Raw genomic sequence first — 288,358 nt, 5'->3', positions numbered from 1 at the left:
AACATGTAAATACAAACAATATAAAACAAAAACAAATCATTGATCTCTAGCAATGAAATAGAAAATAATTAATCAAATAAAAAACAAAAACAAAACAAAAAAAGAGAACAATTTACATGTTAGAAATTCTACCTCTTTTCCACTACTCAAAATGAATGTACTAATTTAAAACCTTACAAAACAAAACAAATGTAGTTGACTAAGAACACTTAATTAACCAGGCTAGTTGACTAAGAACAATTGGACTTCATGTACCAACATTCTCGTAAGTTTCCTCGTAAATATCCTTGTAGGAAGTTTGTAACAGAAGATCTATGATAGTTCTCCCTGGAGTCATCAACACATGGAGAGGTGCTCTTAAGTTGCCAAAATGATCGCGCTCTGAACTCCTTGAATGAAGTTCGTCACTCATTGATAACTGGAAGTGCGTTCTCGTACACCTGTATTTGCATACAGACACGCCCCGCCAGGTTCTTATAAGGCGAAGGACCGTGTGCAAAACGGAAGCGAGAGGCTCAACATTGCATCTATGCTGTGCTGACCCCCGTATTCAACAGGTAGCGTGGAAACAATCTAAATGAGATTAGATTCAAATGTATTGTCATCATACAGCACAAGTACAATACAACGAAAATAAGTTTGGCATCTAACCAGAGTACAAATGTAACAGTAAAGTGCAATAGTAACATACAATGCACAGGTGATTAAACTGGGTATAAAATATATAAATACTACTGAGTAATTACCGTAGATTAGATTCTTTAATGACCACCCAGCCAGGCTGGTGGAATTTGTTTTCAGTGCATTACAGCATAATAGTGCTCATCAGATGCATGTACAGAATTTTAGTATTAATATGTACAGTGATACAGGTATTAGGGATGGGTACCGAATCAGGTACTTTTAAAGGTACCTACCGAATCACGTTGGTACTACTGAGTACCGGTTCACGTGAAATCCGTCTGTGCCAGATTTCGTTACTGTAAAAAAAAAATTTTTTTTACGTCAACATTCACACGCACAATATACGCTTACCTAGGATTTTACTTGATTCAACAACAAAGCAGTCGGGGCAATGGCAAGCCGAAAACAGTCGAAAGTGTGGTTATTTGAAGTTTGGATTATTTTTTTTACAACTGAGGTAGGTAGATTACATTTTTAGAGACTAAAGTACAGAAAAAAGGTACCGTTGGGTACCGGTATCGATTAACAGGTACCGGTACCGGTACCGTATCGGTTCAAATGTGAACGGTACCCATCCCTAACAGGTATAAAGACCCTATTAGTAGTAAGGCATACTGTAGAACACGGCATCTCAGCCCGACCGTCCACCAGCGGTGCCCCCTCAGCCCGACCGTCCACCAGCGTGGCAACATGGTCCAGGCGATGCTGGACAGCCAGGAGAGGGTCGCCAACAGCCTGGAGAGGTTCGCTAACAGCCAGAGGACCGCGGTGGTGATGGAAGCGCTTGCGGCTACCCTGGCCCGAATAAAACGCACAATTCCCTGACACCCTTGTTTGAGTATTACTGAAGTGATGTCTTTAGTAAAACAGCAGTGAACAATAGTTAATAACTCTTGAAAAAAATAAATAAATAAAATCTAAGTAGCCTATGGGGAACAGTAGGCTAAGCAAATGGCTGTAACACATAAATTGTAGGCCAATATAAATTGCACCTTCATTACTGCTCCCAAACTTACTAAACAAATGTTTCAGCACCATGGAGAGCACCATAGTGCACATACCTATAGGCCTTTAATGCTTGAGGAATTTATATTTATTACTGAATCGTGCAGCTTCAAGTAGAGCCTTCTGACCAAGAGCATATTTATAAAAATCTTGACATGTCAGAGAGAAATTCACTTTGACTTGAATTTCACTGTTCATGAGCTCCATGCTGCATTTATTTCTCTGGTCCGTCCACTCACCGGTCATGAGGGAGAACAGCCTCTCCACGAATGCATTAGTGACAGGGATGCTCAGGAAGAATGAAGCCAGCTGGGTCAGGTTGGGGGTCTGGACGTCTTTCAGCAGCAGCCCCCACTGCACTGCACATTAAAGGTTGCCGAGGTGTTCAAAGTGGCGCCGACAAACAGCTTGCGCGACAACACAAACAGCTTGCGCCAGGTGCAATGTATGCGCTCGCACTGGTTAGACTAGGCTATGTAATGTACAGTACTTGCGGTGCATTGGGGCATGGTTGGGGATTAATGAGAGGACAAAAACAATAATGATTCATATATTTTAAATTGTTTATTGAAATGCAGGACACTTATTGAAATGCGGGACATTTTTCTTCTGTTGCGGCATGCGGGACAGAGGGCTGAAATGCGGGACTGTCCTGCACAAATCGGGATGTTTGGTCACCCAACTGTATCTAATAATAGTGACAAAATCAAGTAAGTCAAATTCATGTTTAAAGGCTTTATTCATCCTACATCCGTGCAATTAATCTTGGCTAGCTCGGCTAGCTTGGTAGCTAGGTTCTGCTTGATGTGTTGTAATATCTGTGAGATAATCTCTTTGGTATTGTCTATGGCAGTGGTTCTCAAACTATGGGTCGCAACCCAAAGTGGGGTCACGGGTAGGTGACAGCGCATTGGTAAAAATATATATATATATGTATATACATTATTTATTTATTTATTTTGGCTAAATATGCCTCGTTTTATAAATGTGTATTGATAACATAGTGCTGTAATTAAATGTTCTAATAAATATGCATGATCAAGTTCAACAACGGGTGCTTTTATTTTGATATTCCTTAATTACACGTTGAAATTACGCAATACATTAACCTCTTCCACCCGGAGCCTATTTTCTGAAAATCTGCCTAAAATACATACCTAAGTAAATGGAATATTGCTCCGCTTCTACAAGTCCCATTTGCATATTCTTGGTATCTAGGGACATCTATGGACCTCAGTGAATGTATTCCCAGTGTCAGAAATATTGTGTCTATTACTAGGCTTGCTTAAATTGTGATGAAACAAAGAAGAATTAATTATGATTTTTCTTTGCATCTTTGACAGTGAATAACACCATGCTAATACATTTACATTTACATTTACATTTAGTCATTTAGCTGACGCTTTAATCCAAAGCGACTTACAAGTTCTGTACGACAAGACAGCAAGAAGGGTACAACTCTATCAGCTGAGTAACAATGTTTATCAAAGTGTTGCGTGTTACAGTGTAGGTTAGTTTATTAGGACAAGTGCATGACAGTAAGGTTAGTCAGGGTTAGATTTTTTGTGTGTGTGTGTGTTAATGTCCAAACATTCAAAACGGCCACTGATCTCGTTCAGTACCTTCTTGAGATCATGTGTACAAAAGATCTAAGGAAATGAATAAAGGGAAGATGATTAAACAGAAGGTTCTGTAGATACAGTACTGAATTCTCCCATCCGGACCAATGCAATTTGAAATATTATTATAGAATATAGAATAGCAGGCTTATAAATTACCTTATTATAGCCAATTCGCATATTTATATATATATATAAAAAAAATGTATCTACTATTTCTCCTCCTTTTTCTGTGATTTTTTTTTCTCCCCATCCCAATTTACCTCTTGTGCCAATTCTCCCTCCCCTGTCCTGATCGTTGGTCGCATATGCCCCCCACTGGCCGGTTGTAGGGAGGATAGAAGCCTTGCATCACATGTCCCCTCCGATACATGTGAGGCAGCCTGTCACATCTTTTCACCTGCCAGCGCGGACTCTCATTTGGCGAGGAGTAACGTGTAGGAGGCTCACACTGCCCCCGCCATTTTCCTGACTTTGCTGTGCAGGCGCCCCAACCGACCTGTAGGAGTCGCTGTTCACAACAACCAGACTACCACCCTTCGACTTCCCACCCGCTAACTCTGCCAATTAAGTTAGTATGACGGCCGGCCCAAGCCGGAGGCAACGCCGACAGCCGGATTCAAACCCGGTGTCTCTTGCGTTGGTGACGAGCGCAATGTCCGCTGCGCCACCCAGCCGCCATTATATATATATACATATATTATCTTTCAAATGCCCAAGTTCAATTTGGATTTAGTATCACCAGGCGTGCATAAGAACAGATTTTTTTTTTTTTTCACCACAGTGCTGTGAGGTTTGGTCCGCTCCCCGCCACACGCTCCGTTCCTTTAAGGTACTATGTCGATTAATGCATTCCCCGCCACGCGCTCCGTTCCTTTAAGGTGCCGTGTTGATTGGTGCTTTCCCCGCCACACGCTTTTGGAGCAAGTATCAATCTCATCCCGCAGCTGTCACAGCTTGTAATTAGCGCCCCTGAAGGCTTTATATACACAGACCTCCTTACTATCGATGTTGGGTCGTTCTGAAATACTCCTGCATATACCTGCCTTCCCCGTCGCTGTTCCTATCTTTTTGCTCTCCAGGACCTTTTGTGGAGAACCGCTGTGGAGAACCTGGTTTCCTGTTCGGAGCTGCGCCTCGTTATCTGCCCGCTTTTCGCGTTGCGCTCTGGTGAGTTTTTGGATACAGTCTTTTTGGATTATCAGTTTTTTGTGTGTTTGGTGAACACCGAAGAAATCCCGTTTTTGTTTGTACTGGACTCACCTATTTTTGTGTTAGATTAACACTGAGGATTACCGTATTGTTTTTCTCTGGACTCAGCTAACTTGTGTGTGGTACACCGAAGATCAAGTCACTTGGATTAATACTGGACCAGTCACCTCTCTGCCTCTGTGTGTTCGTTGGGCTAACTCTGATTTCTCTCTCTCTCCGTTTCCACCGGGAGTGAAAGCTGGGAGTATCTGCAGAGCCGTTTCAACATCACTTGCCAATTCCTCACCATTACCTACTGGGAGTATCTGCAGAGCCGCTACATCGTCACATGCCAGATCCCCGTTTGTTCGATTGCTGTACTTCATCCATCTTGTGACTCTGTAAATAAATACGCCCTAGCTTTGGCTAACTCTGAACTTCCTCTCTGTGCCGTTGCGTTTGAGGTCGGTTACAAACCATAACAAGTGCAACCGTTTTGAAACTAATTTCAGATCTAATTGTTGCTGCATGCTAACAATAGGCAAGAGAAACTAACTGCGTTTCAATATTTGTCAAAAACATTACCTTTTGTGGTATAATTATCTCGAATAATAAGAGTTATTGAAATAATTCATACAGAACTATGAACCTTGAACCCCATAGAACCTTACAGGAAGTGTAGTTTTGAAAAATTCCAACGCAGATCCAGAGCTCTGGATGTTCGCTACAAAATGGCCGCAAAAACAACAATTCCCATGATTCAAGGTTTTACAAAATGGTCGCCTCTCGCGGAATATACAGACATTTCGAAGAGGAAAATCTATCTAATAACACTTTAACCTATTCCTAAACTAACGTATTGATGATAATATACATTATAAATGCTGTTGTGACATGGTTATGATGTTTATACTTGAATACGTTTGAAATAAAAATCGCTACTTTTATAGAACAGTCTGAAAATATTGATTTATGACCAGATGTCAAAAATCAATCCTAAATTAAATGGGTTGAGAACCCCTGGCTGTGAGATCCGACTTGTTTTTCATATGTGTATATAATGTAAATATCTGTAGATGATAGCAGACATCTACTCTCACACTCAGGTTTTATGATTAACACAGAGACAGCTTCCATGTAGTGTGGGTTAGACTCTCAAGAGGAGACAGCCAGTGTGTGTCTTCACTCAGGCCCTGCGAGGGAGCCAAGGTCATCGGCTGAGGTGTTAATATCAACAGAGATAGCAGGCCGCTGGTAGGGGAAGATTTGGGTCAGAGGTGTCAACACCGTTGCTATTAGGGGTGGGGGAAAAAATCGATACGTAGTAGTATTGCGATACTTTGCGTGGCGATACTGTATCGATACAGGGACGCCAAGTATCGATATTTAATTATTCATAAAAAATTAAAATTAATATTTTTTTGTTTTTGTATAAGGAAGTTGCATTGTTAATTTCAATACCTGTAATAGTACACACACACACACACACACACACACACGTGCATTCAGTTAAGTTGGAATATGACTGTAATAGGGCGGCTAAGTGGCGCAGTGGGCAAGGCGCTTGCCACTAACGCAGGAGATGCTGGGTTCGAGCCCAGCTCTCGGCGTTGCTACCAGCTCGGCTGGTCGTTCATACTAACACAATTGGCAGTGTTAGGGGTGGGAAAGCTGGTGGGTGGGGATTGGACGTTGTGGACAGCGACTCCTACAGGTCGGTTGGTGCGCCTGTACAGCAGAATCAGGAAGTATCGGGGGCAGCGTGAGCCTCCCACGTGCTACTCCTCGCCACTGAGAGATCGCGCTGTACAGGTGAAAAGATGCGACAGCTGCCTCCTTGTGTACCGGAGGGGACACGTGATGCAAGGCTTGGTCCTCACTGCAGCCGACCAGTGGGAGGCATAGTCTAGCAACGTTCGAGACAGGGGAGGGGAGAATTGAAGGGAGAATTGGCGAGAAATTGGGATGGGAGAAAAATAGAAAATAAGGAGAAAAAGTGGATAAAAAATTATAATGTGACTGTAATACAAACAGTTCAGTTTGTCAGGTACATGCAACACAGATTACAGTGTTTACATCTGTCTGCTTGAGAAAATACCATGTTCTGCAATAAAAATTATTGAAGTGAGATGAACAGACCGAACTTTATTTTATTAGATAAAACATGTTGACAAAATTAACTTTTTTTAAAAAATTCGCAATACTCAGCGTATCGCGATATATTTAGTATCGCGATACTATCGTATCGTGACGCAAGTATCGCGATAGTATCGTATCGTGAGGTCTCTGGCAATTCCCACCCCTAGTTGCTATGGTAACAGTTAAGAGAGAGAGAGGGAGAGAGAGAGAGAGAGAGAGAGAGAGAGAGAGAGAGAGAGAGAGAGAGAGAGAGAGAGAGAGAGAGCTATTGCTAGGGCTAACAGCCGCTGCTAGGGAAATACACTTTTATAGCTGGGGGTGTCTTCCGGATTGAGTCAGACTAGGAAACGAAGCTGACGCATAAACACGTTGACAGAGAGACAGAGCAATAGCTGGAGGGTGGTGGAGGGGCCTCCCCTCTCCCCCCCTTAGCCTCGAGGTAGCGAGCTTCGGCTAACAGGGAAGGCTTTTGGCTAACCACTAGGCCTCAACCATCTTCAAACTGATAGCAGGAGAGACCGGTAGAATTAAGGAATGCAATAGACCTTCAAAGACCTTTCAGAACTGTTTTCCATCTGGTACAGAGGCTATGTTTATGGAATAAACATCAACATCAAGGAAAAGGTATCACGTTTCCAGTGTGTCGTTTTCTTCTGAGTCGGATGCATTACCGGGGAGATAGAGTAAGCCAGCCAGTACCAGGAGTAAGGTATAAACAACACAACGCAGACATCACAGGAAACAGAGAGATTACTGGCTGAGAACCCGATTATCCAACACTGGTCTATGGTTTTCGTGTGGAGCATTTCCACTTTCCCATCCAAGGGTTGAATGGCCACTTTTATCTCAGCTGTTACTGCTAGGCGGTAAGTCTCAAAGTGCTTCTCGAAGAGCTCCGTGAGGAATAACTTGACAGCAGCTAGGCTAGGACCACTCAGCATGGTTTCCGGCGTGCTTGGCGTCGAAGGTTGTACCTTAAACGCAGCACCACGCCTATTTGTCTGTTTGCTTGCCATGACCTCTAGTTACCTGATACACAATTACGGTGTTACTCCTTGTGTGCTCAGTACTCATATTTACTAGGGATGTCCGATATTATCGGCCTACCGATATTGGCATTAAAATGTGATATCGGAAAATATCGGTATCGGTTTTCAAAAAAATAATAAAAAAAAATTACATTTCCATTTACCTTTATTTACCCAGGCAAGCAAGTAAGAACAAATTCTGATTTTATTTATTGTCAAAAGTATGCATAATGTTGTGTTAATTCCACAACAAGAGATATGTAATATTAATTACCTGAAATTATTCCATTTTGGGGGGGGGGGGGGGGACCCTGCATATATCGGTATCGGTTGATATCGGTATCGGAAATTAAGAGTTGGACAATATCGGTATAGGTAAAAAAGCCAATATCGAGCATCCCTAATATTTACCCTTGTTCTCCTGTGTGTAGGATCTCACACCTCCGGCCTACATCCCCACCTATGGACCTCACCAGCCTGCACTAACCTGGGACCGCATGGACACACGTCACCCGCCTGTCTTCTCTCACTCGAGCAATTCACTACCTGCCTTCCTTGTCATTCTTTGGGTTTTCACTAGGGATGCTCGATATTAGCTTTTTTACCGATACCGATATTGTCCAACTCTTAATTTCCGATACCGATATATGCAGGGTATATATATTCAAAAAACTGAATAATTTCAGGTAATTAACATTACATATCTCTTGTCGTGTAATTAACACAACATTATGCATACTTTGACAATAAATAAAATAATAATTTGTTCTTACTTGCTTGCCTGGGTAAGTTAAATAAATGTAAAAAAAAGAAAAAAATTACCGATACCGATATTTTCCGATATCACATTTTTATGCCAATATCGGCCGATAATATCGGTAGGCCGATAATATCGGACATCCCTAGTTTTCACATTAAATACCCTAAACCGCCTCATTCTCTTGTGCCTTGTGTTCTGCTCTTGGGTTCTCCCGACACCCCCCCATAACATTCTACAGACATCCTCGGATTTAAATAATCATAATAATAATACGAGAATATTCGTATCATTAACCATTACGCTTTACATTTACATGTGACTTTGAGCTCTGAGCCTTGACTTTTAGCCTTCATCTTATTTTCATACCAGCACTCGTATTCCTATGCTTTTTCGATCCTAGCTCTATTTTATTTTTGTTTTAAAATTGTTACGGATAGTGTTGTCGAGGACCCAATTGCTGAACAGGACGCGTGAATATTAAAGGCAACCAACTTGTGTTCAGCTTTTCGTTCAGCGTTTCTCTGATTGGCCACACGGCCACGTGACCGCCCTAGCACACGCCCTTATCCGCGCTGTGGGCAGAGAGAGACGCGGCAGAGAGTGACCGCGGCCGCGCATGCGCATGAGGCTCCACCAGGTGCTCTGAGAGGCGCTCGAGAGGTGCTCGTTGGTTAATGCCTCGTTGTGTTTGCGTTGTTGGTTAATGCCCGTTGTTGTTGGTTAATGCCATATCGCTATCGCCGCATCACTTAACGCCATAACTAACTGCCTAACTAATATGTATAGAAACAAATCATGCTTTTCTGCTGCCAGTAAGAAGACCATTGTACAATAATCCACAATTATGTCTGTATTTGATTATGGTGAAATTATGTACATGCATGCCTCTCCCTCTGAAAGCCCATCCACGCTGTGTATCATAGAGCACTGGGTTTTATCACTGGAGATACATTTCTCACTCACCATTGTATTTTATATGAAAATAATTGTAAGTAGGTGAATTCTACACATCTGACAACGCCATCTAACAATATCATAATGATGTGTTTTCTATATTATATCCACAATCATTCATCTAAAAAAATTTATGGGTGTAAATACATGTTAAGATATTCAAAATCGTCACAGCAGTATAGTTTGTTTATACTTCAGAAGTGATGTACAGTGACGAGTGAATCTGGTAGTTGGTTGTTAAAAATGCGAAATAACATAATAACGTTACAGCGTACAGTTTCTAGTTCAGTCAGCAGCCTCCACTGATGTTATGACGTTACAAAATAACATTATACATTATGCTCCGCGCTTCAATTATACATTACGCTCCGCGCTTCATTAATTCATTTCATAATCAGTCAGCAGCCTGCGTCCTCCACTGATGTTATGACGTTACAAACGCCGCGAAATAACATTATACATTATGCTCCGTGCTTCATTCATTCATTTCATAATCAGTCAGCAGCCTGCGTCCTCCACTGATGCAGCCTCCACTGATGGATTTCATTTGGGACCGCTGCCGCTTCCTCCACTGATGGATTTCATTTGGGACCGCTGCCGCTTCCTCCACTGATGGATTTCATTTGGGACCGCTGCCGCTTGCCTTCCGCGTTCGCGGCAAAAGGGGGCGGGGGGTCGTGGCCAATCAGAGAAAAGCTGAACACAAGTTGGTTGCCTTTAATATTCACGCGAACAGGACGAGGAGAGAATAGGCAGACGAGACGTGGAGCCAGGGGTGAATAGTATCAAAAATGTCTTTACTTCGAAGGCAGCAGCAAACAAAACAAGGAATAGCTCAGCAAAGGCTGGCAGAGGGCAAAATACAAAACAAAGAATAATCTCATAAACGAGAGCAAGTCCAAAGGCACAACACAAAATCACTGCAAGGCAGGCAAAGAAAAATAGAACAACTGACTACAAATAAAACCCTAACAAACGAGACGAACTTTACACGAAAACAAAGAATGGTGGAACAAACAAATTAACACTAGGGAACTTACTAGGAGCACAGGAGAACAGCACATGAACAAGGACGTGGACATCAAACATGGAACCGAAACACCAAACAGGGACCGAAACAATGAACCCACAAAGAGAGACTGGCAAACGAGGCAGATATACACACACTGATTAACACAAGAGGGTAATTGGTAACAAGACACACCTGGGAGCAACACAGAACTAACACAAGGCCAAAACACACTGGGGAATAAACTAGACTAGAACACAACAAGAATATCAATACACAAACTAGGAACACAGGGCTAGACTAGAACATATGAATATACTGGGGAGCACACAGGACCGGTAGCAGATACATAGGGAGTACATTAGCAAGGACAGAAAGCAGATTCATAGTTGCAGAAAAACAAAGACCCATGCAGAGGGTAGTGGTCTGTAGTACCGCCGACAGGCCACCGGGTGGCAGTAGAGCAAAGTCTATGAACCTGGCATGACTGTTCAAAAAGTTCAAGTGTGGAGGAACTCCAAGGAGAGGTGGGGAGGAGGGAGTAGCAGGCGAAGCCTGGCCAGAAAGAGATGAACCCTTACAAAAATGTTTTTATGTACTTTAGATACTATTGCTACCATGTATGTATGTGTTTCATTACATGTATATATACATACATACTAGGGCTGTCACGATTCGTCGCCCTAGTTGACGTTGTTGACGATGAAATTTCATCGATTTGCATATTCATGATCGACACATCGTATTGTAATTGTATGTGCCTTTTGCGGTGGAAATGGCAGACGTTCAAAGTCATAACATGCGTAACATGTAATCTAACCAATGCGCAGTGAATCGCATTCAAAATATAAATAATTTCTCTTAAACCACTATTCGTGATTCTGCCTAGAGCCAGGACTCGACAGTCACAGTGCGCATTTCACTCGCATTTGATAACTTCCGTGTTTAACTCCAGCTGGAAGGGAGGGGCTGAGCCTGATACCACCTTACATTTTAGAAGCTATGGCAGCTCTTCAGCCTGTGATAACTCCTCTTGTGAGTCGCGCTGTTTCTATGTAAACTCTGCAAGCAACGGGTCCAAAAAATTCGTCTAACATGCTTTATATCCTCGCCATTCCTGTATGCCCATCGCGCTTAAAAACCGTAACTAATGTAACGTAACTAACTAACTTTTCGAACAGATCGAAAAGTACCTTGCGGAAAAAAATCGAATCTACGAATTCCAATCTGGCTTCAGAACATCCCACTCCACTGACACATGCCTTCTCTACTTGAACGACCACATCAAACAAGAGGTGGACGCGGGCAAATACTGCGGCATGGTCATGCTGGACCTACAAAAGGCCTTCGACACTGTCAATCACACCATTCTGATTGACAAGCTAAAAGCAATTGGTTTTGATAGTTTATCAGTGAGCTGGATACAATCCTACCTGGAGGGGAGGGAACAGATGGTGGAAGTAAACGGTACCCTATCCCCCCCCCTCACAGTGAGCTGTGGTGTTCCACAAGGAAGCATACTAGGACCGCTACTATTCCTAATTTATGCAAATGACATGTCGTCAGCTTGTGACTGCAACTTGTTCCTGTTTGCGGACGACTCAGCCCTGCTGGTCTCTGACAAGAACAAGTTACAGGTTGAAAAAGCCCTCAGCTCGGAACTGGGCAAAATCTGCATATGGCTCGCCGACAACAAACTATCATTACACATGGGCAAAACAGTCCATTCTCTTCGGTTCAAATAACAAACTCAGCAAGACCGACGGCTTCTCGGTTACAGTGGGTGACAATATTATTATTATAGGAAAGATGAAATTACCTACCTGGGTTCCATCCTAGAGGCTAATCTTTCCTGTGACAAAATGGCATCCAATGTAATAAAAAAAGTCAACCAACGAACGCGATTCTTGTACCGGATCTCCTCTCTGGTAAACAAGAATACCCTGAAGACTCTAGCAGGAGCACTCATTCAAGGGTACTACGACTATGCTTGCACCTCATGGTACCAAAGCACCTCAAAGGCACTAAAAAACAAATTACAAACATCTCAAAACAAGCTAGTCAGACTACTACTTGACCTGACTCCTAGAACCCACCTCACCCCTGCCCACTTTGACAACCTAGGATGGCTTAGAGTAGACGACAGAGTACAGCAACTTGCAATGGGCCTGGTCTACAAGATACACTACGCGACCAAGGTACCCATGTATGTGTCAAAATACTTCCCAAAGGTCAGTGAATACCACGATCACAACACCAGAGGGAGCTCCACAAATCATGTAAAACCCAGATTCGGCTCAAACAAGGGACTAAACACGTTTCGCAATTATGCCACATCAATGTGGAACGCCCTGCCTAAAGCTGTAAAGGAATGTGAATCACTACCCACTTTCAAAAACACTCTCAAAAAACACCTACGTGAGACTGCAATTCGAAACTGGCACCTACAAATGTCCTAACCTAGTTGTACAGTAAATGACCAAGTAAGGCTTTGTCAATATTCCAATGTACAGTGTAAAATGTGTGTGTGTCCCCTACCCAACCCCCCCCCCCCCCCCCCCACCTCCAATGTACAGCCCTCACCCAACCCACCCAACCCCACCCCACCCAACCAACCTCCTCCAATGTACAGTTTCTACGCCAAATGTATATACACTCCTTTTCTGGACACTTTTGTATCACAAACAGTACTGTATTTGCAAATCTGATATGTCATAAATGTATAGATGTAGCAGTACTGTCTATCTGTATGTCATGTATGTCATATATGTTATGATGAATTGAAAATGGGGGACCCTGATGTAAACAAGACGAAAGTCTTTCTCTGGTCTGCATCCCCTTAACAATTGTATGTATTGAGCTGTACTGTACTGTACCCATTCTGCAATCTGTTAATAAACTTTTCAATCAATCAATCAAAAAGCTGTTAAGCTAAGCTAGCTCACAGGCACAGGAGAAATCAGTTTCATGGAGTTCTAATAGTGAGGAAAGGGGGGGGGGGGGCTCTCTCTGTACGTTCAACGTATCATTACACCTGGGTAAAACAGAGTCCATTCCAAAGTCCTAACATTTATAAAAGCACAACACAAACATTGCATTGCAAATTGAACATCAATCATGTAAATTGAACCATGCCAATTGCCAATTGCAAAGAGTGGTCAATTGCGCTATTTAAATGGGCCAAATCTGCACCAGGTACTGTCCACCTTGGGCTTTTTAGCCTCTGGGACATTCCAGAGAGAGATAGGAGACAGGGTGGGCATATGATATCCATCAGCCGCGACCTCCAGCAAGTCGTCGATGGAATCATACAACTGGCCACGCAATACATACAATTCCCATATACTGAACAACAACCGATCCCAGTCAAGAGAAGATTCCATGTCATTACTGGTCTGCCCAATACCATCGGCACAATTGACTGCACGCACATGTGCATTAAAGGCACCCTCCCCAGCGTTTCCATTATCTCAACAGAAACATGTGTTTGGACGCAGCGCTGGCAAACCAGCGACTGACAACCCTGAGCCTGCTGTTCCTCCTCCAGTGGCTAGCATTTCTCTCCTGTGCTTTGCAATTCTTTTTTTGTCCTCTGATTTCACATCAGCTCATTTATTTTGCACTCAACCGCTGTGCGCTCCTCCCCTGACACTAAGTTAGGCTAAGGTTAAACGACACGAAAACACAACATTGCATTTTCACTTGTGAAATACACAGTCAGGTTAGACGACGCGTTGTCTCCTGAGCTCTCCTCGTTGCCAGAAGCCTAGGCAGGGTCAGGCACTGAATTCAACACTGAGCATGCGCGGGCAGGTACTCGTCGCGAGCACAGAGCTATAAACACAGAGCGCGCGTGTGTGCATGTGTGAGGGACTCGAGTCGCGAGTGTGTGTAAAAGCACAGCCCGCTCCTCGTGCAGACAGAGAGAGAGACGAGAGAGGAGAGATAGAGAAAACGGCAAACAAGATTAGTTTGCAATGTTTAAATTCCTGGGGAAAAAACTCTATACTACGGCAACGACTCGCGCAGGGTTAGATGGCACCGTTCCAAGGGACTTTTGACAACGAAAACAAATTTTTTGCGTTGCCGCTGGGTCAGCTGTTGCCATTCGACTTGGACGTGCAAATGAAATCATTCGAAAATGCAACATTGTTGTTTTCCTGTCGTGTAACCCTGGCATTAACCTCACCTGTTATCTCGTCCGATGGCACTTTTTTGGGGTGGCCTTGTACCCCATATTGACACCACTAAATAAGATGTCACCCTTATGTTATACACCTTAGCTTACTCTATATCCACATCTGTCTGTGCATATCTGCATATAAACCTTTTTACATATCTGTAGATACTATATCTATATCTGTACATATCCCTTAGCTACTCTTACTAGTTACACTGCTGGCCAGTATGACTACTACCATAGGGTCTACACCTGTATCACTGTACATATTAATACTACAACTCTGTACATGCATCTGATTAGCACTATTACTCAGTAGAACTCATTTATATATTTTATACCCAGTTTAATCACCTGGGCCCAGGAGTTAAACACTTTTAATCCCTATCTGATTGGATCAGTTTTGGATTTTGGGTAGTCGAAAACCGAAAAACAGGATTAGGATAACTTTGATATCCGATCAGATCAGGAAATAAAATCCAAGCTTTAATCTGGATCAAATCTTCAAAACGGGTAGTCCAAACGGACAACACAGGATTGGGATCAGTTTGATCCCAAAAAACTGGATTATCTTGATCCCACCAGAGGGGTGGATTTCCAGTGGATTACCAGAGCAAAATGTACTATACAATTTATAAAAAAAATATGTTTCAATATAAATAAGATGGCAAAGTGAAACCTCACTTAGAATGCAGCTCCTCAAAGCATGCCTGGATGATCAGCTGCCTTTGAATGAATGTGTTTTTGTTGTTACGCTAGTGCAGGGGTCGGCAACCTGCGGCTCCGGAGCCGCATGCGGCTCTTTAGCCAATCAGCTGCGGCTCCCTGCCCCAAAAAAAATAAAAAAAAATAATTTACTTTATTTTTTTATTTTTTTGTTCTCTTATTTTGGAGATCGATGTCATACTGTGACACTGAAATGAAAAAATATTTCATCAACTAAAATATTTCATCAACTAAAATATACAGTACGTCACACCCCGCGCCTCTCCCTGCCGTCTGCAAGTGGCTAATCTTGAGTTTCCGACCCCCCAGTAAACTAACCATGGATAAATCCAAAAAAAGGAAAGTCTGAGGAAAATAGAGGGTTTAATTCAGCGTGGACAGATTAATTTGCTTTCACGACTAACGATGCAGGCTTACCTGTATGCCTGATATGTGGTGCGAAATTTGCAAACAACGAAAAATTTACTTTTTATTTTATAGATTTTCCACAAATAAGGGAAGGACTCAAATAGAGCTGCATAGTTCAGGGTTTTATTTCAAAGTAGGTCTACAGATGCCAGTGTTTTTTCTCCTTTTCTGTGTTTTATTTCAAAGTAGGTCTACACATAGTAGTCTTTTTTCAAAGTGGACTACTTTTTATTTTATAAATGTTCCACAAATAAGGGAAGGACTCAAATTTACCTGAATAGTTCAGGGTTTTATTTCAAAGTCGGTCTATAGACACCAGTGTTTTGTCTCCTCTTCTGTGTTTTATTTTAAAATAGGCCTACACAGCCAGTATTTTTTCTCCTCTTCATAAGAGTTTCAGGTTTTCCTTTGTTATAACAGGTAAAAACAGCAATAAAAAGTCACATTTTTTCTTTTTGTTGCTTTATAATCCCATTAATGCAACAAACTGTGTCCTATAAGTATAAAGTATAATAAATCGCAAATTACTTTGCGTATGCAATTGTCAGGCGTTTTATGCTAAATGTGGGGTATGCTTGGGGATATATAAAACGTTATACATTGTGTTATCTTCATTTTAAGGGTAAATAGGTTGTGCGGCTCCCTGAGCATTTTATTTTGTGGGACGGGGGAAAAGTGGCTCTTTTGATAGTAAAGGTTGCTGACCCCTGCCCTAGTGGGAGTCTTTTTTTATTACAATTCCATTATGATTTTATGTCCTTTATGTATTACTATTTAACAATATAATTAGACATTATAGATGTCTCTGCAATGTGGTCTCTTGTCTTCCTTGTATTCTTTTTCATATCCACTATTGGTAGGATTAAAGCACTGATATTCAGGATCTAGTCATCTTGAAAAATCTGAATCTGGATCAGGGTGATCCTATCCTGGATTGCTTTGAAATACCGGGACAAAATCTGTCCGAGTTGTCTGATCCTGGATCACAAAAAAATGGGATTTAAAAATCTGATCGGATCAGATAGGGATTAAAAGTTTGGAACTCCTGGGCCCAGTACATTGTATATTACTATTGCACTTTACTGTTACATTTGCACTCTGGTTGGATGCCAAACTTATTTTCATTGTACTGTACTTGTGCTGTATAATGACAATACATTTTAATCAAATCTAATTTTGATGAGTCGTAAATTGCATTCGCATTGCCTGCTCTGTGTTGCATGCTCTTATAAGGAGCAGGCAGGGCGTTTATGTATGCAAATTCAGGTGTACAAGAATATACATTAATTTTAAGAATCAGTGGCATTCCGCATTCGGGGGAGCACAGCTGAGAACACTCTGGCTGTTTAAGAACACATTTTCACGTGTCCATGAATCTGGCGAGGAGCTTTCTTAGCTTTGGTCTTATAAAGTTTGTAAGAAGTTATTTAAGAAGACACTGAAAATGTTTGAGAATGAGGTCCATTCTTATTTAACCATGATAGACAGAGAGAGACAGACAGAGAAAGAGAGAGAAATACACAGAGAAATACAGAGAGACAAACAATGTTTGTTTAGTTACTAAATGTTAGTTGAAATGTTGTGTTTTTGTATTTCTTCCTCCCATTATATTCTATCGATTCATTAATTTTATTTTATTCTAACTTTGATTGTTAATATTCCCAGATTATTATTTATCATTTACTGATAATTATTTGTCAACTCTCCTCTCCCCTTCCTCTCCTGTTTATTGTATGTGTATTAATGTGTACCTCAGGTCCTCCAGAAGGTCTGTCTCAGTCTGGTGTTTGAGGTGGAGTCTGGTCATCTGGTCTGAATGGATGTTCTTCATCTCCTGTGTCACCTTCACCTAACACACACAGAGAGAGAGAGAGAGAGAGAGAGAGAGAGAGAGAGAGAGAGAGAGAGAGAGAGAGAGAGAGAGAGAGAGAGAGAGAGAGAGAGAGAGAGAGAGAGAGAGAGAGAGAGAGAGAGAGAGAGAGAGAGAGAGAGAGAGAGAGAGAGAGAGAGAGAGAGAGAGAGAGAGAGAGAGAGAGAGAGAGAGAGATTGTTGTTGGAAATATAAATTGTTAGTATCTGTTAGCAATGCTATTGGAAGTCAATGGGTCGAGAAAAGGACATCCAGACCCACAACCTCCAGACCTACGACCTCCAGACCCACGACCTCCGGACCTATAACCTCCAGACTGATGTTCTCCAGACCCACGACCTCCAGACCTATGACCTCCAGACCTACTACTACTATTTTGAAAAGCGAGCTTTTGCTTCTGCTCCATGGGAGGTTTCTGTCCGCACTGAGCTCGCTTAGGACACTGCATTACTGTTTGACTGGTGTACCTCCCCAGCTTAGGACACTGCATTACTGTTTGACTGGTGTACCACCCCAGCCTAGGACACTGCATTACTGTTTGACTGGTGTACCACCCCAGCCTAGGACACTGCATTACTGTTTGACTGGTGTACCTCCCCAGCCTAGGACACTGCATTACTGTTTGACTGGTGTACCACCCCAGCCTAGGACACTGCATTACTGTTTGACTGGTGTACCACCCCATCTTAGGACACTGCATTACTGTTTGACTGGTGTACCTCCCCAGCCTAGGACACTGCATTACTGTTTGACTGGTGTACCTCCCCAGCCTAGGACACTGCAGTACTGTTTGACTGGTGTACCTCCCCAGCCTAGGACACTGCATTACTGTTTGACTGGTGTACCACCCCAGCTTAGGACACTGCATTACTGTTTGACTGGTGTACCTCCCCAGCCTAGGACACTGCATTACTGTTTGACTGGTGTACCTCCCCAGCCTAGGACACTGCATTACTGTTTGACTGGTGTACCTCCCCAGCCTAGGACACTGCATTACTGTTTGACTGGTGTACCTCCCCAGCCTAGGACACTGCATTACTGTTTGACTGGTGTACCACCCCAGCCTAGGACACTGCATTACTGTTTGACTGGTGTACCTCCCCAGCCTAGGACACTGCATTACTGTTTGACTGGTGTACCTCCCCAGCCTAGGACACTGCATTACTGTTTGACTGGTGTACCTCCCCAGCCTAGGACACTGCATTACTGTTTGACTGGTGTACCTCCCCAGCCTAGGACACTGCATTACTGTTTGACTGGTGTACCACCACAGTCAAACTCCCCACCCTGGAGCAGGTTGCTTCTGGCAGAGTGTTTCACTCCAGAAGTGTGGGCCTGCTCGGGGCTCACCTCCCCGCCTCACAGAGTAAGTGAGGAAACAATATAAATATAAATAACGGCCACCATGGCAGGTAAAAAAAAATATATACAGTATATTACATTGACTGTGGCGAGTGAATGTATGTTACTGCCCTGCGACGAGGACGAGTGCATGTTCGGGCGACACACACAATAACAAAGCCCTGTTGCGGTCCAGTTTTATATAGTCTATGGATGAGGTTTAGTTTAGTTTATTAGGATCCACAATTAGCTACAGCATTGCAGGAGCTATTCTTCCTGGGGTCCACAAAAAACTTATATTGTGACCATGCAACATAATACTTACATCATAACATGCCATTACATTACAAGTAAACAGGACAAAGGACTAGTATACACACACACACACACACACACACACACACACACACACACACACACACACACACACACACACACACACACACACACACACACACACACACACACACACACACACACACATAATGACATAATACTTACATCATAATATATAGGCCTAACATTACAAGTAATAAGGACAAAGGACTAGAGACTTGGACTAGTACACGCACACACACACACACACACACACACACACACACACACACACACACGACAAGCTCCAACAATAATCCAATATACAATAATCAACTAGGCATGTGAAATAGCTAAGAATCCTTAACTGTACACAATTATATGCAAGCACATTCGGGTGCATCAAATTGCAATACAAAAATGTAATCTCAACATATCAATCTGTGTGGGGTTGCATTCTGTTCGGACAAACATAAAAATGATTTGTGCAAAGTTTGGGAAAGATTCGTTGAGATTTAGAGGTAGCACACAGCATGTGAAATATATGAAAATTGGCCTTTTTGGGCGTTTTACTAGATAACATGACAAGGCAATTTCAAAAATTGTAGAAATAGTTTTTGAGAACAACATTTATTAACCCTAACATTTAAGAACAAAATGTTTGATAACAACATTGAAATAGTCTTTCAAACATGTCTCAAGCATCCTAGAGTCCTAGACCTGGTCCAGCTTGCGCTTGCAGCAGCGAAGATTTGGCTGTGTTGAGCGGTCATGCTCAACTGCCTGTAGCACATTCTGCAGGTGCTCCTGGCTGCTGCCACAAAGTCTGACGTCAGTTTGACGCCACGCTCGGCACAGTCATTCACAACATTGATGGCACGTACATTCACTGCACCCATCTGAAATGCTGTACTGGTAACCCAATCCTCTACATCCAGTGAAAGAAACGCGGGATCGATGTGCAGCAGGTGCATGCCGAACCAGCAGTCTCGGTTGGCAAGGTCAGCCAAGCTGGTGGTCGGCGAGAGGGTTGGAAACTTTGGCTTGCCGAAGCCAGTGCCAAAGCGGAGCTGTGGGGCTTGCATGGATATATCAGCCGGCTTGTGCTCCAATATAGCATCTGCAAGTGCGCGCCGCTCGCCAACTGGCACCTTGGTGCTGAAGAGTGCCAGGGGCAGCATCTCGCCTGACAGGTACCATAGGTGCCGCTTCAGCACCTTAATCGCTGATGCTGCGATGCCCTCGTCAACAGACTTGTATGCGTACAGGTTGTGGTAGAGTGTAAGGTCATTCCATGCCGCATCTACGGCCGTGTCGCAGGTCAACCACCACGTTGCGTAGATGTGTGTGATGAATTTGGCAAACGCCCGAATCTTCAGCACCTGCTGCTGCGTAGTGATGGTCCCCTGAGGAAGCAACGCAATGTGCTGCTCCATCAAGGCCAGCTTGTGCAGTGCTCCCGGTCGTTGGAAGTTAACTGGCGTGTGCTCTGCACTGTCTGCACTCAGATACACAAGACATAGTCGCCTCGCTTGTAGTCGAGCACTCCTGCAGCGCACACAATTAGTTCAGCACGCAACTTGCCCAGGAACGGTGTTTCGGCATCGCCAGGAATGTAGCGGGCCAATGGGCCGCTGTCCTTGTGTGGCAACAGGTTCCAGTTGTCACGCAGACGTGTAAACAATGTAACCTCTGGCGAGCGTGACGTCTCCACCTTGAGGTCAGTGAAGATGTGGCTGAGGAGCACCTCGCCGATGTGGTGCCGGCACCCGGACCAGAGCAGTGGTCAACCCAGTGAGAGCTGGATGGCAATGCAGGCTGCCGTGAGATGGCCAGTGTTTGACGCGGTGGTGTCAAATGCCATGTTGACAACCTGATCGGTGCAGCACCAGTCCTGCAGCAGCTTGCACGTCTCCGATCACCACTGTCACACCGGTTCCTGACAGGGAGCGAGCGAGCGAACTAGAGACGAAATTGCGCGCGACACTGTCCTGATATGAGGCGGCGAGTGTCCGAGTGTGTCTGTGTGTGTGTGTGTTACCTGGAAGCACACGTGGGGGGGGGGGGCCTGCGATTCTTGACCAATAAAAAGTGTTTAGGGGCGGGACTCGGCCGCGTAATCGCTCAACTAGAGACACAGCGAGCGAATATCTGAGGGGTGGACGACATCGCTGCTCAGTTCGCTGTCGCTCGCGGCAGGTCAGGATAGTCTGATTGAAACTAATACATTTTAATCATTTTCGCAATCACGCTCGCTCGCGTCGCTCCCTGTCAGGAAGGGGTGTCAGACGCTCCTCCAACTGGCACACATTGTTGAGCATTGGCGTCAACTTGCTGTCCCAGTGCAAGGTGCACATGGGAGGTGGTGTCCACTGTTCTTGCTGGTCCTCACTGATGGCCTGCAACACGTGGCGGCGCGCTCGGTCTGCTGTTGCGTAGGATGTGGAGACCTTTGCCGAATTGCCACCGGATTCCTCTATCAGACCGCGCATGAAGGCAGCCTGCTGCAGTGGTGTGATCTTCAACCGTGTAGCCAGTGACACAAGACTCGGCCGGCTGAGAATGTCTGATGGAATGAAGGCTGTGGTGCCAGTCTTCTTACGCTCACGGGTGGGTGTGTTCTCAGCCGGTGGAGCAGTTGTTTCATCTGCATTGCTGTCTTCATCACTTTCGCTTTCCAACACCACCGCCATGCTGGACCTCGCAGTCATCTCCTGCTGCTCCTTGGTAAAGCATGCCTGCTGCGCTGCTTCACGCTCCTGTCGCCGCTTCAACTTGGATTGCAGATTGGCATCCAATGCTCCAAATGTGGCCACTCTGTCGCCCTTCATGCTGGCCAGGAAAGCAATGTCCTCTGGATCACAGATCAGCTCCTCTGCATTTGGAGACCACAGCGGGAATGTGGCATCCAGCTTGTGCTCCATTGCGTCCACCAGTCGAGCTGTAGCCTCACTGGAGCGCCTGGCCTTTGGAATGTGCCGCAGCTTGTTGCTAGCATCGACAAGCGCTACCATCTTGACGCATGCTCGATGATCACTCACCATTGGAATATTGGCCTTTCCATACCTGCTCCAAAACGTCCTTAGCCGCATGGAACAAGGCTCCGGTCAAACCTGGCCGCTTGGCATGCAGTTGCGTGTCGCAGTTGTACAGCATGCACCGCAAGATCTGGTGACCACTTGGCAGTTTGGCACCAGTGATGATGGCATCTGCATTGGTTATGCTGGGGCCCAGACCAAAGACCAGGCTGCGGCTGCTCTGGCGGGAGCCTAAGGGCGGCGACGCCATCTTGTGAGAACTGGATAGCTGGAGATATAGTTGGAGAGCTGGATCCTGTGGTGGGTGATGGTGGAGTTGGGGGAATTGAGTAAACTGTGATGCAGAGCCACACAGGTAAAGCTATTTATAGGCCCATCCTGCCCATCCCCCCAAAAATTGCAGGACCAGGTGCGAGATGTAACAATGTTGCAACTCACACACACACACACACACACACAAAGTATTCTGTACTTCTGTATGACAACTATTAAAGAAACTTGAAACACAGACACTAACAGCAGGCCATGTTGGGGGAGGACAGCATGTACTGATGTACCGTTCCACATCTAAATCACCTCGTATTGCAAAAATATTTTGCATGTATTGTTTTTACATGGATAGTAACACTTTTAGCACCCATACAAATCAATACGCTGGAAATGTGTATTTTGATGCACCCGTCATTCATACACGCCCAATTTAGCATCTAACTAAATTGATGTTGATACATAATGATGTTGCAATGCATGGTCCCAACACAGAGTATATTTGACCTCATAATTGTAACTCACTTTTACAATCACATTTGAAAAGTATAAAAACAACTTTCATACATTTCAATAGTTTCTACATCTGTTCAAATATCCCCTGTCAAAAGATGCTGTTTTAATACAATTTAAAATCGTATTTGACTGTTTTCTTGTGTGATGTGTCTGTGAATTCCATTCATGCATAGCTTCGTACATAACTAGTTTGATTGAGTTTGTTCTTGCTTTTGGTAATCTACAGTTTCCTCCTATAGCATGTCTGGTTGAGTATTCATGGCTATCTAAAGTTTCTAAACTGAAAGAAAGTGAGATTGTCCAAAGGAGTCCGTCTGCCAACAAAGATATTGTTACATCAGAGAACAAATGTATTCACAAAATGGATCACCATTCAACATTATTATAATTTTAAATAAGAAGTATCCATTTGTTGAACATGGTTGACGCTGTGTCCATCTCTGCCAGATGGGTGTCTGTTTTGACAAACAGAACATTTTGGAGAGGGTGCAATTTTGGAAGTGACAGATACGTTACCATCTGCAGAGCTGTTGTTTCTGCAAAGGCATGATTACATTAGGTTTTAATTTTAAAATAAACAAACAGACAGTAATACCTTCCATCAAATTTAAATACGTTCAGTGACAGATACATTTACAGCCACAGCCTACCCACATGTTCATGAAAGTGGCGAGCATCCACAGCTGCTTCTCCCAACCCCGCCCATTCCAAATGCTGAATCGAGAACCTCATCCTTCACTCATCTTTCTCTCCCATTACAGACGCCGAGGCCTTGACACTGGTAACGTCGAACCGTCCCACTACATGCCAGCTGGACCCGATACTATACCCTAGGCCTGCCGCGATAAGCAATAAATCGATTAATTGCTGCGATAATTAAAATGAATGCAATGATTTTGACGGGCGCGATTAATTGCTATTTGCGCGTTTGTTTTAATGAGGCGGAACCAGTGCCCCTTGTCAGTCACTGTCCGTGTTGGGAGGCGGGCCGCTGACGTTACTAGAGTACAGCACGGGAGCTCCGTGGGGCAGTAGCAATGCCACATAGCTTAACTACATTTCTCAATAGTGTTGCTCCTTTTAACCAAGTAGCATTATTTGTAGTGTAACGTTAGCTATTTTTAGACCCAAGTAGTTACTCGCTACTGCCCGGAGAAACTGGACTGCTAAATAAAGATGAAAGATAGAGCTTTGATTCTCATTCCATGCTAACAACATTAGCTAAATAGCTAACAAACGAAATACAACGTATAGCATAGCTACAAGTACAACACAGAATAACGTTAATACAATTACATGCATCATTGTTTACAATGAACGGGTGGGGCTAGTCAAAGGACTGGACACGGGGACAAGTTAAACATGAATTAATTTATTATAACACTCCGGTAGTTTCGAGTCGTGCTGCAGTGCTTACGCACCACAGCTATTCTATTATATACTGCTTTGACGCTTCCTCCTCATCGTTGATTGCCTGTAGTAGCTGCATCTAACGTTAGTAGCTAACGTTAAAACTAACCTAAAGTTAGTTGTTCACCAACAATTTGTTTTATCATTAGCTCAAAAACAGAACCGGACGAGACAGCTTGTCGGCTCATAGGTTCTGCTTAGGATAATCACAACAATACTTCCGGTCCGGTCGGTGGGCTTCAAAATAAAAGTCTAAAACACCGGAAAAGACGGAGCGGTGGGCTTCAAAATAAATGTTTTGGGAAATAAATTTCTCAAAAGAAATTCTCTAACCGGTCGCAATAATATCGCTTATCGCGATATTTTCTGGGGCAATTAATCGCCCAGCAAAATGTGTTATCGTGGCAGGCCTAGTATACCCACTCCTCCAGACCATGAATGAATGAAGTTTATTTTTCGGTCTTGTTTACAGATAAATCAAAAACACTTTTGTGTAAGTGTGGACTTACAAAAAGAAAAAGAGAAAAATCACAAATGTACATATTCAAGGTAAGCTCACACACAAACTCCAAAATCAATGACAGAAAAAAAGGATGAGGCTGAAGCACTAAATAAATTTTAATATAAAAGATTTTTTTAATATGCTGCAAGATATAATTTTTTGAAAAAAAACAAATGTTTGATGTTTTACTAAAAACTGTACTCCTGAATAATTGTATCTTTTAAGGCTTTTTTAAATCTCCCCTGAGAAGTACACAACTTCAACCCATCACTAAGGCTATTCCATAATTGAACTCCCAAAATGTAAACACATCTAGCTTTTACATTAGTTCTTACTTTTTTACATGTTTTAAGAATACATAACCCTCTTAAATTATACTTTCCTTCTCTTGGTTTAAAGACATTGAATACAAAATGGTAGGCTTTTACTCTTAGCACGAAAAAAAAATTCCAAGGTTTTTATGTACACCATATCTACAGATTTTAATGTGCAGGACTTTATGAATAATGGATTTGTCGATTCAAGGTAACTAGCTTTGTTTATTATTCTAATAGCTCTTTTCTGTAGTTTAATAATAGGATCTATATTTGTTTTATAAACATTCCCCCAGACCTCAACACAATATGACATGTATGGCACAACAAGTGAAAAATACAATATATGCAAACATTTGGGGGCGGCTGGGTGGCGCAGCGGACTAAGCACTCGTCACCAACGCAAGAGACACTGGTATCGAATCCGGCTGTCAGCGTTGCCTCCAGCTTGGCCAGCCGTCATACTGGCTCAATTGGCAGAGTCAGCGGGAGGGAAGCCGGTGGGTGGTAATCTGGTCATTGTAAACAGCGACTCCTACAGGTCGGTCAGGGCGCCTGCACAGCAAGGAAGGGAGATGGTGAGGGTAGTGTGAGCCTCTCACACGTTACACCTCACCAATGAGAGTCCGCGCTGACAGGTGAAAAGAAGTGGCTGGCTGACTCTGCATGTATCGGAGGGGACATGTGATAGTATCTATCAACCCTCCCTATACCGACCAGTGGGGGGCACATGTGAGCAACGACCAGGAAGGGGAGGGGGGAATTGGCATGACTAAATTGGGATGGGAGAAAAACACAGAAAAACAGGAGGAGAAAAAGTGGATAAAAAAAATATATGCAAACATTTCTGATTTAACAGCTCCCTTGTTTTGTACAGAATGCCAACAGATTTGGCTAATTTACCTTTGATATATTGTATGGCTTCCAACAGACACCTAAGAATTTTGTTTCATATACTCTTTCAATTTCAGTTCCATAGCACCACCAGACATCCTCCCATTCCTAACGGCAAACATCAATGCCTCCCTCACCTCGGGGGTGGTTCCCACCTCCCTAAAACAAGCCAGAGTCACACCCCTTATAAAAAAAACAATCATGAACCCCACCGTCATAGACAACTATTGTCTCTTGTCTCTTCTCTCCTTCCTTTCTAAATCACTTGAATGTGCTGTATCCAACCAACTTACTGATTATCTATTACAAAATAACCTCCTAGACCTAGACCCTAATCAGTCAGGTTTCAGGACTGGTCACTCCACAGAGACGGCCCTCATAGCGCTCACAGAGGCCCTTCATTTGGCAAAAGCAAAGGGCCTCTCCTCTGTCCTGATTCTCCTGGAGTAGGGCTGAGCCCAAACGTTCAAACGTTCGGACCTTCGTTCGTTATGTTGGCATTAAAATCTTAATGAATGGGTTCGAACCTCTGCTTTTTCATTTGTTTTCATAAAAAAAAAAATTTAACATTTTTCGTTTTTCTTTTTATTTATTTAGTTTACACGAAATATATATATATCAGAATGTGATATATATCAGAATATCACAGTACTATGTTGTGTTTACAATAGTCAGGCACGAACACAGACACAAAACACAGGAGGGGTCACCGTCATACATTATCAGGAAATGAATCAATCATGCAAAAAAGAGAGAGTTGAGTGACTCACACTCACCCGTCTTATTTCATAATACAACGTTTCCGAATGGACGTTTGGATTAAACCAAGTGTATGCAGTGATGCTGAACTTTCAGAAAAAATAAATAACGCACATCCTCCGTTTGTTGGTGCTGAGCCAAACTGTAAAAACAGTAATACATAAGAACAAAGCGGGGCTCGCAACTCACTTGTAGTTCCAAGGTGATTTAATAGACAAAAAAAGGCAGTAGATGCGACGTTTCGACCTTACCGGTCATGCTTGAGGAAGACCGGTAAGGTCGAAACGTCGCATCTACTGCCTTTTTTTGTCTATTAAATCACCTTGGAACTACAAGTGAGTTGCGAGCCCCGCTTTGTTGTGATGCTGAACTTTCCCAGCGGAACACAAGTTACTTAACGTTACACACAGGTAGGTTATGCACGTTAATTAGGCTATGCGCGTTTAGCTTGCTAACGTTAAGATAACAGGAGCCGGATATCTACTGCGCGGATTTTAGGTGTTAATGAAGACAGCATCGCAGTCTGGGTAGCAGTGGTGGATAAGATAAAGGAACGCATATAAATTTGGAGTTTTCTGGTGTTGAATGAAGTAGTGGATGTATAGCCCACGTTGGGGTCCTAAGGGGGGGGGGGGGGGGGGGAGTGAGCGAGTGTCCATGGTATTGTATTTATTATTTTTATGTCTTTTAGTCTATTTTCATTCTGATTTAATTACCGGACTGTCATTATTGTTATTATTATTTCTGTTATTGTCCTGTGAGTTATTGTTGATTATTACTGTTACTGTATTGTTTGTCTTGTTTCATGTAAAAAAAGAGAAAATAAAAAACATTTGTTAAAAAAAAAAAAAGGATAACAGGAGCCGTCGGCCAACAAAGATGTTGTTTCAACAAATGTATTCACAAAATGGATTACCATCCAAATGTTATTGAAGCCTCCCGTGACCAGTAAGTAGGTACTGCTACTCTTAATAACCGCAGCAATATGCGCATATACGCTACGTTATATGCGTAAATGTGCGCTATGTGCCTAAAGTCAAGACTCAACAGTACTGAACCAGACAAATTATTTAGGAGCACATTTTTTTGCATGATTAAAAACTATGGTTCGAGTGTCCGTTCAAAAAACCCTGACGAAGTTCGAATCCCAAAAACAGGCTTCGGGGACAGCTCTATCCTGGACCTGTCGGCAGCCTTCGACACAGTCAACCATCAGATCCTCCTTGCATCACTCGCAGGAATGGCAGTGACTGGCTCTGCACTGGCATGGCTGACATCCTACCTTGACGACCGCTTCTACTGAGTATCATGGAGAGGGTCCCTGTCAGCCCCCCGACCCCTTCGCACTGTGTCCCCCAGGGCTCGGTCCTTGGACCCCTCTTCTCCCTCTACACCAAATCTCTGGGTAACATTATCACGTCTCATGCCTTTTCGTATCATTGTTATGCCAATGATACTCAACTCTTCCTCTCCTTTCCTCCCTCAGATATCCATGTCTCTGAGCGGATCTCGGCCTGAATGAATGAATGAATGAATGAATGAATGAATGAATGAATGAATGAATGAATGAATGAATGAATGAATGAATGAATGAATGAATGAAAACTTTATTTAACAGATTGCAGAATGGGTACAATACAGTACGGCTCAATACACACAATTGTTAAGGGGATGCAGACCAGAGAAAGACGTTTGTCTTGTTTACATCAGGGTCCCCCATTTTCAATTCATAGTGGCCTGGATGACAAACAACTACCTCAAACTGAACCTAAGCAAAACAGAACTGCTTCACCTGACCAAAGTCAGCCGATGTTACCCCACTTTTTAGGGACCTGCACTGACTCCCCATCGCTGCACGAATTTACTTTAAGTTCATCGACCTGGCATATCGCGCAGGCGCAGCGAAGGGAGCGGCTCCCATCTACCTCTAGTCAATTACACACCCTAAAGATCCCTCCGCTCTACATCTTCTGGCCGCCTCAGACCCACTCCTATCCGAGCTCCGGAAGGGTCATCAAAGAGAAGCCGCCTATTCTCTGTCCTCGCTACAATTACGAACTTCCCACCACAGTTAGGACAGCCGAAACTTGATCAATCTTTCGCCGTCGACTAAAAACACACTTCTTCAATCAATATCTGAAATAATAAAAAATATATAATTAAAAAATAACCTTCTTACTGTCTTATACAGTCATGCACTCTACCTAATAGGGATGGGCGTGAGTAGCTATGAGAAAAATCGGGGGGGGGGAATCGAAATTATAAATGTTTATGAAAAACAATTTTTTTTCTTTTTTACATATCTTTTCATAATGTATGTGTAACATTATAACTGTTTGTTGGTTTCCTTAAACATATATATGTGAATGAACAAAAATAAGTAAAAAAATATATATATATAAATATTTTTTATTTTCTTTTTTTTTAAGTTTATTTTCAGTAATACACGATCAATCGAGTATAGCATGCGATCAATCGATCTGGATTTTTCTTTAAAATGCCCATCCCTAATACTAATATATATCTTTACTACTATGCACTCAACACTGCAGCACCCAAGTTTCAGCACTGTTTACACCCAATGTCTCAGTTGTAAGAGTTGTACCCTTCCTGCTGACTTGTCGTACAGAACTTGTAAGTCGCTTTGGATAAAAGCTCAGCTAACGTTAAATGACTAAATGTAAATGTAAATGTTAACAGGTGATAGGAGGAGACATCTAACGTCATGTCGTCACCTGTCCTCTGTCCTTCAGTCCAACATCACGTGTAATTGTCAGAGGACGTGATCGTTAACCGTGTTGTTGACAAACAGAGCAGTGATCACATCGCTCGTTACGTTACCGTTGGATATCGTAAATCACTAATAACAGTACGGCTAATGATACCTGTTACCTGGAGCTAACAACAAAACAAGCTAGCAGAGGTCCCCCGATCAGCTGTGTATGCGTGCGTGTGTGTGCGTGCGTGTGTGTGCGTGCGTGTAAGTGTGTGTAAGTGTGTGCGCGTGCGTTCGTGCGTGTAGGTGTGTGCGTGTGTAGGTGTGTGTGTCGCTCACCTTCCTTGGCGGCGGCTGCATGCTGTTATTATTGCTGTTATTGACATGAATGTTATTGTTTCCAGGATTGAATCATCCACCCAGACCAGCCGTGAGGGAGGGGAACACAGTTTACATCTGGACCCCGGCCGCCATGACGACGACGACGACGATGATGATGATGATGATGATGATAAACATGCTGCGCGACTAGCTCCTCTTCCTCTCCCTTCTCCTCCTCCGGTCTGCTCCTCCTCTCCAGACTCCTTCTAGACTCCCTCTAGATGTGTTGTGAACTACCGGAGGAGACAAGGAGAGGAGGAGAATGAACCTTTTGGTTTCAACTGAAGCTCGACAGCGCCACGACGCGGTGATGGAAGGTACGAGCGGCTCGTTCTGACGGGAGACATTAAAGATGAGGTGCTTTTTGTCTCTGTTTCCTCGGCTGCCTTTACTGTCTCCTCCTCGCTTTCAGTCATAAACACCTCGTCATGGAGGAGGAGGAGGAGGAGGAGAGGAGAGAGAGGATAAAGATGTGATGAAGAGCAGGTTCAGGTTGACAGGCAGACAGACAGGAAGCAGCGTCCAGACCTGCATAGCAACAAGAAACCGCAGTCGATCCAGGAAACATCGCTCGTGGAGTAGAGAAAAAAAAGAACCCAGAGACATGGATGTTGTCATGCTGCAGACTGACCTGACTGTAGCCTAGTCATTCTGCCTACAATGAGGGATCATTAACAACCAATTCACTGACATTCAGAAGCTGATTTGTTTTGGGTTTAGATTAGATTAAAATCTATTGTCATTATATACAGCATAAGTACAGTACAGCGAAAATAAGTTTGGCATCCGATCCAACCAGATTGCAAATGTAACGACTCAGTGCATGTGTGTGTGTGTGTGTGTGTGTGTTCCTGTGGGTCGCCCATCTCGCGTGTGTGTGTGTGTTAAAACTGCATGACAAATAAAGACTTCTAGTCTAGTCTAACAATTAACAGTAAACTGAGTAAAGTGCAATAGTAATATACAAGTACAGGTGATTAAACTGGATATATATAAACTGGATAACTGTTTTTTCCAATGGTAGTAATTCAGTGGTAAACTACTTTAGTTTTTTTTACAGTAACTTTAAAAGTATAAATTAAATGGTAAGCCTACTTAGTTTTTTTTTACAGCTGGATGTATTATGGAATTATTCTTTTTTTGTCTTGGTTCTTCTAGACTTGGTTTAGTATAGTTTAACAGTCTGAAATGTTATTTAGGCACTGAGGGAATGTACTCCTTGCCGTTTGTTCAGAGTTTGAAGTCTTCATATTAACCAGCCGAAACAAGCTGTTCAGAATTACTTCACTATGAATTGAAAATGGGGGACCCTGATGTAAACAAGACAAACGTCTTTCTCTGGTCTGCATCCCCTTAACAATTGTGTGTATTGAGCCGTACTGTATTGTACCCATTCTGCAATCTGTTAAATAAAGTTTTCATTCATTCATTCATTCATTCACTTCCCCTCGATGATGTCAAAATGGGATGAATTAACTTTGATTAATCAATTATCTGTAGTTTTTGGAGCCAGGAACGCTGCCTACCTAATGTAGTACTGCCCAAAAGTGTTTTACTGAAGGGAAGGAAATAATGAATTTAAATGTATTTTTTGTTGTTACACCAAACCAAAACTGTGATTAAAGAGGTGCTGAAAATTAGATTTAGACCAGTTTCTTTGCAAAAAACAACAACTTAGAAAATATGTTCCACATGATTCAAGAAAGTCATATGAAATAGTTGAAATGATACATAATATAATTATTATAAATTATTATTATTATGGGTAGCGCAGCGGACATTGCGCTCGTCACCAACACCAATACTTTCCCTAAGGGGTTTGTACTCATAGATATATATGTTTGTACTTCCGCGTTCGCGTTCTGCGATCTGATTGGCCACTGACGTACGCTAGTTTTGCCCCGGGTAAGTTATCTACGCCAGTTACGCCCAGCTCGCGCCTGCATTATCCAATTCATCTTTGAAATGAATCATTCCAGCAAAGTAGGCTTCTATTATTCGAATGACTGTTTTAATGGGTATCACAGTAGTAAGTCCTACTGTAGAACATGACATATTAGCATGACATCTGATTTATTAATGCCAATACTAAAGATTAGGGACAAACGCAATTGGCACAAGTATAAATTATGGATTAGTCACTCTGTTTAAAAAACTGATTTAGCTCACCTCATTAGTCTGCTGACTGTGGATCAAAAGGTCACAAGTTCAAATCACTCTTGGCTCAAATTTTTTTTTCTTTTTTTTTTTACGTTTAATTAATTTATCCACTCTGGTTGGATGGTGTGTATGTATATGTAGGCTTCTGGGTTTTTACTGAAACTACGCCACTGTACTCCGAGTGTGCCGGGTACATTCATGCACAAGTTGTGGGATTGTCCAGAATAGGAGAATTTTGGGGGAGGGTGGCTTTGACTCTATCTAGTCTCACTGGCAAGATGATCCCTGAGGAACTGATTGTTCTATTGCTAAATGATGACTCTAACATGGAGCTGACAAGTAATGAGCGGAAATTATGGTTGGCTGGATTGACAGCAGCAAAGAAATTAATAGTACAACGTTGGGTCCCGCCCCATACACTGTGCACAAAAAGATTTCTGGAATATTTCCTGGAGGTCATAATGTTGGAGCTTTCTACAGCGAGACTGAATAGAGCCAAGGCGAGGACGATTGAGATGTGGAAGGGGGCTGCAAACATGGGAAACCTACTAGGTAGATAGAAAGTGGAAATGATGGAAGATACTTGCATCCCGAGACTGGGGAGGGAGGGAGGGGGGGGGGGATGAGCTGCTGAGGGGAGGGAGGGAGGGGAGGGGAGGGGGGGGTTGGTGTACAAGGTGAAAGGGGTAATATGATTGTATTAGATGTATATGTTTATGTGGAGAAGGAGAAAGGAGAGAGAGAACTGATTGGTGTACAAGGTGAAAGGGGTAATATGATTGTATTAGATGTATATGTTTATGTGGAGAAGGAGAAAGGAGAGAGAGAACTGATTGTTTGTATACCAACTTGTAAATAAAAAATTGATGACAAAAAAAATAAAGAAAGACAAATATTTTATTAAAAAAAAGTATCTTTTAATAACTGTTTTATATACTAGTTGTGCTGAAGGGTCTGCAATTAGGTAAAATTAGACCTAAGATTATCCCCCTTTAAGTTCACCAACCTGTTTAATATGTGGGAGTTAAGTTATTTATTTACCACATAATGTTTACTGTCTGCCTACTGCTGGCATCTCAGGTTATATGACGGTGCTGCCATCTAGTGGGCCAGAGGTGGTAGTGTTCCCGCGTAAGTGCGTCACTTCCTCTAGGAGACGTTGTATTGACGTGGTACTTGCCCCGACTTGTTAGAGAACAGACGTGCATCCAGCGTTGGTCTCGTAACGTTATAGTTTGACGGTGACCAAGGATGTAAAGTTGCTTACCAAGCGGACATTATTCCAACAAGAGAGAGTGAGTTTTTAGTAACCAACTAATTCGATGTTTAGTAAACGTCTGGGATTAGCACATTACAGCGGACTATAGTATTCCCCATTTATCGTTAGCAGTTAGCCGAAGCTAGCTAGCTCGGAGCTAATACCGAACGTAGCTCCAGCTCATGCGTTGATAGCTGCTCTATACTGGACATATCAGTCGATATATAGCACAGACCAGAGGACATTTAAATAGGGTCTGTGCCGAAGGGACTCTGAAAAGGGACACAACCAGTCCTAAGTAGTAGCCACTAGCAGTAGCCTGTTGTACAGAGGGGACCAGCGTGTCTTCAGCAGCTGTCGGCGTGTGCCGTGCAGCACCACGGAGCGGAGCAAGACACTCGGATCCACCACAGCGGAGCATCTGGTCTGCAGGAGCAGACTGGTGGCGCCAATCGGACCGGGCAGCGTCTTCCCGCCCTCATCACCACGCAGCGGTCTACTACTCCTCGTTACAGAACCCATCCGGGTTCTTTCTCACCACCAGGATTACTAACTCTCTCCACCTCTCTCGTACTGCAGAGGGAATTGTTTCTCTGCTACAGTGGTAACCGCGGCAACGTTTGGCCAGAACACTTTAATAGAACCAATTGGGCGCCCATCTAAATTTAGTTATAGTATTTAATTAGGCATTGTGTAAAGTGATAATAATATTTTATGTATGTTTTTTCCCCCTTTTGCTTATATAAAAATGGCATTATGATTCAAACAGTTTCCTCGCTCTTTCTAGTTTAGGTGACTCCATTTTAAGTTATTCACTCAGTTGTGTATTTGGTACAATTAGTTTAAGAGTTAAGGCATCCTACCACACCCCCCTAAGGTGACAATTATATACAGTCCTCTAAGCTCCCGCACAATTTGGTCCTTCGAGCCGGAGTTAAACCAGATAGGATGTCACGAAAGAGCGAGGCAGGTTCAAAGGGTTTCCCCCCCCCCCCCCCCCTTCCCTGAAGGGAGGACTCGTGCTCCTAGAGAGCGTAGATTACCCTCCCGACTAGATGACTGTGTCCTGGGTACACCCAGTAGCCCTAGTTCGGAGAGCAATCAGCATGTGCTAAACACATCAGCTGACCGGACAGTAGGGGACTTTACAACCCAGACGGCAGGCACACCCCAGCTAGTAGAGGGTGCTGCTGCCACACCGCAGTTAGATCAGACGGCAGGCACACCCCAGCTAGTAGAGGGTGCTGCTGCCACACCGCAGTTAGATCAGACTCTGAGAACAGAGTCAGACCCGACTGACACCCCCCAGCGGCCTGAAGAGAAGAAGAGACACCAGGTGGCAGTCCCGTGTAGTAAAGACATAACTACCTTCTCGCCACTGAATACCGCCAACCAAGATGAGTATGATCAAGATGAGCCTGATGAAGAAGAGGAGTGTGACTCCGCTGAAAACGACTCGCAACCTGGAGAGGATATCAATCCCCCAGACAGAGTGGAGCCACGCGGCAGGCAGGACTTCAATCACTTCCAACGGGAGAGTTCTTCCTAGACACTCGCAGAACTGGTAGGCCCCCCAGCCGATCACAGAGCAGAGGGAGCGTTACAAGCCAAACAGAACTCATGTTCCAATGCATGCAACAACAACGCAAAGATGCGCTCGCAAGAGAGGCTCAACGACGCCAAGATGCACTCGCAAGAGAGGAGTGGCTCCAACGAGATGCGCTCGACAGAGAGAGAAGAGCCGTGGAAGCACTGGAGCGGGAGCGCGATAGAGCGGCAGCCCAGGCCTTGGAGTACACCCGGCTCGCTACCGCCCAACTGCAATCGGCCTCTGCCTCCAGGCAATGATCAAGAGCATCCATTAGGAATAACTCACCCCAGCGCCGCCAGCCTGAAAGGGAGGAGCACCCGGCTACGTATCCCCGACCCCGAAGAGGGGACAAGGCCGACTCCGAAGACCTGGAAAGGCGACTGGCTCATCTGCAGGAGGAATATATGGCACCAGGAGAGGTGCCACCCCCCTCTCAATGTGAGCGGCTACCCGCCACACACAGAGCAACCTCCAGATCCCATCAACATTGGCCCGCAACTACACCGGCCCCTAGGTACCACCAGGGAGCACCATTCCATTCTTCAAAGACAATTCTAGAAGCCAGTACCATGACATGAGGATGTGTCTGGAGTTCCTCCTGGGCGCCGCCAACCACAGCGAGCAACAGAAGTTCATCGAGCTGTCTATGCACTGTAGGCTGCCTGCGGCCAAGCTCATATGCACTGCCAACGCATACTCCCCCACCCCCTATACTTCGTCTATCCAGGCCCTGGACGAGCGCTGGGGACGCCCGTGGGACCACATATTGGATGAGATCCACGAGCTGGGAGAAATGGCAGACATAAAGGACGACCACGCCCTCGACGCATACTCCTTGAAGGTACAGGCTCTGGTGAGCCTCCTGACGTTTCAAGGAGCCGCCGGCCGCACTGAGCTCTATGCAGGCTCCAACGTAGAACGCTTCGTCAGGAAGCTTCCAAAGGAAAGGGAAGAGAGGTTCCGACGGGAACACGAGCGTCTCCAACCCCAACAGCCACTGTCTACCCTGATGGAGCTCTCAGAGTTCCTGAAGTCGGAGATGAGGCACATCCGCCTCCCCAAGCGGGAAGAGCCGAGAGGCAATGGACGCAGTGGACGAGACAAGTCCGACCGAACGGGGCGGCCCGTTAGGGTGCTGACCACCGTACATGAAACCACATCAAAGGAGCACCAAGGGCCCCCGAAAGGCCAATGAGGCTTCTCCTCCCAGAAGAAAGGAGAGAAGAAGACTCCGCCGCCATGCCAGTGCTGCACAGAGGTCCACTGGCTAGACAACTGTCCTGTGTTCAAAGAGAAGACTACAGAAGAAAAGAAACAGTGGATAATAGAGAATAAGCGGTGCTGGAAGTGCGCCCGTGAGCACAGAGCAAAGGACTGCACCCTCAAGGGACCCTGCAGACAGAGCGGGTGCGGGAAGATCCACCTCACGGCCCTCCACGACCTCAACAATAGAGACGACAAGGCTAAGCCTTACGTGGCGGAAGTCCGTGATGAGCCCTCTAGAGAGCTACGCAACTACTACGTGGGCCCCGTGAGGGGCAGCACTCCCCGCGTGCTGTTGAAGATTGTGCCGGTGGTCCTGCGGAACCGCAACAAGACTCTGGAGACCTACGCGGTTATTGATGATGGCTCGGAGCGCACGCTGCTGATGCGTGAGGCTGCCATTGCCCTTGGACTCGTGGGCGACGCAGAGGAGCTGGATCTCCTCACCATCCAACCAGGGCGCACCACTATTCAAGGAGAAAGTGTGGCCCTCACCCTCACACCGGCCGGACGGCCGAAGGAAGTCTTCAAGGTGAGCCGCGTATTCACAGCTGCCGGGTTGTGCCTCTCCAGTTACGGCTACCCGATGGAGTCCCTCATGAAGAGGTACCCACATCTCTGTAATCTGGGGATCAACGCTGCAATGGAGGTGAAGCCCACCCTCCTGCTCGGCTCCGATAATGTGAACCTCACTTTACCCAAGCACATCATCCAGGGTCCACCCGGATGTCCCGTCGCCCTGGAGACTCCGCTGGGCTGGACCCTGCAGGGCCCCATCAGTCTAAGAAATCTGAACGCCCGTCAGACCCACTGCCTCTTCATTGGAGCGGGGCACGAAGACGAGGCACTGCTGGAGAATGTTCAGAGGTTATGGCAGCTGGACATTGCTCCATACAAAACCGAGAAGATACACACTCGCTCCAAAGAAGATAAGGCGGCGATGGATCTTCTCCAAGACAAGACCAAGCGTGTCTGCATGTGCGGTGTCCTCAGGCCAGAACTGTATGGGACCCCCTATGCAAACCAAAGGGTTTCTTTTGTGGTCACCTCAACATTCGTAGTGTTGGTAATAAACGCGAACAGCTAGAGCACCTCCTACTTGATTCTAACTTACATTGCTTAGGTCTGAGTGAGACATGGCTAAAGAAGTCATCCCCTGAAGCCCTAGTATCCATGCCAGGCTACAATGTATTTAGGAATGACAGGAAGACTGGGAAAGGAGGTGGGGGAGTCCTACTGTACATCAGAGACACAATTGCCTGTAAAAAACTGGAATGGTCCACTGACTTTGAATGTGTTGGTGTAGAATCTGTTGGTGTGGAAATCACTCTCGCTGAACAAATGTAATTTACCCTGATATGTCTCTACAGAAAACCAGATGCAAAAGTTGAGTTTTACGACCAGTTAAAACATGTCCTAAAATCCTGCAACAAGGAAACAATAATCATAGGTGACTTCAATGTCAACTGGGACAGTAAACAGGCTAGAAAGAACTTAAAACAATCCATGGATGCCCACAGCTTTGAACAAATAATCAAACGGCCAACTAGAATTACCAAAACCTCCCAGACCAAAATAGATCTAGTTTTCACCAACCAACCGGATAGAATCACTAAGACCAACAACATGTTGACCGGTATATCTGACCACAATTTCATCTGTTTCACCAGGAAACTCAATAAAACTCGCTTTCTAAAAACATCCAAAAAATCTGCCACCTCATCAAACTACATCCCAAAAAACCTGCAACAGAGCTTTGAGGATGCAGTGAAAAAGCTTGACTGGCAGGAGATACTATCCTCCAATACCACAGAGAAAAACTGCACCCTCTTCACAACAAAAATCAAGGAGACGATGGCCTCCTTCTCTAGGAAGGGGAGCCAAAAAGTCAAAAAACAAACCCACCTCCCATGGCTAGATCACAGCTGCAGACAGCAATTGAAAGACAGGGACTCACTCCTCAAACAGAGCTTAAAGTCTGGACTGTCTATCGACAGACAGAGATTCACGCATGCTAGGAACAAGGTCACACAGACCCTCAGAAAGGCCAGAGCAAACTTCTTTATTAGTATAATTGAAGCAGGAAAAGGGAACGGCAAAAAAATCTGGCAAACCTTGAATAAACTCCTAGGCAAACACCAGAATCGGGAAAAAGACCCCCTAGAACTGAATGTGAATGACATACTAGTTAAAGACCCCACAGTACTGGCCTGCACCCTCAACGAACACTTCTTAAATAGTGTTCTAGACAGCACCAAACACTTTGCCCCCTCCAGTATCCTACCAAACCCAGTAACCAACACCCAGCCCCTCTTTGAACTGGAGGAGATAACAGAGCCTGAAGTGAAAAAGATCATTCTGGCTCTGAAAGGCTCCAAAGCCAAGGACGCCTACGGGCTCGACACTGATTTCCTCAAAACATACTCTGATGCACTCATTAAACCCATCACTCTACTAGTGAATCAATCAATCACCTCCAGGGAAGTTCCATCATCCTGGAAGATGGCCATGGTGACCCCTATCTTTAAATCTGGCAACAAGGCACTGGTGACCAATTATAGGCCCATCAGTATACTTCCTGTCATATCCAAAGTTGCAGAGAAGTGGGTGTCGAATCTCATGACTAAACATCTCGACTTGGGCCCCACCCCACTTAACCCAATGCAGTTTGGATTCCGTGCCCTTCACTCAACAGAGTCAGCCAACTGTCTGTTTGTTGAAAAGGTCAAGAGTGCACTAGATAGCAACAAGTATGTTGGTGCTGTCTTCTTAGACCTTAGCAAGGCTTTCGACTGTGTCAACCATAATATCCTCCTAACCAAACTAACTCACTTCAATTTCTCAGCTGCTACAATAGAATGGTTTAGATCCTACTTATCAAACCGAAAACAATGTGTCACGGTCAATGGCGCCAAGTCCCCATATCTAGACAACCCTGTAGGTGTCCCTCAGGGATCAATCCTTGGGCCCCTGCTATTCTCCCTGTATATCAATGACCTGCCAAATGTGTGTCCCGAACTCAATGTACAGATGTATGCCGATGACGCAGTCATCTACACACAGGGCAAGGACATAGAGTTGATTACATCTAGGCTCACATGCGCACTAGACAAGGTACAATGCTGGCTAAACAGCACCTGTCTCCTACTTAATGCGAAAAAGACTGTGTGCATGTTCTTTAGCAAGCGTCCAGAAACCATCAAGCGGTCCAATGTGTTCCTGAGGAAGGAGGGAAGGAAGGAAGAACTAGAACTTGTTTCCCACTTCAAATTCCTTGGGGTCATCTTGGACTCAAACCTGACCTTTAAGAAACACATAAAGAAAGTGAGGAACACCATCAACTTCAACATTTCCAACTTCAAACAAATACGGCCCTCCCTAACACTTGAAGCCGCAAAGACATACCTACACTGTATGGTCTTCTCTCACATTGAATATTGCCTTCTAAACTGGTCATTTACTGGGGCCACAGCCATGAAACCCATAGAACAACTCTACAACAGAGCATTGAAGGTATATGACAGGAAACAGTACTCATACCACCACTGTAAAATCCTGGATAAGCATCAAATTTTTAATTTTGAAAACCTCAGACGTTATAAAAGTTCCTGCTTTGTATATAAATGCCTGCACAGATTAGCCCCTCCCCCTCTCAAGGAGTTTATCCACGAGAAAAGGAACACTGGATTAGCCACTAGATCAAACACCAGAGGGGATTGTGAGGTCCATTTTAGAAAGACCGCCTTCAGCAAAAATTGTCTATCGATAAAGGGAAGTGGAACATGGAACAGCCTTCCGGTCCCCTTAAGGGAATGTCCCACCCTGTCCACCTTTAAGGGCCAACTCAGGAAATGGCTGTTAGACAGCCAAATATGCACTCATTAGGGATGTTACTGATGTTGTACTGACTGAATGTCATGTTAGTGTGGTCATGTCAGTGATGTCAGTTTTTATAAATGAACGTTGTATGGTCCGTTTTGTGTTTGTTTTATTTTATGTTAGGACTACAGGTGGAAATTAGCCCTGTGCTATTCCCGGCATATTTACGTCCTTATCATGCTGTGATGTTATGCATACACATGTAAATGATGTTCATTAATTTGCATTGTCCTTAATAAACAAATCTTAAATCTTAGATACGCCACACCGCTCTTGAGAAGAGAGCCCATGCCGACCTTCAAGGTTCCCCCAGGAGTAGCGAAGCCGTGTCTGCTTAGCACTGAAAGAAGACTCAGCAGAGACCCCGAGACGGCTGCCGCCTACGCCACAAAAATGAGCAAGCTCATAGAGTCTGGACTCGTCAGGAGGCTGAAGCCTGAGGAGGCGGAAAGGAGTACCGAGTCATGGTACCTTCCACACCATAACGTTAAGCACAACGGAAAGAACAGAGTGGTATTTAATTGCAGCTTTCAAGTGCGCCAGCAGAACCTCAACCGCTATCTCCTGCCCGGTCCGACTCTGACCCCTCCTCTCCTCGGAGTCATGGTGCGCTTCCGACGACAGAAGACCGCCATCAGTGGCGACATCAAATGCATGTTCCATCAGGTGTGTTTGCTCGACGAAGAGGTTCATTGACTAGTTTTCATTGATTATTCTATGTATTTATTATTTTTTACTTTATTTTGTGTCTTTTAATATTGAGATCATTGTAAATGACAGCATGCCCTCAATGATTTGAGTCAAAATAAAGACATTATTATTATTGTCTTTATTTTGACTCAAATAAAGTCAAAATAAAAAAATATATATTATTGTCTTTATTTTTACTCAAATCATTGAGGGCAGGCTGTCATTTATAATGATCCCAATATTAAAAGACACTAAATAAAGTAAAAAATAATAAATACATAGAATAATCAATTAAAACAAGTATATAAAACAGTTATTAAAAGATTTTTTTTAATCAAAATCCTATTTTTTTCTATACATAAAACAAGACGAACACAATACAGCAACAATAACAAGACCTCACAATACCACAATAATAATAACAACAATGACATTAGCAATAACACAAATAATAAACACAGAACAAAACATAACAAATCAACTTATACTGTTACAAACACCACAAAAGTCAATTCATTTTCATTTAGCAAGTTCTGCACTCAGCACCCACCAGGCGCCCCTGACAGGGCAGCAAAAAACGTGAATGAAATCTACTGTAAGTACAGTTACTTTTTTGCGTGCATGCATGCGTGCGTGTGTGTGTGTCTATACCACTACACTCGCTATCTTTGGAGACATAATGGCATGATCCTAGTCTGTCCTCGCATGTGATTGGCCGCATGGTGTCAAAATAAAGTCCTGCCCCTACCTGCATTGGATTCTCATGGCCAGCTGCTGCAGCAGAACTAAGTTTAGTATTCGCCATTAGGTCGCAGGAGCGGCTGAAGATTCGGTTCTCTCCGACGGGAGTCGGCTCTTCTCGTTTGCAACAAAGAATCGGCTCTTAGAGCCGGCTCGTTCGCGAACGGCACATCACTAAAATGAGCCAGGACAGCCCATGCAGAAGTCTAAGAGCAGATATACCGGCACATACACTGCTGAGTCCCCAACCCTCCATACCTGAAGGAGACAACTAGCCTCCTGGTGCTGGAACAGCCCCTCTGTCTGACTGTCTTCACAGGAGACAACTAGCTCCTCCTCCTGGTGCTGGAACAGCCCCTCTGCCTGACTGTCTTCACAGGAGACAACTAGCTCCTCCTTCTGGTGCTGGAACAGCCCCCCTGTCTGACTGTATTCACAGGAGACAACTAGATCCTCCTCCTGGTGCTGGAACAGCTCCCCTGTCTGACTGTCTTCACAGGAGACAACTAGCTCCTCCTCCTGGGGCTGGAACAGCCCCTCTGTCTGACTGTCTTCACAGGAGACAACTAGCTCCTCCTCCTGGTGCTGGAACAGCCCCTCTGTCTGACTGTCTTCACAGGAGACAACTAGCTCCTCCTCCTGGTGCTGGAACAGCCCCCCTGTCTGACTGTCTTCACAGGAGACAACTAGCTCCTCCTCCTGGGGCTGGAACAGCTCCCCTGTCTGACTGTCTTCACAGGAGACAACTAGCTCCTCCTCCTGGGGCTGGAACAGCCCCCCTGTCTGACTGTCTTCACAGGAGACAACTAGCTCCTCCCCCTGGGGCTGGAACAGCTCCCCTGTCTGACTGTCTTCACAGGAGACAACTAGCTCCTCCTCCTGGTGCTGGAACAGCCCCTCTGTCTGACTGTCTTCACAGGAGACAACTAGCTCCTCCCCCTGGGGCTGGAACAGCTCCCCTGTCTGACTGTCTTCACAGGAGACAACTAGCTCCTCCTCCTGGGGCTGGAACAGCCCCTCTGCCTGACTGTCTTCACAGGAGACAACTAGCTCCTCCTCCTGGGGCTGGAACAGCTCCCCTGTCTGACTGTCTTCACAGGAGACAACTAGCTCCTCCTCCTGGGGCTGGAACAGCTCCCCTGTCTGACTGTCTTCACAGGAGACAACTAGCTCCTCCTCCTGGTGCTGGAACAGCTCCCCTGTCTGACTGTCTTCACAGGAGACAACTAGCTCCTCCTCCTGGGGCTGGAACAGCCCCCCTGTCTGACTGTCTTCACAGGAGACAACTAGCTCCTCCTCCTGGTGCTGGAACAGCCCCCCTGTCTGACTGTCTTCACAGGAGACAACTAGCTCCTCCTCCTGGGGCTGGAACAGCTCCCCTGTCTGCCACATTACAAGCTGCGAACCGCACCCTCCCCCCAAAGGAGTGCATGAACCCACAGAATGAAACAAAGCTCCCCAGCAATCCTGGACCGAGTCTCATGCAGAAATCCACAGCCGCCACAACAGCTGTAGACAATCAGTTCTCAGTTGCAACCCCACACTGGCTCTCCCATTTCCGCCTCTCATAGGTATGGCCACTTACTTGTCCATTCACATTCACACTAATCTATTTACAGCTGACCTGTCCATTCTGTATTCACGTCTGATCTCTGAGTCGCTTGTTGTGTGCCAAGGTTATGGGCCATGTAATCATTAATACACAGAGTTTCTAGGGCCAGTAACACATTAAGGATTCTGTCTCACCTCTCCTCTCACCATTCACACATACACAGTGAAACAAACACACACACAAACAGACGCAAACCTCTTGACACCAACACAAAGTCACTCACTGGCGGAGAGAGATAAATGGAATGCATGATTTTGGGATTATTTCTTTTGGATTATGAATCCTCCACAATGATCTAGGTTTATAATTGACCGGCTTCAATAAGGTAAGAACTGATCTCATATCAGCAGCACTGAGACTGAACACTCACTCATATCAGCAGCTACACTGAGACTGAACACACACTCGTACAGGTGTAGAAGCAGCTCTGTGTACAGTAGGAGCGTGTTTCAGGCTGTGTGACGTAGAGGCAGTCTAAGAGTGTGTTTCAGGCTGTCTGACGTACAGGCGTTGATGCAGCTCTGTGTAGGAGTGCGTTTCAGGCTGTGTGACATACAGGCAGCTCTGTGTAGGAGTGCGTTTCAGGCTGTGTGACATACAGGCAGCTCTGTGTAGGAGCGTGTTTCAGGCTGTGTGACGTACAGGCAGCTCTGTGTAGGAGCGTGTTTCAGGCTGTGTGACGTACAGGCAGCTCTGTGTAGGAGTGCGTTTCAGGCTGTGTGACATACAGGCAGCTCTGTGTAGGAGTGCGTTTCAGGCTGTGTGACATACAGGCAGCTCTGTGTAGGAGTGCGTTTCAGGCTGTGTGACATACAGGCAGCTCTGTGTAGGAGTGCGTTTCAGGCTGTGTGACATACAGGCAGCTCTGTGTAGGAGCGTGTTTCAGGCTGTGTGACGTACAGGCAGCTCTGTGTAGGAGCGTGTTTCAGGCTGTGTGACGTAGAGGCAGCTCTGTGTAGGAGTGTGTTTCAGGCTGTGTGACGTACAGGCATAGAGGCAGCTCTGTGTAGGAGAATGTTTCAGGCTGTGTGATGTACAGGCGTAGAAGCAGCTCTGTCTAGGAGTGTGTTTCAGGCTGTGACATACAGGCGTAGAGGCAGCTCTGTATAGGAGCGTGTTTCAGGCTGTGTGACATACAGGCGTAGAGGCAGCTCTGTGTAGAAGCGTGTTTCAGGCTGTGTGACGTACAGGCGTAGAGGCAGCTCTGTGTAGGAGCGTGTTTCAGGCTGTGTGACGTACAGGCATAGAGGCAGCTCTGTGTAGGAGAATGTTTCAGGCTGTGAAAACTGATCACGAAATGATGTAGATGAAGAGATAGCAATGTCTTATGGACTGCTACCTTATCATTTCATAGATTCAATGATGACATCACTGGTGGCCATATTTAAACAAATTTACTCTCAATAACTGTCAAACTAAACGAATCTGTGCAAAACAGTTTAGAGCCTTGGGATATATGTGAGATTATGTGCAAAATAAATCAAGTGAAGTGCCCCTTTAACCCTGTTGTGATGTAAGAGGGAAGTCTTCCAATAAGGGCTTTAAAAATAAACAAATACCAATGATAGTTACGTCTTTCAACCAGAGAAGGCCGTCCAACCTTTTCATAAAGGCCACAGTAGTGAGTATCATGTGTCACCAGTAATAAATCTGAGGGCAGAAATATAGACAGAGTCCAGCGGTTTAAGAGCTGAAGCCGCAGCATACCTATCACCATTATCACCATCATCCAAAATTGAAAAAAAACTGCTCTTTCTACTAATAATTTGTATAAATGACCAAATGTGCCACTTATTTGTGATCAGTTCCTATTGTACTCTCTGTACAGGGTTGATGAGGGTAGCAAGGAGGGGAGGCTGATGACAGGAGTCCTTGGTTTGGTCTGTCTCTCAGGGGACCGGGATGGTCCAGTCCGTCTAGAAAGAGTTCAAACAGTTCAGTGTCTTTGAAACAAGTGTTTGCGTTTCAACCAGGTACTGTATGGAGTGGAGGTTAGAAAAGTTAATGATAACTTGAAAGGTTAACGATGACTTGAAAGGTTAATGATGACTTGAAAGGATAATGATGACTTGAAATGTTAATGATGACTTGAAAGGTTAATGATGACTTGAAAAGTTAATGATGACTTGAAAGGATAATGATGACTTGAAAGGATAATGATGACTTTTTTTTTGTATCTACTTTTTCTCCCATTTTCTATTTTTCTCCCATCCCAATTTCGTATCGTCCAATTCTACCCTCCCCTGTCTCGAACACTGTTAGGCCATGCCTCCCACAAGCCGGCTGCAATGTGGACGAAGCCTTGCATCACGTCTCCCCTCCGGTACTCGAGGAAGCAGCCGTCGCATCTTTTCACCTGCACAGCGCAATCTCTCAGCGTCGGGAGTCTGCGTGGGAGGGCACGCCGCCCCCGTCGCTTCCTGATTCTGCTGCGCAGGCGCACCAACCGACCTGTAGGAGTCGCTGTCCACAACGTCCGATCCCCACCCATCAGCTTTCCACCCCCTAATACTGCCAATTGTATTAGTATGAACGACCAGCCAAGCTGATAGCAATGCGGAGAGCTGGTCTCGAACCCAGCGTCTCCCGCATTGGTGGTGAGCGCCTTGCCCACTGCACCACCTAGCCGCCGGATAATGATGACTTGAAAGGATAATGATGACTTGAAAGGATAATGATGACTTGAAAGGATAATGATGACTTGAAAGGTTAGTGATGACTTGAAAGGTTAATGATGACTTAAGCAGGTTCAGGCTAGTTGTTTAGTCAGTCTTGTGCAGTTGGAAGCCTGACAAGATGGATTCTCGTTCGATCTTGTGATCTTGTGATCTTGTGATCTTGTGATCTTGTGATCGTGTGATCGTGTGATCATGTGATCTTGTGATCTTGTGATCTTGTGAAGCCAGTGCAAGGTTACAGGAATGTAATCTCAAATGAAACCCGTAGATTTCTCAGTTCCAGTAGTACCAGTGCTTGAAGTGGGCCGGTACTCACTAGTACACAGTACCATCATTTTACTTTTTCTTGCATTTCTCACAAGCTGCCGGTACTCTTGAGCAATGTGGTTTATGCCCTAAATAAACTGCATTACCCAGGTACTGTGTGATGTCTAGCCTGCCGCAAAACAAAGGAAGAAGAAGATGCTCCCTAACACCATGACACTCACCTGTTCTTGTTCTCACACTTCGCTCTGTCGGTGACTAGTCTCTAGTAATGTTAACCTATACTGTAGTGGCTAAACTGACCTGAGCCATCAAGTTTCATGTTGCGTTTGTCTCAGAGTATGAAGAGAGAAAAATGTTGGTTATTTTTGTGTAAGCTGCTTTCTGTTGCTGTGTGTGTGTGTGTGTGTGTGTGTGTGTGTGTGTGTGTGTGTGTGTGTGTGTGTGTGTGTGTGTGTGTGTGTGTGTGTGTGTGTGTGTGTGTGTGTGTGTGTGTGTGTGTGTGTGTGTGTGTGTGTGTGTGTGTGTGTGTGTGTGTGTGTGTGTGTGTGTGTGTGTGTGTGTGTGTGTGTGTGTGTGTGTGTGTGTGTGTGTGTGTGTGTGTGTGTGGGTGTGTGGGTGTGTGTGGGTGTGTTTTTGTCTCCACTCTCCAGCTGTAAACAATGAAGGCATCTTGTCTCATGCTTTGGACCATAATTTAGACATTGAGGACTCAACACGGTAAGACAAGTTGCAAAGGAGAGTAAGGGAGAGATAAAGGCTAATTAAGAGGTAAAGGGACAGACAGCAGGGTGTATATAGCCCATGTTAACAGATGGTAGGGTGTATATAGCTGATGTTAACAGATGGTAGGGTGTATATAGCTGATGTTAACAGATGGTAGGGTGTACATAGCTGATGTTAACAGATGGTGTATATAGCTGATGTTAACAGATGGTAGTGTATATAGCTGATGTTTACAGATGGTAGGGTGTACATAGCTGATGTTAACAGATGGTAGGGTGTATATAGCTGATGTTTACAGATGGTAGGGTGTACATAGCTGATGTTAACAGATGGTGTATATAGCCGATGTTAACAGATGGTAGGGTGTATATAGCTGATGTTAACAGATGGTAGGGTGTATATAGCCGATGTTAACAGATGGTAGGGTGTATATAGCTGATGTTAACAGATGGTAGGGTGTATATAGCCGATGTTAACAGATGGTAAGGTGTATATAGCTGATGTTAACAGATGGTAGGGTGTATATAGCTGATGTTAACAGATGGTAGTGTATATAGCTGATGTTTACAGATGGTAGGGTGTACATAGCTGATGTTAACAGATGGTGTATATAGCCGATGTTAACAGATGGTAGGGTGTATATAGCTGATGTTAACAGATGGTAGGGTGTATATAGCCGATGTTAACAGATGGTAGGGTGTATATAGCTGATGTTAACAGATGGTAGTGTATATAGCTGATGTTAACAGATGGTAGTGTATATAGCTGATGTTTACAGATGGTAGGGTGTGCATAGCTGATGTTAACAGATGGTGTATATAGCCGATGTTAACAGATGGTAGTGTATATAGCTGATGTTTACAGATGGTAGGGTGTACATAGCTGATGTTAACAGATGGTGTATATAGCCGATGTTAACAGATGGTAGGGTGTATATAGCTGATGTTAACAGATGGTAGGGTGTATATAGCCGATGTTAACAGATGGTAGGGTGTATATAGCTGATGTTAACAGATGGTAGGGTGTATATAGCCGATGTTAACAGATGGTAAGGTGTATATAGCTGATGTTAACAGATGGTAGGGTGTATATAGCTGATGTTAACAGATGGTAGTGTATATAGCTGATGTTTACAGATGGTAGGGTGTACATAGCTGATGTTAACAGATGGTGTATATAGCCGATGTTAACAGATGGTAGGGTGTATATAGCTGATGTTAACAGATGGTAGGGTGTATATAGCCGATGTTAACAGATGGTAGGGTGTATATAGCTGATGTTAACAGATGGTAGTGTATATAGCTGATGTTAACAGATGGTAGTGTATATAGCTGATGTTTACAGATGGTAGGGTGTACATAGCTGATGTTAACAGATGGTGTATATAGCCGATGTTAACAGATGGTAGTGTATATAGCTGATGTTAACAGATGGTAGGGTGTATATAGCTGATGTTAACAGATGGTAGTGTATATAGCTGATGTTAACAGATGGTAGGGTGTATATAGCTGATGTTAACAGATGGTAGTGTACATAGCTGATGTTAACAGATGGTAGTGTATATAGCTGATGTTTACAGATGGTAGGGTGTATATAGCCGATGTTAACAGATGGTAGGGTGTATATAGCCGATGTTAACAGATGGTAGGGTGTATATAGCCGATGTTAACAGATGGTAAGGTGTATATAGCTGATGTTAACAGATGGTAGGGTGTATATAGCTGATGTTAACAGATGGTAGTGTATATAGCTGATGTTTACAGATGGTAGGGTGTACATAGCTGATGTTAACAGATGGTGTATATAGCCGATGTTAACAGATGGTAGTGTATATAGCTGATGTTAACAGATGGTAGGGTGTATATAGCTGATGTTAACAGATGGTAGGGTGTATATAGCTGATGTTAACAGATGGTAGGGTGTATATAGCTGATGTTAACAGATGGTAGGGTGTATATAGCTGATGTTAACAGATGGTAGGGTGTATATAGCTGATGTTAACAGATGGTAGTGTATATAGCTGATGTTAACAGATGGTAGTGTATATAGCTGATGTTTACAGATGGTAGGGTGTATATAGCTGATGTTAACAGATGGTAGTGTATATAGCTGATGTTTACAGATGGTAGGGTGTACATAGCTGATGTTAACAGATGGTGTATATAGCCGATGTTAACATATCCTTATTTATTCTCGAAAAGACAATTGAGGTCACCCTCATTTTCAATGTCATCAAGACTCTTCAGACATTTCATCATTCATATGTAGGTACCGTATATATAGCTGATGTTAACAGATGGTCTCCTTTTAGTTGATCTTGTTTTGTTTTAGTTTCAGTTTGTATTTTGTACTAAACTATCAGCTAAGCCCATAGTCTCAGGACTAACTGTGTGTAGGCAATATGCAGGTTGCAGCTTGCCAGATGCAGGTCTACAGTATCAGAATACACACCAGAATAAACACCAAATAACTCCAGCTGCTCAGCTAACACACACACACACACACACACACACACACACACACACACACACACACACACACACACACACACACACACACACACACACACACACACACACACACACACACACACACACACACACACACACACACACACACACACACACACACACACACACACACACACACACACACACACACACACACACACACACACACACACACACACACACACACACACCTATAGGTTATAGTGGTTATTAGGCTGATAGGTGGCTATACTATAACCCCTATAGATTATAATGGTTATTAGGCTGATAGGTGGCTATACTATAACCCTACCAACCTATAAATTGTAATGGTTATTAGGCTGATAGGTGGCTATACTATAACCCTACCAACCTATGGATTATAATGGTTATTAGGCTGATAGATGGCTATACTATAACCCTACCAACATATAGATTGTAATGGTTATTAGGCTGATAGGTGGCTATACTGTGACCCTACCCTCCTATAGATTGTAATGGTTATTAGGCTGAGTTATTATCATCCAGTGTTTCAGGTGGTAATATATTCCAACATCTTCTCATCTTTCCTTCAGGTGTGCTGCCTACCAAGATGGCCGCCTATGACAGCAACATCTCCACCACCACAGTGAACCTCAGCAGCCTGTATTACTGTTACTTTGAGGAGGAGTTTAAGTTCATCCTTCTTCCTGTCACTTATGCGTTGGTCTTCGTGGTTGGTCTGGCGTTGAATGCCACAGCGCTGTACGTGATCGTGTTCCGGACCAAACGTTGGAATCCTTCTACCATCTACATGTTTAATTTGACTGTGTGTGACACCCTCTACATCCTGACGCTGCCATTCCTCATATACTACTACGCAGATGAGAATGACTGGCCCTTCAGCGAGCCACTATGCAAACTCATACGCTTCCTCTTCTATGCCAATCTGTATGGTACGTTATGGTGTAGTATTATCTATATATACCAGTCTGTATGGTACATTATGGCGTAGTATTAGTTATATAAATATACCAGTCTGTATGGTACGTTATGGTGTAGTATTATTTATATATACCAGTCTGTATGGTACAGTACGTTATGGTGTAGTATTATCTATATATACCAGTCTGTATGGTACATTATGGCGTAGTATTAGTTATATAAATATACCAGTCTGTATGGTACGTTATGGTGTAGTATTATTTATATATACCAGTCTGTATGGTACGTTATGGTGTAGTATTATTTATATATACCAGTCTGTATGGTACGTTATGGCGTAGTATTAGTTATATATACATGTACCAGTCTGTATGGTACGTTATGGTGTAGTATTATTTATATATACCAGTCTGTATGCTACGTTATGGTGTAGTATTATTTATATATACCAGTCTGTATGGTACGTTATGGTGTAGTATTATTTATATATACCAGTCTGTATGGTACGTTATGGTGTAGTATTATTTAGCCTGTATGATGTGATATGTGATCAAATACAATCCATGGAGATGAGAACACATTATAGAACTCGATATGATACATGGAGATGAGAGTACATTATATAACATTATATGATACATGAAGATGATACATGAAGATGAGAACACATTATAGAACATGATATGATACCGTATGATACTGACTGTGATGTTCCTGCAGGTTCCATTCTTTTCCTCAGTTGTATCAGCCTGCATCGGTTCCTTGGTGTCTGTTACCCGGTGCGCTCATTAAGCTGGGTCAGTGCCCGGCGCGCGCGCCTGGTGTCTGTGGCTGTGTGGGCCTGCGTCCTGCTCTGCCAGGCTCCCGTCCTCTACTTCTCTCGCACCAGGTCAGCTGACCCGAGTCAAACATTAGTATATTTTTCCATACTGAAAGTATATTTTTAGTAAATGAAAGGTGCTATAGATAACAGCCACTAGATGTCACATTAGAGCACCAGCATGTCATTTATCCAATCAGGTGCATTCCACATGGAGAAATGGAAAGTAGGGAGGGGATGCGTCTATTCGAATACCAACCGGTTCATGCTTCCGCGTTCGCGTTTTGCGAATCTGATTGGCCACTGCAGTTTCTGGTGCGATCTGATTGGCCACTGACGTTTCTGGTCATGTGACATGTGTGCCCAATCGCGTGACGTGCCCATTTCCGCCTCGACCAGCAGCAAACTACCTAACGCCTAGTTTATCACTGGTTAAAGGGGAACTATTTTACTATTTCTTTCACTATTTGGGCACTTTTACACAATTCCTGTGAGTCTATGGAACACCTCTGTAATATATATATATTTTTTATTCATTGTTTTGTATTTCTAATCAAGTCCTCAAAAACAGCATTTTTCTACCTCAAGATTTCGAGCTGTTTTGAGCCTGGGCTGCAGGTGCCACCTAAACCACTGCGGAGCGTCGTCGTCTATCTCAACATTAACATGCAGCAGTGACTATATGACATCACATATAGGCACATTTTCAAACGACTCAGTTCAGTGAGGGTGAATATTGTGAGAGGAGAATTGGAAGAATGCGCCAATATGAGAATTTTGAGACATAGATCATATTAATATAAGTTCACATAGCTAGGAAACAATGCTAAACACTCAAAAAGGCCATTTATAAGATAGTTCCCCTTTAAGCTTAGGCGACTCTTTCGAAGTTGGTTTAAGGTTAGAGTTTGGAATCAGGGCTGGCGTTCTATCGCCTTGCTCTAAGACAAACTCTAACCTTAACCAACTTTGAAAGAGTGCCTAAGCTTAACTGGCGAAAGAACTTGCCGTCACACGATTGGTGCGACCAGAAACACCAGTGCCTTCAACAACATTCATTTTGGAGCTGCCAACATTGATAACGATAAATTCATTAATCAATCATTTTCAAAATGTTTTATTTTGTTTCCCCTTTCCCCCCCCCTTCCAGTTATTACTGAGAGGTTTTGTTTTTGTTGTAGTTTTTTCTGTACCCTCCTTGTTTTGTATCTTGTGTTTATTAAACATCCTTGGACTCGCTGCCCGCCTCGTCTTGTCTGCTCTTGAGTCCTGTTGCGCAGCCACACTTGTGTGACACTAGTCTAATCTCATCGCATCTTGTCATCTTGTCTCACCTAGCCTTGATCATCATTCCATTTCTAAATTGTGAGGATTTGAACAGGGTTGGTTTGATGTTTTCTTCTGTCCTGTGCTGCTCCAGGGACGAGGGTCAGGAGAGGGTGTGTTACGACACCACCAGCCCAGAGTTGTTTGATGACTTCCTGGTCTACAGCTCAGCCGTGTCGGTGCTGATGTTTGCATTCCCCTTCATGGTGGTGATGGTGTGCTACGGACTGATGGTGAGGAAGCTCCTGGAGCCCGGTTGGTCGGTCGGGGCGCCCAGGGGCGGGGCTGAAGGGGAGAGGGGAGGACTGGCGGCCATGCGCTCCAAGCAGAAGTCGGTGAAGATGATCATCATCGTGCTGGCGGCCTTCATGCTCTGTTTCCTTCCCTTCCATCTCACCAGGAGCCTTTACTACTCCTTCAGATACCTGAGACAGATCAACCCAGCACAGGTCCGTCTTAGTAGAACATCTACTCCTTCAGATACCTGAGACAGATCAACCCAGCACAGGTCCGTCTTAGTAGAACATCTACTCCTTCAGATACCTGAGACAGGTCAACCCAGCACAGGTCCGTCTTAGTAGAACATCTACTCCTTCAGATACCTGAGACAGATCAACCCAGCACAGGTCCGTCTTAGTAGAACATCTACTCCTTCAGATACCTGAGACAGGTCAACCCAGCACAGGTCTATCTTAGTAGAACATCTACTCCTTCAGATACCTGAGACAGGTCAACCCAGCACAGGTCCGTCTTAGTAGAACATCTACTCCTTCAGATACCTGAGACAGGTCAACCCAGCACAGGTCCGTCTTAGTAGAACACCTACTCCTACATGCTGACCTGAGACATGTTGACTAAAGACATGTTGACCAGAGACATGTTGACTATAGACATGTTGATTAGGTATATTTCTTAAAAGATACCTTCCGTTATCTAAAAGAACCTTTGTAGAAAGCTAAAAAGATTTCAAACTCACCTCTAACTTCTGTGTGGTGTAGCTGGAAGAATGCTCAAACCAAAAACTTTGATAAATGTGTCACCAAACACTTTTATTTTCCTTTTTCAAAGTCAAATATCGAAGTATGAATTAGAAAATGTGAATGGTTTCAAATATGAAAAGAAGATAAATGTTGTCAACACAGCCCTTTTAACTCTTTGGGCACCACCCACTTTCCCCATCTGTACCGCCTGGCACCAGCGTTATTGACCATTTTAGCAATGTTTGCAGACCCATCGTGTGTTCTGTATTATAGCTATGGAGAGAACAGTATGGCTCATTTGACAGGCATTGTTTATAGTCCATTACTGACTAATAAGTTCATTTCTACACACAGTAGTTTGTGCGCCATTACACGGTAAACATCGCCCCTTTCCAAAATAATCCAGTATTTTTTCAGAGATTGCGAGATATGACGCGTGATGCAATAAGCCCAAATCGTTCTGGTTGATCACCTGAAACCCCAAATACTCCCAAATCAAAGGTATATACCATGTACATATGTGTCTTCACAAAATCATCAAGGGGGGGGGGGGGGGGGGGTCGTTCTAACTAGAAACTGCGATCGTGTTTGTCTAGCATGTTTTACGTCCGGTAAAACACGACACTGTGATCGTTACAAAAACATGTTTCAGGTTCGGTAAAATAGACATCGAATTTACCTTACCTTAGCCAGAAGGTATTCCAAAAAGAATAATTCCCAGTGATCGCATCGCCACCGCGATTACCCATGTATATGTCTATATAGTATACTCGTGTTTTGGCGCTCAACGGTTGGCGAGATAACCCGACTATACTCGGGTATGGCGCCCAAGGAGGTACAGTATATGGAGACACTGCACAATCAGTTGCTTTGACAGTCAATGCGTCCCGAGTGACAGGAAATGTCACCTCAGTTCAGCATATCAGACAGTCTGCCCCTGTTGAGTCTGTCTTACGACAGGGCTTATATTTGCTTGTACATAATGACAGCATCACAGGACATATTCAAATATGGTCCTTCCAGATTAAAGAGTGATTGCAAAGAACTCTGGTTATATTAGAGTAGAGCATTGTGGGTATATATGTTGACTAGACAAGTTGACTAGACATGTTGACCAGAAACACGTTGACATGTTGACCAGAGCCATGTTGATATGTTGATCAGAGACATGTAGAACAGAGACATGTTGACCAGAGACATGTTTACCAGAGACATGTTGACAAAGTCATGTTTACATGTTGACTAGACATGTTTACCAGAGACCTGTTGACTAGAGACCTGTTGACTACAGACATGTTGACTAGAGACATGTTGACTAGACAGGTTGACTAAAGACATGTTGACATGATATGAATGTTTATTTTGTGGATATTCTTTCTTGATACACACATTTACATACAGTATGCATGTTTTGTCTATGAATGCTTAATATTTCAAATAAATGTAGAAGGGTGGATTATCCCTACTTAGTGAGGGTGAGATTCTACTGGCACCGGATAGTAGGAACCCGGCAGAGCTAAGTCCAGCTGGGCCCCCGACTGCAGTGTTGGGGTACTAGGCTTAAGGTTAACAAAGGTGGCATAGGGCCTTAGGATTTACCAACCTAGGACTTGTGTACTGGTCCTTCTCGCCTCTTAAAGGGGAACTCCAACATTTTGGGAAATTAGCTTATTTAACATCTTCCCTGGAGTTAGACAAGAAGATACATACCTTTTTTGTCTCTGTGCGTGCATTTAGCTTTGGGAATAGACGCTCCGTTAGCATAGCTTAGCTTCATCACTGGAAGTGAGGCAGATCCGTAGCCTTACAGTGCCTTACAGTGTATTGTAAGGTCTGACATTGACCAAATTTGATATGCATGACCTTGGTGGGCTCTAGGTCAACTCCTGAAAAGGGGGTCAATGTCAGACCTTGCAATCAAAAGTTAGGGGGCGCACTGAAATTATGGCAAGGGTTATTAGCCCCCTAACTTTTGATTGCAAAGTCTGACATTGACTCCCTTTTCAGGAGTTGACCTAGAGCCCACCAAGGTCATGCATATCAAGTTTGGTCAATGTCAGACCTTGCAATACACTGTAAGGCACTGTAAGGCTACGGATCTGCCTCACTTCCAGTGATGAAGCTAAGCTATGCTAACGGAGCGTCTATTCCCAAAGCTAAATGCACGCACAGAGACAAAAAAGGTATGTATCTTCTTGTCTAACTCCAGGGAAGATGTTAAATAAGCTAATTTCCCAAAATGTTGGAGTTCCCCTTTAAGGGCAATACTCAGTAATCCCTAATCACCCACGCTCCCCCTAGTACGCCCCACACCCCCTCACACGTCACACCCGGTGGAAGTAGTGGTTGATATAATTTTCCCCAAAGCAGTACCATACCTTTTCTCTGTAGGAGACCTGAAATTAGTACCTACCCCGCTTAGTGAAATACAGGGTTATCAAAGAGGTTAGACAGTAATGCACTATTAAACCACATGCACACAGTGAATCCAATTATCAGCTCTCCTTTTACTGTAGATGTCACATTACAATAGGGGACATTAAGATACCCTTTCCTCTACTGGTAACCTTCGCTCTAAGGCGGCAATACAGTAGCAATACAATAATACCCTTCGCTCTAAAGCGGCAATACAGTAGCACTAGCAATACAATAATACCATTCGCTCTAAAGCGGCAATACAGTAGCACCAAAATAGTACCCTTCGCTCTTAAGCGGCAATACTATGGCAATGAAATGGTAAACACCATTGGGATATGCTACACAGTTCAACCCCGCGAGTAACTTGGAGCATATATCTAAAACCTGCATGGGCCCACACATTTGGAATTAACTTTGCTTATGCTAAGCCGGCACCTTAAAATAACCACAAAAATAATTGGTAAACCAAAAAAAACCCTGTTGCAGCACTGAGTCGTAGCTTGGGGATGTAGTGGCCGCAAACACAATGGCCATTTCACTCCCTTGAGAGCCTGAACAAAAAAAAAGGCGGTACTCCAGAGGGAAGGAAAAGCATGGAGTGTACCTTTAACGAGCACGCGCGCATATCAAAGTTCGCTGCCACGGCGCCTACAACAATGTCAAGTTCACGTTAAACAGTCTAGCCGTGGCTGGCTTGGAATCATCCCTATGTTCCCCGGGTCCTACAGTATGTTCCCCGATTGATTAATTAATTGATTGAACATTTTATAAATTTTTATTATTTTATTAATTATTAATGTCCGCCTTGTTTCGAACTGGTTAAGCTTAGGCCCTCTTTCGAAGTTGGTTAAGGTTAGAGTTTGGAATCAGGGCTGGTGGTCTAAAATTTTCAATCAATCAATCAATCAATCAATCAATCGGGGAACATAGGACCCGGGGAACATAGACATGCTCCCGCTGGCTTTAGCACGCATGTTCCATAAAGTCTGTGCTTCTCCGGCGATAAAGTGGTCTCTATAGACGTCACCTGATCCACCCCGGCCGGGATAGTGCGGGTAGTCAGTTGGTGGTCTGGCTGGTGCCCGAGATGTCCAGTATAAGCCTTGGTTGAAACGTCCTTCTTCCTCTGATAGCTTGGTGGGCACGACGAGCTAAGCTACTTGGCTAACTCACAATGATAGAATTACCTAGTAGCCAGTGTGGCTAACTTAGCTCTCGACCTAGACTGCACACACGCAAAGTCTCCGTCATCTTCTCACGTTGGTCGGTTGACCGTCCTTCTTCGGCAACACGACGTCTCGATACTATACTTGTTCTAACACGTTAACACTCTGCGTTATACTTAATCACTAGGCCATGTTATTAGCCATTAGCTCGATGCTCGGGAGAGCTCTCTCCCACACGTCTGCTCTCGTCGGCGGTCTGCGCAGGATAGGGGCGTGTTCCTTGCTTCTTCGTGTCTTCCGCAGTACACCGGACGCCGTTCTTCTGACCACCAGTCTGACTGTCCCGCAGCACCCCCTAGTGTTCGTCCTCCCAAGGGAACATATCTGAAAGTCCTATGGAACGTATTCCAATGTCTATATTGAATACCGAAGTCTTTTAACAGACACATTCATGTGTCTACACTCTACATAAACATTGATTAAATATTTGTTTGTGATATACTAGTTAAGTTTTGATACTTTCTGTCTGTTTACCAGGTGAGCTGTGATTTGGTGGAGGCTTCCAGCTTGGCTTATAAAGTGACTCGACCGCTGGCTAGTGCCAACAGCTGCGTGGACCCGATCCTCTACTTCCTGGCTGGACAGGACGTCCGTAGCAACCTCACCAGGAAGAGCAGGGCGTCTCCACAGAAACCAGCCAGTGTCACCGCCTACCTGTCAACGCAACTCTGATACAAAACAGACTATTCCACAGCAGCTGTGTTGACCAGGGTCTAGGGACTCCTCCCTCTCTCTCTGGTCATGTTATTTTATTTAAATCCTTGCATTTTGTCCACTTCATATATTGTGTTGTTTTGCTGTTTCTTTGCATTGGATTGTTGTAAGTGTTTTTTCTTAACTTTTTTCTTTATTTGTTTTATTATTATATATTTATATATTATTATATAATTAATGTGAGAGACATACAAGTGTACAGAAATACTGTATGTAGAGTATATAGAAAAAATACATGCTATGATTAAAAAACGAATGTAAAATATATGTCACTAGTCTAGGCATGGGCCGGTTACTGGTTTTACGGGTTACCGTGGTTTGAAAACGTTGCGGTGTCAAAACCACAAAAATTACTTTCAGATGGTAGGCGCCGATGGTATACGTTTCGAATCATGAACTTCGGAAAATGCCTGTCACAAATTAATTAAATGTAATTTAAGTTACCTGTATATAACAGCTAAAAAAAATTCGCCAAGTCGCTTTGTCTTAAAATCAACTTTAGTAATAGCTGGGAGTTACCATGGCTAGCTAGTTAGCTGTAAGGGATAATACATGACGTGGTGTGCTGTTAGTTATCTGAAAATAATGCTCAATTATTTAATGATGCCTTCATTATTTTATTTAATAATGCTCACACTTTAGGAAGCATATCTTGTCCAACCTAATTAAACATCAACTCAACGTCAACACTCTGTTTAACGTTACTTGCTAGCTAACAGGAACTCGTTTGCAGACAGGAAAGTAACAAACAATATGGTCCATGCGGAACCCTTATTGTTAGGAATGGGGGTGGTGAGGGAAGGAGAGGAGAACCCAGTTTGCGGACAGGAATGGAAGGAGGCAGAGACGGCAGGATAACGTGTAGATAAGGACTTTACTAGTACAACTACACGATACAAAAAGAACATAAACGGTGCAGCCGAGCTGGCACTAATAACAGCGAACTGAGAACAAACATAAACGGTGCAGCCGAGCTGGCGCTAATAACAGCAAACTGAGAACACGGAAAATAAAAGTCAACAAAACGAAACACTAACAACACTTACTTAGAACGAATAACAACAGTGCAAGGATGACGAGGACAGGAACAAGGGGAAACCAGAGGCATGACGCCACAACGAAGTGAGGACAAACCCACATTTAAATACCAGACTAATTTCTTATTGACAACAGCTGGCAAGCCAGTCCAAAACAGAGAAACAACCAACTAGACACAAAAGCATTATAACAATAAGACAACCAGACAGGAGGACAATATCACACAAGGGAAGGGAAAGTCAACAACAACACACACAATGAAACCATATCAATCATATTAATCATATTAGTCAACATAGGTATAATGATAGCCTGCACCATCTGAACCATCTGATGGTGCCCACTAGAGGGCGACATGAGATTGTTGGAGGGAGGTAGGAGGCGTGAATATTAAAGGCAACCAACTTGTGTTCGGCTTTTCTCTGATTGGCCGCGACCCCCCGCCCCCACGCGCAAGCAAGCGGCAGCCCCTCCCACGTCCCAAATGAAACCCAAGGAGCTAGCGGCAGCGCGTACCACTACCAACCAACTTAAGCTGCTGTACCAACCAACTTGTGTTCAGCTGCGGTAGCAGTGGAGCACTGCTGACTGATTATTATGTTTCGCATTTTTAACAACCAACTACCAGATTCACTCGTCACTGTACATCACCTCTGAGCTCTGAAGTATAAACAAAGCCCATACAGTTATGAAATGCGCTGAACTAGAAAGCGTAACGTTATTATGTTTCGCGTTTTTAACAACCAACTACCAGATTCACTCGTCACTGTACATCACTTCAGCTTCAGCAGCAGCGGCGGTGCTCCGTTGAAGCCGTTCAATGACAGCTGCTCTCATATTTTGCGAATGCATAAACTATATCTTAAATTATGGCTATGTGTCTAATATGGCTGTCGCTTATCAATGACTTCGCGACAGCCATATTAGACACATCGCCATAATTTAAGATATAGTTTATGCATTCGCAAATATGAGAGCTCTGTCATTGAAGTGGGTGGTGGCAGCATTACTAACAGTAGCGATTTTTATTGTTTTGTCATGACCAAACATAATCCCAACATAGATAGGAGGTGTACTGTATGTCAAATGTCGGTCATGTGGTGGAAGAGTTTAGTACAGTCACACTGAACTGGTTCAAGCAGCGCGTTGGTTCGACCAGCGCTAATGCCGCGTCTCTCAGCGGAAAAGGGCGTGTGCTAGGGCGGTCACGTGGCCGTGTGGCCAATCAGAGAAACGCTGAACGAAAAGCTGAACACAAGTTGGTTGTGTTCACATTGTGACCACTGTTCACATTGTCCTGTCTGGGACCGTTACACATTATCCCCAACACATAGTTCCGTGGGTAAATTAGGTTGATCGACCACAAAAGATGAATTGTTTAAATGTATGTTTAATCCAGTAAGAATAGTACTAGGCTATATAACATATATCTGTGCAAGTAGATTACATTAACAAAACGTATTGCCATTTTGACATGTAGCCTACATATTCATAATCATGAAAGTTTATATGGAAGTATTTTTTATTCTGTACTTAGTTTGAAAGTGGTCAGACAGTTCCCTCTGTGTGTAATACAGACAGTTTTCACACATTCATAAATAACACTTACAGAAAAGCTGATTGTGCGTGTTTGTGCACTGTAATAAAAGACGTTTTGCCCAAGGTTATCATACCATCAAAATGACATACCTGCACATGCCTACACTAGTCCCAGCAGATTCGCATCCTATCTGACTAAAATAAGGTCCAGACTATCTGACTATAGGACCCCAGGAGGCGTGAATATTAAAGGCAACCAACTTGTGTTCAGCTTTTCGTTCAGCGTTTCTCTGATTGGCCACACGGCCAATCAATCAATCCACTAGCACGCGGCCTTGCGGCAAGAGAGACAAGAGAGACAAGAGAGTCGCGGCAGAGAGCCGCGCATGCGCATGAGGCTCCCCCAGGTCCTTGTGTTTGAGACAGCCATATTAGACACATAGCCATAATTTAAGATAATAGTTTCCACAGCTCCAGTTAACCTAATTTATACCGTAATGAATCATTAAAAAATATTCCGTTAACTGGAATATGTTGTTTCTTTACACATATGTTGGATTATGTAATTGGGTTGTCATGACAAAACAATAAAAATCGCTACTTTACATCAGGGTGAACGCTGAACCGAGTCAAGCCGCGGGCGGCGCACTGAAGCCGGTGAATGAACAACCGCATTGCCCCGCTGGCTCTAGTTAACCTAATTTATACCGTAATGAATCATTAAAAAATATTCCGTTAACTGGAATATGTTGTTTCTTTACACATATGTTGGATTATGTAATTGGGTTGTCATGACAAAACAATAAAAATCGCTACTTTACATCAGGGTGAACGCTGAACCGAGTCAAGCCGCGGGCGGCGCACTGAAGCCGGTGAATGAACAACCGCATTGCCCCGCTGGCTCTAGTTAACCTAATTTATACCGTAATGAATCATTAAAAAATATTCCGTTAACTGGAATATGTTGTTTCTTTACACATATGTTGGATTATGTAATTGGGTTGTCATGACAAAACAATAAAAATCGCTACTTTACATCAGGGTGAACGCTGAACCGAGTCAAGCCGCGGGCGGCGCACTGAAGCCGGTGAATGAACAACCGCATTGCCCCGCTGGCTCTAGTTAACCTAATTTATACCGTAATGAATCATTAAAAAATATTCCGTTAACTGGAATATGTTGTTTCTTTACACATATGTTGGATTATGTAATTGGGTTGTCATGACAAAACAATAAAAATCGCTACTTTACATCAGGGTGAACGTTGTTACACTGCCACCACCCACTTCAATGACAGAGCTCTCATATTTGCGAATACATAAACTATATCTTAAATTATGGCTATGTGTCTAGTCTAGTCTAGTATATATATAGTCGTAACAGTGTTTATTATTGCGAGTCCTAACAGTGTTTATTATTTCATAACTGTATGGGCTTTGTTTATACATGTACAGTGACGAGTGAATCTACCGTTGGTTGTTAAAAACGCGAAACATAATAATCAGTCAGCAGCGCTCCACGCTCCACTGCTACCACAGCCCAACACAAGTGCGTTGGAACAGCAGCCCAACACTACAGAAGTTGGTTGCCCGCGCTGCCGCGCTGCCGCGCTTGCTCTTTGGATTTCATTTGGGACGTGGGACGGCTGCGCTTGCCTGCGCGTGGGGGCGGGGGGGCGCGGCCAATCAGAGAAAAGCCGAACACAAGTTGGTTGCCTTTAATATTCACGCCCCCAGGAGTGTTACCGTCAAGCTCCTCCTACTCAGCCCGCTCAGACTTGGCCACCGGAAACAGCCCATGGGGAAACGGTGGCATTATTGGAGTAGTTCAGTTGTAATCTCACTACGTCATGCTCCGAGGTGAACACGGATGTTAAGCGAGAGTGTACAAGATTTGTATGACCCTGACCGGTGCACGGGATCAGTCTGTTGAGACTCCTAGTTGCACTTGAGAGCGGAGAGAAGTTTTGACAGACGATTGTTGTTGTTCAGGAAATATTCCGTATAGTATACTTAGCAAGTTTGTATGCACATGTAGACTATCTGGATTGTTTTTTGGAGCACGCTCATGGCGTAGCCGTAGACAATGGATTCTGAACGAATTAGAGCCTTGGCGTTTTATGATCGGGGAAGCATGCGTAGGAGAGAAGGACGCCAGTCACCGTATCTGTGCCCTGTTTCCCCTCAGGGTTCGACATCGGGAGCCAGGGCAGTCAGTCACCAAGCTTTGAGCGAGAGCGACACCGACAGGGATGGGAACGGCCATGCCAAAAGAAAGGAGACGGATAGTGACAGTATGGAGTGTAGTGAGGGAGAGGAGAGCGGGGGTGAAGGGTGGAAAAAGGTGGAGAAGAAGAAAGAGAGGGGAGGTAGCTCAAGTGGGTCAGAGGATGAGGGTAGAGGAAAGGATTTGACAGAAGTGTTAAATATAGTGGTGAGATTTGAGGGAGATATATAGAGCCGTTAAAGTTAACAAAATTCAGAGCACAGTTAGGAGAGGTAAAATACGCAAAAGTATTGGGAGATGGAAACTTGATTGTAGGTTGTGTAAGTTTAGAGCAGGTGGAGAAGGCAAGGAAAATGAGTAGCATTGGTAAAGTTAATATCTCTAAAGTAGTAAAGTAGAGTTGGGGAGAAGAGGGTTGGTGGGTGCAAAGGGGTAATAGCTGGAATACCAATCGAGGTTAGTATGGAGCAGTTGGTGGGAAATTTAAAGAGAGAGAAACGCAATGGGAATGTTAAAAATGCTGAAAGGATGAAAAGAGGAGCAGAGAAGAAAGAGACGGAGACTATTGTGATTCAATTTGAAGATGAGGATGTTCCAAAGGAGATGTTTTTAGGATATATGGTGTATAGGGTTAGGGAGTCCGTACCGAAACCACTGAGGTGCTATAACTGCCAAGAGTTTGGGCATATAGCCAAGTCATGTAGAAAGAGGAAGAGATGTGCTAGGTGTAGCGGGGAGCATGATTATGGGAAATGTGGAGAGGGTGTGGAGCCAAAGTGCTGTAATTGTGGTAAGGAGCATAATGTTGCGTATTGGGGCTGTGAGGTGATGAAATGAGAGGTGGTGGTTCAACAGGTGAGAATGAAAGGCAAAATTTCATATGCAGAGGCAGCTAGGATGGCAGGACAGGAAAAGCAAGATAAGGAACAGGGGTTTAAAAAATGGGAATTGTCAGTAAATGTAGTACAGGAGGATAAAGAGAGGGTGTGGGAGGAGAAGATGAATGTGGTGGCCTTTGTGGCAGGAGTGATTAATGCAACAGCTATGGTTAAGCTTAAGAGTAAACGGAAAGGATCAAGTTAATTGTTAAAGTGGCAGTACAGCACATGGGTATGAAGGGTCTGACATGGGAGGAAGTAGTAAGCGAGTTGAATAAGGGGATTGTGAGTAATCAAGAAGTCCAGAGTCAGGCCACAGGAGGCGAAGCATGTCTCACAGAGTCAGGAGGAAGCAGCATTAGCTGCACTCCATGATGGTGAATGCTGAATGGACATTGTAGGAGGTAAAGGGTACCAGAAGATGGCGGTAATGCAACGTTAAGACCACATCAAGATAGAGAAGGTGGCGGTAATGCACTAAGAAGGTTGTGCCAACCGCCAATAAAAATCAAAAGAAGAAGAAGAAGAAGAAGAAGAAGAAGAAGAAGAAGAAGAAGAAGAAGAAGAAGAAGAAGAAGAAGAAGAAGAAGAAGAAGAAGAAGAAGAAGAAGAAGAAGAAGAAGAAGAAGAAGAAGAAGAAGAAGAAGAAGAAGAATTTGTATGACCCTAGACACCAGGGGCGACCCACCAAGCAGATGGGTCAAAGCCAAGATTCATTAACCTTTGCAATAGAAGAGAGTGATCAACTGTGTCAAATGCTTTCAACAGATCTATAAAACGGGCAGTACAGTGTTTTCAGTTCAGATACAATATAATTTAGTGCTATATCTTGCTCTAAGCTTGATTGATATGGGCTTAATACAGAGTGATCTGAAAGAAAGGTTTTGAGTTGATAATTTACCAGTCATGCCAGGATCTTTGCTAGACAGGATAGCTTGGATATTGGTTGATAGATATTTAGATTACTTCTATCTCCACTTTTATGCAATGGAAGAACATGAACTATTTTCCAGACACTAGGAGTAGGAACTATACATGATGACAATGAAAGATTAAAGATATGTGTGGAGCTAACCTGAGAAAAAAGGGATCCAGTTTATACTCTCTACCGTTGAGTTCCTGCTATCAATGGTATGTAGTGCTTCAAAAACAACATTAGGGGAGAAAAGCTGTTTCTTCTTTCTTTCTCTAAATAATCTCTAAATTAATCTATCTTTTAACCTAAATGTCTTGAAAGGAGCATGTTTATTGATAAAAACCCAGAGCTAATTCAACATCAGGGATGTCGGAAGTGTAGAATATGTCACTGTGAAACAGATCCATTAAAAAAGCTTGATCATTAAAATTCCTGATATTTTTTTTGTAAATAGTGTGAGGTTTTGTTTTCTGTAGCTGGGAGTTTCTGATACATGATGTGAGGCAGTGATCACTGATTCCCAAATCAAATACTCTGCAAGCAGAAATCTTTATCACGTCTATTTGAGAAAATGGAATCAATTAAGGTTGATTTAGCCTAGTTTTTCAAGTTTGGCCAGGTGGGTTCAGTAACACAAATGTAAATTACCACTAACCTCCTTAAAGTATTTGGAGGCATTACTTTATTTGACCAATTAACATTAAAATCACCTGGGGGCATGGCTGAGCGTTCAATGGAGAAGGTTGCATAGCTTGGTAGTTCCCACTGTTTCACCCATGTTATTGCTTTTTATGACCTGCATCTCCATTTTTATATTGAACTGTTGAAGATAAGTTTGGAGTGAATTTTCAAACGAAAGATGACCATGAGACACCACAAGAATCGAATGGTAGTTTGTCTCGTCTGACACGTGGTGTGAAGACGGCGTAGGCTGGTTTAGCTACGGCAGAGAAGATGGTGTTGGTTTCGAATGAACCTCTGTGGGTTACAAGTGTAGAAGGGTGGATTATCCCTGCTTGTGGGAGTAGTAGTACACAGACACTGGGTAGTAGGATACTATAGTATTGGACCTATATGTACCCCCTTGTTTGGGGTACCCCTTAGACATTGGTTGTTAGCGTTCACTTCAATGGACGTTGCTGTTGATACACGTGGTACTATTAGTACTTAGCCAAGATGGCGGACCCACTCTTGTCACCGCTAGTCCGGATGACAAGATGGCGTCGGCGATCCGCGAGCACAGCCAGCAGGCTGGGCGAACAGCAGGCAGTGGTTAGCTGGCAGAGCTTGCTGTATGGCGTCCTCTGCTGGTGGGAAGAGGCGTCCTCTGTACCGCCTGGGAAACGTCCACCGCTGCTGTTGCTGGCTTGCTTCTGTCGCGCGAGCTAATACTTTGGCTACCTTAAACACAGCTAAGCTTTGGGTCTCGATGCACCCTCCTGCTATTCGGTTACACTGCTAACGCAACGTGGCTGGCTATACCACCGGTCTCTTCAGCGCCTCGCGCCCGGTAGTCTACTCAAGTCAGACGGAGCCGTTAGCAGCATACTACTATACCGCACACAGTAACTACTATAACCCGATAACGTTAAACGTTAGTCTCGTTAGCTCTAGACGTTAGTCCTTGGGTTCGGTTTCTCTTACTCACACACTATCGCTGATACTTCTAGGATAACCCGTCACTAGCAAGTATGGCTCCGACGGGGCTCTCCTTCACTGACTTCTTCAACGGGGCTATTCCAAAGCACACGCCCGTTGTGGCTGCGACCGTTCACGGCCAAGTCCAATGCCGAAGAGAGCTTCCTGTTCCCCTCGCCTCCAGGTAATTCCCTCTTCCTCGTTGCTTGCTTCTCTCCACTGCTCCACCTGCCACCACTGCCACTCCGCCCCCTGCTGGCAACCTCCACTGGTCCCACGCAAGGACCGCTCCAGAAAGGGAAAAAAAGGCTCAATGTTATTGCTAGTAATCCATACTGCATCTGGAGAAGAGTAGCACCTCACCTCGTCGTTAGACTGGGCGAGCTAACCAAAGGAACACTGTTAGGCTATCCAAAGGAACACTGTAAATCACACGTTATACACACACAGGGAAAGTAACAGTTAGTTAGCACTACTGAATACTTTGTAGAATATTCAGGCTGCTACACAAGGATGGTAGAAAGACAGGAAAATATGTTTGAATTGGCCAGTGAACAGAAAAGGATGGCAGAGGAACAAACAAGGACATTTGAGAGGATGGCTGAAGAGCAAACAAGATTCATAGAGAATCAATGAAAAGATGGCCATTGTGAAGGAGCGACTCGACAGTTTAGAATTCAGAGTTTCAGAGTTGGAAACTGGAAGGAAGGCAGAACCGCTGGCTAAAGTAACAGAAATTGAGAAATGTACTGAAAAGTTGGCCGAGCATGGGACAGAGACAGATGTGTCAATTTGTGCATACAGTATATGGTTTCCCAGAGTGAGCAGAAGGAAAAGATCAGGATCTTGAAGAAGACGGTTCCTGAGGTTCTTGGCAAGGAATTCACAGGGGAGCTGCTGCTGGAAAAGGCTCACATAACATCGGCACCGTGCAAAACAGTTGGACCTCCAAGTCTTTTGTTGTCAGATTCTCAGGATATTAACAGAAAGATCTGGCATGTAGCATGGCACCACGGACGGCTGCTGTGTTGTGCACTCCTCATAGACCTAGCAACTTTTTAGTTATTATGTTGTTTTTACACGTAAAGTGACCAGCATTTATAGATATGACAGAGAAGCACTACTGAACATACAAGATTTGACGATCACCCCAAAACGTGAGCTTTTACATGAAGATCCTTTGTTCATACGAACTGCAGAAGACGTTCAACGCGGTGCTGCTGGGGACAAAGATACACAGACGCCGAAAACAGGGATGCAGACCCGGGCTTCTGGTGAGACTGAGAAAGCGAGCCAATCACCCCCCGCTCCCCAGCATTCTGCTTGCCAATGTACAATCTCTGGATAATAAACTGTGCGAGCTGAGAGCAAGGATATCATTCCAACAAGAAACGAGGGACTGCAACATATGTCTGAGAACCATACCATCTAGGACCCTTAAAGAACTCCATATGACCCCTACCACCCTTAAATAACTCATTATGAACCCTACCCTTTAGCACTTAAATAACTCCATATGAACCCTACCACCCTTAAATAACTCATTATGAACCCTACCCTTTAGCACTTAAATAACTCCATATGAACCCTACATTCCAGCAATCTTAAAAAACTCCATACGAAGTCTTAAAGAACTCCATAAGAACCCTACCCCCTGACACCCTTAAAGAACTCCATATGGACCCTACCCCTCAGCACCCTTAAATAACTGCACTTGAACCCTACCCCCTAGCACCATTAAAGAACTCTGTATGAACCCTACCTTGCCCTTTGAGTGACCTCTATTGCATTTAGTTAAAATAAATATTCAAGTAACTTGTTGGGCTTTACAGGTGAGAATGTGGCTCCAGTGACCTTAATGAATCAAACAGCCACATGACCGCCCTGTTTCTATTCTTACCTCCATCTCGAAAGTCATGGAAAAAATTGTCTACGAACAGGTCGAAAAGTACCTAGCGGAAAAAATTCTAATCTACGAATTCCAATCTGGCTTCAGAACATCCCACTCCACTGACACATGCCTTCTCTATTTGAACGACCACATCAAACAAGAGGTGGACGCAGGCAAATACTGCGGCATGGTCATGCTGGACTTACAAAAAGCCTTCGACACTGTCAATCACTCCATTCTGATTGACAAGCTAAAAGCAATTGGTTTTGATAGTTTATCAGTGAGTTGGATGCAATCCTACCTTGAGGGGAGAGAACAGATGGTGGAGGTAAACGGTACTCTACCCCCCCCCCCCCCTCACAGTGAGCTGTGGTGTTCCACAAGGAAGCATACTAGGACCGCTACTGTTCCTAATTTATGCAAATGACATGTCGTCAGCTTGTGACTGCAACTTGTTCTTGTTCGCGGACGACTCAGCCCTGCTGGTCTCTGACAAGAACAAGTTACAGGTTGAAAAAACCCTCAGCTCAGAACTCGGCAGAATCTGCACCTGGCTCACTGATAACAAACTATCATTACACCTGGGTAAAACAGAGTCCATTCTCTTCGGATCAAATAACAAACTCAGCAAGACCGACGGCTTCTCAGTTACAGTGGGTGACAATATTGTCACAAGGAAAGATTACATACCTAGGTTCCATCCTAGAGGAAAATCTTTCCTGTGACAAAATGGCATCCATTGTAATAAAAAAAGTCAACCAACAAACTAGATTCTTGTACCGGATCTCCTCTCTGGTAAACAAGAATACCCTGATGACTCTGGCAGGAGCACTCATTCAAGGGTACTACGACTATGCTTGCACCTCATGGTACCAAAGCACCTCAAAGGCACTAAAAACAAAATTACAAACATCTCAAAACAAACTGGTCAGACTACTGCTTGACCTGACTCCTAGAACCCACCTCACCCCTGCCCACTTTGACAACCTAGGATGGCTTAGAGTAGAAGACAGAGTACAGCAACTTGCAATGGGCCTGGTCTACAAGATACACTACACGACCAAGGTACCCATGTACATGTCAAAATACTTCCCAAAGGTCAGTGAATACCACGATCACAACACCAGAGGGAGCTCCACAAATCATGTTAAACCCAGATTCGGCTCAAACAAGGGACTAAACACGTTTCATAATTATGCCACATCAATGTGGAACGCCCTACCCAAAGCTGTAAAGGAATGTGAATCACTACCCACTTTCAAAACCACTCTCAAAGAACACCTACGGGAGACTGCAATTCGAAACTGGCCCCTGCAAATGTCCTAACCCAACCCCCTCCAATGTACAGTAAATGACCAAGTATGGCTTTGTCAATATTCCAATGTACAGTGTCCCCCACCCACCCCCTACCCAACACCCCCCACCCACCCAACCACCTCCAATGTACAGTCCCCCCCCCCCCCACCCACCCAACCCCACCCCACCTACCCAACCTCCTCCAATGTACAGTTTCTACGTCAAATGTATATAATATACTCTCTTTTCTGGACTCTTTTTGTATCACAAACAGTACTGTATTTGCAAATCTGGTATGTCATAAATGTATAGATGTAGAAGTACTGTCTATCTGTATGTCGTGTGTGTCATATATGTTATGATGAATTGAAAATGGGGGACCCTGTAAACTAGACGATGATAGTAATGATAGTTTGTTATCAGCGAGCCATATGCAGATTTTGCCTAGTTCCGAGCTGAGGGTTTTTTCAACCTGTAACTTGTTCTTGTCAGAGACCAGCAGGGCTGAGTCGTCCGCAAACAGGAACAAGTTGCAGTCACAAGCTGACGACATGTCATTTGCATAAATTAGGAACAGTAGCGGTCCTAGTATGCTTCCTTGTGGAACACCATAGCTCACTGTATGGGGGGGATAGGGTACCGTTTACCTCCACCATCTGTTCCCTCCCCTCAAGGTAGGATTGCATCCAGCTCACTGATAGTCCCTACCCACATTCAAAACCGCTACAAAAGAGTACGGTAGGCTGCAATTCAAAACTGGCTACCGTAAATGTCCAAACCCCCCACCCCCACCTAATAAACAGTCTCCTCCCCACCGTATGTATATATTCTCTCCCCACCGTATGTATATTTCTCTCCCACCCACCCACCCCCTCCTAATGTACAGTCTCCTCCCCATCATATGTATATACTCTCTGTCAGGATCTATGGGTAACAGTACTGTATATTTGCATATCATATATGTCACAAATGTAACAGTACTATATACCTGTATGTCATGTATGTCCCTATGCCATAAATGTCATGATGTCATGTATGTTGTGTATGTCATAAATGTCACTATCAACCTCCATGACAATATAGGAACTGGACACTAGAGGGCGGTAGTCACCCATCAGTGCATCCACAGCAACGCCCCCTCCTATCTAAAAGAGCTCATCGCTCCCCCGACCTCCTCCGCTCTGGACACTCAACTCAAACACACTCCAAACCATACACAGGACACACCTTTGCACCATGGGTGACCGGGGCGCCTATATTCTTAACCCAAACGGTGCATGCTTCCGTGTTCCCGTTTTGCGCTCTGATTGGCCACTGATGTTTCTGGTCGCACCAATCGTGTGACGGCAAGTTCTTTCCCCGGTTAAGCTTAGGCACTCTTTCGAAGTTGGTTAAGGTTAGAGTTTGTCTTAGAGCATGGCGATAGAACGGTTAGGGTTAGGGTTAGGGTTAGGGTTTGCTGCTGGTCGAGGCGGAAATGGGCGTGTCACGCGATTGGGCGCACATGTCACATGACCAGAAACGTCAGTGGCCAATCAGATTCGCAAAACGCATGAACCGTTTGGGTTAAGAATAGACACGACCGGGCAGCGTCTATTCGTTTCAACGCATTTATGCTTCCGCGTTCGCGTTTTGCGCTCTGATTGGCCACTGATGTTTCTGGTCGCACCAATCGTGTTACGGCAAGTTCTTTCGCCGGTTAAGCTTAGGCACTCTTTCGAAGTTGGTTAAGGTTAGAGTTTGTCTTAGAGCAGGGCGATAGAACGCCAGCCCTGATTCCAAACTCTAACCTTAACCAACTTTGAAAGAGTCGCCTAAGCTTAACCAGTGATAAACTAGGCGTTAGGTAGTTTGCTGCTGGTCGAGGCGGAAATGGGCACATCACGCGATTGGGCACACATGTCACATGACCAGAAACGTCAGTGGCCAATCAGATCGCACCAGAAACGGCAGTAGCCAATCAGATTCGCAAAACGTGAACGTGGAAGCATAAATGCGTTAGGAAACGAATAGACGCGACCGGGCCTTCTGCTCAGCTGCTCCTCGGCTGTGGAATGCCCTCCCTGACCATCTGAGAGCACCACAGTCCGTTGCGGTTTTTAAAAGGGGCCTAAAAACATTTCTTTTTAACAAGGCATTTGCCTGAATTATTCTTTTACTTTTAATTTGACTTCTATTCATTTTTATTATTATTTTTATTAAATTTTTATGTTCTTCCATTTCATTGGTTGTTTTATTCATTTTAATTGTTTTTATTCATTTAACTTTTTATCTTTATCTCCTGTAGCACTTTGAGATTTTCACAAATATAAAGTGCGGTACAAATTGAATTTATTATTATTATTATTAGTGCTTTACTCACATAGACCACCGCAATACTTCCGGTATTCTGAAATCATGGGAGAGAGAGCGGGAGAAAATGAATGAATGTGGATGAGAACCTTGACATTAAGTGGTTGTAGCTACGGCTGTGGGGGTGCTGGAGACATGATCCAATATACTTTTATACGCCTGAGTCTCCTGAACACGGACCGACCAATCCCATGTCGATCGGCATTTTCTCGGCCGAGCTATAGTCACTTTAACCGCACCTACTCCCGAACTCTAGCAGGGTTTCCCATTAATTACCTAGACTGTGGCGGCCCGCCAGTCTAATTAGTCCCTCCCGTTTTTTCCTATATATTTTTTTTTAAATATAAAGTTTGCCAATAGGGAGGTATCAGTAGTATTGGCAGTGGTAGTAGTCGTAATAGTAATCCACTATATTTTTTTATTTTCTAAAAAATAAACCAGTTCAACACAGGTAACCACTTTTGCTTCATTTCTTTGATGGCTCAAATGTATGCTCTAGTGACACCACTAGTGACACCCCCCCTTAGAGGGTCGGAGGTTCACCCCCCATAGTCTCTGAAAATCCTGTGGGAAACACTGGTCTAGGTTAATCAATCTGCGCATGCGTATCTCGGGAGTAGGTGCGAAAAAATTACTATAGCTTGGCCGAGAAAGTGCCGATCGACTTGGGGCTCTCATCCACATTCATTCATTTTCTCCCCCCGCTCTCTCTCCTCCATGAGCTCAATGTAATGCGGAAGTGCAGTGGTCCATACTGATCATATTTGCCAGTCTGTTGTAACACTGAAGAGAATGGAAGAACTAGGTTTTAGAACCGTTGTTAAAAATCATCCCTGGTTTCCTCTTATCCATCAAATACAATCATCCCTGGTCTCCCCTCATCCAGATGATACTCATCCCTGGTCTCCTCTCATCCATAAAATACAATCATCCCTGGTCTCCCCTCATCCATATGATACAATCATCCCTGGTCTCCCCTCATCCAGATGATACTCATCCCTGGTCTCCTCTCATCCATAAAATACAATCATCCCTGGTCTCCCCTCATCCATATGATACAATCATCCCTGGTCTCCCCTCATCCATATGATACACTCATCCCTGGTCTCCTCTCATCCATATGATACAATCATCCCTGGTCTCCTCTCATCCACATGATACAATCATCCCTGGTCTTCCCTCATCCATAGGATACAATCATCCCTAATCTCCTCATCTATTGGATACATTCATCCGTGGTCTCCTCACATCGACACATTACAAGCATCATCCCTGGTTTCTCATCATGCACAGGATAAACACACAAGAAAATTGTCAAAATACAACTTGTCTTTATTTCAAAGGTAAAAATATCATAAAGAAAAAATGGAATATCATAATAAATACTGATGAGATGAGATGTTTTGTACCTTTCTTTCCAGCAACATGTCAGTTTCTAACATTTAATTGTAGTAGTAATAATAATAATAAACACAGGTAAAATAAAAAAACATGGAAATGTTCTCAACCAATAAATATGTTTCTGTCTTCCAGACAGCAATGTTCACTTCTCAGAACCGCAAATAAACAGCAATATTTTACAAAATACAAAAATGAATTTCTAAAACTCCATGATAGGCTAATAATCCACCCTGTAAAACTATGTTGGTGTAAATAAAGGCTGAGCAGGATTCATGTCTCACTTTCACAGAAGTCATGAACAGACTATAAACGGGACAGGATTATTTTAGTGACATCTTTACCATCTCTCCAAGTTCATAGTATATTGTATATAGAGCAGCTTCAGCCTTTATACCTGATGATTATGTTTTAGCACCCATTTTTCTTTATTAACACAATTTCTTTATTGAGAGTAGATGTCAGTTTTCAAATGGTGGAATAAAGACTTTCAAATAAAACTCAAGAAACTAAAAGATTTGAAGTTTAGTTTTAAGGGAATGAAACAATGTATATAAACAAAATGTGTTAGTGATGTTCTGATACCAACTGTGTGGCTTCAGAAACACCTAACTTGTTTCTATGTGTCAAACATGTAAAAAGTCTACTTTCTGTTCTTAGATTTCTGATTGTTCCACATGGCTCCTGGTATCAGATTCTAGTTAGGATACTGATGCCCTGTTTTACCCTGGAATCAGTCTGATATCTCCTACCAGTAGCAGTCTGATATATCCTACCAGTACCAGTCTAATATCTCATACCAGTATCAGTCTAATATCTCCTACCAGTACCAGTCTAATATCTCATACCAGTATCAGTCTGATATCTCCTACCAGTACCAGTCTAATATCTCATACCAGTACCAGTCTAATATCTCATACCAGTACCAGTCTGATATCTCATACCAGTATCAGTCTGATATCTCATACCACTATCAGTCCTATATATCATACCAGTATCAGTCTGATATCTCATACCACTATCAGTCCTATATATCATACCAGTATCAGTTTGATATCTCATACCAGTATCAGTCTAAAATCTCACACCAGTATCAGTTTGATATCTCATACCAGTATCAGTCCAATATTTCATACCAGTATCATTATCAGTGTGATATCAAGCTGGTATCAGTGCCCCTCACCTCCACTACTTCAACTGTTTAAACCCACCCTGTTCAGTTTCTGTATTTACATATGTACAGAGATTTACATGTCTGTTGACCATCAATGAGATGAATCAAGGCTCTGTTTGGAGAGCTCCTGATAGCCAGCAGTAGAAGAAGAGTTAGAAATTAGATAACTCAAGGCTCTTCTGGGAAAGCTGCTGATAGCCAGCAGTAGAGGAAGAGTTAGACATGTCTACAGTACTGGGTTAGTGAACTAAAGTTGGTCTTAATTTCATGTCATAGTTTTAACATGCTTTAACAAGAAGGCCAAGAGACCAGGATTAAAAACCTGATATCTGTTCTAGTGGTTTACATGTATAATTTTCTGTGTTCTAGAGGTTCATATGGATCATTTTGGTTCCTATGAATCTTTCTGTATTCTAGTGGTTCATATGTATATTTTTCTGTGTTCTAGTGGTTCGTATAAATCGTTTCCTGTGTTCTAGTGGTTCATATGAATCATTGTGGTTCATAATGATCGTTTTCTGTTATAGTGCTTCATATGGACCATTGTGGTTCATTTAAATATTTGGTCGTTCCTATTAATCTTTTAATGTGTTGTAGTGGTTCATATGAATCATTGTGCTTCATGTGGATCTTTTTCTGTGTTCTAGTGGTTCATATAAATACTTGTCTGTGTTCTAGTGGTTCATATGAATCATTGTGCTTCATATGGATAATTTTCTGTGTTTTAGTGCCTCATATTAATCTTTTTCTGTGTTCTAGTCTGTATGAATGTTCATACTGTATGAATACTTTTCGGGAAGTCTGTGCTGCATGGTGGTCAACAGCAAAAAGACCAATCTTAGCTCAGTGTTGATAATATTGAGTCCTTTGACTGAATATGACTGTTGATGTTGGTGTCTGTTTAGACCACATGCAACCGCTTTAACAAGGCCAAACAGTCGATCTGCAAATGGAAAGAGAGCTAGAAACTGTAATAAAATGACTAAAATGTCAAGATTTAAGATCTTTATGAATAGACTTTTCATAATACTTGAAATGTTTTTTCCCCTTGTTTGTGTGAACGTGATTGTGAATAAGTTTGTATCAAAACCTGGTCTCAACGCTGCTTCAGTTGTCATTATGTCCTATGACCGAGCATTGCACAGCGTCAAGGTGTGTGGGACGCCACACCACTGTGTGTGTGTGTGTGTGTGTGTGTGTGTGTGTGTGTGTGTGTGTGTGTGTGTGTGTGTGTGTGTGTGTGTTTTGCCTCTGTCTTCAAGTTCATGGAAGCACAATATCAGGGACTGTTTTCTCTGTCTCTTTTTGTGGGTTGACCCCAGGATGACTGGGTCGTTTGCCATGGTTTCTTGATGTCGGACATCTTGGACTCCTCCCTCCATGCTAGTTGTCAACCGATGATGTCATCATCTACGGGGTAACATTATTCACCCAGAATCCCTCTGTGTTCATCTGAAGGAGAGGGGGGGAGAGAGAGAGACAGAGAGAGAGAGAGAGAGAGAGAGAGAGAGAGAGAGAGAGAGAGAGAGAGAGAGAGAGAGAGAGAGAGAGAGAGAGAGAGAGAGAGAGAGAGAGAGAGAGAGAGAGAGACAGATAGATAGAGAAAAAGAGAAAAAGAGAGATAGAGAGCAAGAGAGCAAGAGATAGAGAGAGTCAGATCGGAGTTCATTCAGTGTGAGGCCCAGGTACATAAAAACACACAGAGCTGTCTGTACTGACAGCAGAGGGAAGCTACACTAAGCTGATTAACAGTGAGAGGAAAGTAAGTGAACCTTGATTATCTATTTTGTTATCCTAAATCTAACTGTTCTAACATTCAGTTTAGTTTCACCCTACTGGAGTTCACCAAGGAGGGAACAGACCCACCCATCAGAGTGCTAAGTAGACCATTATTATCCTATCTATTACTCTACTCTGAAATGTTTTCCTTTCCCTCCCTCTCTGTAATTTTTCTGCCTTTCTTCCCTCCAAACTTCACCTTTCCTCCTGCTTCTCTGATACCACAATGTGCCACGTACCTATCCCAATACTCTCCACCAGACCAGATTCAAGCCATCCACGACAGTTTGGTAGCAATCCTGCTAATCTCTCCTACCCCCCCCCCCCCCCCCCCCACCGCCACAAATATACCTGTCACTGTACATGAAGGCTTATGGAATTGTCAATCAGCCGTCAGGAAAGCTGACTTCATTACTGCCATAGTCAAAACATCCAGCTTCTGTCTCTCACTGAGACCTGGATAACACCAGATAACTCAACACCTGCAGCCTCTACAAGCTATAACTTCACTCACACACCACAACCTTCCAGACGTGGGGGAGGCACTGGTCTCTTGACCTCTCCCTCATGGTCTACACATGTATTATCACTCCCAGTGCTGTCACTCTCCTCTCTTGAATACCATGCAGTATCTGTCTCTAATCCATTCACCATTGTTACTCTCTATCGTCCTCCAGGTCCCCTCGAAAACTTCCCAAACGAACTGGACATGCTTCTAAGCTCTTTGCCAGAAGATGGTACCCCCTTCCTCCTAATGGGCGATTTCAATCTGCCTGACTTGTCTCAGTCAGACACAGTGGTCTCTCTCCTACAATCCTTCGACCTGACTCCCACTGTAATGCCTCCCACTCACAAAGCAGGTAGCTCCTTGGATATCATATTATACCGTAACTCCAACATCATTAACACCACGGTAACTCCCCTTCATGTATCTGACATTTTCTTCATATCCTTTTCACTAACTCTCATGCTTAACCCCAAATCATCCACTCCAACCCAAACTGTCTCAGTCAGACGCAACCTGCGCTCCCTATCCCCCTCCACCCTCTCCTCCGGCGTCCTGTCCGCTCTACCTTTGAGTGACACCTTCTCTGCTCTCCCCCCAGATACGGCAACCTCCACCCTCCTCTCAGCCCTCTCAACCTCCTTCGACAAGCTCTGTCCCCTCACTGAGAAGCCTGCCCGCCGTTCCCCACCCAGTCCATGGCTGAAGGATGCAGTGAGGGAAGAAAGACAGGTCCTGAGAGCGGCCGAGAGGAAGTATAGAAAGATTCGCCTCACTGGTGACATGACCACATATCACAACCTCTTATTAGCTTTCTCCAAAACCATTACTACTGTCAAAGCCTCTTTCTTTCACCATAGGATCGAGGCCTGCCAAGAACCTTTGCAAACTGCACGCTACCATGTCCTCCCTCCTCACTCCCCCCTCATCTCTCTCTGCCGAAGACTGCGATTTTCATCCGCAGCTCCTTCTCCCAACCATTCCAAATTCTGAATCAAGAACCTCGTCCTTCACTCTGTCATATTTCTCTTCCATTACAGACGCAGAGGCCTTCACACTGGTAACGTCGAACCGTCCCACTACATGCCAGCTGGACCCGCTGCCCTCTCCACTCCTCCAGACCATAGCACCAGATATCCTCTCATTCCTAACGGCAACCATCAACTCCTCCCTCAACTCGGGGGTGGTCCCCGCCTCCCTAAAACAAGCCAGAGTCACACCGCTCATTCAGTCAAACCAACCATGAACCCCACCATCATAGACAACTATCGTCCTGTCTCTCTTCTCGCCTTCCTCTCTAAATCTCTTGAACGTGCTGTATCCAACCAACTTACTGATTATCTCTTACAAAATGACCTCCTAGACCCTAATCAGTCAGGCGTCAGGACTGGCCACTCCACAGAAACGGCCCTCATTGCGGTCACAGAGGCTCTTCACTTAGCAAAAGCAAAGGGCCTCTCCTCTGTCCTGATTCTCCTGGACCTGTCTGCAGCCTTCAACACAGTCAACCACCAGATCCTCCTTGCATCCCTTGCAGGAATGTGAGTGGCTGGCTCTGCACTGGCATGGCTGACATCCTACCTCGACGACTGCTCCTACCAAGTATCATGGAGAGGGACCCTGTCGCCCCCCCACCCCATTCAGACGGGTGTCCCCCAGAGCTTGATCCTTGGACCCCTCCTCTTCTCCCTCTATACCAAATCTTGGGGTAATATTATCACGTCTCATGACTTCTCGTATCATTGCTGATGATACTCAACTCTTCCTCTCCTTTCCTCCCTCAGATATCCATGTCTCTGAGCGGATCTCGGCCTGTCTGTCTGACATCTCCACCTGGATGACGACCAACCACCTCAAACCGAACCTAAGCAAAACAGAATTGCTTCACCTGCTGGCCAAATCCTGCCCCCTGACCAACCTTTACATCACAGTGGAGAATGTAGCTGTGGCTGCGTCCCCGACCGCCAAGAAACTTGGCGTTGTCCTCAACGATCGGCTGAACTTCTCCGCTCACATCGCTGCAACAACCAGAACCTGCAGATTCCTCCTGAGCAATGTCAGAAGGATCCGCCCCTTCCTGACAGAAGAAGCCACCCAACTCCTCATCCAATCAACAGTCATCTCTCGCCTCGACTACTGCAATACACTGCTTGCTGGTCTACCGACCACCGCCATCAAGCCTCTTCAACTCATTCAGAACGCAGCCGCCCACCTGATTTCCAACCTACCAAAGTCAGCCCATGTTACCCCACTTCTTTAGGGACTTGCATTGGCTCCCCATCGCCACACGGATCCGCTTCAAGGCCCTCGACCCGGCATATCGTGCGGCAAAGGGAACGGCTCCCGTCTACCTCCGGTCAATGATCTCTAACTACACACCCTCAAGACCCCTCCGCTCTATGTCTTCTGGCCGCCTCAGACCCACTCCTGTCCGAGCTCCAGGAGGGTCATCAAAGAGAAGCCGCCTATTCTCGGTCCATGCTCCACAATGGTGGAACGAACTTCCCACCACAGTTAGGACAGCTGAAACCCGACCAATCTTTCAAGAAGACACACTTCTTGAATAAATAAATAAAATAAGAAATACTAACCTTCTTACTGCCCTCTACTGTCATGCACTCTTCCTAATATACTGGTACTAACATACACTCGACACTGTAGCACTCAAGTTTGACCACTTTGATGAACATTGTTACTCAGCTGATAGAGTTGTGCCATTCCTGCTGACTTGTCGTACAAAACATGGAAGTCGCTTTGGATAAAAGCGTCAGCTAAATGACTACATGTAAATGTAGACAGACAGGCAGGTTGAATACGGAGAAGAGCTGTACCTCCTGGAGGAGGAGGAGGAGAATAAACTTCCTCCAAAAAGAGAGCTCCGTTGAGGCTCCCGGGATGCAGGTTTGGTTTCCATGGTAACTGGTTTCTGCTCAAGGATCTGGGCCACCTGGAATCTATCAAACAGGAAAATTATACGCATGTTAATAAACTTTAATGACAATGAGAGATGATATAGTACAATCTGACAACACTATCCTAACACCTACAACTAGACCCTCTTGTAGTTTAAACTAGACTGTCTTGTAGCATGTAGTTTAAACTAGACTCTCTTGTAGCATGTAGTTTAAACTAGACTCTCTTGTAGCATGTAGTTTAAACTCTCTTGTAGCACTGTAGACTGTAAGTTGGTGTGCCTTGAGATTCTGATTTAGATATCAATATTATATTATATCTTAGATAACACAAGGCCTATCTTATATAATATATTATATCTTATACTGTATAACTGTATAACACAAGGCCTATCTTATATATCTATATTATATATATCTTATACTGTATAACACAAGGCCTATCTTTGATATCTATATTATAGTATAACTTAGATAACAAGGCCTATATTGGATATCTATATTATATTATATCTTAGATAACAAAAGGCCTATCTTAGATATCTATATTATAATATATTTTAGATAACACAAGGCCTATCTTAGATTATCTATATTATATTTAAACAATAGCGACAGGCCATGGTATATGGTTATTATATCACAGCTAAGGGGCGTAGTTATAAAACAGTTACAAAGTAGGTTATGGCAATATGAAAGTAAGACACACTTAGATTTAAATGTTTATGTTATTAGTAGTACATTATTATTAGTAAATAATAATGTTCAAAATAAAATAGACCATCCTGGCTGTCTGCACTGCAAGGTGGTTGCTATGCAACATACACACTAACAACTAGCTGGCATTTCTTTTTTTCATAGTCAGCTCGGCAGGTATGCAGACTATTTACCAAGGGGGAAGGCTGTTTTAACGTACGACCTAGGACCATAATTATACAGTTTTTATATTTTTTCAGGCGAGAATGTATCCATTTAAATTCCAAATATGTAGTCAGTTCGTCTGTTTGGAAATTTGCTCCAATGCTTTCGGAGATTGAGCGGCTGTGACAGGACTGGGGTTGACGCATGCCCAGTTTAACTGGGAATCCCCGTTCAACGTGAGGTTAACTATCGTAACCGATCGTCCTGCTATATTCCTTTATCTGTAATGCATCAGTATCCCCAGTTCGTAGCTAGATTAATAGATTTAGTGGACGTGTAAATAATCAAATAATCTGGATAAAAATAAAACCAGACTAACGTTACTTATAGGTTAAAGTTTTTTTCCTCACACGGAGTGATACTGATTTGTGAAAAGGAATTAGAATCATAGCTGTGGATATATGCTCATTATACCCTGGCTATGAAACAATTATATTGCTTGATTTGAGCTACCCGGGCTACCCGTTTTATTATTATTATTATTTTATTAGCTTATGGACCTCTCACGAGGGCGGAGCTGAGCGATCATGGAGTAGACGTGTTTCACATGAGCTCCCTTCTACCGTGCTGAATATACGTTTCTCCCCATTAGTCTTTATTTTATTTTTATTTGTTTTGTATCTGTTTGCTAGGTCGTCGTGTTTAGTATACTGTCGTCGACTTTTTTTCGACTTTCTGCGATGACGGGGGTGGAAACCAGAGCCATGAGCGCCCCAACCAGCAAACCACCACCACCGGGCCTGGCCGCATCGTCGCCCGGTGTCGGGGAGATAAGCGAAGCTGTGCTCTTGGTCATGACCAAGCTACACGCAGACTCTGAGACACGCTTCGCTGAAGCACAGAAGAAAGTGTTGGCGGATTTTTGTGTCAACCTCCATCGTGAGATATCAGAAGAAATACGGCTGGCGGTAGTCCCGCTGATAGACAAGATGGAGTCGATGCACGCTGTCTCCTCGGCTAATGCTAACGAACTAGCCATGCTAACGACAGAGGTATCATTACAGGGCGAGAAGATGGTGGGTCTCGAGTCCGCCCTGCTGGCTAGGCAGGCTGAAGTCAACAAACTACAGTCGGCAATGGAGGAGATGCAGTCCCGGGATAGACGCCACAACGTCAGGATTGTTGGAGTACCGGAGGCCAGCGGTGAAGGCCGTCTCTCTGAGACCATGCCCGAACTGCTGCAGAAAATACTAGGAACTGACGTCCTCCCTTCGCCTCCTGTCTGTGAGTCGGCCTACAGGGCGGGCAGGTTTTCTCCCGGCGTGAACAAAGAGCCGAGGCCCATCATAGTCAAGCTGAACAGGCTTCAGCAGAGAGAACTCATCATGCGGTCGGCTCGTACCAGAAGGGGTAATCTGAGGCTTGGCGATCACAAAGTGGCCATTTTCGAAGACTTTACGCCGGAGGTTCAAGCACAGAGAGGCGAATACAAGGTGGTCCTGTCTAGGCTATGGAAACTAGGCCTGAGGCCCACGCTATTCGCTCCCGCGAAATTATCTGTGTTGGAGAAGGTCGATGGTCTGCGTTCATTTTGGTCGTTGGCTAAAGCGAAGGAATATCTCGCGGGGATACCCGAGACTGTTGCTTGATATCTATGTCGGGTGAGTGACTTGGCGGTGTGGGCCTATATACATTGATTAGGCCGACTATTCACAAATACTTGCTGTCATGCCCAGACACTCTAACTGTCCACTGCCCATCCAACTAGCGGGACTTCCCAATGACTTCTGTTACTTGCTAATGCTGACCTCATGATCGTACTTGTGTATCGCCTCTTTGGAAGCTAGCGAGCTAGCTGAACAATGTACATAACAAACTCTAACGTGCTATCCGGATTCATCACTAGCTCACGCGCTAGCCTCGGGCTAGCTAGCGGGCTGCGTCTATCGCCTGCGTGAAGTCGTTCGAGACCCGTTAATAGTGACGCACTTTGGTTGTTGTTGCTGTATAAGTGTGATCGGCTCGCACAATCCAACGGTGGTCGGGTCCTTAACTAAATTCTTGTATGCTGTTATTTTTATATCCATGCTGTTTTGAGCTTTGGGCTCCGGTAGGAGAGGATCGGTTGAATATGTATATTAACAAGATATGATAACAGGTTTTGTCAGATATTGCCTATTATCATCCCCTGGTTAATGAATGTGTTTGATTGTGCCTGATCAGAGGGACTGTTACAGATGTGCACTTTGACCATAACCCCTTTTTCCCCTTCTTATTATTGTCGTTGTTAAATGGCATTTGTTTGCACAATTTACCTGGAACCCGATCCTACCTTAGACTACCCGCTGGTATACTCTAATTTAATTTTGTTTTGGATTTTTCCTTTGTCCATTGGTGCTATAACATTGCGTCGTTGATGCGCAGACTCCGAAATAGATGGTTGCAGGGTTGATGTTGAGTTGTTATATAATAATGACTATATTTAAATTTATTTTTTAATTTCTTTTTTCCATTATAAGTTATCTCATGTTAAGTCCTAGGCTCACGGTGGTTTTCAACCGATATCTTTATTGAAACAATAGATGTTAACGGGTTGTGTCAGATATTGCCTATTACCATCCCCGGATTAATTAATGTGTTTAATGCTTTTCTTACATAGGTTATGTCATTTCAGCCGTTGTGCCTGATCAGAGGGACTGCTACAGGGGTGCACTTTGACCATAACCCCTTTTTTTCCCTTTCTTATTATTGTCATTGTTTAATTGACATTGTTCACACAATTTTGCACAATTAACCTGTGACCCGATCCTGCCTTAGACTATCGGCTGGGATGCTTTAATTTAATTTTGTTTTGAATTTTCCTGTACCCATTTGGGCTATAACATAGATGGTTGCAGGTTGATGTGGAGTTATTATTTAATAATGGCTATTTTTACCATTATGGTTGTCTCATGTTGGGGCCAAGGCTCAGGTGGTTTTCGACCGATATCTTTAATGAATTTTATTTTTATTATTATTTGTGTTTATTGGACTAGTGGGGGTTTACTCAGGGGTTTATCTAGAGGGGGGTTGGAGTGGGGAGCGTCTTATTGGATCCATGTCTCTAGTGGGAAGTGATAGGAAGATGACCATCCTCAGTGGATGGGGCATAGGGTGGGGACTGGAGAGTGGGTATAGGAGGGCTTATAATAGGACGGGTGGGTTAGGGTTTAGAGTAGAAGGAGGGGGGGTTGTAGCTGGGGTGGTATTTTTATGTGTTTTATGTACTGTTGTCTTATATGTGTGTAATTGTTCCTCCTCTGAACTCCTGGGATTGACCGTCTGGGCCCGCCTGGATCAGCGCCTCTGTACTCAGCCTGGCTGCACTGGTATGTTCTCTACGCATTTAGACAAGCTCGACCATGGCTAAATTGAATATTTTAATTTGGAACGCAGGAGGGCTTAACGCCCCACACAAGCGTGCCAGTGTCCTTTGGCTATTGAAGAGGAGAAATATTGACCTTGCTCTCCTTAGTGAGACGCATTTATTGGTAGGTGACGTGTCAAGACTGGCAAATCGGCAATATCACGTTATCTCCTCATCCTCAGCCGATGATAAGACGAAAGGAGTCGTCATAGTTACAAGACGTAACCTTGATATCAAAGTCCTGGATGTATGGTCGGACACGGAGGGAAGGATTACTATAGCAAAAGTTGAATTCTCGCATAGGAAGATGGCTATAATAGCATTGTATGCTCCTAACACATTTGATTCAGCGTTCTATAATACAATCACGAAGAATATGTTGGAACTTAATGGATACGCTCTCATTGTGGGTGGCGATTTTAATGCGTGCTGGGATGCGGAGATGGATTGGTCCGGGCCCTCTGAAACGAGCGACCAAAAACGGGCCTCTAAGGCCCTCAGGATGTGGGCCCAGGACACGGGGCTCACAGACCTTTGGCGCTTATCCAACCCCACCCTCAAAGATTACTCTCACCTGTCAGCCAGACACAAAAGCTTCTCTCGAATTGACTATGCATTCGCGTCCCCTAATATGTTTGATAGTTTCGATGTCTCATTGGTTCCCTTGGCTCTCTCAGACCACAAGGGGATTTTCCTTACGGCAACCTTTGGCAGGCTCTCCGCAAGAGCTCCCAGATGGCGTTTTAATTCGACCTTGCTAAAGAACGATGACTTCTGTTCTGAGTTCAGGAGTAAACTAGCTGAATTTTTGCAGATCAACGTTGGCACAGTAGAGGACCCTAGGGTCCTGTGGAACGCATTGAAAGGATTTATCAGGGGTCATGTCACACTATTTGCCTCCAATTTGCGAAAATCCCGGTCAAAAAAGCTAGAAGGATTGGAAACATTATATGCGGACCTATACGCATCCTTGCAAACTAACTATAGTGAACGACTAAACACACAACGTAAGATAATCAAAAAAGAAATAAACTCCATACTTAAACAACAGTCTGAGTTCTTGATACATAGGACAAGACAAAATTACTACTTTCACGGCTCCAGACCTAGCCATCTATTGGCAATGAAAATACGCTCAAATGATCATTTCTCGGATATCCCCTCGATCAGGACGAGCCAGGGTGCAGTCACTACTGATTCGAAAAAGATCAATGACACTTTTAAAGAGTTTTACTCACAGTTATATAGCTCAGAGGGTAATCTTGATGACTCTAAATTTGAATCGTTCATTGGCGGGCTTGAGATACCCCACATTTCTGAGGAAGAGGCCAAGGAACTGGGGAGACCGATTACTCTCGTGGAATTGAGGGAGACGATTGTTGAAATGCAGAGGGGTAAGGCACCAGGCTGGGATGGTATTCCACCCGAAGTGTATTTAGCTTTCTGGGACCAACTGGGTCCATTGATGCTCGATATGATCAATTACGCTATCGAACAAGGGGAGTTCTCAAGAGATGTCAATATGGCGTTGATTTCTTTACTTCTCAAGAAGGACAAAGATCCCAATGATTGTGGTAGCTATAGACCCTTGAGTCTTCTCGGGGCCGATTTAAAAGTGTTTGCCAAGGTGCTGGCCCGTCGCCTGCAGAGATTTATGTCTGTATTGGTACACTGCGATCAAACTGGTTTTATCCCGGGGCGTCTGGCTGCAGATAATCTTAGGAGGCTGTTGCATGTAATCGATAACAGTAAAGACAATACAACTCCATCCACAGTTCTGTCTTTGGATGCCATGAAGGCGTTTGACAGACTTGAGTGGTCATACCTGTGGAAGGTACTTGAGGTCATGGGTCTTGGGAAGAGTTTTATTCATATGATTAAAGTCCTGTATGCCTCGCCGTCTGCGATGATACTGACAGGCAAAAACTGTTCCACACTCTTTCCAGTCTCCAGATCTTCTAGACAGGGTTGTCCTCTGAGCCCAGGACTGTTCGCGCTTTCCCTCGAACCTTTGGCCCAATTTATTAGGCAATCGGAGGACATCGTCCCCATAATGGTCAATAATACTCCACACAAAATTGCTCTCTATGCGGATGACCTGCTGATTTTCATGGACGACCCCTCCCGGTCGGCCACAAAATTATTGAGGATAATCGACGACTTTGGTAAATTGTCAGGCTTTAAGATTAACTGGAACAAATCAGCCTGCCTACCTCTTAATGAGCTGGCCAAGGCGGTACGACTACCAGCTGATATCCCCATAGTAGAACATTTTAAATACTTGGGCATAGAGATATTCCCCACGCTGAACCAAACTACTAAGTACAACTTCACGGGTACTTATGATAAAATACGCCAGGATCTAGACAGGTGGTCGTCCCTTCCTAACTCCTTACAAGCCCGGGCTTCCATAATCAAAATGAACATCCTGCCTAGGATAAATTTTATTAGCTCAATGCTCCCCCTGCCCCCTCCAATAGACCACTGGCGCAAGGTACAATCGATGGTATCTAAGTTTATCTGGAATAACAAACGCCCGAGAATCAAAAGGGCTACTACTCAACGTAGAAAACAAGATGGGGGCCTCGCAATCCCTGATTTTAAACTTTATTTCTGGTCCTTTTCACTGAGACCTCTGATGTGCTGGCTAGACCCTGTAGAGGCTGTATCGTGGCGCTCCTTAGAAGCGGCGGCGGTATCTCCGCTAAGATTGCAGGATGTAGTGTACTCCACTGTCTCTATTTCGAAATGCCGGCTGAGGTATGGACCGATCATAACTCACGTGATCCAAACGTGGCGTAATGTACAGAGGTCATGTGGGGTTAAATGCCCATGGCACCTGGACTCTCCAATTTTTAATAACCAGCAATTACTTGTTGGGCACAAGCCGGTTAATATTCCTCAATGGCAAAGGAGGGGAGTGCATACTCTGGAGGATATTTATGATAAGAACGGCCTCCGTGCGTTTCAGGACTTAAGAGAATTTTATGATCTTCCCGGCGAGTCCTTCTTTCTTTACCTTCAACTAAGGTCAGCACTGAGGGCGCATGGCGTACCGTGGGCTCAAGCTTTGCACCCACACCCCTTCCTCAGGCTCATAGTGGACAGGACGACATCCAGAGGGTTTGTCTCAGACTTTTATACGCTCTTAATTCAATCCACGTATAAAAATTTATCATTGGATACAATCTGGCGTGTGGATATCCCGGAGTTGGACCCCGAGTTTGACTGGGATGATGTTTGGGCAAATGTGGCATTATCTTCCCGCAACCCCAATCACCAGCAAATTAATTTGAATTATATTCATAGGACCTATCTTACACCTAGGAAGCTATTTGCTATGGGACTGATAACCGACTCTCGGTGCACTTTGTGCTCTCAAAAGGCCACTGGCACTTATATGCATATGTATTGGGATTGCCCACCAGTGGCCCGTTTCTGGAGGTCAATAACGGACAAACTTTCAGATCTGTGTGGCTTAACTATCCCATTCACAGCTGTTACGCTACTCCTGAACGATATAACGACACTACCCGCGTCCGTACAACTGAAAAGGGTTGTCCTAGCGGGCGTCACAGCAGCGAAGAAGCTTATAGCAATGAGATGGAAGGAGCCTGAGAAGCTTACAATGATTAACTGGTCCCTAACTCTATTGGATGTGATTTATCTTGAGATATCCACGGCTCGGGTGATTGGGGTAGGGCAGGCTGGCATCGACCTGTGGTTCGCAGCAGCTGAGAAGGTAAAGACCGCCGTGTGCGGCTGAGCGGGGTTGGGGCGCTTGATCGGGGGGGTCCGGCGGTCTCTGGGGAGGGGGAGGAGGAACTTGTCTGTCTTGGTTTTTGTCTTGTCCTTCTTAACTTTGACTGGGGGGATTTTAGGGGGGGTTGATATTTAGCTATTCTGCGCTATATGTCCATTCACATGCCATCTCCCCAAGGGACTAATATTGGCAGACTGATTGACCTGTCAACCAACTTGGAGGAAGATTTTCTTTCTTCTTACACTTTACCTTCTGCGAGTTTGGCAGTCTTGAACATGTGTAAGGGACCTAGGCTATCTACAGTAAATCTGCGGCAACACTCTCGTAAACAATCTTTTAAGTCACTCCACTTTGTAAAGGTGGGGAAAGGTTGGCATGTTTGAAGACCTTTTGTTATTGAAGTAGCCATCTATATTTGATAGGTTGGACGCTGTTTCTTTTTCTTTTTGTCTTTATAATTTATTATTCTGTATTATTCTGTATTATTATTGGTTGTTATTCTCCTGTGAAGTTATGTTTTTTGTTACTGTGGTTATTGTGTTGTCTTGTTTCATGTAATTAATAATAAAAAATTTGATCAAAAAAAAAAGCTTATGGACCTCTCACCTCCCTACTGACAGCACCGTCATCCCTACAGGCTCCTTGTCTTTCATCTCCTTCTCTCCTTCTCCTCCTCTCCCCTGTGGTGTAGTGTATACTGGTGGGTGGGACACGGTGTCCACACAGACTCCACCCAGCAGGGGGCCCTTCTTCTCCTGGCCAGGAGGGTCCAGTGAGGGCAGGATGAGGGTCTGGGTCTTCACCTTCAGCACGTCCAAAGGGGGGATGAGGATCGGAGGCCATTTTCGCTGCGCGCAGCGGGAACAACAGTAGCCATGTTTAGAGGACAGACCGGACAGACCGGAGATGGTGTGGAGATGAGACTGATGAGGACACAGTCTGGGAAGAGACCCCAGCTGAGACAGAGGAGACAAGACTGGAAACCTAGGGGAGACACCGGGGAGGGGACGAGAAAGCAGAGAGAAAGGAGAGGAGAGAGAGAGGCAGAGGGGAGAGAGGAGAGGAGAGAGACAGAGATGAGGAGAGAGGGGGAGAGACAGAGATGAGGAGAGAGAGGGGGAGAGACAGAGGAGAGAAAGAGGAGAGGAGAGAGACAGAGGACATGATAGGAGAGAGAGGGGGAGAGACAGGGGAGAGGAGAGGAAAGGGAGACAGAGGAGAAGAGAGAAAGAGACAGATGAGAGGAGAGGAGAGGGGGAGAGAGAGAGAGGGGGGGAGAGACAGAGGGAGAGACAGATGAGGGGAGAGAGACAGAGAGGAGAGGAGAAAGAGAGAGATCAGATGTTACTACTGACCGACTGGTTGTGTAGCTTTCTATTGTTCTATTGTGTAGGTTAGAAAAACTCAATGCAACGACGGCCCCAGAGCTTAGAATGACCTGTAATAACCTCCCCCCACACACACACACACACACACTACATAGGCACACAAGCTTTGAGCTTTTGAGAATGTGTGTGTGTGTGTGTGTGTGTGTGTGTGTGTGTGTGTGTGTGTGTGTGTGTGTGTGTGTGTGTGTGTGTGTGTGTGTGTGTGTGTGTGTGTGCGTGCGTGTTCCGAATGTGCTAGAAGCTAAGGCCTGTAGCTAGAGCTAATTGAGTTTACCGGGATTGTTTCATATAGCAGCCTGTAGCTAGAGCTAATTGAGCTACAGTATTTGGGGTTGTTTCATATTGCATATTGATATAATTCATATTGTTACATAGTGCATGTGTTAGGCTGTTACACAGTGCATGTGTTAGGCTGTTACTTTAACATTCACCACTATTATATAATTATAACATCAATAGATACACTGTATACCGTATAATACATGTGGTAAATATGATAAAAACAGATTTGACTTAAAATGTACATTCCTTGTCAAGTCAGTAAATGTGAGATTTTTTAGGCCAATAATAAGGCTCTAATACAGTGCACAATACATTATATTCTAACTAGGGCTGTCAAAGTTAATGCTTTAATTGTGGAGATTAATTTAAATTATTTAAAGCATTAAAATAAATTAATCTAGATTAATCTATGGAGTGAAAAATCTTCAACGTTCTGAACTTTCAGCAGTATATTTGCTTGTTCTTTTTTTGCATTGACTCATGCACCTTTTTGAAAATCATCTGACACGAAGATGGAACACATTTTTGTTGTTAATATGATTTATATTACTGGTAGTTCATACAAGACATTATCGTCCTCTAAGCCAATCTGCACTTTAACATAGGCCTGGGTTGTTTTTATTTCTGTTAGCGCCGCGGATATAAGAAAGCGGTCTAGCTGAGTCAATGTTGATGGTTTTGTTGAACATTTGTATTTCACAGGAGAAACTCTATTCAAAGAAAGCTATTAAAATAGTCTTTGAATCTAAATATACTTTCTTTGAGTTGATTTTACATTAATTCCATGATTTTACTCAAGTAAATATCTGTTACAAGCTTCGGTCTTAAGTAGAAAAATGCTATTTTGTATCTAGATTAATTACAGAAAATTGTGAGATTAATTAGTTAATTATTGTTAATCTATTGACAGCACAAATTCTAACATATATGTATGAACCCTAACATACATATGTATATGTGTATGAAGTGAACCCTAACATATATGTATGAACCCTAACACATATATATATATGAACCCTAACATACATATATTTATATGTGTATGAACCCTAACATATATGTATGAACCCTAACATATGTGTGTTAAATATATATATGATCCCTTGCACTAAAGTACCATATAAACAGCCCATGTAAATAATATTATCAGTAGTAAGTCAATCCAAATGCGTGTGTCCGTGTGTGTGTGTGTGTGTGTGTGTGTGCTCTTACTTGATTGAGGAGGCTTTACAGATGGCCATTTGTTTACTCTCATACTCTAAGAGCAACTCCTCCAGTGCGGCTGCATTCTCTGTAACACACAAACACACACACACACACACACACAGATTAAGCATAGGCAATATTATGATAGGCTCAGAAATCAATGTAATAGCTCCAGTCAGCTCTTCTAAACCATATTAACTCTTTCTGCGCCAAAAACGACTATACTCGTGTTTCGTCGCCAGCGCTTGAGAGATCATTTGATCTTTTTCCTTTCTCATTCGGAGCTCCCTGGGTCTCCCTTGCACCGCTGCCTAGGGATGCACCGATCCGATATTGGTATCGGTATCGACCGGTATCGACCGCCGATATCAGTAAAATAGCTGGATCGGGTATCGGTAAAAAATTAAGATAATATCGGATATATATATATTTTTTTTTTATAAATACGAAATAAAATAAGAAATAACCATTCAGTACATTTATATCTATGTGTTGCCTTGTGTACATTTAGTTTCACTAAGTTAGGAAAGTAATGTTTTAAGTCAAGCCTGATGTTGCCTTGCACAAAAGAATGATCCCAGTCTCTTCCACACAGTGACAGTGAGGCATACAGTTTATTAATTGAATGAAGTTTATTTTCTGTCTTTGTTTACAACAAATCAAAAACACACTTGTGATCCTTTACAATTCTTAAAACCAAAATATATTTTAATATAAAAAAAGAACGTGGATTACATTTTTTATTTTATTTTTTAAACTTTTTTGGAAAACAAATTTCGACAATGGGTATCGGATCGGTATCGGTATTGACCGATACCCAAACCCAGGTATCGGTATCGGGACTGAAAAAGTCGGATCGGTGCATCCCTACCGCTGCCTACGTTAAAATTGCAATGACGATCGAATCCTGCCAGGTGGCAGTAGTGTGGGGCCACTTTAGTGTGGGGAGTGTCTGCAAGAACTCCTCCCCCTCAGAGGGAATCAGGACAGATCGATCGCTCTGAGATTTTATCGCCTCAAACCTATTGTTTCCCGTATACACGCATATACACATATACACGAGTAATCGCGATTGCGATGAGATCACTGGGAGTACCTTCTGACTAAGGTAAGGTCTATTCTATGTCTATTTTACCAAACCTAAAACATGTTTTTGTACCGATCACAGTGTCGTATTTTACCGGACCTAAAACATGCTTTTGGTAATGATCGCAGTTTCGGGGTAAGACGACCCCCCCCCCCCATTGATGATTTTGTGAAGACACATGTATATGGTATATATACCTTTGATTTTGAAGTATTTGGGGTTTCAGGCGAGCAACCCGAAAATAATGCCATAATGCCATAATGCATATAACGCGTCATATCTCGCGATCTATGAAAAAATACTGGATTATTTTGGAAAGGGGCGATGTTTAGCATGTAATAGGGCACAAACTACAGTATGTAGAAATTAACTGGTTAGTCAGTGATGGACTATGAACAAGGCCTGAGCCATACTATTGTCTCCATAGCTATAATACAGAACACATGATGGCTAAAATGGTCAATAATGCTGGCGCCATTGAGTAGAGATGGGAAAACAGCTGGGCGGTCAATGAGTTAAGCACTACAGTCTGATTTATGATAGGGCTAGGTTAGGATTACATTGTACATATGTATATACTGAACACTGTGTCTACGTACGTGACTTCTATTTTTACTTCTATTTTTACATGCTATACTATTTTATTTTATTTCATACTTATCTTTTGTCTAGCACAGTCTCTGGAGCGTAACAGAAAGAAGCATTTTGTATAAAAGTATTCTGTACTTCTGTATGACAACTATTAAAGAAACTTGAACTTGAAACTTGAAACTTGATTAAAGGTTAATGTGTGCTAGGGTTAAATGTTAGGGTTAAAGGTTGATGGCGTCCCGTGATGAAGACCGGGAGGATGCGACCCTATTTGCGCCGCCCCTGTGCCTCAAATAGATCCGCTATCAGCTCTATCTTTAATCTTTCAAAATGTTCAGTTGCTATCACTATCAGCTCTATCTTTAATCTTTCAAAATGTTCAGTTGCTGTCGCATGCACTTATCTGTGTTTTATTGCAACACTACTATCACCGACATCCGAGCTGTGGAGTCGAAGGCCCTCTGGGAGATAAGAGTGGCGAGCGGCTTCCCCCACCCCCAATCCCTACCTCCCCCACCCAGGACTTGGCTTGTGCACTCCCCCCCACCTCCCCCCCCCCTTCCTCTGCATTGGCGCTGCACTGTCGGCTGCCTCGTGTGAGGGATCACTCCCCCCCACCCCTTACAGCCCTGTAACAACCCCAACCCACTCCCCCCTCCTTCCATACATGGCGCTGCCTATGACGGCTGCCAGTCTGTTTGCGGTGGTGAATATGCATATGTTTATCTCAAGGCTCTGTACCATTATTACTATCTAAAATGTAATAATTGTGGAATCTTACTGTAATGAGCTGTATGTGTATGATCCAAGCGTCCTATGATCCTCATAGGAGCATAACAGAAAAAAGCATTCCATGTGAAGGTATTCTGTATCTTTGCATGTCAACTACCGGTAATAAAGAAACTTGAACTTGAAACTTGACATCTAAGAAGGGAGATCTCCTTCTAAGGTTTCTCTCCTCCACATTGCCTGTGGTGCATTTTTTTTGTCTGGGAGTGTTGCATTTATTTATTTTGCATTTATTTTAAATTTTTTTGACTTTATGGTGTTCTTGTTTTGTTCTTGACTTATTGTGATGTTGCTTCTTGACTTGTTTAAAGAAGACGTGTCCGGCCCATGGGGACATTAACGTGTGTTGCCGGGCCTTACAAATAAATGTTATTTGATTTGATGTATGCTAGGTTAAATGCTAGGGTTACTAGGGTTAAAGGTTGATATATGCTAGGTTAGGGTTAAAGGTTGATGTATGCTAGGGCTAGGGTTAAAGATTGATGTATGATAGGGCGGCGATTGACAGTAATGAGAAATTTTTGATAAAAAAAAGAATGTGTGTCTCTTATTACTCGTTACCATATACTGAGATCAGATCCTCTGAGAAGGACCTATAACCCTGATGTCTGAAGTCTGAAGTCTGAAGTCTGAAGCCTTTCATCCACACAGATGATGGCAATGTGCTGATTAAAGGGGAATGCCACCCATTTTAAGAATTCACCTACTGGATTGCACGGTGCTAATTGCACCCTTACTTACAATTCATTATGAATTGAAAATGGGGGACCGTGATGTAAACAAGACGAACGTCTTTCTCTGGTCTGCATCCCCTTAACAATTGTGTGTATTGAGCCGTACTGTATTGTACCCATTCTGCAATCTGTTAATACAATTTTCATTCAATCAATCACTCACGAATTGTAAGTAAGGGTGCAATTAGCACCGTGCAATCCATTCTTTGTGGATCTAGCCCTGTATGTTTTTCCTGTGCCCCAGGACAGTTCAGGCAATATTTGAGCACAAACCACTCTCTCCTAAAGCTAGAACCCTCCAATTTCTTGGAATTTAAGAGGCCAGAAAATGTTTGTGTAGCTCTTACACCCAACTTTTATGTTCTTGTGAAGTCAGATAGACCCATTCATCGTCTATGGAGCAGCACATTCCAGTGACATTACAGAATAGAGGGTTATCTCTCAGATATTTAGCTTCAGGAGAGAGTGGTGCATGTTCACAAATAGTGACTTGAACTGTCCTGGGACACAGGAAGAACATACTGATTGAACTGTCCTGAGACACAGGAAGAACATACTAACATGAAGCAGCTAGGAAACAGCTGGACCACTTTGACCGGCGTTGAACTGATTTTCTCCATGTAACAAGGGTGTCTGTCTGGTTGTGGACAACACCTCTTAAGTTACATGCGTTGCTATGGCGACTTAGCACCCGATTCAATGACATCATCATTAGTAGACAGTAGGGCTGTCCCCGACTAAGGATTTGGATAGTCGACTTTGATTGGCCAAAATTAGCCGATAGTCGACTATTAGTCGACTATGAACATTTAGTTTTTTTGAAAAGTATAATTTATTTTATTTTATTAAAAAAAATTATCATTCCATTTGGGCTGTGGGGGTGCTTAATGTTTGAAGGAGTCGACGGAAGGCTTCTTGTCCTCTGCAATTGGTCCACTGATGGATACATCTTGATATTTGTCTACTCTAGTGTGTTCATTAGATGGGTGAAATCCTCTTTCAGTGCCTCTGTGCCTGTTTTCTTAGGCAGTTAGCCTCTGCTATGCGTGCCATTAGCGTTAGCCACGCTTCTAGGCCTCTTTTCTTTTGGAAAGAATGATAAAAAAGAAAATTATAATATATATATATTTTTTTTGCATTCGACTAAGAGGTTGGCAGTCGACTACGGCTCCTTTCGATCGATTAGTAGACTATTCCCAAAGCAAAGGACCCCCACTATTATAGGAGGTACAAATATTTGAATTTCTTTTTAATAACAATTATACTTTTTCTTTTTTATTTATTTATTTATAAATGGAAATGTATGGTTGAAACATGCAAACGTTCAAACGCACACACACTAATAAGCATTGGAGGCTTTTAACCAGGGCCGGACTGGGGAAATCATTCAGGCCAGGAAATATAATGCGAAATATAGCCTCAGTCAGGCCACTTTTTAAAGTGGGGGGTCTTTGTTACAAAGACTTCATTTCCTGCATTCTGGTGCAGGATTTCTTTTATTTGTACCCTTTAAATGCCAGTGTTTGTGATGGCATCACAAATTATTGTTAAAAAACAGGCTAGCATAATGTATGATTAGCAACAACACTGCTTTTGATGGATTTTCTGTTTTTTGTAATGTCAGATTGAAAATAATACAATGTTTTATTCAACTTCAGCCCTGATCATAACACCACATATTCATTTGATAATTCTAACCCTTTAAATGCCAGTGTGTGTGATGGCATATATTTGCAATATATCAAATGCAAAGTAGATTTTTCTGGGGGGGATTATTACAGGCTAGCATGTGTCAATGATTAGCAACAACACTGATTTTGAGTTTTTTGGTAAGGGTCCCGCCTCCACCAATCACATGCGGCTCCCTTTGTGTGTGTGTGTGTGAGCAAGAGAGAGAGAGAGATAGTTCTCCAACTTGTGTGAGTTGCAGTGATCTCCTGGTTGTTCCCCACCTAGGTTATCTAACTATTGCGCCGCTGCAACTAGAAACAATGGCCTGGCCTGCTTCTAAGTTCAGTGGCCTGACTGCATAAAAAAAATTAAATAAAAAACTTTTTTTTGGAATTCATTTTTTATTTTATTTTTGGAAATCATCTGGCGACCCCCCTGGGGGTCGCGACCCCCACTTTGGGAACCACTGGACTATTCGACTAATAGGGGTCAGCCTAGGGCTGGGCGATATGGCCTCTAAATGATATCGCGATATTTTTTGGCCATATCACGGTACACGATATATATCGCGATATTTTGACATTTGCTCTAAAGCACTTACAAATTCTTGATTTAACCCTTTGATGCATACAGTCACGCCAATATGATGATTATAATAAGTCCCTGCAACATATGTTTGCATTATTAAACCATGTAGATGCTTTAAAAAATTATTAAATGAAAATGTACTAAGAGTAGTGAAGGAAATCGAGGTTTTTCAATGTATGTAATGTATATATTGGGGGAGATGACAGCATCTAAAGGGGCCAGGTCAGAGAGGTAGATGTGCATGGTTGTGGTGGTGGAGGCGGTCAGAGAGAGCGAGAGGCAATGTATTCAGCAGCAGACTAAGAGAGCCCAGGGCTTCAAGGTCACTTAGCTTGTTAAACATACACACTGATAGGGACGGAGAACAGTGCAGGAATGGTCAGAGAGAGAGAGTTTGACATTATTAGAAACGGCAGTTTAATGTGTGTTAAAGGTTAAAAGCAGTTGCCATGGCAGCGTCACATAGTAACGAGGAAAGGGGGGCAGGGCCCCCGTTGCTAGGGCGAAGACGTTATGATGTGAGTGTCTTCCGCGTATGAGTTAGATCTAGACACGAAGCTGACGCGAGCGGACGTTGATCAGAGACTTCTAAACGGCTCCCTCCTCCCCTCGCAAGGGGGGGGGGGGGGGGGGGAGGACTGACGTGGCACGACAACCATGAAGGCTTTTGGATAACAGCTAGGCCGCGACGACCACCGAGCAGGGTGAAAGGAGAGATCATTAGAAAAATGTATTTAGTTTTCTTCCAAATACTTTTCAAGGACAATACAGAATTGGTTTCCATCTGATTACGAAGCTTTGTTTATGGAATAAACAACGTTTTCCAAGAAAGGTATTACGCTGTCAAGTGTCGAATTCTTACGAAGGTGGTGAATTATTATGATTACGGATTGCATTAAAGGGGAATGACAAAGATTCTACAGCCAGTATGAGAAGACGTCGGAGAGATAAAACACAACGCAGAGTCAACGGATAAAGAGGTGATAACTACACAAGCCAACAGATGAAGAGGTGATACTGGCTGATTGATTGAAACAGTTGGTGCCTTACGCCGGATTTTGATTAAAGATAACAACGGAAAAATACTTTTCAATGGGGCGACAGTGAACAACAGCCAGCGTGTGGGAGAATCATGAACTCGAGCCAAGCCAGCAAGCAAGGCCAGCCAGCCCTGGGAGAGAGTCGAGTCGAGCGGTCATGAGGCGCGAGCAACCAGCGCTGTAGGAGAAAGAATGTGAGTTCACTTGCACCCACGGTTGTTGATCTTTAAGCCAAATAAAGAACAAATATGTACATCCGTAAACATAATTAGCGACAGAGAAGCCAGCTGTAATAATTAGTGCTGTCAGGTGATTAAAAAAAGTTATCTAATTAATTACAGGATTTGTAATTAATTAATCGAATTAATCGCATTTTAATCGCATAACCATTTTATGCCTGATATTCTATATTCTATAATCATATTTCAAATTGCATGTGTCCGGATGGCATAATTCAGTACTGTATCTACAAAACCTTTTGTTTAATCATCTTCCATCTATTAATTTGCTTAGATTTTTCAGGTCTGGTCAATTTGAGCATGGTGTTATTCACAGTCAAAGATAAAAAAAAGTATTGATATTCTCATTTGGTTCATTACAATTTACTCAAAATAAAAATGTCATTCAATCAATCACCGCGCAGATTGATTGATTGAATGAAAATGTTATTAACAGATTGCAGAATGGGTACAATACAGTACGGCTTTTTCAATTCATAATGAATTGTAAGTAAGGGTGCAACTTGCACCGTGCAATCCATTCTTTGTGGATCTAGCCCACAGTATTTCTGACAATGGGAATACATTCCCTGAGATTCATAGATGTCCCTAGAATCAGACAAGAACATGAAATTGGACCATATTAAAAAAAAAAAATCTGTAAATGTGTATTCTACATTCTTATGGAATGAATGATACAAAAGAAATTATAAAAAAAAAAAAAAATTGTAATACAGTTTGAGTTAATTTCCATAACGCGATAATTTGCTGTGTAATTAATTAATCTAATTAACGCGATAAACTGACAGCCCTAGTAATAATATGAGAAAGACAAACAGAGATAATGAGTACTGTGGCGGGAGAGAGGCAGAGATGCAGAGTGTTGTTTTGAAAACCGAGAGATCTTATCTACAGACAAACAAAATAGTGGAGTACATAAGCCACTGTGTAGCTGTGATTTTCGGGGCTTTGAAGAGTTTCCAGCAGGGCATGCAGTGTTTCATCTACAGAGAATGAAAACAAAACCGCCACAGACGGCACCAAAGTGAAATTATTGCAGAATGAGTGTAAAGGGAGGTGGAAGAGAGAGAAGGGACGGCTAAAACCAGACGAAAAAATTGTTATGGCGGGACTGTTATGACAAGACCGTCGCCTGAGACGGCTCACCTTAGACTGGTGCGGTGGTCTCAAGACGGCCGGAATTTGTTATAACAGGAGGAGAGCTGAATGATGGGGTCTGCCTTAAAATGTGCAGTATGTCATCAATCGAGCAGGAGTGGTTATAAATGAATTTTGTCTGAGATAGTGTCCTTTTTAGGTAGATAGACAACAGAGTGGAGCTGTAGTGGTCTTATCTATAAGGTGGAATGTCAACAAGAGCCACATACAGATCCGTGGCTGCGACTGAGTAGTATGAGGAGACTGCAGAATCGTATGAGCGAGATAAGATGAGAAAAAGCAGTTTCGGGCCTACGGAGGAGGAAGGGATAACGAGGCACAGAGACAAGATGGCCGCAAGGCTCCACGAGGAGGCTAACAGGAACTAGAGACCAAGGAGAGACACGTCAGCTAAAGTACTCTAGACTGAGTTGGCCGCCATCTAGGGGTGGGAGTGGGGTAATGCAGGCAAATATTTGAAGATGGATATCTGCTACCATCTAGTGGCAGAGAGTGGTCTCTGCTACCCTTTTAGTGAATCGGCTGCCATCTAGGGGTGGGAGTGCGGGGAGTGATTCCAGATTACTGAACCAAGTAAAAAATGGGTAGATTATTAGTATTATAATAATAATAATAATAATAATAATAATAATAATAATAGTGATTCCAGTCAGATATTGGAACATGAAGAGTGAATATTATGTGTGTATACAGGGGGCAGGGAACCGAGAAACTGCTTATGTGTGTATACGGTGTTTAGGGGCAGGGAACCGAGAAACTGCTTATGTGTGTATACAGGGTTAGAGGCAGGGAACCGAGAAACTGCTTGTGTGTATACACGGTGTTATGATGGAGCGACGGACTGCTCCGGAGCGACGGACTGCTCTGTGTTGTTGTTTAGAGCGATGGACTGCTCCGGAGCGACGGACTGCTCTGTGTTGTTGTTTAGAGCGACGGACTGCTCCGGAGCGATGGACTGCTCTGTGTTGTTGTTTAGAGCGACGGACTGCTCCGGAGCGACGGACTGCTCTGTGTTGTTGTTTAGAGCGACGGACTGCTCCGGAGCGATGGACTGCTCTGTGTTGTTGTTTAGAGCGACGGACTGCTCCGGAGCGATGGACTGCTCTGTTGTACAGTATGTTAGAGCGACGAACTGCTCTGTTGTATGTTAGAGCGACGAACTGCTCTGTTGTATGTTAGAGCGACGAACTGCTCTGTTGTATGTTAGAGCGACGAACTGCTCTGTTGTATGTTAGAGCGACAAACTGCTCTGTTGTATGTTAGAGCGATGCTCTGTTGTATGTTATTAATATTATATTATTGATGGACACGTTAATTAAATAGAGTTTAATCATACAATGGATTAAATAAGAACTTCACAGAGAGATGAGGTGCAGTTAATTAACGAGGTTAAGGTGGAAAATAACGAGGGAGTTTGATTTCCAGTTGCGCCTTCTCACACCTGATAAATAGGCAGGAGTTTTCAGAGGACACGGTCACCAGAAAGAACTGGCGTGCGCGATCGCGCTGGGGGCCAACCATGGGACGAAGATAGGGCGCGGAAGTGGGTATCGGTAAGCTGCTGGTGTCGCGACGGAAGACGACAACAGGGAACCGCCCTGTAGGACAGATCTGGGTGTTGAGAAGGTGGTAGACTAGTAGATAACGAGCGCCATTGGCTGTATGACACTCACAATGTCAACACAGTCTGAAAGGGCGTGGCCATGGCAGGGGCTTGCAGAGAAAATATATATAGAGAACTGGAGAGGACAATATGGAATGAGCTGCAAGTCCAAAGCCATGATATAATGGAAAACACAAAGGAAGATTGTGTACAGAAGACTGCTGGTGTTGTTTTTTTGCTTTCAGAGTCCGGAGACGACCGATAGCGAAAGGGAGGACCATCGACAGCAGTGGAGACGGCCAACGGGGCGGAGTCCAGCGGTCGCAGGCGGTGTTGCCCAGGGGAGGACGAGGCAGACATCTGGGGGGCTTTCCTGCGGAGACGCTGTTTTCGAGGCATTTTGAAACAGATATCATGGTTTTTTTTTATTGTTGAATCATGAACAAAACAGGGACTTCCTTCCAGAGTTCATCAAGAGAGAGACAAGACGACAATGTGAAGTCCTGTGTATTCATTGAGAAACCAAGTAGTTTGTTGATTCTGACAGTTGTTTGAAGAATCAAAGGGGGGAGTGAAGGAAATCGAGGTTTTTCAATGTATGTAATGTATATATTGGGGGAGATGACAGCATCTAAAGGGGCCAGGTCAGAGAGGTAGATGTGCATGGTGGTGGTGGAGGCGGTCAGAGAGAGAGAGGCAATGTATTCAGCAGCAGACTAAGAGAGCCCAGGGCTTCAAGGTCACTTAGCTTGTTAAACATAAACACTGATAGGGACAGAGAACAGTGCAGGAATGGTCAGAGAGAGAGTTTAACGGCAATTTAATGTGTGTTAAAGGTTAAAAGCAGTTGCCATGGCAGCGTCACATAGTAACGAGGAAAGGGGGACAGGGCCCCGTTGCTAGGGCGAAGACGTTATGATGTGAGTGTCTTCCGCGTATGAGTTAGATCCAGACACGAAGCTGACGTGAGCGGACGTTGATCAGAGACTTCGAAATGGCTCCCTCCTCCCCTCGCAAGGGGGGGGGGAGGACTGACGTGGCACGACAACCATGAAGGCTTTTGGATAACAGCTAGGCCGCAACGACCACCGAGCGAGGTGAAAGGAGAGATCATTAGAATAATGAATTTAGTTTTCTTCCAAAGACTTTTCAAGGACAATACAGAATTGGTTTCCATCCGATTACGAGGCTTTGTTTATGGAATAAACAACGTTTTCCAAAAAAGGTATTACGCTGTCAAGTGTCGAATTCTTACGAAGGTGGTGAATTATTATGATTACGGATTGCATTAAAGGGGAATGACAAAGATTATACAGCCAGTATGAGAAGACGTCGGACAGATAAAACACAACGCAGAGTCAACGGATAAAGAGGTGATAACTACACAAGCCAACAGATGAAGAGGTGATACTGGCTGATTGATCGAAATCTAACAGTAGTCTTAGTAGTACTGACACACTAATAAAAAATGTATTTACATCTAAGACAATTTATATAAAAACTCTTGGGTGCCTAAGACTTTTGCACAGTACTGTTTTCTATCCACTTTAGCCAAACACACACACACAGATATATATATATATATATATGTATATATATACACTACTGTGAGATAATTATAATCACACACAAAGGGATAATGGCTTATAGCTGACTTAATGATTTTAGAATATTTCAGATAATTAAATGTTTATATCATCACCTATCCAGTTAGTATTTATACTGTAACGTTTGGCTACTTTAAATCATTGAATGTAGAGAGAGAGCGAGAGAGGGTGAGAACGCGTCAGAAGAGAGCCAGCCCCCCCCCCCCCCCCCCCCCGGATTTTGTTTTAGGTTCGCGTTTTGAGCGTATAAGCTGCCGTAGGCGATGATGTCACACTCGAACGTCAACAGGAAGAGTTTAACACACGGAGATTGAAACTGGATGCCCAATATAAAGAAACGAATAACCAATAAATATGAAGTTATCTTTAAACCTCTGTCAAGGGTCGTCAATATAACCCACCCCCTTTCCTCACGAATGGAACTAGTGTCGTGGAGTCGCTTTGATCGCTTTCAGGGTTAGCAGCTAACGCTAGTTAGCTTAGCCTATTTATGGTATAACTTAGCAGCTAACGTTAGCCCATTGCTTGCGTCAATTATATTGCATGTCACTGGTCTATAGAAATAAATGCATTCGAACAAGAAACCAATGTATAGACATAGCAATGTCAAAAAAAAATGCCAGGCCTAATGCGAGCCAGGGAAGTCTTGGGCTTGTAACGTGGCTCCATCTCAAAGTTTTAGGGTTAGCAGCTAACGCTAGTTAGCCTAGTCATAGGATGAGTTATCAGCTAACGTTAGCCCATTGCTCGCGTCAATTAAATTGCATGTCATTAAAGGTCTGCGCTAGTCTGGCTAATGAAATTACAATTGCATGTCATTGAAGGTCCGCGCTGGTCTGTCTATAATGAAATGAGAGGAAAGCTCTGCGCTAAAGCAAGTCTCATCTCAGCCGCGACGTGACACAACATATACTCGATGTTCACGATATAGTAATTTACTACATCGCATGTAGAACAAGCCGCGATACATGGAGTATACTCGATATATCGCCCAGCCCTAGGTCAGCCCTAGTGGACAGTAGCCTACCTTTCTTCTCTGTGATCAGTCGTACCAGGACACTGATGGTGTCTTCGTTAGCATCATCTGGGATGTAAGGACATCCGTTACCTGGGAGACAGAGGGACAGAGAGAGACAGAGAGAGAGGGAGAGGGAGGAAGAGAGAGAAAGAAAGGGAGGGGGGAGGGGGAGAGGAAGAGAGGGAGAGGAAGAGAGAGAGGCAGAGAGATAGGAAAGGCAGAACATTTATAATTAATATAATGTGACACAACTGTATCTACAGTTATCTCTGTTCATCATTCTACTGCGGCGCGGTTGATTGCTGTTCTGTTATATACCACCAGGAGGCGCAAAACCTAACAGAATGCTGTGATGTCTGATCCCGATTTGCAGCATTGATAGGATAACAACAGCGCTTCAGAAATAGGTCTCGAAAGCCATAGCACACAATGAAAAATATTTATATCAATTTGACATTCATAATTGATGATGATGAAGTTAAGACAACCTTTCTCTAGGCTTTTGAAAATGTAGGGGAGCAGCCGAGATAAATCGCTGATCGAAGCACAACTTTCCAAAAGATTATTACTAATATTTCCCAAATTAAGATACAAGATCATCATGAAATATTATTTCACAAACCCTAATTTAAATATATGAATTGAAAATGGAGGAGGGGAGAAACTGTCCATGTTGCGCCGTTCCACTTGTCATCATCTATACACGTTTTATTTATCATTTGAATTTGATGATAAAATCTAAATATTCTGAAAGCCCATTTTGTTTGCAACTAGCGAAGCATAAATAAATGGATAGATTATAAATAGAGCAGTGGAATATACTGGCATCATCCTGTTGTTTGCGGAGATAACCATTTATATCCCTAAAATTGGATACTTGTCATGTCTCTCAGAGCTCCACCATAAAAATCCTTGGAGTAATTTTTTATTCCTCCCTTTCATGTAATACACATATTAAAAAGGTCACCAAAATTGCCTTCTTCCATCTCCGTAATATTGCAAAAATTTGCCCTATTTTAACTCTGGCCGACACTGAAACCCTAATTCATGCATTTGTCTCATCACGTCTAGATTACTGTAATGAGCTTTTTTCAGGCCTACCTAATTCTTTTTTTCCCCTGCACCATTTCAGGAAAACAGTAAAAAACATTGACCATGACAGAAAGTGTATAAAGGTGCTGAGTAGAGGCAAGAGACCCAGATGGGCCTATACGGGGCCTCAACTCATTAAATCATTGGATTAACTGTTTCAGCGCCAACCACGAAAAAAGTCGGGTTAACTCGCCATCGCTTGAGCGCCAATCACGAGAAAAGTCGGGTTTTAATCGTTATTTCTTTTATTCGCTATATCCATTCATTTTTCATCCATCCAGCCTGATGTTATCATTGGGAATGGGTCTGAACTCGCAAAAGGCCAATACCGCCGCCTAACGCCTTGCGGCCGGTATTGCACATCATTGGAATCCCTCTGGCTTGGGCTGTACACTGATCTAAGAAGTCCGGTCCAGGTTTTCCTTCTCGGGCAAGAGTAACATTTATAACACATGGACTGGGGGACACTGGAGCAGCGTGGATTTGTGTGTTTTGGTTGAGAAACATTGGAGCAATAAACGCAATCAATATTTGGAATGGCGATCAGGAATTGGATTAATCTTTTTGCAGTACATCAGATGTGAGGTAAGGACTCTATGTTACCAATCTCGGGTTAATCCGATGTTTCTTTCGTAACGATCACAAGTGTCTGTGTGTGTGTGTGTGCGTGCTGTTGGCGCCGACCAAAGCACGGAGGGGCGACTTTTCAGCCCCCGCTTCCGTGCGCGCATGATGAAACATATAATACCGATAACCTAGCGTTTATTTCAGAACGATTCATAAATCAAGCGACAAATGGCACGATTTCTAAGAAAATACATTGAAGCGCCGTTTGCTGGGGTTATTGGGATTCGACAGGATCACTCTAAAATTATACTCATATTCACCACGGTATAAAACGGACAATCGACGTGTTTATTAGATCCATAGCTATAATATTTAATATAGTTTTAGCACTCGCAAACACCGCCATTATCCCATTGAAAAGAGCGCTGGCATTCTTACCACAAGGTAAACAGCGACCTCTAGGTGCGGAATGAGTTAAAAAAAAAAAAAAAAAAAAAAAGTAAAGTGAAATAAGTTCATAAAACAATTTTCATAATATTAAGATAATAATAAGATAATAATAATAACAATAATAATAATAATAATAATTCATTTATTTTGTATAGCGCTTTTCTAAGACCCAAAGTCGCTGACAATAGGCAAAAAAGAAACGAAAACAAAGAAACAGAACCATAGGGAAACGGAGGACAATAAGAATACACAGGAAACATAAAACCACGAGTAACGGATAACAAATACGGGAGTGAGTAGGGGAGACAGTCGGGAGGAGAGTAAGGGAAAACCAAGGGGGTTGGGGGGGGCAGGAGAGGAGAGAACGTGGGGCAGGGGGAAATGGTGGCGAGTTGGAGGAGGGTGGTTATGGGTAAGGAATAATCAAAGTAATAATAATAATAATAACAAAAACAACAACATTAATAATTAGTCTAAACAAATGAACATGAAACTGTAAAACAAAGTGACATTAATGGTTTTATGAGATTGAAGCTATTCATTTAACAATGGATATTTAAGCTTGGATTTGAATGATGAAATAGATGAGCAAATTTTTATTATGGAGGGTTTTGAATTCCAAATAGTAGGACCTCTAAATCTTATACTGAACTGACCTAATGTTGTGCGGAAGAAATTACGATGAATATTGTTTGATTACCTTGTTGGATATGAATGAATACTGGAGTTTGATATGAAAAAATTATGGAAAACAATAGGAAATAAATCTAAATTAAAAGTGCAGTTAAACATAAAAATACATATCTGGTATACATTAATATCAAAGATTGATAGTATTTTAAGTTGCTTAAAAAGAGGCGCAGATGGTTCAAGGTGATTAGAAGTAGTGGCAAGCCTTATGAATTTCTTTTGCAATATCAAACGTTTATGAAGAGAAGTAGGAAAAGTACTGGCCCAAATAATATTAGAATACGATAAATATGGGTATATCAAACTATAATAAAGTGTCGAAAGACAGGAGCGATTCACAAGAGAAGAAATCCTTCTAATAATGCCATATGTGACCCAGTCTGGTGATGATGCCTACAAGTCGCCAGGGTGAAATGACAGATAGACACAATAAAAAAAGTTTTATTTTTTTTGTGTGTTTTATTTATTTTTTATATATAACTACAGTTCGAGAGTTGAAGAACATATTTAGTACAACAGCGAACAGATATAATAACTCTAATTGTAAGAATTCTGTGTTTAAAAAAGGCTGTTTTGAAACACAGTTTGTGCTCTCCACAGAGGAGAGGTGGGGGCTGGGTTTATCTTTGCATCTGAATAGAGCTGCGCGTTGGGATTCAGATTCACTGAGCCAGGTAAAGGCATTCACACAGAGAGAGTCATTAACGTTAACGATGGACGCATTCAGGTGAGGGTAGTTGTCCACGCCCCCCCCCCCCAAACTAGCTGAAGTGTGAACATCTTTGAGAGGCATTTTCTCCCCTTGAGTATTCTAGACAACAGACTGTTTTACAAGATTTAAATGAATATATGATATTCAAAACATTCTCAGATTTCAAAGTATGACACATCATTTGAAAGCTTACATTCTGTACTTTCACAATCTGGAAAAATCTGGAAAATGGAGACATGTCGGCACAAACCCTGGACTCTGTCACATATGATTTCATAACTTTTTAGCAAACTAGCTCAATATTATTTTTCCATATAAGGCCTTCATCAACAATGAATTTAGCATGTGACACCTGTTTAATTTCAATATCAAGTGTCAAAAATCTTCAACTTGTGCAAAATGCGGCTGCACGGATACTAACTTAAACTAGAAAATTCTATCATATCAAAAAAGTGTTACTCCTCACTTACAAAATGTTTAATGGGCTCGCACCGCTGTATCTATCCGATCTCATTTCACGATACTCGCCCGCTCTACCTCGGCCTGTTCTGGGTGGTTCTCCTGCCCCCCCGGGGAAAATGGCCTTGAGCCATCGTCTTGTATCTCATCCTGTATACTAGCGTTTGTAGTCCTCTGCCTCTTTGTTCTTGGGTCATAATTTGCTTGTGTACTTTGATTCTATTGCTACTATGTATGCATATTTATATTCTTATTACATGTATCTATTGCTCCCATGTCTGCCCACTGCAAACATGGGAACTCTCTAACCACTGTCACTGTCTCACTGTCTCTCTGAGTCATTGACTCAAGTGTTAGAATGTCATTATACAGAGTGCGTCTCGTGGTGATGGCCAAGGTTGCAGTGTTCTACCCCATAATTGGTTATGAGCACCATTGAGATCATGGATCAGCTATTCAGCTTCATACCGTCTTCTGTCCGACCTACAACGTCTAAACCAGTGTTTCTCAACTGGTGGGTCGCGACCGAAAAGTGGGCCGCGGGGCCATTTTGAGTGATGTGTGTGTAAAAAAAAAAAAAAAACTGGGAGATTTAAATATCAACTGGTATGCAAATCAATGCCCAATGAAAAATAAATGGTTTCATTAATCCATGCTTGTAATTTGTCACAGATGATTTCTCAGCCAACCAGAGTCTTTACTAACAGGGCTGGCCATACAACTGCCACGTGCATTGACCATATTTACACAAACGCTCCTGAGCACTAAACCAATTGTTCTACCTGTGGGGTTTAGTGACCACAACATAATTGCAATTACCAGGAAAACCAAAATCCCTAAATGTGGTGTCAAAATCACATACAAAACAATGTATAAGAAATTCACTTCAGAATGCTTTTTGCATGATGTCAGAAATATAGACTGGACAGAGGTGTATACAGCTCAGGAGCCAGAGGCTGATTTACATATTTTTATGAACAAATTTAGGAGTATTGTTGACAAAAGGGCACTGCCAGATCCAGACCGGCTCCGTGGCTGAATGAGTTCTTAAAAAAGCTCATGAAAAAAAGAGATGATGCCAAATCATCACTAGCAAAGTCAGGCTCTGTGGAAAATAGGTTAAAATATTGCTATTTGAGGAACCAGGTGGCAAAACTGATTGAAAAAGATTATTATAAAGGAAGAATAGATGCCACTAAATATGATGGCAAAGAACTTTGGAAAACCTTAAATGAAATAATGGGGAGGAAGGAAATTGGCAGCCCCTCCTTTGTAGAATCGGGTGGAAGGTTTTTAACCAAACCATTAGATATAGCTAATTATTTTAATGATTTTTTTTTATAAACAAGGTCAATGCACTAAGGCAGAATATGGTCCTCACTGACTCCAACACTTTTGAATTTATAAGGAAAAATATAATGTGGAGTAAGAGCTGTACATTCCAATTTAGCAGTGTGGAGAGGGTGTGGTGAGCAGGTTGTTGAAGGCCCTTCCCGAACATGGCTCAGCAGGTACTGACATGTTAGACAGTAGGGTACTTTGTCTCGCAGCTGACCACATTTCCGGTCCCATTTGTCACATAGTAAAGCAATGTCTAGCTGATGGTATATATCCAAACATTTGGAAGCCTGGAAGGCAAAATAATTCCCAATACCTAAAAACAGCAGATTAACATTTAGTGGGCAGAACAGCAGACCCATCACTATTCTACCAGTACTTAGTAAATTGATGGAGAGAATTGCCCATTCACAAATACAAAAATACTTTTACTGTAATGGTCTCAATACTATATTTCAACACGCTTATAGACATAACTACTCCACTTTCTCTGCCCTCACACAAATGACTGATGACTGGTTAAAGCAGATGGATAACTCAAAGATAACGGGTGCAGTACTACTGGATTTTAGCGCAGCAATCGATGTGATAGACCACAAACCTTTAAGTCTGCACGTTTATTCTGTCAATTGTGTGCTGATTTTATGCCTATGTTAATTTTATACTAATTGCTGTGGGGCACTCTGGACTGTGGTCCATGTGTGAGAAAAATAACGATATAGATAGTTATTATTATTTATTATTGTTATATTGTAGAAATGTGTGCATTTAAATGTATGTAAAGTCTCGACAACATTGAAAATGAGGGTGACCTCAATTGTCTTTTCGAGAATAAAGGTTTGAATGAATGTACCACTACGCTTTGCTTGCTTCATATTACAGCTGTATATGTACCACTACACTTTGCTAGCTTCATATCACAGCTGTGTACATGTACAGTACCACTACACTTTGCTAGCTTCATATCACAGCTGTGTACATGTACCACTACACTTTGCTAGCTTCATAGCACAGCTGTGTATATGTACCACTACACTTTGCTAGCTTCATATCACAGCTGTGTACATGTACCACTACACTTTGCTAGCTTCATAGCACAGCTGTGTATATGTACCACTACACTTTGCTAGCTTCATAGCACAGCTGTGTATATGTACCACTACACTTTGCTAGCTTCATATCACAGCTGTGTACATGTACCACTACACTTTGCTAGCTTCATAGCACAGCTGTGTATATGTACCACTACACTTTGCTAGCTTCATATCACAGCTGTGTACATGTACCGCTACACTTTGCTAGCTTCATAGCACAGCTGTGTATATATGTACCACTACACTTTGCTAGCTTCATATCACAGCTGTATATGTACCACTACACTTTGCTAGCTTCATATCACAGCTGTGTACATGTACCACTACACTTTGCTAGCTTCATATCACAGCTGTATATGTACCACTACACTTTGCTAGCTTCATATCACAGCTGTATATGTACCACTACACTTTGCTAGCTTCATATCACAGCTGTGTATATATGTACCACTACACTTTGCTAGCTTCATATCACAGCTGTGTATATATGTACCACTACACTTTGCTAGCTTCATAGCACAGCTGTGTATATGTACCACTACACTTTGCTAGCTTCATATCACAGCTGTGTACATGTACCACTACACTTTGCTAGCTTCATATCACAGCTGTGTACATGTACCACTACACTTTGCTAGCTTCATATCACAGCTGTGTACATGTACCACTACGCTTTGCTAGCTTCATAGCACAGCTGTGTACATGTACCACTACACTTTGCTAGTTTCATATCACAGCTGGGCAAATTAACATAGACTCAAATGAAATATGCCAACCAGACCTGGTGCCTGGGTGGATGAAGTGACTGACTTACACACATGGTTCTGAAACAACATACTATAGAGAGATGACAAGAGTTTGACAGTGTATACATAGTGTAAAATAGTATATATAGTGTATTGTAGTATATATAGTGTATTGTAGTATACATAGTGTATTGTAGTATACATAGTGTGTTGTATACAGTGGGTACATTAATTAACTAAACGTCTCAGCTTAACATGTTGCTCAGTTCTGCTCACTTTGAGCCTCTCAGAGCACTGCTGAGCACTTTGTGACTAAACTCAGAATAGAAGACCTACTCTTACATCTGTCACATGCAGACAAGTCACACAAGTCATTCAGCAACAGAGCACAATGTTAAGTGATTCAAAACTCACAATGAGCATTCAGTTACTTAAAGCACCCAGTGTCTCTCCTACTGATATCACAGAGGGCATGTGGGAGAGCAGAGAATATGTCACCATAGAAACCCCCCACCAGCCATCCCATAATAACAGCAGAATAGCTCAGTCAGCACCATGCTCCAACAGCCCTGTTGAAACACAGATAACTGTGTGTGTGCATGCATGCATGTGTGAATGCATTTACGTCTCTCTGTGTAAGTGTTGATGAGGTGTTGTTACGCCGTAACAATAACGCTGTCTCCATAGCAACTGTTGCTATGAGGACAACGGTAGGAGAATAGAGAGGAGAAGATAGATGAGGGGAGAGAAGAGTTGATTGATTGATTGAATTTATTGGACAATCTAAAATTACATACAATACTGATACACAACATGTACAGCCATCACATATCACATCACACATAAGAGAGCAGGAGAGGAGAAGATAGAAGAAGAGAGAGGAGAAGAGAGATGAGGGGAGATAAGAGAGCAGAAGATAGAAGGATAGGAGAAGAGAGTGGGGGAGAGGAGGAGAGAGGGGAGAAGAGAGGGAAAAGAGATGAGGTTGGGGCCTGATGATTGAATAATTGATCTGGAAAAAGAGAGATGGACTACTGGGTCGTGTCATGTTCAGCTGAGAGGAAAGAGAGAGAGAGAGAGAGTGGGCGAGAATTTCCCCTTGGTAAGAGCTCAGGTTTCACAACACTCAGAGAGAGAGAGGGAGAGAGAGAGGGAGAGATAGTCAGAGAGAGGGGGACAGATAGAGAGGGAGAGAGAGATAGAGAGAGATAGAGAGAGAGAGAGAGAGAGAGAGAGAGAGAGAGAGAGAGAGAGAGAGAGAGAGAGAGAGAGAGAGAGAGAGAGAGAGAGAGAGAGACCGAGAGAGTAGGCGAGAGTTTCCCCGTGGTACAGAAAGAGCTCAGGTTTCACAACACTCCAAGAGAGAGAGAGACAGAGACAGATAGACACAGAGAGAGAGAGAGAGAGAGAGAGACAGACAGACAGAGAGAGAGTGAGAGAGAGCGAGAAACAAGAGAGACACAGAGATAGAGACAGAGACACAGAGAGAAAAAGAGAGGTAGAGAGATAGAGAGACATACTGTGGCTGTGGTTTTTGTGTCCCCATATATATATGTCACGTGTGTGTGTATGTATATATATATATATATATATATATTATATGGTCTGTTGGATATATACCTAGTTACTCAACTAGGTGGAGAGATGTATGAATATATGATTCTTACTCATACATATATTCATAAGATAAGATAAAATAAGATATTCATTTATTGATCCCCTTGGGGAAATTCAGGTGTCATAGCAGCATGGGGGGTACAAGTATGGGCAGGGTAATAGTAGAAAGATATAAATATAAGCAATACAATTGTATCTGGGTATACAAATATGAGAAACTTACATAATATGCTGTATGCTGACAAAATGGAGGCACAAATGGCACAGAATGACACAAGGGGCTTATGGCGGGGACTGAGGACGATAACACCCAGAGTGCTTCACAGAGTCCATTATTCGTTCATACACAGTCATACCGGTGGTGGTAAGCTACAATTGCAGCCAGAGCTGCCCTGAGGCAGACTCACGGAAGCGTGGCGAATAATCATCGCCTACGGCCCCTCCGACCACCACCAACATTCATTCACATGCATACACATTCATACGAGGCAAGTAGGTTAAGTGTCTTGCCCAAGGACACAACGGCAATGGGATGGACATGGGCTTGAGCGGGATTCGAACCACCAACCCTTCGATCATTGGACGACCCGCTCTACCCCTGAGCCAAAGCCGCCCCACAAAGTCAGCGCCGCCTCAATGGGGAGCAACGCCTCTCTCGCGGACAAACTCAAGTCTTTCTACGCTCCGTTTGGTGCAGACAGTGGCGCCGCTAGCTCAACGGCTAGTGACATCACTGGCGCGCCGGCTGTTGTGGAGGGGGGGGCATCCGCGGGGGGGGCGGGGACACTCTCTCATTGTCGGTACACAGTGTGAGAAGAGCATTTATGCAGGTGAACACCAGAAAAGCTGCTGGCCCAGATGGAATAACAGGATGCATACTTAAATCATGTGCTAACCAGCTAGCCCCTGTGTTCACCACCATATTTAATCGATCCCTGGCGGAGTCAGTGGTCCCTGCCTGCTTCAAGATGTCTACCATTATCCCGGTACCAAAGAAACCCTCCCCAACAGGTCTCAATTACTACAGACCGGTGGCACTCACCTCTGTGGCCATGAAATGTTTCGAGAGGCTGGTCAAGGATCACATTTGTGCCTCCCTCCCCAGTGATATGGACCCTATGCAATTTGCATACAGGCCAAACAGGTCCACTGATGATGCGGTCTCCCAAGTACTGCACAGCACCCTCTCTCATCTAGACCGCCAGAAGGGGGGCTATGTGAGACTGTTGTTCATTGACTACAGCTCAGCGTTCAACACCATAGTTCCCACCAGACTGGTGGACAAGCTGATCGAGCTGGGTCTGAGCTCCGCTATGAGCGCCTGGATACTGGACTTTCTGAGCGAAACGCCCCAGGCGGTCAGGGTGGGGGGCCAGACCTCCAACACCATCACCCTGAGCATCGGGTCCCCCCAGGGCTGTGTTCTGAGCCCCCTGCTGTACTCACTATACACACATGACTGTGTGGCCAAGTTCAGCTCCAACTCCATAGTGAAGTTTGCGGACGACACAGTGGTGGTGGGGCTGATCTCGGACAACAACGAGAAGGCCTACCGGGAGGAGGTTGAGGTACTGGAATGCTGGTGCCAGGACAACAGCCTGCTCCTGAACATTGGTAAAACCAAGGAGCTGATCGTGGATTTTAGGAGGAGACAGCAGGAGACACACACACCACTGAGGATAAACAGGGCTACCGTGGACAGGGTGAGCAGCTTCAAGTACCTGGGGGTCCACATCTCACAGGACCTGACATGGACAACACACATAGACTCAGTCGTAAAAAAGGCGAAGCAGCGCCTCTACCACCTGAGACAGTTAAGGAAGTTCAGAGTATCTGGGAAGATACTCCAGTCCTTCTACTCCGGAGCTGTAGAGAGCATCTTGACTGGAAACATCACTGCCTGGTATGGAAACAGCACGGCACAGGACAAGAAGGCCCTACAGAGAGTGGTGCGCTCAGCCGAGCGTACCACGGGTATTGCACTACCAACCCTGCAGGTCCTATACAACAAGAGGTGCAAATCCAGAGCCTGCAGGATAATGAAAGACCCTCACCACCCCAACAACAGCCTGTTCATGCTGCTGCGGTCAGGCAAACGCCTGCGAACACCAGTAACTAGGACAGAGAGACTTCGGCTCAGCTTCTTCCCCCAGGCCATCAGAGCCTTGAACACTGAACTCTCCATGCACAAGCACACATGAGCACACACACAACACAGTGAACACACACACTGTACACGCTCACACACTAGCAGCCACTTTAACATGAGCACACACACACTCATGCTGCACACGCTCACACTTATGGTCACTTTACAGAAGGAACGGTCACTTTAAGAATAGTATAGTATAGCTTGAGATTGTAAAATATAGCATTGTATAGCAGTGTACATAAAGACCCAGTGCCTCATCCGTAGCTAACAGTGTATTGCACTACCACAGGACCTAGCATGTCCTACCATGCTCTGTAAATAACTCATGTACACCGATATGCCCTACTTTGTTACTTGTTATTGCACAATGTCGTTCTATTGGATTCTTATTATATATTACTATTGTAATTATGCACATCGTTGCGGGCAAGACCCCCGCATTTCATTGTATACTTGTATGCCGTGACAAATAAAACTCTTGTATCTTGTATCTTGTAATCCAGAGGGAAATTTAGCACCACAGATCGCTCACAATAAACATTTAGGTAGTCAAAAATAAGAATACACAGTCAAAGATATACATTCTAAGATATGTATATACATTCTGCCCTATTGGTTATGCTATAATGTACATTACAATAGGCAATAAAGAATTTGTATCTGAATATACAGTATAGTATGAGTAAGAGTAAAGTAAACAGTATACACAAGGTACCCTAATTGGCATGATATACGGTTGTAGTCCGTGCAGGTTTTGGTGGTAAGACACACTTAGTGGCCACACATTCCTAGTATATATATATATATATATATATATATATATATATATATATATATATATATATATATATATATATATATATATATATATATATATATATATATATATATATATATATATATATGTATAATATATTATATATATGAATATGGTCTGTTGGATATAGGTATACCTAGTTACTCAACTAAGTGGAGAGATGTATGAATGTGTATGTATATACATTGTTGTAAAATAATAATACATAATAAATGTAAAAATAAAAAATAAAATTAGAGCAGCTTCTCATCACAGTACCAGGTGGTTGTTGAATAGTTGGTAAAGTAAAAATTATAAGTTAGTATGTGCAAGAGCCAATTTACATGGTAAGGTGCCATATGCTATATTTTATGTATTTGGTTGGATTTATGTATTTATGTTGATTTCTGCCTGTATACAGCCATGCCTGCCAAATTCGGTTTATGGCATCAGTTCCCGTCTCTCACCAGTAGGTGACTTACTTAGCTACTTAACACATCCACCGCCAAAAACGGCTTACGACGGGTTTCAAGGTCATGTGAATTCCGCCATTCCACGGCGTAAGACGTTATTGAGATCATATTTCATTTTTCCGCCATGGTATTCATAATTCCCTCACCCAGCCTCGGCTGAGACAGTGGGACTCGGCACAACCGTGCAACGCTTCAATACTGACGCCTGGTGGATGATCGGGCGAGTTACAACCGGAAATGGATCTCTGGTGATCTCCGTGCATCTGGGAAATGCGTCCGGCAGGCACATATTGTTGCGGGACTCTAGACACACATCCGTGTATATGGATCGCTGCCATAACTCAATAATCGATATGATTTGGGCGTTTATTTCACCATACAAACCGGAAATGGATATAGTCGATCGCCATCAAATAAGTGGGATATTTTCCCTCCAGACAGACGAGAGCAAAGTGCCGCGACATGCGGCAAACAAACAGTGTGGTATGAAATTAAAACACCAGTTCAGTAAGTCATTCAAACCTTATCTTTACTTATATATGACTGTGACTGCACCACACATGTGAACAGTAACAATGCAATTAAACTGACGTCAAATCGGAGCAAAAAAAACTGAATCCGCTTCAAGAAGACGCAATACATTAGGTATATATATGTACTGACAAGCTGTTGTGGAAGGACAGCACATTCACTGAGAGACATTATACTACATGAGGGTAAGACATTTTAAGTAATTTAGTAAAATCTTAAAAACTGACTTGACTGCTGACTGACCAGCTGACTTGATTAAGGGGCGTGTTTAAAGTGGCCATTTTGTTTTTGTTGTTAAGTGACCCATTAAAGGCTGCTTCCTGCTTAAAAACAGCACTTGTGTACTGAGTGTGATATCAGAGCCCTGTCCCTGCTTAAAAGCAGAACCTCAGCCCTCCTGGAATCACTCTGTACTGACAAGCTGTTGTGGAAGGACAGCACATTCACTGAGAGACATTATACTACATTTACATTAACATTTACATTTAGTCATTTAGCTGACGCTTTTATCCAAAGCGACTTACAAGTTCTGTACGACAAGTCATCAGGAAGGGCACAACTCTATCAGCTGAGTAACAATGTTCATAAAGTGTTGAGTGCTACAGTGTAGGTTAGTTTATTAGGACAAGTGCATGACAGTAAGGTTAGTTAGGGTTAGATACTACATCAGGGTAAGACATTTTAAGTAATTTAGTAAAATCTTTAAAACTGACTTGACTGCTGACTGACCAGCTGACTTGATTAAGGGGCGTGTTTAAAGCGGCCATTTGTTTTTGTTGTTAAGTGACCGATTAAAGGCCAGGTGTTAGACAGAACTAATTAGTGAAGGAGATTTAAAGGCTTGCTGGCTTAGCGTTAGCGAAGCGTCGAGAAACGAAGAGGGACAAAGAGGACTTTTCCTGGAGTTCTGCGCAGAGGGATCCACCGATCCACCCAGTGCTAAGTACACCATAATCCTATATTTCCCTCCCACTCTGCTATTTCCCTACTATCTCGCTTCCTTCCTATAACCTTCTCCCTGCCACTCTTGACACCACAATGTGCCTCATACCTATATCCACAATCTGCTCCTCCAGAACAGATTCAACCCATCCACGGCAGTTTGCTAGCAACCCGGCTAATCTCTCCTACCCTCCTACAGCCACTAATACACCTGTCACAGTACGGGGAGGCTTATGGAATTGTCAATCAGCAGTCAAGAAAGCTGACTTCATTACTGCCTACGCCCATAGTCAAAATCTGCAGCTCCTGGCTCTAACTGAGACCTGGATAACCCCCAATAACTCATCAACACCTGCAGCATTATCTACAAACTATAACTTCACTCACACACCTCAACCCTCCAGACGGGGTGGAGGCACTGGCCTCATGACATCTCCTTCATGGGCTACAAACTTAACACCACTCCCAGAACGGTCACTCTCCTCCCTCGAATATCATGCAGTATCTGTCTCTAATCCTTTCAATCTCACCATTGTTACACTCTATCGCCCTCCAGGTCCCCTTGATCACTTCACAGATGAGCTGGACATGCTTCTAAGCTCCTTACCGGAAGATGGTACCCCTCTCCTTCTATTGGGCAACTTCAACCTGCCTGACTCATCTCAGTCGGTCCCAGTCGTCTCCCTCCTACAACAATTTGACCTGACTCCCACTGCCATGCCTCCCACCCACAAAGCAGTCAACTCCTTGGATCTCATATTTTCCCGTAACTCCAGCATCATTAACACCACGGTAACTCGCCTACATGTATCTGACCATTCCTTCATATCCTTCTCACTAACTCTCATGTTTACCCGAAAGGTCTTCACCCCAACTCAAACCGTCTCACTCAGATGCAACCTGCCCTCCCTATCCCCCTCCACCCTCTCCTCTGACATAATATCCGCTCTACCTTTGAGTGACACCTTCTCTGCCCTCCCCACAGAGATTGCAACCTCCACCCTCCTCTCAGCCCTTGCAACCTCCTTCGACAAGCTCTGTCCCCTCGTTGAGAAACCTGCCTGCCGTTCCCCACCCAGTCCATGGCTGACGGATGCAGTGAGAGAACAAAGACAGGTCCTGAGAGCGGCTGAGAGGAAGTATAGAAAGTCACGCCTCACTGCTGACAGACACATATCACAACCTCTTGTTAACATTCTCCAAAACCATTACTAATGCCAAAGCCATAGGATCGAGGCCTCTGCCAAGAATCTTCGCAAATTGCATGCTACCATGTCCTCCCTCCTCACTCCCCCTCCACCCCCTCCTCCCTCATCTTTTTCTGCCGAAGACTTTGCGATCTTCTTTGAGGAAAAAGTGGAGAACATCCGCAGCTCCTTCTCCCAACCCCCACCCATTCCAAACACTGAATCCAGAACCTCATCCTTCACTCTGTCATCTTTCTCTCTCATTACAGAAGCCGAGACCCTGACACTGGTAACGTCGAACCGTCCGACTACATGCCAGCTGGACCAGCTACCCTCCCCACTCCTCCAGACCATAGCACCAGACATCCTCCCATTCCTAACTGCAACCATCAAATCCTCCCCCCTGACCGACCTCTCCATCACAGTCAAGTATGCAGCTGTGACCGCGTCCCCGACCGCCAAGAACCTTGGTGTTGTCCTCGACGACCAGTTGAACTTCTCTGCTCACATCGCAGCAACAACCAGAACCTGCAGATTCCTCCTGAGCAACGTCAGAAGGATCCGCCCCTTCCTGACAAAAGAAGCCACCCAACTCCTCGTCCAATCAACAGTCATATCCCGCCTCGACTACTGCAACGCACTGCTAGCTGGCCTCCCGGCCACTGCCACCAAGCCTCTTCAACTCATTCAAAACGCAGCGGCCCGCCTGATCTCAAACCTACCGATGTCGGCCCATGTCACCCCACTTCTTAGGGACCTGCACTGGCTCCCCATTGCTGCACGTATCCGCTTCAAGGCCCTCGACCTAGCATACCGTGCGGCAAAGGGAACCGTTCCCGCCTACCTCCGGTCAATGGTCTCTAACTACACACCCTCAAGACCCCTACGCTCTGCATCTTCTGGCCACCTCAGACCTACTCCTATCCAAGCTCCGGGAGGGTCATCAAAGAGAAGCCGCCTATTCTCAGTCCTTGCCCCACAATGGTGGAATGAACTACCCACCCCAGTTCAGACAGCCGAATCCCGTCCAATCTTTCGCCGTCGACTAAAGACGCACTTCTTCAACCATTATCTGAAATAATAATAAAAAAAAAAAAAAATCTAACCCTAACTAACCTTACTGTCATGCACTTGTCCTAATAAACTAACCTACACTGTAACACGCAACACTTTGATGAATATTGTTACTCAGCTGATAAGAGTTGTACCCTTCCTGATGACCTGTCGTACAGAACTTGTAAGTCGCTTTGGATAAAAGCGTCAGCTAAATGACTAAATGTAAATGTAAATGTATATAAGAATTACAACAAGACATTCATTAACTCAATTAAAAATACAATTTGGCTTTTAATCATCTAAAGCTGGGCACAACACTAGACATGTTTTGCAAAACATTAAATATCTTTGGATCCGTTTGTGATAAAGACTTGCTTAGATTGTCATCTCAAAATTTTGTGTATCTCTCCGTCAGTGCGCAGAAGTAAAGAATAGAATCTTGAAATATTTAGATTGGTTGTTTTCTCTAGACTGCATCTAATCCGCTGTATCTATCTATTTATCATATATCTATGTCTGTCACTATAGCCAATGGAAATTCTAGAAATGGGCATGTGGACTGGGAGAACCAATGGAAAATTCCTATAGTTTCTCAATAGTCCAGTCCGCTCCACAGAACGGCAGTGTTTCAGCAGCGGTGCTGTGCCTCTTGCTCCCCCGGAACTTTTTATTTTATTTTTACATTTTAAAGTTAAATGCATCAATCTGGTGCACTTTGAGAGCAAAATAAAGAAGCTAGATCTATGATGAACTTTGTGCTCAAAACACAAAATCTACTAGACTGCAGTGCTTTCTCCCTGCAGCCTTTTTCCTCAGGTCAGTCTTTTACATTAAGCTGCGCCGCTGCTGAATGCATATAGGGGAAACACTGAACGGGCATCAGATAGAAGCACTGGTTGCGCTTAATGAAGGATAGATAGACCGATAGAGAGAGGCGCTTGTCTCTGGTTTTATAATAAACTGGCAAAAAGACAAAAGGTATAATGTTCAGTGCAAACATTTATTATAATGAAAAGTAGAAAAAACTGCTAGTCTAGTTTATTATGCCACCTATGCAGCTAGTTTATTTTTTAGCCATTTTCTGCCTCTGCCACAAATGTATGTCTTAGTTATAAGGTGGTCTGTCACAGAGTTAAAAATGTTTCACTATCAATTCATAAAATTAGCCATTGTTTTTGGTTCTCGCCCACCATATGATGGCTTGGAAAAAATTTGGCCTGAGGCCAAACTTAATTGCCGACCTGGTGTAGAGTGTAGTGTGTAGAGTGTAGTGTGGAGAGTTTAGTGTGTGTATTGTGTGTTGGTGGGAACTGTTTTCACTCAGTTATTCTAACATTGTGTTCTTGAGAAAACAGCCTGCGGGATACAATGACCCCTGACAGGTCAAAAGTCTGCTGCGCCCCCCCCCCCCCCCCCCCCCCTTCCCCACACACACACACACACGACCCGACACTGCCCTCTGGGCTTGGCTTGGCCTAATCAGGAATCTCATTGCCTGCCTGCCTGCCTGTCGCTCTCTCTCTGTCCTCTCTCTCCTATCTGGTATCTCTCTCACACCTACTTTCTGTGGAGTGCTGGTATCTCTCTCTCATCTTCTTTCTGTGGAGTGCTGGTATCTCTCTCACCTTCTTTCTGTGGAGTGCTGGTATCTTCCTCTCCTCCATCCTTCTCAGTGGAGCAGCGGTATCCTTTCTTCTTGAGGATGTTACATATGAGGATTCCCAGGAGTCCCATGACACAGAATATGGGGACGAGAGCGAAGACGGCATACTCTGCACTCTTCTCCTCTGCGCTGCGCACCGCAGTGCTGTTCACCAACCCCACCACCGCACCACCAGCCGGACCCTTACCAACTGTACGCACCGCCCGCACATGGGCAGGATGAGGAGGCACTGAAGGAGAGGAGAGGACAGAAGAGAGGAGGGGAGAAGAGAGAAGAGAAGAGAGGAGAAAAGAGAGAGGAAAGGATGAGAGAAGAGAGGAAAAGAGAAGAGAAGAGAAAAGAAGAAGAGAGGAGGAGAGAAGAGAGGAAAAGGGAAGAGAAGGGAAGAGAGGAAAAAAGGTGAGGAGAAGAGAGAAGAGATGAAAAGAGGAGAGGAGGAGAGAAGAGGAGAGAAGAGAGATAATAACAGAAAAGGAGAGAAGAGAAGAGAAGAGAAGAGAAGAGAAGAGAAGAGAAGAGAAGAGAAGAGAAGAGAAGAGAAGAGAAGAGGAGAGGAGAGGAGAGAAGAGAGGAAGGGAGAAGAGAGGAGAGCATAGGATGAGAGGAGAGGATGAGAGAAGAGACGATAAGAGAAGAGACGAGAAGAAGAGACGAGAAGAGGAGACTTCAAATTGTGAGGAAAATATCTCAAACCACTACACACAGACACACACACATGTGTATGTGAAATATGGGGACACTACTAACCCTAAACTTAAAGGAACTTTTTGGGAAATTAGATTATTTGCCATCTACCCTGGAGTTAGACAAGCAGATACCTACCCTTTACTTCTCTGTGCATGCATTAGGCATTGGGAACACCCGCACTGTTAGCCTAGCTTAGCATCATTCACTGGAAGTAGGTTCCAAATACAACTCCAATACTTTCCTGTAAACATGTTGTGACCTGTGTATGTACCACGTGGAGAAATACACATTTTAAATGAGACATTTTCGTTTTCTAAGCAGATACATACTCTGAATTTTGTTTTTGCCAAGCCACCATTTCACGCATCACCTATTATTTCTCCACGTGGTAAATACTAGGGATGGCACCGATCCGATACTCAGTATCGGTATCGGGCCGATACTGGTCAAATTCACAGGATCGGATATCGGAAAAACAGGAAGTATTTTCTGATCCGATACATGCCGTAAAGCGTGCCATCAGGTGAACAGTAGTAGCATGACAAGCGTTAGCGTTAGCTAAACGTGAGCGCCGCAGTCATGTCAGCTGTGTGGAGTTATTTTAAGCTCAAATAAGAAAAAGGCAAAACAGCCTGTGGTGTTATGTTAATGTGCGCGCTAATACGACACAGAGTACAGGCCACCATACTGGGGTCACAGACAGGTACTCAGGGCAGAGTAGATAATGGTGGAGCTAACAATAAAGACACTCACAATACAGAGGACTCACGTGTATACTTGTGGAATAACACGACACAGCCGAGTGTAATATCTGCAATGGAAGTATTTCTAGGGGTGGCAGCAACACTGGAAAACGTCACCACCACAGACTTAATTAAACACTTGCAGATTCATCATGGAAACGGAGTATGCCGAGTTTATACGTGCAACGAATGCCAAGAGGAAAGGTTTTGCCACAACTAACGTCACTGGAAAGTCAAGAGTTTTCAAGTCAAGAGTTTTATTTGTCACGGCATACAAGGCATACAGTGAAATGCGGGTGGTCATGCCCGCAGCGATTGTGCAATAATACAAGTAATAAGAGTAGGGATGTCCGATATTATCGACCTACCGATATTATCGGCCGATATCGGCATTAAAATGTGATATCGGAAAATATCGGTATCGGTTTTCAAAAAAAAATAAAAATAAAAAAATAAACTTATTTTTTTTACATTTCTATAACCTTTATTTACCCAGGCAAGCAAGTAAGAACAAATTCAGATTTTATTTATTGTCAAAAGTATGCATAATGTTGTGTTAATTCCACAACAAGAGATATGTAATGTTAATTACCTGAAATTATTCAGTTTTTTTTTTGAGGGGGGGAAACCCTGCATATATCGGTATCGGTTGATATCGGTATCGGAAATTAAGAGTTGGATAATATCGGTATAGGTAAAAAAGCCAATATCGAGCATCCCTAAATAAGAGTAATAAGACATAACAGGTATAATGTACATAAAAGTAAAAAAATCCATGTTAAAAGACATGCTAAGGGTCCTGCGATAGTGCAATACAGTGCGCTCTTACACCGACGGGAGCACCGGTGCCCCCAAAAGTCTGCCTTTAAATGAAGCAGAAGCGTTCAGTCAGTTTATGGTGGAAGAACACAATTTTTTTTCCAATGGCTTCTATGGGGTGATTCGGCTGAAGTATCACTCCGCAACTCCTCCCAGGGAGTATATAAGAGCTTTATTGGGAGTGAGCGAAAACTATTTTGTCAATGTTTGGCTAGAGCGGCGCTGATAGAAATATTTCCTCCCGGGAAAATAATGGCTTGAGCGCAGTTTCAAACTACGACGTAAGTACAATGTATACGTAATTGTTGGTAAAATTATATCATTTATACATTTGTATGATAGTATAGTGCTTCCGTGAGTTTTTTCCAATGTTTTTAGTAATGTTTTCATTTTAAAAAGCCTGTTTGGAAAATCACCGGGCTGTAGTAATTTTTTACCCAGCGTGAGAGGAGGCCGACTCGGCATCCAGTATTAGCTCGGTCACCCCTAATGAAGGCTAATGCTGGCTAACAAAAACTAGCGCAATAAACGACGACGCAAAGTATCGTTTATAGTGCATTTTTGGCCACCTTATAGCATTTGTACATTTGTATGACAGTGTATGATTTTTCTGACTTTTGGTAATGATTTTCACTATAAAAACATATTTCTAAAAGTCCGGAAGTGGATGAAATGGCTGTGATTAGCCTTGAGCTAACGGTCTTTGCCGAGGCATAATTGATGTATTTATTTAGCGAATGGAGTATTTAAAAATAGCCACATGTGATGTATTAATTACTGGGACATATTCGATATAAAATATATAAAATTTTATCAGCCCAGATGCGATGGATGTGTGGTTCCCCGAGATGTGCGGTTCAACACTGCCAGAGAGTAGGCGCTTGTGGATCAAACAAGCTAGCGCGAGATCCAGGCGTGAGGTGAGACAAAACTCTGCCTTATATGGAGGCAGAAGGGAGGCAGAGGAAATGGAGGAAGACAAGGCTCTAGGAAGAGAACGGGGTAAGTTTGAAGAAACATTTCAACACACATTAAATTATTTTTATGAATTAATATGTAATATGTAATAATATTTTTTTTTTTCACTAATTCATTCATAACTTTTGAACAATAGATGTGATTTCTAATCTGTCAGCTGTTTTATATTGCCAACAACATTGTCTACATTCCATACACTCTAATTTTCCCCATACCAAGTAAGGAAAGTGCTTGAAAATGTATTTCTATCTTCCAAGTTCATGTTCAACAAGTTATTTATGAATATTATATGAATAATAATAACAATAATAATGATGATAATCATACACATATTTTATATCATTGGAAAGCCCTAGTTGTTAGCTTCAAAATGGTACCAAATATGAGTTACTTTGAAATACCCACTAACAAATAATCCATCACAAACCCATGAAGGTCAAGCTCAGAATGGAACCGTATATGGGACCTTAGGGTTAAAAGGGTTAAGCTATGGATGAGGCACTGGGTCTTATGTACACTACTATACAATACTATACAATATACAGTTATACTATATATCCTTGTTCTATCTTGCTATATCCATCTATTACTATACCACTCCTGTTCTTTTTTTTTTAAAGTGACCTTTCCATTGTGTAAAGTGACCGTTGAGTGTGAGCGTGTGCAGCATGTGTGTGTGTGTGTGTGCGTGCTAAAGTGACTGTTAGTGTGTGAGCGTATACATTATGTGTGTTGTGTGTGTGCTCATGTGTGCTTGTGTGTGGAGAGTTCAGTGTTCAAGACTCTGATGGCCTGGGGGAAGAAGCTGAGCCGAAGTCTCTCTGTCCTAGTTGCTGGTGTGCGCAGGCGTTTGCCTGACCGCAGCAGCTTGAACAGGCTGTTGTTGGGGTGGTGGGGGTCTTTCATTATTCTGCAGGCTCTGGGTTTGCACCTCTTGTTATATAAGTCCTGCAGGGGTGGTAGTGCAATACCCGTAGTATGCTCAGCTGAGCACACCACTTTCTGTAGGGCCTTCTTGTACTGTGCCTTGCTGTTTCCATACCAGGCAGTGATGTTTCCAGTCAAGATGCTCTCTACAGCTCCGGAGTAGAAGGACTGGAGTATCTTCCCCGATACTCTGAACTTCCTTAACTGTCTCAGGTGGTAGAGGCGCTGCTTCGCCTTTTTTACGACTGAGTCTATGTGTGTTGTCCATGTCAGGTCCTCTGAGATGTGGACCCCCAGGTACTTGAAGCTGCTCACCCTGTCCACGGTAGCCCTGTTTATCCACAGTGGTGTGTGTGTCCCCTGCTGTGTTCTCCTAAAATCCACAATCAGCTCCTTGGTTTTACCAATGTTCAGGAGCAGGCTGTTGTCCTGACACCAGCGTGCCAGTACATCAACCTCCTCCCGGTAGGCCTTCTCGTCGTTGTCAGAGATCAGCCCCACCACCACTATGTCATCCGCAAACTTCACTATGGAGTTGGAGCTGAACCTGGCCACACAGTCATGTGTGTACAGTGAATACAGCAGGGGGCTGAGAACACAGCCCTGGGGGGACCCGATACTCAGGGTGATGGTGTTGGAGGTCTGACCCCCCACCCTGACCGCCTGAGGCCTCTTACTCAGAGAGTCCAGTATCCAGGCGCTCAGACCCAGCTCAATCAGCTTGTCCACCAGTCTGGTGGGGACTATGGTGTTGAACGCTGAGCATAGTCAATGAACAACAGTCTCACATAGCCCCCCTTCTGGCTGTCTAGGCGAGAGAGGGTGTTGTGTAGTACCTGAGAGACCATGTCGTCAGTGGACCTGTTTGACCTGTATGCAAATTACAAAGGGTCCATATCACTGGGGAAACCATTCAGAAGTGCGAGAAACTCCCTGCAGACGGTAACAAAGCAAAACTCTAACAGAGAAAATAACCGAATTTATTGTGCAGGACGACCAGCCCCTTTCTGTTGTTGAAAATGTAGAACGCTTAACTAGAAAACGCTTAACCTCGCTTCATGTTGCCAAACCAGCATTTTATCTCCGACATGGCTATCCCAAATAAGTACAATGTTGTGTTTCTTTTTCAAATGTAGCCAAGAGTAAAGACCATAACCCTATAAAAACAGCAGTCAAAGTGTATATTTTCAGCACTACGTTTGTTTACCAATGATTTTAAAATCGTGTATTTGTTTCACAGTTTTAACACGATGTTTTATAGATGGCTAGGTTAAACACAGGTTTTAGTTTTTAAGATGGGGGGGGGGGGTAGGATCGGTATCGGATCGGTATCGGCCGATACTCAAGGTTGTGATATCGGTATCGGACATGAAAATGTGGTATCGTGCCATCCCTAGTAAATACACAGGTCACAACATGTTTTGGAGTTGTATTTGGAGTGTATTTCATGACTGTTGGGAACTAGGCTACATGGAGGAACCTACTTGCAGTGAATGACGCTAAGCTAGGCTAACGGTGCGGGTGTTCCCAATGCCTAATGCATGCACAGAGAAGAAAATGGTATGTATCTGCTTGTCTAACACCAGGCTAGATGACTAATAAGCAATTTCCCAAAAAGTTGGGGTGTTCCTTTAAACCTTGCAGTACAAAAGCTTGTCAAACAAACTCAGGATGTCAAACATTTCCTAATTTGGCAGCCTGTCCTGAATTGTGTGGAGTCTTGAAATTGTACGAGGTACACTCACACACACCCACACCTTTACTTACCTTTCACACAGGGAATGGGAGTAAAGATCTTCCTTAAGGCAGTAGGTTGAAATCTATAAAACAATAACACACATGTTCAACAACAACAACAATGACAACAACAGCAGCAACAGCAACAACAGCAAAAACAACAACAGCAGCAGCAACAGCAACAACAGTAGCAACAGCAGCAACAACAACAGTAGCAACAGCAACAACGACGACAACAGCAGCAGCAACACCAACAACAGCAGTAGCAACAACAACAGCAACAGCAGCAACAACAACAACAGGAACAACAACAGTAACAACAACAGACAGACAGACAGACAGACACAGGCAGGTGTGCAGATACACAGACAGACAGACAGACAGACATACATACATACAGACAGACAGATATGCAGATACACAGACAGACAGATATGCAGATATAGAGTGACAGCTGACAGATTAAGTCTTACCCAGGCAGACATTCTCCACAGGTGGCATCAGAGTTCAAGGTACCAGGGGTCGTGACCTTTCTCCTAAATGCCATGCAGGATGAGTGTTGGCGGCACAACTCAGAGTCCAAGCTGTCTGAGAACATCCCTGGTGGACAGGTCTGACATTGTATGTCCTCCTCTGGGACAGGAAGACTCCCACAGGCCTGGGGAGGAATCAGTTAAAGACCTGATCAATACATATATTACAACTACAATCTGATCAATACACCTAGTACAACTACAATCTGATCAATACACCTAGTACAACTACAGTCTAATCAATATTTCTAGTACAACAAGAGTCTGCTCAGTGCTTACTGATCAATACACCTAGTACAGCTACAGTCTGATCAATATATCTAGTACAACACAAGTCTGATCAGTGATCAATACACTTAGTACAACAATAGTCCGATCACTGATCAATACACTTAGTACAACAATAGTCTGATCACTGATCAATACACTTAGTACAACAATAGTCTGATCACTGATCTATACACATAGTACAACAAGAGTTTGATCAGTGATCAATACACATAGTACAAGAGTCTGATCAGTGATCACTGATCAATAAACCTAGTACAACAAGAGTCTGATCACTGATCAATACTTAGTACAACAATAGTCTGATCACTAACCAATACACTTAGTACAACAATAGTCTGATCACTGATCAATACACCTAGTACAACAAGAGTTTGATCAGTGATCAATACACATAGTACAACAATAGTCCGATCACTGATCAATACACTTAGTACAACAATAGTCTGATCACTGATCAATACACTTAGTACAACAATAGTCTGATCACTGATCAATACACCTAGTATAACAAGAGTCTGATCAGTGATCACTGATCAATACACCTAGTACAACAGGAGTCTAATCACTGATCAATACACTTAGTACAACGAGAGTCTGATTAATAGTACTACTCTGCGTCTGGCTGTCCTGACCTGTTTCTCTGTGACCTGCTCCTCAATGACCTGCTCCTCAATGACCTGCTCTTCAATGACCTGCTCTTCAATGACCTGCTCCTCAATGACCTGCTCCTCAATGACCTGCTCCTCAATGACCTGCTCCTCAATGACCTGCTCTTCAATGACCTGCTCCTCAATGACCTGCTCCTCAATGACCTGCTCCTCAATGACCTGCTCCTCAATGACCTGCTCTTCAATGACCTGCTCCTCAATGACCTGCTCCTCAATTACCTGCTCTTCAATGACCTGCTCCTCAATGACCTGCTCCTCAATGACCTGCTCCTCAATGACCTGCTCCTCAATGACCTGCTCTTCAATGACCTGCTCTTCAATGACCTTCTCCTCAATGACCTGCTCCTCAATGACCTGCTCCTCAATGACCTGCTCCTCAATGACTTTAGCAGCTCTTAGCCTATTTTACAGTTTTCTTGTATTGTTTTCTTTATTTCTTGTGTAATATAAGACACGAAAGAAAGAAAGAAAGAAAGAAAGAAAGAAAGAAAGAAAGAAAGAAAGAAAGAAAGAACGAACGAACGAACGAACGAACGAACGAACGAACGAACGAACGAACGAACGAACGAACGAAAGAAAGAAAGAAAGAAAGAAAGAAAGAAAGAAAGAAAGAAAGAAAGAAAGAAAGAAAGAAAGAAAGAAAGAAAGAAAGAAAGAAAGGTATCTCTCTCTTTCTCTCTCCCTGAGGGTGGGAGAAAGACAGAGAGGGGGAGAAAGTGGTTATACAGTATATGTGGGGAGAAAAGTCAGTGTGCAGTATTAGCTGCAAAATATGTAGATTGTCATACAATAAGAGAACAAGCTCTGTAATACATGTGTGTGGGTCTGTAAAATTATTACCAATAAAACCTATTTTGAATTTGAATTTGAGAGAAGGTGGGAGCAGTTTAGAGAGAGAGAGAGAGTGGGAGCAGTGTAGAGAGAGAGAGATAGTTAAAAAGAGACAGAGAGAGATATGTTTGATGTTATTTATTAAAACAGTCGAGGAAAACCCTCCTGACAACCTTCACTCTCAAACACTAAATCACCTGAGACGGCTGCTGGCCAGCAGGACATTTCAGACACACACACTCCTCCCCCGACTGACACCATACCACTGCAGTCCTGCCTCCACATCCAAACACCTGAAACACACACAAAGCAGTGATAACTTTTTAAGTATCATACAACTACTAGTAACAATAAAACATACTAGTAAATATATTTATAAACTATACTACAGTGTATATATTTATGAAACATACTAGTGTATATATTTATAAAACATACTACAGTGTATTTATTTATAATAATAATAATAAATAATAATAACAACTGTATTTATATAGCACCATTCATACAGATTGCAGCTCAAAATGATTTACACAAAAAACTAAACAAAAGGATAAAAAAAAGAATAATAATAATAATAATAATAATAATAATAATAATAATAATAATAATAATAATAATAATAATAATAATAATAATAATAATAATAATAATAAAGATAATAATTATAAACACATTAATAAGGATGGAAATGATAAGACATTAAAGTGATAAGAATAGTAATAAAACAATTATATGCAAAATTTGCTAAATGAGACAAACAGTAAGACAATAAGATAAGACAATTAAAAATTACAAATACAATAATAATAAAGATTGAAAAGTAAAATAGTTATAATAATAATAATAATAATAATAATAATAATAATAATAATAATAATAATAATAATAATAATAATAATAATAATAATAATAATAATAATAATAATAATAATAATAATAATAATAATAATAATAATAATAGCTAAATTAGACAGTAAACAATAAGAAAAAAATTTATAACTGTAAAATAAGACATACAAAAATAACAAATACAATTATCAAAACGACATAAAATAATGATAAAAATGATAAAATATTTAAGTAAAAATGATAGAAATAAAGAAAAATAAGATAATAATAAATTTTTAAAAGCTAGTTTAAAAAGGTACGTTTTGAGCTGTTTTTTAAAAGTGCCAACCGAGTCTGCTGTCCTAATGACCTGCGGGAGTGTTCCACAGTTTTGGGGCGTAGTAGCTGAAAGCACTCTCACCACATTTTTTTTTACAATGGGTACATTAACACAATGGCCGCCAAGAACGAGTTAACTCGTTATAGCCCGCCAATCGTTGGCCGCCAACAACGAGTATACTCGTTATTATGATCGTTATTTCTTTTATTCGCTATTACCATTCATAATTCATCCTGCTATGGTGTAGGACTGTGTTGCACTCTGTCTGAGACCGCAACGGTGCGATACCGCCGCCTAACACCTTGCGGCCGCTATTGCACTCAATTTGAAACTATGTGGTTTGTTTTCCTGGCCGAGCTGCAGCGTGTAGGCGGGGTCTAAACACTCCAGCAAGACAAGCACTTATAACGATGCATCGACGAGGTTCCCCCCCCGTTCATTTTCTTTGGTGGATAACGTGGGACACACTACCACAACCAGTATTTGGAATGGCGATCAGATAATTGGATTATTCTTTTTGCAGTACATCATAGACAAGGTAAGGACTATATATTATCAATCTTGCGTTGATCCGATAATTTTTATCCCGCGATCGCAGCGTGTGTGTCTGTGTGTGTGCCATTGGCTACGAGCAAAGCATAGAGGGCCGGTTCCCCCCCCCCCTTTCGTGCATGCATGATGAAACATAATACCGATAATCTAGTGTTGATTTAAGATTGATTCAATAATCAGGCGAGAAATGGCAATGTGTTTAGTGACGGAGTTCCCTGGGATTACACAGGATCACTTTACAATATACTCATATTCACCACGGTATAAAACGGAAATGTATGGATGAAAAAATTATCAGTTTTTTGCATGTTGACCGGAAGAAACTCACTGACAATCGACGGTGTTATTAGATCCATAGCTATAATATTTAATATAGTTTTAGCACTACAAACACCGGCATTTACCCCCATTGCATTACAGCACTGGCACAAACGGCCATACGCCCACAGCGACCTCTGGCGGTCAATGTGTTAAGGAGGCCGGCTGTGGTCGATCTATGTTATGAAACATACTACAGTGTATATATTTATAAAACATACTACAGTGTATTTATTTGTGAAACATACTACATTGTATATATTTATAAAACATACTACAGTGTATTTATTTGTGAAACATACTACATTGTATATATTTATAAAACATACTACAGTGTATTTATTTGTGAAACATACTACATTGTATATATTTATAAAACATACTACAGTGTATTTATTTATGAAATATACTACTGTATATATTTATAAAACATACTACAGTGTATATATTTATAAAACATACTCAGTGTATATATTTATGAAACATACTACATTGTATATATTTATGAAACATACTACTGTATAATATATACTTTACAACTGTGACTTAACCACAGAGGACAGACTTGAGTTAGGTTTGCTTCATGGACTATTCTATCCAGTATCTAACTAAGTAAATATAGAAACCACAGTATTACTTTAAGACTCACTCAAGACTCACTTTAATTCTGATTAAAAGTGCCCACACTAAGACACAAAGACACACGCACTCTGTACCGTGAGGAGGAGGAAAGCTGAGCAGCAGAGGTGGTTCCTCATCATCTTCAAGGTTTTCTGCTATGAACATAAGATCTGAAATATATATATAATAGAATATATATCTATTAATATAATATATAATATAATATATAACATCATCTTCAAGGTTTTCGGCTATGAACATACCATCTGGAAGACAACATAATACAATGTTTCCCACAGGATTTTCAGAGACTATGGGGGGTGAACCTCCGACCCTCTAGGGGTGTCCGGGGGCATGCCCCCCCGTATTTTTTGTGTTGTTGTACATTTTAAAGTTAAATGCATCAATCTGGTGCACTTTGAGAGCAAAATAAAGAGACTAGATCTATGATGAACTTTGTGCTCAAAACACAAAATCGACTAGACTAGTGCTTCCCAATCCTCTCCTCGAAGCACCCCAGCCGTTCAATGTATTTGTTAAATTCCACCACCAGCACACCTGATTCAACTTAACTAGCCCTTTATTAGTTGAATCAGGTGTGCTGGTGGTGGAATTTAACAAATACATGGAACGGCTGGGGTGCCTCGAGGAGAGGTTTGGGAACCACTGGACTAGAGCATACATTTGAGCCATCAAAGAAATGAAGCAAAAGTGGTTACCTGTGTTAAAAAATACGTTTTTTTTCCCCTTTAAAAAAAGAAATTACATTTATTTTTTTTGGTTCATTATACAACGGTGGTGGGACTAATTAGAGGCGGGCCGCCACAGTCTAGGTAATTAATGGGAAACACATATAATATATATCTATAATATAATATAATATATAACATCATCTTCAAGGTTTTCCTTTAAAACAAGAAGCCTATTGAGCAGAAACTTGGACACAATCTGAATCATATCTGTTCGTGTTCAGTAAATCTAAGTCGCACACACACACACACAGAGAGAGAGAGAGAGAGAGAGAGAGAGAGAGAGAGAGAGAGAGAGAGAGAGAGAGAGAGAGAGAGAGAGAGAGAGAGAGAGAGAGAGAGAGAGAGAGAGAGAGAGAGAGAGAGAGAGAGAGAGAGAGAGAGAGAGAGAGAGAGAGAGAGAGAGAGAGAGAGAGAGAGAGAGAGAGAGAGAGAGAGAGAGAGACATACACACACACACAGTGAAAAACACTGTGATGAGTATGATATGGCATGTAGTAAACAGCAGTTATTTCTGGGTTTGCCATGGATGGAGAAACATCAGGCTAAGCAGCAGTTTACAGTCATGTTAACCAGTTCAGACCTACAACAGCCCTGTCAATGTCTCCTAGAGGAAAACACTGAACCCCTACCTGCCCCAGGGGTACTGACCTCTGACCCCCTGGTGAAATATCTATATGTGTGTCTCAGAGAGAAAGATTAATGTCTACATGTATGTGTCTCAGAGAGAGATATTAATGTCTACATGTGTGTCTCAGAGAGAGATGGTGAAATGTCTGCATGTACGTGTGTCTCAGAGAGATATTAATGTCTACATGTAGGCCTACTGTATGTGTGTCACAGAGAGAGAGATGGTGAAATCTTCCTTTAAAACTAATATTACATTACTGAATCTTCCCTTTAAAATAAATATTACATGACTGAATCCTCCCTTTAAAACAAATATTACATGACTGAATCCTCTCTTTAAAACAAATATTACATTGCTGAATCTTCCATTTAAAACAAATATCACATTACTGAATCTTCTCTTTAAAACTAGTACTACCACTACTGAATCTTCTCTTTAAAACCAGTGCTACTACTACTGAATCTTCTCTTTAAAACTAGTACTACCACTACTGAATCTTCTCTTTAAAACTAGTACTACCACTACTGAATCTTCTCTTTAAAACCAGTGCTACTACTACTGAATCTTCTCTTTAAAACAAGTGCTACTACTACTGAATCTTCTCTTTAAAACAAGTACTACCACTACTGAATCTTCTCTTTAAAACCAGTGCTACTACTACTGAATCTTCTCTTTAAAACTAGTACTACCACTACTGAATCTTCTCTTTAAAACAAGTACTACCACTACTGAATCTTCTTTTTAAAATTAGTGCTACTACTACTGAATCTTCTCTTTAAAACTAGTACTACCAATAAGGAATCGTCTCTTTAAAACCAGTATTACCACTACTGAGTCTTCTCTTTAAAACTAGTACTACCACTACTGAATCTTCTCTTTAAAACTAGTACTACTACTACTACTACTACTACTGAATCTTCTCTTTAAAACTAGTACTACCACTACTGAATCTTCTCTTTAAAACGAATATTTCATTACTAAACCTTCTTGTTAAAACTAATATGACTGAATCTTCCCTTTAAAACAAGTACTACCACAACTGAATCTTCTCTTTAAAACGAATATTACATAACTGAATCTTCTCTTTAAAACTAGTAAATATTCTCTTTAAAAGTAGTACTACCACCACCACCACTGAATCTTCTCTTTAAAATTACTATTATATTACTTAATCTTCTCTTTAAAAGTAGTACTACCACTACTGAATCTCCTCTTTAAAACAAATATTACATTGAAATAAACTTGGTAGATTTATGAAATTAATGAATGATTAGATTAATACAGTTGATCTCTACAGTGCTGCTCTCTACTGTTTTTTTTCTCTACCTCCCTCTCCTCTCTCCTTTGTCACTTTCTCCCTCCTGCTCTCAATACGTTTTTCCTTTTCTCTCTCCTCTCCTCCTTTCTTCTCTCCTACCAATTCTCTCCTCTCCTCCTCATTTCTCCTCTTATTGTCTCCTATCCTCTCTTCTCCCCTCTTCTCTCCTCTCTTCTGTCCTCCTTTCCTCTCTTCTCTCCTCCCCTCTCTTCGCTCCTCTCTACTGTCCTCTTTTCTCCTCAGCTCCTATCTGTTCTCCAAGTATTTAAATAATGTATTGACCCACACACTCCTTGAATGAATGAATGAATGAAAACTTTATTTAACAGATTGCAGAATGGGTACAATACAGTACGGCTCAATACATACAATTGTTAAGGGGATGCAGACCTGAGAAAGACGTTTGTCTTGTTTCCATCAGGGTCCCCCATTTTCAATTCATATAGACATTTATGACATACATAACATACATGACAGCTCTGTTTCAATGAGGAATACTCACAATAACAATAACACATGTATACACTTTCTAACACAACATACATGCAATCAACCTTCTAACATAACGTACATGCAATAGACTTTCTAACACAACATATTCTTGTTTGAATGTTGCTCTAAAACACATGTCAACATGGACACATGACTCAGTCTACTGTAGTGGTTTTCATTGGTCACTGTAGCAGCAGAGCAGATATATTCCATTCTAAAGCTTCACAGAGAGGCTCCTCCTTCTGACTAATCAGAGGAGCTCAAATTAAACCTTGTTGGAATAAGAACTTGGAATAACCACTACATGTTGTGCTCATTCCAACAAAGTTCCATTTGAGCTTCTCTGATTGGTTAAAATGACTTTAGAATGAGTATCTCTGCTCTGCTGCTACACTGATCAATGTGAATCACTACAGACTAGTCAGTGTGTCACTGTTAACAAATAAAAACATCTTAAGACAGTAACTTTAAGTTAACTTCAACTGAGAGAGAGAAAGATAGACAGAATGAGATAAAGAGAGACTGAGAGACAGAGACATAGAAAAGGCGAGACAGAGAGAGAGACAAACTTACCCCAGACTTGCAGTAGTGGACTGAGTCAGTTGCCTTGGTAACGCACTGAGGATGCTATGCTGTTACAAAAACGCTGAGTCAGGAACTAATTATCTCTCTCTCTCTCTCTCTCTCTCTCTCTCTCTCTCTCTCTCTCTCTCTCTCTCTCTCTCTCTCTCTCTCTCTCTCTCTCTCTCTCTAAATTGTGACAACTAGCAACAATGACAGATACACACACAATTGAACTATTATAAAAATATAGATTTGAGAAAATATAGAAATTATCAAAAGAGTTTATATATTCTTAAGAGTAAAAGATAAATACAGAACGTAAAACAGTATAAAGCTATATTCTAAGAGAGAAACACGCACACAAACACACACACATACAGTACACAAACACACACACTTCAGACGTGCGTCTGACTGTCTGAATGGCTGACAGTGTACCTGTCTGTGACTTATATAGAGGCTCTGGCCATACCCACACAGTCCCACAGGCCACGCCCCCACAGTATTACACACACACACACATACAATCTTGTGTGTCTATATGTGTATTGGGGCTGGAACTCTTTTAATTATGCCATTCCTGTGTGTGTGTGTGTGTGTGTGTGTGTGTGTGTGTGTGTGTGTGTGTGTGTGTGTGTGTGTGTGTGTGTGTGTGTGTGTGTGTGTGTGTGTGTGTGTGTGTGTGTGTGTGTGTGTGTGTGTACTGACCACAGTGAGTGAAGGAGGGTGATCTTCTTGCTGACTAATTCATATTCTGCTGTGTGTGCATAAGGTCTGAACTGGCCTCACCCTCCATTACAATACACACACACACACACACACACACACACACACACACACACACACACACACACACACACACACACACACACACACACACACACACACACACACACACACACACACACACACACACACACACACACACACACACACACACACACACACACACACACACACACACACACACACACACACACACACACACACACACACACACACACACACACACACACACATATATATAGACACACAACCACAATTCCATATCACCAAGCCAAGAGCAAGCTATGCCTTTGAACAAACATAAACTAAAGTAAAAATGTAATGAGTTTATGATTTTGGACCTGCCAGGTTGTCGAGCCAATGACAGGCTAGCAAAGAATGATAGAAGATAAAACAAGAAAACAAAATAAAGGATAGGGAGAAGAGAGGGAAAAAGCAGCAGAGAGGAAGAGAGGATGTGGAGAGATGGAGGTCTGGAGAGGTTGCTAAGCCTAGCATTTAAAATCAGCCTGATAGCTGCAGCCTGCTATATATACAACCATCTGTTAAAACGCTATAGAGGCAAGAGAGGAAGACTAATTACAAGACACACACACACACACACACACACACACACACACACACACACACACACACACACACACACACACACACACACACACACACACACACACACACACACACACACACACACACACACACACACACACACACACACACACACACACACACACACACACACACACAGGGAGAGAGAGAGATGTGGTTTTGGAACCCTAAAAACAGAATCAATAAAACAACAAAGATACAGAACCAGAGAGAAGAATGCGACCTACAGTACAATTAAGACGGCCTATTTTTTAAGTGTAGAGTAATGGCTTGGAGCCGCAGAGGAATGCTGACCTGACCAGACACACACGTCAAGGTCAGGAAGGTCACCACGGTGAAGGTCATAGGGTCCATCCCTGTCTATGTGTCCCTGAGCAAGCATCTAGGGGTATCACATGGGGGATAATAATAAGAACGAGCCGCCTCGGGGGCCTGTAGGGAGGATACCGCAGGCGGAAGACGGCCGCTGCTGCTGGAGCTGGACCGAGTCATGTGAGACAAGCCGGCGGCAGCGCGGCGCACGGAGGCGGGGAGAAACCACCGCCTCGCCCCGCTGGTGCTTCACAGCGTGTCTCAGGCGAGAGCGTAAAGGGGGGCGTAATAGCATAGGTCAGTGGCCAATCAGAGCGCAAAACGGGAACCCGGAAACACGAACGCATTGGTAAAAATACACGCACCCTGCGCTCATAGCCTTGAGGCTATGATGAGAAAAACAAACAAGGCAGCACATCCAGCTACAAGTCCAGCTACAAGTGAACAATCAAGTTATCCATACTTTCTACAGGCCCAAAAGAGTGAGATTCTTCTGTTCTGGGCAGCAGGACACTGGGTTATCTGTTCATGAGTTTGACTGGGCTGGGGGAGGAACTATCCCAGAGCCTGCTGGTCCGGGCCCCGAGACTCTGGTACCGGTTACCAGACGGCCTCAGCTGGAACAGTCTAGGGTTGGGGTGGTTTGGGTCTTTGATAATCCTGCAGGCTTTGCTGATACACCCTCCGTATATATCCTGGATTGAGGGATGCTCACATTCACTGATGTTCTGGGCTGTTTGTACAACCCTCTGTAGCTCTTTGTAGCTCCTTGGTCTCGTCAACGGCTCAACGTTGAGAGAGAGGTTGTTCCAACTCACTCCTGTAGGCCATTTTGTCTCGTTGGTGATTGATTGATTGATTGAATTTATTAGACAATCTAAAATCACATACAATACTGATACACAACATGTACAGCCATCACATATATCCCTGTTGTATCATCTGCAAATTTGATCACCATGTCGGCGCTGTGTGTGGCTACACAGATGTGGGTGTACAGAGAGTAGAGGAGGGGGCTCAGTACACAGCCCTGGGGGCACCCTGTGGCAGCGGTCTGAGAGAAAATCCAGGATCCAGCTGCACTGGATGAATCCTAGGTTCCTGAGCTTGGTGTTGAGTCTGGCAGGGACTATGGTGTTGAATGCTGAACTATAGTCAATAAACAGCATTCTCACATAGGAATTACTCCCCTTCGGTCAGGGGTCGGCAACCCGCGGCTCTGGAGCCGCATGCGGCTCCATCTATAGTTTGAAAAATAATAATAATATGGAAATAAATAACGGCTATTTTTATTTATTTAATTTTTTTTGGAGATCGAGGTGATACTGTGAACTGAAATAAAAAGGTGTTTAATATTTTATCAACTAAAATATATGTCACACACCCGCGCCTCTCCCTGCCGTCTGCAGGTGGCTAATCTTGAGTTTCCAATAAGATAACCAATAAGATAACCATGGATAAATCCCCCAAAAAAAAATATATAGAGGGATTTAATTCAGCATGGACAGATTAATTTGCATTCACTACTAATGACGCAGGCTTACCTGTACCTGCTTGATATGTGGCGAGAAATTAGCTAACAACGAAGAAACGTCACTCCCACTCAAAGAAATCTAAAGCATGTAGTTAACAAACAAAAAAATAGTCTAAACACAGTTTTATATTAACTTAACATCTTAAGCATCGGACGGCCCGACGGCAGGCTGTCATGCACTCGTGTGCACGTCACGGCACTTTGCGCTCGTCTGTCGGCTCCGGGCTGCATTTTTCGCCGATCAACCAATACATTGTTTGAAAGTTGAATTTGCCGCCTTCGATCGTCACAACACTATTGCATGCTTCGGGTCTCGAGTTACAAGACGAAATATCCGACGAGTGACCACATCCTGAACTGACGGGTTCCTGTGTTATACCATGGTGAATATAAGTATGGTTTTAGATGTATGAAATATGTATGGAATATAAGTATGGTTTTAGTATGGATGGAAAAATGTATTCTTTTTCACATATTGAACGATAGATAGGTGATGTCAAATGGGCCATAGTATTGTATCTAGGGCTGTCTTAAATACTTCGAAGCTTCGTTCGATGGCACAAGCTTCGAACATTAACACTTTAATCGCCGAAGACGCTGTGCAGCGTCTTTCCCCGCCATGCTTATTCTGCCGAAGACGCTGGACAGCGTCTTTGATATCAATATTTCAAAAATCTGTGATCGAAATCATATTTCTCCCCCGGAGACATTATATGTACTGGTGAGCCCCTCTCAACTCTCCAACAGTTCAAGAGCGCCATCTGGTGGCCAATCGGCCGATCGCCCAAACAGGAAGTGATGCGGATGAAGTGGTGCTCACCCATATTTCGTCCGGGCACTCGCTATCGTTAGCAGGACTCCATCTTGACACACTGGATGTCGATCGGTTGCAAATAACTCGATAAACAACATGATTTGGACGTATATACTATTATACAACCTGGAAATGGATCGGATATTTCTACATCCCATAATAGGAATATTTCAGTTCCACGCTCATCGTCCAACGGCGCGAGGAAGATACGGTAAGATCCAGCGTTATTTTTCAACGTGTTCTTTACTAACTGCTCTAATGATCATATCACCCACACTAGATGAATGATATAACGTTGCCCACGGAATTATAAACGACCCCCCGCCCATCCGGTCAACATCAGATCATACTTAGTAACTCCTAGAAGCACGTCCAGTTGACATTTTTTTTTTTTTTTTTTTTTTTTTTAAACTTTATTTTTTAGCGTTTATCGCTTTTCTGGTCAAGCATGACCGACAGTTGTAGGGTGAAACGGGAGAGAGAGCAGGGGGAGACATTCGGCAAATGGCGGCAAGTCCGGGAATCGAACTCGGAGTCAACCAGATCCGTGACGCAGCACGGAGTCCCGCGACGCAGCGCGGTAACATGGTGTGCTACTGGAGCACCCCCAGTTGACATTTTTTATCTCGCACAGATTCCTATCAAACTGTATTTGATCATCAATATAATGCATTTGGGGCTATAAATCAAGTTCTGGAGAAAGCTGCAGAAAACGATAAAAACATACTTATACTTTAGACCGTATTTTAGTATGAATATGTGAATGAAAAAGTATAATGTTGCTACACCCTGAACAATAGATATAGGACGTTGAATGGGCCATAGTAATGTCAATTTAGCAAAGGGATGGTAAATTATGAATTTAACCCCGGCGATCAAAGTGTTAAAAAAAAATCGAAGTTTAAAAAAAATCTAAAATAAAATCAAAAATCAAAAAATCAAAATAAAATCAAATTTTTGTTACTTCGATTTGTGTGTGTGTGTGTGTATGTCAAGTCAAGTCAAGTCAAGAGTTTTAATTGTCACGGCATACAGGTATACAATGAAATGCGGGTGGTCTTGCCCGCAACGATGTGCAATACAGTGGTACATATGTGTGTGTGTGTGTGTGTGTGTGTGTGTGCGCGCGTGCGCATGGGGCCATTGGGTGGGGCCGGGGGACAAATACACTGGAGGAAAGTAACCCAGCTCAGCACTGCCCAAATTATATCATCACTATTGCCTGTTTGAAGGATATCATCCTCAAACACATATACACCTACATGCCTTGTAGAATTCCACACATAAGAAAGAAAGATACTGGGATGAATAAACAAAATAGGAAATAAAATGTAGAAATGCATGCAATACATAAATAAATATGAATCTCCATATATGAAATAGAACATTTAGATAAGGTGCTACTGAGATGTTTTGGAAGATCCATATGGAATCTGCGATCACAGAATCGCGGACGGAATCGCGGAATTGAGCAATACAAATGGAATCAACTATAAAAAAAAATTAATTTTTTTTTTTTTTTTACTTTTTCTTTTTTTTATGTTGTGGGACTTGTACAGCACTTTGTTCAACTTTGTCAGTGCTGTAAAGTTTAAACATTTTTAAGTCTTAGACAAACAAAACACTTTGCTTTCATGAAATATTGTAAGCCGTCATTTGAGGCTTTATAAAAGCAGCACAATGAACACAAATCTGTCAGTGCAGAGTCCGACCTCATCTTAAATAACAAACAGCATTGCTTGTTGTAATTAACAAAGAGAGGCAGAGTTGATTTTGCAAAAATATATATATATATTATTATATTTTTTTTAATAATCAAATTTTATTTTCATATTCGAATCCCATGCCCATCGAACGAAGCTTCGAAGCTTCGAAGTATTTAAGACAGCCCTATTAAATGGACTGTTATATCTTATTAAATTGTGGACATTTATTCATTCCCACTTATTAGACACTATTTCTGATGGTAAAATGAGCGTACAAAGCAAAATACAGAATTCTGAAATATTAAAACGGAAAAAACGGAATTTGGAAAAAAATTCAAATGGAATTTGGAAACAAATAAAACGGATTTCATATGGCTCTATGTTTTGGTGAGTTCTTTGTTTTTTTGTGGAAGTAGCCCTTCTTAAAATGCATGAACATTCACTGATAATTGATCTGTAGTGGAGTCTACAAGGTCTACATTGCCGGACCGTGTAGAATCCGGACCTTGTAGACTGACATAATTCTGTGCATAGTTTAGTCTACACAGGCCATATTTCAAATAATCTAAATCTTACTTCATTCATCTTAAACATTCTTGATTTGGGGGATTGGTAGTTCCCATGAAATCTGAAGTTGTTCAAACGACAACAGCGATCCACCTTGAATTAAATCACACAGCCGAGTGAAACCTTGTTGGCTGTGTCACAGTCACGAAAGGGGCTACTTAATTCATTAATCCAATCCAATTTATTTATAGAGCACATTTAAAAACAACAAAGTTTACCAAAGTGCTGTACAAGTCCCACAACATAAGACTAAAAAAATAAATAATAATAATAATCTCGAAGCTTCGAATTAAAATCGAAGTTCGGCCCCGAAGCTTCGATTGCCAAAAAAAGCTTTGAAGGTCAGCCCTAATTGTATCCATAGCTATAATATAGAATATAGTTATAGCTCTACAAACAAGGTGACGCACTCCTATCTTTTAAAGCGTGGCCTTGCTATGACAGGCTCCGTCTAATAGCTGGTGCCGAATGAGTTAAGAGGTTAATAAATAAACAAAAACGAAAAATCTACTTATTTAAAAAAAATATTGCAACTAAATAACAGATACGCACATAAAATGCTGAAAATAACCAACTGTACTAACAAGCAACAAGAGTATTTTCAATGAGGCTATTATTATTATAATTCTTCAACAAGATAGCCTACATAGAACATAAATAGCCTGTCTCAGCTGACTCACATGGTCCCGGGGGGTCAGATGGGAGCGCATGCAGCCTGGTCACAATCAGTCCAAAAACACTCACTCGGATGGTACCGATGTCGCAGACTTTGCCAGCTCTGCCAGTCTGGGGAATCCCCCCGCAAGTGACGGTAACATAGCTTCCGGTCAAGAGGGCAGTCCAGCTGCCTGTCGTCAGGGCAACCTTGTGACCTAGCTCTCTCCACAAGTGCTCCTTTCTCCGTTATGCACGCCGCACGCGTCTGACGGACGAATCTGTCTGACGATGCACTGAAGTAGAAGTATGAAACAATATTAAATATAGAAATAGATGTGTTTGTTAGAGAAAACTAATTTCAATAATATGCCTTATTTTATGCGCACTGTACAGCCAGTCTTTATACAACGGAGAGATACACTTTCAATTTTGACAGAGAAGATAATCTCCCGATTCAGATATAATTTAATACAAACGGTTCCAAAGATATTTAATGTTTGTAGGCATATTTTCACACCAGCAACAAAGTACTGGGTCTGTTGTCTCTTATTCGGAATTGATTTCGTGCCAGCTGTCATTTCTGCCCATCTCCTCTCTGAACGAAAAATAACAATAGGTACATACTAGAAATAAGCTTTTGAATAAATTCCAATCCCTCTCTATATATAGTATATATATATATATATATATATATATATATATATATATATATATATATATATATATATATATATATATATATATATATATATATATATATATATATATATATATAAAACGGTAGTATACACTGTGTTATCTTCATTTTAAGGGTAAATAAGTTTTGGACTGTGTATAGACTAAGCACCCTGGACTACATAGACTAAGCACCCTGGACTGTGTATTGACTAAGTACACTGGACTGTGTATAGACTAAGCACCCTGGACTGTGTATTGACTAAGTACACTGGACTGTGTACAGAGTACCCTGGACTGTGTATAGACTAAGCACCCTGGACTGTGTATTGACTAAGTACACTGGACTGTGTATTGACTAAGTACACTGGACTGTGTATAGACAAAGTACCCTGGACTGTGTATAGACTAAGCACCCTGGACTGTGTATAGACTAAGCACCCTGGACTGTGTATAGACTAAGCACCCTGGACTGTGTATAAGCGCCCTGGACTGTGTATAGACTAAGTACCCTGGACTGTGTATTGACTAAGTACCCGGGACTGTGTATAGACAAAGTACCATGGACTGGGTATTGACTAAGTACACTGGACTGTGTATTGACTAAGTACACTGGACTGTGTATAGACTAAGTACATGTATTACTTCATGCCTTTACTTGAGTCAGCTCTTCAGTGCTGGACTTTCTATTTCAGCACAGTTTCTACAGTATCTGGACTCTGACAGAGAGAGAGAGAAAGAGAGAGAGAGAGACACACACACAGAGACACAGAGAAAGACACACACAGAGAGACACAGAGACACACACACAGATAGAGAGAGAGACACAGAGAGAGACACAGAGAGACATAGAGAGAGAGAGAGAGAGAGAGAGAGAGAGAGAGAGAGAGAGAGAGAGAGAGAGAGAGAGAGAGAGAGAGAGAGAGAGAGAGAGTCATGGTGAGCTGTGTCAGGCAGTAATTATGTTGCTGTTGTTTGACAGAAACCGAACAACAGTATGGTGACCAGGCATGTGTTATATTTGGTTTTATGAAACCCAAAAATAACAAACTACAAAGCCAGAATAGAGAAAAACAGGCCACGCCTCCATCATGGTGGTTTGTGGGGTGAGGAAGACGACAGTCAGAGGCTGTTTCTGTCCGTCTGATGTCATCCTCCAGGTAAGATGATAGATCCTACTGGATGAAGCAGAGGATGACCAGAACCACACACAGGAAACAGAGGAATGACAAGAAACAGAGGAATAACAGGAAACAGAGGAATGACAGGAAACAGAGGAACGACAGGAAACAGAGGAACGACAGGAAACAGATGAATGACAGAAAACAGAAGAATGAAATGAAGGAGGAAGGTGTTCTCATCAAGATGCAGAGGAAGCAGATGAAAAAGACAGCGGGACTGACCTCTGACCTTGCTCTTTAATGTCTATTTACTCTGTTCTACTGGTTTAAGTGTCAGACATTTAGTTACATCTAGTTCAGACCACTGGGAGTCAGGTGGTTTCAAACAGCATTACAGTCATGGCATGTGATTGGACCACTAGGCCAAGACAGGTGGAATGTGATTGGACCACTAGGCCAAGACAGGTGGAATGTGATTGGACCACTAGGCCAAGACAGGTGGAATGTGATTGGACCACTAGGCCAAGACAGGTGGAATGTGATTGGACCACTAGGCCAAGACAGGTGGAATGTGATTGGACCACTAGGCCAAGACAGGTGGAATGTGATTGGACCACTAGGTAGGGCTGAACGATTATTATACAGCGAGTCTGATCAAGGTTTTTTCTTGCGTGCCAGACCCAGTCATGCTTACTAATCAGAAGTGCTGTGCTCTCATTGCTCACCAATCAGAAGTAGCCCAAGGTAGCTATGTATATACGCCCAACAACAACAGCTTGTGAAATGCCCGTGTGTTGTGAAGACGTTACAGCAGTGGTCCCCAAACTACGGCAATCGCAATATCTGTCAGAAAAATTGCAATTAGATATTTTCCCAAAATCGTGCAGCCCTACCACTAGGCCAAGACACGTGGAATATGATTGGACTGTCGTTCAAAACAAATCATGAAAAGACACTCCAGACCAGCAGACCAGTTGTCACCAACATCTACAACACCAACATCAACACCAACTATAACTGTTACTAATTCAGCCTTTCAGAACAGAGAACACAGCTGAGAGAGAAACAGAGAGACACATAGATTGAGAGACAGAGACTGGGGGAGAGAGAGAGACAGATAGACACAAAGAGAGATAAAGAGAGAGACAGAGAGAAAGAGAGGCAGAAAAAAGAGAGAGAAGGAGAGAGACAGAGTGAGACACAGAGAGAGATAGACTAGTATTTTCTGTGTTAACAGTGTAAGTTATGTAACTCCTACACACACACACACACACACACACACACACACACACACACACACACACACAGCAGAAACAACATGAGTAGCGTCATACAACCTGTACAGACTCAGACATGTCATATCTATCAGTCTAACAAATAAGAGGATGAAGATAATTACTGGTTTAGTTAAACCGCTCTCATTCACACAGAAACATAGTCAACAATAATAATTATGAACTTAATTTGTACAACATTGTTCTAAAAATGAGTTTACAAAGCAAGTCATGCAAGAACCATTAAACAAAAACACAATAGTAAAATACATCCCTTTATAGAAGAGATTCATTATGATAAAAAAACAATCATCAGACCTGCTCTAGAGAACAGCTTAACCCTTTCACTGTCGCACTATACCAACCGGTTAACCCTTTCACTGCGACAATACACAGAAGGTTAACCCTTTCACTGCCACACAACAGCAGGTTAACACTTTCACTGCCACACTACAGAAGGTCTGTAGTGTGGCAGTGAAAGGGTTAAAGAGGCTGGAGTGACCAGGCAGGTAATCAGAGAGACAGGTGATCAGAGAGACAGGTGATCAGAGAAATAGGTGATCAGAGAGACAGGTGGAGGCTCTTTCAGCCTGATGTTCCAGGCTCTATACGACTCTTTCTAAGGGCATGTCCACACAAATACGGATATTTTGCAAAACGCACATTTTCTTCTACGTTTGGGGCTTTCATCCACACTGAAGGAATCTATGTTTTTCAATGTGTATAATGTATATATCGGTGGGTGACAGCTAGTGATGCACGATATATCGGCCGCCGATATAATATCGGCCGATATGGCAGTTTTTATGATGTTACAGCTATTATATATATTTTTTTCATGTTTTAGTTAAAAAATATCAGTCATTTCTGAAAATAAGTTACAAAAGTAAAAAGAAGATGCATTTTGGAAAATAGCTCTTTATTTGATTATCATAAAAAAGTGTTTTCTATACAGAGATATCGACATCGGTAAATATCGGTATCGGCCAGAACAGCAATATTAATATCGGTTATCGGTCCATAACGCGTAAAATATAGTTACATACTTTATACACTCACAACATTCACATGGCATAGAGACAATTAAAACAACAATAAATACTCCTAATCAAATTCATAATACAATACAACAATACATACTCCTAATCTATTCATAATACAATACAACAATACATACTCCTAATCAATTCATAATACAATACAACAATACATACTCCTAATCAAATTCATAATACAATACAACAATACATACTCCATCAATTCATAATACAATACAACAATACATACTCCTAATCAATTCATAATACAATACATACTATTTAGCTTTTACATACATTATCTATGTTCATATCAACCAATTATACAATCTTCTAATAATATATCCATATCAGACCCATACCTTTTCATTAGGGATGTCCGATATTATCGGCCGATATCGGCATTAAAATGTGATATCGGAAAATATCGGTATCGGTTTTCAATTTTTTATTTTTTTTACATTTCTATAGAAATAATGTCCGATATTATCGGCCTACCGATATTATCGGCCGATATCGGCATTAAAATGTGATATCGGTTGATATCGGTATCGGATATTAAGAGTTGGACAATATCGGTATATCGGTATCGGTAAAAAAGCCAATATCGAGCATCCCTACTTTTCATCCATGTGTATCCCTATCTCTTTATCAGACACATACATTTCCATTACATTTCCTAACACACTATCTATTAGGGAATGTCAATTTATTATTATTATATTATTATATATTATTATTTATTATTATACAGCCTTAGGTTATAATCACAATAAAGGGGTGGTGTCATATAAAATGAAATATGAACTAAGTTAAGCACAATAGAATATAATATAATTATGAAATCGAATATAGGCCATGGCTTTACAACTTAATAAATCTATTTTCAAGTCTTACTGGACAAAATAAATACAAAGAAAATATGAATTAATGTTCTAAATAATACCTCTTCTGTATTAGAAAATCCATCTTTCAAAAATATATCTTTGTATCTTTTCAATGTAATGTAAATAGTGATGCACCGATGTAAAGATTGTGGCAGATACCGTTAACCGATATTAATATTGTTGTTCTGATATTTACCGATGTCGATATCTCTGTATAGAAAACACTTTTTTATGAAAATCACGAGGTCCTAGTGGAGAAGCCCCAGCCCCAGCTATTTTCCAAAATGCATATTTTTTTTTACTTTTGTAATTTATTTTCAGAAATGACTGATATTTTGAAACAATTTAAGACCAAAACATGTATATATATAAAAAATCTTTTTTATTATTATATATATATTTCGGCCCTATTTTGATATCGGACCGATACCGATGTGTAAATCTTTTTCCATATCGGCCGATATTATATCGGCGGCCGATATAACCTCACAAAGATATGCATAACTTGCAATTAGTGTACAAAACGAATTTATTACACACGTAATCCTTAGAATGATTGTATCATAAGCATCTTATATCATCATAAATCAAACCAAAACATAATTTTGAGGCATCAAAATAGTTTTTAATTATTTTCTTTATCTCTCTGTATCAATCAATCAAATGTATGTAATCAATTCAGTCAACTTTGCCATCAAACTCTCGCCTCGCACAGCTTTAATGTTTAATGTTTTTCTGTGTCCGCATGAGCTTTGAGATCTCCAGCACCTTTATTAGACACAGAAACATATGGTCAAGCTTAGCACGCATTGCACTCCGCCTCCCATTTGTCTCGACCGGGATGGTAAATTGGGAATTTTCTCTGCAGTTCATCTGTAATGTATATTTTCGCTTTGGCATATTGTGAGTCCGGTCCGATCTGTCCGCTTCCTCCTCTGTTTGTGTGTGAGCGCAGTATCGCCGCTCACAAAGCAGTCTTCTCTGGGAAAACGTCACATGCAACAGAGTACCGTGGTATTCGGTGCAACACGCCAGTCAATTTAAGAATAATGCATAATGCTGGGCGGTCAGGTGGCGTAGCGGAGATTGCGTTCGTCACCAACCCCGGAGACGCTAGGATTCGCCTGTTCGAATCCAGCTCACAGCTCCGGGGTTGTCACCAGCTTGGCTGGCCGTTCACACTAATACAATTGGCTGTATCAGAGGGTGGGAGAAGCTGGAGGGGTGGGTCCGGGTCGTTGTAAACAGCGACTCCTACAGTTCGGTCGGGGCGCCTGCTAAGTGCGGATAGGATCTAAGTGGGATAGTGTGATCCTTCCACACGCTACGCCCTCTCAGTGAGAATCCGCGCTGCCAGGTGAAAAGAAGCGGTTGATTGGCTAGACGTGTGTCGGAGGAAGCACGTGATATTGATAGCCTCCACTCTCCCAGACCGACTGTGGGGGGTAAGTGTGCAGCGACCAGGAAGGGGATTGGGAATTGGCATAACGACTAACATTGGGATGGGAGAAAATCGGTGGAAAAAGGAGGGGGGAAAAGATCAATAAATAAAAAAAATAATAATAATGCATAATGGTCCCGCGGACAACAATGAAATCCGGACTGATATCTGCCGAATGCTCTGCGACTCCCGCGAGCAGATCTGGAACAATAATGGGCGTGTCAACGCTGGTATCATCCGCGCAATGTCCTGTTAGTGGATAGCTCGCAAACACGGAGCGGGTGCGATTAGCTTCGCGCAATCCATTCTTTGTGTCGACACAGAGTACTAACTGAGTATTTTAATGAGGCTATTATTATTTTGCAACAAGATAGCCTATACATAAAACATAAATAGCGTGTCTGCCGATTTGTATCCAGGGATGGGGAATTCCACAAGCGCCTCTCTCAGTTACACGCAAGCAGCGTCTGACGGTTGAATCTGTCTGATGGCCGAATCTGTCTGACGGCGCACTGGAGTAGATAGAGAAATTATATGAAATATAGAAATACTGTATATGCGTTAATTAGAGAAACATTTATTTCAATAACATAGCCCTATTCTATGTGCACTACCAGCCAGCCTTAACTCATTGAGCGCCAATCACGAGATATCTCGTTTATGAGAGCCAGCCAAAAGCGATATCTCGTTTTTAGTGCCTTTTTTCTTTTCTCTATTTTCTTATTCTTATTCTAAACACTCACCCTTTGAGTGTGCTTGGGACCGGCAATGACGATTGAATCCCGACAGGTGGCAGTATCGCCTACCTTATGAACTGCATGGGCTGAGAGTAACCAAATCACTAGGCCACTCCCAGCAGTGGCATGGCAGCACTGAGCAAACTACAGCAATCTAACGTTCGACAAGGTAAAGGCCTAGAGCAAACTATTGGATACTATGAAGAAGAGAAGACAAAACGGATTATATGGATGATGATTATGGACGATAAGGTGCATTTCCACCAGACTATGTTGGACTCAGCACTTCTGGTAAATCATAAAAATACTATAGTCAAACTGGCCGATGAGGAAACCTATTCGGCTCTGTGGTATAGTCTGGCCCGAGCAGACTATAGATGAAGAAGACAACGGATGAGGGCCACCTAACGTTATATGTATTGATCCTGTTCTGATTCAAGACACTTGGAGCGAGAGTGGAGCACCTTCTGAAAAATCAGCTCACTACGCATGCTCAGACTGTTGTTCTATGGTATTTGAGATATATCGCTTATCGCCACCTACTGGCCCGGCATGCTTGTTGGAGCAATTTATATGCGTTTCTGCGTTTACATCTGGACGGATTTAAATAAATTTTTTAAATGTTACCCTGCCGTTTTGATGACGAAAGATCTTCATCAACGAAGCTTTTTCCCGCGACGACAACGAGACGTGACGTCACATTATTGAAGACCATGTGCCGCTAACGTAAATATCAGACCACAACTGAGGACACAAAAATGTAGTTTACAGAAACCCTGACGAATTCTCTCTTAATTTATGTTGACTAAAACAAGATGAGACAAAATAATTATAACTTTTAGATTAAGTCACGTTATTATTTCAGCATTTCCCATTTCCGTTTCTGGGTTAAGCTCAGCAGCGTTCATGGCCCACTAAAAGCCAAGCTACATAACATACGTGAGGCTAAAAACCGCGTCCCAGGTCTCTCGTGACTACAGCTTATACCAATAACCATGAACGGAATCTGCTACTCTCTCAACACTCCTGCGGCAGCCAAACAGTTCTACCAAAAGAACAGCATTTAAGACGACAGAGGCTGAGAGGATGGCTAGGCTAAGGAGTCGGGACCTGAATGAATGAATGAATGAAAACTTTATTTAACAGATTGCAGAATGGGTACAATACAGTACGGCTCAATACATACAATTGTTAAGGGGATGCAGACCTGAGAAAGACGTTTGTCTTGTTTCCATCAGGGTCCCCCATTTTCAATTCATATATCCCAGTTCCTATATCCCAGACACAGACTTGCTCTCTTTCATCTGTGTACACCCACTATCACTATCAACATTATACATGGATACAACAAGGACAAGACCACGTTCACTTAAAAAGGTATGAAAAGAAAAGAAACAGACGAGTACTAACACTGAGATTGACCCTGCTATAAGTTATGAATCCCTTTAGCGCTTGAAGTGCACTAAAACGTCGTAATGACTTTTAATTTTTCATATAATGTTGGGTACATGCTCAGTAGAGTTAGAACGCTCCCAGTCTTAGGGGCTGTGATATTTTGTTACCACACTTTATGCACATAGAAGTGCGGTGGCAGGTTCGCTAAGCTAATGTTATTAGCTGAATGCTCTGATGGGGGCCGCCATTTTAAGTTTAAAGTGACGTCAGCAATCTACGGTACGACTCGAGGGACAAAAGGGAATGGGTCTCATTCCCGAACGAAGTTACGACAAAAAATTTCGTCTTAGCCAGATTTCGGCCCATTTAAGACATATTAGGGCTGGGAGTGGGAGTCCCCAAATTTTCCTGAGATCAGATTTGATCGTGGCTGAGAGCAGATTTAAGAGTGCTGAGGAGCACTCTTAAATCTGCTCTCAGCCACGATCAAATCTCATGATTGATTGACTAATTTAAAATTTTATTATAACTTGACAGACTGTGTTCTCATAGTGATTCCTTCACGTCAACGCTACAGGCCTCCTTGGAATTAATTACTTAATCATAATTAAAATAAATATGACAATATTTGTACGATAAGAAATTACGCATTTGATGTCGGAAAAATAAATAATATGGATTCATCTGATCACAGGGCAGCTGCTTAACCATATCTGAACCAGCTATTTTGGACAAATGTATAATTAATTTAATTACTCAGATATTCAAACACAATTATGCAATTATTGTGAAATTATTGAAAATAATAATTATTTAATGCCTTCTGTGGAATTTTTATTTCTTATTTGTTACACATCTGTTTTAATGATTAATTATATACAGTACATTTGAAAGAATGCAGGTCAACATGCAATGTATCCCATTGATTGGTATACAATGGGACAGACCTTTGTTTGATTGATTGAAAACTTTATTAACAGATTGCAGAATGGGTACAGTACAGCTCAATTACATAAGGGGATGCAGACCAGAGAAAGAATTTCGTCTTGTTTACATCAGGGTCCCCCATTTTCAATTCATCATAACATATATGACACACACGACAGATAGACAGTACTGCTACATCTATACATTTATGACATACCAGATTTGCAAATACAGTACTGTTTGTGATACAAAAAGAGTCCAGAAAAGAGAGTACATTTGAGTATAGGAGGGGTGGGTGGGTGGGTGGGTGATAGACTTACACTGTACAAGCAAAACTGTACATTGGAATATTGACAAAACCATACTTGGTCATTTACTGTACATTGGAGGGGGTTGATATAGCTATAAACCTGCATTCCTTCGAATATATCATTAATCAATTAAACTTATATTGAAATACACTATATAGCCTATACACCAACACTGAAATGACAGTGGATAAATAAATAAGAACTAAAGCTAATCGGTGGAAATAGACTGCATTAATATTCCATAACAAGTCTTGTGTGCGCCTACGAATGAACAGTAGCCTATAGGCTTAATTATGGAATAATAAGCCATACTGCGTTCATTCATTACGCCCGCCGTAGGCTATATATATTATATTTCATTCATTCATTCATATACAGTACTGCGCGCGCGTGTGTGTGTGTGTGCGTGCGCGCTGCGGCAGGTGTACCGCAAGCTGTATATGATGCCAATACATTAATCTAATCTAGTTTTGATGGCACGCAACCGTGATTACGAAACCTAGCCGCATTTCTCGGAGACGCTCTCTGATTGGCACTGACTGACGCTAGGTTTCGTAATCACGCGGCTCGCAAGACTCGCTAAGCACTTCCGCCATTCCATTTGCACACAGCTGCGTCACTAGTTGCCTTATAAGGAGCTCTGGAGGCGTTGTTTTGTATGCAAATGATCTGAACGGGAACACGCTTTCGAGTTTAAGACAGAATGCCATTCTCCAAGGAGATATCAGATCATATAATTTGTGCGACCTTTTCGGCCACTTAAGACATATTACCAGCACGTTCAGGACTCAGAGTGAACTTGTCATTGATTATGTCTCAGTGGTTCCAAGATAAGTCTTCCAGAATATATCTTTGAAAAAATTTCGGGAATGAGACCCAATGTGTGTGTGACGTGTGTGCAATTTGTACAGTAGGTCCCAGTGAGAATTGCAATCAGTGTGTACTGTGTATTTACACTATCCTAATGTTCCTTTGTTGGTTAAAAAAATAAAATAAGCAATTTAAATCAGAATATGTTCCATTCCATGTCTGACTATTTCTGAATCTATTGACCATTTCAAGGAATGTTTGGTTACTATTGGGCTTCTAGCCTTCTATTGAACTTATTGTGAATCAGCTGATAGGGTTTTGGCTAGACTATACTTAATAAATAGAATTGCATTATTTACAATATAAAAATATAAAATGCCTTTTTTTCATTAGCGAAAACTAGACAAAAATCATCAGTTTTCTGCGACTAAATCTAGACAAAAACAAAAAAGACAAAATCGAGACTAACACTGACTAAGACTAAAATGCTCAGACATTTAGTTGACTAAAACTGATTAAACGAAAAATAAATGCAGATGACTAAATATGATGAAAACGAAAAAGGAGCACTTGACACATGACTAAGACTAAAATTAAAATGAAAATAGCTGCCAAAATCAACACTGCGTATGGACAAGGATTATTTTTTAAACAGAGCCTGAAATAATAATGGACATGAACATAATAGAACATAATGGAGATGAACACTGGTTGGGGGCCCCTCCTGAGAATGATTGCCTAGGGCCCCAATAGACACTAGCAGCACCACTGATCATGTAAGCAGTGACATTGTGTTCAGATAAACTGTGACATCATGTTCAGATACGCTGTAACATCATGTTTAGGTAAGCAGTAGGGGTGGGACGATACATTGATCCAGATCGATATATCGATCTATTATCAATGATCAAATAGGATCGATGCAACGTAAAAAGATAAATTCATATTGCGATACTCTTATTTTGAAAATCCCCTGGTGAGCATATCCGCCCGGCCGCAACAACAACAGTAGCCCAGCGTCTGTAGACGTTACAGCAGGGCTCCAGAGTCCGCCTATTTTGCGACCAGAACTAAGTCCCTGCTGTTTTTCCACAACGGGTCAAATGCATCTAACATGCTTTGCATCCTCGCCATTCATTTATGCCCATGTCGCGTTAAAGACGGAAATTAACGTTACGTTAGCGTAAGCTAACTAAGCTAAGCTGATCAGAGCCATAGAGAGAACAGCGGGCATTCTCCCTGTGTGTGTCTGCGTTTGGAAAGAGGGGTTTTAGGTTGCGTGTTGTGAATTCCAAAAATGTTTACTTAAAGCTCAATCAAAACGTTACAGTGATCAGGAGGTCTATTTGTATTAAAAACAATAGATTGTCTTTCATTTAAATGTCTGGAAGAGCTCAAAAATAAAAATGTCAAATGATATTTCCGTTGCCTTTTTTTAGTTGATCTAAATGTTACTGATTGTGTTAAATGGGCATATAATATCGTCTCATATCGATCGCAGGCACCTGAATCGAATCGAATCCTATCGTATCGTGGCTAGGGATGGGTACCGAATTCGGTACTTTTAAAGGTACCTACCAAAACACGTAGGTACAATTCGGTACAATGCGGTACAATGCGGTACAATGCGCAAAAAAAAAAAAGTCTGATGACGTCACTTTTTGTTGACCGCAAAAACGAAACCACACGTTAAGGCACAATACATGTTTTTTAACTCTCTTTGGGTGTTTGCAATTCATGGGGACTGGGAAATATATGTCTCTGATATCCATCTTGGTAGTGGGCAGGTTGTTAGAAAGTGTAGCTCAGTTTCCACATCTGCTCTGTCTGACATGGCTGTTAGCCTAGCGACAGAGCATCTTTAGAGGAGAGGAGATTGAATCCGGGACACAATGGGACACTGGCTCTGTTCATGGTCACGAATGGATTCCAGCTTCATTTATTTACTACAGATGACAAACGTGTTGTTTCTGTTTTTATTTTTGACATACTTGCGCCACACGGAACAACTGATCACTACAGCACAGCATCATATTACTGTAGCCAGTCTCTTGAAACACCACTATCTCCAAACTTCCACTCCTCTCGAAACGTTCTTTTGCTATGTGCTCGCGCTGCCGCGGTGGGTTTTATTTTTAGCTGTCGGCTTAAGGCCTCTGCATGCTACAGAAACTTCAAAGCAACTGCAACACAACATCGACAAAGCAACGGTGTTTTAGACACTCTGCCTTTATGCTTCTGCAACATCGACGCGCAAAGTTAGTTTAACTAAAGTTAGTTTAGGTTCGTGTTAACGTTAGATAATGTACAAAATAAACGTATTTCCGGTGATTTTAGACGTCGCTCTTTTATTTTGAAATCCCCGACCGGAAGTGTTATAGTGTCTGTTGCTAGCAGCTTAACTTTCTGTGCTTTTCGAGCTAACGTTACCGTAACGTCATTAGTTTCCAATGGAGAGGACCTCGGCTCACATGCAGCTCAAACTACCTATTGGAATAAATTAATTGATTGATGTTTAACTTGTCCCTGTGTGTGTCCAGTCATTTCGACTAGCAAACGTTGTATTTAACGTTAAAGTTACCTCAGGATACCATTGTATTTAGTTGGTTAGCTATGTAGCTAATGTGGATAGCATTTTAAATAGCACCAATGCTAGCTGGCTGGCTACAGCTTTATTTACTAAATTATGGAGGCTTTTTAATCGTCAAGGTAAGAGAGGATTTGTCATGATCAACTGAAGGCGTATGCTATGGAACAATATGTGCTTGGGTTTTCAGAAAAAGGCCAGCTATGTGACGCTAATTATTTAGCATCAACGCTGGCTGGCTACAACAATGGCGGATGGTATTCTCTGCGAGACCAATATTATTCTATGACAGTCCCGCCCCCATTCGCTAACCAACCAATCACTGCTACGCAATATCAACGCAACGGTTGTTTAGGTTAGATTTTGGAGACATGTACGCAGCATCCTCGCAACACAGTCTACAAGACCCTAAACAACAACCGCGCTGAAATCGCGCTGATGTTGTGTTGAAGTTGCTTTGAAGTTGCTGTAGCATGTAGAGGCCTTTACTCCTTCCATAGTTTGACATATTTGTAACCCATTTGACGTTCTTAAGCTGACGTTAGCTAAGCTAACCGTCGGACATAACGTTAGCTCCTAGGGCTACAGTGCAAGCCGGCACAACTCAGGACAGAAGAGTAGAGGATGTGACGTTGGTAAACAAGCCACACACACACCGCAGAGCGGGTCTTCTCCAAAGCGGGGGTGGAGCAAAAATAACTGCTAGAATACTCAATCAGCAGCAGAGTAGTTCATTGCTGCTAGATTGTTTGTTTGTTGAATCAGTTGTAAAATACTTTACATCAGTAAGATGTAAATAATAATAAAGTAATAATAATACATTATTTATTTATTAGATATTAAGTTTTGATTTGATTTGATTTTTTACAACTGAGGTAGGTAGATAACATTTTTAGAGACTAAAGTACAGAAAAAAAGGTACCGTTGGGTACCGGTATAGATTCACAGGTACCGGTACCGGTATCGGTTCAAATGTGAAAGGTACCCATCCCTAATCGTGGCAGACTTTGTGATATCGGCAAATATCGTATCGCTGTCCAAATAATCAATATCGTATCGTGATGAAACTGGTGATTCCCACCCCTAGTAAGCAGTGACATCATGTTCAAATAAGCAGTAACATGTTCAGATAAACTGTGACATCATGTTCAGATAAGCAGTGACATCATGTTCAGATAAACTGTGACATCATGTCCAGATAAGCTGTGACATCATGTTCAGGTGAGCAGTGACATCATGTTCAGATAAACTGTGACATCATGTTCAGATAAGCTGTGACATCATGTTCAGGTAAGGATTGATCCATTTATTGAAAACTTTATTAACAGATTGCAGAATGGGTACAATACAGTACAGCTCAATACAAACAACTGCTAAGAGGATGAAGACCAGAAAAATACTTTTTACATAAGGGCCCTCCATTTTCAATTGATCAAGAGGAGTGGCATCATGTTCAGATAAGCAGTGGCATCATGTTCAGATAAGGAGTGGCATCATGTTCAGATAAGCAGTGGCATCATGTTCAGATAAGCAGTGGCAGGGGAGGAAACTAACTTTTTGGCTTACCAGCCAACTGGCAAGTATCTGATTTTTTTTACCAGCCAAACAGATTTTTTACCAGACAAAAAAAATCGCTAATTGTGATAATTACTTCTTTGTATGTCAAGCCGCGTCAATGTTGTGTATGCATCTGGGTAGGCACACTGTGCCTTTAAGACAGCACGGTGGTCAGGGCCGGACTGGGGAAATAATTCATACCGGGAGATATAGCGCGAAATATAGCCCCAATCAGGCCACCTTTTAAGCGGGGGTCTGGGGGTCCCCCACCAGGATTTTTTTTGTTACAAAGACTTAATTTCCTTCATTCTGGTGAATTTTAGTGCATGTGAATCACAAACTAATGAGCCAACAATTGCTTAGTACAATGTACTGTTATGGACCTCAAATAAAATTGTTGTGGCACTAGCAATGCTACTCTCTCCACCTTCAAAAAGAAAAAAGCAAGAGCACAACATATTTTTCTATTTACTATTATAATACAGTTAACCGTAAGGGCCTTTCTTTTTCTTTGTTTTATCCCTCTCTCCTCCACCCTTTCTCTTTCTTCCACTGTCCATCTTGACATCCACGTTAATTGACTTTCGCTCTACTGTATCTCTCCCGAGTCCCTCACTACCTGGCTCACTGCCTGGCTGTTATTCTGCATCTGAGTGCCGTCTGCCATTCCATTCGCCGCCTCCGCTGTCAATCAGTTGTATCGCCTGGTCCCGCCTCCACCAATCACAAGCGGCAGCACGGCTCCATTGTGTGTGTGTGAGATCCACGTGAGGGAGAGAGAGTCAGATAGTTCTCCAACTCTGTCGCAGACAGTGAAATCCTGGTTGTTCCCCACCCACCTAGGTTATCTAACTATCGCGCCGCGCCGCCGCCACAACTAGAAACAATGGCCTGACAATAAAAAAAAAAAAAAAAATTATAATAATTTTTTTTTTTTTTTTTATCTGTGCAGGCCAGGCCACCGGGAAAACTCCCGGTGCTCCCGATGGCCAGTCCGGGCCTGACGGTGGTCTTACGACAGTGCTGTGAAGTACCGTCAAGTGTTGTGGTAACGTCAGTTGGGTTGGTGTGCTGTTGTGCACAGTGCACTGGTTGAGCTAGCCCCTTTCGTGACTGCGATGTGCAAGCCAGGGGCTTTTGAGCATGAAATAAAATGTCTAACCTTACGTCGTAGTCCGGTGCTTTTTTGGAAACATTATAGTCATAACAGATACACCTAGCTGGCTGCTTTGAGCACACGGGGCTAACGTTAGCTAGCAAGCAGCTATAGCTAAAACGCTAACTAGAAGCTAACCACTGTATACAGTTCCAGGACCACATGGACCACACACATTGACAGTGTTGTGAAAAAGGCACGACAACGCCTCTACTTCCTCAGGCGCCTAAGGAAGTTCCAAGTCAGTCAGAAGATCCTTAAGAACTTCTACTCATGTACATGAGCATCCTGACTGGCAACATCACCTCCTGGTTTGGGAATAGCACTGCACAAGACCGAAACAGACTACAAAGAGTGACACGTTCAGCCGAACGCACAATTGGAGGGGGGCTCCCCACCCTCCAGAACATATACAACAAGCGGTGCAGGGGTAAGGCTAAGAGAATCATCAAGGACTCCAGCCACCCGAACAACTGCCTCTTTGAACTGCTGCGGTCAGGCAAGCGATACCGGAGTCTCAAGGCGAGCACAGAAAGACTCAGAAGAAGCTTCTATCCCCAGGCCATCAGGCTGCTCAACGAACAATAAACACTATACAACAACCATCAAATGCACACAGCACACATCCACACGCACACACTCACTTTAAACAAACAACACACTGCAGCACCCACTCTCCACACTTTAGATCACCTAAACACACTTTATATTTATTGATAAAGGATTTGCACTACAACTCATACACCTTACTGTAAATTGTACCTAAATTGTACCTCATCCCATTTCTGCTTTGCACTATATAGTATTGTATATTAGTACACTGCATAGTATATTGTATATTATATGGTAACTCAGTTACGTCTATTCTGCATCGAACATTGTACATATGTCTATACTGAACACTGTGACCTCATTTTTTACTTCTAATTTACATGCTATACTATGTTATTTCGTACTTATCTTGTCTAGCACAGTCTCTGGAGCGTAACAGTAAGAAGCATTTTGTATAAAAGTATTCTGTACTTCTGTATGACAACTATTAAAGAAACTTGAACTTGAAACTTGTTCAGATAAGGAGTGTCATCATGTTCAGATAAAGAGTGGCATCAAGTTCAGATAAAGAGTGGCATCATGTGAGGTTTTGTCCGCTGCTCACCTACTCGCTCTGTTCCTTTAAGCCTACTCGCTCTGTTCCTTTAGTTTTCTGTTAATCAATTGCATTCTCCTCACCTCACTAGCCCCCACCCTCGCGTTCGTTTGCTCTTCAGCAACCACACCCTTGGACTACCTGTCATTATGTGTTTTATTGGTCTGGTGCCGAACACACACTTCTAGTTTCAAGTATCAATTACCTTCACGCACCTGATGTGCATTCTAATTGGTTCCCCTGTGGGCTTTAAGTACCTCGCTCTCCCCTCAGTTCCTGTCGGGTCGTTCCGTATCATATCTCAATCACCAAGACCCCTTCGGGAGTTTCTCTGTCTTAGGGCTCCTACGGGAGTTTCGGTTTCTGTCTGTTATGCTGTTTTCATCTCCGGCGTGAGATGCGCTCTAGCCTTCGCCTCCTGTCGCCGTTTGCCTGGAAGGAGACACTGGACTGCGCTCTCTAAACTTCCACGGGAGGTATTCCAGTGTTCCACTTCAGACCTCCGCGCAGCAGACGTCCAGACGCGCATCCAGACCTCCGCGCAGCAGACGCCCAGACGCGCATTCAGAAGATGGAAGATATTATCACTTGGAATTGTATTGGGACTTCGCTCACTGTGTGTATTCACACCGAAGATATTGTCACTTGGATAATTATTGGGACTTCGCTCATAGTGTTTATTTGCACCGGAGATTCAATCACGCGGATTTGTGTTTGGGACGTTACTCACAGTGTGTATATACACCGAAGATTCTGTCACTTGGATAACTCTGTTTTTGGGACAAGTCACTTCTCCTGTCACCTGCTCTGTTCCCCACTTTACTCTGAGCTAACCCGCTCCCTCTCTCCCTCTCGGTCCCGTTTACCACCCCGGAGATCTGCTGAGAGAAGTCTGCAGAGCGGCTCTGACGTCACCATCTGCTTCCCCAGACGAACCATCCCGGGGGAAGCTGCAGAGCAGCAACATTCATTAATGCTTGTATCCCAGGCTTTGTCTGTTTTCTCTGTCCCTGTAAGCAGCTCCAGCCCTCGCCCTGTTCCAAGGCCTTACCCTGTTTTTTCTAGTCCTTCCAGTCCTCCCTTTCCCCAGCCCGCCTCCGCGGGCCTCTGTCCCTGTTTCCCCACTCTAGTCCTCCTAGTCCTCCCTGTCCCCAGCCCGCCTCTGCGGGCCTCTGTCCCTGTCTCCCCTCTCTAGTCCTCCTAGTCCTCCCTGTCCAGTCCTCCTAGTCCTCCCTGTTTCCTGCCTTGTCCCTTGCCCCGGCCCTGTTTCCGTTAGCCTTCCCTTAGCCTTCCCCTTAGCCAGCTCGCCTCTTAAAGGCACTGTGCCTTTTCCCTTTCTTGTTATCCATTAATTTGTGTTCTCCCTTAAAGGGACAGTGCCGTTTTTCTGTGTGTTTCAATAAATGCCCAGTTCTTGGCTTACTCTCATACCTGTCTCGTGTTGTGCGATTGGGGTCGGTTACAAACCATAACACATCATGTTCAGATAAGGAGTGGCATCATGTTCAGGTAAAGAGTGGCATCATGTTCAGATAAAGAGTGGCATCATGTTCAGATAAGGAGTGGCATCATGTTCAGATAAAGAGTGGCATCATGTTCAGATAAAGAGTGGCATCATGTTCAGGTAAGGAGTGGCATCATGTTCAGGTAAAGAGTGGCATCATGTTCAGATAAAGAGTGGCATCATGTTCAGATAAGGAGTGGCATCATGTTCAGATAAGCAGTGGCATCATGTTCAGATAAAGAGTGGCATCATGTTCAGATAAAGAGTGGCATCATGTTCAGATAAAGAGTGGCATCATGTTCAGGTAAGGAGTGGCATCATGTTCAGGTAAAGAGTGGCATCATGTTCAGGTAAAGAGTGGCATCATGTTCAGATAAGGAGTGGCATCATGTTCAGGTAAGGAGTGGCATCATGTTCAGATAAGGAGTGGCATCATGTTCAGATAAGGAGTGGCATCATGTTCAGATAAGGAGTGGCATCATGTTCAGATAAAGAGTGGCATCATGTTCAGATAAGGAGTGGCATCATGTTCAGGTAAAGAGTGGCATCATGTTCAGGTAAAGAGTGGCATCATGTTCAGGTAAAGAGTGGCATCATGTTCAGATAAAGAGTGGCATCATGTTCAGGTAAGGAGTGGCATCATGTTCAGATAAAGAGTGGCATCATGATTCATGTTCAGGTAAGGAGTGGCATCATGTTCAGGTAAGGAGTGGCATCATGTTCAGATAAGGAGTGGCATCATGTTCAGGTAAAGAGTGGCATCATGTTCAGATAAGGAGTGGCATCATGTTCAGGTAAGGAGTGGCATCATGTTCAGATAAAGAGTGGCATCATGTTCAGGTAAGGAGTGGCATCATGTTCAGGTAAGGAGTGGCATCATGTTCAGGTAAAGAGTGGCATCATGTTCAGATAAGGAGTGGCATCATGTTCAGGTAAAGAGTGGCATCATTATCAGGTAAGGAGTGGCATCATGTTCAGATAAGGAGTGGCATCATGTTCAGGTAAAGAGTGGCATCATTATCAGGTAAGGAGTGGCATCATGTTCAGGTAAAGAGTGGCATCATGTTCAGATAAGGAGTGGCATCATGTTCAGGTAAAGAGTGGCATCATGTTCAGGTAAAGAGTGGCATCATTATCAGGTAAAGAGTGGCATCATGTTCAGGTAAAGAGTGGCATCATGTTCAGATAAGGAGTGGCATCATGTTCAGATAAGGAGTGGCATCATGTTCAGGTAAAGAGTGGCATCATGTTCAGATAAGGAGTGGCATCATGTTCAGATAAGGAGTGGCATCATGTTCAGGTAAAGAGTGGCATCATGTTCAGATAAGGAGTGGCATCATGTTCAGGTAAGGAGTGGCATCATGTTCAGGTAAGGAGTGGCATCATGTTCAGATAAGGAGTGGCATCATGTTCAGGTAAGGAGTGGCATCATGTTCAGGTAAGGAGTGGCATCATGTTCAGGTAAAGAGTGGCATCATGTTCAGGTAAAGAGTGGCATCATGTTCAGATAAAGAGTGCCATCATGTTCAGGTAAGGAGTGGCATCATGTTCAGGTAAGGAGTGGCATCACGTTCAGGTAAAGAGTGGCATCATGTTCAGATAAGGAGTGGCATCATGTTCAGGTAAGGAGTGGTATCATGTTCAGATAAGGAGTGGCATCATGTTCAGGTAAAGAGTGGCATCATATTCAGGTAAAGAGTGGCATCATTATCAGGTAAGGAGTGGCATCATGTTCAGGTAAAGAGTGGCATCATGTTCAGATAAGGAGTGGCATCATGTTCAGATAAGGAGTGGTATCATGTTCAGATAAGGAGTGGCATCATGTTCAGATAAGGAGTGGCATCATGTTCAGATAAGGAGTGGCATCATGTTCAGGTAAGGAGTGGCATCATGTTCAGGTAAGGAGTGGCATCATGTTCAGATAAGGAGTGGCATCATGTTCAGATAAGGAGTGGCATCATGTTCAGATAAAGAGTGGCATCATGTTCAGGTAAGGAGTGGCATCATGTTCAGGTAAGGAGTGGCATCATGTTCAGATAAGGAGTGGCATCATGTTCAGGTAAAGAGTGGCATCATGTTCAGATAAGGAGTGGCATCATGTTCAGGTAAAGAGTGGCATCATGTTCAGATAAAGAGTGGCATCATGTTCAGATAAGGAGTGGCATCATGTTCAGGTAAAGAGTGGCATCATGTTCAGATAAGGAGTGGCATCATGTTCAGGTAAGGAGTGGCATCATGTTCAGGTAAAGAGTGGCATCATGTTCAGATAAAGAGTGGCATCATGTTCAGGTAAGGAGTGGCATCATGTTCAGGTAAGGAGTGGCATCATGTTCAGGTAAGGAGTGGCATCATGTTCAGGTAAGGAGTGGCATCATGTTCAGGTAAGGAGTGGCATCATGTTCAGATAAGGAGTGGCATCATGTTCAGATAAAGAGTGGCATCATGTTCAGGTAAGGAGTGGCATCATGTTCAGGTAAGGAGTGGCATCATGTTCAGGTAAGGAGTGGCATTATGTTCAGGTAAGGAGTGGCATCATGTTCAGGTAAGGAGTGGCATCATGTTCAGATAAGGAGTGGCATCATGTTCAGATAAAGAGTGGCATCATGTTCAGGTAAGGAGTGGCAACATGTTCAGGTAAGGAGTGGCATCATGTTCAGGTAAGGAGTGGCATCATGTTCAGGTAAGGAGTGGCATCATGTTCATATAAGGAGTGGCATCATGTTCAGATAAAGAGTGGCATCATGTTCAGGTAAGGAGTGGCATCATGTTCAGGTAAGGAGTGGCATCATGTTCAGGTAAGGAGTGGCATCATGTTCAGGTAAACTGTTATCATACAGATGTATACTGTATGAGCGTATAGAAGATGTACCAATCAACTCCTTTTTTTGGACATGTCTGCTAACCAAACACATTGCTCTTTTGTTTATAAATCCTGTTTTTTCTTTGTTCTTTTTTTAAATGTTTTTTTCCTTTAAGGATTTCTTTTAATTTGTTGTTAAGATTGTTTGGTCTGACGGATCAAGACACTGTGAGTTGTTTGAAGAAATAAGAAGAATAACATGTCCAAGAAATAAACGTTTCATTCATTCATTCATTCATTCATTCATTCATTCATTCATTCATTCATTCATTCATATCATACAGATGTAATGAGTTTATAGAAAATGTATCAATCAACTGATATACATATTTATATGAGCTTATAGAAGATGTACCAATCAACTTATATCATAGCTTATAGAAGATGGTGAATTCTATTTCACAACGTAAAGGCCCAATTAATCCATGAAGTAGCCCCATCACCTACAATAAAAGACAGGAACTATGTAATGTTTTCATCTTGATACAAAGAGTTAATAGCAGACAAGGGAACAGGTAAATATGACTTCTGAATTATATTTACTGTTAAATGTTTGTTTATGTTGGTAGTGTTTGTAAAACAGGCCCATGTGGTTTATAATGGGTTCATAAAGGTCATGTATGTGAATATATGGTTAAATCAGTATGATAAAAATGGATATCTACTTCCAGAGCCCAGTGAAAGCTTGGTTGAGCCGCTCCCACATAGAAAACACACACAATGGCTTTTTAATGGGAGAGTTGGGCCGTGGGTTAAATTCCCTGGGGAACATTCCCACCTCAGATGATGGAGAGAAACAGAGAGAGAGAGAGAGAGAGAGAGAGAGAGAGAGAGAGAGAGAGAGAGAGAGAGAGAGAGAGAGAGAGAGAGAGAGAGAGAGAGAGAGAGAGAGAGAGAGAGGGAGAGAAACGAAGACATAGAAAAGGTGGGTGTTAAACTGTGAAAGTAGCTGTATGTATATACAGTATATTACTGTATGTATATATTACTGTATGTAAATTACTGTTATGTATATTACTGTATGTATATTTCAAAATGTTCAATATGTATATTACTATATGTATATTACTGTATATGTATATTTCTATATGTATATTATGTATATCACTGTATGTATATCACTATGTATAATATATCACTATATTACTATATATATAGCTATATGTATATTACTGTATGTATATTGCTATATATATTACTGTATGTGTATATTACTGTATGTGTATATTACTGTGTATATTACTATATGTATATGTATTACTGTATGTATATTACTATATGTATATATATTACTATATGTATATTGCTATATGTATATTACTGTTTCTATATTACTATATGTATAATATTCGATTAGATTAAAATGTGTTTCCATTATACAGCACAAGTAGAGTACAACAAAAATACGTTGCAGCGTCCAACCAGAGTCAGAGTGCAAATGTAACAGTAAAGTGCAATAGTAATATACAATATACAGGTGATTAAACATTTGTACAAAATATATAAATTAGTCAAACTGAGTATAGTGCTACTCAGATGTATGTAAAGAGTTGTAGTATTATTATGTACAGTGATACAGGTATAAAGCCACTATGGTAGTAAGTCATACTGGCCAACAGTGTAACTAGTAAGAGTAGGTAAGGGATATGTACAGATATAGATACAGATATGTAAAAATGATTATATGCAGGTATGTACAGACAGATGTGGATATATATATATATATACGATAAGAATATATATTATATGCAGGTGTATACCGGTAAGTAGGTATATAGAAGGATTGTATGCAGGTACTGTATATTCAGACAGATATATAAATGTGGTAAAAATATAAATATATATATACGGTTTATAGAGCACTATTGTACATGCTATCATACAGAGTTATATGGGTAGACTATAGTATGAGGTAGGTCGTTATGATTATTATGATTAATATGATTACAGTGTAGGGCAGTTGTAGACAGTGAAACAGTAGGTAGGTATAAAGAGCCTAGGGTATAGGCAATGGAGTCAGAGTTCAGAGTTTATATGGTATATATATGGGGGGCTGAGTTCAGGTAGATGAGAGATGAGGGAAAGAAGCTGTTCCTGTAAGTACAGTTACTTTTTTATAAATGTATATATGTACATTTCTCCGCCATCAGATTGCAACTGCGTTTTTTGCTAGACATTCACAGAAAGAAGAGAAACTAACTGAGTTCTGTTTTATGGCAATAACGTTCAGGTTTGTGGGATATGATCCAGAAAAATAAGAGAAATAAACAAGTCACGCTAGAAGTCAGATGATTGACAGGGGCTGACGTGAGCTGGGAAGGGTCGTTTTTTGAAATTCGAAAGCCCAGGGTCTCTTCTCTCAAATGACTACACTCAAGTTAGGTTGTGCCAAATCCATGCGTCTATAAGCGCCTTTTTCTGACTCGATGCCCTGAGATTTCTATAAACTCAGATTTCACTAATAACAGTTAAAATCATTGGTAAACAAACGTAGTGCTGAAAATACACTTTGACTGCTGTTTTGACTGGGTTAGGGTCTTTACTCTTGGCTACATTAATTCATACATTTTGTAGAGATGGATTTATGGCGTGATATCAATCTCATACCGGTCCCGGACCGCTCGGGCTTAAGAGGTTAAAGGACATCTCTTTGAAAGAAATTACATTTACAGTTCTTTTCTGATTTCTTTTAAACACCTGACCTGCACTGGCGCTGTTTGCAGTTCTTAGTAGTGTTATTAAAGTTAGTTAAAAACATAATTTTGTATCGTTTTTATAAGTCCAAATAAAAAAATATTAAAACCGAGAAATCAGAAAACAGGAAAATTAAAAACAGAGAAATACGAAAACAGGAAAATTCATATCCAAAAACAGGAAAAGATAAAAAAAGGATTTCATAGGGCCCTACTATAGAACGCAGGGCTGAAGAGCTGTCATAGCTTCTAAAATTGAAGATGGGGGTATCGGGCTCAGCCCCTCCCTTACAGCTGGAGTTGACGTGAAACATGGAAGTTATCGAATGCGAGCGAAACGCGCACTGTCGAGTCCTGGCTCTAGGCAGAATCACGAATAGTGGTTTAAGAGAAGTTATTTATATTTGTAACGTGATTCATTGCGCACTAGTTAGATTACACATTGCGCATGTTATGACTTTGAATGTCTGCTATTTCCACAACAAAAGGCACATACAAGTAACAACATGATGCGTCGATCATGAATATGCAAATCAACGAAATGTCATGGTCGATGACGTCGACAACGTTGTTGTGCAGACCTAACACACGCACACAGCAGTAGCACACAACAGGAACTTGAGCGGGTCGTGTGCAGAGAGTCATTGAACAGCAGTATATTATAGAACCATAAGTATATGATGCAGCTGGTGGTTTTAAACTGGGCTGACAGTATGGACTGTGTCCAAACCATAACACACACACATGTACAGTAAATGCACACAAATACACACACTCACAGTGACAGTACAGTGACTTGTGCGTCATCACAAAGCAGTGTTAGGGTTCTCTCCTCTTTCTCTGTCATCCCCTCTACTCAGAACTAACTTCTAACTACAAATTTCTTTTTAACTCCTCTTAGAGGCATGGCTTTGAGTAGTGATGCATGATAATATCGGCTGGCGATATAATATCGGCTGATATGACAATTTTTTTGCACATCAGCATCGGTCCGATATCAAGATTCTTTTTTTTTTTTTTTTTTTTTACATCGTTTTTTAAATAGTTTCATTTCTGAAAATAAGTTACTAAAGTAAAAAAAAAAATATGCGTTTTGGAAAATAGCTCTTTATTTCATTATCATAAAAAAGTGTTTTCTATACCGAAATATCGACATCGGTAAATATCGGTATCGGCCAGAACAGCAATATTAACACTTTGGATGCCCAACCCGAGTTTTCTCAGGTTTACCCCCCACGGGTTGAATGCCCATAACGAATTTTTTTTTTTTTTTTTTTTAATTAGCAATCTGAATTCATATTTCATCAACGAGTCTACCGTTGGAAAATCAGCCACCCCAGGCGCTCAGATGTGAAAAAAGCGCCCCCTATCGTCTCCCAGATGGTAATTCACCCTTTTGGATTGGACTCAGTGAAAATGAATGAGAAAAAAATACCCGGACTCCACATTTTACTTCTCACTCATGTAACCGGGGTCGATCAGCTTCATGCTGGACCCTCAGAGCAGCGGGGATTATGTGTTTTTACTGTATCAATAAAAGGATAGATTTTTTCGAATGGCGATCAGGAATTGGAATAATCCATTTGGATACCATCTGATCTCAGGTAAGGAATCTATGTTACCAGTCTTAGGATAATCAGACCCGTTTTCACGGAGATATAAGCTTTTTCTTTTTTTTTGTGATATGGCTGTTTGACTCTAAGAGCGATCAGGAACTGAGAGAATCGATTTTCAGCACGCGGCACTAGCGTGCACACGTACACATATACTATCGATAATCTAGCGTTTATTTGAAAAAGATTCATAAATAGGCCGACAAATGACAACGTTCTAGAATATTACAGTACATCAGCGATTATCATGGAATCCTCTTTTTTTGTGTGAAAACGAGGGTTTTTTTAAATGCTATGAAACGGAAATGAACCGATAAAAAAACAATCAGCTTCGACAATTTTGACTGGAAATAGGGCATTGATAATGCGACGGGCAGATTAGACACATAGCCATAATTTAAAACATAGATTAGGCGATATTAATGCTAACATTGAAGTGGATGTGGGCATTCAAGCACTAAATGTGCACCCCCTGCTGGGCATTCAAAGTGTTAATATCGGTTATCGGTATCGGCCACAATTTTCACATCGGTGCATCACTAGCTTTGACTATACAGGGCTGTACGCTAAGCTTTTTCACTAGGGGCACACTTGCCCCTAAATGAGAAATTTAGGGGCAAAAAATATTTTGTAGGGGCACATTTTTAAATAACAATTTTACCATTATTTATATCGATTGTTTTTTATTTAAAAAAAAAGAAAAAAATTTATTTTATATAAAAATCTTTTTTTAATAAAATATATATATTATATAATCATACTTGTAGTTGTATTATCTGCGAGACATCGCCACCACGCAACAAGTCAAAATGCTCGCTATATGCAACCAGCTCCACTGTCTGTGTGTACTCGAGTAGCCTCCAGCTACGGCCAGGATTCTCCGGAGCTGCAGCTGGACCCTATACTGTAGCCTTCAGCTACGGCCAGGATTCTCCGGCGCTGCAGCTGGTCCCTATTGACTATATTCAGCGTGCCCTCAGCTCGAATACGCATCGACTCAGTGTTATAAGACATTGATATCAGGAGCTATCTGTAGCTATTTAGTTTAATGGGACGTTTCGTTTTGAACAGTGAGCTAACGCAAGCATTTGACTTGCTGGAGCATTTGTTGATATCAGTAGCTAGCCGGCTGGCAGGCTCACCGAGGTCCCAGTGTCCCACTAGAGACTAGTGTTTACAACAGCCACGGGTGCGGGAGGGAGGAGGAGCAGCAGACGCAGCAGCTCTCTCCGTGTGTCTGAGTTCAGTTCAGTTCGGCTCACTATAGGAGGTCGAACACGTCGAAAATATGAAGCAATACTAACTTTACTTTTCTTCATAGCTAAATGAATCAGACAGTCAGCCAGTCTATCAGAGTGAGTGCTCAGTCGATTGTTCCCGCTGATCATACCTGCTGAGTGCTCACTGCTCAGCTCGCGTGAGTGACGTCATCGCGTCATCACACGCCTTGGATAATTTAGGCGTGAAATGCGAATGCAAGGCTTGAAAGCACTACTCGCAAGCCCGCCCCCAGATAATATTTACCAATCGCAACGGCCAATTAAAGGGGCAATTCGCGATCATCTCGTCGCAGTGTACAGCCCTGCTATACAGATTGTTTTATGGTCAACTCCTCTTGGAGGCATGACCTTGACTATACAGATTGTTATTTATGGTTAACCCCTCTTGGAGGCACAACTTTGACTATCCACATTGTTATTCATGGTGAACCCCTCTTGGAGGCATGGTTTTGACTACAGATTGTTATTCATGGTGAACCCCTCTTGGAGGCATGGTTTTGACTATACAGACTGTTATTTATGGTTCTATATCATACTGGCTGCCGCTCAGCGTCATCTGCACTAACCTCACTTCGTGCACATGCACTGAATAAAAATCCACAATGTACCTTTACATACCAACATCCGTCTGGCCACACCCCTATCCGCTACCTTCATAAGCAGGTGTGTGGTCACCTACTCGCCTCCTTCTTCACTTTCACCACAAGGAAGTGCCTGTTGTATACATCACTTGACGAGGTTGTTTTAGCTGAAGAAAGTTGAGTTACGTGTTTACATTTTTTCTTGCTTTTTTCTTTCTCTCATAAATTTTTAAAAGAAAAAAGCTAAATCATAATGTTTACCTCGGAGGGTCGCGCTAGCAACGTTACCCTTCACCAGCGGTTCTCCATTGCCTCCTCTGTCGTGCGTCTTGGAGCGGGGTTGAGGCCTCTTTTGTGGTCGGCAGCCGCGCCCGGTAGGCATCCGATAGGTAGTTTGCCTCTCCAAGGAGCTGGTGCACCAGCGCCGTCTCCTGTGCGATGGCCTGGTTCCGGCTCTGGTTCCTTTGCCTCCGGAGAGTCGTCCGCTGTTGGGCGGCCGGCTCCTCTGGTGGCGGAGGATTTGAGACGCAAACCTTTTGCGTCGGCTCGCTCCCGTCGTAAGATGGTGGCTTGTAGACGCGAACAGCCTGGTTTTGTTGAGTTGCTGGAGCCGGATGAGGATGCGTCTGATTCTCCATGGCCAATGGAAACAGAGGACTACATGGTAGAAGCGGACGGGTTCTTGTTTGACGCCCCGGTGGAGACAGGTAACACTGGAGGGGGGTGATAGGTCTCCTTGGGGTTCCTCGTACGCGGATGTTGGGTTAGAACCTCCGACTCGGCGGCGGGATGCCCTGCTATCAGCCACATCAGAATGTGGCTCTGTAACCAGTAGTCTGCTGCATGTGAGGGACGCGAGCTCGGTGGGGGAAAGTATGCAGGGGGAACTGCGTGCTTTGTTCCCCGAGCTCATGGCGGCGGCGGCAGTCGCAAACGGCGTGCCGCTGCCGCAGCCACTGCCTGTTCCTGATGATCTCATAGGTCATCTATGGCAACGCCGTCCTGTGAGAGAGATGGGCGTTGTCTGTCCATTTTTCCCCTCAATGGAGGCCTACGTCCATCAGGGACAGGTGGTCTCCCACATCATGGGCCTCACCCCCGCCTACGTGCGAGTCACGAGGGTGGTGGGTTTGGTAGACGGCATGAAGGAGGGGGTGCCTCGGCTTGATAGGCCGATGGCAGCTCTCCTTTGTCCTGAGGTGGTGTGGGAGCCGTTACGGAAGCCGGTTCCCCAAGGGAAATCGGCGAGGCGGTTGGTTTACTGGAGTGACCAGTCATTTATCTCCGCGACTCAATCTCTGGCTGCCACTTCTAACATCGCGCAGCTGGCGAGATTCATGTCCGGGATACTGACGGGCGGTACGGAGCTGACCGATTTGCAACATGATCAGCTCGCCTAGTCGGCAGGAGCCATCCTGCATCTGATCCAGCCGCAGGCCATCGCCGCTGGGAAAGTACGCGCCCTGGCCACTCTAGTCCAGCGCCACCTTTGGCTGGAGCAGGCGCGTGTGCCGGAAAGGAAGAGGACTCCACTTCTGACGGCACCCCTCTCTGATGCTGGACTTTTCGGGTCGGCACTGCAGTTGATGACCTCGACCTGCAGGGAGCGTTCCGTGCTCCAGCCTCATTTTCCCTCCGCCCGATGTCACCGGTGGAGTCAGACGGCAGGCTCATCGTCGGGGTTCCGCCGCCGTAGCCGCCGCTGCTACCACCGCCACTGCTGGACCTTCGGCAAAGAAGGCCAGGAGGAAAGAGGGCGCCTCCGCCACTGCAGCCGGCCCATCTACGCCCGGAGGTGACGTAGGGATCGTCGTGACCAGCCTCCTATCCTTTACCGTCCCTCCGGGGCTCCCCGGGGTGGCAAGTCCCGAGCGACTCGTGGCAGGCGTCACTGAAAGATGACTTTTTTAAACCCCTCTTCTGATTGGTCGGGATTTTTTTTTTACTCTCTTTTCATTCGGTCCGGCCAAGCTGTTAGGCAGCTTGGCACAGGGGGGGGAAGGGTTTCCCTGACTCCGCACCTATCACAGGCTGTTGAGTCATGGGTTTCCCCCCGTCATAGAAAACGTCACTAGGCATGTTTCTATTGGACGACGGCTTCCGTGAGTTTTTTCAGACCCGTATGTAGGGTCTGTCATTGTCAAGTTGTCGGGGCAGAGCGTAGGAACTTACTGTTCTGCTACGCTCGATATACGTGTAACTTGAGTCTGTTGGTCACATGGCTACCCTCGGCCGCGTCACGTGGGATTCATGTCAGTCGGTGTTTCTTTCTTTTTAATAAAAAGAGGGAAGAATATGAAGCACGACAACTCCTTGTCGTTCTCCCAGGCGACTTGAAGGACCAATGTCTGGTGTCTGGTTAGACTATCCATTGATGTGTTTGGGTCTCGACGCGTACATAGTGCTGGCTCTGGGTGTTTCTGATAAGAATCACGCATGAGGCTGGTACGCCTTGGTTGCTCGTTATTAAAACAGCGTTTTTATAGGGGAACTGGGATGGGGTTTTTTCTCTTCCGAGCGCCTGTTACTAGGTCTCGACGGATTCTCGTTCATATCTGGGGGATGTTAACGGAATAGATCAAAACATAGGTAGAGGGGTCTCACGCCCTTGGGGTGGGCCACTGAGCGAGGTACGAATGGGACCGTCTGGGTGGCGCCCCCTTTTCATGTTTTAGATCGACACGCGTACCTACCCCCTCTCTTGGAGTGGGGATGTCGGCGTGGTTAGGGCACGGGACTGGTTCTGGTCACGCTGGTCCAGGTCAGTTAACCCGTTGTCCGCCGGGGACGCAGATCTGCTGTTCTGGTACCCTGAGGGACTTGTGCTTTTTTGTGGAAAAAATGCCGGGTCAGCCCGGGTGTCACAGGGTTGGGCGTTATGGAGACCCTTTGTTGGGTACATGTTGTACCCTGCGCTATCATGAAGGGGCTGGTTCTCCATTCTTTTCGCTCCTCTCTCACGCATGGCGAAGAGGGGGCTGTTGGGGTGGTCTTATGGACCTCCTCTGGTAGCCCTGTGTGCTTCCCGAGCCGCCGGGCCCGGTCCGAAGTTGTGTTTCGTCGACCCGTAGGCCTGGAATAACCCTTTTTTGAAAACTGAAACACTTGTACTGCGGTGTAGCCAGTGTATACTGCCCTGTCAAGGCTAACCGCAGTAACTCGAAAAAAGTCAAAATTTAGTTATGAGTGAAATTTTACTTGTCAATAAATGTTTTATCTTGTGACCAAGTTTCAGATGTTAATGTAGCTCAGTTTTGGAGATATGGGGTTTTAAAAACTGCAGTAACTACAAAATCACACTCAAAACCCAGGCAGACCGCAGTAATTTCCAAACTGAGAAAAATGGCTTTCACGTTTTTTTACTTGCCATCCAAGATACAAAAATATGACGTCATTATTTTAATTAACCCCAAAAAAGCAGATACTGCACTCTGCTGCACGATTTCCTTAAATAATTATACAGGTAATGTACAGGCAACGTGCAGTAACTTCAAATACAATGTTGTTTTCCCTCCAGCTTTCATAACTTAACCTACGTAGCCATTTTGAAAATGAAATTTAACACCTGAATATATTGGAATGATGATGATCCAAATAAAATGGCTAGGTTAAGTTATGAAAGCTGGAGGGAAAACAACATTGTATTTGAAGTTACTGCACTTTGCCTGTACATTACCTGTATAATTATTTAAGGAAATCGTGCAGCAGAGTGCAGTATCTGCTTTTTTGGGGTTAATTAAAATAATTACGTCATATTTTTGTATGCCTAAAGATTACTTCATTAATACATGTTAAATCTGGGTACTATCATCTATCTACTTATAACACATTTTGGATGGCAAGTCAAAAAACTTTAAAGCCATTTTTCTCAGTTTCACTGTTTGGAAGTTACTGCGGTCTGCCTTGACAGGGCACTTATAGCTTATCCGCAACAGTAAGTTACTTCCGGGGTAGGCCTGATTGGCCCCGACAGGCACGTGACGCGCAACTTTCTCTGCCGCGGAGCGGCAGAGCGGAGCTCATTATATGCCAGTAACCGCCCCCTAATTCAGTATCCAGAAATAGCTCAATTGGCAAGACTGCATGGCTGTGGATCCTACGGCTCGTTGCTGGCGAGTTCGATTCCCTTAAATTTTTTTTTTTTTTTTTTTTTTAACGTGCATTCGCATTCTTTCGCCGTTTCATTTCGCCGGTTAAGTTTAGGCATTGTTTCGGAGTTGGTTAAGGTTAGGCATTGTTTCGGAGTTGCTTAAGGTTAGAAGGGTTAAGTTTAGGCGCTGTTAAGGAGCTGGTTAAGGTTAGAGTTTGACTTAGAGAATGGCAATCTTTTTTAACGTGCATTCATTTCGCCGGTTAAGTTTAGGCATTGTTTCGGAGTTGGTTAAGGTTAGGCATTGTTTCGGAGTTGCTTAAGGTTAGAAGGGTTAAGTTTAGGCGCTGTTAAGGAGCTGGTTAAGGTTAGAGTTTGTGTTAGAGAATGGCAATAGACAGCCTATTTCCGCGCGACAGCTCTCAGCAGCCTCGTTGCGCGTCCTGAGTTTGCCGCGTCACGTGCCTGTCGGGGCCAATCAGGCCTACCCCGGAAGTAACTTACTGTTGCGGAACAGTTACAGGCTGACAGGGCAGTATACCCGCAGGTGTGTTTTGGAGTTTTTTCTTGAGGGGTTATAGGAACAACCACCGCATGTGGTACCAAGAGGGTGGTTGATTCCCTGGTGTGTTGGAGCAGAGTCAACTCCCGGGTTACCCGGTTGAGTGTGCCCCTGCACGTTCATGACGCCTGCCAATCGTGTCAGCTTTCTCTGCCTCGGCCCCTCTGGGTCGGGGTTTTTTGGTGGAGGCTTTGTCATGGTGCGCAACAATGCCAGCATACGCTTCTTCCGCCGGGGTGCTGTTTTCAGTTGACCCCTTTGGCGCCTGTCTCGTCTGCAGTGCTCCAGGCTCGGGTCAAACACCTGCTGCCTGGTTTAAGGGATCGACCCCCTCTGGGGTCGTCTCCCCGGTGTGCTGCCTGCTTCCGCTGTAGTGTAGCCTTTGAGTGCTTCAAGTTACGGCCATGCTGACTGCCTGAGTTTGCCAGGGTCAGTGTGCCAGGCGGCGTACTAGTGGGGGGAAGGGCCCGCTCTTGGAGGGGCCCTGTCCGAATACGCTGGCGATGTGGGGGGCGGTGTCACTAAGTGACCGCCTGGTGAGGTCTTGATGCTGTGGCGTCATTGACCTCTCCGGGCCCTCCCTTCAGTGGGTCTGGGTCTTCCTTCGCGCTCCGCTGCTACGGCCTTGCCACGTGATTTTGGGGGCCGTAACGAGGTTTGTTCCTTCCGTTCGTTCCCTGGTGGCATGCGGGTTGTGCGTGTGCGTAGTCGTGGGGTCAAGCCACGGTCTGCTCACCCTGTGCGTTGAGTTGCTCGAGTTTCTCTTTGCACGGTCGGATCCGTCTCCCTCCCGTCCTCCATTAGGGAGGGTCGGGGGGCTCGGTCCTCTCCGGTCTGATTGTTGTGGGGGGCCTCAGTGGGGTACATTTGTCGAGCTTCAGGCTCCCGCTCAGCTCCTGTAGTGTAGATGACGTTGAGCGCTAGCCAGTATGATATAGAACGTAAGGTTATGTATATAACCAAGTTCTATGAATACTGGTGACGCTCAGCGTCGGGACGCCACTGCGGCCCTTGATCTCGCCTTGTGGTGAAAGATTGGTGTAACTGAGGGGTACAATTCCCTGACTGTATTGAATAAGTATGGTATCATTAAACCACTACTGCGTTATGTACATTACTACTGGCCATACAGTACACAGGTATATGTGATGAACACTCCCACAATAACACGGCTTCACAAGAAATACTGTTTAGAATATTTATTAGAAGAGCACCAAGATTATCTTACATTACTTATCAAGATTGAGAGTTGCGCTTGTAAGGCGAAGAATGTGCATGAATAGGTCAAGAGCGTAAGTCCATGAGCATATTACGCAGGAGATAATTAATACCACCTGTATCATAAGAATTATATATGGAGGGGAGCTCCAGTAGCTCACCACGTACCTCGAGCGCTATTTCGGCGCCGGGGACAACCGTGCTCGTCACGGATCTGGGGTTTAGCGAGTTCGAATCCCGGACTGCAGCCGTGCCTTTCCCAGAGTGTCTTCCCCCCCATCTGAACCCTTTCAGCCTGTTTCTGTCGGTCATCCTTGACCAGAATAAATGCGATAAACGTATAAAAGAGCCAGGGGAATGGCCAAAGTAAAAAAAAAAAAAAAAAAAAAATATATATATGGTACACTAGTGGGTCAGCTGGAGATACCAAGGGGGTTCCCTCCGGTTGTAAGCCAGCAGGGGGGAGGAATGTTCGAATGCAAAAGCCTGGATCAACGGGGAATCAATAAGCTCCAGCTACGGGAAGCGGTACATTACTCCCTTGATCGGCAGACGAAAGCAGCAGCTATAATCCAAGTATGCGCGACAGCATAGGTGAAAGCCAGCCAGCCTCTCCTAGAGACGGGCTCGAGTGATGCTCCTCACGGGTAAATCCCACACAGCAGCGGGTAGACAGTTCTCTGCTCCAGCAGCCACAGTACCAAAGCAATAATCCAGCCGGAAAAGGCTCTGCATTCACCGGTGTAGATTCTCCTGTGCACGGTACTTCACATTTAACTAGGTCGAACTTGACGTTATTTCACTAAGCTCTGACACTTTTACTATCCTATTCGCACGCGGTTATAAGTGCTCTATTTAGACGCAAGGTTGCTCACTTCACTTGGTCGTTGACTCGTGATGAAGGCTTTAACGTTGGGTTAACTCGTTTGAGGGTAACTTGACTTTAGGCTAAGTGCTGCTGTATCCACCTGCGCCGTATTTATACGTACGGTGAATAATCTAGTACCAGCCTCATTTCTGTCTCGTATTCCTGCGCAAAACTGGGCATGTTGAGACAAGCCTTGGCGGTGGCTTTGAACTCGGCATTGGGGGGTATGGCCGTGGCGCCTAGGGGATCGCTTCCAATAGGAGAACGAATATTATGGTCTGTCCTGTACGCGTGTAGCTTTATGCCAAGCAAGCAGTGCAAAAATTTACCGTAGTGGCATGCAGTAATGCGCCTTTCATTTTCCGCCGCCCAGCGCCCAGGTCGCGCGGAAATAGGCTGTCTATTGCCATTCTCTTTGACAAACTCTAACCTTAACCAGCTCCTTAACAACGCCTAAACTTAACCGTTCTAACCTTAACCAACTCCGAAACAATGCCTAACCTTAACCTTAACCTTAACCATGCCTAACCTTAACCATAGAAATTATATTGCCATTCTCTTTGACAAACTCTAACCTTAACCAGCTCCTTAACAGCGCCTAAACTTAACCGTTCTAACCTTAACCAACTCCGAAACAATGCCTAACCTTAACCTTAACCTTAACCATGCCTAACCTTAACCGGCGAAAGAATACACGTTAAAAAAAAATCACGTTAAAAAATATTTTCGATGGGATTCGAACTCGCCAGCAAACAAGCCATAGGATCCACAGCCATGTGTCCTTGCCAATTGAGCTATTGCTAGATACTGAATAAGGGGCGGTGACTTATATATATTGAGCTCCGCTCGTGTCGGATCTCATGCGCATGCGCGGGCACCTCGCGCGAGCACGCCGGCGCACGCACGCACCTGAGCGAGCACGCCGCCGCCGGTGCACGCACGGTAGCATTTGTCTGAAAAGAAGGGCGCTTTACCGCACTAGCGTGCGGTGACGAATGCGGAAGCATTTTTGCACTGCTTGCTTGGCATTAACGTACAGGAGTCCTGTACCAGGTAAAGGGATATTCCGTGTATATGTACAAAGAATATACAAGGGATATCAAACGATATACAAATAGTATACATGGGATCTCAAGCAATAAATATATATATTCGGTTTAATCTGACCCTTTGTAACTATTGGGAAGGAGGCGAGTAGGTGACCACACACCTGCTTATGAAGGTAGCGGATAGGGGTGTGGCCAGACGGATGTTGGTATGTAAAGGTACATTGTGGATTTTTATTCAGTGCATGTGCACGAAGTGAGGTTAGTGCAGATGACGCTGAGCGTCACCAGTATTCATAGAACTTGGTTATATACATAACCTTACGTTAACTCCTCTTGGAGGCATGGTTTTGACTATACAGACTGTTATTTATGGTTAACTCCTCTTGGATGCATGGTTTTGACTACAGATTGTCATTTATGGTTAACCCCTCTTGGAGGCATGGTTTTGACTATACAGATTGTTATTCATGGTGAACCCCTCTTGAGGCATGGTTTTGACTATAGCCTACAGACTGTTATTTATGGTTAACCCCTCTTGGAGGCATGGTTTTCACTATAAAGCACAAGCAGGAATGTGAACCAAACTAGTCGACGTGTCTGAGTCAACAAGTCATCTAGTAACTACTAACAGTTACACCACTGAACGGCACGGTTACACAGCTGGGCACAGCTCTAGGTAGCATAACAGCTGGGAGAGGCTCTGTCGCTACAGGACATTTAAGAACAGAAAATAAAGATGTCGGGCGACAGTGGTTCGGGAGGTAGAGCAGTCGTCTGGTAATCCGGAGGTTCCCGGCTAATTGCTCCTGATGAGCAGGTTGGCACCTTGCATGGTTGCCTCCGCCGTCGGTGTATGAATGTGTAAGTGAATGGGTAAAACGTGAGGAACAAATCGTAAAGCACTTTGGATAAAAGCGCTATGTAAATGCAGCCATTTACCATTTATATGAAGAAAGAGAGAACAGAGATGTTACACTTAGTTTCACACATTTCAAGCATCAGGGATATAACTTTCATGCTTTTGTTCCCTTAAATAACGTTGCGCTTGGTCCAAATATCCAAAGCTAGCTGTTAAAAATTACAGCCAGCTACGTAGCTCACTTGTTTGATTGTCTCACATTTACTATTAAAAACTAAATCATATGTTAAATAGTTCCCAGTGACCATTGAAAAGCAATTTTGTGACTTTTGCCCATCCCTACATCCCAGTGTCCCTGATAGATAGCTAGCTTGCTCGACTAGCTGAGGAAAATTGATTGTTCGATCGGAATTGTGGGATTTGGTGTTGGATGTATGGACTCCACGCAGATGGGGACATGGTTTTTAATCTCACGTCACGATAGACTAGAACTACCAAGTAGAATAAAGAGGCGCATTGATACACTTCACACACAAGCTGCAGGATGCTACTACAGTAGGGGTGTAACAATGCGACCTCACAACGATTAAATTCGATTATGATTATTCAGGCAACGATTCAATGCATCATGAAATCTCTTAATTTGACCACGATTCGATTCGATACATTTTCTATCAGTTAATTCCCCAAAAGAATTTAATACACAAATGTGGCTAGGGGAACTGATTCACTCAGCATGAATGGACTATAGGTCAATAAAAACAATACACAAAAAAAATACATAAAATAAATATATATATCTTTTTATTTTATTTCGATTAAAATCGATTTAATTTTCAAATCGATGCAGTTGAATCGTCACATTAGGATCGATGCATTTCGATGCATCGTTACACCCCTATACAGTACAGTAAATTAATTAATCACACAGACTGATTCTTTTGTAGCACATGAGACATATATGTCACACTGTACAGCCCTGGACAGGCTATTTTGGAAAATAGCAATGTTTTTAGAATCTTTTGAATAGTAAACTAAACAAAACAAAAAAACCTACTTTTACATTGGACATGGAGAACCAGTAGAAAGTGGGTTGTTTAGTCAACATGTTCTCATCCTACTATACAGGTTGTTTAGTGAACATGTTCTAATCCTACTATACAGGTTATTTAGTCAACATGTTCTCATCCTACTTAGTGATGCACCGATGTGAAAATTGTGGCCGATACCGATAACCGATATTAATATTACTGTTCTGGCCAATACCGATATTGATATATGTCGATATATCTGTATAGAAAACACTTTTTTATGATAATCAAATAAAGAGCTATTTTCCAAAACGATTGTTTTTTTTTTTTTTTTTACTTTTGTAACTTATTTTCAGAAATGACTGATATTTTGAAACTATTTAAGGCCAAAACATGTTTAAAAAAAAAAAAAAAAAGGATACATAGGCCCATATCTACGTGGCGTAGTGGGCAAGGCGCTTGCCACGAATGACGGAGACGCTGGGCTTGCCTGTTCGAGCCCAGCGCTCCACATTGCTTTCAGTTTAGCTGGTCGTTCATACTAATACACATTGGCCGTATTAGGGGGTGGGAAACTGATGGGTGGGGATCGTTGTGGACAGCGACTCCTACAGGTCGGTTGGTGCGCCTGCGCAGTAGAATCAGGAAGTGTCGGGGGCAGCGTGAGCCTCCCACGCGTTACTCCTCGCCACCAGTGATGCCACAGATTACTTGTAAAAGTAATCCGATTACTGATTACTGATTACTCCTTTAAAAAGTAATCCAAGTTACTTTACTGATTACTTGATTATCAGAGTAACTTAGTTACTTTGAAAGTAACTAGGTTACGAAGTCGTCGTCGTTCCCCCAACAGTTTTTTTTAAACGCTTTATTGAAAGTGCATAAATTGTTTTTAACTTGTTTCTCTGCACATAACGTAAATTGTTAAACTAGTGCTTCAGCTTCTGTACCATCAAGTATGGTAAAGCAACAGTCTATGATGCTCACAGCATTAGAGCAGCCAGCCAGTGGTTGTACAAAACCAGTGTATCTATTCACATCTAACAAATGCAGGCTGAACTATTCAATTATATCAACTGTAACTATTAAATTGTTTTTATAAATGTCTCTCTATAAACATACAATCAGTCTCTCTTTAACATGTAAATTAACTGTAAATCTGGCAAATAAGAGCTTTTGCTCTGCCACCATCAAATATACATTAAGGGACTAAACACGTTTCGCAATTATGCCACAACAATGTGGAACGCCCTACCCAAAGCTGTAAAGGAATGTGAATCCCTGCCCACATTCAAAACCGCCCTTAAAGAGCACCTACGGGAGGCTGCAATTCGAAACTGGCCACCATAAATGCCCAAAACCCCCACCACCTCCTAATAGACAGTCTCCTCCCCACCGCATGTATATATTCCCTCCCCGCCGTATGTATATTTCCCTCCCACCCACCCACCCCCTCCTAATGTACAGTCCCCTCCCCATCATATGTATATACTCTGTCAGGATCTAGGGGTAACAGTATTGTATATTTGAATACCGCCTAGGGGTGGGACAATACATCGATCCAGATCGATATATCGATCTATTATCAATAATCAAATAGGATCGACGCAACGTAAAAAGATCGATTCATATTGCGATACTCTTATTTTGAAAATCCCCGCGAGTCATATCCGCCGGCGCCCAGTATTGTGAAACTCCGTGTAGACATTACAGCAGTGTTTGCGTCTGCTGTAAAGCACTCAGAGCGTCTATTTTGCGAGCCGATATAAGTCTGTGCAGTTTTTTCCCCGCAATGGGTCAAATGCATATAACAGGCGTTGCATCGTCGCCATTCCTTTATGCCAACGTCGCGTTAAATATCTAAATGAACGTCACGTTGGCTGCTTAAAAGCTAAGCAGCTAACCGTGAGAGAGAACAGGAGAGGAGGGGTGGGGGCTGTGGGGGACTGTGTGTGTGTGTGTGTGTGTGTGTGTGTGTGTGTGTGTGTGTGTGTGTGTGTGTGTGTGTGTGTGTGTGTGTGTGTGTGTGTGTGTGTCTGTGTGTGTGTTAAAGCTCAATATATAAAAACAAAAGTGAACAGGAGGTCTATTTGTATTAAAAACAATAGATTGTTTTTCATTTAAATGTCTGGAAGAGCTCAAAAATAAATACATCAATTGATATTTCCGTAGCCTTTTTTTAGTTGATCTAAATGTGACTGATTGTGTTAAATGGGCACATAATATCGCCTCATATCGATCGCAGGCACCTGAATTGAATCGTATCGTATCGTGGCAGACTTTGTGATATCGGCAAATATCGTATCGTTGTCCAAAGAATCGATATCGTATCGTATCGTGATGAAACTGGTGATTCCCACCCCTAATACCGCCTATGTCACAAATGTATCAGTACTAAATACCTATATGTCCCTATGCCATAAATGTCATGTATGTTGTGTATGTCATAAATGTCTATATGAATTGAAAATGGGGGACCCTGATGGAAACAAGACAAACGTCTTTCTCAGGTCTGCATCCCCTTAACAATTGTATGTATTGAGCCGTACTGTATTGTACCCATTCTGCAATCTGTTAAATAAAGTTTTCATTCATTCATTCATTCATCAATAGGGAAAGTCCTCCTGTACCTGAATGAATGAATGAATGAAAACTTTATTTAACAGATTGCAGAATGGGTACAATATACAGTACGGCTCAATACACACAATTGTTAAGGGGATGCAGACCAGAGAAAGACGTTTGTCTTGTTTACATCAGGGTCCCCCATTTTCAATTCATAGTCGAAGCGTCGGCTAGTGTTGTGATTCCAGATGCTTTCAATGCAATTGGATGTGCTGTTTTTAGCGGTAGACAGTATTTTGACTGAGGCTACGTTTAAACAAGCGTTTTGGGGTGGAAGTCTGAACAGAAACCGCAAAAGTCTTCTTGCGGTTTCACTTCGTTTAGACAAGCGTTTTGTAAATGAATTATCAGACGAACATAACAACGGAGCCCTGCTGTCACACGATTGGCGCATATGTCACATGACGTGCTGTGAAGACCCGCCCTACTCTGCCTCTGATTCGCAGACTGTGGATGGGGAATGTGATTGGGCCAAAGCAGAGTCACTCACAGACAGAGAGTCCAGTCACGCCGCGGGGACACATTCTTGTGTAACCCTTTCACTGCCACACCACGTCACTCCATAATAATAATAAGAAAAACAGCTCAAAATGTATTTTTGACTGTCGAAAACGAAATAAAATACTGCATTCCGCCTGCATTATGAATTTATGATGAGATAGTAACGAAATAGTAATGCACAGCCACTTGGACAAGTAACTGCAATCAGATTACTGGCTTTTAAAGATTAACGCGTTAGATTACTATTTTCGGGGGAAAGTAATCAGATTACAATAACGCGTTACTTAGTAACGCGTTACCGGCATCACTGCTCGCCACTGAGAGATCGAGCTGCGCAGGTGAAAAGATGCGACTGCTGTTACCTCAAGTACCGGAGGGGACTTGTGCTATGTATGACTTAGTCCACATTGCGGCCGGCTTGTGGGAGGCAAGAAACAGCGTTCGTGACAGGGGAGGGTTGAATTGGATGATACGAAATTGGGATGGGAGAAAATATAGAAAATGGGGGAAAAAGTGGATTAAAAAAAAAAAAAAAACTGCCATATCGTCCGATATTATATCGGCGGCCGATATATCGTGCATCAGTAATCCTACTACACAGGTTGTTTAGTTATCATCCCTACTATACATGTTATTTCGTTTTCATCCTACTATACAGGTTGTTTAGTTATCATCCCTACTATACATGTTATTTCGTTTTCATCCTACTATACAGGTTGTTTAGTCAACATGTTCTCATCCCACTATACAGGTTGTTTAGTTCTCATCCTACTATACAGGTTGTTTAGTTCTCATCCTACTATACAGGTTGTTTAGTTCTCATCCTACTATACAGGTTGTTTAGTTCTCATCCTACTAGGTTGTTTAGTTATCATCCTACTATACAGGTTGTTTAGTTATCATCCTATACAGGTTGTTTAGTTATCATCCTACTATACAGGTTGTTTAGTTATCATCCTACTATACAGGTTGTTTAGTCAACATGTTCAGTGTTTCCCCTAGGATTTTTTTCAGGGGGGGTGGTAGGCCCCCCAAAACTACTAGTGTTGTCGCGGGGCGCACGTGTCACGGATACGTGGTGTCAACAGTGTCGTCATAGACGTGCGCAGTAAATATCAACATTGTCTGGCCATCCTCAGTAAATATCAAACTTTCCAAAGACCAGAGTTGGGACGGGCACGCACATACACACACACAGAAAGGGAGAATGGCTTATATGAACTATCCAGTTCGTTTTTATATAATTTAGCTAGCTCGCCAACGTTACTGTGATTAAAGCAAATGTTTAAAAAAAGAAAAAAATTATTATTTATTTGTTTTTTTTATAATAAATATTTATTTTATTATAATTTTTTCAGGGGGGGCGGGGGGTCCCGTTGGCGGGGCGGGCCACCCCGCCAAGGCAATCTGGTAGGGGAAACACTGATGCTCTCATCCCTACTATACAGGTTGTTTAGTTCTCATCCTACTATACAGGTTGTTTAGTTCTCATCCTACTATACAGGTTGTTTAGTTCTCATCCTACTATACAGGTTGTTTAGTTTTCATCCTACTTTACAGGTTGTTTAGTTCTCATCCTACTATACAAGTTGTTTAGTTTTCATCCTACTATACAAGGGGTGTAATGGTACGTGTATTCGTCCCGCAAATTTACGGTACGGCCGTCACGGTGCGGTACATCCAGCCATACGCCGAATACATCTCAGATGACAAGCGGACAGAATTAACAACAGCGCGCACTGACACTCTGCACTCGGCTCTCCCCTCCTCCTCTCCTGTTTACTACAGCCTATTTCTCCCTAAAACAAAACCATGATGAATTAATTAAATGTTTAACACAGCAGGGTCATTACAATTTTCTTTAGTTTTCTTGTTCGCCCAATAATGGTAACCAAAAGACACACACGCTCGCGCGAACACACACGTCAACCTTTTCCGGCAAACCGTGTAGTCTCACAGCTGATCGGAGAAAAAATAAAAGCACAACATACCACCAGATCATCTGAGCTCCTCTCCAGTTGCTGCTGCCTGCTACTGTTTAAATCCAAAATATTGATAATCCTCTGCCATTGTTGTGTAACATGTCATCTGTTCTCTAGTATTCTTCAGTCTCGGCTTCACGTGAAGTTAAATCCTCTCTATAAGTGAAACTGAAACTAAGTTGTTGTTAAAGGTGCAGTAGGCAATTAATTTACTCAGTGGATGCCTGAACACAGAATTACACCAGTATCACTGACTACTACGGCAAGCCTATAGAATATTATTATATTTAATAATAATAATTATAATAATTATTATAAATATATAATAATAATTATAAATATTTTTTTCCTGTTGTACCGAAATCATACCGAACCGTGGCTTCTGTGTACCGTTACACCCCAGGTTGTTTAGTTCTCATCCTACTATACAGGTTGTTTAGTTCTCATCCTACTATACAGGTTGTTTAGTTCTCATCCTACTATACAGGTTGTTTAGTCAACATGTTTTCATCCTTCTATACAGGTTGTTTAGTCAAGATGTTCTGAAACACACTGCAGTGTCTCCCTCTTACCCCAGGTTACCCTATAGCTGAAGATGCTCTCTGATACACACAGACTACCCTCCACTGCTTTAACATCCTGGCCATCCCTGACAAAAAAGGTAAAGTTATCTGCATAAGCAGATAGACAGAGTGGCCTATCAAGCCCCAGCTCAGGTGCACACACCCCCTTCCCTTCAACCCACCCAGGTAGATGAAGACCCGCCCCGGGAAGATTAAGACCCACACAGATCACAGATCAAGATGCGCAATTGTCATTTCATAATGCACACAAACCAGTGGACCATCAAATTAGGGCTGACCCCGATTAGTCGAATAGTCGACTAATCGACCGAAAGGAGCCGTAGTCGACTGCCAACCTCTTAGTCGAATGCAAAAAAATTATATATATAAAAAAAAATTATAATAATAAAAAAAATATGTATTTATCATTCTTTCCAAAATCAAAGAGGCCTAGAAAATGGCTAATGCTAATAGCGTGCATACCAGAGAGGCTAACCATCTAATGAACACACTAGACTAGACAAATATCAAGATGTATCCATCAGTGGACCAATTGCGCGCTTTCGCAGAGGACAAGAACCTTTAGTCGACTCCTTCAGACATTAACACTTTGGGTGCCAATCCCATATTAACACGTTTCTGGGCCTCAACCGTTAAGTGCCAAACACGTGTTAACACGTTTCTGGGTAGTTATTCCTTTTTTTCGATATTTTTATTCATTATCCATCCAGGGAGCCTGGTGTTACATAGGGAATGAGTCTGAGGTCGCCAAAGTGCAATACCGGCCGCATCCAGCTAGACAGCGGTATCGAGCACCCTTTGAAACCTTGTATCTTGGCCTGTGCATCGATCTAATGTCTCCGGGTCGTTTTATTTTTTTACACAAGGGTTGCGGTTATAACGGTCGGATTGAGAAGAATCAAATGCTCCTGATGCATGATGTGTGATGGATTATGTTGGCGACACAATGGACATCAATACTTGGAATTGCGATCAGATAATTGGAATATTCTTTTTGGGGTACATCCTAGTCAAGGTAAGGGTTATATGCTATCAATCTTGCGTTGATCCAAGCATGTCTTCACCTCGATCCGAACGTGTGTGTGTAACGTTAGTCCACAACGTATGCCGTTGGTGGCGATCAAAGCATCAAAAAACGCCCCCCCCCCCCCCCCCCATGCATTCATGATGAAACATAATATATGATATAGATTTGATTTGAGAATAATAGCGGGCCCAGGCAAGAAACGGCAACGGTTATAGTATAATACAAGCATAAGGCTATTCCTCAGCATTTCAGGAATGACCCCAGACCGATCTAAAAACATACTTATATTCACCACGGTATAACGCGCGAATGTATGCATGGAAAATTATCTCTTTTTTGCATCTTGACCGGAAGAAAGTCACTGTAAATGACCATAGTATTGTATCCATAGCTATAATGTAGAATATAGTTATAGCTCTACAAACAAGGTGACGGACTCCTATCCTATCCTATCAAAGCGTGGCAGTGAATAGATGGGGCCCAAAAAAGGCATGGCACCGAATGTGTTAAGCACCCCCCACCGCCCAAATGGAATGATAAACAAAAAAAACTAAAACATATTTTTTTATATTTTTGCATTGGGGGGGGGGGGGGGGGGGGGGGCTGGGGGGGGGGGGTAAGTCGACTATACAAATCCTTAGTCGAAGTCAGCCCTACGTCAAATAGAAGCTATGCTATCTTGCCAGCCCTGTGTTCGACATTGCCCTGTGACAACTTCTCTTGCAAGTTATGCTCCTCTCTCCCTCTTTCTCTGTATGTTCAATTATTTTAAATAGGCAAACTTTACACTATAAAAACCAACTGGATAGTTGATGATAATAAAGATTTCACTTCATTAGCTGAAATATTCTAAGTCTGCTAAAAGCCATTCTGTGTGTGTGCGTAAATTAGCTATAGGCTACTATTTTTGACATGGATTATGTTACGAAGGATCAGATTAAACCGAATATATATATTTATTTATGGATATATATTGAATAGTATTTGTATATCGTTTGATATCCCTTGTATATTCCTTGTACATATACACGGAATATCCCTTTAGCCTACTATAGCCCATAATAGTTCATTCTCTTATTGGACAAGGACCTGGCGCCAGGGGACAAGCCCCTTGGAGCCAAGTTCAATGGTACCGACGAGACATGTCTCTACTAGCCCCGGCTCTGCGCAGGAATACGGCTACCGAAAGGAGAGTGGCACTATTTGTTCACCGTGCATATAAATATGGCGCAAGTAAATGTAGAAGTCCTCTTATCCCTTAGTCCTTTACCCTTCTACCCAACTAAGTAACAGAACGTGAAGCCTCACCCACGATACCGCGTGCGGTGTAGTATGGCCTGTTTGGCCTTAGAATAGCATTGAGACCTCGTGCGAATTAATAGCTGAATTGTCAGAGTTTGGCACTGTACCGTCGAGTGCGACGTATTTCTATTAAGTAATAATAGTCTATCGTGTATGGTGCATCGTGCGGTTAGAGTTCTAAAGTGACCAGCATCTCCAACGCTTCCTCGTGTTATCTAGAGTCTTATCCAGGCTGGGGCCGACCACACATGGCGCTTTCTTCCGAGGAGATCTAGACGAGGACCGAGGGACATGTACACTGAATTACCTACCCGACGACTGCTGAGCCCTATGCGGCTGGAATATATTTGCTTTGGTACTGTGATTTGTGGAGCGGATAATCGCCGACGCCTGTGAGTGTTGGATTTACCCCCGAGAGGAGTCAAGTTGAGTCGGCGCTCAGAGACTGAGGTCGCCTAGCTTCTTCTTCACTGTGGAGCTACAGCCTACGAGAGAACCAAGGTGTATTCATCTGCGGATCAAGAGTCTACTGCACTGTCTTCTGTACTTGAAGTCTCCCTAGATATCGTTGACCAGACGGTCTACTACCGACGGCTCTCCTACCCCCCCTACCGGCCTACAACCGGGAGGACCCCTTCTAGAATATCCTGCTATATCATTAAGAGTACCATAGATCTAATTCCCTAAGAGCCAGGTTGTATACTTGCTTCCTGCGTAACCAGAGATTGGACATTCAGTGTTGATTTGCCTACGAGTACTCATTTGCCTTACAAGTGCATTCAAATCATAAATGTAATAGTAACTATTATATGTACCTTTTGCTATATATTAAATATTTGATTATTACCTTTGTGTGGACCCGATTTCATTGTGGGAAAGTGTTCATCATATTTAGATATCGTGTACTGTATGGCCAGTAGTTAAAGTACATAAAGCGGTAGTGGTTTAATGATACCATACTTATCAATACAGGGAATTGTACCCCTCAGTTACAGATTATTATCTTTAACAATCATGATGCAGAAAGACTATTATTATTCAAAAGGAAGATACTGATTATATATATATAAAATATTTTTTTAATCTTCAAAAAAAGTATAATATAATAATTATTCTCACACAATGGTACCATAAAAATATCATACGCTGTCACATACCATGCTTACCCACCACAAATACATTCTCAACATGTGGGAAACACTGAGACAGGTCCATCATGTCCCTCATTAAAAACAAATTGTCCACCATTGAACATCCGAGACACACTATATGACTCCATACGGTCCTGGTACCTGTGGTGTACCACATACTTAATGTGGCTATTCAGCCTATATTGGCATTTAGCAATCATTTAGTTATCTGCAGAAAGCAGAGCTACAGGTCTCAGTTTACCTCAGGCCTTCCTAGGCAGGAGAGCTCAACGGAAGCTCCCCCACCTCAATGCAATCACACAAAATGTGAAACATGTCCTGACCGATAGTGTCCCAGAACACCTTATAGGCAGACCATCAACGGCTGGGGCGTGACCAGGAGTAATTTGGTAAACTGCTTTAGAAAGCTCACCAAAGGTAAGCGGAGAGTTCAGTTCCGTCCTCTGTGTGAATAAAAACTGAGGAAGCTCCCCCAGCAACATCTCTGTACATACTGTACACACTGTTCAACACCATACAACTCTGAATAAAAACATACATATACATACTGGGTCACACTGTTCAACACCATACAACTCTGAATAAAAACATACATACTGGTCACAATGTTCAACACCATACAACTCTGAATAAAAACATACATATACATACTGGGTCACACTGTTCAACACCATACAACTCTGAATAAAAACATACATACTGGTCACAATGTTTAGCACCATACAACTCTGAATAAAACATACATACTGGTCACAATGTTTAGCACCATAGAACTCTGAATAAAAACATACATACTGGTCACAATGTTCAGCACCATACAACTCTGAATAAAACATACATACTGGTCACAATGTTTAGCACCATACAACTCTGAATAAAACATACATACTGGTCACAATGTTTAGCACCATACAACTCTGAATAAAACATACATACTGGTCACAATGTTTAGCACCATACAACTCTGAATAAAACATACATACTGGTCACACTGTTTAGCACCATATAACTCTGAATAAAACATACATACTGGTCACACTGTTCAGCACCATACAACTCTGAATAAAACATGTATACATACTGGTCACAATGTTTAGCACCATAGAACTCTGAATAAAAACATACATACTGGTCACAATGTTCAGCACCATACAACTCTGAATAAAAACATACATACTGGTCACACTGTTCAGCACCATAGAACTCTGAATAAAAACATACATACTGGTCACACTGTTCAGCACCATAGAACTCTGAATAAAAACATACATACTGGTCACAATGTTCAGCACCATACAACTCTGAATAAAAACATACATAGGCCTACTGGTCACAATGTTCAGCACCATACAACTCTGAATAAAAACATACATACTGGTCACAATGTTTAGCACCATAGAACTCTGAATAAAAACATACATACTGGTCACAATGTTCAGCACCATAGAACTCTGAATAAAAACATGTATACTGGTCACACTGTTCAGCACCATACAACTCTGAATAAAAACATACACTTTTCCACAATGTTCAGCACCATATAACTTATAATATACAATACTATAATAATAATAATAATAATAATAATAATAATAATAATAATAATAATAATAATAATAATAATAATAATAATAATAAAATAATAATAATAATAATAATAATAATAATAATAATAATAATAATAATAATAATAATAATAATAATAATAATAATAATAATAATGTCTAGATATGAAGACTATAATAATAGAATAGTAAGGTCTAGATATGAAGACCATATTAGATGAACTGGAATGATCCAACAATATGATCTGGAGGTACCTTGTGGCTCATTGGAAGGTCATCATCTTTAAACCCCTGGGCCCTCATTAGTGTGGGTGACCTGGCGAAGCCAGATTAAAATATCACTTAAATGCAGGTGATCAGGGTTATCCATAGTTAATGACTCTGAACGACCCAACAGGAGCGCAATTATAACGGGCTCATGCGCCGCACAAGAGCCATTTAGAGCGCAGTTGGCCTGCTTGTTTGGCACAGGGGGCAGATGTAGAACACCCACCTCCAAACGTGATTAAATATTGTTTCAAATAAAAAGCGAAATACTATTATTCTGTGTCATGTTTCCAAATAAGATTGTTCACAACGGAAAATGCTGTATGTTCAATTTGTTGGTTAGACCTCTGTGATCAATCTCGCTCTCAGTGAAGCTTCTCATCGTTCGCTTTGTCCATTATTTCACATTTCATGGGGGTGTTCATTACCATATACTGTATGGTTGATTAGGGGTGGTTCTGTATGCAAATGCTTACAATCATGCACGAGCTTAGACGGTAAGAACATTGGTATTTATCAACATGGAGTGTGCGTACGATCTGTGCACGCACGGTTGATAAATCCCGATTATTCTGTGCATAGAGACATTCTAAATTCCGTGCCTAGGAACGAAAATAGAACACTTTCTACGCATTATTGATAAATGAGGGCCCTGGAACCTCCTCCTCCTCCTAGCTAATTTCCCCTCCTATCTCCCTCTCTCCTCTCCAGTCCTCCTCAGACTGACAGTGAATGACAGGCAATACTTAGGAGGAAGCCTTGACATTTGGATGTTTAAGCCTGTTCACACTAGACTAGTATTAAGTGGGACGTACCATCGTTTGCAACAAGGTTGTCAGTGATTTTAATCTCAGGAAAATCCACCGTAACTGTTATTTGTAGGGGAAAAGCTTCCACCTGAAACCACCATGTATGTTGTTAGAGGTCCCTGCTGAGGCTGATCCCAGGCCAGTGCGCCTCACAGTAATTACAGCCAAATAACATCAACAACACATGACTGCTACTTTCCTGCTCTTCTCTGACTACAGCTGGATGGAAAAACAATGCAGATTCACCTGCAGAATGTTCACCTCACTAGTGTCCCAGCATTTTAATGTACCTATCTCATACTATAGTCTACCTATATAACTCTGTATGATAGCATGTACAATAGTGCTGTATAAACCGTATATATATTTAAATTTACCGCATATACAGTAGTCTATAATATAGTCAACCACCTGACAACAGCCATAGGCAACTGTCTGGACCTGCTCCAGTTTGCATATAAATGTGGATGGGGCACTGGAGATGCAACACTCACACTAGTCAATTCAATCACTAAACATCTACAGCAGTCTAAAAGCTATGCAATAGTTTTATTTATAGATTTTAGTTCAGCATTTAACACAATGACAACACATATCTTACTGCAAAGCTTTCTAAATATTGGTATTAACACTTTGAGTGCCAACGACGAGAAATCTCATTGTTCGCCGCCATGCGTTGAGTGCCAACAACGAGAAATCTCGTTATTTAATCGTTATTGCTTTTATTAGCGATATCCATTAATTTTTCATCAAGCCAGCCTCACGTTATCATTGGGACTGTCTATGAGCTCGAACAGGGCAAATACCGCCCCCTATCGTCTCCCGGATGGTAATGCACCCATTGGATTGGACTCAATGGAAATGCATGAAAAAGAAAAAAAAAACGGAATCCACATTTTACTTCTCAGGCATGTAACCCGAGACGATTGCATTCATTGTGGACCCTCAGAGCAGCGTGGAATATGTGTTTCGAGGTTGGATCGTTGGATCGGCGATCAGGAATTGGAATAATCTTTTTGCAGAACATCTGATGTGAGGTAAGGAATCTACCAGTCTTGGGGTAATCAGAAGTTTTTTTCACATATTTCACAACGTGTCTGTGTGTGGCTGTATGTGTGTATATGACGTTAGCGCTGACCAGGTCATAGATAATCGATTTTTCAGCTCGCTTCTCTAGCGTGCATAAGTACACATATACTATCGATAATCTAGCGTTTATTTGAAAACGATTCATAAATCAGCCGGAAAATGACAACGTGTTATGTGTATTCCAGTTAATTGCTACTTCCGCTGAACTTTTTTTCCTTCTTGTAATTTCCAAAAACGTCAGTTTTTCAAAACGGTATAAAGCGGAAATGTAACGATGAAAAAACTATCCGTTTTGTACATGTTGACTGCAAGCAAGTCATTGATAAGCGACGGGCGTATTAGACACATAGCCATAATATAGAATATAGAAATAGCTCCGCGAAAATCATGAAATATCGGAAAATCAGTCCAAAAAGGCTGGCATTCAAGCGATAAATCGTGCGCCCCCTGCTGGCACTCAATGTGTTAATGGTGGACTTATATTAACACTTTGAGAGCCGCGCTGTTTTCGGGCCACGCTTTAAAAGATAGGAGTCCGTCACCTTGTTTGTAGAGCTATAACTATATTCTAAATTATAGCTATGGATACAATACTATGGTCATTTGACAGTGACTTTCTTCCGGTCAAGATGCAAAAAAGAGAACAAATTTCCATGGATACATGCACGCGTTATACCGCGGTGAATATAAGTATGTTTTTAGATTGGTCTGGGGTAATTCCTGAAATGCTGAGGAATAACCTTATGGTTGTATTATACTATAACCGTTAGGGATGGGTACCGAATTCGGTACTTTTGAGGTACCGAACCGAAACACGTCGGTACTACCGAGTATCGAATCAAGTGAGAAACCGAGAGAAAAAAAAAAAAAAAAAGTTTATAATTTTTTTTTTTACTTTTTTTTTTACTTTTTTCTTTTCATGTCAACGTTCACACGCACAATATATGCTTACCTAGGATTTGACTTGATTCAACAACAAAGCAGTCGGAGCAATGACAAGCCGAAAACTGTCGAAATTGTAGTTATTTGAAGTTTGGATTTTTTTTTTACGACTGAGGTAGGTAAATTAAATTTCTTGAGACTAAAGTACCAAAAAAAGGTACCGTTGGGTACCGGTATCGATTCACAGGTACCGGTACCAGTACCGTTATCGGTTCAAATGTGAAAGGTACCCATCCCTAATAGCCGTTGCCGTTTCTTGCCTGGACCCGCTATTGTTCTCAAATCAAATCTATATCATAGGTATTATGTTTCATCATGAATGCATAAAAAAGGGAGAGGGGGGGGGGGGGGGTGTTTTTTTATGCTTTGATCGCCACCAACGGCATACGTTGTGGACTAACGTTACACACACATGTTTGGATCGAGGTGAAGACATGCTTGGATCAACGCAAGATTGATATCATATAGCCCTTACCTTGACTAGGATGTACCCCAAAAAGAATATTCCAATTATCTGATCGCGATTCAAGGTATTGATGTCCACTACACATCATGCATCGGGAGCATTTGATTCTTCTCAATCCGACCGGTATAACCGCTCAACTTGAGCAAAAAAATGAAAACTACCCGGAAACATTAGATCGACGCACAGGCCAAGATACAAGGTTTCAAAGGGTGCTCGATACCACCGTCTAGCTGGATGCGGCCGGTATTGCACTTTGGCGACCTCAGACTCATTCCCTATGGCAACAACAGGCTCCCTGGATAGATAATGAATACAAATATTGAAAAAAAGGAAAAACGACCCAGAAACGTAAAAAGTCGTTTTTGGCACTCAACGGTCGGGGCCCAGAAATGACTTAAGTCGTTTTTGGCACTCAACGTGTTAAGGAACAAAGTCAGACTTTATCTCTGATCGACCTCAGAAAGTCTCTGTTAATGGCACCTTGTCAGAGCAGACTATTCTAAACAACGGTGCTCCTCAAGGTTGTGTTTTATCACCAATATTATTTTCTATCTAGACCAATGAAATTAAACTCCAAGATTCTACATTCCCGGTATACAAATATGCTGATGATATGGCATTGATCTGGCTACTGTGGGATCGTGTCATCAAGATTGAAGAGTCATATTTTAGACATATTGGTGAGCTGATCGACTGGTGTACAGACAGCACACTGGTCATAAATACTAGTAAAACCAAAGAGCTGACTATCAGCTGCAACAGTAGCCTGCTCCATCCAAGCCAACCAGTAACAATAAACGGTCAGTCTGTAGAAGTGGTAGAAGGTTTTAAATATTAAGTACTTTCCTGGATAACACCATGAGCTTTATTGCTGACGCAGAATACATCTAGAAAGCTATGTATCGCTTGTATCTTCTAAGAAAGTTGAATAGTTTTGCTGTAAGTAGGGCTATTCTAGAGCTGGTATACAAAAGTATTGGTGAAAGTGTGATAATGTTTTGATATCTCAACCTTGTATGGAAACCTTGGGGCCAAGAATAAGAACAAATTGGCAAGGATTGTTAACATGGCCAGTAAAGTTATAGGGAAACCACAAAAACAATTGTCTGAGTTATATGTATTTCGGAATAGGGTCAACGCTCAGCAAATATTGTCTGATCCTTCATTGTGAGTTTGACAAGCTTCCATCTGGAAGGCGCAATAGAGTTCCTCTAGCCCCAAAAAACACACATGCCATTGCTCTGAATCTATCTATCTATCTATATCGATATTTGTCTCACTGTGTCTGAATATACTGTACCTGCATAATATACTCCTTGTATATACGTACTTATACACCTGCATATAACCCATATAACTCCATATGATGTGCATGTACAATAATGCTGTATATCGTATATTAGGGGTGTAACGGTACGTGTATTCATCCCACGACTTCGCGGTACATCCAGCCATATGACGAATACGTCTCATACGACACTAGGTGAAACTAGGGTTGCACATTTTACAAATGTATACTCAATATCTTTACTTTACTTTACACTGGCTTACTTTGATCGTTCGAAAAACCCTGGTGAATGTTCGAATCCCATGAACAGGCTTTGGGGACAGCTCTAGTACATACCTGCATAGTATCCTTTTTACATGCATACTGTATAATCCTTTTTACATATCTGTAGATACTACATGTATATCTGTACATATCCCTTATCTACTCTTACTAGTTACGCTGCAGGCCAGTACGACTTATGTGTCTTCTTCCTGTATCACTATACATATAATACTACAACTGACCTTGGTAATTACCAGCCGATCTCCAACCATCCTTTCCTGAGCAAGATCCTGGAAAGAGCAGTGGCTTCCCAACTTCACCAACACCTGTTCAACCATGAGCTCTATCAATCCTTCCAATCTAGCTTCAGGAAACACCACAGCACCGAGACTGCCCTTACCAAGGTCACCAATGACCTCCTCATTGCCACTGACTCTGGTCACATCAGCCTCCTCATCCTCCTGGATCTGTCTGCGGCCTTTAACACAGGCTCCCACTCCATTCTCCTCAACTGCCTCTCTGACCATCTGGGTGTCACTGGGATTGCTCTCACCTGGTTCGAGTCCTACCTCCCTGACAGAAAACAGTCCATCTCCATCTCTGTGATGCAGCTGGAGTACGGCTTGGTGGCCTGGATCAAGGACTACCTCACTGAGAGACCGCAGTACGTCAGACTAAAGGACAGTCAGTCTGACGTACTGGTGAGCAACACTGGCGCCCCCCAAGGAACTGTGCTGTCACCCTTCCTCTTCACCCTCTATACCTCAGACTTCTGCCGCAACTCAAGCGGGTGCCACCTGCAGAAGTTCTCTGACGATTCCTCCATTGTAAGCTACATCACCGACGATGATGAGGAGGAGTATAGAGCCCTGGTGGAGAGCTTTGTGGGGTGGAGCAACAGCAACCACCTCCTACTCAACACCAGTAAGACCAAGGAGCTGGTGGTGGACTTCCGGACGGGCAAAAAGAGGCCCCCCCCGATTCCCATCACCATCCGGGGGGAGGAAGTTGAGGTGGTGGAGTCATATAAGTTCCTTGGGCTAGACCTGAACAATAAACTGGACTGGTCGGACAACACAGAGGCCCTCTACAGGAAGGGACAGAGCATGCTGTTCTTCCTGAGGAGACTCAGGTCCTTCAACGTGTGCAATAGACTGCTGCAGTCATTTTACCAGTCTGTAGTGGCCAGCGTCCTCTTCTATGCTGTGGCATGCTGGGGGGGCTACATCAACTCGAGGGACACCAACAAACTGAACAAGCTGGTGAGGAAGGCTAGCTCCGTGGTGGGAGTCGAGATGGTCAGACTAGAGGTGATGGCAGATAGGGGGATGAGAAGGAAGCTGGCTGCTATCCTGGAGAATCCCTCCCACCCCCGCTACGACAAGCTAGTCAAGATGAGAAGCCCGTTCAGCCACAGACTCATACCCTCCCGACACTCAACTAACCGCCTCGGACAGTCCTTCATACCAGCGGCCATCAGGCTCCACAACAATGGGCAGGGACTGCTGCCAGACATCCAACTAGAACTAATAGGAACCCAAGGAGGACAATAACACTACCTTAGGCATACTGCACCTTATGTGAATACTGTGATACTGTGAATTCTGTATATTTCAGTTAGTTAGACAGTAAATTATAACACTACCTCATGCATACTGCACCTTATGTAACACTGTGAATACTGTATATTTCAGTTAGTTAGATAGTAAATTATATTGAATTATTTGTTTACACTGCTTGTGTTGTTTTTACTACCTGTACCCCACCCCCCATGCTGCTATGATGCCTGAATTTCCCCAAAGGGATCAATAAAGGAATATCTTATCTTATCTTAACTCCACCTCCACCCCTGCTCCAGTCAACCAAGGCATGTCTCAGGGTTCCGTTCTTGATCACTCCTCTTCACTATCACTCCTCTTCACTATCACATAATCCGGAAACACAGTCTCAATTTCCACTCTTATGCTGATGACACTCAGCTCTACATCAGCACCTCACCCTCCACTCCTGTCCCCCCACAGCACCTCATCAACTGCCTCCTTGACATCAAGGCCTGGATGTCATCCAACTGCCTTAAACTAAACAGCAAGAAGACAGAGCTCATGGTTGTGGCCAAACAGTCACTGCTCCGGAAGGTTGGAGATCTCCTTCTAGAAGTTGATGGCTGCTCCATCCACCCTTCCCCAGAAGTATGCAAACTGGGTGTCATACTGGACTCCACCCTCTCATTTCATTCACACATTAAATCAATAACCAAATCAGCTTTTTTCCACCTCAAAAATATATGGACTCTGGCCATCTCTCCCTGACTCCGTAGCAGAGACACTGTAGCAGAGTAGCCTATTGGCACTGCCCCTTTATGGCAGGCAGTCTAATTGCCATATAGGACCCAGCTGAGTTGATTGCAGCATGGGCAGCAGAGCAAGGGCAGCAGAGCAAGAAACCAGAGTGGAGTGAGAACAAGCAAAGACAGAGACCAAGCTTGATGAAGAAAACAAAGAAAGCAACATAAATACCGTAAATCCTCAAATATAGGACGGGTCTTCTATTTACCTCAGCTGCAAAGAGCACCAGGGCCCTCATTTATCAACGTTGCGTACGCACAGATATGTGCGTAACCCGTGTGGTATAATCTCAGTCTCAAACTGTTATGGAATATTGTTATGAGTTTTGATTTAAGGTCGACCGCTACGGAGAGAACTGAACTGTAAGACTCCAGTGCACATTTAGACACATTCTTATAGAAGTCACTTTGGCGGTTAAAATAGAGACTCTGGATTCAAGTGAGGCCTCACCTTTTCCTGGAGGGGGGAAGGTGGGGAATCACAAATGTAACCATCCTTACTTGGCACATAGCTCTGAAAAGGGTGATTTAATTACGGTCACGTCCCTTGCCCCCTGCAACGGTAAACATAGTTTAGGCTTTAAGACAAAGTAATTTAGCATTTGAATAAGTTCCCAGACTCCTACTAAAAGCTAGAAATAGCCTCTGAATAGATAGGGTTGTTTACCCAGCAAAAGTAGAACAATAGGTTGTGAGATGCTACTCAACTGTTGAGTAGAAACCCCCCTCAAGCTATTTTGGGGGCCCTAGCACCTGGTCTGACCTGATTAAGAGGCAGGATGCAAGCTGTGTGGAAAACCCAGTTTGCCTGACACAGAGGGCTACCATTTGGTTTGTAAGTGTGTAACCATCCCCAAAACTAATATTAATTCAGTAGGAAAACTAGTCTCAATAGTTATAAAATAGTGTATTGCTTAAGATAAGACTAAACCAGACCCTTATCCACCATTGCAAAGTATAATTAAGCCAGTAATATAGGTAAAATAGAAGATTAAGGTGACAAAATATGTGTAACATACTTAGAAAAACTAAACTAAATTCCAAGATAAGATTATAGAATTTATAATACAACAGTTTGTTATAAAACCAACAAATAGGGCTAATTTGGTACCTGGAAGGCCATCGAAATCAGGAAAAGACTTGAATTCACTGTATAGGTCCAGTGATAACTAATCTCTAATTCTTCAGTTAGTCAAATCTAATACTGTACCTTTAAACGTTAAACTTTAGAAAGGTAACTATTTTCCTTAAAAATAGAGTGCCTTGCCCCTTTAAGAATCAAGATGGCCGCCGACTCTAATCCAAAATGGCCGCTGTGAGCTTTAGCCAATCAGAATTTAGAGACCCACCCCCTGACGAATCAGGTCGACGTTCGCTCAGGGGCGGGATTTAGCCTTTAAAAACCGGCTGCACAGGGGCAGACAGAAGGAAGCTCTTGGAAATCTTGTATGCACAAGCCGAACGGAGGGAGGACTGCTTGAAGACGCTGAGGACGAGAACAAGGATTCCTTTGTCTCCTTGGAAACGAGAATCAACAACCAACGAGACGCAACAACCTACGCTACCTTGAAGATTATTATTCTTTAACTACTTTTATTAGACTGGACACAAGTGGTCGTGGCATAGTACTTCCTAACTTGTGTTCAGACAACTTCATTTATTTAAACACTTTGTGGTTTTGAATAAAACCACCACTTGAGAAATAACCACACTCTCATTGATTCATTTTCCTCCGCCGTGCAACAACAGTTTTTGGTAATATGACTTAGAGCTATAGAAACACAACGCAGTAGAATAGATTATATGATCAGAAAGCTCTATTAGATATTACGATACCCGTGTGTACGATCATTTCTAAGCAAAGTGTGGGACTTATCAATTTGAACTTGTGCTTGACTTTGTGCGTATATATACGCACAACTCAGGGCATGCGTACCTGGCGCCGGGCGGTAGAATATTATACTGCAGACGGACGGCATCAGTTTCATGCATTAGTTTCAACGCGGAAATAAGCTTGTGTTCATTAGTTTGACTGACGTGTTCTGTATGACCTCCGTAATTCATTATAGTTAATTGTAAAATAGCAACAGTAGTGTAATTATGGTCAAAACCCTATAAATAGCAGTTGGAATAATAGGTCTTTCCTTCTGAATGAATGCAGCATGGTTTATATATAGCGTTATCGGAATATACGGGGTGTACTGACTGCGCTCCGCTAGCCCCTTTTGTGACTGTGATGCACCGAGTGAATCCACAGTCACTTGCTCCTCAATAGGAAATGTTGACCATGAAGGACTGGTTCTGGCCGAACCGTTCGTTATACAAGTATCACAGAGACATTTCAAAGGTACTCACAGTTGCACGAGGGTTTCAGACAGAGATACGGGATGGTTTGAAAGCTCGGCGTTGCTAATAAACATTTTAAATATTTTTTATAAACTGGTCAACACTGCTCAAAACGGCATTATTTCCGGCGTTGGCTGCGCCTGCGCTGTGATCACAGCACATGCGCATCATGCACCCAACGCCGGAAATAATGCAGTTTAGAAAACATATTTAAAATGTTTATTAGCAACGCCGAGCTTTCAAACCATCCCGTATCTCTGTCTGAAACCCTCGTGCAACTGTGAGTACCTTTGAAATGTCTCTGTGATACTTGTATAACGAACGGTTTGGGCAGAACCAGTCCTTCATGGTCAACATACGTTGGTTTGCTATTGAGGAGCAAGTGACTGTGGATTCACTCGGTGCATCACAGTCACGAAAGGGGCTGGCGCATCCGCGTAACTCAACTCGTTATTATTTTGCGCATAGATTGCAGAAATACGGGAACGTTTTGATAATATTTTAAAGGCTTTGCCATTGTTAAATGTAATAAGTGGAATTTCGAAGCTGTAAGCAGAATACAAGTCATATGAACACCCACGATATAGTGTGCTTCCCCCTTCCTATAAGAAAGAATAAAAAACGCATTGCAACGAGAACAGAGGTTATTTGTTGAGTTTATGTGTATTAAGTGGTGGGCGGCTAGGTGGTGTAGTGGGCAAGGCACTCGCCACCAGCGTGGAGACGCTAGGATTCGCGTGTTCGAATCCAGCTCTCCACATTGTTTTCAGTTTAGCTGGTCGTCCGCAGTAATACACATTGGCCGTATTACGGGGAGGGAAAACTGAAGGGTGGGGATCGAACATTGTGAACAAGCGACTCCTACAAGTCGGTTGGTGCGCCTGCGCAGTAGAATCAGGAAGTGTCGGGGGCAGCGTGAGCCTCCCACGCGTTACTCCTCGACACTGAGAGATCGAGCTGCGCAGGTGAAAAGATGCGACTGCTGTTACCTCAAGTACCGGAGGGGACTTGTGCTATGTATGACTTAGTCCACATTGCAGCCGGCTTGTGGGAGGCAAGAAACAGCGTTCGTGACAGGGGAGGGTTGAATTGGATGATACGAAATTGGGATGGGAGAAAAATATAGAAAAATGGGAGAAAAAGTGGATAAAAAAAAAATGTGTATTAAGTGGTCTGCACACGGCGGGCGACCGACGTTGCCTGGCGATGCGATTGTCTGTCGCTCAACGACAATCGCCTGGCCCCCCACACTAGAGCCGACCGTCGCTCTGTCTAGCTGGGGGTGTGGTTACTTGTTTCCCCCCGGAGGGAGATATCAGAGGACGGACCGGATGTTAGGTTAGCGTATTAGCAGGTAGCTGTGTTGTGCTTTACGAGGGAACTAAACCCATATTGAGCTGGAATTAAACCACCATATACGAATACAACCTCTCCTCATTCTTCCTGACATTACTGCATGACTGATCGCTACAATACGTTCATTACCACCGATTGGACAAGTATTGTTATGCAGTTGAGAGAGAATGTTTTTTCACTGAAGACGCTGTTCTGTTCTCAACCATCATTTTCTTTGGACAATAAACCTTATAAACCACATCAGCTGCAGCCTGGACATTAAACTCTGTCAACATCCACAACTTATTTTGTTACCCGAGTATAAAAACATCTAGGTAGGTGCATTGTGGCGCATTGTTCATTTATTAATTAATGACAAGCGGCCACTATAGCTTCTCCACTAACGTTATTTATTTAAATTGTTCCTGTTAATAATAATGAACATAAGTAGCATGGTAATAATAATACGTAGGTTATTGATCAATGAATGTATTGATAAATTAATGGTGTACAAATGATACACCAGTAGAACTTCTGTACTACTTCTACTGTAGAAGTCATGTTATTTCCTCATTTTCCTTGCTGTGTCGCCGCTGCCGTCGCCTCAAAAAATTGGATCGAGGCGATTTTTAGCCAGGCGACAGAAATAGCTGCGCAACCGTCGCTTCAAAATCTCCTGCCGTGTGGGTTCTCTCATTCATAACAATGGAGGCGATACAATTCTGTCAGTCGGCTCTCAAAAAAAGTCGGTCGCCTGGCTAAAATCGCCCGCCGTGTGCGGAGCCCTTTACAAAACCCTTGCAATAAATGTGTCTTAAATGAATGAAACACATACATGCTCTGGATACAGAGCATATATCGTGTGGTGATATATGACTTGTATTCTGCTTACAGAATTCCACATATTTAGTTTTACAATGTCAAAGCCTTTTAACTCTTTCAGTGCCACGCCTGGTTTTCCGTTTTACCGCTTGAATGCCACCATCGGCGCCAATGTTAACGTTAATATCGCCTAATCTATGTTTTAAATTATGGCTATGTGTCTAATCTGCCCATCGCATTATCAAAGACTATTTTCCAGTCAGTGCTGTGAAGGCAGATTGTTTTTTTATCGCGTCGTTTCCATTTCAGAGCAGTTAGAAAAGCCCCCGTTTTGATATAAAAAACAGCTCATTCTGGAGCATTCTATGAAAATCGTCTTTTAGTGGAATATTCCACAACGTTGATATTCGTCGGCCTTTTTATGAATCGTTTTCAAATAAACGCTAGATGATCAATATTATACGTGCACGCAAGCACATTACGGCCGCGCACTGATAATCGCTCCGTTGATTTCCTCACAGACTTTTACAGTGAAACCGAAAGAAGACATTTCACAAAACAGCTTATAACTTCATCAAACTTACTCCGATTATCCTACCACTGATAACATAGAGTCCTTACCTGACATCAGATGGTATCCAACTGGTATATTCCAATTCCTGATCACCATTCGAAAAAATCGATACGTGTATGGATCCAACGCGACACTGTAGATCTCCACGATCCGCGGGGATCTGAGGCTCCAGAATGAACTGTGGTAACCCCGGCTGGATCAGTGAACTGGAAAATGTGGAGTACCGGATTTTTTTCCCCATTCATTTTCATTGAGTCCATTCCAAAATCACTTATGTCATCTGGGAGACGACAGGGGGCGCTTTTTTCCACAGTCATCACCGGCGCAGCTCGGCTATACTCGGGTAGGCTCGGGTGATGCAATAATTTTTCAGATCGCAAAAAAAAATAATAATAATAATTCCGAGAAATCTCGTGAGTGGCACGCAACCACCTATAAAAAAACCAGAGAAATCTTGTGAGTGGCACTGAAAGAGTTAATATAAATCAAAACTTTCCCATATTTCTGCAATCTATGCACAAAATAATAACGAGTTGAGTTCTAACAAAGAACGTATTACATGCTGGGTAGGCTGATAGAGTAAACTATGATATGAATATGAATATGATATGATATAAGGTATACTGGTCCGTCGCGAGGATAGCGAGGAGTCGGATAGCCATTAAATGTCATTTGAGAATATAGGCTATTAATGCAAAGCAACGGCCTATAGCCTATACATATTATTTAATGTTTTCATAAGCGTAAAGACACGGGTTGTGTCTTCTTGGTTGACAGCGTGTCAATGAACAATCTCGCTCGTGGAGTTTCTCGCATAGTTCGCTCGGGTCAGTCCATTATTTCACATCCCATGGGGGGTGTTTCATTACCATATATGGATAATCATGCACGAGCATTGACGGTAGAACAAAGAGGTATTTATCAACACGGAGGAGCGTAGGACCTGTGTACGCACGGTTGATAAATCCCAATATTTCTGTGCATACACACATTCTAAATTCTGTGCTTACGTACGAAAATAGAACACTTTCTAAGAAATGTTGATAAATGAGGGCCCAGGCCTTTATTAGAGAGAGGCTTATATAAGAGGCAGGCCTTAATTTCTAAAAATGACACGCATGGACACAATCCCTTCATTTTCAGACTTTTATTGCATTATTATTATAATAATAATTATTCTTTTTAATACATACATTGTCTGTCTACATTTATTTAGACTAGCATTGGTATTTAAATATTGAGTGCAGTTGAGTAATTGTGGGATTAACGTAATTCACACACTGAAGTTGGAACTGTCTATACTAGGTTGCGGGGTCCGGGGACGATTTAGCGCGTGGTACCTACCTTCTCGACTTCCTCAGTCGAATCGAGTTGATGATAACATGCAGTAGCTTTAGCTAACGCTATCATAGCATCACCATGATCTGTAATGTGTCAACTGGACAACGCCAGCCTCGCCTGCCAACGCCATATAGATAGCGAACGTTAACGTTTGCAAACGAAGTCAACGTCATCCAGCTGACACCACAGATCTAGATATTATGACAACGTTAGCTAGCGCTAAAGCTAACGCCAACCAGAGGGAAACGTTAATGTACGGTAGTCAGTGTAGCGGGAGGCAGCACTTGATTTGCCTCAAGAGTTTATCTCATTCTATATCACGGCACGAAAAATAAAAAAAAATAATTTCGCGACCTTATATTGGAGACCGGCCTTTATTTGTCTGCATGCATCAAACCCTCTGCCATTATAAGAGGCCCGTCCTTTATTCGAGTACCCTCCACTATTAGAGGATTTACGGTAAGTCAATTTGGAGGAATTACAAAATGGAGTTCTCAAGGATCCAGTGGCACAGGATATGGCCGATCAGAGGTTCCAAGACACCAGTGGAGAGAAGGCACCAGTGAAACAGACGGATAAGTTATCACACAGTCCTTTTCATTTCACTACTTCACTGAACTGTCACCTAGGCTTGGGCGGTATGACGGTATTACGGTATACCAGGGTATTTAGAAATCAATACCGTCAAAATCACAGATGCGTTTCACACTGAAACAGAGTTTTGACAGTGGTTGGTTGTAAGGCTGAGCCCGAACGTTCGAACGTTCGTTCGTTAAGCTGACATTCGGACTTTAATTAATGGGTTCGAACGTTCGGTGAAAAAAAATAAAGCAGGCGCAACGACGGTGAGGCGATGTGAAGCGGCGCGTCCCCCGAGTCGCTCGGCTCAACCAGTATGGTCTGCCGGGCTGTTGCTGGATACTCAACCAGAGCTCTAGTCTCAACCAATGCAATAGAACAATTTTGATTGAATGACAGACGATTCTGCCAATTACGTCACACCGCTTGCACCCGCCTCTGCTGTTACCACCAATCGGCAAGCGTTTATAATTTTTTTTACTTCCGGCAATGCCGCCTGCTTGCGAGAAGCATTAACGTAGCGTTAGCTCCCCGCCGAGGAAGTAAAAGTCGTAACAAGGTTTCCATAGGTGAATACCAGCCTTTTTCGGCCACGGGGCGCGAGCTTCATGGCGGGAGGTGGTTGCGTTGGAAACAACTCTGGCCGAGGCGGCAGGCGTGTTGGGAGCCCGGCGGGACCCCCGCGCCGGTGTCTCTCTGTCTCTCTGCCGTCCCCCGTTCCGAGCAGTGAGCTCGGGGCGGTAGACGGTGGAAGGAGCCGAGGCGCGCGCCTCTCTCCTTCCCGTCGACCAAGAGTGAATACCTGTTATTGAACGTGTAACACTAACGTTAATGCCACAAAACGAATGCCTTTAAGCCCCTTACGTGACTGCGGTGTGCAAGGGCTATTGTTTATCATAAGTAGGAACTTTGATGCATGCAGTACTCAGTAGCTTGTTTATTTTCTTCTGAGTGCTTTGTTTAATTACATGAACAGCCACCACTGTAAACAACATGTTTTTTCACCAATAGATTATGCAATGCCGCCCTCCGTAGGATCTATAATACAAAAACAAAAAAATTATATATATAAAAAAAAAAATGCAATAAAAAAAAATTATTAAAAAATTTACAAAAAACGAACGTTCGAACGTTCGTTCGATAACCCTGGCGAACGTTCGAACCCTAAAAACAGGGTTCGGGCTCAGCCTTAGTTGGTTGTAGTGCACACACGCGCCAGCAGAGGGCGAGACCAGTCCTCACTAATGAATGAATGAATGAATGACTTTATTTGACAATATAAAAAATAAACATGTAAACATAAAATAAACATAAAAAAAGAGCACAGTCAGGATATACTGCCAAGGATGAACACAAAAAAGCTCAGAGCTTATTTCCATTGTGGTCCTTGTAGGGGGGTGGGGGAGTGTGATGCTTAAAACATGCATCATACAAAACGTGACATCACAACACATCACATATACCATTTAACATTTATATACATACAGACTCATACAACATGCAAGGGTGCCTTAAGCTAAGTGTCTAGGTCAAGTATAGTCCCTTTTGAGCCATGTCTTCACTAGTGGAGCGAGCACACGCAGAGCTGGTTGTCTACACACAGGAGGAGGGGAAAACCCGCTTCAGTGGTGGAAATTAAATGAGACACGCTTACCGTTGCTGTTGCTGCGGGCTAACTGGCTATTCTGAGAGCTAACTGTTGTGTACAGTATGTGGATCACAACGGTGTTCACGTTTTACGGTAATGTTGCGACAGTGCTGTGAAAATACCGTAAAGCGTTGTGGTAACGAGAGTTGACGTGTGTGTTGTTGTGCACTGGTGGAGCAAGCAAATAAACGGTAAAACGTTACGTCGCAGTCCGGTGCATTTTTGAATACACAATACTAACGTTACTAGTACTAGGGTCAGGGAACAAACTTAACTTTTTGACTTACCAGCCATTTGGCTGGTAGATTTAAAAAACTACCAGCCAGGCAGATTTTTTACCAGCCAAAAATTATAAATAGCTTTTTAGTATATCGCCATGTGTTATTATTACTATATAATACTCTCATATGCTATTTTCAATTACTATCATAAACAACATAAGGAATATTAGCATAATTTTGAGTGAACTGAAGGAATGAGTAGTAGTAGTTAATAGTTTTAAATGCAAATAATTTATTGAAACATAGAAGTGGGGTCGGGACACACACACACACTGTTTCAACGCACCACCCCCGCATCATATTGTAGTCTGTCTTCAAACTTCCACTCCTCTCGAAACTTTTTTATATTTGAATATCAACATTATCTGTCCATCCTCAGTAATCCTCAGTTTACTATAATATACTCCTGTCCTGAGTCCTGACTAGTGACTTTTAGGCTTGGGCGGTATGACGGTATTAAGGTATACCGGGGTATTTAGAAATACCGACGGTATTGATTTTCAATACCGTCCGTCACCGTCAAAATCACAGATGCGCTTCAGTTTCTATAACAGTGAAACAGAGTTTTGAGTGTAGTGCACACACTGATTGTAGTGCACACTAGGGATGGGTACCGAATTCAGTACTTTTGAGGTACCGAACCGAAACACGTCGGTACTACCGAGTATCGAATCAAGTGAGAAAAAAAAAAAAAAAAATTACTTTTCTTTTTTTTTTACTTTTTTCTTTTCATGTCAACGTTCACACGCACAATATATGCTTACCTAGGATTTGACTTGATTCAACAACAAAGCAGTCGGAGCAATGACAAGCCGAAAACTGTCGAAATTGTAGTTATTTGAAGTTTGGATAATTTTTTTACGACTGATGTAGGTAAATTAAATTTCTTGAGACTAAAGTACCGAAAAAAGGTACCGTTGGGTACCGGTATCGATTCACAGGTACCGGTACCGGTATCGGTTCAAATGTGAAAGGTACCCATCCCTAGTGCACACACGCGCCAGCAGAGGGCGAGACCGCTCTAGTGGAGCGAGTGGGTCACAACGGTGTTCACGTTTTACGGTAATGTTGCGACAGTGCTGTGAAAATACCGTAAAGCGTTGTGACGAGAGCAGTGTTGTTGTGGAGCAACTGGTGGAGCAAGCAAAAAATCCGTCTCTTATTATATGTGAACTAAAGAGTACAAGGTTTACACAACAGCCCCCACCCGCTTTTTTTTTTCTTTTTTTTTAAACTTTATTTTTTTAGCGTTTATCGCTTTTCTGGTCAAGCATGACCAACAGATACAGGGTGAAACGGGATATAGAGAAGGGGAAGACATTCTGGCAAATGACGGCGGGTCCGGGAATCGAACTCGGAGTCCACCAGATCCGTGACGCAGCACGGTTTTCCCCGACGCAGAAATAGCGCCGAGATATGCGGTGAGCTACTGGAGCTCCCCCCCACCCGCCTTTTTATTGTATTTGTACCGTCCTGTACTATTCGCTGTCAGCTGTTTATCTCTCTCTGTGAGCTACTGAGCTTGAATAACTAGCGTTAGCTCACGTTAAGTAGCGTTAGCTCTGCGGCTAATCTTAGATTACCCTGAACTAAATCAATGACTAGGTTATAAAGCATTCGAGTAGTTTTCACTGCACATAGAAGTAGCCAAACAATGGGAGCATTTCGGGAGCATATCACCAAAACCCAGGCAATTTCTAGCCCTTAAGGAATCAAATAGTCTGCCATGGCTATAGGCTAGATGCTAATGCTAAAACGGCGCAGGCTTCTACCGGTGCGGGACTACCATTCTGAGAGCTGACGATGATTTGTTTACTTGGTAACACGGGCCCCCCCCCCCGCTGATGAAAATGAAAGTCATACCGTCAAATACCGTGCACCGGGGTATTATATCATAAAGGTTTGCCGGTGTGAAAAAAAGGATACCGCCCAAGCCTAACTTCATTGTCTTTCCAAACGCACGCACACACACAGGCAGGGCCGCCTGGGAGAAATGCGAGGCCCTGTGCGAGATTTAAGCGCAAGGCCCCCCCCCCCCCAAAAGGTAAAAAATATATATATATATATATATAATTTTTTTTTCTTTTTTCATACAGTCAACATATTCTTAAATAATAGCGCTGCCCGAGGCTGGGCATGATACAGTCAACATATAGCAAGAGAGAGAGCGAGAGAGAGCTCCCGTTCTACAGTCAATATACAGTGTACAGAGAGAGAGAGAGAGAGAGAGAGAGAGAGAGAGAGAGAGAGAGAGAGAGAGATTGAAGATCCTTGACTAGGTACAGACTCAGCGAGCACAGCCTAGCCATCGAGAAAGGCCGCCATAGGCAGACTGTGTGTGTTAGAAAGAGAGAGAGAGAGAGCATGTGTGTTTGTCGTGTGTGTGTGTGTGTTAGAGAGAGAGCATGTATGAGAGAGATAAGCAAAGATGAGCCCCTAAAAGATATTCAACTTTTAATGGAAGAACAAAACAGAAGGAAAAGATAACTTCACAAAGGCAACATGAATATACATAGATCCAAAAGGACAAAGATCAACACTTAAATCCAAAGAGAAGAGGGTCTATACCAGAGAAAACAAAGTAGCAAGGACTCGGAGCCAATGGCCGACATCAGCTAAATAGGCTAGCCAGGTACTGACACCAGGCCACACACAGCTTTGGCCAACGGCCCAACGCTACCCAAGCTACACAAACGACCAAGACAATTCACACACAGCACATGTCGTATCTCCAAATGTTGTGAAGTAACATATGTTTTGCCTGGAAAAAAACATCCTTATTAACAAAACATTCGGGAGGGGAAGGAAGGAAGAGTGGGGTAATGTCATGACATCTCTTACCTGCACCAAGGAACGCAGGGCGAAAGGCTGCAACACAGGTCTCCACGTTGACGAAAGGCCTCTCGCTGGCGGGACAAAAAGAAGCTATGGCCGGAGCCTTGTCATGGTGCAGGCCCGACTACATCTTCTGTCAAAGATGATGTCGTAGTCAGAGTGCCAGAACCCCCTGCTATTCTCACGGCTAATGTCAATGGTCGTAGCACAAGCTAACAGCTAACTCTAGGCTAACTGATAGCATCAAACTAACGTTCCCAGACGAGCGCAGCCGGCAGCTAACGTCGTAGCTAAACAGCTAACTGGCTAACAGTTAGCTCAACCCGGCTATCGCTAACCATTAGCTAACGCAGAAGCAAGCTATGCGGCTACCACTGAAAAACTGTACAACGTGAGAAAAGCAATACAGGTGCTGACACCAGGCCACACACCGTTAGCTACTAGTACTACAACAGCTAGTCGGCCAGTTTGGCTCCAGAGAGAGAGAGAGAGAGAGATATCCACGGCGGGAATAGAATAGAGTGCATTAAAAACTCACCAAACGTCCAAGAGGATAGAGACAACCGCGTGGAGTTGACGAAGTTCATCTGCCGAACGACCATCCTCTTCATCTTGGCATAACAATGCTGCACGCGCTGTCTCTAGGTTAGCTAACGCTAGTTAGCCTTTAGCTAAGGTAGCTACTAGCCGACATCATCATGGCTATATCCCGACTGAACCACACTTAATATTATAACTAGGGATGTCCCGATCACGTTTTTTTGCTCCCGATCCGATCCCGATCATGTGATTTTGAGTATCTACCGATACCGATATTTCCCGATCCGATCAACATTTTTTTTTTTTTTTTTGTATTCAACAAACATGACCATGTTCACATCTTAAACTCATACTGAGGCCTTAGTTTTGGTTTTAAATTGCATATCATCATTCATTTATTTATTGTCACACAGAGCAGAAGAATTTTGCCAAAACAAACCAATAGTATCCAGCTGCAGAACAACAGACCAGCCACACTCTCAGACCCAAACGCATTTCCTTTGATTTAATTATACATCAAATGATTTATGAAGTTAACTTTTCACCTGGATAACGTCAACATTCAGGGTGAATGTAATGTGAGAAATTGGGATAAAAAAGAATTTAAATAAAAATTATTTGGGTCTGAGATTGTGGCTGGTCTGCCGTTCTGCAGCTGGATACTATTGGTTTGTTTTGGCAAAATTCTTCTGCTCTGTGACAATAAATAAATGAATGATGATATGCAATTTAAAACCAAAACTAAGGCCTCAGTATGAGTTTAAGACGTGAACATGGTCATGTTTGTTGAATAAAAAAAAAAAAAGTAAAAAAAAATCGTTTTTTTTTTTTTTTTTTTTTTGATCCCGATCTTCGGAAAATCACGTGATCGGCCCCGATCCCGATCACGTGATCGGATCGGGACATCCCTAATTATAACGTAGCTAAAGCTAACTAGCTGTCCCTGTCTTTAGCCGGGATGGCTAGCCTGACTGAACTGTCTAACATGCAACAACTTTCATCTTCAGTCCATCTGCCGAACGATGTCCTCTTCATCTTGGCTGGCATAACCTCCAATGCTGCACGCGCGAAATAGTCAAACGCTAGTGATGGGTCGGTCATGAGTAGGCCTGCCACGATAACACATTTTGCTGGGCGATTAATTGCCCCCGAAAATATGGCGATAAGCGATATTATTGCGACCGGTTAGAGAATTTTTTTGAGAAATTTATTTCCCAAAACCTTTATTTTGAAGCCCACCGCTCCGTCTTTTCCGGTGTTTAAGACTTTTATTTTGAAGCCCACCGACCGGACCGGAAGTATTGTTGTGATTATCCTAGCCGACAACTTGTCTCGTCCGGTTGTGTTTTTTAGTTTTAACGTTAGCTACTAACGTTAGATGCAGCTACTACAGGCAATCAACGATGAGGAGGAAGCGTCAAAGCAGTATTATAATAGAATAGCTGTGGTGCGTAGGCACTGCAGCACGACTCGAAAACGACCCGTTATAATAAATTTATTCATGTTTAACTTGTCCCCGTCTCCAGTCCTTTGACTAGCCCCACCCGTTCATTGTAAACAATGATGCATGTAATTGTATTAACGTTATTCTGTGTTATTCTAACGTTACACTACGAATAACGCTACTTGGTTAAAAGGAGCAACACTATTGAGAAATGTAGTTAAGCTATATGTGGCGTTGCTACTGCCCCACGGAGCTCCCGTGCTGTGCTCTGTAGTAACGCCAGCGGCCCCCCACACGGAGAGAGACTGACAAGGGGCACTGGTTCCGCCTCATTAAAACAAACGCGCAAATAGCAATTAATCGCGCCCGTCAAAATCATTGCATTCATTTTAATTATCGCGGCAATTAATCGATTTATTGCTTATCGCGGCAGGCCTAGTCATGAGCGACTCGTTCATAAGAGCCGATTCATTGCCGTGAGCGTGAGTCGAATCGCTCACGTCTGGCAATGAGTCGGTTCACGCCCCCCCCCCCCCCCCCCCCCCCCCCCCCCCGGCACGCACACAGACACACACAATGAACTCAACAGACGCTACCTTACCTGTAACTCCTCCCCTCATTGAAACCAATTCTGCTGCCTGCAGAGCCTCAGAGCCAGGAACGTGTCTAATGTGAAATATATAAGCATATAAGCAAAACTAGATTTTAGGTCTGTGATGAAAAAGGGCCTCGCGGGAAGGGGGGCCTCGCAAAAAAAAAAAAAAAAGTTTTGTGCGAGGCCCCCCTTCCCGCGAGGCCCTGTGCGACCGCACTGCTCGCACACCCCCTGAGGCGGCCCTGCACACAGGGAAGGGGAGAGTGCCCCCCCATTTCCCTTTCCCCAGTCCACACTGTGTCTGCTGTTCTCTATGGCTCTGCGCCTCTGCCTCTGATTAGGATTAGCTTGTTAGCTTACGCTAACGTTGTAGTGATTGTAATGGTACATAAAAGTTCATTTCGGGCGATGTGGGCATAAAGGAATGGCGACGGTGCAAAGTATGTAGATGCATTTGACCCGTTGTGAGAAGAAAAAAAACACCACAGACTTATTTCGGGTCATGTAGGCGCACTGCTGTGTAGCGCTGCTCTGCTTTCAGAAGCACGGACTGGGCGGATATGACTCGCGGAGTTGCTACAGGGTTTTTCAAAATAAGAGTATCATATGAACCGAACGTTGCTAGCTGCCGGAGCCATAGATATGAGACCCGCACAGGATTTTCCAAATAAGAGTATCGATATGAACTACAAGCCAGGTGGCGGGCAGACCTCTAATTTTTACTCGCCAAACCTTAAATCTACACGCATTTGGCGCTTGGCGGGTGCTTATTTTGTTCCCTGACTAGGGTGCTGCAGGCTAACTGGCTACCGTTCTGAGAGCTAACGATACTAGTACTAGGATGCTGCGGGCTTCTGGCTACCTTCTGAGAGCTAACGTTACTAGTACTAGGATGCTGCAGGCTTCTGGCTACCATTCTGAGAGCTAACGATAGTAGTACTAGGATGCTGCAGGCTTCTGGCTACCTTCTGAGAGCTAACGATAGTAGCACCGTGATTTGTTTACTTAGTAACACGGGTTGCCACCCCCCCCCCCCCCCCCGCTGATGAAAATGAAAGTCATACCGTCATATACCGTATACCGGGGTATTATGTCAGTAAGGTATAACGGTATGAAAAAAATAGAGGTGGGCATAGATTAATTTTTTTAACCTAGATTAATCTATCTGCAATCCTGGATTTAAAATGGCTAAAAAAAAAAGAAAAAATCTGCCGAAGGCATTCAAAATATGTGTGTTCTACCCAAATAATGACCAGAAGTAAGTCCTTACTTTTTCCTCCTTATGTTTCTCAGGCCAGGTGGCCCATTACACCATGAGCCCATCTCCCGTTTCCAAAATGCATTACAGACTGTTTGAAAAAGCTGTTTTGCTATGATAATTGGTAATGAAATATCAAAATAATGTTCAATAAGATGTACTTGTGTTTAATAAGTTGTTTTATTCAGAAGTTAACGCAAATAAATAATATTACCAGTACAGTACAGTATCTAGCACACTCTCAGGAGCAAAACAGAAAGAAGCATTTCAAACTTGAACTATGTGACATGGCTTGACTCAATCAGTCCAATCTCTATTTCTCCTCTTCCACCAGTCACTCAGGCAGACCAGTGCCTATAATATTTTTCCCGTTGGGTGCCAGACAGGGCCAAACCCTGCCAATGCAAATCAACTGCTCCAGTGGAGTTGCTCAGTGGCCAATGGTGTCAACTGTGGTTGTACTGGGCAGCTCCCAGGTGTGAATGGAACTGTGTGAATGTGAAGCAGGGCGTTCCTGAAAAAGAGCATCTGTGCTCAACGAACCTACCCTGGGTAAATAAAGGTAAACAAAAAAATAAAAAATTAGATTAACTGCGTCAATTATATTATCGCGCAATACTAGTATTGCGTTAACGCAGCACGCTAACGCCGTTAACGGCCCAGCTATAGAAAAAAATTATACCGCCCAAGCCTACACCTGTCTTCAAACCCCAAATAACCCGCACTTGACCACGTTGCACTTTGACACTCAAGGTCTCCATTGTCCCTGTTCTCCCAGCTCCCTCCTACAACCCCCAAGCTCTTCTCAGCCACCACTTCGGCCTACCCCAGCCTGCTACCCCCACACACACACTCAATGAGCACACACACAATCCCCAATCTGGACTGTTTATTTATTTTACTCATTACCCCTTTTCACTTGTATTCTATGTATCTGTTTTGCACTTGATTATTTTGAATACAGTATATATTATTTCACTGAATACTGTTTGCCTGCCTCTTATTTCAATATTTCAAACCTTATCACATGCTGTTTTTTGTAGTGGAGGTTACCTGGAGCTAGCCGGTAACGACAGTAAGCTTTAATTTAGCTTATTTAATTTATTGACAGGTTTTAGCCTGTCTGGCACCCAATGCACCACTGTAACATTTACACTTTGATTATATTGGGCTGACCACCGCTACAACACTCATCCGCTCCTTTATCACCTCTAGTCTGGACTACTCAAATTCCATAATTTACACCTCCACTGGCTTCCAGTCAAGTCCCGCATCGACTTTAAGATCCTCCTCATCACCTACAAATCCCTTCACTCCCTTGCCCCCCGGTACCTAGCGGACCTCCTCCATCCCTACATCCCGCCCCGGAGACTGTGGTCCTCTGACTCTGGTCTCCTCTCCATCCCCACCACCAACCTGCGCACTGTCGGTCCCAGAGCCTTCTCTATTGCCGCAGCCACCCTCTGGTACTCCCTCCCTCCAAACATCCGCAATACTACATCCCTGGACTCATTCAAATCACAACTCAAATCTTACCTCTTCACCAAATGTATCAATGACTGCCTGACTTCCCTCTTTTTACCCAATTGTTCCTCTGATTTCCTTCCCCTTAGTTTGCCCCCTCCTCTGTTAAGCGCCTTGGGTTTCCTGAAAGGTGCTATATAAATGTAAGAAATTATTATTATTATTAACTCTGTATGATTAGCACTATTACTCAGTAGCACTCATTTATATATTTTATATCCAGTTTAATCACCTGTACGTTGTATATTACTATTGCACTTTACTGTTACATTTGCACTATTCTACAAATGTATTTTCGTTGTACCGTACTTGTGTTGTAAAATGACAATAAAGTTGAATCTAATCTAAACAAATATTTAAAATCTAATCCAATCTAATTGTATTGTTAAAAAGCATCTCTATCTGGAAAACACATTTTGGAGTAATTCTTTATGTTTGGTTGTTTATTATTCTGGGGCGGATGTTCTCATTATATATGCTCTCTGTTGGCACATTATTCATAGACACTCTGCTCAATAACACAACACTGACATTTAGTCCATGGTCCAGACCAGATTCCAATGCCACTCAAGGTGGCAAAACTTGCTTATAGTTTCTTTTAAAAGATCCATGTCTGTGGATATTTTGGAGTGGCAGCTGAGTTACAGTTATCAGCTCATGAGGTTGATCACCCCCTAATGTAAATTGCATTTCAGATGCTAGTGCCCATCCTTGTTTAGGCTCATGGTAAGGACATTTCTCAATGTTTTTTAATAAAGTGTTTGGTATCATTTTGAAGCTTTCATTCACTGGAGCTCTTCAAAATTACATTGACAGTTCTTTTTCTTTTTTTTCTGTGATTTCGTCCAGTCGCTCCAGGTCATTGTGGGAAGTTAAGATGTCATCCACATAACTATCCTCTTCAAGGACTATGCGTTCCAAGTGAGCAAAGGTGGCCAGCCTCGCTGTCTCTCGCATAGTTAGCTGCGCGATGCAACCTGCTGGTCTGTCCCCGATGTTGACTCTTGTGATGGCATAGTCACTTATCTCCTCCTCTGGGCTGTCTCTCCAGATAAATCTGTGCAGATGCATCTCATGCTCCTCCAGCCACACTGAGTTGTACATCTTCTTGATGTCTCCTAGAGCTGCATACACACCTCTTCTGAATCTCAGCAGAACAGCTCTGATTGGGTTGAGAACATCAGGTCCCTTTAGCAGAAGATCATTCATGCTTAGTCCTTTAAATTTCTGGCTGCTATTCCACACAAGCCGTACAGGTGTTGTGACTGAATGAGGGTTTGGCGCCACTAAGTGGCTTACATACCACAGTGGTCCTTTCCAGTCACTCATGATTGTTTCAGTGAGTTTTATGGCTGCGCCTCGTTCAACCACTTCATGGACCTGGGTTGCATAATGCGATTTGCCACTCTGGTTCTCTGCTCAGTTGTTTTTCTGTCCTCCAGAATGTGGCCTGCACTGCACTTCTGTTGTTGGGGAGAGAGGTGGGGTCTTTAGTCCATGGATACTTTGCATCCCAGTGTGACGATGTGTGAGAATCGTCCTTGATGTAGGTGAGGCCTTCTTTGATGATTTTAAGCTCTCTCCTCTGCCAGGGTCATTTCTTTCCATCCTGGTTGGCAATTTCCGCATCTACATCCTCCATACCTTGGCTCACAGGCTGCCCCAATGCTGTCCCACCTCCACCACTCCAGGAACTCAATGTTACTAGCAGCTGTCAATTTTCCCTGAGTCATATAATGCTGGGCTGTCTCAGTTGTGGGGCTTCTGATGATCTCCTCATACTTGACAGCAGCTGTTCTCATGGAGCGGGCAAAGTGTGTTTTGGACTCTTGAGCTCCCACCTCCACTTCCTCAAACAAGTCCGGGTGTGCTCCGCCCACTGTCTTTCCCAAGGGGCTTTCCCATAAAACGAGGTCTCCAACAACTCTCACCCTCTGTGGAGCAAGTCTTCCCTCTCTGTGACTGATGAGAAGTTCAACTTCCTCTGGCCTCTTCAATTCTTCAAGCTTGACCTCTGGGAAGAATTTCTGCAGCTTCTCAAGTTCAATCACTTTGTGGAGTCTTGACTCTGACTGAGGATATATCTTGCAGTGTCCACCTTCATGGTCATTCCACCAACCTCATGCACAACTAAGGTTATCTTCTCACTCTGTAACCTTAGTCTGTCCGCAGCCTTATGGGTAATGTAGTTCGTGTCTGAAGCAAGGTCCACCAGAGTTCCAATTTTCTGTCCTGCATTGGCAGTGACCTCCATCAGCATCATGATGACAGGGAGTTCACACAGGCCATTTCTCTCCAAAAGCTTCGACTGGTCTTTCCCAGTGCTGCCCGTCATTGTTTTGTTGGTGAAAGCCTTTTTGCACCGCACTGCAAGATCTGGGGAAAGCTCAGAAAATCCTCCTGTTCATCTGTCAGCTTGCTCTTTTCTCTGCTGCCCTTTCCACTCTTCTCATCGCCCTTCTTAAATTCTCCTCTTGGGCAGAGCCAGTAATGGTGATCTGGGATGCCGCCTCCTTTTTTACAGTCTATATTTCTGCATAGGAAAGTGTCTCTGCAATATCCATTCCTGTCATGACATCCAATACATTTGCTGCATGCTCCCAGCAGCTTTCTTTTCAGGTAGCTTCAGCTCTTTAAATTTCCGACAGAAGAATATCTTGTTACTGTGCCTTTCATCACCACATACAACACACCCATCTTCCAGCTCTCCTTTCTTTGTGGTTCTTGTAGTAGCATATTTTCTCTCATACCTTTTCTCAGGATGGTCTGGTCTCTCCATCCGCTCCACAGTCCTTAGCTGCTCAAGCCGCTCAAGGATTTCTTCTTGATTTTTCAGGAACTTCAAGAGCATGTTAAAGTGGTTGTCTGGAGTTACAACCATGAGGATTAACCAGTCTCTTTTAACAAAGTCAGGTAGCTTGCTCTCTATAGATTTAATTACCAGTGGGTTGTTTATGGCACAAGAGTTTCCCAGATCTGTGAGATCTGCCAGGGCCTTTTCCACACACTGTATGAGGTTGATTACTTTCCTTGGCTGGTTTCCCCTCACAGGTGGTATTTTCTCCAGCTCCTCCAGTATTTCTATGGCGATGGTTGACTTGTTTCCATACCTATTCTCCATGACTCTGAATATCTCTTCAGCAGTGTTGTAGGCTGATAGTCTGAGTTCCTTTGAAATCTTGTCATCCACACTGTCCAGGAGCTGAATATTCTTGACTTCAGCTGATCCAGATGGCTCCCCTTGCCTTTGCAAGCTCTCCCAGTCTTTCCTCCATCTGTGATACTCTCTTTTACAGCCCTTGAAGATAGGTAGGGTGGTTGGCTTAATCCTCACAATCGGTGCTGCTGGTGTGGGCAGTGCTCTGTCCCCTGGAGCTCCTGGGGCTGTGGATACCGTCTGCGTCTCAATCCGTCGTACAGTGACAAATTCAGCTTTCCTTAGCTCCAGCCAGTTGTTGATTGCTTTCAGGGCCTTGACTCTGCCATTTAGGTCCCCCTTTTCTGTCGAGGGGATCCATCTCTCAGACTTTGACATGACTCTGAGGGTCTCCCTTATCCGCTTCTCCAAGAGCCTCGTAGCCCTCCAGGTTGGCACTTTGAACAGGTAAGCTCTCTGCTTGATCACATGTCTTTTCTGCTTCTAGGACTGCATCTGTGAGCTCACTTCGGCCATACCTGCAGTGGACCACAGGTTATCTTGGACAATGTCTCTTATTTCTTCAAATTTAGCTTGAGTTCCTTTGGCAGCCCTCTCAATGTCACCCTTTTGTGGCTCTGTGACAACTGCTCCTTCCTCTTCCTTCATGTCAGCCAGCAGTCCAATTCTGAAGTCATCATTGGTTGCAAGAACCTCTCTTAAGCAGTCAGAGAGTTTGGTGAACTCCCCCTTTAACTCTGCTTCAACCATGCTGCTTGCCCCTCTGATGATGGAGTTGGCTTGTCTGGTGAAGCTGCTTCTTGCAGTGGTTCTCTTTTTTGAGCTGCTTAGCTGAACCGTCTTCCCCAGGACCTCTTCTGCCATCTTGACCTCTCGGACATGCACAGCTTTCTCCCTCTGCATCAACAACTTTTCTCTGGATGTCTGAAGCCTTTTATCCTCAGATCCAGGCTGCTCCGCTTGGTTTTCAACTGTCAAGTTATGTGGTTTTTTGGCCTGCTGCCTAAACTTGAAAAATTGCTTGAAACATCAACAGAGGACGCTGGACAACTCCACTCCAATTAGTAGGGGTGTAACGGTACACAGAAGCCACGGTTCGGTACGTACCTCGGTATTGGGGTCACGGTTCGGTACGAGTTTGGTACAACAGGAATTTCTTTTTAATAATTATTATTATATATTTATAATAATTATAAAAAAATTTGATCTACTTTTTCTCCCCATTTTTCAATTTTTTCTCCCATCTCAATTTTCGTATTATCCAATTCTTCCCTCCCCTGTCTCGAACGTTGCTAGACCATGCCTCCCACTGGTCGGCTGCAATGTGGATGAAGCCTTGCATCACGTGTCCCCTCCAGTACACGAGGAGGCAGCCGTCGCATCTTTTCACCTGTACAGCGCGATCTCTCAGTGGCGAGGAGTAACGCGTGGGAGGCTCACGCTGCCCCCGATACTTCCTGATTCTGCTGTACAGGCGCACCAACCGACCTGTAGGAGTCGCTGTCCACAACGTCCGATCCCCACCCACCGGCTTTCCCACCCCATAATACTGCCAATTGTATTAGTATGAATGACCAGCCAAGCCGGAGGCAACGCCGAGAGCTGGGCTCGAACCCAGCATCTCCTGCGTTAATGGCGAGCACCTTGCCCACTGCGCCACTTAGCCGCCCTATTTATAATAATTATTATAATTAAAAATAATAATTTTCTATTAAGACTTTGGATGCCAAAAACGTAAAAAGTCGTTATTTGGCGCCGGCGGTTGAGTGCCAAAAGTAGTTTTTGGATCGTTTTTCCTTTTTTTCTATATTTTTATTCATTATTCATCCAGGGACCTTGGTGTTACCATAGGGAATGAGTCTGAGATCGCCAAAGTGCAATACCGGCCGCATTGTATCTTGGCCTGTGTAACGGCCAAATGTCTCCGGGCTCACTTTTCTTTGTCGGGCGAGCGGAGCGGTTATAACAATCGGATTGAGAAGCGTCAAATGCTCCCGATGCATGATGGATTATGTTGGCGACACGATGGATACCAATACTTGGAATCGCAATACTTGGAATTATTTTTGGGGTACATCCTAGTGAAGGTAAGGACTATATGATATCAATCCTGCGTTGATCCAACCATGTCTTCACCTTGATCGCAACGTGTGGGTGTAACATTACTCCACAACGTATGCCGTTGGTGACGATCAAAGCATCAAAAAATTACCCCCCCCCCTTTCATGCATTCATGATGAAACATAATACCTACTATATAGATTTGATTTGGGAATAGTCGTGTGTTCTGGCAAGAAACGCCAACGGTTATAGTATTGACGTATAAACTAAGGCTATTACTCAGCCTTCCGGGAATTACCCTAGACCACTCTGAAATTATACTTATATTCACCACGGGATAACGCGCAAATGTATGCATGGACAAAATATCTCTTTTTTGCATCTTGACTGGAAGAAAGTCACTGTCAAATGACCATAGTATTGTATCCATGGCTAGAATATAGATTTAGCTCTACAAACAAGGTGACGCACTCTTATCTTTTAAAGCGTTGGCATTAAGTGTTAAGTTATACTTAGTTCCCCATAGGCTTGCCATGGTAGTCAGTGATCTGGTTGCAGGAGGAGGCCAGAGCTATGAACATGCCTATCTGGAAATGTCTCCTGGTACAGCTGCTTGGCCTTTGACTCATTGGCAGAGCCATAGGTTGGTGCAGTAGCAGTGAAGGGCTTGGGGTAATATGTGGACTGTATGAAGGCATCTGAAATTTTCTTTCTCTTTAGTATCTTGCCAAATTCTTGCAACAGTGGGAGCTGCAGCGAGAGAAAAAATTAGAAACATCAAGGAGTAATTTGTCTCCTCTTATCCCTCTCTCCTCTCATTTCTTTCTCCCCTCATTCACCTCTCCCCCTCATCCCTCTCTCCTCATTCACCTCTCCCCCTCATCCCTATCTCCTCATTCACCTCTCCCCTTATCCATCACCCCTCTCTCCTTATCCATCACCCCTCTCTCCTCCCCTCTTACTCCAGATGAGGAGTGCCGGCCTGTGGAGCAGGCTCCCCCAATGGAAGGTGGACAAGAGGAGCGAGATGAACGATTGAGAAATCAACAAGCACAAATCGAATCACTGACGAGTATAAATACTGTTCTGAGACATAATCAAGTACCAAATAGATTAACACCAGAGGTCTTGCTGCAGCACAGCCTTGTACCAGCCTATTTTAAATATGCCACTGGATTCACTTATGATCAATTCAATAATCTATGTACTGTGTTTAGTATACCTAGCAGTGAAACAGCACAGCAAACTACTGTAGCTGGTACTGTAGCTGGTACTGTAGCTACTACTGTAGATGGTACTGTAGCTCGTACTGTAGATGGTACTGTAGCTACTACTTAAGTAAAAGTAGAGAACTATTTGATATTGAATGTACTGTATTAAGTTTCAAAAGTAAAAGTACAGTACATATTCTATAGGGTGTTCTTGTATTTCAGTGCATTCAACCCTCGATATATTGACCTGAAGGTTGTTAAAGTGGTAAAGTGTCCCTCAGATTGCTGGTTTAAAATGTTAAAGTACTTAATCTTCATCAATTTATGCCATGTCTTGTATGCTCAATCTTTTTTGGGGGGAGGCTCAGATAAATGTAGTTGAGTATAATGTACAATATTTACTTTGAAATGTAGTGGAGTGAAAGTACAAAGTTCCCTATAATGAAAATACTCAAGTAAAGTACAAGATACAAGAACATTTATTTAAGTGCAGCCCTGACAGGAGGCTGAAGTCCTTGCTATCATGGCCGACTTGTGAGGCTAATAGTGTTTGAAGAGTTTCATTCCAAAATAAGGCTTTAGTAATGCAGTCAGTAGAGTGCAGACTGCATCCAAGGCCTAACAATCTCTCCACTTTGCTGTTACTTTCACATTTTACTGGGTAATGACGGAAACAACAGTTGCTGATATTGCAAATGTCAACAGACCAGGCAATTAATCCATAATGGAGGTACTAGAAGAAAGGTTACAGGGTAACCAAAATCAACATGTTTCTCCTTCCAATGGTCATCAATAATCACAGCAAATGTTGTGACTGTATGACTAACAGGTCAGGAGATTGACAATGTAGAGCAGTGGTCACCAACCCGTCGATCACGATCGACTGGTCGATCTTTGAGACCTTCCCTGTAAAATAAAATAAAATAAAAATATTTTCCTGAGAGTCCACATTACAGTTCTACTTTTGTTTTGATGTGAAAAGTGATGCTGCATAAGATTATTGCACTTAGCACTGACTGAGAAAGTACATATTACAGTTCTACTTTGACAAACATATTTACAATTAGCATTTTCTAATGTTAATAATATGAGAGTCCACATTACAGTTCTACTTTTGTTTTGATGTGAAAAGTGATGCTGCATAAGAGGACTGCACTTAGCACTGACTGAGAAAGTACATATTACAGTTCTACTTAATAAAATGCTAATTGTAAATATGTTTGGCAATGTTAATTAATAGGAGAAGGTCCACATTACAGTTCTACTTTTGTTTTGATGTGAAAAGTGATGCTGCATAAGATGACTGCACTTAGCACTGACTGAGAAAGTACACATTACAGTTCTACTTTATAAAATGCTAATTGTAAATATGTTTGTCAATGTTAATAATATGAGAAAGTCCACATTACAGTTCTACTTTTGTTTTGATGTGAAAAGTGATGCTGCATAAGATGACTGCACTTAGCACTGACTGAGAAAGTACATATTACAGTTCTACTTTGACGTTTTAATGTTGGACCAAAGCATTGCATGTAATTAGAATACAGGCAAATAAAAGGCATTTAGTTTAAAGTACAATATTGGCTGTCTTTTTCTCTCAACGCTTCAATAGGTAGATCTTGCCTTCACCAAAAAGAAAAAAAAGTGATCTTGGGCTTAAAAAGGTTGGTGACCACTGATGTAGAGGATGTGCATCCAGCGATAAAATTTTTATTTGATTTGTGAACTATGGGTCTGCGGTTGGGACAAAATCAATTTTAAGCCTAGTCACAGCATTAATTTGGCTACAAGAATATAATGTAAATTACCATAGATGTATCACAACACATTATATTGTTCGCTATTCCAGCACTGTTTGTATTTTATATCATACATCCATTTGTGTAACTGTAAATCCATGTATATTTATTGTATATATTAAAAATAGTGCCTATTTATGTACACTTTAGTTGTGGGTTTTCTTTTCTAATCAGAGTGATCTATCTTGAGAATGTGTTGTATATGCATTTATTTATATTTATATTAAATATAACTTATACTTAGTGTTATAAGAAAATGTCCTGTACCCATATACTGTCATTTACAGGTATTTTGGTAAATGGTAAATGTCTGTATTTATATAGCGCTTTTATCCAAAGCGCTTTACAATTTGTTTCTCACATCTTACCCATTCACTCACACATTCACACACCGACGGTGGAGGCAACCATGCAAGGTGCCAACCTGCTCATCAGGAGCAATGGGGTTAAGTGTCTTGCTCAAGGACACTTCGACACGCTGCCCGGGAGGAGCGAGAATCAAACCGGGAACCTCCGGATTACCAGACGACTGCTCTACCTCCCTAGGTCTATTTTATTATTAGGTATTTCTACTTTGGTCTCTATCACTATACATTTATAGTTAGTGTAATCAATCATTTTACCTGATGTACACTAGAATGTGCAGCATACCATTCTCTGACGTCTCACCCCTTTATGGAGGAAGATTGTTGGCATATTTACCTGGGTCACAAAAGAACCAACATAGCATGTTTACAAAAGAGGTGGATTATTCTGGTTGCAGAATGACAGCTCTCACTTTTTTCCTCATTCCCTCCCCCATCTAGTGACACAACTGTCGGGTCTAGCTCGTATACTGCGTTGGACCACTAGCCTAAACTAAATGTATCAGCAATAGTAGTAATCGTGGATTATCGTCATAGTTCTTGTAATCTTCAATCAAGTTAACTAAGTAATGCTTGAGACGTTATCTATAGCTAATGCTTGCATCACCATGGAGGTCTAAGGTAATAATGTGTTAGAAATTACTACCCCTGCGGCCATCGTCAACAGTCATTCACGGTCGGCTTTGGTTGTCCGACTTTTCAAAAGGGGGCGCGGCTTAGCGATAGGTCTATTGTCTGTTTCTTTATGAAAATGAATTGTTTAGATGCACTAATTAATCAATAAAATAATGGTTTACTTCTCTACTCCAGGCTCATCTCAGGAGTTGTGTATAAACTGACTGCACAAAGGTCATGCAGTGTGTCTGAATGCTGGGAGGCCTCATAATACTACACCTGTACCAACAGTAAATAACGCTAAGCCTAAGTGTAGGTGCAGGGGAGTCTAAGTGTAGAGCAGGTCTGACAGCGCAGGGAGCGGGAAAGTGTCGTAGGTCTAATTCAATTAAATGCCTATGACGGGAGGCATGTAGAAAAATCCGTTTTATTTTCCAAATTCCATTATATTTTTTCCCAAATTCCGTTTTTTTCCGTTTTAATATTTCAGAATTCTGTATTTAGCTTTTTATGCTCATTTTACCATCAGAAATAGTGTCTAATAAGTGGGAATGAATAAATGTCCACAATTGAATAAGATATAACAGTCCATTTAATGTTTTTAAGTGCTGCAACTCAGAAATACAGTTCAATTTTACACAATATTTTTCAAATAATATTGTGACAAAATAAAAAGGCAAAAAAAAAATACACATTTCAAGTGTAAACAATAGATACAGCTACTACTGACATTATCACAATGACAATGTCAGTAGTCTAGCTATATCTATTATATTGTGATGAAATATAGTAATGCATAATTTAGGCACCTTTAGTTTAGTTTATTTCGTTTGTAAAGGACAGTGTGTACTAACAATCATTTGCATTAAACAAATGGCTGGGTGCACCAGATTTAGCTAGAAGCTATCATTTCCATCTATAGTCCTATGTACTGTAACGTTACATAGCTGTTTATGTTTATTTAGTTTATAAAGGACAGTGTGTAATGAAAGACAATCGTTTGCATTAAACAAATGGATGGGTGCACCAGATTTAGCTAGAAGCTATCATTTCCATCTAGTCCTATGTACTGTAACGTTACGTAGCTGTTTATGTTTATGAAGGACAGTGTGTAATGAAAGACAATCGTTTGCATTAAACAAATAGATGGGTGCACTAGATTTAGCTAGAAGCTATCATTTCCATCTATAGTCCTATGTACTGTAACGTTACATAGCTATTTAATCACAATAGTGTCGCACGTGTTTTTGCGGGTCCAGTCCGTGGTACGTTGACAGAATTAGCAAAACACCTTATCGCCGGAGGCATAAAAGTCATTAGGATACTGCTCTGCTCTGAATTTAGGGTTTATTGCGGAATTTCTTAGCTTCTTGACGGCGTTAACACCGAAGCAGCGAGACGCTTGGACACTGCTGTGTTGTGTGTAACATGCAGCGGTCCCCGCCTCCCCGGTCATGTTTGCTTTGCAACAAACGTTCAACCCAAAAACGCAATTTCAGTCCAGATTAGGCCAAATTCTGCAATATTCCTTGTTTTGCAGTTGATTCCATTTTTATTGTTCAATTCCGTGATTCCGTCCACGATTCCATGAACGCAGATTTCATATGGCTCGAGGCATGTCTACAATAAATACAACACAGGTTTATACAGGCTTAACGTTTAGATTAGCCTGAATAGCAGTGATAATCATATAATCAATAACACATGGAATGTTGAGTCAGTTACCAAATGTAATAATTACACTCCATCAGGTCTCTCCACTCATGGAATGGCGAATGAATTCTTGAGAAAAGAGTGTTTTCGTACAGGATGTGTTCTCTTTGGCTAGCAGTAATAGTATTGAAGATTGGGTCCATACAGTAGCACAACTAACGTTAAAAGTTAGCTAGCCACAACTTCGGCCTACCTTCTTTTTTATGCTAACGCTATTTTGGGAGTTCTAGCGTCAAGAATGTAAGTAGCCTACTTTTCTGTTTTAGCACTTTATTGTAAGTCATCCCTCAGGGTAAAACGTTATTGAATAGAGAAAGAAGCGTCATGCAGGTCCCGTTTCATGCCAAGGGAACGATATCGCTTCATGTTTATCACACCTTGTTCGGAGGCGCGTTGCTGTGTATGAATTAGGGCTGCAACGATTAGTCGACATAATCGACGACGTCGATTATAAAAAATCGTCGACGAGAAATTGTTGCGTCGATTAGTCATTAAAAAAATAAAAATAAAAAACGTTATTTAATTTTTTTTTTTTTTTTTTTTGTGCACTACCTATCTTTGTGAGAGTGGCTTCTCAGGGTTCCAGACAACATCATAACATGATGATCCCATAGCAAATTTTGGACATTGAAAACATTGTTCCCCTGCAGGAGATGATGATCAGACTAGACACACAATACATTACACACGCACTCCTCTCACTCACACACAGCGATCAGAGTAAGACACACACACATACACACTCCTCTCACTCACACACAGCGATCAGAGTAAGACACACACACATTCACACTCCTCTCTCTCACACACAGCGATCAGAGTAAGACACACACACATTCACACTCCTCTCACTCACACACAGCGATCAGAGTAAGACACACACACATACACAAATTACACAGTACACACCTCTCACTCACACAGCGATCAGAGTAAGACACACACACAAATTACACAGTACACACACTCCTCTCACTCACACAGCGATCAGAGTAAGACACACACACATACACGGACTCCTCTCACACACAGCAAACAAAAGACCTAGAAGTCTGTCTGATCTGACTCATCCCCCTCTCCCCTTATAGCTGTTCCACGTCACCCTCCTGGTCCTGGACCAAGTTACAGCCCCATCAGCCGCGGTGCTGGGGGCAGATGCTGCTAGTTATTTCTTTTTTATTATTATTTTTTTAGTTATTTAAAGTACACTTCCACTTTAATTTGTATTATTTAATTTATTTATCTTGTTATGAGTGATTGCTGTATTGTTCTTCAAATACAGTGGCTTAAGATCCAAATTCAAATGTTTCATGAGTCATTATTTTAATTTGCTATGGGATCATCATGTTATGATGTTGTTTGGTCCTGACAAGAGTCTCAAAGTCTGGGGTGATGGTAGACAAGCAACTCTGAGGTCATGCTCAATGTCCAATCTGTTCCTCTGCTCTGTCTTCAGCTGGACCAGAGCTGAGAAGCCACTTTCACAAAGATAGGTAGTTAAAAAATAAAAATAAAAATAAAAAATATATCCTTTTTTCTTTTTTTACATAATTGGTTTTCGATTAGTCGACTAATCAAAAAAATAATCGACAGATTAGTCGACTACCAAATTAGTCATTAGTTGCAGCCCTAGTATGAATGTCCATTCTATATGCCGTAAACTATCATTAATTTGATCTCCGAGAGACAGCCCCTTCTCAATCTAGCACCAATTCCACCTCACGCACTGAGAGAGAGGGTGTGTGTGTGTGTGTGTGTTCTAGGGCTGCGACGATTAGTCGACATAATCGATGACGTCAATCATAAAAAATCGTCGATGGGGAATTTTTGCGTGCGTCATATAAAAACAATCGGAGACGCAAATGTTCATTTGTAACTGCAATGCACTACAGGAAGTGCTGGGGGCAGTATCGTTTCCATTGCCTGACTGCATTCTGTAGTAACGGCCCGTGTAAGAAGAAGAAAGAATGTGAACGGGGTGCCATGGTGACTTCGGAACATGGGTAAGTTTTAGATAGTTAGCCTTAGTATTGTATTTTTTACGTTAGCTTACATGTTGGAAAACAGAACGTCTCATGGATATGGATAATGCTTGCTACGCGAACTCTATTGTTGTATGTAACGTTAAACAGTGCCAAGTTTACAGCGTTGCTGCACGCTATTTCAGTTATGCCGAGGCTGCGGTATGTTGTATGTAACGTTAGCTAAACAGCGCAAAGCTTACAGCGTTGCTGCTTTTATATACACATACTCAATGTGGCAGTGTGTGTCACAATCTTAGTTAGCTAGTCAGTCTGCAAAGACACAACACTGTGCTAACGTGAGCTGTCTGTAGCCAGCCAAGTTCCAAGTCTCCTCTCACTCACACACAGCGATCAGAGTAAGACACACACACATACACAGTACACACACTCCTCTCACTCACACACAGCGATCAGAGTAAAACACACACACATAATCCTCTCACACAGCAAACAAAATACCTAGAAGTCTGTCTGATGTGACTCATCCTCCTCTCCCCCTACAGCTGTTCCACGTCACCCTCCTGGACCAAGTTACAGCCCCATCAGCCGCGGTGCTGGGGGCAGATGCTGCTACTTATTTTTTTTTCTTTGTTTACATTTAAACACAAGTTCAAGTTCAAGTTTCTTTAATAGTTGTCATACAGAAGTACAGAATACTTTTATACAAAATGCTTCTTTCTGTTACGCTCCAGAGACTGTGCTAGACAAGAGATATAAGTATGAAATAAAATAGTATAGCATGTAATAATAGAAGTAAAAATAGAAGTCACGTACGTAGACACAGTGTTCAGTATATACATATGTACAATGTTCGATGCAGAATAGAAGTAACTGAGTTACCATACAATATACAATATACTATGCAATACTAATATACAATACTATATAGTGCAAAGCAGAAATGGGATGAGGTACAATTTAGGTACAATTTACAGTAAGGTGTACTGAGGTATGGGTTGTAGTGCAAATCCTTTATCAATAAATATAAAGTGTGTTTAGGTGTTCTAAAGTGTGGAGAGTGGGTGCTGCAGTGTGTTGTTTGTTTAAAGTGAGTGTGTGCATGTGGATGTGTGTGTTGTGAGTGCATTTGATGGTTGTTGCATAGTGTTATTGTTCGTTGAGCAACCTGATGGCCTGGGGATATTATAATACAATACTAATTTGTATTATTTAATTTATTTATTTTGTTATGATTGATTGTTGTATTGTATTTGTTATTCAAATACATTTTGATTTAAGCAAGTTGCTTAAGATCCAAATTCAAATGTTTCATCATGAGTCATTATTTTAATTTGTTATGGGATCATGTTATGTTAAGTTAACTGTTAAGGCAGAGGGACTGGACAACAGGGTGACATTCACAGGTGTGCAGACTTGAGCATGTGAGGTAAAACATGCACTGGAGCCCGGAAAAGGAGCCGCTCCCACAGGAAGCAGAGATGGAGGGTGTGACACAAATAATTGTTAGATTAGTCGACTAATCGAAAAAATAATCGACAGATTAGTCGACTACCAAAATAATCGTTAGTTGACATGCATTATAAATGTAATTTTTCAGTCTCTAGCATTGTATTATAGTAATAGGAGTTGGTATCAATGTGTTTTTGTGTCTAAATACCATATTGCCGGATTGCTCTGATTCAGCTCAGATAATTTCCTGCTCCAGTAAATTTAGACAGGGTCAATTTTCAGAAAATCATAACCCTGAAGTAGGGCTGGGCGATATGGCCTAAATATGATATCACGATATTTTCTGACCTTTCGGCGATACACGATACGCATCACGATGTTTTTCTTTTTTTCCCCAAACAATTCATTATGAGGCTTACCAAGACAGTATTTGAGTTTGCAAGCTAACATTAAAGACAAAATAAAATACCCATGCATTTAGCATTTTTATATTATATATTAGATTTAGATTATTGGATTATTAGATTATATATTGCATATATTTAGCAATGAGATATTATATGATTTAGATATGAAATATGATGAATTGAAAATGGGGGACCCTGATGTAAACAAGACGAAAGTCTTTCTCTGGTCTGCATCCTCCAGTCCACTGTTGACTGTTGTTGTATTGAGCTGTACTGTATTGTACCCATGCTGCAATCTGTTAATAACGTTCTCATTCATTCAGTCGGCAAACAGAATCATTTTGATTGACAGTCGCGTCTGCCAATTACGTCACATCGCTTGCACCCGCCCTGCTGTTCTTAGCACCAATCGGCAAGCGCGTATTCATTTTTTACTTCCGCCATTGGAGAGCTCAATGACAATAACAATGGCAGCTCGCCGCGGCCGACGTTTAGCTTTTAGCTCCGCAGAAGGACTAAACGACTGGAGGCATAATGATTTTACTGCAACAGATGTTATAATAAAAGCCTTTCCATACATCTGTCTGATTGAAAACTTTATTAACAGACCGCAGAATGGGCACAACTGAGTCAGCACGGGCTGAGATATGAACGACTAACGCTTGCTATATCTAGGTCGACCTCGGTCGTTGCTATGTAAATACGCTGATGTTATTGAAAGTGTAACTATATAACGTTAATGCCACAAAACGAATGCCTTTGTTATCATAAGTAGTAACTTTTGATGCAGTAGTGTGTGTGTTGGGCGGCGCTGTTCAAAAGTGTTAACGTGTGGACCAGATTGACGCGACACAAGCCTCTTGGTCAAAACATCACGATATCCACGATACGTTTAAAAAGTGTATCGTTAATGAACTGTACCCGATATTTATATAATATCGTCATATCGCCCAGCCCTACCCTGAAGGCATTTCGTGTTTATTTTTGGTACACAACATTTCTAGGGGTATTAAGGGGTGCTGAATCCAAATCTGCTGTATACCAAGCTCAAAAATGTCAAATAAGGCCTCAAAATTGAGAAATCCAACATGGCCGCCAGCGCCAGGCTGAAATCTATTTAAGTGCATATCTTTTTGACTAAACAAGGTAGAAACATGAATGAAATGTGTTTTTATATGTTTGCATACATGAGGAATTTAAAATCATATCCTGATTTTAGATCAGTTGTGAAAATGTTGCTTGAAACTCATATTTATAGCAGAAACGGTGGTCGTTATTGATGCATAACTCATCAACCAAATAAGAAAGAAAAGCAGGATGATCCCAGGCCATGGATTTATTTCTCTTGATTTTTTTTAATCAACATGTCATTTATGCAAATTAGATAGTCCTTAGCTTAGGTACAGTAATTTATTGTCAGTCATCAATCGTATTCAGGCAGGTGTCGCAGGTGTCTTGCAGTTGCATGATTCATCCAATGCCACTTTTCCAGAATAGAATAGAATAGATTATAATATAATAAAATAAAAATATTATTTTACCATATCAATATAAGTGAAGGTTCAAGTTTCTTTATTAGTTATCATACAGAATACAGAATACTTTGCATGAAATGTTTCTTTCTGTGTTGCTCCTGAGAGTGTGCTAGATAATAAGAAGATAGTATAAAATAAGTATAATAAGTATAAAATAGAAAGTCAAGAAGTCAAGTACGTAAACAAGTGTAAACAACAAAATTGTTCAGTGTTTCTATATATACAGTATGTACAGCTGGTACAAAAATGGTGAGGTAGAGCTTAGCTTGTGGTGCCACCTTGTAGTGGTGAGGTGCAATAAGGAATGAGAATGATGTGCAATTTCCTTACCAATAATATAAATATAAATATAAAGTGTAAATTGTGTCTAAAGTGGTAAAGTGGGTGATACAGTGTGTTGTTTATTTAAGTGAGTGTATGTGCGCTGTGGGTGTGTTGATGGTTTGCTTATTGTTCATTGTTCATTCATTGAGCATCCTGATGGCCTGGGGATAGAAGCACCTTCTGAGTCTCTCTGTGCTTGCCATGAGACTCCGGTATCGCTTGCCTGATCGCAGCAGTTCAAAGAGGCAGTTGTTTGAGTGGCTGGAGTCTTTGATTATTCTCTTAGCCTTGCCCATGCACCGCTTGTTGTAAATGTCTTGGAGAGTGGGAAGCCCACCTTCAATTGTGCGTTCGGCTGAACGGGCCACTCTCTGTAGTCTGCTGCAGTCTTGTGCAGTGCTATTCCCAAACCAGGAGGTGATATTGCCAGTCAGGATGCTCTCTATTGTGCATGAGTAGAAGTTCTTGAGGATCTTCTGACTCACGTTGAACTTCCTTAAGCGCCTAAGGAAGTAGAGGCGTTGTCGTGCCTTCCTGATAACACTGTCAATGTGTGTGGTCCATGTAAAGTCCTCGGATATGTGGACACCGAGGTACTTAAAACTGTTCACTCTCTCAACCGGTGCCCCGTCGATGCTGAGGGGGCTGTAGTCCCTGACCCCGACCTCCTAAAGTCCACAATCATCTCCTTTGTTTTGCTGATGTTCAGGGAGAGGCTGTTCTCTTGACACCATCCCGCTAGAACCTTAACCTCTTCCAGGTAGGCCCTCTCATCGTTTGCAGAGATCAGGCCCACCACTACTGTGTCGTGAGCAAATTTGATGATTGTGTTGTTGTTCCGCTGTGCCACACAGTCATGTGTGTACAGGGAGTGGAGGAGGGGACTCAGGACACAGCCCTGGGGGGCCCCTATGTTGAGAGTGCTGGATGAGGAGGTGCAGTTGCCTGCTCTCACCACCTGGGGTCTGCCCGTCAGGAAGTCCAAGACCCACTGGCAGAGGTCATAGTTCTAGCCCTGGTCCCTGAGCTTGGCTATGAGTTTGGAGGGGACTATGGTATTGAATGCTGAGCTGTAGTCGATGAATAGCATTCTCACATAGTTCTCCTGCCTCTTGTCCAGGTGTGATGCTGCTGTGTGCAGCACATGGGCTATGGCGTCCTCCGTGGACCTGTTGGGGCGGTATGCAAATTGCAGGGGGTCCAGGTTGATGGGGAGGGAGGAACAGATGTAGCCCTTCACTAGCTTCTCAAAGCACTTCATGGCTATGGAGGTGAGAGCTACAGGGCGGTAGTCGTTGAGGCAAGCTGGCTTGGATTTTTTGGGTACAGGGATAATGGTGGACTTCTTCAGACAGGTGGGGATGACAGCCTGTTCTAAGGACAGGTTAAATATGTCAGTGAATACCGGGGCCAGTTGGTCGGCACAGACTTTTAGGACGTGGCCGGGGATACCGTCCGGACCTGCTGCCTTCCTGATATTCACTTTCTTAAACGTCCTCCTCACCTCATGTTCTGTTATCCTGAACACTGAGTCTCCATCAGCAGTGCCCCCCCCCCTCCTCCATTGCAGTGGTTTGTAGGCTGGTGCTGTTATTCCCAGCCTCAAACCTCGCATAGAAGGTATTGAGATCATTTGCCAGTTGGATGTCACTGTTCAGTTTGAGGGAGGTGCTCACTTATACTTCCTTACATTTCTTACTGTGTGGAAGTATGGGGGTCGACATTTAAAAATACAGTAAATCCAATAGTCGTACTGCAAAAGCGGGCCATTCGGAACCTTTTCAAGGCTGGTTACTATGAACACACAAATCCATTGTTTATAAAGTCTCATATTATGAAATTTAATGATTTGGTTTACTATAAAAATATGCAAATAATGTACAGAGCTAAAGCAAAGTTATTCCCAGGTGGGGTGCAAAGGTTTTTTTCAACACATGAAAGAAAATATGATTTGAGAGATATTTGTAAATTTACTGTTCAGAAAGCTAAGAAAGGGATTAAAAGGAGGTGTATTTCTATTATTGGGGTTAACTTGTGGAACAATGCGGATATACAGTTAAGAATGAGTAATTCGATTTTGGTTTTTAAGAAAAAGGTTTGTAAAGCAATTTTTGAAAAATACAAGGGTGAATAACACTGTTTTTTTTTTTTTTTTTTATAGTACTGTTTTGGAATCTACATTTTTGTATTTTTTATTTTATTTTTTTTAATGCTAAATTTTGAAAAACTACAAGGGTGAAAAACACTGTTTTGCTTGCTTTTTTTCTTTTCTTCATAATACTGTTTTGGAGTAAAAAAATATTTTTTTTGGTAAGAATATAGGACAGGCACATATAAGCACTATGCTTCAGTCTGTACCTTTTTCAGTCACTGTAAATAATCAAATATTGATAAATGATGATGGATATTGTACTTTTTTTTGATGACTGAAAAAAATAAACTACTACTACTACTACTACATAGCTCTAGAGTCAGCCTGTTCATATTGAAGTTCAATTGAATCCCTGTAGCGCCTTTTTGCCTCTATTACTGTCATCCTAACCAGTGATGCCGGTAACGCGTTACTAAGTAACGCGTTATTGTAATCTGATTACTTTTCCCCGAAAATAGTAATCTAACGCGTTAATCTTTAAAAGCCAGTAATCTGATTGCAGTTACTTGTCCAAGTGGCTGTGCGTTACTATTTCGTTACTATCTCATCATAAATTCATAATGCAGGCGGAATGCAGTATTTTATTTCGTTTTCGACAGTCAAAAATACAGCTGTTTCTTATTATTATTATGGAGTGACGTGGTGTGGCAGTGAAAGGGTTACACAAGAATGTGTCCCGCGGCGTGACTGGACTCTCTGTCTGTGAGTGACTCTGCTTTGGCCCAATCACATTCCCCATCCACAGTCTGCGAATCAGAGGCAGAGTAGGGCGGGTCTTCACAGCACGTCATGTGACATATGCGCCAATCGTGTGACAGCAGGGCTCCGTTGTTATGTTCGTCTGAGAATTCCACCCCAAAACGCTTGTCTAAACGAAGTGAAACCGCAAGAAGACTTTTGCGGTTTCTGTTCAGACTTCCACCCCAAAACGCTCGTTTAAACGTAGCCTCAGTCAAAATACTGTCTACCGCTAAAAACAGCACATCCAATTGCATTGAAAGCATCTGGAATCACAACACTAGCCGACGCTTCGACTAGGTACAGGAGGACTCGGAGGCCAGCCAAACAGCAAAAGAGAGAGATTGTTTCTTTCCCTATTGATTAATGTATATTTGATGGTGGCAGAGCAAAAGCTCTTATTTGCCAGATTTACAGTTAATTTACATGTTAAAGAGAGACTGATTGTATGTTTATAGAGAGACATTTATAAAAACAATTTAATAGTTACAGTTGATATAATTGAATAGTTCAGCCTGCATTTGTTAGATGTGAATAGATACACTGGTTTTGTACAACCACTGGCTGGCTGCTCTAATGCTGTGAGCATCATAGACTGTTGCTTTACCATACTTGATGGTACAGAAGCTGAAGCACTAGTTTAACAATTTACGTTATGTGCAGAGAAACAAGTTAAAAACAATTTATGCACTTTCAATAAAGCGTTTAAAAAAAAACTGTTGGGGGAACGACGACGACTTCGTAACCTAGTTACTTTCAAAGTAACTAAGTTACTCTGATAATCAAGTAATCAGTAAAGTAACTTGGATTACTTTTTAAAGGAGTAATCAGTAATCAGTAATCGGATTACTTTTACAAGTAATCTGTGGCATCACTGCTCCTAACATTGTATCTCACCACCTTGTGGTCATTCATGTTGCCTGTCACAAGCCTGGCGTTGTATGCTGAGGTGCACGCCTTCAGAGCTTCACGGACGGATTTGTCTACCCAGGGCTTTTGGTTTGGGTAAACTCTAATTGTGGTAGAGGGGATTGTTTCTTCTACCAAAGTACAAACAAAGTCCAGCACTGTTTCCGTGTAGTCATTAATATTATCTGTGTTATCGCGGAACACCCCCCAGTCTGTACATTCTAGTGCAGCTTGGAGCGTCTCCTCCGACGCCACCGTCCAGCGCTTCACCTCTCGCGATACTACAGGAATGCGCTTGAGACTTTGTTTATACTGCGGTACAAGAAAGATGGCGTCGTGATCTGACTTGCCGAAAGGACTGGCAGCATGTGATTTTTAACCGCTCTTAAATTGCGTGTAGCAATGGTCTAAAATATTCCCGCCTCTGGTAGAAGAAGTCACATGCTGGTAGAATTTTGGCAGCACTTTTCTCAGATTAGCGCTATTGAAATCACCCACAACCACAATAGCAGCGTCAACGTTAGCTGCTTGGAGCTTGTTTACCTCGTTGTGGAGCTTGGAGAGCGCGTCGCCTGTGTTTGCTTGTGGTGGAATATACACTCCGATCAGAATGGCCGACGTTAATTCTCTCGGGAGAAAGAATGGCCGGCACTTGATGGATATATACTCCAGGTTTGGGGAGCAGTGGTTTGAAAGCTCCTTCACGTTGCCTGGATCACACCAATTGTTGTTCAACATGAAAGCTATTCCACCTTCCCGCTTTTTACCGGAATCTTCCTCTGTACGTTTGAATACTTGTTACAGTAATCCTTACAGTGACAGCTTATTCACACTCTTCCTCAGTGTTCCGGCAGTTGTTGACTTTCTTACAGTTGCATGCTTCGATACATGCCATGTGACTCTTCCTGAATAGAATAGAGTAGAAGATAATTAAAAGATTATAGCCAGCTCCCGTACAAGTATATTCGAACACATGATACAATTGTCCTTACAGTGATTTATTCTGTTCCTTCATTCCTTTTTTTCTCTCTGTTATAGGCATTATGTTCACAATTCTGTTAACGACAAACAGTCTAGAGTATACAGTCTTGCAGGTGGATGTAGAGATGTAGAGATCCAGCTTTCATGTAGAGATGCGTACATCGGATTCTGTCATAGTGAGCCAAGAGTAGAAGCAGCACATCTGTGTCACGCGCTGACACGACGATTGTTTCCACTGGAGCCTGGATGAGAAAATCAGACGTGTATCAGCTTCCTCATGGTCAGCACTCAGAGAGGAGACTTCAAGATCTGGATCTGTTGACTTGACAGTTGTCGCTTCAGCAAACCTCTCTGATACTACAACTACAGGTTCATCATCCGGGCTGTGTTCCATCAGGTGGTTTGAGAGTAGTTGAGCGATATCTGATTTGTTGTCTTCAAGGGCCATGAAGCTCGACCAATCGGCAGGAAGTGGAACAGACTTGTTTTTGATTTCACGACGTACTGGTCTGTGGCGCTGTTTGCGTTTCACCCTTGTGCCTGTTTTGATGGATTGGTCATGGTATCTGTCAAAGACGACATCTACCCTCTGGTATTTTGCTCCCATCTTCAACACGGTGTCAGTGAACTTGTTGGCATAGTCACCAAATGTTGTAGTGTCGGGTGGCTTTCCGAGTGCCATTACCAGAGCTTGGCCATCAATGACCAGGCAGCTGGGTCCCTGAAGAGTAAGATCTGCAGGGGTTTTAACTTGTTTCGTCAGTATATTTGCTAACACAGACTTGTTGGTGGAATGTAGACTCCCGTTAGTTGTGGCCAGAGATGGCGTGATGGGCATGAGCTCATGCTGGAGGATATTGTCAAGGTCTACCTTACGACCTGCTCTGTAAGCTGTGATGAGCCTTTGTAGAATCTGCCTGTCCACTTTGATGGTGTTTTGCTTGTTCTTGGAAAGTTGCACAACTTCATACAAAGAGGCAAATGTCTTGGCTTTGTTCTTTCGAATGGGTGATTTCAGGTTCAGGTGCTGGTCACTATCTGGAGGTTCACACAAACGTTTGTCCACAAACATGTTCAGTTGTGCCTGTCCAAGGTGTTCTGCGCCAAGTATGGATTCTTGAATCTCCGGTGTGACTACGTCCTTGTTGATGTATGTAAGAAAACTTACAAAAGCACATTTAATTCAGGTTTGTACCTTGTGTAGTCACACTTAACACATTAAGCCCCACCATTTATTTTTAGAAAATTCGCCTAAAACAGCATGCTTACATTAAAATGCTTATATATCCAGATCTATAAGAGCTACTTGCATAAACTTGGTGCCTGAAGAAAGCTAAGACTTGGGGGATTCTAATGTTGGTGTCTTACACTGTACAGTTATTACCAAATTGCTGTCGTATTCCTGCAAACACTGAATAAATGTCATTTTTTTATCCTCACCTATACAAAGATTACAGTTAGACAGTCAAAAACACCCTGTTACTCATGGTTGCACCCCAGCTATATTCCTACTCTCTTCCTCCATAGGTGCAGATGTTCTGTGCAAAGTTTCATGTCAGTAGAATAAAAACTGTGGGTTTAGCACCTGTTTTTGTGGAGAGAGGGCCTGGTGCTGGCGGCCATGTTGGATTTCTCAATTTTGAGGCCTTATTTGACATTTTTGAGCTTGGTATACAGCAAATTTGGATTCAGCACCCCTTAATACCCCTAGAAATGTTAAACACAAAAATAAACACAAAATGCCTTCAGCACTTTATACAAGCACATTTTCTGAAATTCTGCCTAGTCTAATTAGGCCATCCTGATTTGAAGGCCTGAGTGACGTCACTCAGGCTCTGGGTAGCGGACAGTGATGTGATTGGCTCTGTGGTTGTAGCTAATGCCCGCCCACAATCTACCTAGACTAGTCAGCGAGTGGAAACCACTTCCTCATACTGCGGCAGAGTGAAACCCGACACCTCTGCATACACTCTGGAGGGAGAGAGAGAGAGATAGAGAGGGAGAGAGAGAGGGAGAGAGAGGGAGAGACAGAGAGAGGGAGACAGAGAGAGAGGGAGAGAGAGAGACCACTGTGCAATCACACGCACAGGTCCCCCCCCCCCCCCCCCCCCCCCCCCCCATTCGGGAGCACAAGCTGCCGCGCGGTGAAAGAAGAAAAAAATATGAAAGGGAGAGAGGGAGGGAGGGAGGGAGGGAGAGAGGGGGCCTTATCAATAACGGCCTGTCTTGCAAACACTCCGCGCGCAGGTCCCCCCCCCCCCCATTCGGGAGCACAAGCTGCCGTGTGGTGAACGAAAAAAAAAAAAAAAAGAAAGGGAGACAGGGAGGGAGGGAGAGAGGGGGCCTTATCAATAACGGCCTGTCTTTTTTTTCTCTCTCTCTCTCTCTCTATCATTCTCTATCATTCTCTCTCTCTCTATCATTCTGTGTGTGTCTCTCTCTCTCTCTCTGTCTACCAGTCGCAGACTGTGTGGGCTGACTGTCACTCAAAGTGCTTATGGGCGAAGCCAGGCCATAACAGCTTGAAATCCTGAGGCTGAAAAATTATGGTTTTGAGTACTTGATTAGAAATATAAAACAATGCATTTTTTTGAAAAAAAACTTACAGATGTCTTCAATAGACTCACAGGAGTTGTGTAAAGTTGCCCAAATAGTGCTAGGAATAGCAACGCATGTCCCCTTTAAGTTAACTGTTAAGGCAGAGGGACTGGACAACAGGGTGACATTCACAGGTGTGCAGACTTGAGCATGTGAGGTAAAACATGCACTGGAGCCCGGAAAAGGAGCCGCTCCCACAGGAAGCAGAGATGGAGGGTGTGACAAAAATAATTGTTAGATTAGTCGACTAATCGAAAAAATAATAGACAGATTAGTCGACTACCAAAATAATCGTTAGTTGCAGCCCTAGTGTGTTCGCCACACTATAAGGCTATGCTAAATTACAGGTAATCTCTGTGTTGTGCGTGGGCTGAACAAACAACATCCGGCCCTTTGCGCAAGTTATATTTTGGGAAGGGGGTGAACTTGGAGTTTTGAATAAAATTCTGCATGTCTCCGTTCCATTAGTGGGTTAACGTACCGTTGCATTCATTCGGTACACAGCACGTACTGAACCGAAGACCCAGTACTGAAACGGCTTGGTACGGATACGTGTACCGTTACACCCCTAATACATATCTTAAAAATATAAAAATCTTTTTTAAGACATACAGCAGGCAGGCAAACACTGGGATAGAGGGTTGGACAATATCATTGTGTGTGTGTGTGTGTGTGTGTGTGTGTGTGTGTGTGTGTGTGTGTGTGTGTGTGTGTGTGTGTGTGTGTGTGTGTGTGTGTGTGTGTGTGTGTGTGTGTGTGTGTGTGTGTGTGTGTGTGTGTGTGTGTGTGTGTGTGTGTGTGTGTGTGCGTGCGTGGTGTGTGTCAGAGGGGAATTAGCAGACAGGAATTTGGTCTGACTGACCCTCTGCCAAAAATTCCTCTGACCCAAGGACCGGCCACCAGCCTCTACTAACATGACTCTTCTAACTAAGCAGGGTTTCCCATTAATGACCTAGCGGCCCGCCACAGTCTAATTAGTCCCGCCGCAGTTGTATAATGAAAAAAAAATCAAAAGAAAAAGAAAAAAGATTGTTATTATAATTTATTTTTTTACTATTTTTTTTTTTTAATATAAAGTTTGCCAATAGGGATGTATCAGTAGTATTGGCAGTGGTAGTAGTCGTAATAGTAATCCACTATATTTTTTTATTTTCTAAAAAATAAACCAGGTAACCACTTTTGCGTCATTTCTTTGATGGCTCAAATGTATGCTCTAGTCTAGTCCAGTGGTTCCCAAACCTCTCCTCGAGACACCCCAGCTGAAACGGAGGGCTAGGGCCTCCACAGGGTGCGTTTGATAGAGCTGGCGGACACTATGGAGTTGTGACTCCGATTAAAGAATCACACAGAGGCGTACTGGTTGTATTTGGGAATTTGCATGTGTGTGTGGTTGTCTACAAAGGAATACAATACAGCAGGGCTATTCAACTGGCGGCCCGCGGGCCAGATCCGGCCCGCGGGATTTACTTTTTTCTTTTCATGTCAACGTTAACACGCACAATTGAGCCAAAAGTCACTCAATTAATGACAGATTTCATTGATAAATTGAGGGAAAACTTTGCAAGTCGATTTGATGAATTTGACATGTCCAGAGAATTGATGCATTTTGTGAGCAACCCATTTGCCAATGTAGCTGCTATTTCCACAAAAGGACAAGAGTTCCTTGCATCACTTCACATTGATGAAGGTCTCCTGCAACTTGAAATAATTGACATGCAAGCATCATCTGCTCTGAAGCAGGCACTTGAGAATGAATCCACCACAACATTTTGGATAAAGTGTATTCATGTCAAGACATTCCCCAAAATAAAAACGCTGGCAATATCTGTGCTAACAATGTTTGGCTCAACATACACCTGTGAATCCAGTTTCTCTCACATGAATGCCATTAAAACAAGCAACCATGCCTCCTTGACAAATGAGCATTTGCATCACTGTTTGCGGGTAGCCCTCACTTCCTATGAACCCTCTTTCTCTGCCATTGCCCAGTCAAAGAAGTGCAATCGCTCTCATTAGATGTGTGTATGTAGGCTAGGCCTGTCTGCCCCCCACCCCCCTGATGTTTGAGAGTTAAGAGTCGACAATAAGTGCTAATAAGATGCTGTGATTTGCTGTTGTTGCACAGACATGAAGCACTTTTTCATAAGCTCAGCTGCACTATAAATGTGTTTTTTGTTCAAGTGTTTCAGATGCACATCATGCACTTGTTTGTTTAGCATTGTTTCCTAGCTATGTGGACTTATATTAATATGATCTATGTCTCTAATTCTCATATTGGCGCATTCTTCCAATTCTCCTCTCACAATATTCACCCTCACTGAACTGAGTCATCTGAAAATGTGCTGATTTGTGATGTCAGAGAGACACCGCTGCATGATAATCAGCTGAGTTTCCACACAGTGCCCACTGTGGTTGGAGCCCAGGCTCAAAACGGCTTAAGATCTTGAGGTAGAAAAATGCTGTTTTTGAGTACTTGATTAGAAATACAAAACAATGAATTAAAAAAGAAAAAAATTACAGAGGTGTTCCATAAACCCACAGGAATTGTGTAAAAGTGCCCAAATAGTGAAAGAAATAGTAAAATAGTTCCCCTTTGCCTTTGGGGAGCTCCAGTAGCTCACCGCATATCTCGGCGCTATTTCTGCGTCGGGGAAAACCGTGCTCGTCACGGATCTGGGGGACACGAGTTCGATTCCCGGACCCGCCGTCATTTCTCAGAATGTCTTCCCCTGCTCTACATCCCGTTTCAACCTGTTTCTGTCGGTCATACTTGACCAGAAAAGCGATAAACGCTAAAAAAGAAAGTAAAAAAAACCTAGGCTGGCTAACGTGCAGCTAAGCTAACGGCGCAGCGTTTCAATAACAGAGAGAAACAACGTCAACAGAAATAGATCAATGTGAACATACTGTAAGGGTAGAGTAAGCTGAAGGAATGAATTAGGCAGGACTAAACATAAGTACTGTACTCACGTGTCATTTACGCACACGTTCCTCAAAGGGGCAGATCTTACTACTGCCGCAGCCGCACCATCAGACAGCAGCACAGAGAACAGCTTGCGCACACGTTCGAAGGAGAAACTCTTAAAGGGCCAGTAACGTTATCAGAAGACTAGAGTGCGACACTAGCTGGAGCACTTCACGCTGAACGATTACACTGGCATAAATCAATTACCCTTTCCTGTCAACAACAACATATTAAAGGGCTATTACAGAACAAAGTAGTCTTATTAACAGGGCTTTCCTACACCAGCCGTTCCATGTATTTGTTCAATTCCACCACCAGCACACCTGATTCAACTAATAAAGGGCTAGTTAAGTTGAATCAGGTTTGCTGGTGGTGGAATTTAACAAATACATTGAACGGCTGGGGTGCTTCGAGGAGAGGATTGGGAAGCACTAGTCTAGTCGATTTTGTGTTTTGAGCACAAAGTTCATCATAGATCTAGCCTCTTTATTTTGCTCTCAAAGTGCACCAGATTGATGCATTTAACTTTTAAATGTACCAAAAAAAATTAAATACAGGGGAGCATGCCCCCGGACCCCCCTAGAGGGTCGGAGGTTCACCCCCCATAGTCTCTGAAAATCCGGTGGGAAACACTGCTAAGTGATCTGTGTGTGTGTCTGTACATGCTCAATACATTTATACCCATCACATACACTCAATGGTTTTAACTGCCTGACGGCAGTGTGGCTACATGCCATGGGTAGAGCAGTGTGGCAACATGGTAGGGAAGGGTGAATACATGGGTAGAGCAGTGTGGCAACATGGTAGGGGAAGGGTGGCTACATGGGTAGAGCATAGGGGTGGGGGGGGGAATCGATACGTAGTAGTATCGCGATACTTTGCGTGGCGATATTGTATCGATACAGGGACGCCAAGTATCGATATTTAACACTTTAATCGCCGAAGACGCTGGAACACGTCATTCCCCGCCATGCTTATTCTGCCGATGACGCTGGACAGCGTCTTTGATATCAATATTTCAAAAATCTGTGATCGAAATCATATTTCTCCCCCGGAGACATTATATGTACTGGTGAGCCCCTGTCAACTCTCTAACGGTTCAAGAGCGCCATCTGGTGGCCGATCGGCGGATCGCCCAGGGAAGAAACAGGGAAGTGGAAGCTGGTGCTCATTTCAATTTGGTCCGATCACTCGCTATAGGTCCCGGGACTCGAGCTCGACACAATGGATATCGATCCGTTGCCAATAACTCGATAAACAACATGATTTGGACGTATATACTATTATACAACCTGGAAATGGATCGGGTATTTCTACATCCCATAATAGAAAAAATTCTGTTCCACGCTCATCTCCCAACGGCGAGAGGAAGCTACGGTGAGTTTCAGCGTTATTTTTTAATGTCTTCTATACTAACTGCTCTAATGATCATATCACCCACACTAGATGAATGATATAACGTTGCCCACGGAATTATAAACGACCCCCCGCCCATCCGGTCAACATCAGATCATTCGTAGTAACTTCTAGAAGTACGTGCAGTTGAAATTTTTTATCTCGCACAGATTCCTACCAAACTGTATTTGATCATCAATATAATGCATTTAGGGCTATAAATCAAGTTCTGGAGAAAGCTGCAGAAAACGAAAAAACATACTTATACTTTAGACCGTATTTTAGTATAAATATGTGAATGAAAAAGTATAACGTTGCTACACCCTGAACAATAGATATAGGACTTTGAATGGGCCATGGTAATGTCAATTTAGCAATACAATTTAAAAAGTTATAGCCCTGCAAAGAAGGGGAACCTCTCCATGTTAAATAGGGCTGGCGAGGGATGGTAAATTATGAATTTAACCCCGGCGATCAAAGTGTTAATTATTCTTATACAACGGCATGCAAATTTCTCGATTCTGATTGGCTGAAACAGCCCATTTACACGTATGTATTGCGATCAGTCCACGCTTGCTGGCCCAGGACCCGCCCACAACCGAATCACATCACATCAATCCGCCGGATCACAAGAAGGTGGACAATAATCTTTACAAATGGATATGTTGATAGCGACTAAACGACTAAATATCAAGCGATTCTGTCACAGCGAATGTCTTAGTCGTTTAAACAATGTTGGATGATGTAATTGATGGGTCTTGAATAATTGTGTAACAAAAGAAAAATCGCGGATTGATTGATGGATTAATTTGCAATTTTTTTTTCTGCAGCCCTCACTCTCACACTGTCCGACGCTGGCTCAGTCTCCACCCACCCCAAGCACACACACACACACACACACACACACGCACACACACACGCACACACACACGCACACACACACACGCACACACACACACACACTCCTGTCCTGTCTGCAACGTTACGCAAGGGATAGTCAGACTGAGAGAGAGCTGGGTGCTGCGCTGTTCTAAGTGAGCATGGGCGGCCTATTGAGTTGATTGATTGATTGATTGCTAATTTTATTACTTTACGCTTGGTTTCCAACTGGTTAAGTTTAGGCCCTCTACAGTAGGTTTAAAAAAATAATAAAAAAAATAGGGCGAATAAAACTTTTTTTTCCTATAGGGCAAAGAAAACTTTTTAATTTGTTTTACCTACTTTCTATAGAAGCATCTAAGAATGAAGTTCTATAGAAAGTAGGTCTGCATCCCCTTAACAATTGTGTGTATTGAGCCGTACTGTATTGTACCCATTCTGCATCTGGTAATAAAATGTTCAATCAATCATTCCAATAATACACAGTTGGGTGTGTTAGTTGGTTGGATGCACTTCAAGCTGCTTCCACATGAGGCAACTTCTCTCAATCATTCCAATAATACACAGTTGGATGTGTTAGTTGGTTGGATGCACTTCAAGCTGCTTCCACATGGAGGCAACTTGTCTTTTTTGTAGTTGTGGGAACTACTTTTTCTGGCGGATGGTTTTTTCAATAAATCTTCGATTAATGTGTGTTTATTGTATAGCAATAAGGTTGGATGAATATGGCAGTTGTATAAAAGCATTACACCACTTGCAGTCGTGATTTGTGAACAATAAACCATGCCTAGGGGGGTCTAACGACCACCCCTAGGCATGGTTTATTGTTCACAAACCACTCCTGCGCGTGATGTAATGCTTAAATAAAAAAATATATAATTTTTTTTATAAGTTAGTTGCATTGTTAATTTCAATACCTGTAATAGTACAGTAGTCCACGCACACACACACATGCATTCAGTTAAGTTGGAATATGACTGTAATACAAACAGTTCAGTTTGTCAGGTACATGCAACACAGATTACAGTGTTTACTGTCTGTCTGCTTGAGAAAATACCATGTTCTGCAATAAAAATTATTGAAGTGAGATGAACAGACTGAACTTTATTTGATTAGATAAAACATGTTGACAAAGTTTTACTTCGCAGTTGAAAAAAGGTAATAAATAAGATGTGATCCAAAAAAAAAAAACTCAGCATATCGCGATATATTTAGTATCGCGATACTATCGTATCGTGACGCAAGTATCGCGATCGTATCGTGAGGTCCCTGGCGATTCCCACCCCTAGTAGAGCAGTGTGGCAACATGGTAGGGAAGGGTCGCTACATGGGTAGAGCAGTGTGGCAACATGGTAGGGAAGAGTAGCTACATGGTAGAGCATAGTGGTGGGGGAAAATATCGATACGTAGTAGTATCACAATACTTTTCGTGGCGATACTGTATCGATACAGGGATGCCAAGTATCGATATTTAATTATTTATTTATTTATAAATAATAATAAAAAAAAAAATTAACTGTCCATTCAGTTAAGTTGGAATATGACTGTAATACAAACAGTTCAGTTTGTCAGGTATATGCAACACAGATTACAGTGTTTTAGGGCTGACCCCTATTAGTCTATTAGTCGACTAATCGGTCGAAAGGAGCCGTAGTCGACTGGCCAACCTCTTAGTCGAATATAATAATAAAAAATATATATATATATTTATTATTATTTTTTTTATTATTTTTTTTATTATTTTTTTTATCATTCTTTCCAAAAGAAAGGAGAATTTCCATTTATAAAAAAAATTTTAAATAAAAATTATAATTACATTTTTCACCTATAAAAATGGGGGTCGCGGCTCTCTGACAGCGTTATTTGGGGTGTCGCGGCCTGAAAAGTTTGGGAACCCCTGGACTAGAGAATACATTTGAGCCATCAAAGAAATGAAGCAAAAGTGGTTACCTGTGTTGAACAGGTTTATTTTTTAGAAAATAAAATAATATAGTGGATTACTATTACGACTACTACCACTGCGAATACTACTGATACATCCCTATTGGCAAACTTTATATTTAAAAATTGCAAAAAAAAAATTTAAGTTTTAAAAAAATATTTTTTTTTTATAAAAAATTTTTTTGGTTCATTATACAACTGTGGCGGGACTAATTAGACTAATTAGCGGGCCACCACAGTCTAGGTAATTAATGGGAAACCCTGAGAGCAGTGTGGCTACATGGTAGAGCAGTGCCACTAGATGAGTAGAGCAGTGTGGTGAGGTCCTGGGTGAGGTATCAGCAGTGCTAGAGCAGTGTCGCTACATGGGTAAAGCAGTGTGTCTACATGGTAGAGGTCTGGTCAGTGAAGCTACATGGTAGAGCTCTGAGCAGTGTGGCTACATGGTAGAGCTCTGAGCAGTGTGGCTACATGGTAGAGCTCTGAGCAGTGTGGCTACATGGTAAAGCTCTGAGCAGTGTGGCTACATGGGTAGAGCAGTGTGGCTACATGGTAGAGCTCTGTGCAGTGTGGCTACATGGGTAGAGCAGTGTGGCTACATGGTAGAGCTCTGTGCAGTGTGGCTACATGGGTAGAGCAGTGTGGCTACATTGTAGAGCTCTGAGCAGTGTGGCTACATGGTAAAGCTCTGGCAGTGTGGCTACATGGGTAGAGCTCTAGGCTGTGTAGCCCCCTTCAAATATTTTTCTAATTATCTCTACCTAGAAAAGAAACAAAAACCCTTACCTCCCTCTCCCAAACCGATCTTGTATCTCAATGGGACTTCCTGGTTAAATAAATTTAAAAAATTTAATAAATTTAAAAAATGTAATAAATTTAAAAAAAGAAATTGCAATTTGCTAATTGCATCATTCCAAATCGCGATTTCGATTTAAAACCGATTAATCGTTCAGCCCTATACTACACCAGCGCATCTGCGCTGTGTATTCAAGCTGAGAACACGTGTTTTTCTCCCGAAAAGTAACCTGGGTGTAACCCGAGCTCCCCTACTGGTTGATACCGTTAATACGGCAACCACCGGAAACCACTCAGCAGGGTGGACCGTCCTAAGGGCTACATCTGTACATTGTAAAGTGCTTTGAGTGTCTAGAAAATAGCTATATAAATGCAATTCATTCATATATCCCTCCTAGAGCTGCTACTAACCATCATTCAAGTAATCAAGTCATCCAACGATTATTTTATTGATCTAACTGTCAATCGACCATTTAACATTTAACTGTATTTCCATCAGATGAGACACTTTGGAACATTTAACTGCCACCAATTAAATTAAATCCCTGCACTGCACCAATACACCTGTATGACATCATAACACAACTGTATGACATCCCGACAGAGGTCAGATCATTGACCCCAGGCAGGGATCTGTTTGGGGTTCAGTGTCTCACTGTCTTGCATGGTGGGCACTGTAGGTGTAATACTAGCCCTCCTCCCCCTGCTTGAACTGGGGTTCTAACTCACAACTTCTCTTCATCTGCAGTCTATTACCTATTATACCAGACTATGATTCATTATGTCTTCGTATTCAGTAAGTACTAAGTAGGGATGCACCGATATGAAAATTTGCCACGATACCGATACCGATTGTTCAACTAACACAATCGGCCGATACCGATACCGATATTTGTGGCAAAAATGTTTTTTTAAATATTTTTAAAATATTTTATTTTTTTGTAATATTTTTTTTTTTGTAATATTTTTTTTTTATGAAACTACTGTATATTTGTCTTACAAATTGTGCTCACCGATATGAACATAGGCCTCTTTACTTACTTAAAAAAAGGAAACATCAAAAAATAGCACTATCTCTCTCCCAGTATGTTCTGCAGAGCTGCATCTAGATACTAGTTCTCCCAGCATGGTCTACCCTGCTGGGCTGCAGCGAGATACTATTGTCTCAACCAATGACATTTTGATTGACAGTCGATTCTGCCAATTACGTCACACACCGCTTGCACCCGCCTCTGCTGTTACCACCAATCGGCAAGGCGTATACATTTTTTACTTCTGCTTTTGTCCGCCATTGATTTTGACGCGAGAGGTTTTCTAGAACAACAACACGGCGCGGCCGACGTTTAGCTTTTAGCTCCGCAGGATGACTTAAATGAGGCATAATGATTTTACTGCAACTAATGTTATAATAAAACAAAGCCTGTGTCTGATTGAAAACGTTATTAACAGATTGCAGAATGGGTCAAACTCAGGGCTCTGTGAGCAACGGAAGGAACTGAGCTAGTATGAACGCTTGCTACGTTCGGGTAAATAATATACTGATATTATTGAACGTGTAACACTAACTATATAACGTTAATGCCACAAAACGAATGCCTTGTTAATCATAAGTAGTAACTTTGATGCAGTAGCTTGTGTGTGTGCAGGGACCGAAACTAAAGCCTGCCACCCGCCAGGGGCGCTCAGTTTTTACCTTTGGCGCTTGACACTTAGAGGGCTGCCCGCCGTGTGGCGTGTAGACGTGTAGTTCATAACGATACTCTTATTTTGATTGTGCGAGTACAGATTATAGCCTCTCTCGTCTTTTTTTTCTCCGCCGCGAGATCGTTAAAAAACTACAAGTCCCACATTGCACTCAAGTCAACGGTCCAATCACAGTAGAGTGACGTGACTGGTTTCATGAGAAAGAAAGCAAATGACCAATCGGAAGCTCTCATTTGGCTTGTTTACTTCCTGAAACGCCACCATTGCGATATGCGGGCAGTCTGCTCTAGTCTATATCGGACCTCCATGAGCTACCGTTACTGTTTAAACAATGACCCAGTCAACTATTCACTTTTAGTTTAATACATGACGAGGCATTGTCTAACGGTATAGCTGGCTAGCTGCTGATATCAACAAATGCTCCAGCAATAGTCGACTCGAGTGCATAATACCTCCGTTCCCTCGTTAGCTAGCTCACATTAGATCTATCTGTCCCAGTAAACTAAATTGTCTTAACGTTATCTACCGGGCTAGCAGTAGCTACAGATAGCTCCTGATATCAATGTCTTATAACATTGATTGAATGCGTATTCTAGCTGAGGGCATGTTGAATGTGATTTGACAAAAGAACCGTAACGTTATACCAATAGGGTCCAGCTGCATCGCCGGAGAATCCTTGCATGCTGAATGTAGGGTCTAGCTGAATATAGGGTCTAGCTGCAGGGCCGGAGAATCCTTGCTGGAACTGGAGGCTACTCAAGTATACACACAGACAGTGGAGCTGTTTGCAGATAGCGAGCATTTTGACTTATTGCGTGGTGGCGATGTCTCGCAGATAATACAACTACAAGTATGATTATATAATATATATTTTATTTAAAAAAAAAATTATATAAAATATATATATATTTTTTTTTAATCAAAAAAGATTTGGCAGGTAAGAAATATGCTTGGCGGCAGGGAGCGAAATTAACTTTTTGACTCACCGGCCAGTGGCGGGTAGATGGGAAGAATCTACCCGCCAAGCATATTTCTTACCCGCCAACATTTTTTTGATACAATTTTTTTTTATTATTATTTTATATAGATTTTTTTTTTAATAAAATATATATATTATATAATCATACTTGTGGTTGTGTTATCTGCGAGACATCGCCACCTCGCTGTCTGCAAACAGCTCCACTGTCTGTGTGTATACTCGAGTGGCCTCCAGCTCCAGCAAGGATTCTCCGGGGGTGCAGCTGGACCCTAAACGCTACATTCAGCATGCAAAAGAATTCTCCGGCGCTGCACCTGGACCCTAGTCAGCAGCCCTCACTCATGCGATGTAAACCAGGGACTCGAATACGCATGTTGTTGTTGTTGTAGCCTGTAGGACATTGATGCCAAGAGCTATCTGTAGCTACTGCTGGATGGCGTTGGGACAACGCCTCAGTGAACTATTTAGTTTTATCACCCACTGTAACTGAGAAGCCGTCTGTTTTGCTGAGTTTGTTATTTGAACCGAAGAGAATGGACTCTGTTTTGCCCATGTGTAATGATAGTTTGTTGTCGGCGAGCCATATGCAGATTTTGCCTAGTTCCGAGCTGAGGGTTTTTTCAACCTGTAACTTGTTCTTGTCAGAGACCAGCAGGGCTGAGTCGTCCGCAAACAGGAACAAGTTGCAGTCACAAGCTGACGACATGTCATTTGCATAAATTAGGAACAGTAGTGGTCCTAGTATGCTTCCTTGTGGAACACCACAGTTCACTGTGAGGGGGGGGGGGATAGGGTACCGTTTACCTCCACCATCTGTTCTCTCCCCTCCAGGTAGGATTGTATCCAGCTCACTGATAAACTATCAAAACCAATTGCTTTTTTGTCATTTGTCATTGAAGGGCTTCCTACAACAGAGCACCGCCGCTGCTGCTGCTGAAGCTGTATCAAGCCGGCGGGGCGGAGCACGGAAGCCGGGGATAAACCACCGCGTCGCCCCGCTGGCGCTTCAGGCTCAGCAGCCTCCACGGGCGAAATAACATATAACGTTACAGTTCCACACTGATGTACAGTGAGTGTCTAATATGGCTGTCGCGAAGTCATGCCTCTCCCTCTGAAAGCCCATCCACACTGTGTATCATAGAGACATAGAGCACTGGGTTTTATCACTGGAGATATATATTTGCGCCATCTGACAATATCATAATGATGTGTTTTCTATATTATATCCACAATCATTCATCTAAAAAATTTTATGGGCTTTGATTAAACATGTAACCTACACCTACTGTAACTTACTGTACCTCTGCTTCCTACAGCACAGCAGGTAATGGCGTTAATCAATGGAACGCGAAACATAATAACGTTACGCTTTCTAGTTCAGCGCATTTCATAACTGTATGGGCTTTGTTTATACACGAGTGAATCTGGTAGTTGGTTGTTAAAAACGCGAAACATAATAACGTTACGCTTTCTAGTTCAGCGCATTTCATAACTGTATGGGCTTTGTTTATACACGAGTGAAACAGCAGCCCAACACAAGTGCGTTGGAACAGCAGCCCATGGTACACAAGTTGGTTGCCCGCGCTGCCGCTCGCTTGGCTCCTTGGATTTCATTTGGGACGTGGGACGACTGCGCTTGCCTGCGCGTGGGGGCGGGGGGGGGGCGCGGCCAATCAGAGAAAAGCCGAACACAAGTTGGTTGCCTTTAATATTCACGCGGACCGGCCGGAAACAGCAATGACGTAACCACTACACCTCCCTGTATCAGTGCGTCAGTTGCGAGGGGGATCCACCACCATTTACTAACAGTTTATACAGTTGACTGGTTTACATCAGAATGTTTCTAACGTCTTTCTAACAGACATAATCATTAACCAGACAGACATGACTAGTGTGACGTGTCTGATTTAAATAAGTCTATTAAAATGGAACGACGGAGTGTATTTCCTGTATAACTGAACAACATGATACTATATTATAAACTCCAGAGACAAATGATGATGTCCATGAAATCAAATAGAAAATTTGATAAATCAGCTTGAAACAGCGTCGTCACCAGAGACGCAACACAACCCATCCTTCAACACACCACAGGTTAGACTGTTACTATCGACATTGTTTTAAACTACTATAGACATCACCAAAAAAATGCGCAATTGTGGCAATAAACAATAATTACAGGCAATTATAAGATGTGTGTGAACGCCGCAAAACAGCAGCGGTGACGCCGACAGACGTAAACTAGCAGTCAGCTTTAACGGCAGACTACTGTCAGTTACACAAGGTAAAAAAGTGACAAAACTCACCAGGTTGGTGGTTAAATGTGGTTTAAATCAGTGTTCCGGGACTAGCATCATCAGTTAAGTTAGTAGTAGTAGTAGGTAGAGTTGTAATAAAGATGTCAGGTCGGCAGAAAGTCTCTCTGAACCGGCAGATCCTCTCTTTGTTCCAAGTTTTCTTTCTTTTTAAATAAACTAAACGAGGTTCGTTGGAATCATAGGCTGCTACGTCACCGCTGCCGGTTGAAACCCGAGTGTGTGTCAGCAGACTCCTCTCTCTCTCTCTCTCGCTCTCTCTCTCTCTCTCTCTCTCTCTCTCTCTCTCTCTCTCTCTCTCTCTCTCTCTCTCTCTCTCTCTCTCTCTCTCTCTCTCTCTCCTCGCTCTCTCTCTCTCTCTCTCTCTCTCTCTCTCTCTCTCTCTCTCTCTCTCTCTCTCTCTCTCTCTCTCTCTCTCTCTCTCTCTCTCTCTCTCTCTCTCTCTCTCTCCCGCTCTCTCTATCTCCCTCTCTTTCTGTTTCCTCGCGCTCTGCCGTGTCGCTGTACAATGTGGGGGACGCACGCGGACCGGCGCCGGTGGTGATGTGATGATGAGTTGATGACCAGCTTCAGATGTTGAAATAAAAATAAACGTGGATTGTGAAATGGTAGACAAAACGATATCACATATTAAATGATGGGTGATGTTAAATAATGATAGGCTAATAGCCACACACTATTCAAATTTCAAACAACCTGTAAATTGGGGAGAATATTTTCCTCCCATCTCTAGCAGCTGAAAGTGATTGTTTGGAAAGCCAAAAGGCTCAGTATCTGCGTTTGAAGTAATCACTGCAGGCTAGTCGTTTACATTAGAAGGAGGTTGTCTATGGTCAATGTGTGACAGCAGTCACGGCAGGCATGCGTTGCTCATGGGACGACTGGTTGCACTATGTTTTAATGACGGCAGCATGCGCATAAATGTTCCCTCGCATACACAGACTAAAGACAGTGCCTAATTGCCTCTACGAATGGAATGTAACACATTTCATTCACAAGTTTTGTGTGAATGTATCTGAGAACGTATTTGAACACACCTGACGACCGGACGTATTGTTATGCAAAGTAGTACTTAGCGAGTTGGCGCATCAGTCGAGTGCAGCGCATTCCTGTGTGCAGTGCACGCGTGTGCATGTGCGTGCGCATGCTTCTGCTCACAGACTGGTTGCACGGCGTGCAACCCCGTCCCATGTGAAGAAACACACTCCTCAATGTCAGTTTCAGTATTTAATAAAAGACAAAGATGAAGACACCCTGAAACAGACACAGACAGCACAGTCAGCTGACAAAGTATATCCTGAATACACAATCACACTATAGTAATACATAAATATATATATCTATATAATGCATATATAATATAATATGTATGAGCAGTAATGGTGCATAGAGCATCTCACATGAATGAGTGAACGAACGTCTCTGCAGGAGGCGAAGTGAAGAATGACAACTAAGATGGCTGCTCAGCGTAGTGCACGGCATATCCGGTTGGATACTGGTAAGACGCTGCCCTCTAGTGGCCGGCGATAAACTCTTCATCCCCCCCAGACCGGAAAGCTAAGGGTCGGAATAGATTAACGGTCTAAATCCTGTATCCAGCTGCCGGACTCGGGCTCGTAGCGCGCAGGCGGCCTCCTCACGCGGCCCGGCCGAGTAGGCAGGGGCAGCGTCGGTGGCGACCGCGGCACCGGGAGCGGCGTGCCCAGGAAGGCACCGGCAGGAGCGGTGAGGTCAGAGGCCGCCTCATCTGCAGGCGCCGTAGGGAAGGCGCCCATAGCCGCGTCGCGGGGCCCATCAGCCGGCTGCTGAGCAAACCCCTGGGGCACCGCGGGCGGGGGCTGACGGGTGGGGGCCAGGGTGGGCACAACGGGTGGGGGCAGGCGTCCCAGGGCAGCAGGTGGCGGCGACGGCGCAGCCGACTGCTGATGGGCGCAGGGTGTGGCCGGTGTGTAGGCGCGGAGGAAACGCCGGTTGCGCAATGTCAGACGTCCCGAACCGTCGACCCTGACCCGATACTGGTCGTGGCCCAGTGACTCCACCACCACACCCGACCTGTCCCATTTGTGAGGGCTCGGGCCCTGCTGGTTCTGGAGGAATACTCTCTCGCCGAGTGCCAACGGGCGGAGCGGTCTTGAGTGAGTCCCCAGAGACTCGGTGGTACGGGACATACGGGTCCGAAGGGCGTCCTCCTTTGCCGCCCATGCCTCGCGCCACAGCAGGCGGATATGCGGGTTCGAGAACTTCTCGAGGCGGTTCACGAAGGAGAGCGAGCCCCGAAGGGGGCGGCCGAAGATGATCTGCGCTGGCGAGAGGTTGCAGTCAGGGTCAGGTGTGTTTCTCAACTGCAGCATCGCGCGCAGGAAGCGGTCCTGATCAAGGCTGCCCGACGGGCCGGTGTTGGACATCAGGAGGCGCTTAGCAGCCTTCACCGCCACTTCTGCCCTCCCGTTCGACTGCGGAAAGCTGACGGAGGACACGCGGTGCTTGACGTGCCATAGGCGGAGGAAGTCCTCAGTGTGGCTCGCTTTGAATTCCGGACCGCCGTCGCTTGAGAGCTCCTCCGGTACGCCGAAGGTGGCGAAGAACGAACGGAGGTGTTGGACCAGGCCTGCTGAGCCTGCCAGGGCAGTACCAGCCGTAGAGCTCAGGACCTCCACCCAGCCCGAGAGCCGGTCCCCGACAACTAGGTAGTGGCGGCCCCCATAGTCGAAGAAGTCCGCGAACACCGCCTCGAACGGAGTGGATGGGGGTGATGATTGCAGGGGGGGTGTAGCCGCCTGTGACGGAGCATTGCGGTTGCAGTCTGCACACCCGTCCCTGGTGGCTTGAATGTCCCCTGACATCCCGGGCCAGTAGACTATCGCTCGGGCATGCTGCCCCATCGCTGAAGTCCCCTGGTGGGCGGCGTGGAGATGCCGAAGGACTCTCTCACGGAGGGATGGGGGAACCACGACGCGGTCCTGATAGAGCAGAACGCCGTCCTGTGCGTAGACGGACTCACAGACTGATGACAGGCTCGCCAGGGCGGGGTCGTTGACGTCAATCCCACCCTCCTGCTCGATGAGGCGGAGGAGGTGGCCAAGGCCCTCGTCAGCCGCTGTCTCCCGTGCGAGGAGGGGCCAAGAGACGGCACCGAGCTCTCGTGCATCGTCACGGATGGAGGCCATGAGTGCTGACTCCACGGCGTCATGCTCGCTCGGCAGCCACAGTGATATGCCGTTCGTCGAGCCAGAGGGGGAAGGGTGCCTTGAAGTGGCGTCAGCGGCATAGTTGCTCTTGCCAGGCAGATGCACAATGTCAAAGCGCCACGGGAGGGTGCGCTGCTTGAGTCTAAATAGACGCGAGTTCGTAATCTCATCCAGCGTGCGGTCGCCAAAGATCTTCACCAGCGGCTTGTGGTCAGTGACCACGACGAGGTTGTCGGACCCCTGCGTGAAGTACCGCGTCTGTTCCAGACCCCAGGCCACGGCCAGGGCCTCTCCTTCGACAGCCGCATAACGCTGCTCCGCAGGGGACAGGAAACGCGACCCCGCGAGGGTGATCCTCCATCCTCCTGAGCAGCAGTCCGGTATGCCCGAGGCACAGTGACAGTGTTGCTGGAGCAGGAAGTAGCCAATGCCGAGCTTGGACCAGTCAGGGCGGAGGCAGGTACGCTTCTGCATGTCGTAGATCTCCACGCCCTCACGGATGGCCCCAATTATGGCCTGCTTGGACGTCTGGAAGGCCTCCTCCAGAGCGGGGGACCATCGGAACACACAACGTGGGCTGAGGAATGGCTTGAATGGAGCCATCGTGTCACGCAGCTGGGCATAGTTAGCCACCTGGTTAACAAGGCCGAACCAGCTCCTGATATCTGTCGTGGAGCCCGGTGTAGGGAAGTCCCGGATGGCGTCCAAGTATTTCGGGAGTGGTTCGATGGTAGACTCCGCCACCCTGAAGCCAGCGAAATCGACGCACCTCTCCGCGAATTGAAGCTTATCCTGGTTCAACACGATGCCCGACCGGCCGACACGCGTGAGGAAGTCGATGGTCCTCCACCAGTGTTGCTCCAGGTCAGTGTCATAGTGGATGACGTCATCCACACAGCGTTCCTTGCGCTCATAGTCCGAGAGGACGGCGTCGAACCGGCGGTTGTAGCCATCCCCTGACGACAGGAAGCCCTGCGGTGCCCTGGTGTAGCGCCAACGGCCGAAGGGCGTGATGAAGGTAGTGAGGTGGCGATCCGACTCACGCAGGGGGACGCTGTGGTAGCCGTTCCAGGCGTCAGTGACGGTCTTCCAGGTGCCCTTCGGGACACGACGTGCGAGGTGGAACGGGGACTCCGTGGCGAAAGTTTCACGTTGGCAGAACTTGTTGAGGGGGGAGAGGTCCACGGTTCTACGGGGGGAACCGTCATGCTTCCGAGTGACTACCATACGATGGCACCACGTGACAGGCTCGCCGTATGGCACACGTTCAATGACCCCAAGGGCCTCGTCCCGCAGGAGGTCATCGTGGACCCTCCGCTGCCAGTGTAGAGGCACGTTGGCCGCGGTGTGGCATGCCTTGGGTGTAGCTGCGGGATCCACGTGCATCTCGATAGGCGGTCCTTCCATGCATGGCAATGCCCGATGAGGGCAGGTGTTGAACGTCGATGAGGCATATCTCCCGAGTAGCCAACCTTTCATCCGGCTGTTGTTCTCTGGCGTACAGGGGAACGGCAGTGCCGCGGGGCGCGCGGGGGGGACCGTGCGCTGGGGGCATGAGCACTGTGCGTCCTGGGGGTCACCTGGCCCTACGCAGCCGCCGTTGGTTGACCTAATAGCATTGACGGACAATGGTCGGTCTGGCGTGTCAGCCGTGTCAGGGCTACGCCCGTCCCTGGGCCCCCCTGTAACGTCGTCCGACGGGAAGTTCACAGGCAAGAGGCCGAGGTTGAGCAACGACTCGTAGGAGAGGAACATAGTCCGGACTGAGCTGCTCACGTATACCATGGAACGGCAGGACGTAACGCGCCCCCCGCTGCAGGTCGTCGAGAGCCTAGCGAAGAACGCCCCCTCGATGGCTATGGGGGATCGATTGGCGGCTGACAGGCTGAGGCTGACGGGTCGCAGGTCGTCCTGCGCGAAACCGCAGGCCAGGAACTCCTCCAGAGACCAAAGGTCCGACTGCGCGCCAGTGTCTGCGACGGCAGATATCCGAGCCCCGTTGGCTGAGCCCCGGTTGCTGGTGCCATCCTTCCGTCCGACTGGCATGTCCACCGAGATGGTGATCAGTGCTCGGGGGTGGTCTCTCAGCCTGGCTCGTCTCCACTCGCCCTTGGAGAAGATGTGGTGCTCGAGTCTGATGGGTGCAGGCCTGTTGACACAGCCATGCAACGTAGGGGCGTGGCGTCGGCGATGGCTCCCGCAACGTCGGCCAGGGCGGGCTCCAGCTTGCACCGATGAGACCTGGGAGATCAGCTCCGACCCCACGGCGGCCTGTTGACCGTCGGATGGTGGCTGTTGACGCCTCTGTTGTCGGCGGGCCCTGTAGCAGCCGATGCACACCTGGTGAGGCTTAGGATTCCACCCGCGAGGCCCCTCCGTGAAAATGTTAAAGACGCTCTTGCATTCCGGGCATGACGCACGTTTAGCCCCGTCCACAGGGCTCGGGGCGGGGCTCGTCTGTGGAGTCGTCCTAAGGCGCCGGAATGACGACATGGCTGACAGGGAGGACGACGGGAGAGCGTTACGGGCCATCTCCTTGTTCTCGACGAGCGCGATTACCTCGTTAACAGGCTTGACTAGGATGTCAGTCGTCCCCAGCGTCTTGCGGCGTATGTCCGAGTCATAAATGCCATTGAGCAGGACATCGCGGACAACGTGGTCGGTGTAGTCGACGTTCGCACCACACACGCATGCCGCACTGTATGCGCATGTCTCTGCTTTGCCCCGCACTCTGGCAGCGAGTGCGCGGAATGTCTCGTCTCGTTCCTGACGTAGCTGAAGTAGCTCAGTGCGCAGGACGCATGTAGCGACCGGGATGACAGCCAGAGAGCGCATGACGGCGATCAGGTCCTGCAAAGGTCCGGTAGCGGCGCCGGGGGCGGCTTTCAGTAGGCTGTCTCCAAGCACAGGCCCGGCGCACTGAAACAATTGGACGGGGGCCTGGGCATCCTCTATGCCTGAGCCGGTGCAGAATACGTCCCAACGTCGGATGAACACATTCCATTCCTCTATAGACACGCCCACGTCAACCCTGGGCCAATCGAGTCTCGGGCCGCGAGGGGCTGGGGCCTGGGCCGGCGCGGCCATGACAGGCGCTGCGTGCTGGTGGGCGAGTCCATGATTGTTCAACATAGCAATGGCGAGTGCTTCAGACACGTCGCCGGATGTGAACTCACAGGCGGGGACAGAGCATCCAACGACGACCATGGTGTCTTCATGAAGAAACACACTCCTCAATGTCAGTTTCAGTATTTAATAAAAGACAAAGATGAAGACACCCTGAAACAGACACAGACAGCACAGTCAGCTGACAAAGTATATCCTGAATACACAATCACACTATAGTAACACATAAATATATATATCTATATAATGCATATATAATATAATATAATATGTATGAGCAGTAATGGTGCATAGAGCATCTCACATGAATGAGTGAACGAACGTCTCTGCAGGAGGCGAAGTGAAGAATGACAACTAAGATGGCTGCTCAGCGTAGTGCACGGCATATCGATGGCTGCTCAGCGTAGTGCACGGCATATCCGGTTGGATACTGGTAAGACGCTGCCCTCTAGTGGCCGGCGATAAACTCTTCACCATGAGCAACGCATGCCTGTGTGACGTGACCTACTGTAGGAGTAGCCATAATGTCCACAGTCATCTGAATGAATGAATGAATGAAAACTTTATTAACAGATTGCAGAATGGGTACAGTACAGTACAGCTCAATACATACAATTGTTAAGGGGATGCAGACCAGAGAAAGACTTTCGTCTTGTTTACATCAGGGTCCCCCATTTTCAATTCATCGTAACATATATGACATACATATATATACATATATATATACAGACATACATCTGCCTCTACTTACCGCCGTTACCGGACAGTTTGCGCATCAGAACAATGTCAATGACGCTGCACACGCTGCACACATCAGTCTGTTGTACCTAATCCACCAGTGACCTTATAGTGTAAACATGGATCAACGTTGAGGGGTCACTAGACTAGAGTATTGGTTCGACAGTGGCTCAGCCGGTCAGGAGGTAGAGCGTCATCTGGTAAGCGGAAAGTTCCCAGTTCGATTCCAGCGGTGTGTCGAAGTGGCCTTGAGCAAGACACTTAACTCCTAACTTCTCCCTCTGAGCAAGTTGGCACTTTGCATGGTTGCCTCTACCTTCAGTGTGTGAATGTCTGAGTGCATGGGTGAATGTGAGGCATCATTTGTAAAGTGCTTTTGATCCATTTACCATGGCCTAGGAAAGTTTATCATTTGTGAACATGAGCTACTCTCATAAAGCCTGAAACCAGAGAAGACTCAAACTTGTGATGTCATTAGGTATAAAGTTTGGAGCTGCGCCATAGATAGACAATGAATGGGAGATTGTATTTGTGGACCCACAATGTTTGTTTGAGTTTCTATACCAAAATTACCTTTATTCTCAAATGAAGCAGAAAATCTACCCATATAACATTCCCCTGGGTGTTCTCAGTGTCACCTTTACCATCTCTACCAATTAATTTGTCTAATTATGTTCAGATGCAACACAGAGAAATATTGTCTCACTTTACTTGTGTAGCAGGGTGGATTATCCCTGCTTCGTGGGAACGGGTGTGCACAGCCACTGGGTAGCGAGACACAGTAGAGCTCCGTCTGACTGCACCTTCGTCTTTGGGTCTGGAGCGTCCACTGGAGGCCGGCAGTGGGAGTGGATGGGGCCCGGGATTTACCAACCTGGTCTGGTACTCTGGTCTTCCTCTCCCTTCCAGGGCGGTCAGCAGTACTCCCCAACTCGCTCTCACTTCCCCCAATACCTCCTTTAACCCTCCCACACCTAGTGACTGAATTGTAAATAAATAACTTAGTTCCTCCCGCAAGCAGTACCCTCCCTCGGTGACATTAGAAACCTTATAGTAAAAAGGGAAGAGTTGGATAGGAAGGGGTTAATGGTATTAACGTTACCCACACCAAAAGAGTTGTTCATAGGCTCAGGAATGGACACGTACACAGAACTCCCATCTAATTCTTTACTGTTACTTATACTGGTCAGTTACAAAGATTTAATAACAATGGGTCAAATAGAATGGAGTTTTACTATTACCCAATTTGTAACTCAATACCTTATAGACACTTAGATTATACACCCACACCGTATGGAACCAGGTATTGCCGACCTAAGTGTAGCAGGGTGGATTATCCCTGCTTCGTGGGAACGGTTGCTGGCAGTCACAAGGTAGCTGGACACAGTAGAGCTCCGTCTGACTGCACCCTCGTCTTTGGGCCTGGAGCGTCAAACCGGGACCCGGTAGTGGGAGTGAATGGGGCCCAGGATTTACCAACCTGGTTTGGTACTCTGGTCCTCCTCGCCTCTCCGGGGCGGTCAGCAGTACTCCCCAACTCGCTCTCACTTCCCTGATTACCTCTGGGGCCCTCCCACACCTAGTGACTGATATGCCTAAATGGATTCGTCCCTCCCGCAAGCAGTACCCTCCCTTGATGACCACTAGAAACCTTACAATGAAAAGGGGAGAGTTGGGTAGGAAGGGGTCAATCTTACGTTACCCACACCAAAAGAGTTAATACTGGGCACAGGAATGGACACGCACACACAACAATTCCCGTCTTAGTTGTTTAGTATTAATTATACTGGGCAGTGACAAGTATTACTGCAATGAGTCAAATGGCATACACTATCATTATTCCTAATTACTAATAATTAGAATAATAACATATGTAACTGAGGGGTTACAAAACCCTGACTGTATTAAAGATTGTGATAGATTAAACCACTACTACATATTATTATTATTATTACTTGCCAGACAGTACAGTTAATTATGGCAGACACTCAGAATAGACGGCACGGTGACAAGGAGATATCATTTACAGTATTTATTATTATGCAGAAGATACAACTGTCAATTACTGGGTCGCTCTTTTATGGCGAATGATATTAGAAAGTCAGCAAGTAGCAAAGTCAGTGGGAATGAATAATTCCTAGGCTAGGTATACTAGATCAGACGCCGCCTGGCGTGGGATGGCAATATAGGGGGGCAAAACGAGGGTACAGCTGGAGACTGGTGATATCCTCCCAGAGTTGTAAGCTCCAGAGGAAGGAAGAATGTACGGATACTCAGGCTGTTCACTTGAAGAAAAAGGGGTTCTCATACGGATCCGGTCTTTATAATCCAAGTGCTCGGCAGCAAGGTAATAGCTGTAATCCAATGCCCGATAGCAATGATGATAGCCAGCCAGCTTCGTCCCCGAAGCTAGCCCGATGTATAATCCTCAGGGTAGTTAAATCCAAACGACGAGGGTATTAACGATGCTCTTCTCCACGGTACTACGTTTCCACAATCACTATAATCCAACCAATAATGGTTCTACAATATCGCCGCGGTAGGTTCCAATGCGCACATGTCCAATAGTTCTGCTACTAGGCCCACCTCGTGTGCTGGCACTAATTACTTTAAGTCCACACACACTTGCTAAGGTTCACGCTAGTTACTAAACGAACGAACTGCTTGTTAATGCTGCACACCGAACGAACTGCTGTAATAAGATAAGATAAGATATTCCTTTATTGATCCCCTTGGGGAAATTCAGGCATCATAGCAGCATGGGGGGGAGGGGGGGAGGGGTACAGGTAGTAAAACAACACAGTATACAGGTATTAAAAGACAACACAGGCAGTGTAAACAATTTGATCAATATGGTCAAAATAATATACTATCTGACTAGCTGGGGAATATTCACATTATTCACAGTGTCGATTCGTCGATCCGTCGAATAATACGATTCACACTAAATGACGACTCTTTACTTCACATTAAGTTAGGTCGAACTTGACTCTGCTACTATACGCTAGGTTCAACTACTGCTGTTGCATTACTCCGGACAAACTTCACGTTACTGCATTAGGTTGAACTTCACCGTTGTACTGACGAACGAACGAACTACTGTTTGCGCCCTCCACCATATATATACTTAGAGGGCTTTCTAGTGCGCAGCCGAAGCTCTTGTCTGGAATCAATGCGCTGGCCCCAGGCATGTCCCAACTTGTCCAGACTCGTCTTTGAACTTGTCTCAGGGGCGCGATTCTAGGCGCCGCCGACGTCAAGGGCTGTGTCTAATGAGGAAAGCGAATAATGCTATGATTCAAACGGAGGCTTAAAGGGATATAGCTTATATATATAAATAATATACAAGTTATATAAAACAATAAAACGTAGATTCTCAATGTTAATCTGGCCCTTCACAACAGCCGCCTCCTAATTAGTCCGCACCTAATTAGTAAATGGAGCACAGATTAATATTAGGGTCCAGTCAACTTCTCCATACTTTGTTGTGAGGAGTGGGAGCAATCTACAAAGTCAGTGGGTCATGGTCGTCATCAGGGGAGTCAGGGATCTCCGGCAGCTCTATCAACTTCGCCACAGGTCGGGTGTAAGTCCGCCCTTGGACTATGACTTCTGCCGTTCTGACCTTCCCATCGGCACCAGTAATCACTCTGCTCACACGGCCGGCCGGCCACGTAGCTCGGGGTAGTGACTGGTCTATTATCATGACGACTGTGTCCACCTTCAGGTTGTCCCTGTCCTTTACCCACTTCTGACGGGCTGGAAGGGATGGTAGGTAGCGTAGGAGGAAGCGGGCCCAAGACTGGTCGATCTGTGCTTGGCTGTGTCTCCACATCCTCCGTCCGTTCCTGTCGTCATGTCTGTACACCGTCTGAGGAGGGGCCGGGTCCGGCCGTCCCATCAAGAGGTAGTTTGGGGTGATGGGTTCGAGGTCAGCTACGTCGCTGGGAGCGTAGCTGAGGGGGGTGGAGTTCGGAACTCCCTCTTCTTGAGCCCACGGTTCTCTCACAGGCATCTTAGCCCGCTTCAAGAGTGGGGTTGCGTGTCTGAACACTCCGTCGACCTTAACTCTCGTAGTCCTCTGATCTAGCGGAGCGATGGCACACTTGTCCTCTTTGGAGCGAACTAGTTTAAGTTCGTTCTTGAATGGCAGCGAGTCTAATGTCCATAGTCTCTCGACGTGCTGCAAGAGGGTAGTGTCTTGGTCGCTCACCTTAGTGTAAAGGCAGCGTGTGGACGTTGGTTGGCTGGCAGGTCCGTAGAGGGGGCCCTGGAGCGTCCACCCCAGTCGGGTCTTAACCGCGGCTGGGCATCCTTTGGGTCCGATGTGGGCCGCGTCCGTTGGGACGATGAGGTCTGCGTGGTCGGAGCCTATGAGCAGTGTCGGTGTGGCGCCGTCGATGAGCGGTATAGGCAGTCGGCGTAGGTGCGCGTACTTCTCCATCAGCTGTGGGATGGGGTAGTCATAGCGTGACAGACCGATGTCGTCGCTTGTGAACGCCTTGGTGATGCTGTACCGCTTCTCGGGCTGCTCGACCGCTGCTATAGTGAATGAGACGTTTTCACCCTTTATTGTTTTTAAGTCTCGACTAATGGTACGGAGGGTCATTGTTTCCTCGGTACCCCGCAGGCCCAACTGGGTTGCGGCGGAAGCGAGGAGGAGAGTCTTTTCTGACCCGTCGTCGAGGACGGCGTAGGTGTCGAGGACCTTGTCCTCGTAGCTCAGGAGCACTCGGACCACCTTGATGAGTACTCTGGGGCTCCCACTATACGCGGGGTCGATGTGGAGCACTTCTGTTGGTGAGTTGCCTTGTAGAGCTAGTCTTCTCTTGTGGGCCTCGCGCAGTGTATCGCAGTAAGCGTGGTCCTGCGTGTTAGTCTTACTCCACTGATCCATTTCGGCGGGGGTCAGTTTCTGGTATGCGTCGCACCGTAACTTGGAGTGTCCGCTGCGGCAGTAAGTACACCAGGGGGAGGGCCAATGGATCTTCTGTAGTGGTGGGGGGTAAATATTCCCTTCCTCTGTGGCGGGGGAGTTGTGACTCGTCTGTGATGACACCGCCTCGGCCTGGTACATCACTGTGACGGGCCTACTTTGGTTTCCTGGTGGGCGTTTATTGCTCTCATGCAGGACTTCTAGGTGGGCGCCGTCACACTTGCCGCACCTTTTCTTGAGGCGGCACTCAGCTGCCATGTGGCCGCGCGCGCAGCGGAAGCAGCAGCGGTTATCCTTAAGCCACTGACCTATTTCGGCTGTAGTCAGTCCTTTGAAGGCGTCGCACTGCGACAGCCAGTGTTCACTGTCGCAGTACTGACAGGCAGCCTTCCATTTCTCCTTGGCGTGGGGGTTGTGACTCGTCTGCCGTGACACCACCTCGGCCTGGTGCATCACGGTGACGGGCCTGCCGTTGTCTCTAAACCTTCTTGGTCCATCTTTAGGGTTAGAGCCACCCCACGCGAATGTGTCTATTCGTAGACTGCTGACCTCCCTGGCTAAGAAGTCAGCAAGGTCTAGGAGGGATTGTTCTGGGCCGTGGGGGTCACGGTGGTCTCTCTGCCACCGAAAACGTTCTTGACGGGCCGGGGGGAGCTTCTCCAGTATCCGCTCCACGTTGGAGTTGGCGTATAACTCGTGCATCCCCTTCTCTCCTTGTGACCCGAGCATCCCTACCAGGGATTGTACTTTAATGGATAGGTCATCCAGGGCTCTATTGTCTTTAGCTGGGGGGAGGCGTTCAATCTCCCGTATCTCTTGAATTACATAGTCCCATGTACGTCCATAACGCGCGTCGAGGGCCACCAGGGCATCAGAGTAGGGAGTCCTTGAGTTAGAATATGCCAGCGCTATGTTGTGCGCTCTGGGTACTTTAAGGTGCTTGAGGAGGATGGCATATTTGTAGGACTCGTCCTGTACTCCGGACATAATGGTCTCTAAACACATGCGTAGTTCAGTATACTGCGCTCTGTCTTCACGCGTAAAGTCTGGGAATGTGGGTGTCCCAATGTAAGATGCCATGGATGGCTGTGACACTGATGCGCGTAGGGGGAGAGGCCTCCTTGGCGAGTCTCCCCGTACGTGGGGTCGTGGGTTCGTGCTGGGTGGGAACCAGAGGCCAGGCCCCCAGGTACTGCTCCTCGGTGCTGACTGTTGATTAAACTCACCCCTGGGTTGGGTCGGGGGTTCGTAACGCAGCGTCTCTGGGCTGAGGTCGGGGCTGTACTGTTCCTCCTGGTCCGAGATGGGTTCGTGCGTGTGGGCTTGATGTCCTCCCTCGTCCTCCGCCAGGCTTTGGAGTCGCTTGGTCAGTTTCTCTGCGACGTAGGCAGGTTCTTCCCATTGGCTGGGTCCCGTGTAGATTGGTCGGGGAGGGGACTCGGCGACGTAAGCAGGTTCTTCCCGTTGGCTGGGTCCCGTGTAGATTGGTCGGGGAGGGGACTCGGCGACGTAAGCAGGTTCTTCCCGTTGGCTGGGTCCCGTGTAGATTGGTCGGGGAGGGGACTCGGCGACGTAAGCAGGTTCTTCCCGTTGGCTGGGTCCCGTGTAGATTGGTCGGGGAGGGGAAGGTGCCCTCGACCCGTGTCGTGATGATCTCCGGGAGCTCCGGGTGGAAGAGTGGGGAGTCACCCTTTGGAGCGCTAGCTCCATCATCTGCTCCTGCAGGCGGTCTCTTTCCGCCTCACGCTGTGCATTGGCGGCGTCGCGCTGTGCATCGCGTTGCGCGTTGGCGCGGTCTCGCTCCATCGTTTCTTCAGCCTGGAGGCGCCTCTCTTCCAGTCGGATCTGTTCGCGCTCGCTCTCTCGTTGCGCTTGGAGACGTTCTCTTTCCGTTGAAGAATGTTCGCGCTCACTCTGTAGGCGGTTACGCTCACTCTCTTGTTGCGCTTGGAGACGTTCTCTTTCCAGTCTGATGTGTGCGCGCTCACTCTCTCGTTGCGCTTGGAGACGTTCTCTTTCCGTTGCAGATTGTTCTCGCTCACTCTGTTGTTGCGCTTGGAGACGGTCGCGCTCACCCTGGATGCGGTCTCTTTTGGTTGAAGCTGTCAGCGTGGCGATCAGGACTTGCGCTAGCCTCTGGTCGGCCTCGCTTGGGGATGACGTTGATGATGGTGATCTGGAGTTGACAGGGCTTGGCGTTGACCTGTTCTCTTTACGCGCTCCGAGGTCCATCTCGAGGGCGCTGTTTCTTATCTTCTCCCGCGCTCCGAGGTCCATCTCGGATGCGCGGTACTCTTTTCTTTGGTGCGCGCCGAGGTCCATCTCGGGTGCGCGCTCTTTATCCTCTTGCGCTCCGAGGTCCATCTCGGTGGCGCTGTCTTTATCCTCTGGCGCTCCGAGGTCCATCTCGGTGGCGCTGTGGTCTTTGGGCATAGTCACGTCATGTCCCGCTTGTCCCCCCCCATGAGCTAAGTCAGTTTCGTTTGAATCCGCTGGGGTCTCTACTAGTGGGGCCGACAAGTCGATAGGGTTGGGCATGCTTAAACTATTAGTTTTATCCGTGCTCTTAGCCGGAAGGCTAAGAGAATTATTAAGGACTCGAGCCACCCGAACAACTGCCTCTTTGAACTGCTGCGGTCAGGCAAGCGATACCGGAGTCTTAAGGCGAGCACGGAAAGACTCAGAAGAAGCTTCTATCCCCAGGCCATCAGGCTGCTAAACGAACAATAAACACTATGCAACAACCATCAAATGCACACAGCACACACACCCACACGCACACACTCAAACAAACAACACACTGCAGCACCCACTCTCCACACTTTAGATCACACAAACACACTTTATATTTATTGATAAAGGATTTGCACTACAACTCGTACACCTACTGTAAATTGTACCTAAATTGCACCTCATCCCATTTCTGCCTTGCACTATATAGTATTGTATATTAGTACACTGCACAGTATTGTATATTATATGGTAACTCAGTTATGTCTATTCTGCATCGAACATTGTACATATGTCTATACTGAACACTGTGACCTCATTTTTTTTTACTTCTAATTTACATGCTATACTATGTTATTTTATTTCATACTTATCTTGTCTTGCACAGTCTCTGGAGCGCAACAGTAAGAAGCATTTTGTATAAAAGTATTCTGTACTTCTGTATGACAACTATTAAAGAAACTTGAAACTTGCTTAACGTCTTTTTAGATAAGCTAGGAGGTAAAACGACAGCGTAGTCCTCCAATTGTGGAGGGGGCTGACGTTGGCGCCTAGGGCGCGCTAGTTTGGGAGAGCCGTTTGGAGAGTGTCCGCCGCTGGCCATATTACTATTAATATGATTTGTATTACTGATACCCTCCGGCTCGAAGGACCAATTGTAACTGAGGGGTTACAAAACCCTGACTGTATTAAAGATTGTGATAGATTAAACCACTACTACATATTATTATTATTATTACTTGCCAGACAGTACAGTTAATTATGGCAGACACTCAGAATAGACGGCACGGTGACAAGGAGATATCATTTACAGTATTTATTATTATGCAGAAGATACAACTGTCAATTACTGGGTCGCTCTTTTATGGCGAATGATATTAGAAAGTCAGCAAGTAGCAAAGTCAGTGGGAATGAATAATTCCTAGGCTAGGTATACTAGACCAGACGCCGCCTGGCGTGGGATGGCAACATAGGGGGGCAAAACGAGGGTACAGCTGGAGACTGGTGATATCCTCCCAGAGTTGTAAGCTCCAGAGGAAGGAAGAATGTACGGATACTCAGGCTGTTCACTTGAAGAAAAAGGGGTTCTCATACGGATCCGGTCTTTATAATCCAAGTGCTCGGCAGCAAGGTAATAGCTGTAATCCAATGCCCGATAGCAATGATGATAGCCAGCCAGCTTCGTCCCCGAAGCTAGCCCGATGTATAATCCTCAGGGTAGTTAAATCCAAACGACGAGGGTATTAACGATGCTCTTCTCCACGGTACTACGTTTCCACAATCACTATAATCCAACCAATAATGGTTCTACAATATCGCTGCGGTAGGTTCCAATGCGCACATGTCCAATAGTTCTGCTACTAGGCCCACCTCGTGTGCTGGCACTAATTACTTTAAGTCCACACACACTTGCTAAGGTTCACGCTAGTTACTAAACGAACAAACTGCTTGTTAATGCTGCACACCGAACGAACTGCTGTAATACGATTCACACTAAATGACGACTCTTTACTTCACATTAAGTTAGGTCGAACTTGACTCTGCTACTATACGCTAGGTTCAACTACTGCTGTTGCATTACTCCGGACGAACTTCACGTTACTGCATTAGGTTGAACTTCACCGTTGTACTGACGAACGAACGAACTACTGTTTGCGCCCTCCACCATATATATACTTAGAGGGCTTTCTAGTGCGCAGCCGAAGCTCTTGTCTGGAATCAATGCGCTGGCCCCAGGCATGTCCCAACTTGTCCAGACTCGTCTTTGAACTTGTCTCAGGGGCGCGATTCTAGGCGCCGCCGACGTCAAGGGCTGTGTCTAATGAGGAAAGCGAATAATGCTATGATTCAAACGGAGGCTTAAAGGGATATAGCTTATATATATAAATAATATACAAGTTATATAAAACAATAAAACGTAGATTCTCAATGTTAATCTGGCCCTTCACAACAACATATATAGCACTTATACCATAATACCTTCGACCCCAGGGAGAAACAGTTGGAACAAGACGAGAAGTTAAGAGGCATGACAGTCAATCAAACCATACACTTTATCACACTCAAAAGAACTAAAAAAGAAGCAAAAGGGTGGGCCCACTAATACCTTGCAAAAGTCCTATCTTAATGCCGGCATATATTGTTTGGGGTTCCCCTTATGAACTGTAATAGCAACGCTGACTTCGCCCGCGGGCTGCACCACACTGTGTACGGTGTAAGGCTCCGGAGCATAGACGCTCATTTATACTCATCCAAAATGGCCGCCTCGCCGCGCCACTGTCGTCCGGAAGGCAAGATGGCGTCGAACACTCTCGGCGAGGACACCAGCAGGCGGAGCTGGAGCAGAGAGGCAGTGCTGGCTGAGAGTGTGTGCTGGGCGATGACGACCTCTGCTGGTCGGGGCGAACTCCCGTAGGCTGCAGGCAGCCAGGTGTAGATCTGGTCGCCGGTAGCCAGGGCAGACTGGTTGCAGGCAGCCGGAGCAGACTGGTTGTAGGTCCACGCGCGTATCTGGGCTCACACTCTATACGTCACACTGCTACTGTAACCCGACTGCTATGGACTCAGATATGCTGTTAGCCGCACGTTACTTATACCGCCACACTACTACTGTAACCCGACTACTAGGAACGTTAGTGCTTTGTTCTGTACCGTTTGCTCACACACTATCGCTGGTACTTCTAGGATATCACGTCAACTAGCAAGTACTCCTTATCACCCGTCGCTATCTCACGAGGCTCTTCCAGTTCACTCCTTCAACGGGGCTCTTCCGGAGCACACGCCCGTTGCGACTGTTCATGGTCAAGTTCACTGCCGAAGAGGCTCGCCTTCCATCTCTCTCCTCCATATATCTCCTCCCATCTCTCTCCGACACTCTCTGCCTGCTACCGCCCCCTGCTGGTCCCGCCTACTAGTCACACAGGGGAAAGGATGGTAGAATAGAATCCAGTACTGCCGTTTATAATCCATATTTCGGCAGGTAGAAGAAGGAGAAACTCGCATCATTGTTCGTGAGAATATCAATGATGTCTTTGTGCACACAGGGGAGATAAAAAGCAAGTCAGCAGTTCTGAATAATAGACAATATTTTCAGGCTGCTACATAAGTATAGTATAATTCAATGTGCTTGACTCATCATCACCCACGTCTGGGTTAGTACCAGGGATAATACCTCTCTCAGGCTTTAATTATATGGTAGTGATAATACCTCTCTAAGGCTTTACTTATTGTTGGAGCCAAAATGCCCTTCAGTTTATTTAGTTTTATTTTAACTCACGGTGCAGAGGTTTGGCATTATCAGTCACCATGGCAACCACCACAGAGGGTGGTTAACCATATATACTGATCAGTGGGTGACGAGCCCCAGGTGCGCAAGGGGAATAGCCATACAGTTTTTGACCGTGTCTTGTCATGTTCGTGTTGATGTGCCGTATAGGTCGGCGTTCAGTGTTATTAGTTAAAGAGTATTTTGTATTATATTATTTGGAGGAAAAAAGGTCAATAAAAGGATTGGCATATCGAAAATGATACGAGCACTCTGGACATTGAATTCTTCAAGCACCCGTCTAACTCAAGCCAGCCCACTTGCCCCTCGCAGTAGGCTTATAGGTAATGTAGCTCTACACTTATGATACAACCGGTCGGTAACCTCCCCGCAGGGGAAGGGTTAATTAGAAGGGAAAATATTATTAAGAAACAAACACGTTATCACACTCAAAGAAAATGAAAAAGGTGGGCCCACTTTACCAAACAAAAGTCCTATACTAATGCCGGCATGTAATGTTTATGGGGTACCCCTATGAACTGTAGTTAGCAACATTAGCTTCACCCGTAGGCAAGGCCAGATTAAGACTTCAGAGGCCCCTGGGCCAGATTCTTGTGGAGGCCCCCCCACACACACATGCACGCACGCACAGTGGCGTTTTTATATGTCACTTTAAAAAATATATAGAATACCGTAATTCCTCTAATAGTAACCCCGGCTTGTATTTGTTTCAACTGTAGTGGATACCAGGCTTGTATTAGGAGGAGGCATGTATAAGAGAGAGGCCTATATTTTCTATTTTTTTTTACTGAATGAATGAATGAATGAATGAATGAATGAATGAATGAATGAATGAATGAATGAATGAATGAATGAATGAATGAATTAAAACTTTATTTAACAGATTGCAGAATGGATACAATACAGTACGGCTCAATACACACAATTGTTAAGGCAGGGGATGCAGACCTGAGAAAGACGTTTGTCTTGTTTACATCAGGGTCCCCCATTTTCAATTCATATAGACATTTATGACATACACAACATACATGACATTTATGGCATAGGGACATATAGGTATTTAGTACTAGTACTAGTGTGTAGTGTGGAGGCCCCTAGTCGCGTTATTTCTAAACCTAGCCGCATTTCTGACAAGACGCTCTCTGATTGGCCGATGCCTGTTTCTACACTGGTTAAGCTTAGGCACTCTTTCGAAGTTGGTTAAGGTTAGAGTTTGTCTTAGAGCGTGACGGGCTGACGGCAAGTTCTTTCGACGGTTAAGCTTAGGCACTCTTTCGAAGTTGGTTAAGGTTAGAGTTTGTCTTAGAGCATGGCGATAGAACGCCAGGTAGTTTGCAGGCTGTTTGACGAGGAAATGGGCAAAGACACAGCTCATCACGCGATTGGGCAAACATGTCAGTGGCCAATCAGAGAGCGTCAGTCAGTGCCAATCATTCAGTGTCACAGTATGACATCGATCTCCAAAATAATAATAAAAAAAAAAAAAAATGTGGAGTGACGAGGGGCCTCCAAAAATGTTTAAAATAAAAGTAAAAAAAAAATAAACAAATATTTGGGGCCTCTAGTGACGAGGGGCCTCCAAAAGAAAAGAAAATAAAAGTAAAAAAAATAATAATAATAATTTGGGGCCTCTAGTGACGATTATTAAATTAATTAGTATTTAAAAAATTAAAGTTAAAAAAAAATTAAAATAATTTGGGGCCTCTAGTGACGAGGGGCCTCCAAAAAAATAAAAAATAAAAAATAAAAAATAAATTTTATTTTATTTTTATTTATTTTTTTTTGGGGGGGGGTGGGCCTCATCACTCGAGGCCCACGGGCCGCGGCCCGGTCGGCCCGGTCGGTAATCCGGCCCTGCCCGTAGGCCGCATCACACTGTGTACTGTGCAATAGGATCCTGAGCACCGAAGCTCTAATGTACTCAACCAAGATGGCGGCCTCGCCGCACCACCACTGTCCGGGTGGTAAGATGGCGTTGAACGCTCTCGTCACGGGCGCTAGCAAGCGGTGTGGGGCAGAGGGAGCAGTAGCGGGCTGAGGGCGCGTGCTGGGTGATGGCGACCTCTGCTGGACAGGACGAACTCCCGTGCTGGGCTGACGACCGCCGGTGCAGAGCAGATGCAGAACGCCGGCGAAGACAGGCTGCTGACGGCCGGTGCTGGGTTGACGTGCGACAATAATCTGGCCCTACCTTAACTGAAGCTACTCTGTGGGTCCTAGACAGCCCTCCTGCTAGCCGCAACATACAATGACGCAGGGTGCCTCTAACCACCGGTCCTCTTCAAGCCACGCTGGCTGAGCATGCACCGCTTGTTGTAAATGCCTTGGAGAGTGGGAAGCCCCCCTCCAAATGTGCGTTCGGCTGAACGGGCCACTCTCTGCACTCTCTGTCTTGTTTTATTTCTTTGTTATAGTAATCTCTAATATGTACATATCTAAAGTGGTCTCTATTCTCTAGTCTGAATCTTCCTTTCAATTTCTGTAGCGTCTGCATCTCCCCTCCTTCTATCATTGTACATATTGCTGTTATCCCCCCCCGTTCCCATCTTTTGAACCCATGGTCGTCTATCCCTGGTTTGAATTTGTTGTTGTGTGCTATCCATCTCAGTATCTTGGATTCTTTTTCTAGCTTGTATTTCTTTACTATTGTGTTCCATATGTTTATAGTGAATTTGGTAATTGGGTCTAGTAGTTGTTCCTGTCTTCTGAACAGCTCCCTATCTCCTATCAGTGCCTGCACTTTGAATCCCTCTCTTTTGGTTTCTATATCTTTCCATTTGGCTTCATAGTTCACATTGCACCAGCATGCTACTGTCCTAAACTGTGCTGCATAGTAATAGTCTTCTAAACTGGGTACTGCCATTCCTCCTTTCTCCTTTGGTAGTTGTAGAGCAGTGGCGGCCGGCCGATAGGGGGCTCTGGGGCGCCGCCCCCCCTGATTGAGAGAGAGGAGAAGAAGAACTTGTGTTTTTTATTTTAGATATTTTGAAGCCCTAAAAATAAACTAAACATGTTTCAAATGAATAATAATTACTATTAAAATGCACAATAATGTTAATATAGTATATAAATCATTGTTTTGTGCATGCTATTCTTTCTCCCCCCTCGTTTGTGAATGACGTCACTCTCAGAAATCTACCTACCTCCAAACCTGGGCGCTAGTCCTTAACGCACGTTGACTCGGCGTCACTGCGCGCAAGCGGCCAATGTAAATGAATCACGTAAATACATTTAGCCTATCAAGGGTCATAAATATGATGTCTGGTGGCGCAGCTTTCTAGCACTCAAACAAAGCAAGCAGTCACGCACTCTGTGCGCCACTGTTGTCACTCGTCACCAGTCCTCAAACAGAAAAGACTTGCTGTTTCGAGGAGTATTTTAATTTTCGATTTCTAGCTAGCTACCATGGATAATTCTGTTAAATCCATCAAAGCAACACCATTTGAAAGATGGACACTGCAAGAAAAACTCAGATTGAAAGAGCTTCTGTCGTTTTCTAGCTGATTCGGTAAGAAGTAGCTTACTACAAAAACCTAGGGGTCCGCAAGGACGACTTCAAGCTGGAAATGGTAACAACAGATGAGGTACTCAATAAACTGAGCGCCCTCCAACCTAACAAGGCCACTGGCCACGACAACATCCCTTCCAAATTCCTCAGAGACTCAGCAGCCGCCATCACCCCAATCATCACACACATAATAAACCTCTCCATAAAACAGGGACACGTCCCCAAGGACTTCAAAATTGCGAGGGTGACCCCTCTGCACAAAAAGGGCAGCAAATTAGACCCAGGCAACTACCGCCCTGTTTCTATTCTCACCTCCATCTCGAAAGTCATGGAAAAAATAGTCTACGAACAGGTCGAAAAGTACCTAGCGGAAAAAAATCTAATCTACGAATTCCAATCTGGCTTCAGAACATCCCACTCCACTGACACATGCCTTCTCTATTTGAATGACCACATCAAACAAGAGGTGGACGCAGGCAAATACTGCGGCATGGTCATGCTGGACCTACAAAAGGCCTTTGACACGGTCAATCACTCCATTCTGATTGACAAGCTAAAAGCAATTGGTTTTGATAGTCTATCAGTGAGCTGGATGCAATCCTACCTGGAGGGGAGGGAACAGATGGTGGAGGTAAACGGTACCCTATCCCCCCCCCTCACAGTGAGCTGTGGTGTTCCACAAGGAAGCATACTAGGACCGCTACTGTTCCTAATTTATGCAAATGACATGTCGTCAGCTTGTGACTGCAACTTGTTCCTGTTTGCGGACGACTCAGCCCTGCTGGTCTCTGACAAGAACAAGTTACAGGTTGAAAAAACCCTTAGCTCGGAACTAGGCAGAATCTGCATATGGCTCGCTGATAACAAACTATCATTACACATGGGCAAAACAGAGTCCATTCTCTTCGGTTCAAATAACAAACTCAGCAAGACCGACGGCTTCTCAGTTACAGTGGGTGACAATATTGTCACAAGGAAAGATGAAATTACCTACCTGGGTTCCATCCTAGAGGCTAATCTCTCCTGTGACAAAATGGCATCCAATGTAATAAAAAAAGTCAACCAACGAACTCGATTCTTGTATCGGATCTCCTCTCTGGTAAACAAGAATACCCTGAAGACTCTGGCAGGAGCACTCATTCAGGGGTACTACGACTATGCTTGCACCTCATGGTACCAAAGCACCTCAAAGGCGCTAAAAACAAAATTACAAACATCTCAAAACAAACTGGTCAGACTACTGCTTGACCTTACTCCTAGAACCCACCTCACCTCTGCCCACTTTGACAACCTAGGATGGCTTAGAGTAGACGACAGAGTACAGCAACTTGCAATGGGCCTGGTCTACAAGATACACTACACGACCAAGGTACCCATGTACATGTCAAAATACTTCCCAAAGGTCAGTGAATACCACGATCACAACACCAGAGGGAGCTCCACAAATCATGTTAAACCCAGATTCGGCTCAAATAAGGGACTAAACACGTTTCGCAATTATGCCACATCAATGTGGAATGCCCTACCCAAAGCTGTAAAGGAATGTGGATCACTACCCACTTTCAAAACCTCTCTCAAGGGACACCTACGGGAGACTGCAATTCAACACTGGCCCCTGTAAATATCCTAACCCAACCCCCTCCAATGTACAGTCATTTACCTAGTATGGTTTTGTCAATAGTCCAATGTACAATTTTGTTTGTTTGTACAGTGTCCCCCCCCCCCCCTCAATGTACAGTTTTGCTTGTATATACAGTGTGCCCCCCCCCCCAACCACCTCCAATGTAGATTACCCAGTATGGTTGTCAATATCCCAGTGTACCCAACCCCCCCCACCCAACCTCCTCCAATGTACAGTTTCTACGTCAAATGTATATACTCCCTTTTCCTGACTCCTTCTGTATCACAAACAGTACTGTATTTGCAAATCTGGTATGTCATAAATGTATAGATGTAGCAGTACTGACTATCTGTATGTCATGTATGTCATATATGTCCTGATGAATTGAAAATGGGGGACCCTGATGTAAACAAGACGAAAGTCTTTCTCTGGTCTGCATCCCCTTAACAATTGTGTGTATTGAGCTGTACTGTATTGTACCCATTCTGCAATCTGTTAATAAAGTTTTCAATCAATCAATCAATCAAGTGTTGGCTAACAAGGAGCTATATGGCTAGCTGGATGCAGTCATGTAAATGCCGTATTTTCTTCCCATGCCTGCTTTTTAAAACGACGGGGACAGATACAACATGCCCATGGACTGTTACTGGAGTAAAGGACATGACATTTTTTTTTAAGTAGATTAAGGCTTGTGGACAGCTGAATATCTCGCCCCCTTCAACTCTTCTGATGGTAAGTGAGTCATATGTTTAATTTACACAAGCCAGCCTTGGCTCTTTTAACAATATGCAAAATATTCTGTACTCATACTGAAGTTATTCTTGGTATATACTGTATACTACTTGGTCTGATCCTTTGCAATCTTCTAAATTGTGTAGTGCTTGCCTGCTTGGGATTCCACGTGAGGTACTTAATGCTGTGCGTGAGAGAGAGAGATAGAGAGATAGAGGAGGGGGATACTAATTAATTTTGCCACGGGGGGCATAACCCACGGGACAATGTATTGGTAACTTGTCTCAAATGACAATATATACATCTGTGATTATTATTGTATGGATCGGAATACGGGCGTGCGCGTGGGAGCATGCACAAAGATATTACAGTGATATGCTAGTGCTCCCGACTGGAAGAGAGAGAGATAGAGGGGGATACTAATTAATTTCGCCGCGGGGGGCATAACCCATGGGACAATGTATTGGTAACTTGTCTCAAATGACAATATATACATCTGTGATTATTATTGTACGGATCGGAATACGGGCGTGCGCGTGGGAGCATGCACACTAGTGCTCCCGACTGGAAGAGAGAGAGAGAGAGAGCGTGCGTGCGTGTTTGTGTAGGCGCTATTGGAAACGTGGCTGCATTGACTGATCATATATTGATTGATGGCAATGGGGATAGTTGCACTGTACCTACTTAAATATTCGTACCTTGTGGTTTCGCCGAAGCTCTGACGTGCACAGTAGGCTATACTCAGTGTGTGGTTTCGCCAATGCGTGCACGCGCGTGCTTGTGTGTGTGTGACAGTGGCTGCGGTTACATGGTGACTTTTAATTCCGAATTATAACTTCGGAATCAAATCATTCGGATGTAAAAAAAAATCATGCAAGTTTACATGTCAAATCTTAATTCCGACAAGGTGTTTACATGAAAGTCACTGTCTAATCGGGAGTTTTCGAGTCATCGTAAGGTTTGGGGCTGGGACGGCTTCTGATTGGGTAAACGTAAACAGGATGTTAACGTCATTACGTTTACCAGAAGTAAACAAACAGCTGCGACCGGTATTCTCAGCTACTGTGCTAGCGTACCAAACAACATTAACCAGACTCTCGGTGTGTCTATTCTGCTAACGTTAAAGGCCTCTAAATGCTACAGCAACTTCAAAGCAACTGCACCACAACATCGACAAAGCAAAGGTGTTGCAGGCCTTTATGCTTCTGCAACATCGACGCACAGCCTATGTAACATTGTACTCCGTATGTAGCAACCCATTGATAACAAGCAGACAAATAAGCATAATTTTTACTTCCGGGCGGGGGGTTTCAAAATAAAAGAGCGATGTCTAAAAGCACCGTAAATACGTTTATTCTTTACAATATCTAATATATATATCTATACACGAACCTAAACTAATCTAAAGTTAGTTTAGGTTCGTGTTAACGTTAGATAATGTACAAAATAAACCTATTTACGTGCTTTTAGACGTCGCTCTTTTATTTTGAAATCCCCCGACGGAAGTATTATAGTGTCTGTTGCTAGCAGCTTCACTTTTGCCGGCCGGTTCTGTGCCTTTTCTAGCTAACGTATCATCATTCGTTTCCAAAGGAGAGGAGAGAAAGACCGCGGCTCACATGCAGCTCAAACTACCTGTTGGAATAAATTAATTGATTGATGTTTAACTTGTCCCTGTGTGTGTCCAGTCATTTCGACTAGCAAACGTTGTATCTAACGTTACCTCAGGATACCATTGTATTTAGTTGGCTAGCTATGTAGCTATTTTGTGGATAGCATTTTGTATAGCATCAATACTAGCTGGCTGGCTACAGCTTTATTTACTAAATTATGGAGGCTTTTTAATCGTCAAGGTAAGAGAGGATTTGTCATGATCAACTGAAGGCGTATGCTATGGAACAATATGTGCCCCTGTTCGCGATCATCTATGTGTACTGTAGCCTATGCGCGACCATGTGCAGAAAGACCGGGGGGAACTAATTCCGAAAAAGCGTTTACATGGACAGAAAAAGCTTTAATTCGGAATGATAAACGGAATAAACCGGCCACTTACATCGGAATGGATTTTATTTCGGAATGGCCATTTTCATTCGGAATTAAGTATTTTCAGATGTTTACATGATAACTTTAAATAGGATTTAACGTTAATTCCGAATGAAAAGGGGAATAAACTGTCCATGTAAACGCAGCCAGTGTGATACCTTGGTACATGTTTGCAACATTTTTGGTATAGCGCCCCCCCCCCCTGGAGAATAATTCACCAGCCGCCACTGTTGTAGAGTCACATATTATCTGATCCTTGGTCTTTCCCCCCCCCCAAATTAATCTTGATATCTGTCTATCCCATTCCCTGAATTGTTTTTGTGGTATTAATATAGGTAAAGACTGAAATAGGTATAATAACCTTGGTAATATGTTCACTTAATGATTTCGATTCTTGAGCTGAAATATAGGGGCATAACTCTCCATCTTTCTAGGTCTCTCTTGATTTTCGGATTCATCTGCGTATAGTTTGCATCAGTGGAGGCTGCTGACAAAATTTTTAGGTGAAGCACAAATTATTATATTATATTATATATTAAATTATATTTTTTAAACATCCCCAACGCTGCAACACCCCCATTCCTCCCAGGTGTCAGGCTCCTCATTCGCTTCCATTCATTTTGGGGACCATGTTTAAATATCATACTTCTGAAGTATAAACAAACTATACTGCTGTGACGATTTCAATAAAACAGACCATTCTGAGTCAATGGTATGCAAAACTGTACATTGGAATATCTAACATGTATTTACCACCTTCCTCTGCACGAGGCCACAGATTTATGTAACACAAGGACAATGAATGAATGAATGAATGAATGAATGAATGAATGAATGAATGAATGAATGAATGAATGAAAACTTTATTTAACAGATTGCAGAATGGGTACAATACAGTACGGCTCAATACACACAATTGTTAAGGGGATGCAGACCAGAGAAAGACTTTCGTCTTGTTTACATCAATTCAGTGCCACATACACACAGTCCTCATATCCCTCCTAGTTACACACAGTTCTCATATCCCTCCTAGTTACACACAGTCCTCATATCCCTCCTAGTTACACACAGTCATCATATCCCTCCTAGTTACACACAGTCATCATATCCCTCCCATACAATACGCACAACACAACAGACTAACTCGTCTTGCTCAATACTTGTTTATGAGTTTTAAGAGACAGCACTGTAATCTCTCTCAACCAAAGCTCTACTAGTTATATTTCGTATTTGCATCGCGTCCCGCTCTGAGCCTTACGAGATACTCTGTGATACATATTGTATCTCCCACGAATAAAAACACATGCACCCATATAACCATGACTCTGGTCATGAAACACCCTTCCTCTGTTTTCGTCCCAGCGTATTGGATGCGTGCACCATACGAGTCTAGCGGAATGAAAAGATTAAGGAAGATTAATAATGTTGGAAGCTTACCGGAGGTTGCTGGCCCCTGGCATCTTCGACGTATGTTTTCGGCGACACGACGGGCCTGTGTTGATGTTCCTCGTTGATGACTGCACATCGAGGTTCAGCTGTACAAGGCTGGCTGTCGGGCCAGCTTGTACTCAGGTAGGCCCTGTGTCTTCAGGCATGGGTATTAGTGTTAGTAATGCTGGTTTGTTTTGTTAACACAACCATGTTGTGTGTTGGCGCCGGGGGCAGGATGGTTTGGTGAACGTTCTCTGCAGGGAACGGTTTCCAAGCTGTCTTGGGCGTGCTGCTAAAACATCTGAAGCTATGCTACATGCTATCGCTACTGCCGCATGCTATTACTACTGCTAATTGCTATGCTGTTTTAATGTCTCCGCCGTGAGATGTTGTCACTCTCCCGCCTCTTGCCCGGTTCATCAATGAAGGTCAGTCGGTAGCTGTTGTGGGGTTTTTGAGTTCTATTTACCTTTTTCGGGTAAATGGGTTGACAACGGGGTAGGTCGTGGCTAGGTTCCTAGCCAGGTATTTTACCTTGTGTTCCGGCGGGGTTTGTTGAACGGTGTTCCCATCTGGGTTGGCGTCGGGTAGTGGGGCTATGGGTCCAGCCGACATGATAAACATGTTGCGTGTCTGTGCACAGGCAATTGTTGTCTTGGGTCCCACATTGCCTGGCGTTAGGCTGCAGTAGTATAAGGGCAGGGCCGCCTGGGAGAAATGTGAGGCCCTGTGCGTTTTTAGACGCGAGGCCCCCCATCTCCTGGGGCGGCCCTGTGTAGGGGGCTATTGTTTCGTTTTGTCACTCTGCTATGAGAAGGTCTGTCTTGCTACAGCTTTCTCTCCTCTCAAACCATTCATACGGACGGTCAATCGGTATACTGGGGGAGTAGTGCGGGGGGGGGGCTTTGTTTACCTTTTTTGGTAAATGGGCTAAACTAGGGCTGGTGTTCTGTTGTGAATATTTTGAATGAAGACGGGTCTGGTCCGTCTCCCCTTAAACTTTGTGTGTATGGGTTTGCTCATTCTACAGTTTTTGTGGTTTAGCTCTTTTTATTCATTTAACCCTTTCATGGTGCACACCACAGTGGAGGGTGCTGTTTGCAATCACCACTGGTGCTCCATGTTAACGTCAGTCCTTTGTTTTTGATATATTGAAACAATGCCCCGCCCGGCCGACACCATGGGTGGGTCGGCCTGGCGAGTGGCTGGTGGGCTGTTAAGGCTTGTACCGCCACGGTATGGAATTGGCAACGATTAGAACTGTGTTCGAATTGGTGTTTTTTCCTATTAAAAAAAATGGTGTCTGGTGGAGGGGCCTTGAGGGCCAGCCGACGTCGACACATCGCGCGAGGTTGTTGACGTTATTAGCTTTGACCCAGCCGCAAGCTATAACCGCTCAGGGTTCCCCTCTCCGCAGGGGATTTTGGTCTTCTGCTGGAGCGCGGGCGGTATTGTCCTAGGCCCTACACCGCCTCACACCGCGCAGCCAGGAGAAGAGAGAGCACGGCCTCGTCAGCGGCGATGACGGGGCCCTCGACAGGCGGCCATGTTTTTTCCCCCGCCAGAGGTATCCTGGGCGTTGATTCGACAGGTGTCCACAAGGCCGACAGCCTTGGCGGCCGAGGGATCGGCCATGTAGGATGGGTTCGGCTTGAACAAACAAGCCGTCACCGTCCTGCCGCGAGCAGCCCGCTCTCCGATCACTCCCTTCCCCAACACCAGCGGAAGAAGTGGGCTCTGATTGTTTCCTTTGGCTGCGGGCCGCGTGCCTTCGTTGATGCGCGGGCGGCCCCCCTTTTTCGCTTCTCATGGGGACAGGGGCTGACACCCAGTTGATGGCTGAGCCTGGGTCTGTCCGTGAGAATGTTGTGCTGTCAAGCGGCTCCCACACCTTGAACTGTGTTGGTTGAGCCTGGTGTTACGTCTGTCAACTTAAGTGTTGTCAGCAGGGGGGCTCGAAACCTTTTGAGGCACACAGTGCGGGCTTCCCCGGCCTCGCCTTCGCCAGGCCAGGTATCATGTTGGTGCCTCCCACTCCTGAAATATTGGCAAGTGGTCGCAGCTCACATGGTTTGGGGTGGTAGTAATATCACTGCAGGGCTACGGTGTGTAGGAACCCATGGGGGCCTTACACCTTGCATGTCCGGCTGCAGGACAACTCCTTCAGCATGTTCTGGAGGGGTGTTCAGTGGGGGGGCTTTTTTCATCGGAAGCCCCCCGTATCAGATCGGCCCTTTCTGTCGGGGTTCCCCCTTGGGTGCGATTGCCTCGTGGGTGTGTCAGGGTCAGGTGTTCCGACACGGAACGCGCTCCTCGCACGGTTCCGGGGTTGTCTACGCACAGCGGGGGGACCGGGCCAACTATCTACAGTTCCTGGCGGACCTGCGCCACGTGACGGCGGGTGCGTTGGGAGTGTCGTCACATATGACTACGGCAGTACCATATGTCGAGGTAGATGGAGAGAACGGTGAGGCGGGGACTTGTGTTTACACAACCCCACCCGTTTTCAGGTTTGGTACAGACCCTGTTGTCGGGGTCTCCAGCAGGGACAGCTCTGGTCAACGAGGTCCAATCTCTGGTGGACGAAGCAAGCCATCGTCGTGGCGTTCTCCTCCCGGTGTTCTCAGCCCGAGAAGTCGGGAGGGAGGGGTGTAAGACCCAGGCTGGACCTGTCCCATGGGAAGGTTCAGCATTTTTTGGATCGTCTCCTACCTGTTGTCAGGTGGGGGTCTGGTTCTCCTCCATAGACCTGTAGGATGCGTATGCGCATCCCCGATCTTCCATCCTAGGGCTTACCTACGCTTCCTTTGCAGGGTTAGCGTATGAGTACCAGAGGCTGCCGTTCGGTTTTCTCTGGCTCCCCGCATCTTCACCAAGTGCGTGGAGGCCGCACTGGGGCCTTTGCGTCGTCCGGGGTTACGGAGTGTTCTGCCCTGATGACGTTCTGGTCCTTCGCGGTCAAGGTGGATCGTCAGGTCTCGTACCAGGCAGGTCTCTACCAGCCTGGGGTTGCTGTAGACTGGATATAGAGTATTCCTCTTCCCAGTCAACGGTTGGAGGGCTATGGGCATCCATTTCAGAGCGTGTTGTCAACACGCTCGGGAGGTTCCGTCCTAGGACGGTTACGGCGCTGTCTCACGTCGCGTTTTCACCGACGCCTCCCTCGCTGGTGATGCGTCGGGCCAACGCAGTAGGGGGCAGCTGGCAAACCATGCTGCCCGGTCTGCGCTACGTTCAATGTGTTGGTGTTGAAAGCGGTCCTTCTGGTCCACAAATGGTGTTGATCAGGACGGACGTTACGACGTCAGTGTCGTGTATCGACAGACAGGGAGGAGTACGCTCCCCCTGTCTGCACCAGGCGGCGGGCGGCTGGCTATGGGCGTCCTCCATCTGCGCGGCCTGAGGGCTCCCCACATCCCCGGCAGGGAGAATGTGGGTGCAGGTGTACTGTCGCGGGGCGGCCCTCATCCTGACGGGTGAGGATTGCGTCTGGACATGGCCAGGCGGGTCTGGGACCGATGCCGTGCCGCCAGGGATTCTTCCCCATACATCTGTTAGGTCAGTTGTTGGGACGGGTACGTTGAGGGGCGCAGGTTCTTGATCCTGATGGTGTTACCATCTGGAATGCGCATGCTCCCTCCACTGTCGCGCTTACGCGGGCAGATGACGTATGTTCCAAGTGTGGTGTAGGGTGGGGGGCCGGGACTCAGTCTCCTGCCCCCTGGATGCTGTCCTTAGTTACCTCCAGTCTCTCCTTGATAGACTGTCGGCTTCGACGGTGAGGGTATATGCAGCAGCTATATCCTCCTATCATGAGGGGTTTGAGGGGATGTCTTGTTCAGCCACCCTCTTGTGAAGCGTTTCCTGCTTGGCGCTCGACGCGTTAAGCCGGTGCAACGTTCCTTGGCTCCGACTTGGAATCTTCAATTGGTCCTCGGTTGGTTGTCCTTGGCCCCGTTTGAGCCGCTCGAGCGGGCGCCGTTGGGACAGCTGTCCTTCAGGACCGCGTTCCTTCTGGCTGTCACTTCCGCTAAACGCGTAGGTGAGCTCTGTGCTCTCTCGGTACGTCCAGAGTGCCTGTCTTTTCGGACCGATTGCGGTGTCACTCTGCGACCTGATCCTGCTTTCGTGCCTAAGAATATCCGGAGTTCCTTCCGCTCCCGGGATATTGTGGTTCAGGCGTTTCGTCCTCCTCCTCACACTAGTGAGTTAGATGCGGGCCTTCACCTGTCATGTCCAGTCCGTGCTTGGGGATTTACCTCAGCCGTACTCAGGATTTCAGGGTTACCGACCAGCTTTTTGTCTGTTACGGTGGGGCTCGTGCTGGTAAGGCACTGTCGGCGCAGCGCCTGTCCCATTGGTTGTGCGAGGGTGTTGCCCTCTGCTACACGTTGGCTGGGCAGGATCCCCCTGGGGGCGTCAGGGCGCACTCCACTCGTGGGGTGGCTGCCTCTGCCGCTCTCCTGGGTGGGGCCTCGGTGGAGGCCATCTGTGCTGCAGCTTCATGGTCCTCCCCGGGCTCCTTTGTAAGGTTTTACCTCATGGACATGACCGGGGGTTCTGTCTCCCGGGCGGTTCTGGGGTCTGTGGCCTTTCCTGCTTCCCGTCCTTTGGTCGGGTAGCAGGAGTGTGTAGGTTTGGGCCACAGTGTGTTGGGTCACACGTGGTTCCGCCTGTACGGTGTGTTCAAGGGGTTCTAGCTCTCTCTTGTTCGCATTCAGGTGGAGTTGACTGCGCCCCCCCTTCATTAGGAAGGATGGGGTGACAGGGCTCCCCGCACCCCTTGATGTGGGCTTACGGGTCCTCAGGGGGTACATCTGTCGGGTCTCGCGCCCGCTCTTCCCCATTATCTCGTAAGGCTCAGAGCGGGACGCGATGCAAATACGAAATATAACGAAAGGTTATGTAGATAACCTAGTTATATTAGTATTGGCTGAGCGTCCCGCTCTGCGCGCCCTGAGTTCCCTCTTGAGGGATCTTTTCCTGGGACGGGTTTTTGGCGAGGAAGGGTGTTTCATGACCAGAGTCATGGTTATATGGGTGGTGGCCACCATTAGGGGCGGGGCCCCATACAGGTGGGGTGCATGTGTTTTTATTCGTGGGAGATACAATATGTATCACAGAGTATCTCGTAAGGCTCAGAGCGGGACGCTCAGCCAATACTAATATAACTAGGTTATCTACATAACCTTTCGTTAACAAAGATCTCCACCTTGCTATCTGAAACACTGACACCATTATCAACCTAATAATATCAACCTGATAATATTGAAACATTATCAATATAACGTTAGCTACCAACTTTAGCTAATGTTAATGTAGCAGGGCTCCTATTAACACAAGATACATTTCACTATGAATTGAAAATGGGGGACCCTGATTTAAACAAGACGAAAGTCTTTATCTGGTCTGCATCTCCTTAATAATTATGTGTATTGAGCCGTACTGTATATTGTACCCATTCTGCAATCTGTTAAATAAAGTTTTCATTCATTCATGCCTTTTGAAAAGTGACATGGTCGATGTAGGAGTTATGATGCGGTTTCAATTTGGTTACAGTAACGTTACACAAACTGACATTCTAAAGCCAAGAAGACACGACTTACCCATAAAGACGGTATCTCGATCGATCTATTCTATTGTTGAATAGTGCAGCTTCTCCATGTGACGAGTCCGACTCGAGCCGCGTGCATTAATCCCATGGAAAATGTAAACAAACAACAAGTGCATCGCGAGCCAGCTTGTTGCATCAAATTGATGTTTGGCTTTTGTCTCCCGAGTGAAGTTAGAACTACTACACTTCGGCGGGCTAACGTTAGCGTTAGCGTCCAGGCTAAGCACTGCATGCTTTAGTTTTACAACAACTGAGATAAAACAATATATATATATATATCATCAAACGATGCACAATAAGTTCATGAACAATAACAAAACACTCCACCCTGGGCCTGGTAGCTGCGGTGGTAGCCCTTTAGCTATGTTAGCTCCAACAAGTTAGCTTTTTAAACTGAGATAAAAACGATTTCGTAAACAAAGCTGCAGAGCAGCAAAGCCGCAGAAGAGAAACCATTCTCTGATTGGATCTTAAGGCTGCCAATCATTCAACCTCCGTCTAGCTGCAGAGCAGCAGAGATGCCACATTCTCTGATTGGATGTCAAGGCTGTCAATCATTCAATCCCCCATTCAATGGCAAGAGTTTAAATGCACGGACCGTGCTTAGATGACGTTAATAGCCAATTTTGATTGGCTATTGATAAGGCATATTCTTTTATTGACCTTGAAAGATGAGGAGAGGGTGTTAGCAATCAAATATTTATTACAGAGTGAATATTCAATATTACAGAGTATTTACACAAACAGCTGAGAGTGGAGAGTTCCAACTTAGCTTTGGTGAAGGCCGAGCAGAAGTCTCCCGATCCGAATCACATTGTCATTTTTATAGTCAGGTGGTTGGTGTTCTGAGCGAATGAGGTGCCTTCCTTCCAAATTAGCATGAAGAAAGGTTCTGGACTTTAAACAATGTCTATATAAGGTAAACAGTTGAAATGACAAGGGTCTAGAATTACATCTGTCTCCTGGTAGTTTCAGACAGCTGGGGTCATGGTGACACATAGGCCTGTTTTAATACCATATCATAATAACACATTTTAATGGTACACACATTTGTAGATATCTTATGGTTCTTACAATAGATAAATGGATTGATTCATAGGTATTATACATTATTCTAGATCCTGACAATGCTCCCTGTCAGTGGTCAGCCAAACCCGTCACCTCATCAGTTCTTGGGGCTGTGTGGCTTTTTACCAACAGCTGCACTGACCCTTCCGGTAACAAATAGATTGTGACACCTCAGTCAGGCCACAGACATGCTAAAATAACTACAGGCTGAGACCTGATAATAGGAATACATTAATACATGTATCTAGGGACATAAATTGATTGATTTTATCCCACAATCCCCCCTTTCACATCATTAATGATGTGAACAACCTAAAGATATAAAACAAAATGACCAAAACTCTCAGAACACCAACCATAATGATATGAAAAAAAACCTCCAACCCTTTGTATGAGCGCGAAAACCCCTGCGACCAGTCGTTACTTTTGCAGGGGAAACTCTTACTCACCATCCCACTGGCCTTAGCGATCGTATTCCTCAGAATACACAAAGGGTGAGACTGCATAAGCAGTAGAACATAAGGCATAAAACTGAACAATAAGAGCATCAATAGTACACAATAAGAGCATCAATAGTACAGTTGTATAACACATCCATAATACAAGGAAATAAACACTGGCTCTATAAATCATCAAGGAAAAGGGAATGGAAAAACGGGGACCCTCATAGTTATGTATTGAAATAAAATACCACCCCCCTTTTGCGTGGTGAATCAAAATATAGCAATGATAATCAATATGAGGAGAACTTTCATTCACTCAAAAATTCCTTTCATTTTACCAGTAGGGCAAGCCTGGGGTGGAAAAATGTTCCGGAGTCTTTATTGACTTCCCATCTGGTTCACTTTCATACTTTTCATACTCACTTTCAATCGATGTAAACCTTTGTATGCAACAGTGATATCTGTTTCCAAATTTAAATGAAAAGGCATAAATAGACTACATCTGCTTACCTATGTACTGATAATATAACGTATATAACTCATATCATAACTGGTTGCGTCAGTTTAATTCATATAACATATCAAACCTTATATCGGATTCCAGGGGCAGAGACATTTTTATAAATGAAATAAATCCTATGATCTCCTTGTTATAGTATAGTCTTCTGCTGTTGATAACATATATACTGTATGTAACTCCTGCAATGTAGTTGAGGGTCCAAGGGTCACTGGTGATGAAGGGTCCAAGGGTCACTGGTGATGAATTGTCTATAGCAAAAGTGGTCAACATTGTTCTTTTCACAGTCTAGCATGTGTTGTGGCCGCTCTTACTCATACCATACTCCTTTCCCAAGTCTGCAATCTGCGGGAGACAACATCTTTTCCCCCTTCATGTATTCGCCGCTGCTTCATGCTGAATGTATAGCAAGGAGGTCGCTCCATGTGACACCGGGCTGTGTCCAGGCTGGAGACGTCCACGAGTGAAGAGTAGTCCGGGGTTGTGTGATCCACGGTGGTGGAGCCTCCCTCGGATGGGGAGTGGCAGGGGCACAGGCCTCATATCCAGCCTCGGTGATGATCTGATGAGCCTCAGGTGTGTAGGTTGACCAGGTAGATGGCGTGGAGAAGGAGGGACAGGAAGCTGCCCATATAAGGGCGTGGAGACTGCTGCCAGACAGGGGAGAGAGAGAGGGAGAGAGCCTGGCTGTGGCTGTAACATGTATCGGATTCTTCTCCCTCCGGTGAGCCAAATGTTCTAGATGTGTGATGACACTAGCAATGGAGCAACCAAACGCTTCTTGGTCTTTTCCTCTGGGCAGGTAGCAGCTCCTCAGCTAACTTGATTATATTCTAGAACCATTCAGGGTTGACCTCTGAACTTGTTCATTATTTTTCTGATGTTGAGTACTAAACCAACCTATAAGTCTAGTAAATATAGTGAAGTAGCCCCCGTTCATTAATTAGGAACTATTTTCCATAAAGTCTCCTATTGTGGCATTCTCTGTCTTTATATATATCCTTAATTTTCAACTTAAAACATTTATTTAAGTATCTGTCCCCGGAATCCCCCCCCCTTTAAATTTCCCTTAAATTTACTCCTCCCACTGAAAACAGTAACCCGAGAATTTAATCTAAACTGCACGGTAACAGAACAACAATGTAAAATTATTATTGTTAATATTATTCTAATTGTTATCCTACGTTCCATCTCTTTTTCCAATGATGTAATCAAATTGAACCTATCAATAAACAAATGTAAAAAGGTGCTACAAAGGTTTCTATATTCTTACAATACTCTCCTCACACTCTTTACTTTCAAGCTTCCTCAATTTTTCAAAAGCACAAGGAACAAAACAAATAAGATACACATTGAAACACTTATTAATGACTCACTTAAAGAAAGAAAGAAACAGACAGACGGGCACAATAAGGTAATTCAGGATTCACCCCCCTTTCGTGATGGCCTTATTATTTAACCCTAGTAAATTAAAGATACTTAAGCTATTTATTCATTCCAAATTATCCCTGTGGTTTTGTCCAATTTTAAATGTATTCTTTTTCCAAGCATCGCAATACTGGTTTTAATTAAAATAACTTAATTTTGGCCAAAATTAGGTAATATCAATTATTTTATCTGTCTTCTAATTTGTATCGGAACCAAGTCTTAAGATATGGAATTATAGGACAGGATGATAGGATGCACTTTTTGATTGATTACCCGATCCATGAAAAACCTAAATTCAACTGCAGTATACCTTTTCCCCAAAAGAGAGTGACATCGATCGTGCCATGACTACCAGCATGGTCTAATCTAAAGGAGACCAGGTCCCTGGACACTGGTCAGCTGCTGCTGTCAACCAGTCTTAAACACAAACACCTATGCTAATGTTGACTTACAGTATTTACCCCCTAATCAGAACCCCTCTTTTACCCTGTTGTTTTATGAACAATTGGACCAGTATAGGTAAGTTAGGATGGGCCAGTATGGGTAGGAGAGTTTTTGATGAACCAGTACAGGTAGGTTAGTTTGGATCTTTTCCGGCCAGAATAGAGGCTAAACACGCCCCTTTAACTTGAATTTGGTTGCCGGCGGCCATCTTTTCACCAGAAAATCCTAGCTCCACTGTAGTCATGAATTTTTGGACTCGTCCAGACAAAACGTCTTGATAATTGTTCCCTTGAAAGGACATTCGTTTTTTGGTAGAAAGAAAATCTACCAAATCAAAGCGGTACCGTCTGACAACATAACGCCCATCCCTGAGATGGTTTGAACATGCAGGGCAAGC

The 288,358-nt window shown here is 43.6% G+C and overlaps 3 protein-coding genes across 7 annotated transcripts in view; 1 reads left to right on the top strand and 2 right to left on the bottom strand.

Moving 5' to 3' along the window:
• fchsd2 (FCH and double SH3 domains 2) overlaps positions 1–30,193 on the bottom strand; it is a 376,153-nt gene extending 345,960 nt beyond the window's left edge. For both annotated transcript variants that reach the window (XM_084325412.1, XM_084325413.1), the window contains exons 1-2: positions 29,985–30,193; positions 17,455–17,552 (exon numbers count right to left, since the gene is read on the bottom strand). In XM_084325412.1, the coding sequence (XP_084181538.1) occupies positions 17,455–17,552; positions 29,985–30,005 (119 nt within the window). In that variant the 5' untranslated portion in view covers positions 30,006–30,193. The remainder of the gene's footprint in view (positions 1–17,454; positions 17,553–29,984) is intronic.
• Positions 30,194–49,969: 19,776 nt separating this feature from the next.
• Positions 49,970–57,743, top strand: p2ry2.1 (purinergic receptor P2Y2, tandem duplicate 1; the record flags this gene model as incomplete). The annotated part of the gene is made up of 4 exons (XM_084308595.1): positions 49,970–50,312; positions 51,022–51,190; positions 52,542–52,896; positions 57,549–57,743. 4 exons carry the CDS (start codon positions 49,970–49,972, stop codon positions 57,741–57,743), a joined length of 1,062 nt encoding a protein of 353 aa, XP_084164721.1.
• A 15,127-nt stretch (positions 57,744–72,870) lies between these two features.
• On the bottom strand, positions 72,871–251,259 carry relt (RELT TNF receptor). 4 transcript variants are annotated; one of them, XM_084324734.1, is made up of 11 exons: positions 251,100–251,259; positions 130,895–130,969; positions 128,335–128,430; positions 126,288–126,472; positions 125,845–125,897; positions 119,886–120,152; positions 102,368–102,448; positions 90,240–90,318; positions 87,964–88,341; positions 79,247–79,369; positions 72,871–75,583 (listed from the first exon to the last, which is right to left on the bottom strand). In XM_084324734.1, the coding sequence occupies exons 2-11, from the start codon at positions 130,937–130,939 to the stop codon at positions 75,580–75,582; spliced, it is 1,311 nt and encodes a 436-aa protein (XP_084180860.1). In that variant the 5' UTR covers positions 130,940–130,969; positions 251,100–251,259; the 3' UTR covers positions 72,871–75,579. The 4 variants fall into 4 exon arrangements, with proteins under 4 accessions (XP_084180860.1, XP_084180859.1, XP_084180861.1 ...); XM_084324733.1 differs by lacking the exon at positions 251,100–251,259 and adding an exon at positions 134,563–134,951; XM_084324735.1 differs by lacking the exon at positions 251,100–251,259 and adding an exon at positions 131,519–131,549.
• Positions 251,260–288,358: the final 37,099 nt, after the last annotated feature.

This window comes from Notolepis coatsorum, assembly GCF_963971535.1.
Source record: "Notolepis coatsorum genome assembly, chromosome: 1".
Lineage (NCBI taxonomy): Eukaryota > Metazoa > Chordata > Actinopteri > Aulopiformes > Paralepididae > Notolepis > Notolepis coatsorum.
The sequence above is the reverse complement of the archived record's forward strand: the minus strand, read 5'-3'. Positions and strand labels throughout refer to the sequence as shown.

Excerpts from the sequence above, each read along its gene's own strand:
- relt (XM_084324734.1), bottom strand. The coding sequence starts at position 130,939 with ATGATGAGGAACCACCTCTGCTGCTCAGCTTTCCTCCTCCTCACG. Across the intron at positions 128,431-130,894 it reads CAGCTTTCCTCCTCCTCACG|GTGTTTGGATGTGGAGGCAG; the intron begins GTACAGAGTGCG and ends TGTGTGTTTCAG. Across the intron at positions 120,153-125,844 it reads TCCCATTCCCTGTGTGAAAG|TGCCTCCTCATCCTGCCCAT; the intron begins GTAAGTAAAGGT and ends CCTCTCCTTCAG.